Source organism: Gopherus evgoodei, chromosome 4 (assembly GCF_007399415.2).
Source record: "Gopherus evgoodei ecotype Sinaloan lineage chromosome 4, rGopEvg1_v1.p, whole genome shotgun sequence".
In the NCBI taxonomy this organism is placed as follows: domain Eukaryota; kingdom Metazoa; phylum Chordata; order Testudines; family Testudinidae; genus Gopherus; species Gopherus evgoodei.
In genome coordinates this window covers 96,657,172-96,945,529 of record NC_044325.1, presented here as the reverse complement: position 1 = coordinate 96,945,529, position 288,358 = coordinate 96,657,172, and the positions used below count along the sequence as shown (strand labels likewise).

Below are 288,358 nucleotides of genomic sequence, written 5' to 3'. Positions count from 1 at the left end.
AGAAGAGGTAATCAACAAGTGATCCATCCCTTGTCGCCCATTCCCAGCTTCTGGCAAACAGAGGCTAGAGACATTACCCCTGCCCATCCTGGCTAATAGCCATTGATGGACCTAGCCTCCATAAACTTATTTAGTTCTTTTTTTTCTTTAAACACTGTTATAGGGTTGGCATTCACAATATCCTCTGGCAAGGAGTTCCACAGGTTGACTCTGTGTTGTGTGGAAAAAATACTTCCTTGAGTTTATTTTGAATGTGCTGCATATCCATTTCATTTGATGACTCCTAGTTTGTGTGTTATGAAAAGGAGTAAATACTTCCTCATTTACTCTCTCCACACCAGTCATGATTTTATAGACCTCTATCAGATCCCTCCTTAGTTGCCTCTTTCCAAAGATGAAAAGTCCCAATCTTATAAATCTCTCCTCATATGGAAGGTGTTCTATACCCCTAATAATTTTCCGATTCCAGTATATCTTTTTTGAGATGCGTTAACCACATCTGCATGCAGTATTCAAGATATGGGCATACAATGGGTTTATATAGACAATATATATTTTGTCTTATTATCTATCCCTTTCTTAATGATTCACAACATTCTGTTCGCTTTTTTGACTACTGCTGCACATTGAGTAGATGTTTTCAGAAAACTATCCAAAATGACTCCAAAACGTCTTGAATGTCAATAGCTAATTTAGACACCATCATATGTATAGTTGAGATTATGGTTTTCAATGTGTATCACTTTGCATTTATCAACATTGAATTTCATCTGCCATTTTGTTGCCCTGTCCAGTTTTGTGAGATCCTTTAGTAGTTCTTCGCAGTCTGCTTGGGACTTAACTATTTTGAGAAATTTTGTATCATCTGCAAATTTTGCCACCTCACTGTTTTACCTCTTTTTCGTTATGAATATATTGAATAGGACTGGTCCCGATACAGACTCCTGGGGGACACCACTATTTACCTCTCTCCATTCAGAATACTGACCATTTATTCCTACGTGTTGTTTCCTATCTTTTAACCAGTTATCAGTCCATGAGAGGACCTTCCCTCTTATCCCGTGACAGCTTACTTTGCTTTAGAGCCTTTGGTGAGGGACCTTGTCAAAGGGTTTCTGAAAATCTAAATACGTTATATCCACTGTATCCCCCTTGTCCGCATGCTTGCTGATCCCCCCCGCCCCCAAGTATTCTAGTAGATTGGTGAGGCATGATTTCCCTTTACAAAAAACATGTTGACTTTCCCCCAACAAATTATGTTCTTCTATGTGTCTGACAATTTTGTTCTTTATTATAGTTTCAACCAGTTTGCCTGGTGCAGTTCAGACCCTGTTTACGTGTGACCTGTTTACACATGAATCCGCTTAACACACAGTAGCACCATGCCTCTCAGTGCTACCTATTTAACATGCGAGACTCGTTAACACGCGGTACAGGAACTTGCTGTGTAGTGCTACAGATTTGCTCACTAACTCACTGACAGAAATTGACAGGAAGTGCTGAGCAGAAATGTGTTGTACGTCTTTACTGATATTGATAAAGATGTATCACGCACATTTAGTCATTGTCACGCTAGAGATATATAATATATACAGTAGTACTGTAGTTATATAGTAGTATATATACTACTTTAGAAAATTTTTACTGTAGGCCTACTATAATGGCAGAAGGCAAGCATCAGCGTTCCTACACTGTGTAGAAGAAAATGTAGCTGCAATAAATCGAGTAAATAGTGGAGAAACCCAGGCCAAATTTTCAAAAGATATTAGAAGTGCCAAATCTACTTTACGAGGATGGTTAAAAAACAAATCTAAACTGAATGTCTTTGTACAAAATATTGATTCTGCTGTGGGACTTAAGTGAAAATGTGTGCGCTATTCAGCAAAACACACAATAGACAAAGCCATGCGCACATATTTTGCTCAGGATAGGCTGAAAGGAATGCTGCTAAGTGGGCCAATTCTTCAAGCCCAAGCGATGAAATTTAGAAATTAAACGAGGGATGAATCATTCCAAGCCAGCTAGGGTTTTATAAGTCGTTTTAAAAAGGGTCATGGCATAGCACAGGTATCAATTTCTGGAGAAAGCCAATGGATGAATTGGCCGCGAATGCTTTTCCCTCTGAGTTAAAATCTATTTTACATAATGAAGACTACCACGAAGAACAACTTTTTAATTATGATGAAACTGCTATCTGATAAGTTTTTAGCCTTTAATTACAAGACACAGAAAACAGCTGGATTTAAAAAGAGAAAAGATCGTGTGACTCTTGTTTGTAGTAATAAGACAGGCATGCATATGTTTACTTCTCTTCTTGTTAGCCGCTTGCTTTAATTACCTCAGTAGAGCCAAACTGCCAGTGATATACGCTAACAGCAAAAATGCTTGGATGACGAGACACATTTTCGACAACTGGTTCCACGACATCTTTGTTCCAGCTGTTTGTAAGCATCTGCGATAAAAGAAACTCAAAGCCAAAGCACTCTTGCTACTTGACAATTGTCCAGCCCATCCTCCAGCTGAATCACTGGTATTGAGCGATGGAAAAATTCGAGTGCTGTACCTACCATTCAGCACAACATCAAAAATTCAACCTTTTAGACCAGGGCATTATTCAGAATTTTAAAAACAGTTATCGGCAGGAGCCGATTTCAGCGATCGTGTCATGCATGTCTCCAGGCATTTCCGAATTCCTGAAACAGTTAAATATGAAGGAAATTATTTATTTAGTTAAAAAAGCTTGGGATGGAGTAAAACAAAAGTCCATTGAAAACTGCTGGATGAAGTCTCTCGTTGATGCCTGTTCTGTCAAAGACAGCTCAGACTCAGAAAACTCAGCAATGGCACTAATTCAGAGCCAGACTTTGAAGGATTTTTGGAAAAAGACGTCTTACAAACAAGCACGGCGATGAGGATAAAGGCTTCTCTTTCAAATGATAAAAGATTTTAGTTTGGATACGTTGCTGGAAATCATTACCAGGGGGCTTGAGATGAATGAAGACCGCCCGACTTCAGAATTTCTGTCTGATGAAGAAATATTAACGGGCTGCGAGGCTACGTCAGACTGGCAAAGTGATGGTGAGAATTCTAATAACGCCGGCTTAAATGACAATGATGACGACGATGAGGGTGTCATTGAAAAGGTCAAAATTTCACTCGCAGAAGCCCCTACTGCTGTAGAAACTGTTGTAAGTTTTATGGAAGAGCAAAAATATGGAAAATATTGAAATCATTAATCTGCAGTGAATGGCAGACTTCATAAAAAAGGGGAAAAATGCAAGTATAAAAGAGCAGAAAATAAGTTTTTTTTTTCCTAAGTGAATCATGGACACTTTTTTCAGCATGGCCCTCTTAACCCTTGGTCTGTTAACACGCGGTCATGACATCTTGACTCCTGACATATGTGCGTAAATGGGTATGTACTGTACTTAAGTCAGGCTTACCGGCCTGTAATTGTCGGAATCACTTCTAGCGCCCCTTTTAAAAATTGGTGTCACATTAGCTATTCTCCAGTCATTTGGTACAGAAGCTGATTGAAATGATAGGTTACAAACTACAGTTAGTAGTCTTGCAGTTTCACATCTGAGTTCCTTCAGAACTCTTGGGTGAATACCATCTGGTCCTGATGACTTATTACTGTTGAGTTGATCAGTGTGTTCCAAAATCTCCTCTAACACCACCTCAATCTGGGACAGTTCCTTAGATTTGTCACCTAAAAACAATGGTTCAGGTTGGGAATCTCTCTCAGATCCTCAGCCATGAAGACCAATGCAGATAATTTATTTAGTTTCTCTTCGATGGCCTTATCATCCTTGAATGCTCCTTTAGCATCTTGATCATCCAGTGGCCCCACTGGTTGTTTAGCAGGCTTCCTGCTTCTGATGTACTTAACATTTTTTTTGCTGTTACTTTGAGTCTTTGTCTAGTTTGTTCTTAAAATTCTTTTTTGGCCTTCCTAATTATTTTGATGCTTCACTTGCCAGAGTTTATGCTCCTTTCTGTTTTCCTCTTTAAAATTTAATTTCAACTTTTTAAAGGATGCCTTTTTGAGTCTCAATGCTTCTTTTACTTTGTTTAGCCACGGTGGCACTTTTTTTTGTTCTCTTACTATGTTTTTTAATTTGGAATCAACATTTAAGTTGAGCCACTATTATGGTTTCTTTAAAAAGTTTCCATGCATCTTGCAGATATTTTCACTTTTTGGCACTGTACGTTTTAATTTCTCTTAACTAACTTCCTCATTTTTGTTGTCAATTTCAAATACATTTCTTTTTTTAAAAATAAACCTATTTAACTTAAATAAATGATTTTTATCTACCCTGTTCTGCTTTCACTTCATTCATTTGCCTCCTTGAGACCCTCTTCTGCTAAAAAAAATAAATTAAAAAAATAAATTAATGGAGTTATCCTATCTCCTAGAACTGGAAGGGACCTTGAACGGTCATTGAGTCCAGCCCCCTCCCTCCAGTAGCAGGACCAATTACTGTTTTTTGCCCCAGATCCCTAGGTGGCCCCCTCAAGGATTGAACTCACAATCCTGGGTTTAGCAGGCCAATGCTCAAACCACTGAGCTTATCCCTCCCCCCTGTGACACCTAAGAGCAATTGGCTTACTAATGATGGCTAAATTCATGGGCAGTTGGGTATATCTGATATTATGGAAGGTTTTTTTTTTTAATTTAAACATTACCAAGTTGTACAGTAGTTAGCCTACATAACTGATTCCTATTGTGTGATTCTTACTACTGTTACACTCCTCCTACCTCCTTCATCCTTTTGTTTCACACTTATAATTGTTTTTGTGAACTCTTTGGGGAGAGATTTTCTTCCTGTGTATTTGTACAGCCTAGCCCATTGGAGCCCAAAGAGGAAGAATTGCCTTAGAGTTAAGAAACTGATTGACTTGAGGATCTGGGTTCTGTTCCCAGCTCAGCCACAAACTAACTATGTGAGCCTGGGCAAGTAATTTGTTCTCTTCATGGTTACTTCCCCATTTTGAGAATGAATGTGAGATGCTCTGATACAATGGCATTGAGAACCGTAGAAAAGCTTAAGAAATCATGACTCTGACCTTTCAGCTCCACTGAACAGCAGAGAGGTTTTTCTGCCTTTTTTTTGTTAAAGAATTAGATCCCTTTCAACTATACAGTCAGGGTTATACATTAGCTGATTTATTTTGGATACAAAAGTCAGTGGACAGCCCTAGTAAATGTACTACAGCAGGGATTAATCTACTTCTTTATATTGTCTCTTCCATTTCTAGATTCTATATGCAGTGTTAAATAAAATCTTATTTTGCATAAGTGCAATTTTTAAAATGTGTGGTAGCAGTTAAATTACAGAAAGCTGTCTAGTCTTGAGTGATATAGCATGGGAAGTGAAATTTCAACTTTGCAGTGTTAAAAGTGATCAGAAGGCAGAGCAGGTAGAAGTGTAGAGGTATTTGGAAGGTAAACACCAAGGGGAAAATATTTAGGATGGCACAAAGGGCTTGTTAACACTTTATATATAAAGTGGGGATCTTGGTTACAGTAAGTATGACTAAAACTGTGGATTATTGAAGTTTTTGACCTGGTTTTGCAGACAGTTATTTCCAGTCCCCATGTAACTGTTTGTAATCAATTCCCTGGTTTGGTTGCATTTATCAATTAGCCCTTGGCGTACTGGGAAGAAATTAAGGAGAAAAAGTGGTCCAAAAGCTGAGATCTGTGGAATAGCCTCAAAAGCGGGGTGTGGGGGGATGAGGTGTAAGCCTCACTTGCTTCTTTACAATTAAGTTTCTTCAAGCTTTCAAAAAAAGTGGACTCCAAACATACTTGTACAGTTAGAGGTTGGAGTAGATGGTCAGCTTAACTGCATTGCTCATGTGTGCGGATTTTTCACATCCCTGAGCGACATAGCTGGGCTGACAACTTTTGAGTTTAGACTACATAGACTTTTAAGGTCAGAAGGTACCATTATGATCATGTAGTCTGACCTCCTGCACAACTCAGGCCACAGAATCTCACCTACCCAGTCCTGTAACAAACCCCTAACCTATGTCTGAGTTACTGAAGTCCTTAAATCATGATTTGAAGACCTCAAGGTGCAGAGAATCCTCTAGCAAGTGACCTGTGCCCCACGCTGCAGAGGAAGGCGAAAAACCTCCAGGGCCTCTGCCAATCTTCCCTGGAGGAAAATTCCTTCCTGACTCCAAATATGGCAATTAGTTAAACCCTGAGCATGTGGGCAAGAGTCACCAGCCAGCACCCAGGAAAGAATTCTCTGTAGTAACTCAGATCCCACCTCATCTCACATCCCATCACAGACCATTGGGCATATTTACCTGCTAATAATCAAAGATCAATTAGTTGCCAAAATTAGGCTATCCCATCATACCATCCATCCCCTCCATAAACTTATCAAGCTTAGTCTTAAAGCCAGACCTAACCTTATTCACAGTAGTTACTTAAGTGGTTTTTAAAAAAGCTCAAATCAGCTGTTGTGAATGACTGTTTAAACTGATGTCCACGTGAAACCAGTTTAAGCATATTTAAACCACATGAACAGGAGGAGGTTTTAAACTGCCTGCCAAACAGCTTTGAGTAAATGCAAATTGATCTTAAATGTTGAATGAATTGTTTGAGTTTTGATATTGTTAGGCACTTTGAAGTTTGCTATGTCATTGAATCAGGAAGTTGAGTCAAACTGTTGAGTATGCTCTTGATGGCAATGGAGAAATGGATATGAATGAATTTTTCCTTGAAATGACTTGCCAAAGTAAAGTGTAGCCCTGAAATATGTCTTGTTTTGCCCCATGTGAACCAGAGTCAGAGGAGCACTTGACCCCTGTTTTGGGGTGAACTCAATTTTGAATTAACGTTAGATCATCTTTTGAAAGGGTCCTCATGAACTTCAGATTGAGTCATCTGAAAACTAAAATTAGTTTTAGGTACAACTGTTTCTATCAGTGTGTTTGACTTTGCGGGATTTTCCTATTTTTTTTTCTTTTAAAAATTCACCTTCACACAAATAAAAGGAGAAACTGATTGATTTAAGCTCTTACTGCAAGCAGTTAAGTTTATGGTTAACTTTTCACACTGCAGTAATTCCATTGCTTATGTGGAATTACTTGTGTGTAAAGTTAAATATGTGTAACTGATTGTGACATAGGGGCTTCATTGACTATACAGGAGAAAATGACTGTACACAAGTGCTGCCAAACACATGAAGTTAAACTAAAAATATTTTTCAGGGATCTAGTGATCTTTAAATTGAAGTTTCTTTAATCTCCTTTACCTAATGATATAAAAATACAATAGATCTGTGACCATTTGGACCTCTTTACTTGCACCGAAACTGGTATAATAAAGAGGAACAAATCAATTAATGGACTTAAGTTTTGCAGAATTAGTGTATGGGCTTTAATTTGCCTCTAACCTTACTCACTGAAATGGGCTGCTCTTACCCAAGAATGCCTTTCCCAGGAACTGCTTACTCAGCTTGCCTGTCAGGGTAGGTGGTGGTGGTGTCTTACTTCAAATTTTTAGATCAAACAGCATCAAACTGAGCTCTGGCAGAATCCATGCACTGGTAATGGGGAAGTCTTCTCTGCTTGAGGGAAGGATTCTTTTTTTTTTTTTTTTTTTTTTTTTTGCACCACTAGTGCTTCCAGTTTCCACTCTGCCACAGTATCAGATAGGAAATAGATTTCAATTTAAGAGCACTCGTTGAGTAAAAATATATTTACAAATGTTACAAAGCTGAGAATTAGTTTCAGTTCTGAATAGGGAATAGAAGAATTTTTACCTTTAAAATATAACTTAATTTAAAAATTGTAAAATGGGTCTTACATATTTGCAGTTAGTAGAGACCAATTACCAATTTGCCTCCTTTGTTGCCTTTTATAGCTAAATAGGGAGCTAGTGTAGCAGTTACTCCTCTGAGTGAATGTTTGCCATTTTGAGAGGTGAAATTGACATAATTTTTTTTATAGGGTTAAAATATCAGGCGAACAATGAAGCGTGTCATTTTTCTTCTTGCTTCCAAATTTCACAGTGATCCTGCAGCATGCTGTTTGAGTTACATAAGTCTATTGGGTCATTGTTAGGATGCACTACTGTGATACAGCCCATCCTCTAACCTAAAAAGTGCCCTATTTCTCTACAGACAGGTTTAGAGAGACTAAATCCTCCTAAAATAGCACGTTGTTTTTGTGCTTGTATAGCATAGTCAGACTAACAAATTTTACTTGTTTTAAGTTAACGGTAGTGTCATCTAAATAAACAGTAGTTGCCAGGAGCAAAATTGTATTCCCATCATGTTGTTTCATAACTTCACTAAGACAAAAAACAGGTGTCTGTGAACTAAGCTTTGAGATTTGTGACTTCATTGTAAATTCCAAATAAACAAACTTTGTATATATTTTCCCAAAAGGAGTCCATTTGGAAGTGCTATAAAACTGAACTTTTAAATTTAAAGCAGAAAGCAAGCTAATTACGTGGTGACCTTTCATAGAAACTTTGCGATTCCCATTAAATACGCAGCACTGTAAAAACTATCTACTAAAATGGGTATTGTTTCATGACATTAACTGTTTTAGGTACATTTTCATTCTGTTTTGGGCTCTCGTTTTTGTATCCCAGAATTAATTGCTGTGAATTTGGGGGAGGGAGGGCTTAATGTTGGGGAAGACTCACATTAAAGATATGTATGTAAAGCTGGTAGTGCTACCTACCACGGACTTCTCTCTTCTCTACTGTCCATTCTTCTCCTCCCCCCGACCCCTTCCTGGTGTCAGTATGTCTTCCCTGACATTTTCTTTGTTTATTTTTGGTACTCCATAAGTATGTCATAGAGTTTAATGAAAATCAAATTTTGCTCATATAGTTAAAGAATTTCAGACATTATATATTGTTAGTATGTAAGTGGCATTTTGAAACTTGGTAGCACTGAATGAATAGAAACATTTTAAAATGTTGAAGCGATCAGGTGGTCCTGGGAACCTTAGTATATGTATGAAATGCACAGTAAAAAAAAAAAAAAGAAAAAATTAAAAAGCCAAGGTTCCTGCACTGGCATTAACTCATCCTGGTTGCATATATAAATTGTTTTGTTTTTGGATTTCTAATTAAAACACATTTTTGGTGGATTTTGTATTTCATTGAGGTTTTTAAGATCTCATGCAAATTATCCTAACAGTAGTTCTTGTTCCTTTCCAGGCCTGAGAATGTGGTCTTCTAAGGGGGTCCATCCATTATTTCACTGGATTTATATTCTTGGAATAATGAGACTTCAGTGGGGTAATGCCCTCTTAAGGGGGTATGATTGCTAAAGCACACTAACATGTTGTCAAGTATCAGAGGGGTAGCTGTGTTAGTCTGGATCTGTAAAAAGCGACAGAGTCCTGCAGCATCTTATAGACTAACGGAAACATTGGAGCATAAGCTTGTGCATGACTCTGACGAAGTGGATATTCACCCATGAAAATTTATGCTCCAATACTTTTGTTAGTCTATAACAGAGGTAGGCAACCTATGGCATGGGTGCCGAAGGTGGCACACGAGCTGATTTACAGTGGCACTCAGACTGCCTGGGTCCTGGCCACCGGTCTAGGGGGCTCTGCATTTTAATTTAATTTTAAGTGAAGCTTCTTAAACATTTTAAAAACCTTATTTACCTTACATACAACAGTAGTTTAGTTATATATTGTAGACTTATAGAAAGAGACCTTCTAAAAATGTTAAAATGTATTACCGGCACGCAAAACCTTAAATTAGAGTGAATAAATGAAGATTCGGCACACCGCTTCTGAAAGGTTGCCGATCCCTGGTCTATAAGGTGCCACAGGACTCTTTGTCACTAACATGTTGTGCATTAATTGGTTCACACAGACCCTGCTGGTGTGCTGTTTTAAATGATTCTAATGTTAAAATGCACTAAAAAACCTTTGGTGCACACCAGCGAGGTCTACGCAGACCAATCAGTGTGGTAGAGTGTAGTGTGCTTTAGAAATCACACTCCCATAGAAAACATTTCCCATGATGTAGACAAGCTCTGTGACAGGGATGGATATTGGCTGGCTTACACTCAAACAACATTTAGTTTTTTAATGTATTGTCAGTATTTGTTATGCTTCTTAGCTGCTTTGTCATCTTCTGCTTTAGTAAGTGTGAATGATGGTATGACGTGCTGATAACTGCTGTTTTTCCATAACCAAGTGTTATGTCTGCTGCCTGTCTTCCTTTCACTGTAATCCTAGGTTGTGCAGGTCTGTGTTTTTTTTTTTAAACCATCTAATGCCAAGTAAACTTCAGAATGGAAATCCCCATTTGTTCTTTAAAGTTTTTCTAGCGCTAGTGTCCCTAGTATGGTGTACTTGAGGCTGTAAAATATGTAGTTAGACTTAAATTTTGAAAAGAAATAACACAACAGAATACCAAGTTTTAATTATAGTTATGATTGAAAAACAGTTTATCATAACCCCTTTTTTTCACAGACATAACTTACTGAAACATCCACTGCTTAGGCTGAAAGTTTCCATATTTTGTTTCTGACTGAAATTAAACTGTTTTTGGAAAATGTGAGCAAATCACTTAGTCTAATTTGAGTTACTGAAGAGTGGTGCTGGTGAGAACCTTACCTACTGTTAAAAGAAATAACTTCTGAACACACTTGTTTGAACAAAGCAGTCTCAAAATCAGCTGAATTTGTAGTTTAACATAACAATGGTCCTCACAGAAGTTGGTTTGTTTACTGGCTTTGACTTAAAATAGGTATGACAATTTGAAAGTTTGTTACTGAACTTGCAAAGAGGGAAAATTGCAGGATTTGCAATATGACCATGTATTTTTTGCAAGGTTAACTTAATTAACTGTATTTTTTGGTACTTAAGTTGTATTTGTAAAACTTCAAATTCATGTTCTTTTGCATTTTAAGAACCATGATAAATCAGTTAAATAGAATTACAAATACAGAACACTTGTTAGCAAGCTTACATATAAGATGTTTCTTATGGACTTAGGCTATGTCTACATTGCCACTTTTGTCACTCAGGAGTGTGAAGAAACACCCCTCTGAATGACAAAAGTTTTAACAACGAAAAGCGGAGCTGTGCTCCCAGCGGCAAAGCTACCGCCCCTCTTTGGAGGTGGTATCTCTTAGTGATAGAGTGGCTACATGGCACACCTTACAATGGCACGGCTGCGGCAGCATAGCTGTGTTGTTGTAAGGTGCGCAGTGTAGACATAGCCTTACACTATCATATTATTTGTTTAACTTATTTCTTCTAGTTTGGGCAATGAGCCACCACATTTTGAATGTTTTGTGTTGAGAAATACATTTTAATGTTTCTGTAGGAAAACTTGGTTTACATTAAAATCATTTTACTTCAGTTGTTTATATGTAACAGCTAAGATCAGAAATTCTAAGATGTGAAATGCTTTATTTTCAAAAGACATTAAACTTATACTATAGGTAGTATTGAACTCTTCTGACTCTGCTTATAGGCACTTACGCTTCTACTTGGTTTTTTTCCTAGGCTGCTGAATATGTTCCAGAAAAAGTGAAGAAGGCTGAAAAGAAATTAGAAGAGAATCCATATGACCTTGACGCTTGGAGCATTCTCATTCGAGAGGCACAGGTTTAGTGACATAGGATTACATTTCCTTATCTATGGGTCCACTCACACTATTTGGTTCTGGAAGTCAATATAAACATTTACATAAATCATAATATTGTAAATGCTGTTTGTTGGTTTTCAATTTTTTAGAATCAGCCTATAGACAAAGCACGGAAGACCTATGAACGCCTTGTTGCCCAGTTCCCCAGTTCTGGCAGATTCTGGAAACTGTACATTGAAGCAGAGGTTAATATTTTAACATTCTTTCTTATATAACAATAGGAATTTACGTTTACATTCTATGATAAACAAAACTGAAGTTAGGCACATAAACAAATCCAGGTAAAGGAGGATTTTAAACATATCTTGCCTTTATTTTGTAAAATAGGTGCAAAAGAGTAATTAAAATGAATTCTCAAGTATTTGGGTCTTTTTATGAGCTGATGATTGTTGCATTATGGAATTGCAACAACATTAAAACAGTTTCAATGGTATTGGAGTGCTTTAGCCTTTTATTTACTTGTCGTGTCAATTTATTGCCTCCTGTGTCATTTATTTAGAGCTCATTTTTTGCTCATATGTACAAACTAATTTGAAATACTTTATACGAATGTTTGAATCTTTAATATTTTTGCTTCCTAGGATATTTTGAGTGTCTTTGAAAGTCTTTTCCAGGGAGGGTGTGGGAAGAATATTATTTCTGATGTGAAGTGTCTTGAAAATGCATAGTTTACGCATAAGTATTGACTAAACCATCAAAAGTCCAACTAACTTACATAACTATTTTTATATGTATAAATAGTAGTTGTTTTTTGTTCCAGTTGGCTATGCCCAAAGACCAATTTAAACAGTCTTTATTTCATGCCATGCCATGAAATTATTTGTATGGGTATTTTGATTATATTTTTTTTTAACTTTTTGTATGTAATTGATAGGTTATCCTGGTACACATGCTTTTCACTGGCATTCTTAGGCTATAAATTTTGATAAATGTAGACAAGTCTTTTATTAGTTAAACTCCTCAAATGCAGGGGATTTCTGTTCCTCAGATGATAAATGACCTAGTTTACCCTCAAAATAAATAAATACCTGCAGATTGGTGAGTAGGAATCTGAGTGTCAAACCACATTGCTTAATCCTTACTATATCATATAAGTTGTGTCCAAATTAGTTCTGACACTAGATAAGTTTTAAAAGTAATGCAAAGAACTAGGGAGTCCATTGTAACTGAAAATCTTGCATACTGTACTTGAATTACTGCTTATACTTAAGTGTAAAATATGCAACATAAATTCAAATATTCACTCTGCTTACATATCCCATAATTGGCATTGTTTCGTTTCCCATCATATGTAGAAGTTAGTGTGGTATCAGCTGATAGGACGTGTGTGTGTGTACTCTAATACATTCATGTGTGGGTCTCTCCTATCCAATCTTAAGGTTAGATCTTGCAACTAAGTCTATCCTCTGCCTCCTGCAACCATACAGATCTGAGTTGCAGGATCAAGACCCTAGTCTTTGGACTTCATCGTCAAAACTCTCTCTGGGATCATTAGTGCTTATTTAGAACTGTTATCATTCACTGGAGATGCCCCTAACTTAAAAGGCGCATGAGAGCTGACCTGCGCTGCATTTTGGGTCACCAGGAGCCATTCTTGTATTTAAGCAAGAATTCTCAAGCCACTTCTGTATTGGATCTTTTGAAGAAGGCCTGACAGAAGTACTCTTCTTTGTCATTTATTTTATGCCATACCTTTTAACCAATGAACAAGTTAGTAGTGTGTGTATATAAGCACAAATACTACTGAAGCATAAACAGTTTAGGATACAGCTACCCCTCAGGTGATATTTCAGTAACATCATAACTTGGGAGGGAATGAGTCTACATTGAGTTAACAGTAGGCATGAATATAGTGGGTTTAATTACTCTTGACCTGTAGGGATAAATGGAGGATGGAATTAAATCTTTTAAAAAGATGAAGAAAAACAAATGTGGTTCAGTATTTTGACAGAGGTGTCTTGAGCATGTTACATTTTAAGCTTCATTTCTCTTAAATCAAAGTTAATTTTTTAAACCAAAATTTTTATCTTAAATTTGAACTTATTCCCTTCTAGTAACTTTCTCTGTAGTAACAGTGTAAGAAGTTAATTTGCTGCTGCTTTTTTTCCCTTCTGACTTCACTGACAAGAATGAACACACAAATTGGATTACTTGGCAATACTGCCTAAATGTTGCTTTAAAATGCATCATGTATGCTTTGAACAGACAGCTTCAAAGTAACTGCAGAATTATACATGTTTATAACAATGTAGTTGAACCTAAATTAATACTGATACAAACTCATTTTAAAGGTGACCTGAGATAGGGACTAGACGAATTGGTTTGTGGATTCTTTTATTGTTGCTTTATATTGTACTAAGAAAACCCTTTCTGCTTGTTTTACTTCAGACATATCAGAAATATCAAATTTAGTCTTCTTACCTTGGTCGAGGCTTTTCTTGGATGGTCCAGAAATGTGAATAGGGAATTTCACAGCACTTAACAGGAGTGGGTGGACATGTTGAATCTTCATCAAGACGAGTTCTTAGTGAGCTTCATTCCCTTGGTATTTTAAATCCTACACCTATTAGTTGTTCAGTCATCCATAGTCTACACTTTTTTTGGAAGACCAGACCTCAATTTCTAATGTGAAAACAGATTTTTTTCCTCTCAGAGAAAAACACACGTTTTCATGGTTATCTTTTATACATCACAGAGAAGCAAAGAGGGTAACAAATCATTATTTCTCTTGCTTTCTCACCTTTAGCGGTAGTGAAAGTCTTTCCCTTAAGAGTTTGACAGAATGACATAGGAAGAAACTTAGGAACCAAATATTTAAGTGTTGTGTATTGCATAGGGAAATAAGTTAGGGTGAAGATAATACCCTCTGGGATCTGTTAGCGTTAATGTGGAATAGCTGCGTTCAGCTATTTTCTTTATGAAAATTCAGGTGTCTTAAATATTAAGAATTTTTTTATCTCCCTTTAGCGGATTTCAGGAATTGACCTTTTTTGAGTCACTTTTTAGACCTTTGAGTAGAAAGCAATTTAAATTAGTCTCAGCATTGATATTTTAGCCTGTGATATAGACAAATCCTTTTCTCGCATACTTCATTTTTCTCTCAATTTTTGGAGAAAGCTATAAACCCTACTAAAATATTTACCTTTATTAACTTCAGAATTACATATTTTTGCAGTGCTGTCTCGTCTTTTTGCTGTTCGAGTGTGTTCCCCGGTGGACTATAGTAGCATATTTTATAAAGCAGTTTTCATCACTTACCTGTGATAACATTTATTGCCAGCAAATTTGAAAATAAGTGTGTGCTGCAGTAAATTGGATACTTTACAATGCCATTTCTTGGTATGCTGAACGATGCTGTGGTACACTCAAGGTTTTTTATGAAAACTACTGACTTTGTAGTGTGTGAATGAATCTGAACGTAGATTTGGACTGAATCTGAGTTGAGTACACTCCCTCTCTGACTCCCTTCACTGATGGGAGACAAAACTACTACACAAAAATATAAACCTGTAGCAGTGAAAACAGCCTGCTTTCCACCTTGGTTCCTGTTTCTACAATGACTTCAAGAAACAGTTGGGGGAGGGACCGGAGGGGAGGGGCAGTTATTAGCAATAGAAGAAATAACTCCTTTTCCAAAACACTTTATCATGCTGTAGTGTTGAACCACTTACAATCTGTGACCATATGGTTTTGTTTAGTGGTTTTATGTAGGCTATCCTCTACAACCTGTTTTGTAGCAAGTTGAGAAACAAGTCGCTAGCTAATATATACTGCATCTTTTTTGAAAATTATTTATATGGCACAGTAATAGTCACTGTAGTGTTGTGTAATTTTATCTTTTTCCCGTTGCCTAACATTAAAATAGTTGGCTATTCCCTTGATGCCTTTTTTCAGCAAAAAGGCCACTCTCACCAGCCTGCTTGCATAAATCCACAAAAATGCCTCTGTTTACAGTTTTAATGGAACACGTTACAAGTCTCAAACATCCACATATGCTGTACTTGCTAAATTAATAGTTCAGTGATCTGGATTCCATTTCTGCCCAGCTGACTTGGTATGCCATCTTGGGTAAGTTATTTAAACTCTTTCCTGCCAGTAAGATGGGGATAGTACTTACCTACCTCACAGGGTTGTTGTGAGGCTTATTTATAGAACAACGAGGTGCTATGGAAGTACAAAATATGGATATTCTGATGAAGTACACTATGTGGGCCCATGAAACCAGATGAATAATGTATATCCATGATCTGATTTTGATCGAGACTGCTAGATGACCCACTTATTTTTAGATATTTATTTTTAGAATTAGTTTAATCTTTTTGATGCACTTGACAAATTTACATGGTTGGCAGTATCATAAATGTTTGAACAGTTCAGCCATGGACACTTGTATGAAACTTGTAGTTAACTTTTTAATTTCAGGAATTTCCCTGCATTCCTAGTTTCCTGTGGAAAAATGAATCCGCAGAAAATCCTTTTAATTAATTTGTTACAAATAATCTATACTTACAGTATTCTTGAGCAGTAGTATTATTACTCTTATTCCAATCTTGACATTTGAAATGGTATCTTTGAAAACTTTTAGGATCCCATGCTATAGACCTTGGATGCTCTGGGCAAGCTTATACCATGCTATCTTCATTCTTTCATGGGCTTATTTCAGTATCTCCTGGTTCATTCTTTCTGCTGTTGGGAGAGTTGATAAAGTTTGCTGTAACAAGATATTTAAAAATCACAACCACAATACAGTTCTGACAAACACGTAAAAAAACCAGAAACTAATAAATGCAAAGCTAATCCATGTGCCTGTAAGGTATTTGAGCTGTTCATATGTATTTTCACTGTTATAAATTTCTCAAGTTTTGAATTGTGTGTAATTGCTTGCACTTAAGAAAAAAAAGCTTTAAATAGAATAGAAATATTTGTAATTTTAATATGAACATAGTTTATTTTAAATGTAGTTTAATAGCAAGAGATGTGGTACAATAATTCTTTTTATGGGACAATGGGAGAAGGAAGAGGGCTTTAACTATATAACCAAAGGCTAGGATTGATGGCTTTTGCATTTCAACATAAACATATACATGAGTATCTTTAACTCATGTAATTCAAATTGGTGTGAACACTAGCCAGAATGTATCATGTCAATATATTTGTACATTAAAAAATGTAACTTTAATAAAATCATTTAGAAAAATGATTGGTTTTGTTTAAAATGTTTTTTCTGCTTGACAGTATTTTCTTTCTTCTAATACTTTGATTTGGGCCTGGAGAGGGAAATTGTGAATGAATACATTCAAAATTAGTGTTCTGTTTGGAAAATTGAACTCATTTCTGTCAGGACGAAACTGATGTGTCCTAAAGTCAAAGTAGACTTCTCCACTGCTGGTAGTCCTTTATTGGCAACACCTTAACTGAATTAGAAATAACTACTGTTTGCTAAATTTATGTAAACATTCTTATAGTAATTGAAAAATATACCCATATAAAAGTTGCTGCTCCAGTTACATAAGCATTTTTCTTGGTCAACTTTTGTTGCTGAGAGAGTATGTTGTACAGAGTTTCTGCACATCCTAAACATTGGAAACTTCTGTCCAAACTTTTAATCTTTACAACTGTACTACTTATGATCTTTTCTTATTCTTATGGACTTGTTCCTTTCTTGTTAATAAATGTTGTTCTATGTCTGTGTGATTATTGTAGACTTGTACTAGAATCAAATGCAGTTTGTCCGTCTCCTGTCCCTTCTGCCCAATATGTAAATATAAGGGTGTGCAAAGTGAACAGAACATGTTTTTAGTTGTGTAGTATCAGAAATACTCTTCCGCACAACCACAACTGATAGTTTGACTTAAAATAGATGTACAATATTGAAGTGGAAGACTGTATATTTATCTGCCTTCCGTATATATCAATTAATACATAACTGTTCATTAATTTTAATCATGAAAAAGGGGATAGACAATATTTCTAATATTAATGATGAAAGGACAAGATATGATCAAAGAATCACTGTGGATTTCTTTTGTAGTATGTTGTCATTTTCACATGAAGAAATGGGTTGTTCGCTATTCTGCCTTAACAGTATTCTTTCTACTTGGTGTGGCAATGGAAACGTTCACTTCATGAGGGTTGGCTAGCTGAACATTGTTCCTAAAGGTATCTACATTCTAGATCAATTAGAGAGCACCAAACGTACTACATTAGAAACCTTTGGCCTCCATTAGCTTCATCCTTTTATTCTGATTTTAATAGGAAAAACACAAGCATTTAGCTTTCCTAACTGGGTACAATTTTCAAAAGCTTCTAAGACCCACTTATAGAATTTGTGTAGACAGTGAAAACTTTAGCTGTTATACTACTACTTTTTTTTTTTTGGTACACCAATGTGCTAATACTACTTCTGACTTTTCTTTCCTATAGTTAGGTATAAGTTAAGCCTCTTTCTGCTCCCATTGGCAACAGACTTTCAGTATAGTGTAGAGCTTTCTCTGGCCTGCAGTGTTTATGGGTGGGTCACTTGAACCTGGACCAAAGGGGCTACTATAGCCAATTTCTTCTTACCTTATCTTTGCCCTCATTTTTGTACCTCACTCCAGTTATCAACTGGTCAAATATCTAGTCATACTCCTTGAACTACTTAAAAAACTTACTGTATGTCATTACTATTTCTTTGCACACCTGTTGTGCTAAAAGTATGTAGGTAATAGCCCCATTACATACTAGAATAGTGAATGTTTTCTTATATCTCAGATCCTTTTGCAGACTGTAAATTACCTGTTGAAGGGAACACAGTGGCTTCTCTGTGCCAGTAACTTACGACCAGTCATGTGAATTTACTGTATTCAGTTGTGGCATTCATTGTAGGATATGAATACATGTTTGTTTACAATTGGACATTAGAATCTTTTCCCTAGCTACAGTAGGCTTTGCCAATTTTTGTGTCACATGATGTCCCATGTCCAGTGACAGCCAGCTTGTAAAAAGTTTGCAGTGAAGTATCAGGTAGTTGATTAAAAATAATTTTATTGTACTATTATGAGATAAAAATGTAATTTGTTTGTCAGAATTTTTATTTTTTTATATATATATATATATATATATATGAAAGATATTTTATAGGCAACTCCTACATGAGAAGAAGTAGCAATGTATGTGTGCAGTGAACATGTGTGCATGTTTATATAGAAAAGGCAAGCAAACATCTTTATATGTATCAACATAGTTTGTGTTTATGTAAGAGCTGATTATATTTTATAAATTTCTTGCAAAATACAGTGATCTCAATCTATCCATAAATATTTACATTATGGTAATTGGATTGGGGCCTTATAGTACCTTTGTCTCTGATCGAACTAGCTAACTTTTGTAAGTATGAACACACTTTGAGTGCAGTACGGCTACTTGTGCCATCAGAAATTTGGTCAAGTGTGTTGTCAACAAACTTTTATCCTGGAGCATGTGCAAGCCATCTGCATTAGGCTGACAGTTTTATTATGAATAATCCAAAACTGATCCTCTGAGTAAATTACACATCTTCTTAAGTGTTCAGTGTCGTGACTTGTTGAAGAGCTGAATTTTTTTGTTTCCCGTTTGACGTAAATTCCAAGTAGCTTAAATAAGCAGTATCTGTTCGCACAATTAGCTTCCTGATTCGGTGCAATTCAGTCTCTCATCAGTTCCCTCATATCTCCTCTTAGTTCATGAGATGAAAAACTGGGAAATTTTAATGTGGAAATCTAGCTTATTACAGGAACACATTTTGCTTCACTTAAAGAAAATTCCATTCATTGGGGTGGGGAGTAACTTCAGTTATAAAATGCTGTTAAATAAGGTTCTCACGTAAACCCTTAATTGAACAAAATACGTAGTAAAAGACAGTCTGAGACTTTGGCACCAGTTTATCTGTTGTAATATATAGATATATATGGAAAGTAATTTAAGATACATTATTTTAGTGTGAAGGGTTAATTTGTTAGGTTTGTGAAAGGCTTTATGTTGCTAACTGGTTTTGTAGTTCCTTTGTTGCTTGGTTACTCACACTTTTATGTTTTGGACAACTTTACTCATATCTCTTCTCGAAGTACAGTATTTCAAACTCGTAAAGTTCTGTCACATTCTTCTCTTGTTACTGTAGAAAATCAACAATTCTGTAAAATGAGACTGGCTCATTAGTGGTTCCTAAAAATAGTTAAAGGATGTGTATAAGAATATAATCCTGCCAGTACATAAATGTGTGCTTACCTTTATGCAGATAAGTAATCTCATTGAGCTCAATAGGAATACTTACGTGCATAAAGTTAAGCATGTGCTTAAGCATTTGTAGGATTGGGCCCTTGCTTGAAAGGGACACTTTCAGTGACTCTTAAAATAAAACTTTAATACTCTTTGGTTTGGAGGAAACTAACTTTTCTCTGTTTTACCAAAGGCAAGGCACGAACACAGCTTCCTTTCTGTTTCTCCCATCTCCTTGCACTTCTTCCCCTTATCTTCCTCCCAAACCAACAGACTTGTTATGTATAAGCATTACATGGGTAGTAATCTGTCACAGTCAGTGGGGTGCAGGGAATGTTTATCCTCAGTTGGGAGAGTTAAGCTTCTCCTATACGGTTGACTGAATCTAGAGCAGCAGTGAAAACCAGGTGATTTACTTTCTTCTACAGTAGGAACATGATAATAGAAGTTTTTGAGAGAACTAAATTTAAAGTAGGATTATGCCTTACTTTGATTTTATTTTTCAAAAACAATTTTCTTAATTTTTTAATAGAAAAATTAAATCTTACCTACACTATCCATTTTGGAATGCACAATGGGTGCCCGGAGAGCATATGTTGGTCAGAGAAATTGTGCAAGTGCAATCTGCAAGAGGATGTGGCTTTTATTCAGACATCTAAACTTTTATTTTGTAAACATCTATTTAACTCAAACTGCTTTTAGAATAGCTCTTTGTTAAAGATTCAGCATCCCTGTCCTTTCAGTTAAGGGCTGAGAACTATTTAAAACAGTCGAGCAGAAACACAGTGAAGAATTTACATTTCTAATACTCCTAAGGTGTAAACAGTCCTCCCCATATTTCCTGAGTAAAGTTGGGGATGAGGATTAAGGCTGTCTTTATACATAAAGAAGCCAATAGGAGTTGAACTATTTTTTCCACTTTTTGTACTTACCCAAAATGTAGTTCAATTTCTGGTTATTAAGGGGGGTGTGTGTGTGCGCGCGTGCGCGCATATGCTGTGGGTATGTATGTTCAGAAAAAAACAACCTTCCATTGGCCCCTATCCTGCAAAAAGAAGAGCTACCTCTGTGGAGTCTTAAGGAATCTTTTTGGATTTCTGTGTAGGTAAATCCATTTACTGGATATGGAGACATAGTGTGGTTCATATATGGATTTAAATGGACAAAATAAAAGTTTAATCCTGATTATTCTGATAACTCATCTAGATTTTTTTTTGTTACCCTTACTTGGATCTTACAAATGATTTGAAACAGAAGTGTGAAAACATACCATGATTTCAGTCCTCAACCTTTTGTATAGGTTTTTATGAGAACTTTCAACCAAACCTGTAACCTTAAATAGTTCAACAGATTAGTTCCAATTGTGTATGTTTTTGGAGTGGTGGCTAGACCAAACATATCTAATCATGATCTCTCTGGGGTAAAGCTTGTATATGAACTATGCCATCTAGGTGGTTTTACACATAATAAGCTTATAAAAAAGTTCAGTGACACATTTTATATTCCATTTTCTTTTATATACCCCAGTGGTTAAAATTAATAATCTATTAACATTATATACAACTCAAGCGCATGTAGGGAAACAGCTGAATACAAAGCAAGAAATGACTGAACTAGATTGTCCTACTTTGTCATCCAGTCTTGACTGCATTCTTGTAAAATGTTAATTTTCATATTTTACATGGTCACGGGCAGAGTTTGAAAAACATTACAAGCAACCTATGAAAAACTTTTGTTGATTTGGAGGGATGGGCCCTAGTGTACCTGAAGAGCAGCACCCTCATGTTGCCTATTCCCTACCATTAGCTGCTGAGAGAGGGGAAGGTGCTAGGATTCCTAACCAGGGTATGGTCCTTGGACTGAACCACAGATTTGTGAGTTGAGAGCCAGTGTCGGCACCTGAGATGCTTGCCATATATTAGGATTTTGGGGGGCTTAGAAATATCAGGACTAATTTCATTTTCATTTAAAAAATAGTTCCTTGCCATTTCCTTTAGGAAGAGATCTTCAAATCTAACATATAGCCGGCACTGAAAGTTTATTTGCTGATTTTTTTTTTTCTGTTTTCCACTCCTGTAAAGATCATGGGTTATTCAGTGTTTCCCTTTCATCATCTCTAGCCTGGCCTTCAGTTACAGGTTTGTCAGACCCACAGGTCAATTCAAGGTTTTTGTAGGGAATAGAAGGGTTATTGTCTAGTGGCTACTACTGTTGCTACAGCTATTGCAAGTTACCTCCTTGCTGGGTGCCTCTATTGGTTCTGCATCCTCTGCTGACCAGACAATGTAATCCTTGGCTGCAAGAAGGTGTAAGTAAATAGCATGAAGAAACCTGATATAGAAAACAAAATATGGAACTAAGACCACAGAACTCCTGTGTTGTGATCCTGGCTCTGAGTTTGGTTTCCTTTGCAGCCTCTATCAAGTTACTTAACCTTTCCATCTTAGCTTCTGTCTGTAAAATGGGGCTACATTATAGAGATGTAACAGAATAGTTAATGCTAGTAAATTAGTATAAAGTACTAAAATTAACTCGAATGGACGCACAATGTTTAGTAAGGGGGTGACTTGTCCAGTTCCTTGTAAAAGTCTTGTAAACATTTGCAGCTGTGCATAGGCACCTGGGATTCACTTCTGCAGAGAAGATTATTTTGGTGGCCCTCACTAAAATACAGATGGCTGTTTGATTTAGGCAAACATACAAAAACTTCTTCTTACTAATTTTTTCACTAAAATAGCATAGAAGCTAGCCAGATTGTAGAAGGAAGATGTTAGTAATTTTAAAATTAGAGGTTTAAGGTTGCATTTTTGTATGAGCATAGTATGCAACTTTTCATGTGTTCTAGTCACTATACAGCATAAATGTGCTTCTTAGAATTATAGATAAGGAAAAACTTTTCCCATTTCTGTATCTGTGCATTTGTAAAAAAGTGATGCCTGCATGTTTAAAATCTTGTGCAAACACCTATTACAAGATATTTTGTGAAAAAGCAGAATTGGAGAAATTTGTAAGAAGCATCTTGGTAAGCATGAATGCAACTGATATAACTCTGGAGTTCATGTTTCTCCCAGATTGATTTGATAAGTGGAGATTTTGCAGTTAAACAGGATTGGAAGGCAGCATCTCTTACCAGTTCTTCTTTTGGGCAGAGTATCCTTGATATTTCATATGTCTGTAACCCTGTGTTCTCTGAGCACCAACGAAAAGGTCATCTAGCAGTAGAGGCTGCATTTCTTAACTTGATTTTTTTTTTCCTCTGAATTTTCCTGTATATTTTTTAGTTAATAATGCAGTGCCAAGGCTGGAAATTGAAATGCAACTCTTTGCCCCCAACCCCAAGAATCAAGTTCTTACACCAGTGTTAACACAGTTCTATTTAACATACTGCTCATTTATATCTATGCAACTTCATAGGTGCTGGTGAGATTGTAGTGGTATTAGTGAGGGTAGAAGTAGGTCTACTACGTATATAGGAAGATGCATATTTAGCGGTATAAACAGCAGTCTAATGTGCAATGTGGCCCATTAACTGCTTCATAGCGCATTTTGAAATTTTAGAGTTTTGGAATTAAATTTGCCTTTACAATCTGAAGTAAGTTCTACTGTACTGTCACCAGGATCTTTCATACTGTCTGAAAGAAGCATCTGTAATTCTGAAATGATAAATTGGCAGTTTTCTTTAATATGGTATGGGGATCTTGGGATATAAGTCGTCCAGTGGTTTCATTGACTCTTCTGAAGAAACCAGGTAATGTATTTTTGTTCTGTTTGTACAGTTCCTAGCACAATGGGGTTCTGGTCCATGACTAGAGCTCTTAAGTGCTAGGGAAATTAAAATAAATGGATTTCTATCCAATTGAAAGTGCTGATTTTTTTTATTTTTTTATCTGCTGATTTTTTTTTTTTTTCTGTTTTCCACTCCTGTAAAGATCATGGGTTATTCAGTGTTTCCCTTTCACCATCTCTAGCCTGGCCTTCAGTTATGGCCTTCAGCTATCCAATTGAAAGTGCTGTGCATTCCTTGTAGCTTGTTAATATGCTTTAAAACAGCGCTACCATGAATGAATATGTATAGTGACAATTACTGTATTGATACATTATATAAGTGGGAGTTCTGCATACAGCTTTCCTGCTCCTGGATGTATGTTGATTGCTTTTCTTGAATTTTGCATAGGTGGTTCCGCAATATCATTGTTTGAAAATGGGTAAAATACTTTCACAAGTATGTATACTTTGAGAATATTGACAGTGTTACATATTCAAAAAGGAAAACGAGTTCATAACAGTTTAGATTGAGACATGGTCTTAGACCAGGACCGGGAATTTCAGAGTTCTAACATCACTTAGAATCTCTCTCTTTCCATTTATAAAATAGGGCTAAAAATATTTATCGGGGTATTAGGACCATTATTGGGAGACTGCTTTAAAGAACAAACATTAATATCATAGTCAAAACCAGAAAAGTTCATATGATCTGGCCTTTAACTGATGGTAATCTAGAGTCAAGTGTTCAATTATTTAGGCATCTGTAGGTACAAATTAGTGCCTTAGTGGGATTTTTAAAAGTGCCTAAGCAGGTTAGATGCTTAACTCCCATCTTAGGCACCTAAGTAGGTTAGGGGCTTTTGAAAAATCTCAGTGAGTACCTACCTGGATCTTTAAATGCCTAAATACCTTTTGAAAATTAATCCTTAGTCTTCCTGAACATTGGACAATGTCAGAACTATTTTTAAGAAGGAAAAAAACTAATCATATGCTGAAAGGGGCAATCTCATATTTCTTTGAGTCGGCTTCAGAATTCAGCCTGATAGTATTAAATCTGGAGTATGTAAATAGAATGATGGAGTGGGTAGACTGAAAGGAACTGAAAGTATTCCTGAATGTCTACAAGAAGAGCAGTTATCAATGGAAAACAATCATTACATTAATATAGGAATACAGCTAAACAGAATGTGCTACTTACATTAGAATGTAAAACTTCATTAATGTTTTCTGACATAAAATGTCTTTGAATCTGAACACAGAATTTGACTGTAGAAGGCCATAAATTAGAATTAATGTTATGGCAATATGCCACTTTTTTTTTCAAATCTGATATAGCGCACTTGCTGATTAAAGATGACAGTCTTTACAATTCTAAACGTAGTGCATACAATTTTTATTCCGCACAAATATTTTTGCTGTAGCATTGGTAGATCCAGGTAAGTGAATCTTCCATAACAACCCAGTCCCTCTGCTCTTTCCTGTGCTGAGAAAAGCACAGAAGACTACGGTGCATGTAAGAGAGATCTCATTGTTTGAAAATAGCTTTTTGATTAATAACATCTGGTCCTGTATTACATACTAATGCAGTGTTCTTTTACTGATGATCTTTGATTTCTACACTTGAAAACAAGTGTGTTTCATGTGTGTTTGGAGAAATTTTAGACTTTCCCACTTAGAAATGAATTTCTCTTCATTTGCTCTTATGTAGATAAGTTGAGTCATCTCTTCCTGTTGATGGGTATTGCTCTGATCAATTAAACAGTGGTCATTAATCTACCAATTGCTCTTCTCTTATACAGTTAATGGTTGAGTAGAAATTCAGTCTACCTGCTGGTGTTCACTGTTAGGTCTGTGACTGCTGTGGAGCTTTGCTGTAATGTTTGTCAATGCCTGCGATGGTGCTTAGTGCTGCTTAAAGCTTGGAGACGACATTTCTCTCAAAGGGCAGGCTAAGTTCTGAGAGAGGGGAGATTAATTTGCTCTATCCGTTCAGCTAGTCTGCCTTTGCTGTTGACTTGGATTTTATGAGTTTGAATACTTTGGGCAATGATAGACCAGACTCATGTTCTAGCTGCAGTTTGATCCTTTTTGTTTCATCAAAATGTTTGTCGTGCCGTGATAGATGTATCACATCTTCTGGCAAAGTGAGCTATTGAGCTAATGCAAGAACCTCTGGAGATTAAAGGGCTAGGATGTCCTGTGATCAGTTCATTGATATAACACCTACTGTGATAAACCTACCATCTGTCTTACCTTAGGAACCGGAACCTATTAAATGGGACACTAGGGATGACTACACCAAAGTGTTACGTAGAGGAGCCTGAGCCTCTGACACACCCTACATCTGTAGGCAAATAGCACCCTTGACCCTCAGATTGAGGAGCTTAAATGCTCATTTTAGATCTTGTGCATTAGATGCCAGCAGAATTTCAGTATTGAGATGATTTAGAACCTTGTGATGTTCCTTTACATGGATAGTAGTGTCAGTCCACCTAGTCTTCAACTGCCTGCTAAAAATCTGTATAATACAATTGCAGTCTCCAGAATAGGTGGTGTAAAGTGCTTTGCACATCAGGAGGTGCTGATGACTTCTGCCATCCTACTCAGTTTGCCTGTGGCTTTTGTAACAGTTTGCACAGTTCAGGGGGCCTGGAGCACAATTACAAGCACTGCAGTGTTATAGCTGGGAAGATATGTGTCTTTGAATCTAGGTGCTCATGAGTGCTACAAATCCCACGTGGGCAAATAGTTTAAGCTTCAGAAGGTGGTTTGCCCATTTGTGCCTCAAAGAATAAATATGTGGACTTCCAAAACAATCATAAATTTAGTTTTAGAAATGTCCATCAGTAAGTAGGTATTGGTATTATATGATGTGACAGTGGGGAAAAATATCCAGTATACACACATGGCATTAAATTTGTCTTTTCAACCAAGCGGTACAGCAATAGTAGCTGGAGGACCTTGTGTGACACCATTACTCCCTTTAGAGATAATGTGGAGGACTGTCTCAAGAACATGGAGGAAGGCATGGTACAATTTGTTTCCTTCAGTAAATAATCTTATTTTCCTCTTCTGAGAAAAAAGACAGCGGACAGCGAGAGGCTTTAGGCTATCACCAATACAACAAGTATCCCCAGTGTACTGATTTTGGCAGGGACTGAGTCTTTGTATTTGGAAAACATCTACCACCGTGATCTCAGCAATATGCCTTTAACTTCAAAGCAGCAAAATGTTTTTTTTTTTCCTCTTAAATTTCTGGATCAAATAATTAACCTGCTTCTGTCTGCCCTGTGTGATCTCACTGTCAGAGGAAGATATGAGCTTGCTTCCTTCTGACTCACCTAATTGCATATACATAGGTCGTCAGGATTGTCAAGCAGAGGCACAATACTCATTTTTGGAAAAACAAATCCCCACAAATTGAGTCCACAGCTTCACTCCTGCAGGAATGCATCAAAGTAAATATAATTTTAAAATAAAACCCTACATCAAACTCCTATTACTGTATGTCTCTGATAACTGAACTGTATTGCCAATTCAGTTTTGCCTTTTGGATTGGTGGTGTGTTCAGCAGTTAGAGCAGGATACTGACTGAAAATGGGAATTTGTGTTTTCCAATTTCAAGATAATATGTTAAGAATAGCATTTCTTGAAGGAATCTGAGGATTTGTCCATGTCACCAATGGGTGCTGGAATCCCTGGAGCTCTTTAATATAATTAACTGACTCAGTTTCTCTCCCACTGAGACTATTGGAATATATGAGACCATATGAACACGTCTTATCTCACTGCCTTCTCTCCATTCCCCACAAGTCAAAGAAATTGTAAACCTCATAAGAAGAATTTGCCAAATTAAACAAGTTTCAATAAAGAACAAGCTAGAGATATCGGGACTAATAGCCACAGCTGGTCATTGTACCCATAGCTCATCTCCATGAGGCAATCTCAATAGACTGAGGTTTATGTGGGTCACAGACCACGCATGTATTCAGTGCCCTCTTCGTGAAACATTTGGTAGACCTCTAGGAGCACCTTGCAATATGGAGAATACTTTCAAATATATGGCATTTAAATTCTTGTAACCATGGATTAATCATCTGCGAGATACGGAAAAGAAGGGATGTTTCACATTCATGGAACTTAGTTTCTGCAGACCCCCATATCTCCACATAAGTTACTGGAAATGAAGATGGTGCTGTGTACTCTTCAAACTTTCAGAGACCTAGATTATTTAGGTGCTGTGATATTACACTTAATAAAAGATGGTTCTGGTTTAAACAAAAATCATACCACCATGTTCCATGTTAATCATCAGGAAGAGACATGTCCCCTGTATTGGGAAGCTGTTGTAGATATGAAACTGGGCTTTATCCATATAACTCCTAGAGTCCATTTACCTAGCATGGAAAGGAAACGCATTAACCAACTGGGTGAGCTTGTGTGTAATGAAATCTTCATAGGGAGACCACAGTAGTGGTGCTTATCTTTGCTGGGGCAGAATTCCAAGACTAAACTCTGCTTTTTGCATCTTTTCTGAACTACTACTGGTTTTATGTGTACACAGTGTTCACTGTCCTCTGTGGTAGGAGTAGTAATCTTTTCTTTCCTGTGATAGAAACTTCATGGATGTCTATTCCTCCACTTTTCTCACAGTAAACATCCTCACTAACCTCTGAAAAACAATGGTTTTGTGATCCTGATTGCCGCCTTAGTAGCCAAGGCAGATCTGATCTCACTGCTATTGCACATAACCATTCCCATAAAAGGATCTTGTCACATGTGATTGCTCATATACAGGACACCTGTCTACAGCTCAACCTGTAATCTCTCCCCTGTCAGTTTTATTTCTGAAAAAAGAGATCTTGACAGGGTCTTGGTGTGTCTAAACAGGTGTCTGTGTTCTTCTTGCTGGGAAAGACCTTGTCCAGTGTGAAGAGTGCCAGTGTGAATCTCATTACTTGTTCTGAATAAGCTGTTCAGTTACATACTTCACTTGGTCCATAGAGCTATTGTGACTAAACTTTGTTTCTCATGAGTTGCTGAAGGTAAAAATTTCTTCTGTCGTTAAGTTCATGAGGTTTTTGTTGCATTTCAAATTCATTGTTAGGTATAGTGACAGATATTTTCTAGTAACACCTCAGATCCTTACAAAGTTCCCACCGTTATGCAAGATTAGCAGTCTTTTATTAAGCTCTTTTTTTGAATCGCTTGATAATTGTGAGCTAAAGTTCCTATACTTGGAAGATTTTTATTCCCATGGCTTCAGCTCAGAGAGGGAGAGATGTCCAAGTTTGTTACATACTTCGGCTCTTTCAGAAAGAATATTATGGGGCAACTCAGAGCCTACAAGAAGTGAGTATTTAATTGGGCTTTTTATCTGTTGTCCCCATTTCTGGGTTCTCCAATTTTCTGAGTATTTTAAATAGTACCCTTGTCAATGAGCATATGCTCCTTTATCATTGTGTAAGGATAAAAGTATACATCAAGCACAAAAGTACTAAATAATTGATACACACTCCTACCAAAGGTGACAGAATTATACCTACACAGTCAAACATCCTGCCATCCTGTTTCCCACAGCCTGTGCCCATTCCAGGAATATTTTTAATAGCTCAGTGTTTGGGCTTGTCTATGTGAGAAAGTTGTACCTGGTTAAGGTGTGAATTAAAACCAGTTTAAACCGGTACAAACACCTGAGAAGACACTTGTCAGTTAAACTGAAATACCTGTTTTAGACTTGAGCTAAACAGATATGAGACATTTAAGCTGATGTAAGTGTCCACTCAGGCATTTGTGCCAATTTTAATTGGTTTAAATTCACACAATAACTTAAACATGTACAACTTTCTCATGTGGATATGACTTTAGAGGGTGTTTTGGGTCTTACCTTGAGAAGACTAAAACTCAGGGTCTAATTCTTTAGTATTATGTACATGGCCCCACAATTCATGACAGTGATGTGAATTGCAGTGCACACAAGCATGCTGCGCTGTTACTGCCCTCTGTGGAGCCTGCGAGTATGCACTAAAGTGTATCTAGTTTGCATTAACTGTTTATACCCCCGTCATCTGAACTGTGGAGCTGTGTAGGCCTGTCTGTTGTTTCTGTTGACACTGGTTCAGTAGAATTTATTTGGAATCTGTGCTTTCTTATCACTGTTTAAACTTATTACTATTCAGTTATCGTGATTTTTTCAAATATCGTAACAAATATGGATTTCCTTCACTGTTATAATAAAACTTTTGCCACCTTGATTGAGTGTAGATGTGCTGTGTTTTTGGTCTTCAGTTCTGTATTCTGTAGTTTTAGAATAGAGAGTAACTTTGAAGTCTACTATCCCTTAAAAGATTTCAGTGTCAAGCTAGAGAACAGCCTCAGTGGAAATGTCATTCAAGAAGCTTTCTTTAACAAAGCTCTACGGCATGATTTATAAGAGAACAGCCCGTATATATATTGTTTCTCATTTGTTACACATAATACCTAAACACACAAATACCGACGTAAATCAGCAACTGAGAAAATTAGATTTGGATGTGAAAACAACTTCAAAAATTTCTTAAGTTATATGATCATGAAGCATGGGTTCTTTTTAGTTTAATAGTTTTATAATCCAGAAACAGCAATAAAATATGTAGTACAAAAGATAATTAACCCAAGTACTTCAGCTTATTCTTGTTTCCCTTTCCTCTTTTTTGATGAGAGGAAAAAAACTTAGGAAGTAATTTTAGGGAAAATGTTCTCTTTAGTATGTTTTCTGTACAAAAAATTGTAAAAGATCATAACTTTTTCATGAAGAATGCTTACCAATATGTGCAGTCCTATATTGAGAAGTGACTTCTTGTCATGTACGGATGGCTAATTACAGTTATGACGTATAGTAAATACAGTGGATAGAAAACTGGTTGCATTAGAGTTGCACTTAACTTATCCCACCACTTTCAATAGAATAGACCAAAATGTAAATGCTAAATAAATCTGGTTGCCATGCATCTTGGAAAACCATTCCAACCCAAACTTGTTGAAAACTTAGGAATTTTCTCTCTCCTTCCTCTTAAACTGGTCAGTTTCAATATATATTAGATAAATAGAACACATCATAGACAAGTAATCCACTGAATATAGACTTTATGCCAGTAGGCTTATAGTTTCCCAGGTGTTTCTCCACTAAAACATTAGGTTAATGTTGGTTCTGAAACAAGGGTGTATAACTTGGCAATGTTGGTAAACTATTATTGTGGGATGCCAATTTCTCCTGCAACTTCTATCCACCCTTTCTCATTTATATATAACATAGAATGAGAATGGTGCCTTTGGCCTGTGTCCCGGGACAAGTAACCTGCTTAAGAGTGAAACGTCCTAGTACAGGACTGATGTTTCATTAAAAAACAAGAGCAGGGACTGCTTCCTGGATCCAGATCAGCTTTTATTGTGCTACCAGCTTGTATTCGCGTTAAGTGCATTAATCCGAATATTGATTATGTATTCCCACACAGTAAAGTCTGCTTAAATACTAGTTTTAATACAATTGTAATTGAATTGATGATTTTGAAGACTTTTTATTGTAAATATTGTAGATACTTTGGGATCAAGATGTCATCATTTATTGAATCTTTAAGTAGTTTAGGCCCAACATTTAGGCTCTTGGGCACTGAGAATGGATAGCTGCAAAAACTATCTATTAAAATTATGTATTTAAATTAAACATTTCTACTTTTTTTATTAAAAAAACCTCCTTTTTTACAATAGCTCTTTTGGATAATATGTTTTAAAAATTAATCTAATGTAAATAAAATCTTGGGAAATAGGAAACAACTGTATTGTGATCTGGTTCTCCAACCTTTTATGCATGAGAGGAGCTATTTTACTGACACAAGTAGCCTTATTAAAGCCAATGGGACCCTTTACCTGAGTAAACTTGTACATGTTTCCAGGATTGGAAGGTTACAGAAATATTTATATGCCCTTTTTTAAAGTACAGTAAGGTTTGTCAAAACATAAGTGGTGTTGACAACTTTTTAAAGTACTGATTATGTAATTTTTCCATATATTAAATGGACTGTGGATGTTTTGTAAAGATAAAAGCTGCATTTCCTTTCTTTAATACTTTAATTTTCTTATACAAATAAGTACATACATCAGTGATTGAATTTTTTTAATTTTATGAAACATCTGTTTGTTAGGTTTTGTGTTTACAAAAATAAAAATAATCCCTCAACCGAAATTTTGGACTAACTACTCTTACAGTGTCCCTTCATTTTCCTTTTTCATGTCTTTGTCAAATTGAGCCTAATAAACCATTACTTGCTCTTCCTAATGGTGTTAAGTATTGTTGTGCTCAAGTTATTAGTTTGAAAGTAACTCATGGGTTCTATTCTCCAGCTATAAAATGACATGTAAAATAATTAGTGGTATGACAAGTGCTACTATGTTGTCAAACCATGCAAACACATTTTCTAACTTGAAAAGCAGAGAACAACCTTTATTTTAAAAAATTAGATAACGTTTACCATAATAGCCGTCTTCTGACCATGTCTTTCTACGTTTTCTTCTGCTTAATTGATTCTAATATGATTTGTTCTAATTCCCAACCTGGGCTGCCTTTTAAGGTCCAGTTTAACCTCCCTACACATCAGGCGGAGGTAGAAAATAAACAGCTGTAAACATCTTGTTTTCCTTTTTTTTGCTTCCTGCTTTCAGTGGAGGAAGCAGTCCTGGAGTTCAGGACTTGAATATCCTGTAATTGAATTGTGAAAGTTTTTTCATATTTTAAATCTACCCTGAGTAGCTGCACTATTTACAATTGCAGTGTAAATACTATTCCAGTAAATTCCAGGACAGAACTTCCGAAAGTCATGAATTCAGCCTTATAAGGCGCTTAATCCAAAGTCCAGTGAAGTAATGGAAAGACTTCTGTTGTCTTTCATAGCTTTGGATCAAGCCCTGAGTATCCAACCTGCAGTACATGAGGCGACTGATTATTGAGAAGACACTCAGCAGCAAAATTCAGAAATGGTGACAATTCATCTGAAACCATTCTCTCCATTGGATGCTAATTTTGTATTCCATAATTAACTGTTCTGCTATGTTTCTGAAAACCTAAGTTCTACACCTGCCGTCTTTCTTATGTAATTTTCAAATTCTTGATATTAAACATGACCTTACAATAACGAATATTGGGGAATCTTTCTGGTTAGTGTGGTGGAAATCACTGGAGAAGTTCCTGGTTTTCTGATTGGCCCTGGATGGGAGTTAGCTTAGGACTCCAGAGGATATATGTGCAGGAAAAAAAATCACTTCATATCAGCTGGGGCCTTTTCTGTATTTATATTGCCCCATCACTATAGTATCTGAAAATGTCACAATCATCAACTTGTTCTCACAGTACTGTGTGAGGTGGATTACTGCCCCTAGTTCATAAATGGCTGACAGACAAAGAGATTAAGTGTTTGCTCAGGGTTCCACAGGAAACCCACGGCTGAGTTGGGAACCGAAGCCAGATCTGCATCCCAGTACTTTAACCACAAGGCCGTCCTTCTTATAATATAGTTCAGTATTCTTGAGTTCTGCTTTAGTCACTGTCCTTTCCATGGAGTGCAGTACTTCTTTTGTCATACACGAAATTGAGTGCAACATTACATAGTGTGTAATGAGATAAGTGGAGAGCTCTTTGAATTGGTCTTGGAATTCCAGATTCAGAGTCTTCTTTTCCTTTGATCTGACATCTAGCTTGTTGCTTCAAGTATTAGTGTAGTTTACCAATTTTTGACCTTTTTAGTTGAGATCCGTCACAGTGTTAGGAGCTGTTATTTGTCTTGTCTTTGGACTATTCCTGCAATAAATTAGTGAGGTGGTAGAGTTATTTGCTGTACAATGCCATCCTCCAAATGTCTCCTAAGCATTCCTTTCTTTTTGCACCATTCTTGTTTCACATTGGTTTTATATGCAGTAAATTAATCTTTATGAAATGAACCCTGGCATGTTAGCAAAAGACAACAGTCAGAGTCCAATCAAGCACTTGCATACTGTGTGAAGCCAGGGAGGCTTCTTTGTTTCCTCAATACGGTGAAAAATTGTCTGTCAGAACTACTTCTTGGGTTGTGATGGTTTCCTCAGTCTGATCTGCTTGTGGCCCTTTCCGGTTAAGCCATTGCTCACTGTGGTGGCTTTTCTTTTCGTTGTGAGAAGAGAGCCCTGTTGCAGCATGTCAGCATGTGAGGGGATGAATGCGCAGTCTTCGGATAAAATTGACACACTGTCTCTTTGAGATATGACAGGACTTCATAGTTCCGTCCTACCATTCATGTGTATGGACCATTCTCCTTCCTGATTAGCTAAAGTCAGCCAGGACATGTTAAACCCGTTCTTGATGGAAGTAATTAGTGCTTTTCTAGGTTGTTTCTTGCTCTTAAATGTGTTTTAGATTCAAATATCACTTTAAAAGAAGATCTTAATTTGGTCAGATGCCAGCTGGTCTCTGACCTTGCCTTTTCATATAATCTTCCTGGTGATTCTTTAAATAAACACAGAACAATCATTCCACTGTCTTCAAAATTCTGCAACATTTGGTAACCTCATTCAACAAATATTTGTCTAGTACTTAATTAGATTTGTAAAATACCATGCAATCCATATTTCTCAAGGCACATACTTTGCTTATTTGGGCTTTTCTATTGATAGTATCATTTGAAAGGGATACTATATGGGACTGTATGTAGTCACAGAAGGAAATTAGAGTGGAAAGGGCATAAGACTAAGAAAACTAAACATGAGTGTGATTTACTTACATGTAATATAATGGAAATTTACTGGAAAGGACTTGAGTAGGTCATCTTGTCCTGTCCCCTGCTCTGAGGCAAGACTGGGTACCATCTAGACCATTCCTGACAGGTGGTTGCATTAACTATTCTTAAAAACCTCCAGTAATTCTACATCTCCCTAGGTAATTTTGTTCCAGAGCTTAACTACCCTAACAGCAAGTTTTTCCTAATGTCTAACATAAATCTCCTTTTCTGCAGTTTAAGACCATTACTTCTTGTCCTGTCCTTAATGTTTAAGGAGGATGGTTTATCACCCTCCTCTCTAACATACATGACAACTGTTATCATTTGCCCCCTCAATCTTCTCTTCTCCAGACCAAATAATTTTATTTTTTTTTCAAATTTTCCTCCTAGGTCATATTTCCTAGACCTTTAATTTATGGACTTTCTCCAGTTTGTCCACATCTTTCCCAAAGTACGATGCCCAAAACTGGATACAGTACTCCAGTTGAGGCCTTATCAGTGCCGAGTAGAGTGGAAGAATTGCTTTTTGTGTCTTCCTTACAACATTCCAGCTTAATACAGCCCAGCATGAGGGGTTCTTTTTTTTCCCCCCCTACAGTATTACATTGTTGACTCTTATTCATTTTTTGATCCTGTATAACTCCCAAATTCTTTTCTGCAGTACTTCTTCCTAGGCAGGCATTTCCCAACTGATGATTCCTTCCTAAGTGTAATGCTTTGCATTTCTCCTCATTGAATTTTATCCTGCTTATTTCTGACTATTTCTCCAATTTGTCAAGAAAACATAAATACTAATTCTGTCCTCCAAAGCACTTGCAATCCTTCACAGCTTGGTATCATTCACAAATTTTGTAAGTGTGCTCTATCATCCAGATCACTTAAGAAGATATTGACTAGAACGAGACCAAGGACAGATTCCTGTGGGATCCCACTCCATATGCCTTTCCAGCTTGATTGTAAATCATTGATAACTACTCTAAGTATGCTATTTCAACCAGTTGTACATCCACCTTGTAGTAGGTTTGTATAGGCTAAACTTTAATTTGTGTTCTTGATATACTGTATGGGTACTAGTATTTGGATCTGAAAAGATGCACTCTAGTAACACTGTTAATTAAAAAACAGAGCGATCAGCTTAATCTTAACTGGCGAAGAATTGGTATTATAAACAAACCATTATTCCCCCTTGTATTTTTTAATTCAAAAAGATTTTTCGGTGTTCAGTCAAGTCAAGAAATATATATGCAAAACCACCATAAAATACCATGATGTGAAACAAATCTATATAATGACACTGAATTAGATAATTAGCACTTGGTTCTTCACCTTTCTTCCAGATATTTCTGCATAAGGAGTGTACACTTCATAGTAAGTTGCACTAAGTTACCTGTTACACTAATCTGGCCCCTGCATTACTTAGGCCCAATGAAATCAGTACAGTGTATCCATCTTATTTTTTAATTTCCTTGCTTTTGTGCCACAACCTTAAAATTAACTTCAAATAACATTTAGTGGTAAAAAATCTTCAGTTCATGCCATTGCACCTTGGCATGTTGAGGGAATGATTTTACATTCCATATGTGCTATATTGATATAGATACACTACCACTGAAATTAAAATGTAACGTCAATCACATCCTTCTATTGATAACTGAGCCACTACAGCACGGGTAGGCAACCTATGGCATGTGTGCCAAAGGCGGCACACGAGCTGATTTTCAGTGGCGCTCACACTGCCCGGGTCCTGGCCACCGCTCCGGGGGGCTCTGCATTTTAATTTAATTTTAAATTAAACTTCTTAAACATTTTTAAAACCTTATATACTTTACATACAATGTAGTTTAATTATATATTATGAACTTATAGAAAGAGACCTTCTAAAAATGTTAAAATGTATTACTGGCACATGAAACCTTAAATTAGAATGAATAAATGAAGACTCAGCATACCACTTCCAAAAGGTTGCTGACCCCTGCACTACAGTGTTAGTTCTGGTTGTAAAGGGATTGCGAATGTGTGTGAGAGATACCAGTAGATCTGTTTGTTGATTGAATTATGCTTAATATCTATGAATTCTTTCATAGACTTGTAACAACTCCCATGTGTGTTTAATACTTTTTCACTGTCGTAATAGATTACAAAGCCTGAGAAATATGGAGTGTGAAATGGGAACTACAGTGAATAGAACTAAGAAAAGCGAGCAGAGAAATGGGGAAAAAATAAAATAACTCTTGCAAAGGCTACAGTGAGTGTGTAATGTTTATATTCTTTGCTGTTGACCTGGAGGTGGCACATGGGTAAGCAATATAAGCTGTTTAGAAAGCTGAAATAGAAGTTGAGGCTGGATGTGTAACAATATCATCTGGAACGTTGAAGATTTTTCTGCCATTTTATGCAGGAGATGCTTGCAGCTGAAATTAAGGAAGATTTCAAACACGGGAGGACTGAATCTGAGTAGAGGGAAGTGGAAGGTAGAAGAAAATATTGTGTGTTCATAAAATGGATTGTTCCATCTGAATACATCCAGAGAGAGTGTATTATCTTCCATTATATTTGACAATGGACAAATAGAGCAAACCAGTGTCCAAGTTGAAATGTGTGGTAACTGCACTGATCTAAGAAAGTCTTGAAGAAAGTTGTGGCTCAGTGAGTGAAAGATCACCATGATCAGGGTATTTGTATGGAAAAAGGAGGGATTGGATAACATAAAATAGGGATAAGGAGAACAAAGCAGTATATTGCTTCAACAGTTTGGAAGAATGGTTGCAGAGTGTCGCTCACATTAATATTGACATAAGCAGTAAGCAGGACAATAGTGTCATGCAGAAGTTCAGTGACTTGGGGAGCAAAACAGAGATGATTAGGTTAACCACACTGAAGAGTGGGCAAGGCCTAGAGAACTAGAGGCAGACAGACTGTTGGATTAAAGGCTGTTGCTCAGAAAGTTTGGTTTAATGAAATAGAAATTCCTTGTATTGAGAGAAGGAGCTGTTACAAATAGAAGTTCTTCACTGTGTGCATGGGGAATCAGCCTCCTAAACTGGACAGGCTTTCGAAGACTTCTTTTAAAATGTGGAAAGTGAAGTAGTAGGTACAGCTCACATCATGAGGAATGTAGCAAAAAAAGGGCAAAGACACATTTTCCTTAAAAAGACTATATGAACAGACTAAATGTAAAGAAATGGACAAAAAATAACAGAGAAGATAATCTTCAAAGGAAAGAAAAGTAACTGGACTAATGCAAGAAGCATGGTGGACAGATAATCACCTACGAATATTAGTTATTAAAAAAAAATTTGGTTCTGCTGACAAAGATGGCTGAGAATAAAGACAAATGTAGAGTAGATGCGACAAGGAAGTTGATATGAAAAGAATTCTGATGGGGCTTGTTGCCTCTAAGCATGGTCAATTCAAAGAAAGATATAACTTAATTAATTAGGGCAAATAGTACTTAAGACTGAACTAATGAGTTTGTTTTTTTCAAGAAAGGGCTAACAACTTCTGGATTTCTAGATACCAGTTTTACCCATATAGTAAAAAAACTTGATTGCAATAAACTATGAGGAACTATTAAGAGAAGTGAAAGAGGATGACAGAGACTCCAACTCTATTTTATATTTGACTATTTTATTTTTGGGGTAAGAGGACAACTAGTGTTCTATTTAAAAAAGAAGTAACTTTAAAAGGGTGAGAAAATGGAAAGGTGTTTGTCATTTTTCTAACAAAATCTTGTTTGTGAGCCTGCATCTGCCATTCTTACTCATGTCAAGCAGTATCTAACACTGCAAGGGACTATTTTGTATTTAGGTACTGGTGAGGGAAGTAGGGATGTGCACTGGCCTATGAGTGTGGGCTGCCTTTAAATTGGTATATGATACTTACCTGAGATCAGAAATACATTTCTCTTCAAAATATGTACTCAGAGGTGAGAGGAGGAAGAAAGGAACTGGCCATGCTGGTGAAATAAAAAGAACAAGCAACAACTCATGTTGATAATTGGAGGAGGAAGTAGATATATAGGATTCTTCAAAAAAGAAGTGACTGAGGAATCCAATATGGACTAGAGAGGGAGAAGAATGAACTTAACAAACTGACTTGTCTATTTTCATTATCCAAGTTGAAAGAAAAAAATAAATAAAGCCAACATAAATAGTGGGTAGGAGGAGTGAGTTTTCAAAGAGAAATAACTTTTTAAGGGTGAGTTAATTAGTAATAGCAACCCAGTGCCATTTCCTGTTGGTTATTTTGTTTTCTAAAGTCCACAATAGAAAATCACTTCATTTTTGTTGTTTTTGTTTGTTTGTTAAATTAGTTTTTCTCCATAAAGACTTAACTTGTATCTGTAGACTGAGGTCATTAAATGTATGATAACTTCTAAGACAATCACTATAAAAAGTGGGCCTCTTTCTGTAAAGTGCTGAGCACCCTTAATTTTTGTTCAACTTTCATAGAAATTGAAGGCATTCAGCAGCTTGCAGTTTTAAGCACCAAACTACAAATATGTTGTCTGAAGTCTATAGTAGAATGCTACAGTGGTGACCAAGATTACACCATGGTGTGAATTGTTAAATTCTTCCAAGAAAGCTCAAAAATGAATCCGTCCTTAAGGCTTTCCTGCACTTTAAAATTAATTTGGATTAAGGTAGACTGTGAATTTGAAGAGCAGTAACTGTTCCTGAATAACTCCCGAATAATATTCCTGAATAGCAGTTGTGGACATTCTTACTTTTGAATGTTTATTTCTGTTTAAATAATCCACATTCAAAGTGGATTAAGATAAATGGGAACAATGCACTCTTGCTCCTGAAGAGCTATTCAGGAATAACCCAATGTGCAGAAAAGCCCTTAGTATTCAAAAGCATATTCTTAGCTGCTAGGGGATGGACATTTCTGTTTCAGTGAAGGTGGTTATGCTCCTTTTCTTTTTCTTTTCTCCTTGAGGGGATGTAATTAGGAAGGTTAGCTAGCAGCCTATGTTTCACCTAAAGCTTGATAATTAGGATATACCCAGATTCTGAGTGTTGGTGTTTCTCTGTCATATTTGAATGCAGATTTGATTTATATACTTCTGGAGTTTGCATTTTAATGTGACCTTGAATTCATTCCTCCCATCTTACACTGGAGATTTAGTTAAAGTAGCATATTGGATCAAATCAGTAGATTCTGTGAGCAGAAAGAGAAACTTGTCATCTGCAAATTGGTTTTTGTTTATTAAAATCTTACATAGGCCTTTCTTAGAAGGATTTAATTTAGCTTCCAGTGGAGCATAATATACTTACTTCAGAGTTTCCAACTAAGGGTTCTGGTGATTAGAATTGGGTGGTGGAAACACCAATATGAAAGCCTTTCTCTCTTTAGTCTGCTGTTTTGGCTTTAAGGAAAAAGATGTGTAAAGTTTATTAATATGGGTTGTGGAAACGATCTCTGACAGAAAGGGCTACTATATGCTGCCCTCCAGTTTGATTGCCCCCTTAGGGGGAGGGGAGTGCTGAGGCTGTAGAGGGCTGCAGGTTTCCAAGAATCCATGAGAAAAGCAGAAGACATCCTTGCATGTACCAGGTCATTCCTAAAGGCCCTGCCCCATCTATATTGCTATTCTTTTCCCACCTTCCCTGGGCTCCCTAAAGAGGAATGCTGTCATTCATGTAAATCTCTCCTTCCTCACAGAGGGGTGCTTTCTGCCATTCTAAGAAGCAGTAACTAATGAGCAAATTTCCACTGAATTCTTTGTTCTCCAAAGACAAATAGATTTCCCTTTGTCGCCAGGCAGGCTCAGATTGGGGTTCTGAGTGCCATTTTCTCCTTTTCATAACACAAAACAGAAGGTAACATAAAGTGCATATTTTGGAAGTAAAAAGTTCCTAATTTCACTAAATACTCTTCAAATTCTATATTGCAATTTTTGTGTGTATAGTCATTGGGTAAATTGACTATAGACATATAATCCTTTTATAGTTCATTTGAAACAACGTTCTCCATTCTTTGGAGAATGTTCAAAGAAAATGTGTTCATATTTCATTTCTCTTATAAATAGCCTTTACTGTGAACATGTGACTATTCACATTAGATTGAGAAAAATCTTCTGAATGTGGCAAAGCAAGGTCTTCCATTCATTTCAAACACCTCCATCTTACACTTTCTTCAGGAAAATAAACTATGAAACTTAAAGGATAATTATGAGAAGAGTGACTATATAATGGCAGTTTTTTACTCTCAACAGCTCAGTTTTCTATGTAGATGCAGAGTCACAGCCGCTGCTGTCTTGCATGACAAAAAACAGATTGTTCTTTTACCACTGCAGAGCCAATAGAGCTAAAGAGCAAGGGGACTGATGGTGTGTTGTTCTGGTAATAGCTGAAAAGAACACAGTTTGGCTTTCAGGTGCTGATGGGATACTACAGTGATAGATGCTTTAGAACTAAGTACATGAAATAGTAGAAATAACCCTAAATTGAACTTCTTGCATTAACACAAGAAACACCTTTTTACATGTAAGATGAACTAATTTGATCTGGAATCGGAAAGGGACAAGAACTTTTAAACCCAACAAAGCCATTTTAGAGTCACTTTCAGAGCAAGATTTCACTTCAGAACAAAACAATGGAAATAAGGGAAAATTTACAGTAACATGATGAGACTTGTAAAGAAATCTTTTATTGTAATTGTAAGGAAAATATATTTCTTTGATCCATGTAAAAGGGGTTTTTCTTCCTGTCTATCTTTACTCTTTCCTTTATCTGTCCCCCCACCCCCACACCACCTCTCATTTCTTAAGTTTTAGCTCTTAATTATTCTTCAGTTTGTCTTATTGTGAAATTTTGGGTAATGGGGAGACAAAACTACAGCTAATATTTTGCAGTTATTTAGAGTTTGACTTGCATGTAGAACTGCTGCAGAATTTGAATCTGTCGTTTGTCTTCCATGAGTATATTACACAAGTCCTAGTAAAGGAGCACTGCATGCCTTTGGCTTCTAAGGCTGTAGTTTTTGTCCTGGTATTATATAGAAATTAAGGAACCTGCATTTAAATCATTTAATCCCTGAAAAATCTGACACATTTGGAATCTATAAAACCCCAAATGCAACAAATTGGTTGAGATGGTATACATTCAAAAATTGAGAAATATTTATTACAGCCATCAAATCAGCCCTCTTGTATATAGATATTTTTGATACTGTATGAGACATTTATGTTCTGTTGCCACTGTAGAGCCTTTCATCTCTACATCACTTATTTGAACAGACCCCAACTTGGTAACAACAAAGTTGTTAATGGGTGGTGGCTGTCTGGCTCACGTGAAATGAGTTTGGTCATCTCAGGTGCTTACCCAATGAGATACCAGAATTAGTAGTAAGTGGCATATTGGCAGTCTGAGCAGACAGGACAAAGACTGACTGTGCATAAAGAACAAACTAACCTGTTTTTACAAATGGTCCCCCAGGGTCAAGGATGAAACTTACTAGTGGTCAGTGTAGGGAAGCTTGGCAGTTCAGAAATGCTGGATTGGCTCTAGAGAACTGATGTTCTCATAGGAAATGGCTGTACCTGTTTGTGGGTAAAATGAGAACATCAGTTCTCTAAACACACCCAGCATTTTTACAAACATAACGTTGAACAAAGCTGAATACTAGTTCATCTGCTATTACTACTACTATTTGTACTGTAGTAGGACCTAGACATCCCAGTTAGGAAATGGGACCCCATTGTGCTAGGTCAGTGGTTCTCAAACATTAGGAACCCAACAACCCTTATTTTGATTTAAAGTTTTTCAGGGACCCCCTGCTCAGCCCCAGACCCTGCCCCCACTCTGCCCTTTCCCCCAAAGCCCCACACCGCCCCACCTCTTTCCACCTCGGTCCAACTCTGTCCCTCCTCTTTCCTCCCTTGAGCATGTCCCATTCCCATTTCTCCCACTCCCTCCTAGTGCCTACTGCATGCTGCTGAACAGCTGTTCCCCAGCCTGCAGGAAGCACTGGGTGAGAGGGGAGGAGTTGAGTTGATCAGCGGGGCTGGCAGACACTCTGGAGTACCTTGGCAGATCTCCAGGGGTCCACAGACCCCAGTTTGAGAAACGTGCTGGGCAATATACAGTTAGGCAGTAAAAAGACAATACCTGACCCAAAGAGCTTAGGTTTTTTTCAGTGAAAAATGCACAAGTAGATGAGACAGAAAAGTGTGTTGAATGTGTGGATGAATTCAGTGTAGCCAGATTATCTTCTTTTGGGAATGGTAACTTTAAATCTCCTGAGTGGTAGCTGTGTTAGTCTGTATCAGCAAGAACGAGGAGTACTTGTGGAACCTTAGAGACTAACAAATTTATTTGGGCATAAGTTTTCGTGGGCTAAAACCTTTTTTTTTTTAATCTTCTGATTTTTTGTGTATTTAAATTCTCCTATAAATTACACGAATGTTGAGTTTTAACATGGAACTCTAATTGTTTTTGAATAAAGAAAAATTGAGACCTGCAGTTACTGCTCATTCAAATAAATACATAGTTTAAATATTCTTGTGTGTACCTATAGAATCACATACTGAAATGTGTTGGTATGTGGTATATTAAAAAAAAAAAAGAAGGTATTTTATATGCAGTATGTTTTGCAGTAACTTCATTGTGCAAGAACAACATTTCTTCAGACATGTAAGACATTTGTCACTGTGAACTTAGTCAATAGCAAATTTGACTTCAGGATAGTATTGCTGCTGTAGCACTATACAATATTTAAATTAGCCATTAGGAAACCAGCTAGTCCCTATAGCTTTCAAGATTCTCCCCTCGCCCCTGTTAGTTGAGGTCACTCTTTTGGAGTGATGGGATGCTTTGTGGCCACTGGAAGACAAGGTCTGTTTGGGACTACTGCCATCCCCCCTTTTCAATATCCACTCTGCCATTTCATCCCATAAAGCATCATGGAGCAGGATACACCCATGCAGTGGCACAGGCTGAGGTGTGGGGGAAGGGGGCAAAATTTTTTGGCATGGATTCCAGCATAGCCACTTGCAGGGAGATGAACTAGAAAGGGGGGTTGGGAGAATTAGACTTTCTGCTTGGGAAATTTGGGGCTAATTTGTACAGCAATCATGCAGGAACGGGGGCTAGAGAAATAGGAGAGGTCTCATATTGTAGAGGCAGGGAGGAGGAGGAGTCATGAGTAGGGTAGAGGTGAAGGGGTTGAGGAAGTTTCTTCCTCTAGGGGTCAGATGCTGTATTTGGCTTTGTGTACATGAAGCACCTTTTAGCACCACAGCTGTGCTGCTACAGCCATGCTGCTAAAAGGTGCACAGTGTAGCCACAGTTTGTTGACAGGAGAGAGCTCTTCCACGGAGAAAAAACTTCCACCCCCAATGAGCAGCGATAGCTTTGTTGGCAGGAGAGCGCCCCTGCTGACAAAGGGCTGTTCGCGCCGGCGCTTTTCATCAGCAAAACTCTTGTCGTTTGGGGGTGTTTTTTTTTTCACACCCCTGAATGACAAAAGTTTTTTTGTCATTCAGTTTCCAGTGTAGATAAACCTTACTGTCCTATTGTGTGAAAATGGAACACTGAAAACCTGTCTTAAAAACAACCAAAATCCTTCATGCTTCTGTTTAGAATTGTTGACTGTTGATAAATCTTGAGATTTAATTCTATAGGTAACATAGTGTAAGAACTTATCCTGTGCATACTATAAATAACCCCTTTAGAAGCCAATTAAAATCCATGCACTACAGCATCATAATATATGGGCTAAATTTTGCCATTAATTTTGTAGTAGGAATTGCGCAAACACATATTAGGGCAAATTTTGTTCCTGTCACTGTAAAATGATTACTATGAGCTTCTTGTTCTTATAGTATAATACAGTAGTCCCCAACCTTTTCGTCTGGCAGGCGAAGGACCATGGCAGCGGATGCTCGACCGCCGGCCATGCCGCAGGCACATTCACCATGTTGGGGACCTCTGGTATAATACATTTATTTTGTAACAATTGAACTGGACAATAAGAATTACTTATGATTGACTATATGAAATACAGAGCTGAAATCCATCTTCCATTATAATGGATGGTCTGATCACAGAACTAAGAGCCAGGAACTCCTCTTTCTATTACTTATTACAGAAGCACTCAGGTGCACCAGTCAGACTGGGGTTCTGTAGTTCTGAGAACTGTAGAAATACAAAGTGACATTCCCTGTCCTGAAGAACTTATGATCTGGACTAAGACAAGACACAACAATTGAAGGTAACAGAGCTTGGGAGGTCAGAGATAAAAATTATGCACACACATGGTAACAAAGCCAGGATTAGCTTAATTTGCAGGGTTTGTCGTCTTTTAAGGATAAAAATAAAGGAACTATTATATCAGGAATTCCTAAAATTCCAGTCCTGACTTTATCAATGTCTATTCCTGTGTCCATGGTCAAATCACTTAACTTCTTTACCTCTATTTCCCTATCAGTAAAATAGAGGTAATATGTAGTTCACAAAAGTGATGAGATTTAATTTTGTGAATATTTGTAAAGTGTTAAATATTAATATCCAAATATAATCCTACTTTAATAGTTTCATATAACCCATTTCATCACAGCTGCAGTAGAGGAACAGATCTCAGTTTTTTAAATTTAATTTCAACCTAACCTGAGTATTACCTTGATAAAATAGGATTGCAGGTATCAAAAATGAAATAGTCTACAGTGTTAGCTACATCCAAGAACACTTATTTTTTTAAATGTTAAGGATTAAAGTTAGAGGTGAGTTTAAATTGCAGTTTATCTTCTTCCCTGCCTCCCTCCAAACAAGTATGTTGCATCAAATTAGTCTCCTATTAGAATCAGACCCCTTCTTATCCATCACTTTGTATTTTGGTCCATTGAAGAATCTGAGAATTCAAAGAAGTCACTTGTCCTGAGGAGTAAGAAAACAGACAGGTATTAAGGAAAGCATGAAACAGGATATAAGGAGGTGGAAGTGAAAGTAGACCATTCTCCTTACTTCAATTCTTTAGGCTCTTCAGCGTGTAAATTACACACCAACTCAGAGTCCTTTTTATGGTAGTGGATGTAAGTGGATCTCAGAGAATTTGCCTACACATCACCTCCTAAATCTCTCTCTGAGAATTATAAATAAATATTAGGTGTCCAGCACATTGATCCTTGTTCAGCAAGATGGTGGCTAGATGCAACTGTCTCAGAAATAGTTGTCACTAGCTTTATTTTTATTTTTTTTAAAGATTTCATATTTTAGCCTGGAGAGAAAAATAGACCCAGAACACACTAATAATTAATACATCCAAACGGCCTGCTTTTGATCTCTCAGCTTTGTAAATCAGAAGTAACTCTGATGAAATTCAGTATAGTTACACTGCTGTAAGGTAGATGTGAGGTTAGAATCGTGTACTAAAAGTCTAGTTGATTGTTATTAATTATTTCATATTCCTACTGAGGAAAAATTGTAATTTTTTTGTATACTCTGAAAATACTTTTTCTTCTGAATGAATTTTATCGCACTTTTACTCATATTTGTCATTCTCAGTAGCACCCAGATTTAAAAATAAATAAATCTTGCAATACAAATAAATATTGGAGCTGTTGGATTCCCATGCTGTAAACTTGTAAACCAGTGCTGCTTGAAGCAAAATGGGCTGCCTCTATCTTAAAAAATAATTATAGAAGTACAAAGCATTTGAAAGAAATTGTTTGAGATTTGTATTGTCTGGTCCGAAATGTGACAAACTTGTCTTAACTTTTATGTTGTATGTTTTTAGACTTCATGAGCATGTTAATTTTTTCACACAGTAAATTAGACCTGGATTCTCTCCTGCACCCAGTCTCTAAGTACAGCCTGCGGGAAGCGATCAGAGAGCTGGTTTTGACTCCCTGATCTTGAGGTTGGTTTTATGTAGGGTGACCAGATGTCCCGATTTTATAGGGGCAGTCCAATTTTTGGATCGTCGTCTTATGTAGGCTCCTATTAACCCCCCCTCCCATCCCAATTTTTCACACGTGCTGTCTGGTAACCCTAGTTTTATGCCATCCCTAACCTGACAACGATTAGAGCAGCCTCGGTCCTGCTCTAAACTTTGCCTGCTTGGGGTAGCTAGAATGAGGCTATGTCCTGTCCCCCAGTCTTGACCTGGCCCTGAAGCCAAGAACTGTAAGTGGGATGTGGGTGTGGAAAAGGCTATGCCATCTCTAGTAGCTATGGTGACTGCACCATATTAGGGAAGCTCCAGCACAGATGATGTGGCCATTCCCCCTCTCCACCTTTCCAGTGGCACAAAGCAAGCTGACTGAGGCAGAAGGGAGCAATATCTGGTGCCTGTTATGCTTTTTATAATCAGTTACAGCAATCTAGTATTAATGGTCTAATAAACTGATGACCAGTGTAATGGACACAGGTATTTTTTCCCAAGGAGAGAATTCAGTTGCAGCATCTCAAATACTTATTAAAAACAGAGTAAAGTTTTTTTTTTTGACGGATACAATATCTGGTAACTTTTCCATATAATCAACATACGTCTGAAATACACAGGAGTAGCTTTCTTCTAAAATTGTCAGCTCTGCTGATGTATTCACATTGCACTAGACTCTGAATGTTAATCATAGGGGCAGCCTTCCTGTGACCAGCTGTAACTTATGTGGAGAGCTCCCTTGGTCCTTCATACAGCAGTAACACATGCATAACAGAATACATTTGCACAATCTAACTTTGTATTGCTTTTATCTTTTAAAAAATATTTTAAGGCATAGTGCCCCATAACCTGTTGCTGTAGCATTAATTGTTGCTGAGATTGGCCCAAGCGCGCACATCCCTCCGCCCCCCTTCATACTGAATGTAGGAGTCTACGGGGCTGCAGGTTGGGCTCTTGCCTTGATCATGGCAGGTACATATGCAGACTGTCTCCATTGTTCCTTCAACCATGCCTGGTTATTCTGGTTGACAATATGTTTCAGTCTCAGATGACCTGCAAAACAGTGTTTCCACGGCTCTCCACAGTTGGCAGAATCCAGCTGACCAGCATCTGTCTTGAACTCCCCTTGCTGCCTATATTATTTTGGGCATGCAGAAAATCGGGCTAGTCCTACACTAGTGTTTGTTTCTGATTAGTCAGTGACCAAAGGGTGGACTAGGTTAGGAGTTATTTATTTTTTTAAATATACATTTCAATTTTTAGATCCCTTGTGGGTTTTAGAGAAAAAATGCTTTGTGCCCCCTGTTGTGTGGGGAACAGGGGCAAAAGTTCATTTTTAGAGCTGAGCATATGAATTGTGTCTTATTTCTGCTGAGCTTAATGAAGATTCTACATTAATTAGTAGAAGTAAATGGAACCAAGGCCCATGGGCTTCTCCTACATTAGAAATTAGTCAAAAATCACTATTACCCCAATGGAAGAGGACAAGGGACGTGAGCCTGTAAGACCTCCTTGGAGATGCTGAGAGCTCTCGCCTCCAATTGTCTTTAATGGGAGTTGGGGGCACTCTTCACTTCCTAGAGATGCTCAGCACTTCGCAAGATTAGACCCAAATCATAAAGATGTCCTTTTCAGGCTTCCAAGACCTTACAAACAATGGAGAATTTTAAAGCTAATGACAGTTATGCCCCTTCATCTGCAATTAAAAAAATAGGATGGAATCAAACCCTTCATGAAAGTTTGCATCCCACAAGAGACTTTTGTTAAAATAATTGTAAGGTGTCATGATAAGCATTTTTAAGAGAAGTTATGCAAACATTATAATGTTCCAATTGTATTAAGCAGCAGTGAGAAGTGGAAGTAAATAAGTACTCCATACCTGGAGGTATGCAAAGCTGATGCCTCATATCACAGAGGTTATAGGTGTCCCGTGGCAGCAGGGACACTCTACTTTTAAATTTTCTTTTGTTAAATATTAAATTGCTTGTAAGAGCAGGAAATGCCTTCTTCTGAGGCCAGCTCCTTTTTTTTATTACATAGTTATTGGGTGCATCGTAATGCACAATCCTCTATAGAAGTGTAGAAAGGGAGATGTACTGTATATGTTGTGCACTGTGTGTGTGAAAACATACTCTTGTGGAATGATAGGGTCTAATTTTCCACTAATGGGTACTTTGTGGAGTCATTTATGTCGTGCAAAGTGATTGTAAATACACCTGTTCTAATGGTTACACTCACTGCACAGGTGTAAACGACTGCATAGGGTTCAAGGCAGTGCAGAATCAGGTTCACAGTCTTTACTTTCTTAGATTTCCTCTGTAATATTTCTTTCATGATTTGAATTCTCAGAGTTTAAATTACTCTTTGTTCCTGAATTTATTTCCAAATATTCAGGCATGAAGGGGCTGGGAATCAGGTCGCCGGAGAATGTGGGAAGCCATCAAAGGAACAGGAATATTGCGAGACAGTATCTGTCTTAGGGTCCCTATACCAACATAGAGTAGGAAGTATTTTAGTCCAACTTCTGCCCCTTGTCCCACTTGTAAAAGAAATTATTCTCTGCAAATGAGTGAGAAAAGACAGGAAAAGTTACCTTCTGGGTAAGGTTTGTCCCTGAAGTGCTACTGGCCACTAAATACGAATAAAAATGTGAACAGAACTTTTCCAAGTCAAGGGAGAATAAATGGAAAGTAGGGTTCTGCTCAGAGGAAGATTCAGCAGGAGAGAGTGATTCAGATGAATTGCAAGAGGCTGCAAGGGTAACTGGAACCGTTGATGCAGCGGTTAAAAGTTTAGAACCCAAAATAATATTTCCTTCAATACTTGATCCAAAATCACTGTTTCCCTGTCTGTGGAAGCTAAATGAATGGGAGCTAGTAGAGTGTATAAATAGTAATGTTTGTTTGAGGCTTTCTGCAAGCTCTTTTAAAACCTATCTTCCTAGTGTTTTAGAATAATAAGAAAGTATATTAAAACAGACCTTGCTCACTGTGTCCTCATGGATTCCTGCCTCCTCATGGAGAATGAGAAAAGGCCAAGAGCTTTTATCCTGTGGCTCCATAGCTAAAGGATAAAAATGTTGAAAGCACTAAAAAAACAAGAGCAATAGGATTTACAGTGCAAACTTCCTTTTTTTTTTTTTTAAATATCTCATCACTTTTCTCTCCAGTTACGAATAAAAGAATGCAAATAGGATCTTTGCAAATTTTCCATTGAAGTATGAACCCCTTCCATAATGTTTAATGTCTATAACTAAACAAGAGCCATGAAGAATATATTACAAATCAAATGAGAAGGGTCTAAAATATGCACTGCTACATGAGACAGCGTTAATTAAATGAGGATATAATGATATATACTTTTCATAAACCTAGATGGGCAGTGGCCTTAATGTCAAAGAGAACCAAATTGCTGGCTCTGACTAAGCCTGAAATTCAGGAGCAGAGTACTTTACTCTTATAGCTATTCAAGCTAAATAATTTCCATTCCTTTTGGTTTACGGATTTTTTTTTTGACTGCAAGCATTTTTTTTTTTTTTGTACAGATGGAACTTACATTTGCAGACTTTTTCTCCCTTCTACTTTAAGGAGTGACTGCTAATAGCTTAGCATATTTATGCAAATTTAGTCCATATGTACCAGTGTGGTTAGGTCTTCTAGTCTGTGGACCTGAACATAGCTCAACCTGCCCTGTAAAATGCAGCCTTAAAATCAATTTTAACTACCACATAGTGGCAGGTTTCAGAGTGGTAGTCATGTTAGTCTGTATCAGCAAAAACAACGAGGAGTCCTTGTGGCATTAGAGTCTAATAAAGTCTATGCCCAAATAAATTTGTTAGTCTCCAAGGTGCCACGAGGACTCCTTGTTGTTTTATCTACTACATGCTCATCTGTGTCATGAGAGGTAACAAATTTACTTAAAGCTGTCAATAAAGCTATATTTGCTATCCTTTATTTGTGCAACACTGTGAGCCTTCTACTTGGGTATGTGTTTCACTGTCTGTTAGGCAGTTACTGGATGAAATAAAGTGTTATGAGAGCAGTATTAAGAGTGAAATGTAAGGTCATGTGATCCATGATCAACAGATATCTTGCAGAAAGGACATTCCAGAGCTGTGGGGCAGATACTGAGGAAGGCAGGTCTCCTGAGCTTGCAAATCTCAATTTCAGTAGAGTCAGCTCCAGCATCCCTGCTGCTGGTAGGGTCAGGTCAAGGAAGGAGAGGCAGTCCTATGATAGATGGGTTTCTGCACACTGAAATTCTGAAAAATCAAGACCTTAAGTTGGATCCATTATTGAGCAGGGAGCAGGTGCCATGTTGAGACTGCAAAGGCTCCTGTGAAAATCAAGAGTAAGATATAGGGTTTATTGATCTCCTTAATATCTCATGTTTCTTTATAGCCTTTAAAAGTTAGGAAAGCAGTTCACACTTTAAGGTAAAATTGGTAAAGAAATATTACTGTTGAAATGTATGTGTTAATATTGAAGCAACCAATTTGTTTTGTGTGTCTTTGACAAGGTGCGCATGATTCACGGGAAGTTTGCTGAAGTTGGTAATGCTCAGTTAAAATAGTTTGTTTTGTTCATGGGATATGGGCAAGCTTTTGGAGGTGGCTTTAGTAAAATGTTTACTTGGTGTCAATAGATCAGCCCCATTTGTTTCTAGTAAATGTTTAAATATGCATGGAAATATATTGGGACCTATAGGATGAATTCTGGAAGTGGCTAATGTCCCGTCTCCTTTCTTTCATGGGGAAGGTTCCTTCATAGCTTTAATCCTAGAAAGATGACACTGTTACTTATTATTTATTGTATGTGTTCTCCTCAGTTTAACTACAGAGTTCATCTGCATGTCTAATCAGACTTAGGTCCAGGGCTAAAGGCAGGCTTACGTAAGATGATATAATACTGTTTGTCAGTTACTGTTCATTAGCAGTCAGCTTTGTGGAATTGTGATTCTGTCCCTTGGATTTTATAGTACTGCTGCCCTTTTTTACCAGATTCATAAATAAGTCAAAGATGCTTGTTAATGTATTTAGTGCTCCATTCTGCGTGTGGAGATGTTTGTATAAATTAAAGGAAAAGAGCTCTCGCATCCCTCTCCTAGTTCTGTGTTTCTCCTGGGATTTGTGAGCTTTGTCTTTGAATGTCAGAAAAATGGCAGAAACTTGGCTGATTGGCTTGGAAAACCATCCGTGATTCAGAAAAAAGCTAGCAGCCACCTTTTGTATAAATTTTCTGGTAAGCCAGGGGAAAGGGTAGTATAATAATCAGTTCTGGAAGTGGTAAAAATATAAGGCCCTCAGTGTCCTGAGAAGACAAAGTACCCATCCAGCTAGATACTTAAGGACTAAACTGAACATTCAAAAAATGCATTCAGTGTGTTCCTGCAAATAAAGCTGGAATGCAGAAATGACAACTATTTAAACAAAACCAAAATCACAGATTCATGCATTATCCCAATTAGTTTGATAAGACTATAAAGCTAACTAGAGGCTGCAGTTCTTGGGATGGTTTCTGTAATAGGAAGGAATCTTAGCATCAAGCTGAACTTTTATATGAAGATATTGAGATGACTTACAGGCATAACTTAGTTTGTTCATTAGCCTTATGAACTTCCAACCACAGAACTATGTGGGAACAAATGGGCTAAAAATTAGATGAGACCTTTGTCTTTTGATTTTATATTTGTAGTAATTTTGGACTAATTGTGTACAGCATAAATATAGGGTTGTAATAAACTTGAGAGGATCTGTTTGTCACAGACTGTAATGCTGCAGTTCAGTTAAGCTATAAGCAGGTCTCTGAGACTTTAACTGTGTATTTATTCCAGGGCCGTCAGTTATTTATAATACATACATCAACTTTTTCAAAATCCCACTAGAGGTTACAGATGGTCTCCATGTTACTAGTGAAAAGCAACAGGTGTTTCTCTGACTTCTTGGTAGAATTTTTTTCTCTCTTTTTTTTGGGGCAGGGAACATGGTCTTCATATGTTTGGACAAGTACCTAGCACAGTAGGGCCTTGATCCTGATTGGGGCTTTTGGGAACTGCACTTTACTCTGTTGTGGTTTACTTCATAAATTTTGTCCAGGACTATTTGTTTCCTGGCCAGTGGAATAGATGGTCTAAGGTGACACCAAAGGCTGGTCATTAGCAGCCTCACATAGAGATCACTATTACTGCTGTGCTCTGTGAAAATATAAACATTTATGGGTTGAAAGCCGAGGTCTACTGGTTTGGGCTTACATTTTTGGCAGTTTACAGTCATTTCCGCATAGTGTAAGACTGGTTCCGTAACTGATAGGAAAGCAGGATTTTGTTCTGAACTATAGAGCAAATTCCTTATTTCACATAAAAGTAGTTGGCAAATTTAGCCGTTTTCCTGTTTGTGAACATTCACAAACTGATCCTTAATTTTTCTAATATATTTATTATTTGTAAATATTAGCTGAATAATGTAACCAACCAAACAAGTTTGAGCCTTTTGGTTGTTTGAAAACTATTTACTATGACTAAGTTTCCTGACTTTCTGTGACTTCCGAGACTTCTGCAGTGGACAGTACAGCTGGCTCAGGGGCTGCCTGCAGGAGTTTGGGTGTGTGGGAAGGGGCTCAGGGCAGGGTGCTGGGGTGCGGGGCAGCACTTACTTTTAGAGGAGTGGTTCCCAGTTCCCACTGGCGTGTCCCTGCAGCTCCCAGGCAGACCAGCCAGGGGGCTCTGTGCACTGTCCGTGCCCGCAGGCACCGCCCCTACCCCCAGCTCCCATTGACTACAGTTGTCAGCCAATGAGAGCTGCAGAGCTGGCACTTGTGGTGGGAGCAGCACGTGGAGCCCCCTAGGAGCTGCAGGGACATGCTGATTGGAGCTGGGTGGGGAGCCTGCCTGCCCTGCCAGCCCTCCCCAGCCATCGGGGTCCTGGGCTGCACGCTGCCATCAACCTCCCCTTACCAGCACCAGCAGGGGTCCCAGGCCATGCACTGCCATCTGCCTCTCCACCACAGCACCAGTGGGGGACCTGGGCCTTCTCCTCCAGCACCCGTGGGGACCCCAGACCTCCCACAGAGAAACACTGGCCCAAGTTTTAGTTAGGGGTATATAGTAAAAGTCATGGACGGGTCACAGGCTGTGAAATTTTGTTTACTGCCTGTAACCTGTCCATGATTTTTACTAAGAATACCCATTACTAAAAAGTAGCCTTAACTCTGACTACTCAGAAATCAGGTTCAGTTAGTGAATGATTGGTCAAATCCCTGGATATTTCTGCTTTCTAATTCAATGACTGAAACTTTTAACAGGAAAATAACGCTCTTCTGGTATGGAGTTGGAATGAATAATCGCTCTTGCTGAAATTTGTAGAATTTGCGAACATACTTGCAAATGATAAATAATATGACACCGCAAATGATAAATAATATGACACCACAAATGAGAGAGAGAGATGAATTTACTGGATTTACTCAAGAATACTTTGTTATTCAGCCAACTCTTGTTTGAACATTTCAAGAGGTTTATTTTAACACATACACTTTTCAGCATAATGTATTAATGTTTGCCAGCAATATGTTACGGAACATATTCATACATAACATTCGAATGTTATAGTGGATTGATAAAAGAAATGACCCATTTAGCTCAATATTCAAACTAAGATGGTTAAGGTGAGGTGCCCAGAACCTGATCTGGATGATTAGATGGGCACAGAGGTAACTAGTATCTGTTTTGTGCACTTAAGTCCACAATTTAACACCTTAAAGTAAGTGTCCAACTTAGAAAATTTGACTTCCAATACAGAATACAAGAAAGGATGCTCATTAAGGCCAAAATTCTGGTCCTGTTGGAAGTCAATGAAGTAAACCTCCATTTGACTGCAATTATTTTGTGTTGAAATATTGGGAGGCAATGTGGCCTAGTGGCTAGAGCACTGGAGTAGAATTCACTATTACTCTAAACAAAGACAAATTAACCATTTCACCACTGCAAATATAAAATTTACTTTTACCTTTAAAAATAGGATTTTTCCGACTTATTTATTCTTTTCTGCTTCCCTGCAGATTAAAGCAAAAAATTACGACAAAGTAGAAAAGGTGAGTCCAATAATAAATTCTATACTTTATGTAATTTTTAAGATTTTGTTTTTTAAACAAAAAAAATTCCAAGGACCTTACATAAGAAACATATATTTATAAGGAGACCAGGTATCATCTCATTAGGCTGGGGTAGTAGATTGGAAAGAACTGCAGCTTGCATTGAATATTTTATCTGAGTCATTCTTCTTTTATCCAGTTTATCCAAGGATACCTTAGAAGTATGATTACGAAAGTGGGTTTTATTGCTGTCCACACACTGTAAACAGTGGGGTCACCAGAACAATTGTCCTGCATTTTATACTCTCCATGTCTGACTACCGAACATGAAGATAATCTTACCAAATCAGTTGGTAATTTAGGTTATTTTTTCCAATAAATTTCAGCTCAGAATAACAGAGAAAGTTTTGATTGAGGCGCTCTGAGAGATAATATAAAAACCTAATTTCTGTTCTTGAATTCCTGATCACATTTTCTCCACATGCTAACAGTTGTTTCAGAGATGCCTTATGAAAGTGCTACACATTGATTTATGGAAGTGTTACCTTTCATATGTACGTGAAACCAAGGGAAAGCTACCCAGTTACAAGTAAGTAAAAATGGTTTGTTCCAAATTCTTTAGTTTTGATGGTGATTCTCTTTTCCTTTACAAGGCATTGAACAGGGGTTTTGTCTTGACAAACCTCTCTGAGACTGGAGAGCTGATCATAATGGATCTATAAGATATCGCCTGTTCTCTGTTCCAAAAACATTTTCTCCTCGATTCTTTCTGGTAGGCAGTTGCCATGCTCATGCTCCATATAAAATAGCAGATAAAGTTGCTTCTTTGAGACAACCAGAGAAGTAAATTGTCCTGTCCATTTTCCTGTTAATGAGGGATTGTTCCCTATCATACATTCTTTTGCCTGGTCTAATCTAATTTTAAATTTCCTGGTCAATGGGTGCAAATAATAAAAGCCTTCTGTAGACCAGGATTGATGGTCAAGTAAAACAGCTCAAGTGTTAGCTTTAATCAAGATACAATATTCAAGGTGGGAACAATTGAAGAACTCTAGTTTTGACAAGGCCTGGGAAGACTATTCTAATACATCATGGTGTCAGGAAGAAATTTTGGATATTAATCTTAAACTTTTCATTCCTTAATTTCATCCCATTTCTCCTAATACTCCTGTGTACTGCACTAAATAATTCCTCTTCATCCTAAGGCCTGGCCTACATTTACAAGTTAGGTCGATGTAGTGGTAACATTTAGAGGTGTGAAAAATTCACACCCCCAAGCACCAAAATTAAGCTGACTTAACCCCTGATGTAGATGTGACTAGGTTACTGCAGAATACTTTTGTTGACCCAGTTACTGCTGCTTGGAGAGGTGGATTAGTGATACCAATGGAAAAACTGTTGCCGCAGGAAGCGTCTACACAGTGGCACTAAAGCAGCATAGCTGCAGTGCCATAGCTGCGCTGCTGTAGTGCAGACATAGCCTTAATGTTTACACTTTAAATAGCGGTAGGTTGTTGTCATGTTCTCTCCACAGTCATCACTTAACCTAGCTATACATACTCATTACTAGTGCTGTTAAAAATGGTAAATAAATTTCATGAAGAAAATCAAAATTTTTATTTTAAAAATATCAATAATAAAAGAGAAATCACTTTTTCTTGGTATTTGTTCATCCCCTTCCTTTGTCTTGTAATTCCCTAACCCTTTTTTCAGTAGCAAAATGTGTGGGGAAGGGGGTGAAAAGGGAGGTGGGAAGATGGAAAAAGGGAGAGTGAAAACAAAATTACAATTTTTGGTGGGGAGGGGAGGGGAGGGGAGGCAAGGGGTTGATGGCTGAAAGATTTAAAAAAAAATGTCCATGGAATCTTTTGATTATTAAAAATAAGCCATTTTTATGGAGGGAGGGGAAGAAGGGCATTTCAAAGTAAAACCAGGTCCACTCCGTTTTTTTTAATTGCAAACCACTCCTTTTAGCCCTTAACTGCTTTTTGTTGCTTTTCTCAGGGATTCCTAATCTCTTTCAGGTATTCCCACTAAGGGTATGGCTACATTTGGAATTTCAAAGCGCTGCCCCGGCAGCGCTGCGAAGTGTGAGTGTAGTCAGAGCGGCAGCGCTGGGAGAGAGCTCTCCCAGCGCTGCATGTAAACCACATCCCTTACGGGTATAGCGTGCAGCGCTGGGAGCCGCGCTCCCAGTGCTGCTGCCCTGATTACACTGACGCTTTACAGCGCTGTATCTTGCAGCGCTCGGGGGTGTTTTTTCACACCCCAGTTGCAGCACTGTAAAGTGTGAGTGTAGCCAAGGCCTTAGTAAATCAGTCAGCAAGGAATATTTATAGAGCAATTGGCCATACCTTCTCTGTTGCTGGTGCACATGGCATATGTGAGCTCTAGTCATCTAAAAAGAGAGGCCCAGGCACACGAGAGCATTATGTACTGCCATCAGTGCACTGAGCCAGACAGTTTTCCTTTTAACTTCCTTGCTTGTGCTAATTGTCTGAATACAGAATGCCAGGAATTTAAGGAAACCAAACGCCTATTTTACGGCACTAGCCTTTTTTACTTAAATATATATTTAGAATTTGTTGCTAAAAGATTTTTTAAATTAATACTATTTATTAAAATGGATAAAACCTAGTCCCAGCTCTGAATGTTTTCAATATTGTGGCATTTTTCAGAGAAAAAATGGCTCAGGCATATGACTTTGCTCTGGATAAAATCGGCATGGAAATCATGTCATACCAGGTATGTTTTGTTATCTGTCTAATTATTTCTGATTAGTGTACTAAGTGCTTGTTGATTTGATTTTTTTCTGTTCTTTTTTTTTTTACATAGATCTGGGTGGATTACATCAATTTTTTGAAAGGCGTGTAAGTACTTAAGTATTTTTTAAAAGTTAATTCATCTAATTTTAATGTTTATATAAGTTAGTGTTTTAATTACTGACATGTTAGTGTCTCACTTCACTATTTAGAGAGGCAGTTGGATCTTATGCAGAAAACCAGAGGATAACAGCTGTTCGTAGGGTTTACCAGCGAGGTTGCGTGAACCCAATGATCAACATTGAACAACTCTGGAGAGATTATAACAAATATGAAGAGGTAACTGAGAAAATAAAATTATTTGTGATTTCAGGTTTGTTTAGAAAATCCTGTCTTAAAAATTACTAAAAGTTGGTCCCAGATTGTGTCCACCTGAATACATGTGTGCAAACAGATAAAAGGTAGTGCAATGCATGTTTTGCATGTATAATGGTGAGTTCTTTGTGCATCCATGCAAGAATTTTACAGGCACAACGTAGGTTCCTGTGCGTGATAATTGGTTTTTTTTATATTTCTTCACTTACAGACTATTTGTTCTGGATAAACATAATTTTTTTTCCCCTTTTCATATAGTGTCATGTGTTTCCTGTCTGCTGTATTGGAGAATTTTAGTCTCAATTTTATTTTTTTTATAATATTTATATCCATTGTGAAAGGTCAAGAAAAACGTGAGCCTTTTGAACATCTAAGTGTGCTGGTGTTTAGGGTGTTGTTTGATCTGTACTCAGTAGGTGCCATATCCCCACAGAGTTCCCTTATGGCTTGAATTCAGTAGGAGTTTATGGTGTTCAACAAATTGCAGAAGACAGTAAAATTTGCAGGATCTAGTCCAGTTTATGTCCTTAATTAATAATCTGGTGTATAAGGCATTTTAAGTAGCAAATACAGAGGGAGTTTCATTTCATTTAAATGAACAGTATGATGAGTTTAAAGAATATGATTATCTTTCTCAGAAATTTAAAATTAATATATCTATTTAAGGGTCAAGATTATAACTTGTCTTATGTGCCCACCTAGGGGAATAAATGTGCACAAAGCCTACTCACCTGCTTGAGTACCCAGATTGCCAGTCTGTATTAGTGGGGCAGAGCAGATTCTGTGGAGCTGTTACTCTTAACCCCTCATAGGTGAGCAGGGAGGGGATGGGAGTAGCCAGGGCCTTGACTCTGACCTCTGTGATGTGCTGGCCATCAGAGCTGAGCTTCACTTGGTAAAGGACAAGGGGCAAAGAAGGAAGGAATTGTGATTGACTGTGGACTGATCATTATTCAGGGCAAGACAAAATTTCAGTCTCGTGTCCCATGATGTGTACAAAATTTCAGTCTCATGTCCCATAATGTGTATGTAAAGTTTATTCTTATGGTTTAGAAGTCCAAATGTGAATCCTTCATGCACAGTCAAACATCGCTTAGGGCATATGTGTGTTAGAAGTGAAAAATCACAAATATTTTGTGATATAAATGACTAAAACATTTTACTCCCAAAACTGAATTGGCAAACACAGATTGTATTTGTTCCCTAACTTGGCCACTTACCATACATTTATTGGAAGATATTTGTTGTTTTCTGATGTCCATACCTTTTAAAAGACTTCTGCTGAACATTCTTAAATAGTTTTACATCCCCTTCCAGGGCCCTTCCTCTCTCCGAAATAAAAATCAGTAGTTTGTATTTGTAAAATAATGTATTTTCAATTGCTGTTCATTTTTTTCTCCAGGGAATCAATATTCACTTAGCTAAAAAAATGATTGAAGATCGGAGTAGAGATTATATGAATGCTAGACGTGTGGCCAAGGTACAGACTCCTGTTCATTTAATTTTTACATTGTTTAATTCCATAAAAGCCAGAAAGCATTAAGCCTAGTTAAGCTACTTGTTTAGTAGGCTGATAGAATTGATATTTTCATAGGACAAAAATGCTAAGCATACCTTAAGCAGTCACTTTCATTATGTCTATTTCTCTCTACAACTTAAAATATTATCTACCTCTTCTTCAGGAATATGAGACTGTAATGAAAGGTCTGGATCGCAATGCTCCCTCCGTCCCCCCACAGAATACTCCCCAAGAGGCTCAGCAGGTCGACATGTGGAAGAAATATATCCAGTGGGAAAAAAGTAATCCACTGCGCACAGAAGACCAAACTCTCATAACAAAAAGAGGTAACATGATTAGATATCATCAGAATCAGTCATAGATACTCTGCAGCATGTTTAGAATTATTGTTGAGAATCAGCTGAAGAAATGAAGTGATCTTAACATTGACAATGATCCTGCTATGCCCAAAGTTGGTCAAATCATGTTTTTTCTTCATTAATCCCCATTCCGGCTCTACATACAAACACTGCAACACTTATGTCAGTACTTCAACCTGACTTAATTCCCTTCAAAGGCCAGGCTGCAAATGACCTACAGCAGGCCTGGAAAATCTGCAAATATAGGCTATTTCAGACCGTGATGGGAGGTGTCAGGCCCATATGCAGAAGACTTTTTCAGTCACCCCCTCTCTGTTATACTGAGGGGATCTTGCATGGGTATCTCCACTGACTACAACTGGGGTAGTGTCCTGAAGAGAGGCAGGCTGGCCACAAGCCACGTTGGGTATTAGTAGAATCTACTGTATTATCTGATACTTCTGTGTTTGATACTATGGTTAATTAAGTTACATATGTAAATTATTAATATACAGTCATACAAATTCTTTTGCTAGGCATATTTATCACTTTGACTTTTTTTCCCTAGTTATGTTTGCTTATGAGCAGTGCCTGTTGGTCCTCGGGCATCATCCAGATATCTGGTACGAGGCTGCACAGTATCTTGAGCAATCCAGTAAGCTGCTAGCTGAGAAAGGGGTAAGGGAATGGATATGGCCAAAGGGGAAAACACACTTTTAGCATTTTGAACTGTGCGTAAATTTTGGAATTCTGAATAGTATGCCATAATATTAAAAATTAATTTTAGTTAAGAGACTTTTGAGTTTTATGAAATGCAATTATAATGTTGACATTAAATATTTTAAGTAGTTTAAATCTTAGACTTTTATGGTTAGTACATATAGTAGCATTGTAAATGCTGACTGTTCAAATGCTTATGTACATGAGCATGCGAATACTCCATTTGAAGTCAGTGAGACTACTCGCATAAATAAAATCATGTACGCAAGTGCCTGCCGGATCAGATCTTAATTTTGTCTACGGTGTCATCAGTATTAAATAATTTTGTTACAATATTTGTTTATCATAGGACATGAACAATGCTAAACTGTTCAGTGATGAGGCTGCTAATATTTATGAAAGAGCGATCAGCACTTTACTAAAGAAGAACATGCTTCTGTACTTTGCATATGCAGACTATGAAGAGGTGAGCATAAAGATTTCAGTACTGACTCTAACTCCAGTGGGACAAGATGTCTTTTCTCCAAAATCTCATCTGCTTGAAAAGTACTATATCAGGGGTTGGCAACCTTTCAGAAGTGGTGTGCTGAGTCTTCATTTGTTCACTCTGATTTAAGGTTTCGCGTGCCAGTAATACATGTTAACGTTTTTAGAAGGTCTCTTTCTATAAGTCTATAATATATAACTAAACTAGTGTTGTATGTAAAGTAAATAAGGTTTTTAGAATGCTTAAGAAGCTTCATTTAAAATTAAATTAAAATGCAGAGCCCCCCTAGAGCAGTGGCCAGAACCTGGGCAGTGGGAATACCACTGAAAATCAGCTTGCTTGCCATCTTCGGCGCGTGTGCCATAGGTTGCCTACCCCTGTACTATATAAACATAATATTAATTCTGCCAAACTTCTCAGTCTACATTGATATTTTCTAGGCTAAAGTAATATAATGGAAAAATATTTCTATATTATTAATTCCAAAAATATGTTCGAAATATTCAGATTTCTACTTAATTCTTTAATTTTTTTTTCTTTTCTTCCAAACAAGTAGGTAGAGGCAGAAAGCGGCAGAGAGAGACTTCCAGGAACTTCAGTGTGTCTAGTATTATGAAGCATGTTAGTGATTTTTTTAAATTTTATTTTATTTCCTCAGAGTCGAATGAAGTATGAGAAGGTGCACAGCATATATAACCGGCTCTTGGCTATTGAAGATATTGATCCCACATTGGTAAGATGATTCTATACCATTCAGTTTTTCCACATTTCCAGTAATATTGATCTCAGTACACCCAAAGAATGGGTAGCGTTCTCATCAGTTAATAGCTCGAGTGGATGACTAGTGGACTAAGCATTAGGTTGAGAATATGTAGACTCTTGGAAACCACAGTTTCAAATTCCATCAGGGTCAGTGACTCTGCCCTTTAGTCTTCCAAGGTAGATAAATTAGGTACCATGCACTTTAATTTCTATGTCCTTAAAAACCTACAGCAAGCCATATCCATTCAAATGGACGTTAAAGATCCCATGACATGCTTCGTAAGAGTAGGCATTTGCTGTTTGACCAAAATATCACTTCCTCTTCCCTAAATTGTGTGCTTTTTACCCATTGATTGCCACTCTTTGCCCCAGTGGATGATGCAATGCAGTGGTGCTTTATGTTTAAAGTTTATGAAGCACTTTGGGATGAAGTACACTGCATAAATACCAATGATTAGTACTACGCTGCCACTTTGAGGGGAAAAAAAGAAAATTGTATTATTACTATTTGTATTACAATAGTGCCCTATTGTACTAGTACTGTACAAACGCATAGCGAGATAGAGTTCCTGTCCTGTCCTGTCCAGAGAGGTAAAATGACAAGTCCAAGGTCATACAGCAGGGCGGTGGCAGAGCCAGAAATCTGGTCTTCTAACTTCAGTCCAAGTCTCTGTTTACTAGATCACAATGCAGCTTCAAGTACAAGTGCATCTCTGTAAAACTCCCAGAGCCTGACTCTCTCTCTCACCAGTTGAATCAATGTTGTTACTCCTAATTTAACCCAGAATAAGTGAAAGGAGACTCAAGTCCATAGAGAATACACACCACAGATCAGCCACAGGATGAATTAATTACCATATGTTTGCTATTTGCATGATGATACATCAAAAATATCTGTCCAACAGGAGAGAATGAGTGGTATTTCAGATCTCGTTACCGACTAGTAAATGTTGGAACAGACTTTTAGCATGCTTCTTCAGTGATGGGTCTTATGGCCTCCTGTATGTGCTCTGTTATCGCTATAAGATACTTGCCATTTTTAGAAACAGCAGATGACTTATGTATAATTGTAATTCCCTTAAGGCAATAGCCTAGGTAAATTCATACCCACCTAACCACCTTTTCTGCCTCAAGAATTTTAATATTGAATATCCTTGTAATTTTACTCAGGCCTAATGTCAAAAATAAATAGGTAGGTTAAAGCTGTGGCACAGTATATATTCAATGATGCTGCCTCTTAGTTGCTACCTTATCTGAACGTGTTGTTTCTATTACGAATTATTATATTTTGTGGCTGGAGTGGATTCTAGATATGACCAAAGGATCTCTTTCATATCTGAATTCTTTTATATTTTGGATATCATCTTGTGTGCTGAACAAATCATCATGTGTATTTTAGGTATATATACAATATATGAAATTTGCAAGACGGGCAGAAGGCATCAAATCTGGAAGAATGATATTTAAGAAAGCGAGAGAGGATGCCCGGACCCGCCATCATGTCTATGTTACGGCAGCTTTGATGGAGTATTACTGTAGTAAGGTAAACTCAGACATATTCTTTGGGATTAATGAAGTGTTAATAGTTGTGCTGCTTTTTGAAGTTAATAATGCTATTTTAACATTTGCAGGACAAGTCAGTGGCCTTCAAGATTTTTGAGTTGGGGCTGAAGAAATATGGAGACATTCCAGAATATGTACTGGCATACATTGACTATCTGTCTCACCTTAATGGTAAGCTTTGGGAACTGGGAGGGCTACTAATGAAACATTAACCTTCACTCTCAGAGTTTGGCTTCAGTCCAGGTTTGCAGACTGGTTTGAATTCTTTCCTACAGGGCAATAATCTACTTCACAAAACCTGTGTGATTGATTTCAAAAAAGTGCCATTTTCTGCTCAGTGAAGATCCAGAAGTGAATTGACATTGAGATCCCATATTGTCTCATCGCTATACAGAGTGGGCTTTCCAAGTCATTAAGTACTTTCCGCTGTGGCAGTTTCATTCCATCTGTAGTTGACAGTGGAAAACGTGTTAGGAAAATCTAACTCCTTGGGCACAAAGATTCACAGGGGGTTAAAAAGTCTGTCTGCAGAAGTACTCAACGGCAGTGATGGATTGATCCTTTCCTGTAGTGACTGCAGAATTCTGGGTCCAGTTTTCTGACCTTCACAAGTACAAATAAAACTCATTCTCCAACAGTGGATGGGAAAAGCAAAATTCAAAGTAGTATTGTGAATTAACTGACAACTTAGAGTTAGCGTTTCCTGGGCAGGGGGCTATGGCTGTCAAAGGCCATTGATAAGAGGGGCATACAAAGCCAGACATGTGCAAGGGGAAAGGGAGGTATGCAGTGTCAGTGTGCCCATTGTGTGGCTAGCAGCAGGGCTCTGCCACTGCAGGACTCGTTAATGTGGGAGTTAATGGAACAGAGAAGAAACTGGAGCTGTCTGAAGCAAAGCTATGGAGTTGCAGTGGAGGCTGTGTGTGTAGCTGCTGTGGTGTTTCACAGATTCAGAGAAGAGGCGGGAGAGTGGCTTGTCCTAACTCCCTAGTTTCCTTCCCTGCCCAGCCATGCTCTCTAAAGATTCATCAGATCCCCGAACTGCTGAGCTCACATGGAGGGGCTTCCACAGCTGTGGGTGATGTTGTTTTTCCATCCACGCATACTGGCCCATTTGGGCCTATGCTTGCACCACTTTCCTTTCTCTGCACTGGTATTTAAATGATACAGTGTAACCCTTAGTTATTATCTAATAGCTCAATTGGCACACTTATTTTCTCTATTTAAGAGAGATTTTGAAGAGGGGGCAGACTTGAATCAAGGAGATGTTTGTATAAAAATCCAGTTCCCCCTAACATCCCTCTGAGAAAATGGATATTTGTGTAAATTCTCATAAGAGCAGATGTAGAAAGGGAAAAAAGCAAAGACTTTGTGACATCACATACTAGCAAACAGTCCACCTGCTCACTTAAGAGATTTTTCTGAACAAAGGTAATATTAGTGCTAAAGAGCTTCACACTAAATATTTTTGAAAATAGCACCCCCTTTTGTTGTTGTTGTTGTAGTAACTATCTGGCTGGCATAAGGGGATTTGGGGGAAATCTGATTAATAGATAAGAATTTACTATGTACCATTACACGCAGTGTCAGCTGGAACTTCACCAACAGGACAGGATAGCAGGTGTCATGGTTACTGGGCTATCTGCACCCCTGACTCCTCTCTAAGTGCACCCCTTCAGATGTCAGGCCTTGAGTCTTTACCTCTTTTGCGGTGGAATCCCACTCTTGGACCAGGGTCTGGGCTACTGTGCCCTGGAATCCAGCAAGACCAAGTGGGTTTAGTATCTGCAGTTTTTTTCCTTCAGGAGTTTGTGGTCAGTGGTGCAAACACTGATCAGACAGCCTTTTTCAAAGCAAAGTATCGTTTGATTTTAACAGTAGAAATAAAGCATAGCATAAGAGAAAAAGGATTTTAAAACAGTATGTCTATATGCATCTCTTTCTTATCTAGAGCCATACCATCCCTACAGAGACTCTAGCCAGACCCAAACCTCTTGGTCTGGGTATCAGTCTGTTTCCCCTTAACTGTGTTTTCCCCCATTTGATGGGGTGTCCTTTTAAAACTAGTTTAGATTTTTGTTCTCCTGAGTTCAGACTTGGACCCTGCTGCCCACAACCAGTTTGGGGAACTCTGCAGGCAGGCAGAGATAGACCTTCAAAGCAAAGGGCTTCTGCATTGTACCTTGTTGCCAGATGGATGGTTATCTCAAGTTATTGTCCTGTTTCCTGCTTGTTTTTCCAATAGCCTAGTATTAAACTAAACCAACATACTCATACTGTGAAAAACCCAGTAACCAGGTCACAATACAGTATTCATATGTTACACAACAACTCCATTTCCACCACAGTGAGTATCTATAAAATATTGAGAGGTCCATGAAGGAGGTTTTCCCATTTCCTGACACCACCACAGTAGGATTGACTTGCATATTGATACAGCTGTAGCTGTATATTAAGGTTTATTGAAAATTAAATAAAGTCAGAGCATCATATCGTTGGAACAATCTTTTATTTTTCACTTGAATGACAAATTTCTCTGAACAGATACAGATTTGGAACTGGACTTAATATATTTTTATTTTTTTTAGAGGACAATAATACAAGAGTTTTGTTTGAACGTGTTTTAACCTCAGGAAGCCTCCCACCAGAGAAATCTGGGTAAGTTTGTCAAATTATTTTGTTTTTCTATCCTTGAAAACCCACCTTTAAAGCTTAAACATCACAAATTAAGGAGAAGAATTGCTGGAGGTATACTCTCCCTCATAATCCCATTTAAAGGAGAGGGCAGAGAATTCACCCCTTGGACTACAGCACTGATGACAACATAGCACAAAAAACACCTTTAGCCGATGGTACTGATGATCATGATATTGTTCCCTGCCATTTTGGGAAAGGAAGGGAAAGATTGTGGGAATAATGCAAGGACCTGAGAGAAGGTGAGATGGGAACTGATGGGAGAGGGACTTTACAAGGAGTACAAAAAACAAATAAATAACCACAGTGCAAAAGGATCATAGATGAGCTTGCAGCCCTTTCTCATCTGGTCCCGAACCCTGTCAGCCATGCTTCCATCCTCTCCTCTATTAAACGCAGTTCTTCCAACAAGATTACAAGCCCTGGTGCTCCCCCCAGGGAAATAGCCACAAGCCTTATATTACAAGACCTATGCATCATAGTCAAATGTTCCACTGCTCTGCTCATTCATGCCTCAGTTTGTTGCTTCTGATTCTCTAAGAATAATTTTTATCCACATTTCAAAGAAAAGGGAATTGAAGTATAGAGTTTAGAAGCCAAATTCTCCTGAAAGGTGAGCTGGGAAGCTAAAATGAAAGTTGAATTAAGCCCAGATATATGTGGTCAGATCCCTTCTTACCAAGCTGTGTGAGATTTTCTGCAAAGAAGTTGGGATTTACAATTGTGCAGAACACGCTGCATTGGTTGGTTTCTCTCTCTTGCTGCCCTCCCCATCACTGCAGTGGTGCTAGTTGTATATAGTTTGTAAAATGCTATAACATCTATTGGAAGGAAAGGTGTTATAAAAATGAGAGAGATTATTAGGAGCATAATATTAGTGTTACCTATTATGCATGCACATAAAACAGATACTTGAAGTTGTTTATTAAATGGTAATGTCCATGTTTCCTAATCACCTTAATTGGAGTTTGTCATCTTGTGTATCTTTACAAGTAGGAGGGATTCAGCGTAGCTTTCCCCCGATCAATCATTTATTCCCTTTACCTGTTTTCTTTCGCAGAGAAATCTGGGCCCGATTTTTAGCTTTTGAAAGTAACATTGGTGATCTAGCTAGTATACTTAAAGTGGAAAAACGGAGGTTTACAGCCTTCAAAGAAGAATACGAGGGTAAAGAGACAGCTCTGCTGGTAGATAGGTACAAGTTCATGGATTTGTACCCTTGCTCTGCAAGTGAACTTAAAGCTCTTGGTTACAAGGTAGGTAGCTGAGAAAATTTAATTTTGTGATAGTTCTTTTGAGATCTGGAGCTGTCCTGTAACACTGTCTCACTTCATCTTGCACTTGCCTTAAAGTTTTCATTGACAGACAAGAAAAATAAAAACAGGTGCATTGATTAGGGTTTTATTCTTTCATTTTTTGAGCCTGATCCTGCTCCCGGTGGAAGTTTTGCCATTGATTTTTGCCACTGAGTTTCAAATAAAGCAAGATTGGGCTGTTAGTACTATAGGCTGCTTGTAATTTTTAGTTGTTTTAGCTGGACCCAGACCTGATCTAGAATGGAGTTAAAAGCATTGGGTCTAATTCATCCCTGATTTAATTCCAGGTTAAACCAGGAATTTAATGTAGTTCTTACAGCCTTTCTGTTCAGTCCTTCACTTGGAATGGTATTGGGTGGTAAAGTGAAAACTTCAAGCAGTCCCAGGCTGCTGGTTCATTGAGTGCCAGGCATTAACTATTGGGGGGGAAAGAACATGACTAACATACAACTCTGCCTAAATTAACATTTCAGTTTTTGCCTCCATCTACAAAAGGCTGGTGCAGTAATGCCTTTGCCCTGCAGTCCCCAAATCCTCAGTGCAGGCTTAATTCTGAGCTGCTTACTCAAGCAAAATTCCTGCTGAAGTCAATGGGCATTTAAGATCAGGCATTCCTCTGCTAAAAAAAAAAAGTCAAAAAGACAAGTATCAGAGCAATGAGCCCAGTTGCTGTTCAGTCAATAGCAAAACTCCCATTCACTTTGACAGCAGGATTGGACCGAGACTGAACATGATATTAAGCAGGACTGAGAAAATCTGCCTGTCCTGTCTTAGGTGGATTTGACACTGTCTTTATTTAATAACAACCATACTTCTGTTAGTGCTGAGCCTCAGGCATGTCAGTCACTATTTAATAGCATGTGCCAAGTGCCTGTATCTGATCTGTGGTACCAGCAGTTCTAGGTCTGTTAAGCTCCAAGAATGTTTTGACCACAGTTTAGTTTTTCCTGAGTGTATTTTTTCTGATGTTTTTAATTTTTTGCAATATGTAAAGTTTAGGGGAAATAATAATTGAGAGGTAAGACTAGAAGGCTTTTGTGTGCAATGTGAAATACATAAACAAGTATGAGAGGAATAAGAGCTTGTTTTCTGGAAGGATTATTTTGTTTTCCACTTCTGCTAAGAGGAAGGATAGCGGAATCACATCTCTCACAAAGGGTGCTTCAGAGTCACTTGTTGCGTTCCAAAATTGTTCATAAAGCACCTGATCATGCGAGCCTGCTTCATATGAGTACTCCTTATGAGAATTGGCTTATTGGCTTCAACTGAACTGCTCATGTATGGAGGATTGGGCCTAAACTTTGTTTACAAACAATCCTTGTTGGAAGCAGGGCTGGTGGTGTTCAGTCTTTGTGTTCATGGGACTCATACTTAAAAAAAAAAAATACACACTTAAACATAAAATGTTTATAAATACACACAGTATATGGACACAACCACGTTTCAGATGGTGCAAGTAGCAAAGCCTTTAAGGTTGCCTAACATTTTCCATTTTAAGATACTGTTTTCAGTATATCTTATTTCTGCTAAGCTGAAATTTCCAATGCGGGTGCAGGCCTCCTACTGATGATGATTTTTGTTTCTTTGGTGACGTTTCAATTAAAATGGTTCAGCTGTTTCCACAAATGAGATGAGAGAAAATGTTTTGCCGATGCAAGATGAACCATTATATGTCAGGTTTAAACACAGATAGGAGTGTCCACCCAGTGATTTGCGTCAGTTTAACTGTTTTAAAACCCATTTAACTTAAGCTGGCAAACCTTGTATTTAGACAAGCCCATAATCATTGTACTGTGCCTAGAACAATGGAGTCTGATCTCAGCTGGGGCCTCAAGGCAGAACTGTCATAGCCTACATATGGGATCCAGGTACCTCCTAAGGCACCTACATTTGAATAGATTGAACAAATGTCTTCAGAAAGCATTAGAAAAAATGTAGCTGAGATTGTCCATCTATCTTTAATTCCTACTATGATATTGCTTTGTGTAATTTAAAACATGAAATTACTAAACTGCCTGGTTCAGTGCTCTCTAATTTGTGTTTTCAGGATGTCTCACGTGCCAAGTTAGCAGCCATTATTCCAGACCCTGTGGTGGCTCCTTCTATAGCGCCTGTTCTAAAAGACGAAGTGGACAGAAAACCTGAATACCCAAAACCAGACACACAGCAGATGATTCCATTTCAGCCAAGACATTTAGCACGTAAGTCAAGAGTTTAGTCATGTTAAGGTTAAAAAGATTTCATTCAGGGGCCTGTTACCACCCCCTAATTCACATCAAGCCATCCCATTGAATTTAACTGAGCTACTCATGAAGCGCCCTGTGCCGAAAAGCTCCAACTTTAGGCATCTGCTTAATTCCCATTGGCACTTCAAAAGAATTTATGCACATCTAAAGTTGGTTCTTAAGTGCTTTGCTCGATTGGGATAGATTTAAGTCTTTGCTGAACAGATGCCAGATGCCAGACTAAGGTAGGCATGAGAAAGGGTTGCAGAATCTGGCCCTGAGTCTTCTGCTAGCTGTAATAAGATGTTGTAGATTGTTTTATACCAGGGGTTCTTAGACTGGGGCTCAGGACCCCTCAGCAGGTCGTGAGCTGTCAGTCACCACCCCAAGCCCTGCTTTGCCGCTAGCATTTTTAATGTTAAATTAAAAACACTTTTTTATATATTTATTAAGGGGGGGAGTCGCACTCAGAGGCTTGCTATGTGAAAGGTGCACCAGTACAAAAGTGTGAGAACAACTGTTTTATACTATAGGATTCAGATAGCTGAAGACAATGACAAAATGTACTTTTAAATTACGTCTGTCCATTATTCATTTCTGTCATATACAAGAGGTCTAAAGTTTGAATTACTCTACCATTCACATTTGATTTATACTGTTCTTTTCCTCAATAGCTCCAGGTTTGCATCCTGTGCCAGGCGGTGTATTTCCAGTCCCACCAGCTGCTGTAGTTTTAATGAAGCTCCTCCCACCTCCTGTGTGTTTTCAGGTTTGTTTCAATAATTTAATATATTCTACAGGCTTCACACCTAGTACATACACTTCAGTAGAGTGCTTTAATGAATGAATTATATATATACTGTGCTACTTAATGTTTCCAGTAATGTGTAAATAGTTCCTAGTCAGTTATCTAAATTCTTCTCCCATTACAGGGCCCTTTTGTGCAAGTGGATGAACTCATGGAGATTTTTCGAAGATGCAAAATGCCAGAAAGTAAGTGTTCTCCATTTTTATTTTCTGTCATTGAAGTGGCAACATGGCAGTGCAAGGTGAGTGTGGGGATAGCTATACAGCCTCTTACAGAGGAAGTCTGTACTGAAATTAGGCTGCTGTTTGCTGCCATTTGATTATCTGTGATTTCCCTATAATAAAGAAATGAGAATTATTGGGTCAGTATATTTCTGTAATTCTCTGATTCATTATTGTTTCTGTTAGTGCTGCTATAAACTTTCCATTATAAATGTCTTTAGGTAAATGGTTCATAACTCAGCTAATAAAAACCCCAGGGCTGGACCTGGGCATACATCTTTTCATTCCCCAAATACACATTTCATAAACTTAAAAAGCACTTGCCATTTTAGAGTATGCAATAACAGTTCAGAATGTGGCTGTATACTGAACAAGAGAGTGAAATTGATCAAGTGTCTTTCTTTCCCTTGTGTCTGGTCCCCTATAAAACCCCTAGCTCCGGAGCTCAGAGTAGAACATGATCCAATATAGGGTGAAGATGTTGAGAAAGTGACCAGACCTGAAACTAAAACCTAAGTCTCTCTTGTTATAGGAGAAAGTCACCTTAGGTAGGGACACTAAAGATGGCCTTTTCCTTCTATGGAGTTGAGTACTTTAGACATCAGTTTCCACTTTCTCAACGTAGCATGCAGCTGGCCTGACTCAAAAGTAAAAGCAGTAAATTTCACTCCACTTTTTCCTGAAGATGTTTTCCCATGCAGTAGAGCATAGTTTTCAGCCCGCTCATTATTTTTCTTCCAAAATTGACATCCAGTGAGATGACTTAGATTTTGAGAATTCCCTAAATGGAGAAGGTGCCTTGTTATTTTTAAAGTCAAGTCTTTTTTTTTTTTTTTTGGTAAATTATAGTATCCTGAACACACACACTCAAGTGTTTGTAAGGAGTAAAATGGCAAAATTCTTCATTGTCCAAAATGCAGTGGATCTAATCAGTGGCTTAAATTAACCATCTTTTTTCATATCCTTGTTAAGTTAACATTTCTGTAATACAATGCTTGATTAGAATTTAAGTGAAACTGAGAAATATGGAAGGAATGCCTTGTTAGGAAGTTTCTGAAACATAACATTTCACAGGCAAAAAGTCCTGCTTTAGCAAACTAAGCTACAGCACTCAATGTGAACTCTATTCCCCCCTTGGCAAGACATTTTGATTTAACTCTTTTATAGCAGCATAGCCTTTGTCAAAGGGCAACTCATTTCTCTTCTGTTTTCAGCAGTGTGTCTCAGTACACCTGCATAGTGTCCAGACCAGCTTAATAATTTGCTGACTTGTTTTCCTCATCAAGGAAAAAACAGTTTGTTTCTGAAGCCAATTTATCTTTCTTGTTCCAAAGCTGTTGATGAAGCTGTAAGAATAATTACCGGAGGTCTGCCTGAATTAACTGTGGAAGGCAATGGACCTGTGGAAAATAATACTCTGTTCAATAAAGCTGTCAAGAGACCAAATGAAGATTCTGATGATGAAGAGGAGAAGGGATCAGTGGTTCCTCCTGTACATGACATATACAGAGCACGACAGCAAAAGAGAATCCGATGAAACAGGTTCCAAATCGGACTGTGAAAGACTTGTATTAAGAGATTTTTTTGCCTCTTATGTCAAATGTTTAAAAAGGGACAACCATTTTTAACAAACATCTCGACAATGAGGTTTTGTTACTGTGGTGCCTCTTTATACTGTATGGTTCTTGATCAGCAGTCTTAGAAAGTGCTCTAAACAAAATTAGGTTTTCAAAAACAATAGCACAAAATGTCTGAATTGCATTTTGTTCCTCTTCAAGTGTGTTTACATCTACCACTTGAAGTCTTGTGGGGCTTTCAACAGTTTTATTTTAAAAACTGGATGGCTTATAATTGTGAAGCATTTTTAATTCACAGTTCCTGGAAAACAGTTGTTCTCAGTTTGCTCATGTAGTGTCCTGCCTTATTGTTTGTTTTTATTTATGGCAGAATGTATGGAATCTGTTTTGTAGTTTTAAAATGGAAAAAACATTCCATTTAAAATAAAAAGATATCAAAAACTTCATGTCTCATTCAGATTGTATGTATACACTCTTAAATCAACCAAACAAAGCAGCCTCAAAAGAGAAATTTTCTGGTTTCAGAGTTCTGGCCCCTCCCCAAAGTGTTGGAAGATAATTTGTTTCCTCATTCCAAAGCAAAACTGAAAAGAACTGACAACACACCAAGATAAGTTATCAGATGCACACTTTGTATACTGAAATTTCAATAAGTACTGTTAGTCCTGCATTAATTTTATCCACTGTTACCATCTTTAGTTTACAGGCAAAAACAAGCTCAAACGACTGCAGTGGTTTTAAAAAAAATCTTTAAGTTAATGGTACATCTCTCTTAGATTGCATTTAAACTTGCACCTTAATAGAGTGGTTTTTTTTTCTCCCCTCCAGATTATACAGGCTCTTACTACATAAGACAAACTTAAATTCTGACCACTCATGTGGATAGCTGTAGTGTAGTGGTGCCAGTGAGATTTGAAGAGGTGGACATATTCAGCCAGTAAAGTATATGCTTCACAGTGTTTACGTTGAATTTGCAATAGGAATTGCTTAGTAACCTGTAGGACCATACTTTCATTTAACGGGAAACAAGGTGAAGCGTGGAGGGGGATATTTACAGAGGTAGGCCCTCATCTGTTTGGCACAGAACCCTAAAATGGAGAGCAAGTGTGGCTGCATGAAGCAGCACACAGAAGCTGAATCAGGTTCCAGTTGCTGGCCTGAGAGCTTACATTGCCACACTTATCTGAATTTATTTTTTGAAGGGACTTTATCAGAAGAATATTTTTCAGTTTAGCTTGTCACCAAACAATTAGAACACCTGGGAAAAGTAACTGAAATGTGACATATAGGAACATTTAAAAAGCACACACTTAAAATTTAGTAGTAGGTAACAAATGCCCAAAATAAACATTCCAACACAGCAGCAACTTACACTATCTACAAGACTGATAAAGCCCAAACATGGAGTCATTGGCTCTCTGCTAGTACATCACCCCAACCTTGACCAATGTGCCTGCTGCCCAGATTAACTTTAAAAAAAAAAAATTAATAAAGCTTTAGGAATAAAACTCAATATTGAGAAAGATAGGACTGACTTACACCCGTGCATGGTGCTCATGTGGTCAGTACAGTGTGTTGAACAGTAAGCAGGAGCTGGCACTCATGGACATCTAGACTTTGCAGCTTTTGTCTAAATGGGGGTGATCTACATTAAGCAAGTACACATTTATCCCACAATTCAGTAGCTGACCATTACTTATCCATACAACGAATCACCCATCCTGACATTGTACTTATCACAGCATTTACTCAATCGATGCTAAGCTTATGCAGTCTCTGCTCATGAGAAACTGTTTCAGTATACTCGTTTTAGTATTAAGCATGTAAGTTGGTTTGTAAGCGATCAGTGATAAATGTAGAAAGAAAACCAAAAACAGAACTGATTCTGTATATTTTTAAACAAAGCTGGTAGGGGAACCACTGGAGGTACTAAAATGTAAACCTGGAACTGTGCAAGATTTTTCAAACAGTGCTATAGCACAACATAAATAAGAAAGCTCAGCCATATGGGGCTGAGAGCAAGTTGTGTCAGTCACCACTCCTCTGCTACTGGTATGCTTATGCCTCACTTAGAAACCTACTCTAAGATTTTCAGATCTGGGTGGTTAAGTCCATATTTAAACATCTGATTAAGTAGTTTTATTTTCAGGAGGGCTGAGCACACAAGAACCCGGTTTGAAAATTTTAGCCTTAATCCTCAATTTCACATTATATCAGCTCATGACTCCTACTTCTCATTTTGGCATCAATTTCTGTCTTGTTCCTACCTTGAAATACTCACTCAACAGGTTTCAGGGTACAGTAGTCAGAAGTTTAGGAGCTTTCACTGAACAACTTGAATCTACAAAACTGGGCTAGAAATTACACTAGGAACTGTGCCGATGGCCTGAGGAGAACCAGGATGTACAGAGGAGTGTGAAAATGAAAAAAAAAAATCCATTTTAAAAAAACAAACCTTAAACAGTTCAGCTGTGTATCTATGACCCTCCTCCCTATCCCATACCACTGCACCCGTATCATAACAAACAAAAATGGATGTAGTGGTAGTAGAAAGATGTACTGATTACTCTGTGCAGTGTCCTTTTCCCCAGCACTGTTTTTTTTTAAAGATTGTAAATCACTGCATTTAATGGAGGCGGAAATATAAACAAACAGAAGCAATTTAGAACCTGTACACTTAGATCTCAAACAAGAATATCACAAGCAGAGTAGTTTCTCTCAGGAATTGTTGAGGTGAAAACCAAAACATAGCTTTGGAGCTGCAGCAGCGTTTGGGTTATTGCAATTTAAGAGCACCATCTGCTGTAATAGGTTTGAAGCATCCACTGCGAATACACAAAAATGTTAAGATCACACTGACGCTACAAAAAGGTATGGAGAAATGTAGTAACAATGCTTGAGGACAAGAGCAAGAAATGCCCTCAGTAACTTCTATCTATGGAAAGTATAGCGTTTAAAGGCCAGAGTCATCTAGTCTGAACTCTTGTGTGCCACCAGTACCACCCAGCACCTACACGCTAAATCCAACAACTGAAATTAGGCCAAAGTATTACAACCCATAGAAGACTAGACTATTACGTGCCACAGGCAGAGAACAAAGGGATTGAGGTGCAACAGTGAGACCAAGAGTAGACTAGAACATGGACAATACAAAAAAATAGAGCTAGACAAACTTAAGCTACTTATTTTCAATTTACTAAAGAATGTTCATATATATATTTTCAGGCATTCAGCCAAAAGAACCATCCAACAAAGAAAATGGTTTCCTAATATTGTTGGCAGTTTCGTAATTGTAAAAATGAGGTAAGCTTTGTTTTGCATTGTGCAACCAAAGTTTGATTTAATACACTAATGTGGTGATACATCAAGCAAGTAAAGCTATTGTTATTTTATTCCATCTTCCCCAAAGAGCAGAAAACTGTTAGAGCCGTACATCCGCTCTCAGTTCAAGCCCTAGGAACTAATGAAATTTCAAAATGTGAAGGGAAGTGTAAGTATTAGAATGGGTACCTCCTTTCTTACCACTGTTCTGTTGAATGTGACTGACTAGTCAACCAGTTTATTATTTTATTAATCAATAGTGTCAAAAAATGGCCTTCTTGTAAATTCTTCATTTTAGAATACAGTAAATATTCTATTTTTGTCATAGCGTGCCCCCCCCCCCCCAGAACTCTTAGGACAAGGTACCAGCCTATCATTTATTAACAAGAGCTCACTTCACCTTATATTATCTGAGATGCTAAGAACTTTGGCAACTATTTCTTACTCAGCCTGATGGGTTCTAGCAGCTGAAAAAAGTTTCAGTTTTGCTTTTCACTGTCCTAAACCTTAAATTTACTTCCAAGAAAAGTTTAAATTTCCATATTTTATGAATTACTAAGATCAGAAGTCCTTCAGAGTGCATTTAGAGAAAATCTTGCTAGTTATCTTCTCAAGAATCTAAAATACTTTGAGTTCAAGAACATCTGTAAAACATGAAAAAGCATCTAACACTAAATAATAATCTCCCATGACTTCAAGTGAACTTTAAATAGTTCATTTCCTAATATACCTTTTAAAGTTACTGTTTAAAGTCTTGGTATGTTTCAATTTCAGTGATATTTCTGAAACTATGAGCATATATAATTGTCTCATAAGTCACACAGTTTTAGAAAAAAAGAGGAAGTTTCCTCATGCCTGAAATTCAATGCATAAGTCTTTATCCATCTTCTGAAAATGTTGACTCCTTTTTATATGAAATACTAATTTAAAAAAGTTAACTACCAGCAAAAGAAAGGCAAGAAATGCCATTCTTATCAAAACATTTCTCTCTTGGCCACCTGAAAGTTTTACAAAGAGAGAAATACAGCTGCAATCTTATAGACTGGTCACCCTTGTAACACTATACATAAAAGACGACAGTTATTTGATAACCAGAAAATTCACTACAAAATATAATCATATCATGTTTTTGGTAACTTATTTGCAGATAGAGAGCAAAATTTGCTATAGAAAAAATGTGATTAGCAGAAAGACTAGTAGCCTTATACTATTACAATAAAGTGCTATGTTTGGGCCTGCTCTTAACCACCATGATTCAAGTTTCTTACATCTCACATTTTAAATTATTTCTTCAGTTGTTAAAACAGGATTTCGGAAGGCCAAATCACTCAGTATGGAAGAGACCTTTGCTAATCTTCTCTAGATGAACGCATACATTAACTTCATGGTAAATTGGAGAGTTAGAATGCTACAAAAAGCCCCCCGCCACAAAATCAGCAATTTAAAAATGCAGTCTGGTTGTACAATTGCTTAATCTTATCTAACATCTGCTCAGTAGCAAAAACTACAGCCATAAAATTAAGGAACATACCTTCAGCATGAATACTTATGCTAAAAATGCATCAATTTACCATTTAATTCAAAGCACCTATCCCAACTCATACATAATTTTCCCCTTCAGAATCAGTGCTATTGAGTTACAGTAATAAAACTACGTTTTAATGGAATGCCACTTTCCAAAGCCAAGTTAGTTGCAATTTTTTTTAGCAGACAAAATTAACACTATCTAGATAGCAAACTGGTATGACAATTCTTCTGATTACTCTAACAACTGGGATTCTGCCTTATTCAGTAGTTTGCTGAGGATCACATCATAGTACGGGCTGAACACCATCTTGTTATAGTTGACAAGGCGAACATACTTGACAGCAATTTCTTCCATCTCTCTTTGAATAGGGCCTAATCCCCCAGGAATAGCAGGAAATGATTTCTGATGACCAGAAGTCAGATAGCTCTCCAAAAATGCCTGGATTCGAGAATCTGGTGGGGGGAAAAAAGAACCAAGGTGTTTTTAAATACAAAACAAGAACAATGCATGTGATCTTCCTCCATGGTGCACTACCAAAAAAATTGGCGAGCACATCCTATGTTATGTACTTCAATCCAGAGCTTCCTCCGAGCATAGATCCCAACATTATGTTCTACTGCCTGAAAAGATCATCATTTTAAATAACTACAACTTCAGGCAGTAGACTTGGTGATGCAGGTGGCTTAACAGGTCAGTGAAGATCCAAGTTTAGGAATTCAAAGATCACTTCTACAGTTGAAACTTGGGCAACTACACTTAAATTCTGACCTGATTTTCAGAGTTGCTGAGCTGCCCAAGAGGTCAAGGTAAGGCACTCAACTTTGTCTAGTGGCTCACCATACATCAGATGCAAGTGTTATTAAATAATAAATATTAAAATCATACAAAATAGGTTATTCAGTGGGTTTACTAGCAGCAAAAGAAAAAAACATGTTTGAGAACACTGCATATACACTCCAAGATTACCTATCAATTTGCATATGGTGTTGTCAGAGTTTCCCAATGTCTGGATCTGTCCTTTAAGTGCAATCTCTTTCTCAGCTGTGAATGGCGTGAATCCATGTTGGGAAAGACAGCTATTAACTTCTGCACAGACCTTCTCACCAACAGTAGCCAAAGATTCACTCAGGTTAAAGGAGCTAGAGAGAACATGAAGAAGTAAACCATTCCTTAAAGATTGTTGCTTAGTCATTTATTTTGGCTCTTTACAACCAGTCCAATTATATTGATTTGTGCTGCTTATATATTAACAAAACACTTGTTCCTCTCACCACCACTGTCTACGTCAGTCACCCTAAACCAACAGGTGTCTGCACACATGTATAGAACGAACAATTTTGTGAAGGATGGAGAGGGACTGGTCCAAGCTATGAAGCATGGTTAACTGCCAACATAAGGCTGTGGACTTGGTAGAAGACTTTGCATGAAAAATAGTAATAACAGCATATGAATTGTTTGGCACAGGCATGTCGGATGGGGAGGAAAGGAATAAAGTGGTTAATTTCCTTAGAAAAAACTGCTAGCCTTGTATGCTTGTGTGAGTGAAAGCCCTCCATTCTAAATCACTTGTCCCTTCTATCTTCCCTAAGTTTCTTGAAGTCAAGAGAGTAAGAGAAGCCCATGCAATCAATACTTACTAGGATCACAACAAAATTAAGCCATCAACTACCGCTTCAACAACTGAACATAACATAGCTGAGAGATGCGAGGTAGGAGTCATTCAGATACTCACGGAAGATGCATTCCCGTCAACAACACCTTTATAATGGTTTTGATTTTGTCAGCAAACCCTGGCAGATTGGAAAGTACTGCACCCGCTACGTTGAACATGACCAGGAGGATAGCACCAGTCAAGGTGAGCTGTTCCAGCTCCAGCTGCATTTCCTGAAAGCGGGTGTGGTCCATTAACAGTGTCTGCAAAGATAGAGTAAAATCAAAATGCTGGGCTAACAATGTATAGTGAAAATGAAATTGTGAGGCCATGTAACATAATGAAGATTATTCTGAAAACTAAATTCCTTTAGTACACAGACTTCAAAATTGTATCAGTGTTCCATTCATCTGAAGGATGGGCCAGTGGTACCAATGCCACTCTGAGTAAAATCCAGTAAGAGGTGCTCTGTAAGCAGCATGTTTGGAAGCCCAGAAAGGAAACATTTTATCTCCATTTGCTTCTCCTACAAAATTTCCATATTCACTCCTAAAACCTGATTTCCCAGATAGGAGTAGAATTCAAGGTCACTGTTAGTATATATCAAAAAGATGCATTACTCAGAAAACAGTCCTCTTTAAATTAAAAGCTTTTACTATGGTTACAGTTAGATAATTACTAGAGATTCCTCTCTCTAGGACCCTTCAAGGGATTGGTGTTGCAGTGGGATAGTGCACCAGTCTTTTATTTCCAACACCTAATTACACAATCAGTCTAGTCAAATATGGTCCATCTAATCTGATGTTTTCCCTGTAACAGTCGACAGTGCAAGAAATCCACAATGAACAATTATAGAATAACCTTCCTATGGGAGAAATCTTTCTACACTGGTTAGTGGCTGGTTTATGCACTGAAGATGTTTGTATCCATTTTACATTTTTTATCCTAAGGCAGACCCAAGGTTAGGTCTCAGTAAATGTCTCATCTTAGTGCTTCAAGGATATTTGTTTCCATCCAAATACCACCATTTACATTTATTAAAACTCAGCATGATAGGCGGTGTGTGCTCCAGAAAGATCCAGGAGTGGATTAGCAGGTGAGAACCAAGGTGATTTAACAGAGCTGTGTTGGTAAACTTGCACAATGCCTGGTTTTAACATTTTCAATCCCTTGCTTTAATGAGCACTAATTCAATTCACAAAATAAAAGAATGTTTTTAAAAAATGCTTATGTTTCATCTTTGAATTATTCAGCTTCTATTACGGATGGATTTGTTTCAAGAGAAACGAATAAAAATATTCTCCTTTTGAGATAAAAAGTTAAAATTTATTGGGTTACTACATTCAAAATAAAGCACGAGAGTTATCAATTAATGGATCACATTACACCAATCATAATTTATAGTGAACAATGTAAACTTTTGTAGCTCAGTTGTGAATGTTAGTTTTCTGAACTCTTTCACACGTGCCTTCCTCTCAAAACAGAGTTACAGGGAAATACATGAGATGGTTCATAAGATACAAGTTACAACTACCATAAAGGGGAAAGATTTTGTGGAGTGTTCATCCTGGGTGGGCAAACAGCTGTTTGATTACTTAACTCAATGTCAGTTCTCGACATACTGTATCCCTTATGCTTCTCTTCCATCAAACTGAATAACTCTAGGTTTATAGTGGTACATCAGAATCTAGCTGCACTGCTTCTGCAACAAGCTGAAGGTTGTAAATCTAGTTTAAATTCAGAGGTTTGGGTTCAGAATCTTCCCAGCAACGAACTAGCTGTCCAGGTCTTAGAAAGACAGACAATTCTTCTCCTGCAAAATCGTAAACCCTGAGATTTATGCTGTGAGCCTCATACACAAACAACTATTAAACGGAGACATTTTGCATGCATAAAACCAGACATTAATAATCAGACATCTGCTCAGCCATGCAGAAAGAACTTTCTGAAGCATCTTTTTTCTTTACAGTAGCTGCAACTAACACAACATAATGCAGTTTATGAACCGCTGTAGTGAGAGACCATGTGACAGTGTTTGAGATTTATATAACCCATAGAAAATTACAAAATCATATACAGAAAATTCATAGTGGAACCCCCAAAGGAACACGTGTTAAAAGTAACCTGATAAAAAGAATACATTAGGATTTGTATTACAGTAGCATCCAGGGGTCCCACTGAGATTGGAACACTTCTGTGCTGAGGACTGTGCAAAGTATTGGACTATTCCAGTCCTGAAGAGCTTACAATCTAAATAGACAAGACAGAAAAATGGTGGGAGGGAGAACAGAGGCACAGAAAAGGAAATGACTTGTGCAGTGACACAGAGCCAAGAACAGAACCCAAATCTCCTGATTCCCAGTCCAGTGATCTAGACAGTAGATTACGCTACCTCACCTTCAGTTAAACTTCAGTTTTGAAAAAAAAAAAGAATTTAGAATGGAGTTATCCTATTAAAAGAACTGCAACAGCTCCAGTTAAATCATAAATCTTTTAAAAGCAGCAAAGAATCCTGTGGCACCTTATAGACTAACAGACGTTTTGGAGCATGAGCTTTCGTGGGTGAATACCCACGACAGCTCATGCTCCAAAACGTCTGTTAATCTATAAGGTGCCACAGGATTCTTTGCTGCTTTTACAGATCCAGACTAACATGGCTACCCCTCCGATACTTAAATCTTTTAGTATTTTATGTCAAGAACAAGGTTACGGATCCAAATTATTTCTGCTATGTCACCAAAAACAGTGTAGAAAATTAAATAAAAAGCTACATCATCTCTTAAATACCTACTTCTGGGAAAGGCCTGTGCACATGATCCCACTTAAGCAGCTTTAGATATGCCCAATTCTGTACAGCAGCAGGACACAAAACAGGAACTCCACTAGCAGCAGCACCAACACCAGGGGAAGGTGAATTTTTACACCTCAAATTGGCAAGATCATCTGATGCTTCTTGCAGCCAGTCGGTGACAAAGTCTAGAGAATCTGAAAGAAAGCATTTTGGTAAAAATCTTTTTCCCCCATGAATAGTTTTCAAATAATATCACTATTAGTCTTTCCTACTACCCATGGTGCTAGTTACTGAGATGCATTTTATTTACTTTATGATTCAGAACTTTGGAAGATTCCAAAACAGATTGAACATAGAAAACTTTGTGGATGGAAACCACAAATTAATCTGGCAGTACTACAGACTAGCATGTTGATACTGATTTATAGTGTCATATATTATACTGATATCCTGGGTCTGGGTTTATTTTTAAATGTAGAATTGTACTGTAAATTTCTTGAATTGAAGCCTAGGGATCAGAGGTATCTCTGGGAACATCTACACTACAGGATTATTCCGATTTTACATAAACCGGTTTTGTAAAACAGATTGTATAAAGTCGAGTGCATGCGGCCACACAAAGCACAATAATTCGGTGGTGTGTGTCCATGTACTGAGGCTAGCGTCGATTTCTGGAGTGTTGCACTGTGGGTGGCTATCCCATAGTTCCCACAGTCTCCCTCACCCATTGGAATTCTGGGTTGAGATCCCAATGCATGATGGTGCAAAAACAGTGTTGCGGGTGATTCTGGGTAAATGTCGTCACTCATTCCTTCCTCCGTGAAAGCAACGGCAGAAAATCATTTTGCGCCCTTTTCCCCTGGATTGCACTGGCAGACGCCATAGCATGGCAACCATGGAGCCCGTTTTGCTTTTTGTCACTGTCACCATGTGTGTACTGGATGCTGCTGACAGAGGCGGCACTGCAGCGCTACACAGCAGCATTCATTTGCCTTTGCAAGGTAGCAGAGATGGTTACCTGTCGTTCTGTACCGTCTGCTGTGCCATTGTAAATTGGCGATGAGATGATGGTTATCAGTCGTTCTGTACCATCTGCTGCTGTCATGGGTGCTCCTGGCTGGCCTCGCTGAGGTCAGCCGGGGGCGCAAAGACAAAAATGGGAATGACCCCCCAGGTCATTCCCTCCTTTATGTTGTATCTAAAAATAGAGTCAGTCCTGCCTAGAATATGGGGCAAGTGTACTAGAGAACCAGTGTACCAGAGAGCACAGCCGCTCCGTGTCAGATCCCACAGAAATGATGAGCTGCATGCCATTCTAGGGGGTAACCCTGCAACAACCCCACCCGTTGCTTCGCTCCTCCCCCAACTCTTCTGGGCTACCATTGCAGGGTCCCCCCATTTGTGTGATGAAGTAATAACAAATGCAGGAATAAGAAACACTGACTTTTTAGTGAGATAAAATGAGAGGGAGGCAGCCTCCAGCTGCTTTGATAGTCCAGGCAGGACATTAAATGGTGGGGGGGAGAGGAGCCCTGCATCCCGGTGCTAGGATAGTCCAGGCAGTACAGAATCTTTTCTTTAGACATGAAGGGGGGGGGGGGCCTGATGGAGTTCAGCCCCCAGTTGCTATGATGAGGACACTTACCAGCTGTTCTTTATCATCTGCTGGGAATAACCGGGAGTCATTCCTATTTTTACCTAGGCGCCCCCAGCCAACCTCACCTGAGGCCAGCCAGGAGCACTCACGGGATAATGACGAGGACGGCTACCAGTCCTACTGCTCTGTACCATCTGCCACTGGGGAAGGGAGGGGAGAGGATGCTGCTGTTCAGTGCCCCAGCACCGTGTCTACCAGCAGCATGCAGTAGACATACAGTGACACTGAAAAAAAAGTCAAAAAACGATTTTTTTTCCTTTTCTTTCACGGGGGGTGGGGAGGGGGAGTAAATTGACGAGATATACCCTGAACCACCCCAGACAACGTGTTTGACCCTACAGGCATTGGGAGCTCAGCCAAGAATGCAAATGCTTTTCGGAGACTGCAGGGACTGTGGGATAGCTGGAGTCCTCAGTCCCCCTTCCCCTCCTCCATGAGTGTCCATTTGATTCTTTGGCTTTCCGTTACGCTTGTCACGCAGTACTGTGCTGTGGAATCTGTATCATAGCCTGGAGATTTTTTTCAAATGTTTTGGCATTTCGTCTTCTGTAACAGAGCTGTGATAGAACAGATTTGTCTCCCCATACAGTGATCAGATCCCGTATCTCCTGTACGGTCCATGCTAGAGCTCTTTTTGGATTTGGGACTGCATCGCCACCCGTGCTGATCAGAGCTCCACGCTGGGCAAACAGGAAATGCAATTCAAAAGTTCGCGAGGCTTTTCCTGTCTACCTGGCCAGTGCACCCGAGTTCAGATGGCTTTCCAGAGCGGTCACAGTGGTGCACTGTGGGATACCGCCCAGAGGCCAACACCATCGATTTGCAGCCACACTAACCCTAATCCGATATGGTAATACCAATTTCAGCGCTACTCCTCTCGTCAGGGAGGAGTACAGAAACCAGTTTAAAGAGCCCTTTATATCGATATAAAGGGCCTCATTGTGTGGACGGGTGCAGCGTTAAATTGGTTTAATGCTGCTAAAATCGGTATAAACGCGTAGTGTAGACCAGGCCTCTATTTGAATTATGGAGCAATGTAACAAAATACTGAATTTGGTGGGTTGTTTTGTGTTTGTGACACCAACATGCAAAGGCACATAATTCAGAAGAGGAAAAAAAAAAGTCATACTTGGCTGTTTCTCAAAAATCTTCTGAAACTTCTCTCTTTCATATTCAACAGATTGTTGCATTAAATGCGGCCTAATGCTACTGATAGCAAAGTTAGCCATGTCCATTTTCATTAAGTCTAATACAGAGAAAATTGCTCTGAAGAGAAAAGAAAAGAAAAATATGTTATTCTTTCAAGCAAGGCTGCACATGTTTAAAATGTACAATTTGCAAGACTTACTTAGCATAGATTGTCCAAGGAAATGAGCTATTAAGAACATTAAAAAAGCATGGTAAGTATTTAAATGGAGCTTGAAGTCTTGGGGAAAAGCGCCAGGGTAATGAGGCTTGTTTCCCTGTAAAGAAACTTCTGAGAATGTACTAGAGTCCTTTTCACAGATCAGTTCTCTTGGGACACGTCATCACATGCTGAATTTAGGAAAAAGTCTTGAATTCCAAGCCTTACATATACTCTGACCTCTCTCAACCTGTGCATCTATTCTCCATGAGGGAGCTAAATAAAAATGAAAAGGCTATGGAAGAAATTAACTCCAACATCTACTTACGTGTAAACATTTCCAGTCTCCAAGAAAAAAAAAAAAAAAAAAGGTATTTTCCTCTAAGGAAATCCTTACTCTTGGAGACTACAAAGTTAGGAAATGCCTTAGTCAGGTTAGACACAAATGGCTCAAGACACTACTGATGACAGTTAACAAAAATTCCCTGTAACTGTTGAGAACTTGCACAATTTATTTAAATGAGATAGTAACAAAACAGAAAATGGCATAAGACATATCCAGGCCCTATATGCTTTCCACTTTTAAACACCTGTAATATATTATTACATATAAGAAAGGAGGTGGAGGGGAAGAAATGAGGGAGGAATTGGTAGAAGACCACCCTAAAGCTGAGTGAACATTATTATTTTCTAAATTATTTAACGTATATCAACAGAAAGGAAAAGTGAACAAGGAATTCATGCTTTTCTTAAGACAGTGTCCCAATGGCCAGGGAAAGATTCTCTTACCTAAATATGGCATTTCAGAAAATGATTGTTTCCAATTACACAAAGCTACATACAAATACCTTCAGTTCACCAGAACCAAAAGGGTCTTTGCTAACAGCTGCTGGAATTTTCTTCTTTAGTTTTCCTCCTCTGATTGCTTTATATTTTTCTAGAAAGAAATTTTTGCTAGCAGACTGTATATGCCACCAGCATGCACAGGTAAAATTTGGATTTTTCTACAAGCAAATCTGAAATGAATTAAGTGACCCCACAGTCTGATTCCTTAATGTCATTCCAGTACCTGAATAGTGGGACTATTTCATGAATGTCTTTCAGTTTCTTAATTTCCTCATCTCTAACTGGAGCACAAAGGGTCCCCATCATTCCAATGATGAATTCTGCCAGCCTAGAAATATCCAGGGCCCCATTCACTGCCTCCTGCTTTATCAAATCCAGATCCAGAACTTCAGTAATCTGATTTCTTAATCTAGTATGACCAGGCAATAAGAAAGATAGAAGAGTCTGAAAGAAAACAAATTTTCATTTTGCTTGTTTTTCACAACAAACATTATTGTTTCACCATCTTACAAAAGAACTGAATAATGGTCTGAATTAACAACCAACTTCATAGATTTCTATGCAGATGATGTCTTAATAGTTTTTCAAAACATAGGGCCACAAAAATTACACAGTATATTTTTTAATTATAGTTTTCCTGCATTCTACACAGTATTGGTGTTATTCAGATTGTAAGCTCTTTGGGACAGGGAGGGTTTTTTCGCTAAACCTAGACTGGTGCCTCTAGGTGCTATTGTAGCACAAATAATTAATGTCACATTTTGCTACTGCAACCTCAGAATTATTAAAGTAACATTACCTGCAACCATCCCTTCATCTAACATGACTCGGCATTTCTTGCTTTCGCATTTAATCCCCCCCCACCATGTGTTCATGAAGCCTATAGATAAAACTATCGTCTAGACTTCTACAGAGCATTTTGCCATCGCTGTATAACCGTGTGTATAGTTTGCATATTTGTGCCATGTAATCTCTGTAAATTATTTCTGATGTCACACCTTCTTACCTCTTTAATCTCCCCAACAAGTTTAATTGAATGATCATATGTTGGTGGATCTTCACTTAACTGGGCTTCCAGACAGTCCCAAAAAGCTTTATGTACAATCTCTTTTACAGTTTTCTCCAGGCTGTTAGTAAACATAACAATATCAAAAGATGACAGTTAGTATCTTACATGTAATGAATTAGAGAGGTTTAGAGGAGAAAATTGCCATTTTAAATCAGGCACAAGAGTATAAAAACTGGAATGATTTGGAATGGCTGACATCACAGCTGAAAAGATACAGAGCAGGTGAAAAACAAGACCCTTAAAAGCATCCAGAAAACGCTACGTCTAAAAGTAATCTATAAAGAGAAGACAAATCACAAAATCATAATTTATTTCATCTTCACATGAACAACATCAGTGTTTCTTAGCAAGACACAACCAAATTAACTTCCCTAGAAGCGGTGCAAGTCTTTTGGGTAAAATTTGAAAAGTGAAACCAGAATGTCACAGCAGTGAGGTATTTCCTTCATGACTGAGCACAACTCACCGCTTATCAAAATGCATGGGCATTAAGATATTTTTACTAAATTGGACGGTCAAATTCAGAGTTAGTGTAAATAATCCCATTACTTCAACAACAAGTTTCAGTGTTTTGATTTAATTGTGCAACTCTATTGAAGCTGCAAATGTTCACACCAGATCTGAATGTGGCCTTGATCCTTTTCTGAAGATGCATGGAGCTACCTTGAAATTCTTACTCCATTAAGCACTGAAGTTCAGGCAAATCCTGAAAGCAGTAACCCATTTGTTCCAAGAGCAACTTAAGGGTATGTCTAATGCTACAGCTGCAGCACTTCAGTTTGGACATTACCTATGCCGACAGGAGGGGTTTTCCCATTAGCGTAACAGCAATTCACCTCCCCGAGAGTCAGTAGCTAGGTTGACAGAAGAATTCTTCCATCAACCTAGCACTATCTAAATGGGGACTTACGTTGGCTCAGGGTTGAGGATATTTCACAAACCCAGCCGACATCGTTAATCCAACCAAATTTTCTAGTGTAGACCAGGCCCAAGAGTCAACTTTAGAGAGTTACTACAAAGGAAGAGGATGTTAAAGAATACAGAAGAGTAAAATAGTGGTGCTAGAATGAAGAAGTGGTGAAAAGCTAAGAAACACATTACAATTCTTTTCATGGAATTTTTCCCCAAAAGTATCTGCATATTCCACTCTTTACATCCAAAGGACTGATATAAACAGCTATTTCTTTCTTTCTATCAGTAACCATCTTACCTGCCTTCTGGTAATTCAGCTGGTTTAATCTGGAAGCCTCCATTGACTACAATTTCATGTGCTAACGCCATATTGGAAACTCCTTTTGCTGTTTCCATCAGCTCTTCCATCGATACAACCTGAGGGGGACTTGCTGTAACATTAACAAATATATGACATTTATTTATTCTTTCAGAAGCTGGAGGTAAGATCCTCCTCCACCTTTCTGGGCCTCTTTCCACCAGTTGGCCAGTACAAAGGGGATGTAGAGCCAGTAGACAAGCCCAGCTGAGGATTCCCTTGATGTCATAGATCTGATGAGGCTGCTTCCTCTACCACCCCAAAGGGACATGTCTACAGCACCGTTGTGCTCCAATCAGCCATCAGTTAGGCCCCAAAATGCCTACAACCTCTGCTGCATCAAGTCCCTCCTTAAAACACACATCTTCTTTTAGGGCAATAAAATTAAGTCCTTCCCAGGTGAAGAGGACAAACCATTTCTACAAAATATGCAGACAATATTGTGGGGCCAACAAGCTTCATATGCAACTTCACCATTCCGTCCTGGAGATTTCTGCTGCATTTATTATGTGCACATTAACATTTGGATTATACATTTTTCAAGGCAGGGCGGGATCTCACCTTCCAAAGTATCTGTAAAGCACTTACACCGCCACCACGCAAGAAAACAGCTAGTTTTCCCTTCTCTCCTTCCAGTGGAACCAACAACCTACTTGCCCCCCGTTTCCTGAAACCAAGGTCTTGCTATTCTTAACTTGCTAATGATTTCAAGGCCTAGCCTGTGCTCTGATGCCACAGCTCTTCTCCTTCCATTCATCTCCTTCCATCCATGACCTTTACCAATGGGACACGGGTTGCTTCATATCCTAGAGCACAGCAAGAAGCCTGAGACTGGGGTTTGGAGTGGCATGAGAATTAGAAAGTGCACACAGGAATGGGAGGCAGCAGGACACCACAAACACCAGGCCCAGCTTTCATTAGGTAGTAAAGGAAGGAGGTAACTAGCTATAGAAAACTGAGAGGTGGAAGGTCACTGAGTGGTAAAGCCAAGACTTGAAAACAGTACCAACTCTCTGAACATAGTGGGAACTAGCGCTCAAATTTGTCCTGACTTAGGTTATATAACATCCCAGTGGGCCAGGGCTGATATTGCTGTGATACTGAACGCATTTGCAGCATGTAGCAATAAACGTGGCAAAGGTGGTGATGATATAATAGGTGCTGATTAAGAGAGTAATGCTGCACCCACTGAAATCAACTGGAGCTTTGCCGCTGACCTTCTCAGGAGAGGGACTCCCCCCAAGTTGTGCTTGTAGCAGTGCTGACGTCAGTGCTAAGCAGCATAGACACAGAGCAGGCCTGCAGCAAGCTATTCCGAGTAATAAAGCATGTGCCTTCCAAAAACTGAGAAGAAAAGGGAAAAGCTCTTCTCTGGTCCAATCATCTGTGAGAAGAGACCATATCATTAGTGCCATCAGAATAAGAGAGGGCTGGCCAGACTTCTCCCCAGCTGCACAGAAGAAAAAGTGAGAAAGAGGAAGATAAAGAACAACAGAAAGCAAGGATTGGTTGCTCTGTCACCCTGTGATTGTGATAATTCTGTTGCTTCAATTCCAATTTTGGCAAAAACATTATATATAATTACACACACCCCACACTGAAATAAAACCCCTTGATCCATACTAATCACACATTAGGTTAATTTGGAATAGATTTTTTTAGATTGATTAACAGGTTTATATGATTGGGTTTATGCAGGTAGCAACCTTCCACAGGGAACAGGCCCTTCATTAAGAAGCCTTTCCCCAATTGTCTGCTATACAAAGTGTCATTTACTTAATAAAGAATTACCTGTGCCACTTTGTCAAACAGCTCTTCAGTTCACCCAGCACTCTATACGCTTGCATATTACTGCCTAGGGTTTGATCCTGCACAATGCCTGTGAGGAGTCTGAAGTGATGAGCAGACAGGCAGTGCACTCAGCCTGTGTTTAAATCAAAGTGCTCTTGCTTGATTGCCAAATTATTCCTGCCTAACAGCAGAAGTAAAGACTAAGAAGGGAAACTATAGCTAAGCACCTAATTTGTATGCTGAAAAATGCACTTAAGCACATCTCTTCAGACACACACACACACACATCTCCTGACTGTAGCCCTTTCTTTTCCCAGCTTTCATGACTAGCTACCTCTCAGTGCAGAGGATTATGCCTAACACTTGACTTTTGCTTTTGCTCACATGTGTACTGCAGCACACTGGACTCTCTGAAGGGCATCTTGCAATTTTAGGGCTAAGAGCATAAATCCCATAGGGAATGTCTCCTGTGTTTGACAACTCCAAACACCATTATGCTCAACAAATAATTAGCACTGGTTTTAAAAACAGAAACACAGATAAAATGCATTGTATTTGCAGGCTTTAATATCTGTGGTAATTCTGTTTCTTTAGCCATAAGCAGAGATCATACCCAGGGGAATTCCCATTTGCTTTTTCATTTGTTTTATCTATGGGGACTTGCTAGTCAGAACAGACTTTTCAGAAACAATAGTAATATCATAACCAGCTCCTACACTAAACACAAAAACACCAAACCAGAAAGACCATACTCCGGCAATAAACTTTAATGCAACATGATGATCTGGCAAGAATGTTTGTCACTGCCCTGTAGCATTAGGACTGAAAATGTTTCCAGCCCTATTAAAGCTCATTAATTTTCAGACTTAAGGTACACTACACTGCCTGGCAGAACCAAAAGCTGACATAACCTTCAAAGGGACCTTACCCCCCAAAAGAGGTCAAATCGAAGGGTAAGGAAACAACTATTAAAACTATAAACCAAAGGCTACAACCCTCCAGAAAGCTAAGCGGATGGATTGGATGACGTACAAGCAAATGAGCATACTATATTGGGCCAGATCCTGTAAATACTTAGACACTCAAATATTCCCACTGAAGTCAGATGACTCACAGGGTTCTCAAATTGGGGGTCGTGATCTCTTATTACAGGGGGGTCACAAGCTGCCAGCCATCATCCTCAAGCCCCGCTTCACCTCCAGCTTTTATAATAGTGTTAAATACTTTTTAAAACGTGGTTTTAATTCATAAACAGGGGTCGCCCTCAGAGGCTTACGGTGTGAAAGAGGTCACCAATACAAAAGTTTGAGAAGCACTGAGTTACTCAGATGCATAAGTATTTGCAGGTGCAGGCCCTTGGTTAGGATCACAGACACAGGCATGCACATGACACGTGTAGAACACACCACTCTACTGATTCTGGCTCACTAATGTTAGGTGGAAAGGGCTGAAGTTTATTAATATCCTGTGCTTTTCTTCCCCCTCCCTTATGGGTATCTCTAGGCACAAGCGGACCTTGTGACCACAGGACCTCTATTTGCCTGTGGGCATTCAGTAACAGTAAGGTTTAAAGTAGATGTAGATTTCACATAGTAGTAGAGGGTGTAAAAGACACCATTTCAAATGTTCATAGGAGCCCTCCATATGACCAGAGGTTGTTCTACAATAGCACTTATATTCTCCCCCAACAAAACACAGCACCCAGAGAATGACTGCAAGAAACCTGAATGCTGCTCCTTGTGGGCAACAGGAACTGCTAGAGCAGGACACGCAGAGCTCTTTCCCCCACCACACAGAGGCTGGCTAGGATATAGAGTGTGCCTCTGAGACCCTGCTAGTTTGGGACCTAAATTTGGATCCCTGTACTTTTCAAAATCGACCAGATACAAAAGCACAGAAAACAATTATTTAGAAAATGACAAATGGCCAAATTCTGAAGCCCTTATTCATGGAAAATGTCCCATTTATTTAAATAAAAGAGTTTTGATAACATAAGGATTTAGCCCAGTAATTGCAAAAAGTGAACTGAAGTAATAATTCTTCCCTAGAAGGATGTGGGTGGTGATTTTATGATGGAAGGACAGCCACATGTGGTAGCAAGCCCACAATGTTTCTGAGAGCCTTCCACCCACATTAACTTTAATAAGGATAGAGGGCATTGTGCATCGTTTAGGATCAGGCCCTAAATAACCAAGGATAGTAAAATTATAAGTTGATGACAATGGAATTCCAGGACTTCTTCCAGTGACAGCTTTCACTTCCTTCCTATAACTAACTGGAATGAATTCCAAGCTTACTCTGGGGGAAGAAACATTTGCTGGTTTCTATTCTGGTACTGTGGCCTGATCAGGAGTGCTTGAGGGGTGCATTAACTTATGGTAGTCTTATCCAGCCTCCCTATGGGCTGCTTCACAGGACAGAAAAGCCAATGACATTAAAGGAAAAAAAAAGTTTTCTTCTCCTTTTTAATTGTTAATGATCGATACAGTATTTAATTAATTACACAATAGTTAATTGTGCAGCACGCAGTGAGCCTTTAAAGGAATCTAAATATTTATCTTCACAACAAGAAAAATATATTTTTGTACTTTATTTTAACAGATTTGCTTACATTGAGCTCTGTTGCATCTGTATGGACTTGAGGTACCTGGTCGTATCCTCTCTCTCACAGATTGATCTGGGTTGTTCAAGCTGTCCTCTTGGATATCTTCTGAATTACTTGATTTTTCCTCACTTGTATGTGGAATAGTAGGATCCTGAGACATTTTCAATGTTTCTCTTTTTAGGGAAGAGGGGAAAAAACAAACACACACAGAATGGAACTGAATTGATATACACTCTTCCTGCCCTTGCAAAAAACAAACAGACAAAAGCCAGCAAAATTCCCTGTATAGTTTTAGATAAATCAGAGATCCTCCCTCTTGATTTTTTTTAAAGGTTCAAAATAAGGAGATCCTTTCAATGCAGTTATTATTTACTCAATATTTTTGTTCACAAGCCCTCATAAATTTGAAACTGTTTCCTTCTCATAATGTACAAGATACAGATATACCTCTACCTCGATATAACCCTGTCCTTGGGAGCCAAAAAAATCTTATCACGTTATATCGAACTTGATTTGATCCTCCGGAGCACGCAGCCCACCCCCGGAGCACTGCTTTACCGTGTTATATCCGAATTCATGTTATATCGGGGTAGCGGTGTATTTTAAGATTGCTAACGAGTGAGTGACTTTTTAAATATATATTAAAAGAAGAGACCCTTGAAGCAATTTTATGCACACACATCACTTGGATTTTGAAATTAGATAAAAGAAGAAAAGTAGATTACATTTTTAAACTACCATTTTAGACATTATCCCTACTAAGGAGTGTAATAAAGTGTTTTGCTCATATGTTCCAGAACTGAAGCCAAATTCTGCTCTGACTTATTATCAGAAATCAGTGCAATCCATCTGAAAACAATGGGATCAACCTGAAGATAGTGAGGTAAATCAATGCAGAATCTGGTTCCTAAATTTTAATTTCAGAGGCATGATTTATCCCAGTTAGGAGGATTTATTAAAAAACATAAAAAACCCTGATTTAATAAACAACCAGTAGTTGTGGACATTACAGTGTTGGATTTTACAGCATATCACATCACATGCACTTTAGAATAATCCTTCGGTATACTGCAAAAGTGGCATTTTTTAAATATTTTGCTCAATTCAGTAACTTTACATCCTTCACAGGAAAACGTGAATGTGAAATAGTTGAAGCAATTTGCAAAGACTATCTACTATACATTAAGTTACTGTTCACTGGTTGTGGCCTCAGGTAATAATAAAAAATAAATAAATACCACCTAGCTCTTAAATGAAAAGCTAAAAACATTTTAAAATATATCACTGCTCTGAAATCAAATATCCAGCATCTCCCCAACCTCCCATTTCATAGAATATCCTCTGCATGAAAATAAAGGGGGACACACAAACAAACAAAAAACTTACTGTTTCACTTAATAATATCCGTGGATCACAGGCTGCAAAAGATGAGAAAGTCAGGCTGTCAGCAAGAGAAACTGTCCCAGGAGCACCTCAAGGTTATTTAAGGCAAACTGGAGCATAGGCCTATATGGATGAGAATGTAGCAGGAAGTAAAACAGAGGAAATACAAGAAGCTGCTCTGTGTTTTTAATACAATAATTAAAAGATTGAACCTGGTGCATCCTACCTCCCTCATCTTAGAGGAGATAACAGGAAAACTCATCATGAATTATTTTGTATTACAGTAGTGCCTAAAGGGCCCGACTGTGGGAGGTGCTATACACATTCATGCAGTAAGAGACAGTTCTCTGCCCCAAAGAACTTACAATCTAAATTGCCAAGACAGATAAAGGGTATGAGGCAGAAAGTATTATTCCTATTTTACAAATGGGAAAGTGAGACACAGAGAGGTTAACTTGTGTAAGGTCACACAGGAAACCTATGGCAGAACCAATAACTGAACCCAGATCATGTGTGTTCCAGTCCAGCGTTTTAGCCACAAGACCAGCCATGCCCCAATCTGTAAGTTGCGCCCTAGAGAGGAAAAGCTATGCCACTCATTTCTCTGTACATCTCTGAACCAGCACCAGAATCGCTGACCAGCTCTATAGCACATTTCTAATCACTTGAGCCATCCAACCTCTACGTACAGGACTCCATCCAGTACAAACATACCAATGACCAGAGCACCAATCCTGACTCCAGGACATCAATCTAATACTCAGCCAAGACAAGAAATAGATCTCATCCATTGAATATGGTTCTGTAACCCACATGGATCAGCCAGCCAAGCTCCTTGCCCCATGGCATGCAAAGGATAACCTGAGCTCTTTCCAATAGTACAGCAGCAGCCACAACCAAGTTCCAGAGCCACCACGTCCCCAGCATATGAGAAAGGTAAGGATAGCGACACCAGGATGTTCAATGAGCAGAAAGAGTAGAGCAAAGGATCTCAGGCCTGGAGAATGAAGGGTCACAACTACAGTGAACAATGCAGCAGTTAGGAGGATGAGGTCTGATGACAAAAAAGCATCTAGAAGATGAATACAATGACGGATGCTGTAGAAAAACCTAAGATGGATAAGGTAGGTCTTGCTAAACAAATGAAAGGGGAAAAATTGAAAACAATTTCCATTCACTGTTTCTTGGAAAATAGTGCCAACACAAAATCTCCCCAAATATAGAAAACAAATTGGATTGTTACTATCTATCCATCCACATAATGTGATTTCCCCTACAGTCCCAACCTGCTGCTTCCTCTGAAAAAATGGTTCCAGAAATTCTGAATCTGAAGTGCAAGCATGGCTGTATTAAAAGCTCTCTCTCCCCTTATACACCACCACCATCACATCTGAGCACGTCACCATCATTAATGGATTTAAACTTCACAACAACCCTGAGAAGCAGGGAAGTACTATTCTTATGTATCAGAGTTGTAGCCGTGTTAGTCTGGATCGGTAAAAGCAGCAAAGAGTCCTGTGGCACCTTATAGACTAACAGACATTTTGGAGCATGAGGTTTCGTGGCTGAATAACCACTTCATCTGATGCATGTAGTGGAAATTTCCAGGGGCAGGTACATATACGCAAGCAAGAAGCAGGCTAGAGATAACGAGGTTAGTTCAATCAGGGAGGATGAGGCCCTCTTCTAGCAGCTGAGGTGTGAAAACCAAGGGAGGAGAAACTGGTTTTGTAGTTGGCAAGCCATTCACAGTCTTTGTTTAATCCTGAGCTGATGGTGTCAAATTTGCAGATGAACTGAAGCTCAGCAGTTTCTCTTTGAAGTCTGGTCCTGAAGTTTTTTTGCTGCAGGATGGCCACCTTAAGATCTGCTATTGTGTGGCCAGGGAGGCTGAAGTGTTCTCCTACAGGTTTTTGTATATTGCCATTCCTAATATCTGATTTGTGTCCATTCATCCTTTTCCATAGAGACTGTCCAGTTTGGCCGATGTACATAGCAGAGGGGCATTGCTGGCATATGATGGCGTATATTACATTGGTGGACGTGCAGGTGAATGAACCGGTGATGGTGTGGCTGAGCTGGTTAGGTCCTGTGGTGGTGTCGCTGGTGTAGATATGTGGGCAGAGTTGGCATCGAGGTTTGTTGCATGGATTGGTTCCTGAGTTAGAGTTTCTATGGGGCGGGGCGGTGTGCAGTTACTGGTGAGAATACGATTCAGGTTGGCAGGTTATCTGTGGGCGAGGATGGCCTGCCACCCAAGGCCTATGAAAGTGTGGGATCATTGTCCAGGATGGGTTGTAGAGCCCTGATGATGCGTTGGAAGGGTTTTAGCTGGAGACTATATGTGATGGCCAGTGGAGTCCTGTTGGTTTCTTTCTTGGGTTTGTCTTGCAGTAGGAGGCTTCTGGGTACACATCTGGCTCTGTTGATCTGTTTCCTTATTTCCTCGTGCGGGTATTGTAGTTTTGAGAATCCTTGGAGGAGATTTTGTAGGTGTTGGTCTCTGTCTGAGGGTTAGAGCAGATGCGTTTGTACCTCAGTGCCTGGCTATAGACAATGGATCGTGTGGTGTGCCCAGGATGGAAGCTAGAGGCATGAAGGTAGGCATAGCAGTTGGTAGGTTTTCAGTATAGGGTGGCGTTAATGTGACCGTCACTTATTTGCACCGTGGTGTCTAGGAAGTGGACCTCCCGTGTAGATTGGTCCAGGCTGAGGTTGATGGTGGGGTGGAAGCTGTTGAAATCATGGTGGAATTTTTCCAGAGTCTCCTTCCCATGGGTCCAGATGATGAAGATATCATCAGTGTAGCATAGGTAGCGAAGGGACGTGAGTGGACGAGAGCTGAGGAAGCGTTGTTCCAGGTCAGCCATAAAAATGTTGGCATAGCGTGGGGCCATGCGGGTGCCCATAGCAGTGCCACTGATCTGGAGATAATATATTGTCATCAAATTTGAAATAGTTGTGTGTGAGGATAAAGGCACAGAGCTCAGCAACCAGTTGTGCTGTGGCATCATCAGGGATACTGTTCCTGACAGCTTGTATTCCATCTGTGTGTGGGATGTTTGTGTAGAGAGCCTCTACATCCATGGCGGCTAGGATGGTGTTTTCTGGAAGGTCACCAATGCATTGTAGTTTCCTCAGGACACTCCCTACACTAACACCAGAACAAATCAACATAGCCCCAGAGTCCCGACCAGGGTTATTCTACCTACTACCCAAGATCCACAAACCCGGAAATCCTGGATGCCCCATCATCTCGGGCATTGGAACTCTCACTGAAGGACTGTCTGGATATGTGGACTCCCTACTCAGACCCTATGCCACCAGCCCTCCCAGCTATCGCCGTGACACCACTGATTTCCTGAGGAAACTACAATACATTGGTGAAAACATGCAGTGATTTCCAGCCGTGGCTGGGATTTAAAGGGCTCAGGACTCCCCGCGGCTGCCAGCAGCCCAGAGCCCTTTGAATCCCAGCCCGTGACTACTGATTGCCCCCTCCCCAGACTCCTGCCCCAACTGCCCCCCAGGACCTCCACCCCCTATCTAAGCACCGCTGGTCCTTGTCCCCTGATACCCCTCTCCCAGGACCCCTGCCCCTAACTGCCCCCAGGACCCCACCCCCTATCTAAGCCTCCCTTCTCCTTGTCCTCAACTGCCCCCTCCTGAGACCCCCTCAACTTTCCCCCAGGACCCCACTCCCATCTGTCCCCTGATAAACCCCTGGGACTCCCATGCCTATTCAACTGCTGGCTGTCCCTGACTGCCCCTCCGAACCTCCGCCCCATCCAACCCCCCTGCTCCCTGTCCCTTGACTGCCCCCTGGAACCCTCTACCCCTTCTCCACCTCCCCGGCCCCCTTACCATGCCACTCAGACCAGCGTGTCTGGCTCCGTGCAGCTCCAGACAGTTGCCATGCTCCACCGTGGAGCCCAAACCCTCCCCCCCCCCCCCCCCCCAGCACCTGCCTTCCAGATTTGAACACCTCAAAATTCAGGAGTGCTCAAGCTCAGTTTGGGCAGCTGTTACTTCATTTCTCCCAAATCAAATATACTGATCCTCTGTAATTTGCTGTAGAAAAAGTAGGATAAAATTCAGCAAGAAATGCTTATTAGGACTGGAATTGCTATCTTCAACAGCCATTGCCTTTTTGTTTGTTTGAAAAGAAGACAGTGATATTGCATTGGCAAATTCCCCATAGAAAGAAAGAGTGGAACAAAAGAATAATAAAGGCACCTCAACTTTTCCTCATTTATGGAGGACAGTCTTATAATATGCATCCAGATATCCTCCAATCACACAAGCTGAAAATTGTTCCACTTTACTGCAGCTCTGTAACCATATGGGAACCAATCCTGTCTGTGTTTTGTGCACATCCAAAATTCCTGCTGAATGACTTGCCCTGGGAGCGAGTTACCAGTGACCCAGGGCTGGGGGGGCCGGAGGTGTGGGGGGGGCACTGGTGGGAGGAAGCCCAAGGCTGGGGCAGCAGCGGGGTGGGGAGAGGAGGAAAGGGGGAAGCCCAGTGCTGGGGCGGGAGGGGGTGTGTGTGGGTGGGGGGAGAGCCCAGGACTGGGGCAGCAGGGGGGTGGGCGGAGGGCACTGGTGGGGGGAAGTCCAGTGCTGGGGTGGCGAGGGGGGGGAAGAGCCCAAGGCTGGGGCAGCAGAGGGCTGCGGGTAGGGGGGGAGGACCCAGGGCTGAGACGGGGGGCAGCCAAATTTTTTTTTTGCTTGGGGCAGCAAAAAACCTAGAGCCAGCCCTGGGTATTCACCCACGAAAGCTCATACTCCAAAACGTCTGTTAGTCTATCAGGTGCCACAGGACTCTTTGCTGCTATTATCCTTATGTTACAGATGGAGAAATGGAGGCATGGAGTGGATTAAGTGATTTAATCAAGTTTATATGGCAGATCACTGGCAGAGCCAGGAACACAGACTAGAATTTGGCAGACATAGGCTATCTCACAACCTACTAGAACATCCTTCTTATGCTACAGGCTGCACTCTAATTAGTCAGTCTCCACAAAATAAAAGACCAACAGCTATACTCTCCAGGCTACACAATTTCACATATAGAATAAAAATTATTCTCCACAGTTCATCTGTGCAGTGTCACTCTGAAATCAAATGCCACCTGATCAAAGACCTTTTATACATTTGAGGCAGTACTTGTTAGGTTAGTGTCTAATTTGCAATGGTCTATTTTCACTAGATTGTTACTATTGTCTATTAGAATGTATCTAGAACAACTCCCTTTTGCACTGGTCAAATAAGCTTAACAATGCCTCTTCAGAATCAGCTAGCTGCATCTTTTGTAAAGAGTTTGGAGTCCATTCAATTAAATGAAAAGAGTCTGTTTCATTGGGCTTTTCTTCACTTTCTTCTGAATAAAGAGAGAAATGTAACAAAAGTTAAAATATTAAATTTTTTAACTTAAAAAATAATAATTTTCCTGGGCATGGCTCATTTCATCCAAGAACCTCAAACTGTCCTGCAAATATTGATGTTAAATAAATGTCACAAAGCCTCTGTGAGATATTATTCCCAGTTTTACAGATGGGGATACAAAACCGCAAAAATGTTTAGGTCCCAATACTGCAATGAGCTCTGGGACTCATTCGTGTGTAGCTCATTGCGACATCAATATCAAAATCACAAATCAAGTCATCGCCCATGCTGAGCATCTTGACAGATGCTCCTCACCCTTTAATAAGTCTCTCGTCCAAAACCCACTGACTTCAGTGGGAGTCTATTGATTTCCATGGCCTTTGCATCAAGCCCTATTCACCTAGTGAGAACCCCATTTACAACTTCACATCATCATAATAGTAGTGAGCACTATTGCTGTCTTCTTTAGTAAACAAGCCAGGGAATCATGGGCTCTAGACTGCCAAGGCAAAATAAGCATGCAGAAATGGTTAACATTTACCTTGGTTTATTAATCCTTCCACCCAGTCCCATAATATGATGCCCTGGGTCGCTACTCTGCTGGAGCGGACCTACTGAATTAAGGCAAGTACTGGAGTTGTTTTGTCTACAGTATTGCATGATTTTGCTAATGGTTCCTTATCACTCCTTTTGGGGTGCGGAATATTAAGAACGAGGAAGTCAAGCCAAACACGCACAGTAGGATGGCAGGAATAATAAGCTTTACCCAAACCCTGCTGCGTACCTCAGTTATCAACCCCCACCCCACATGTAGGGCCAGAACTTCAACCTCACGCAAAACAACAGAAAGCAGGGCCTGACTCAGCACTGCAGCAGGGACAGGGGGGCCTTTCCGCAGACAGGGAGCCCAGCCTGCCAGCCACAAGCCGACGCACGGGCTGCTCCCCCAGCAGGGATGCGGGACGGAGCCGGCCCCGCCAGCAGCGGGCGGGCGGCCCCAGCCCCTAACCGGGGAGGGAGGGGGACGAGGTGTCTCTCCAGCCCCACAGGGGACAGGGAGCGGCTCGGGGCGGACACAGGGGCGCGGGTGCTGGCGCAGCTACCAGACCATCGGCCAGGCTCCGCGCCCCTCGCTTACCTGGGCGGCGGGCTGAGGAGCCCGTGACTCCGGGCACCGGCAGCGAGGCAGAGGGCGTGGGCGAGCGGCCACGGCTCCCCCCGCAAGCCGGGCCCGGGCTACGGTGCGCGGGCGCTTTGCAAAGGGCCGGGAGCGGCCAGCCCCGCGCAGGGCGGCGTCATGGCTCTGAGCCGGGAAGCCGGAGTCACGGCGGCAGCATCCGCAGCGCGGAGTCTCTCGGGGAGCAGCGGCCAGCCAAGGCCCAGGGGCGGCGCCGGCTGCACCAGCCGCTGGAGGGGGCTGCGGGCAGGAGCGAGCCGGCTGAGGAGGGGAGCGCGGGGCGGTGGCTAGCCCGGCCCGTAGCCCCACCTGCTGGCGCGTGGGGGCGGCCCCGCTGCTTCGGCCAGTCTGCTGGGGTAGGAGGGAGACGCTGCGCCACGGACAGGCCCTAGCGCCCCTGTGCTTCGGCCTCAGCCTTTAGTCCTTGCTCCCAGGGAGATGCTGCTGGGCTGAAAAGCGCTCTACGCAACGTCCTCAGATGCTACATAGCGTGCGGACCTTCTCCTTGGAAGCAGGGAAGTGTGTTTCCCCTCCGAAATAGCCGGGCCTGCCAGCTTTACTGCACAGTCTGTGGTGCTGGGACACACACTGGGGCGACTCTAGTTCTCCTTTTACGCTCGTGTCTGGTGTAAGCATAAAAAACCTCTCTCATTTTAAAAGGGTGAAACCAATTCACAGCATCAAATTGGCAAGAACCTTTTCCAAGACACCCCCTTCTCCACCACGTTTCTAACCACACAGAAGAGGAAGGTGAAGGGGGGGAGGGTTTCTTTACAAAAGAAAACAGAACATGGCTGACATGCTATGAGTAAAGACTTTGTATAGAAAAGGAAATTTATTTCCTGTTAAAAAATATTGATCCCTTAATTCTTTAAAGTGCATAATTTTCCTTCCAACCTAGCTACGGTTATTTGATTCAGTAAAGGTCTTATAATGGAACACTAAAAGCCCTTAGGGTAGATAGCTTGCAAAATTGATTGTTATAGGGTAGGTTCTCTTTCTTTACTTACACCAGGAGTCCAGTGACAGGAAAGCTTATGCCCAAATTAATCTGTTAGTCTTTAAGGTGCCACTGGACTCCTTGTTTTTGTGGATCCAGACTAACATGGCTATCCCCTGATACTTGACCCCAACCACAGGATTAGGACAGAAAAGAATTTTAACAGTGACAGAGTTAGACTGATTACAGCATTCAAATTATAAAGCTGTTGTAGGGTGAATGCAGAGTACTTACCACTATCTCCTTGTGGCTGTGTGGCATAGCAGGCTCTCCTCATCTAGCACTACCACCAGCTCCGGCCCTGCAGTGGTCTGCCTCTTCTCCTGAAAAGGCTCTGCAGTCAGGTCATCATACCATGTCCTCCCTCACCCCAATCTGGGGTAACAGAGTCCAAACAAGAATCAGAGATCTTTAAATCAGGTCTTCATCCCTTGATTCTGGGCTCCTTACAACCCCCTCTTGCAGCTTTCAAGAGTCCCTATCTCCTTATGTCATGGGCTCCAACCATGTTCCCTTATGGCTGTTAGAGGAGGAGGACTGCCTGGCTTCCCCTGAGTTCTAGCCCAGGGACCCTGTAGTGAGCAGACACGGGCTGTCGATTCAGACTTACCCCCAGCTACCTCCCTGGACTTTTTGCTATGTCAGGCTGGTAGCAGGATTCCTACAGTGCCTTTCTAGGCCCCCTGTGTACTTTTTTTCATCTTAGGTACCACAGCCTCTCAAGACTCTCCCTTCTCTTGTGGCAGGGCCTAGCCAGGCTCCTCCCTAGCATCCTCCAACAAATCCAAACTGAAAAATATAACCTGACACTAACTTCTGTCCTCTTAGGGCGTGACTTTTCATCTCTCGTAAGTTTTCTTCTACTCCAATGAGAATGCTTCCCAGAAGTCTAGGTCCTGCCCCTTTAAATCGGAGCTCATCACCAGAGCTTGCTCCATGTCTCTCTTGACCCTTCGCCAGAGCGTCACTGCAGGAGAGGAACCAGGCCTCCTCTGCCCCTAGAAGCCTTCTCTTTTTGTTCTGTAGCCCCATCATAGTAGCCAGCCAGCTCTAGCTGGGTTTCATCCCACATTTGTCCTGGCCTAGCCTACACCTGCAGCCAGTGCACTCATTGAGCTCCCTCCAGCCCCCTTTTACTGTTTCAGTGCCAGTAGAGATGTTTACACTCCATCACAATGCAGTTGTTTTTTTTTTGGGGGGGGGAGGTAAATTATTTTTTCTAATGGAATCCTGGACCATTGTTATGGATTTCCCCTCTTCATTTACTACTATTTCTGCCTTTTCCAATAATCAGATATTAGAATAATGGCTCTAAATCAGAGGTCCCCAAACTATGGGGTAGGGCATACAGGAATGTCCAGAGGTGGGAGCCTAGGCCAGCCTCCATAGGGGGCAGGGCGGGAGCACTACCCAGTTCCACCCCCAGCTATGACACCAGCTGCCAGCCCTGCCCCCAGCCGCTAGCCTCTAACTCCTGTCCGTATCTCCCCCTGTTAGAGCTGCAGCCCCACTCCAGACTCTGGGAGGGGATGTAGGGAAGGGAAGGTGTGATGTAAAAAGTTTGGGGAGCATTGCTCTAGATTAAGTTCCTGAATTTAAAAAAGAGGGGGGGAAGGTATCAGTGCAGTATATAGTTACATATTCTCCATATATCTATAGCTAAATAAAGAAAAGGAATGTACTTAGTCAAGCCTGGATAGTCTTTGAAGGTCATATTCTAGACAATATCTTCCCTCTCAAGAACCAAGTATTATTGTTTTTTTCCTTACACTTATCCCCAGATTACTCAATATCAGCTGTTCCTTATGTGAAAATACACTTACGTGTGTGTTGGCAGCTGTAAAATTAGTTGAGACACTCAGATTGACAGCTGTCTACACCATAAGAGGCACCACACATGGTATTTCTTGCCCTATTACATCAACTATTAAAGCAGCTTGAAGAGAGGAAGCTCTTAGAATACATTTGGTACAAATGGACACAGACAGTCCCCACAGAGCTAGGGTAGTAATAGCAGGTTAAAACTGGCACATTAAAAGTGTAACAATATTAATATTGATTGACAAAAATAAGCCTTGTCACTTGCTACCAAAGCTTTTTTCAAAATGGGTAACATTTGCTTTTTATGTCACCCTTCTAGAAAGGAGAGGAAACAATTATTCTTTGCTTCAAACAGGTGTGAGGAAGAGGGACTAGGAAGGGGAAGGGAAGGATAGGGAGTCTTGAATCCTACTACCTCACACCTAGTTTGTTTTTCCCAGCATGCAATAAGGTGGTTTCAGTACTCAATTCACATAAAAAAAATCCACCAAAATTGAAGCAAAAATACAGATAAGCATGGGCTGAACAGCCATTTCTTGCACAGAAAATTATATATTGAATTAATGGGGATCACTGCCTGTGCACAATACTTATCTTGACTTCTGTGGTATATGAAATTCTATGGCTTCATGGAGATGAGAGAGGAACTGTCATGTTATAGAAAAAGTATGTAATATTTGCATAGAGGTGTTGTATGTGGTCATTAGCTAGTATTCCTGTAAGAACAGCAATGTGCATTTTGTAATAAGTGTATATATACTCCTCCCTTCAGGATGAGGCACTTTATGGACATCATCAGAAACAGGCTTGGATTTAGGCAGCTGAATGATCCATTTCACAATACTCACTCTGATTTTGAGCCAGTACTAAGACCATTTCAATGATCTGCTATATTTTAAACATAGTATGTCATGAATTCTCAGATTCACAGCTGTTAGGCACAGTTCAGTCTCTCAGTCTTGAATGTAGTTAAAAGTAACCTAATAAGAAAAATATAGCAATAGCCTATCTTGTTTTAGCTACACTGAATCAACACTGTGCCTGTGAAGTCAACTGACTTCAGACCCATTAAGTAGCATCAGCTATTACTGATCTTTCTTCAGGACAATTCATGTTTAGGAGCCAAGGAGTAGAGAGTCATTGGGAGCTGGAGGAGCAGCCATCTAGTTTTTTTGCCTCTGTAGTTCAGCAGCCCTATATGGCAATGGCTATTTGCATTATGGCACACTAATTAACCATCCTTACTCTGCCAAATTAAGTAGTAGATGGTTTCTCAGTTACATTGTTCCATGCCAATGAAGACAGACAGCAATTTACAGTTACTGTACAGCAAGGGACATACATAATGAAGGGAAGCGGTTTTTACTGGCACTGCCCCAATAGCTTGATGAAACCCTCTCAAAATCCTTGTTTGTGTTCCAAATCACTAACTGTAGCTAGATGGTTCATAGTAAGAGCACCCCACCACTAACCATTATTTTGCAGTAACCAAGATTCACTGGAGCACTTATAGGCTGGCTTTTCTGTTAAATCAGTTGATATCCAGGTACAACTAAATATAATCTCTTCTACAGGAAACTCTAAAGCCATTAAAGTCAGTGCAGTTGAGTATACACAGCAGTATCAGGCACTTAATGATCAAGTCATTTCCCCCATTAAGCTTAAATTGGCATGAGTCATCTTAACATGATGACAGTTCAATTAACAGTTTGATACAGGTTGTGGAATACCAAACAAGAGTTTACACAATTTTTTAGAATACTATGGTACTGCATTGATTAAAAAAGAAAAGGAAAGATATGTTACCTTGAACTATGTCTTACAAGGGCAGTTAGATTAGGCTAAGATTCAAGATTCTAAAAATTGCTGGAGGAGGAAAAACAAAAAAACAAACCAACCCCAAAACCAGTCCCAGACAGCCAGAAGCAAATACTTTTGCTAAGTGACTTGCTTTCCATTGTCACAGGACTTTACTTCCATGTTTGAAGAAAGTAATATTAAAAATAATACACAAATTGGGATTCTTGGTTTCAGATTTCTCTGCCATCAGACAGACTTGCTTTGGCAATATAGCAACAAAAATTTAAGACGAGCACTCAAACCGTTCCATAAATACATGTTGCTTTATAAAAGCAACTGAAGCCCAAGATTATAGTTTTTAATTTGATTAATTATTTGTAAATTCCATTCATCTTCAAAATAATTTTATTATGTGGATGAATACAAAATCTTTTTAAAAGACATTAACATTCTGAAAATTATTGTACAGATTACATTTTAAATTACACACACATATTAGTAACTCTGTCACCAAAATATTGCATGAAAATAGTTGGATTGCTACTATGAAATTGACCTAGCAGTTTCTTTCTCTCCTTGGCAGAGATTTTTGTGTCTTCATCAATAGTTTTGAGCAAAGATAACAGCTCAGCTTTTGTGGTCTTCTGTACACTGTAGTGATATTCACTTTGATCAAGTTTCTGGCAGAAGGTGTAGCCTAAAGACAGGTGAAAGACAGTCAGATAATTTACAAACAATAGGACAAGTGTTAGCCACCCTGTAGATTTTACAGGCATGTCTGCCTTTAAGATGGTTCTGTACCTTTCACCTAGCTTTAAAAAGGATCCTTTGATGCAGTCTCAGACTGCATTTTTAGTGAAATTACATATATTTGTCCAGATTACAAAGAGAATGACTTTTAAAACACACTGTCTATAATCTAAAAGGCAATTTTAAAACACTTACCTATATCCTTACTTGGATCTTGTCCTTGTTGTACAGCCATCAGCTTATCACTAACCATTTTATGTAATGTTGCTGGGATCTTGAACAAGAGAGAGTAGAAAATACAAATATTTTCTATAGTTAATGTTTTAGGTAGCTCTGAGATGTAGTTTAGTTCAAATGTCTAAGGTGACTGCTTTCTCAGTCTTACCTTTAAAACGTCTTTTTGCTGGTCCACCAAGAATAAAATTAGGAGGTCAGTTTTTCCTTTGGATAAAGTTTTATTGTTGACAATAGCTTTAGAGAATGTTCTTTTTACAACCATCCTGTTTTCACTCTACAAGATAGAGCGACAGAGAATAGTCAGAGGATAGCACTATAGTTTTCTTATTTACTAAGTATGGTTAACAAAAAAGCATCACCTTGTTCATTTTAGCATATAATTTAATGTTGAAAGACTTTATATTAAAAAGTAAGACGACACAGATAAATCCCCCTAGATATTACAAATCTGTTGGAAGTTATAAGAGTGCTAGAAATCTTGGATGTTAAATTTACCTCTTTCTGCAACTTGAACTCAGAATGATGTGCTGCAATAGCCATGAAGTACAACAGCCTCCTAAACTCCTCTCTAGTTTGACTATCCAAAAGCTTCAAGTAGAGCTGAATTGCTTCTAAAGCCTGTTCTGTTTTTCCATTCACTGGGACAAAATACAAAGTTGAATAGGTTCATGCTCCTATTATATTTCCTTTTTGAAAGATCAAAGTCCAGAAACATTAATTTTTAGTAAATCAACCAACAAAAAACAGATAAAGTTATCCATTAAGCTAGACGTATCTAAGCAAAGAATAAGGGCAAGTCTACACTACCAAATTAAGTTGACCAAAGTTACACTGACACACAGCCACCACAGTAATTACGGTAATTTTGTATGTCCACACTACACTTCTTGCGTCAGCGGTGTGCGTCCTCACCAGGAGCACTTGTACCGATTTAACTGTCAGTGTGGGGCACTGTGCAATGGCTTCTGAAAAGCAACAGCAGTTGATGTAAGCAACACAGTGTCTACACTTACACTGCGTTGATTTAACTACATTGACCATAGTGCTATGCCTCTCACAGAGGTGGATTTAAGTCAGCATAGTGAACTGCCTGGTCTACACTGGGGGGAGGTGGGGGGGTTAGAAGGGTGTCGATGTAAGATATGCAACTTCAGCTACTGGAATAGCGTAGCTGAAGTCAACATATCTTATTTCGACTTACCTCTCATCCTCACAGCGTGGGATCGACGGCCATGGCTCCCCTATTGACTCCACTTCTGCCGCTCGCCCTGGTGGAGTTCCGGAGTCAACGGGAGTGCGTTCAGGGATCAATCCATCGCATCTAGATGAGATGCGATAGATCGATCCCCGATAGATTGATTGCTACCTGTCGATCCAGCGGGTAGTCTGGATGTACCCAACGAGTTACATCAATGGCAGCTACAGTTCAGCGTAGACGTAATTCTCTAAGCATCTATGTAAGCTGCCTTAAGTCAGCCTAACTCTGTAGCATAGACCAGACCTAAGCATATCCACGGGGCAATCAGCAAGTTTCCCTTTCACTCTGCTGCTGTTTTAGAAAGGTAATTGATTCTTGTATTAAAATTTAGGAGTAATTTATCTCTATGCAAACAAACTATTTTTTTCCATTAGATTATACAGTCAAATAGATTTATACAGATCTGAGGCTTATAATGAAAAATACTTCTCTATCAGTTGATTTAAAACTATTTAAATTATATACCAGCTTTGAACCTGCAAGGCAATAGGATGAATACTAACAGAGATAAACACAAAACTAAACATACCATCTAACTGAAATAATTTCATTTTTGCGTTTGTGTTACTTCAGGCGGTTTCTATAGAATTCTATGCACTGAATGATTTCAGAGGCCAGTTTGCTGTAAGTTCTTCAGTATTCTTAAATGACACATGATCATTGCCACTGTCAGGCTACATTTATGCTCAAACAACCTTTAGCAATTCCCTACCCCCCTTCTTCCTCACCTGGATACTCTGATTCCAGGTGTTTTCCACCTGTACCATAATCATCAGATTTGACAAGTCTGGTGACAGGACTGTTTGGCCTGCCATTTTAGAACTTTACACACAGACTCTTTACACTCATATTTAAGAGATCTCACTTTATCAACTTCAATTAGCAATTTACATTCCACAAAATAAGATTATAGCATTGACTTTACAACTCAACTTTGGCAATTTTACAAAAATAGCTAAGATATTGGCGTGACCTCCAGTTGTGCCAGACATACACAATGTAATAGTTTGCAGTGTCTTCAAAGAGAATTACTTTTTAAGTTCTTACTGGCACCAACTGAACTTAATATTTAAAAGTTAATTTACACAGGACTAAAGATAATCTCCTCCAGTAACTCTCTGAATAGCGAGCACACTTCAGAAGATTAGTAAGGAGAGATGGGGCTCTGTGTTTTCAGTATGCTGATGACTCCCCGCTGTATGCCTCTATCTTATCTGATTCAGTTGATGCACTTTAGGTAAAGTCTAGTCAAGTTTGGGGCATGGATGAGAGTGAGCTGACTAAAGCTAAACCTAGAAAAGACTGAGGCAGTGATGGTGGAAGCAGCTGGAGGAGATGGCAGAGATAATCATAAGAATGGCCATTCTGGGTCAGACCAAAGGTCCAGCTAGCCCAGTATCCTGTCTACCAACGGTGGCCAATGCTAGATGCCCCAGAGGGAATGATCAGAACAGAAAATCATCGAGTGACCCAATCCCTGTAGCTTATTCTCAGTTTCTGGCAAACAGAGGCTAGGGACACCATCCCTGACCATCCCAGCTAATAGCTATATTTAAAGTGAATCATATTAGGCTATTCACCTCTGAAGTATTTTTAAATGAAAGCTATTAGCCACAGTGGAGGGAGGAGCCACTAGCGAGCTATACACATATCTACCTAAAGAAAACCCAACTAGGCTTAAAAGAACACCCAGTAAATTCTAACAGACCAATACAGATACGCCAAAATGAAGTTGTAGTGAAGTAGATATGGTAACATTATGCAAGATGTAAAGGAGATCTTTTTGCTTCACAAACTAGTCATTTATACTGGTGTAAAGTAGGTATGGTCACATCCAAATGTTAGAGTTTCACACCCACTTTCTACAGGTGTAAAGCTGTAGACAATCTGGCCCTGAGGCTCCTAAATTAGAGTTCTCTTGATCAAAATTCAGGCCACAGCTGCACCGCTATTAAAGTACATCCATGCCACTGCATAAGATGCTCTATGCTGACAGGAGAGAGCTCTCCCATTAGCATAAAAACAAAAAATCCACCCCCACAAGCAGCATAAGCTATGACAGCAGGAGAAGCTCTCCCGCCAACATAGCACGGTGCACATGGATGCTTATGTCAGTGTGTAACTTATGTCGCTCAGGAAGGATGGAATATTCACACCCGAGCGACCAAATTTTGCCAACATTAGTTGTAATATAGACATAGTCTTAGTTTTTAGGACTAAAGTTTATAGCTTTGAAGCACAGCACTCAAACCTGAAGCCTGACAGCTAAGTACCCAGTCCTGCTGCCCAATCACCAGATGAACCTGGGATCTCAGCTTCATTTCTTTTCACTTACCCAACAGCTCTGCAATTCCTGTGTGGATGTCAGATGCATGGCTTAACAGTGGCTCCTTCTTTTGGCTGTAATATCTACCAATGGTATCAAACAGCAGTAGTTTCCATGTGTCTGCTTTATCAGGTTGACTAGGCAAATTTCTGCTTATATCCACTACCATTTGATCTGGAAGATACTCCAAGCAATCTATTGCTGCAGAGAGCCATTCATCAGTCCTAGAAAGAAAGACCATTATCCAATAATTCTATGAAGATACAGACATGAAACAGACAGGCAGCTGAATTTAGTCTCCAGAGGGCAAAGGACTCTGCAAATACATCCATGTAAATGTTCAAACCAGTAAATGAAAATATGTTTAGATATCATAGTAATGGGCAAAGCCTAAGAACCTAGACTGAGAGTTTAGGATCAAGCTAAGGGTTTAAAAGTCTGTTCCTTCATTATTTGCTTTTCAAAATTGGATTTTAGGATTCTGTTTGTCCAGCTAAATGAGATTATAAGTATTTCAAGCAAAGTCAAAGTGGCATTCTATGTATTAGGTGCATGTGGTGTAATTACCATTCCTGATCAGAGATTCCTGAACTTTGATCTGACCTTAAGAGATAAGGACAGGGTTTCAATCTGTATTTTTAACAGCAGACTATGCAATTTCAGGCTAAGCTTTTTTTAAACTAATGATTAAGTATTTGAAATATCTTCAGTATACTGAAGAGATTTTTAATCTGTTCACTCATGGTTGATTAAGAGTTTCCAGAATCCAAAAGAAGGAATTATACAGCCACACTTAGTTTAGGTTCTTTTTTTTGTTGTGCAGTATGGTTAAACAAAACATTTTATGTTACCTGTTCTCACTGTCTACTGTCACCTCCTCTAATCAGGTGCTTTTCTCTGTCCAATTAATTTCTCCCCACTCTCAAAGAATTTACTAGCACCTATTCAGGTCAGAAGTGCTAACCCTTATAAACTGCATTTAATAATTTTAAGGCAGAAGATGTTGGTTTACGGCATGCGGAGGTATGCTTTTTATGTTTGCATACTTCAGTTGTAGGACTAGTTTAATTCCATGCTGAACAATGCTAACCTCTTAGAACCTCAGGGGAGTTGACACAGCAGTAACACAATTACAACCAAGCCCTTAGTTAAAAATAAACTACATTACAAGATTGCACTGTTAATACTTTAAAATTAAAAGGAAAAGTGCGCTTAATTCTTTTCCAGCTGATTTTCCATTATTTGCTGTAATTCCAATGACATATCTGGAATACTCAGTTATAACTCATTCTCTTCTGCTAATTCCCCATAGAGCAATAGTGCCCAAACTTTTCTTACTGCATCCCCCTTTACCAGTAATAGAATCTGTCCACACACACACACACACACACACACACACACACACACACACACATCCCCCTCCATTACTGTGCAGTTGGCTCAGCAGGGGATCTTGAGCTGGGGTCCAGCCAGCCAGGGAGTCTTCCCAGCCTCCTGGGGGCTGGCCCAAGACCCGCCAGGCACTCCCTGAACATTGCTCCATGCCCTCCTTGTGGGGCACACCCCACAGTTTGGGGACCACTGCTATAGACTCAACTCAAAAGTTTCCTATCAAACCAGAGTTCCTACCACCTCGCACTAAAAAGATAATAGACTAAAAGAAAGTCAGTTCACCACCTGTAGAAACCCCTTTACTTAGAATAAAAATAGGCCAGAACTGAAGGTGGCTGATGGACGGATTTCTCTGTGCTGGAGAAATCATTAAACACGATCCCAGGTCTGGTCTCCAGTTCTCCCCAATAGCTTCTTGACTTGTAGCTTGTGAACAAACACACAGCACAAGTGTTGGAAAGTTAAACCCTATTTTGGGTGTTGGCATCTCCATGTAATAAGGTAGCCCTTACTGGAGAACTCACCACTTTGCTAAGTCAAATGAAAAACTAGTAGTATTTTGCTGCCATTTTAAAAGTTCATTTTAAGACATTTGGGCACTTTTGTTCCTTACTTAACTATCAGTGTTTTCAGAGGCCTTCCAGGGTTCAGCAGTAATGGTCTCTGTTGAATTGGATGTTAGCTTAGCAAACTATATCACTATTCAACCCAGTCAATTCTAATGGATAAATACCATGCCTGTTGTCTTTCATGCAATAAGGGAGGCTGATTTTATTATGTTTTTTACTGTCATGCCTATGGATGAATCAAAAACAGGCCCATTGTGCTAGGCTTCTATGTGACTTAGGAAGAGACAGGTCCAAAAACACTTCCTGCCCTCACAGTTAAATAAGTTTCTACTTACTGAGAGTCACTGAAAGCCTTGAGAATTTCTCTGTCTATGTAGTTGCTTGTGATGATGTATCCCGCCTCCTTCTTGGGTTGGGGAAGCTTGGACCTAACCCCTTGATGTTCAAGTAAAGAGTCAAGAAGTGGAAGGTCCACAAGCTGCAGCAGACGAGCAATTGTTTGTTCTTGCCACACTTCATTAATAACTGGGAGGGGTTGGAGCGTATAAAGACAAGCAGTGAGATCCTGCTAGTGAAGTGAAGAGTCAAGAAAGATTATACAAGTTACAATATTTTTCTTTTCTCTAACAGATTTCAGTGTTCTCTTAGCAGGGGATTCCAGTAACAAGGAGTGGATTCCTTATCAACTTTAAGTGCACTTTATCACAGCAAGAGAAAAGGATTTGTTTAGTTAGCTGTTAGAGTAGGAGAATTACCTTTGGGTAAGTCTGAAATGCTTTACATTCTTTGTACTCTAAGGTGCAAGCAATCTTTGTCATAGATAAGGAATCAAGTCAGGTAATTCATACTCATAGGGGCTTCTGAAGAAAGAAAGGTTTGTTGAAGATTCTGAAGCTCAAACAAACAATGACTCTTAGCTGTAGATCCCTACCACATTTAAGGCTTCCATAACTGAAAACTAAAAGACCAGTCTACTGTAATTTCTAGGAAGTATATTTTAATCAAGCCAAAGGAGGAAATATCTAGCAATAATGCAATAATCTAAATTTTACAAGCAGTTTAAATTGAGTGAGAAAACACGAACTGTCAGCCACCATTTTAAGCCCTTTCATATAAAGCAATTAAAGGGGAAAGTTGGAGACGGGGTAGAGCATATGCATATTTTGGGGGCTAGGAAGAGGGTTCGAGCCAACAATGAGCTATGTCCATGATGAAGTCAGGTGTGACCATAGCTTAAGATGTTAATTGACAAACAGGGAGGATTTCTGACTCTAGTCTGAATCTATGCCAGCCCATGACAGTGGCGTGTTCTCCCTCAGAAATTTCTACACTGATGTATTGTTTAAACTGGAGATCACAGATCTCTGTTAGAATCTAAGTTAAAACAAAACTTCAGTGCACAATGTTCTCCTTGTGTTTTGAACTTTGAGTTTCATAACAAACACACTGAAGAGAGTCTAGTTTAACATCTTTTCTCCAGTTTAAGACTGGAAGGTGTATGTCTGCCGTACCAGTATTATTACCTTCCTCCTCGCCCCACAAATAGTTGTGACATCTTATTTGGCTTACCTTGACGAGACAAACTTGCAGAGAGGTTTACTTCGGGAGCGTTAGCAGGTTTTAGACTCAAGTTTTCCCAGAGATCTTCTAAGCTTTCTGATTTGACTGGAGGAGGATTAAATGCCATTTTCTCAAGTCTGAGACAAAGAGAAAGGGTGATCCAATATCAGGACTTCAGAAATAAGGGCCCATTTACTTACTAAAAATCAAATCTATACACATGAAACAGTGACTACCCTTGGTGCCAATTAATAAAGAGCTTTATTTTTAAAAAAGTCTTATGAATGCTACTGCAGAACAACGGGGTGGGGGGAGGGCAGGGAGAGAGAGCACACAAAACTCCTAAAGACTGACAAAAGTAGAGTAAAAAAGTGCCTCTGTGAGCTTCTTGTTAAAATTCCCTTTGCTCCCATTGCTCTGCTCCAGTTTGAACAATACAAGGGAAACTGAGATCCATTTCACTTCCTTACTACTTGTTCATGGAGTAAAACAGAACAGCACCAAGTGACAAAGCTGCACAGAATGGTAGAGAGGAGAGAAGAAAGCAAGTCACCAATATCCCTAGCTCACTGCCACTACTCTCCATCCTAGGCTGCACAGATATCAGGGAGCATGAAAGCAGTGCACTGTTTGGAAAGCTTTTCTGCCTTCCCTGTACCCACAGGCAACACATATAGACACAGCCACTTATAAGGACCCAGCTAAGAGCCATGAGCGCATGTACTGGTTCACCCCTGCCTCCCATTTCAGGTCTGGACTTGGCAGGTCCCCCTAAAGCAGCAGGGAGTTTTCTTCCAAAAAGACTTCTGAAAAACAATGGGAGAAAGACAGGTGTCTGGAACATCCCATTCTCAGCACACACACCCCGGTGTAGGATTTGTTGGGATTAGGAGATCTTTTTGCTTCACAAACTAAGTGGTAGCCACTCACTGGCAACACATCATTGCTAAGGCAGTACAGACACAGCCTGTGACACAAACTTAACATGAACACAAATGCGTGTAGGCTCTTAGCTCTTCTGTCCCTGCTCCCTCTCCACCCACTTCCATATTTTACTTGATTCCAGTCATAGCCTCCTGGATCTGAATATCTTTCCTTCTTCTCAGCTATCTGCCATATGCTGGGAGAAATACCATAGCAACACCCGCTGGTCAATCATTTCTGCTTTAAGCAGTTAGGAACAGGAAGTAAAGGACTGCTTTATAGAAGTATAAAGATAATGGGCCAAATTCATCCCAAAAATAAAGTCAGTGCAATTATGCCATGGACAAATTTGGCCCAGTAACATTTACATATCAAATTTCTTCAAACATTCACCAACACAGGAATACATATAGTGTTTTAAGATGGCAATTTTCTTTGCATTTATCTAGCTATGGACAGCCAGACTACCCGTATTAGTCTTGCTTTCTGGTTTTATGTGCAAACTTTGCAGAAGTGTGGCCTACAGCTGCAGCTACTCAGAAGACAGACCTCTGTATACGTAAAGTAGTTATTTTAAGGGTTTAAAAAGGTGAAATTGGGACCTAATTTACACAAGTCCTTTTAACAGCTAGGGACTTCCAAAAGTGGCAAGATAGTAATAATTTTGCAGTTTTTCTTGGGGACTGCATGGCACAGTCAATTGGTAAGGAGACAACCTCTGGATTACTAGTCTAAATCCACACCAGAATTGCAGTGATTGAATGTTATTCCATGTGATTAGTGATCAGATACCTCCATTAGATGAGACTGATGGTCTCAATCCACCTCTTAGTGGATAAGCGTCCCATCTCCTCCTCCCCAGAACTAGCTCCTTGATTTCAGTCCTTGTGACTGCTTGGACAGAGAAGGCAAAGACTGAACTGATATGGAGACAAATTTTCCATTTGAAGATGTGGTTCCGACAGGTTACAGCCACCCATGCTCTACTGGTTTTGTGGATGGAAGGAATGAGCTGGATGCCTTTCAAGAAAGCCTAAATACACAACCCACAAAAAGTAGCATTATTTCCCCACTGCAAAGCATCTTATCTTCTCATACCACTGAGTACTAACCTTTGACGGGTACAATGCCCGTATTCTTTTTCAAACGGACTGTCTTCTGGGCTAGGTACATTTGTCAATCTATAGAGGCTGCAGCTACTATCTTCAAACACGGACCGTTTGTCTTTTCCAAAGACTCTAGTTGAAACTGCCTCAAACACTTTGTAATCCATGAGTGCTTGACACACTCGCACTACTTTAGCACGGGAAATATCTACATCCCCAAAATATTTGTTCTGGAGGAGGTGAGCAAAGATGACATCCACTGCATCAGAGCCAATAAAACAGTTATTATAGCATTTCAGGTTCTGTCGCCGCTTTTTCACTTCCACTTGAGTCTGAAGTGCATTGATGATGCTGCTCCATACATATGTTGCTCCAAAAGGCTTTTGTGCTAAGCTGAAACCTAATGGAGGAAGGACAGGGAAAGCATTAGTAACGGCATTTACTGTGACAGGCTGATAGCTTGCTGTGCAGTTTTTCAGAATTATATACTCTCTTCAGGGTAAGCTATCACTCAGCCAAGAAAAAAAAAAGCCTATGCATGAAACCAGTGTATATTTGCATGCCCTGTTACTTATTCACAGCTAAAGTTCTGCTGCCCCTTAACTGGAAGCATCCTGTGATTTTCCACTCTCAAAGTACATTGTTCAAGACACCATTGACAGCCACCATGGGGCATATATAGAGGACCACTTACAGAGATATTTACCTTCTCCAGAATTTAAAACCACCAGCAAGTTAAAAACTATGGACCCTATAATCCCAGCAGTTGCATGTCTGGAACTCCCTGGCTTCTCTGCTATGGCTGTCAACAGGATGCCACTCCCCTCCCCTTTGTTTGTTTGTTTTTTAAAAAACAAACAGGGACAGGTGTTTTCTGGACACTTGTCCACTAAGCATGGTCCAAGGTCATCAACTTATCTCATACATGCTACTGAACACCTATCAGCTGGAACAGCTTTCGGTCATTACAACTCTGGCTTGGATTCAGACCAATAATCTAGAGGCAAAAGCTCCATATTCCTATTACTAATTGACTTAGCCAGTCAGTCCCCAAGAAAAGCTTCAGAATATTACTAGCTTGCCACTTTTGAAGTTGCTGCAAGTTACACACTAGTAACTGACAGGCTTACTTATGACAAGTAATTGTTTTCAGATGTTTCTATTCACTTACTCTTTTCTAATTATATTAGTCATGTTTTTTTCTTTTTGCAAAAAAAAAGAATTTTTTAAGAAGAGACTACAGTGGAGAAGTTATTTTCAACTAACTCTTTTACTCCCAATTTTGGTGGGAAGAGGAGTGAAACAGCACGTGTGTGTTTGTCCCCCCCCCCCCCGCCTTTAAAAGAAGTTACCTGAGCTGTAAACTGAGTTAAATCTAGATGCTGTAACATTTTGCACAAAAGGCCCATCAACTGAAACAGTTTATAGGTTTTCATCTCGGGAGGGGGATGGGACAGATTTATCTCACTGCAAAACAATGCTACGACAATTTCTTTAGTCTGTTTTTTTAGAAAGGAGTTGTGCTACAATTAACTAACTCCCTATTCCTACACACTACCCAGTGAGTGTGGCAGGAGGAGTGGAAGATATGATCGCTATGTTAATTTTCATACAGATTTCTGATAGAAATCCCACCAATACAGGTAGGAAGCACATCCTCTCTAGTATACACATGCCCCCCAAACTTCTGTAGCATTTACACATACTAACTTCCACAAGCAGCCAAACGGATCATATAGCAGTTATAACATCTCCCCTTTTATTAAATATATGGCCCTGTTTCACTTATGGAATCAAAATTCAGGAGTTAAGAAAGTATTGTCAACGTCCACTGGGTCAGTCATGACTATCCAGCAGCACATACCCTTGTAGCAGCAATATTCATTGACTGATAAACTCAACATTCAGCTCAAAGTTAACACTAATAAAGCGGACATTAGAAAAAAATAACTCTGCTCAGTAGAAACCTGCTGGTGTCAGTTTATGTTCTGGGGCACTCTGGTACTATGGAGATAGGGGCAGAGAGGCAACACATTCATAATCCTTGTAACCAAATTAGGTTAATGTTAATGTGAATTTCAAGAAGTCTTGGAACACTGCAGAAAAGTCCCAGAAGACTGGGGGGGGAGGGGGGAAATCTACTGCTGTGCCAACATTTAAAAAAGCATAAACAGGATGATCTTGGTGATCATAGGCCTAGGTGATCAGGCTGACATTGATCCTGGGCAAGATAACAGAGCAGCTGATACAGGACTCAGTTAATAAAGAATTAAAACAGGGCATTATACTTAATACCAATAACATGGGCTTATGGAAAATAGATCCCATCAAACTCACTTGATTTTTTTTTTTATGAGATTACAAGTTTGGTTGATAAAAATAATAGTGTTGATGTAATATACTTAGATTTCTGTAAAGGTGTTTGACTTGGTACCACACAACATTTTAATTAAAAAAGGTAGAATGATATAAAATTAACATGGTGCACATTAAACAGACTAAAAGCCGGCTGACTCAAACATAATTGTGAGCAGGGAATCACTGAGTGGCTGTGTTTCTAATAGGGTGCTGCAGAGACTGGTTCTTGGCCCTATGCAATTTAACATTTTTAATCAACGTTCTGCAAGAAAACACAAATCAGCACTGACAATGTTTGCAGATGACACAAAAATTGGGGGAGTGGTAAATAATAAAGACAGGTCACTGACACGGATGGATATGAATTGCTTGGTAAACTGGGCACAAGCAAACAGTGTGTGTTTTAATATGGCTAAATGAAAACATAACCATCAAGTAACGTAGGTCACCTTTTACAGGGGATGGAGGACTCTATCCTGAGAAGCAGTGACTGAAAAAGATTTAGGGGCAGTGGTAGATAATCAGCTGAACAGGAGCTCTCAAGGTGATGCTATGGCCAAAAAGAGCTAATGCAATTATTGGACACATAAACCAGGAAATCTTAGAACAGGAGTAGAGAGGTTATTTTACCTCTGTACTTGGCACTGCTGCTGGAATACTGTGTCCATTTCTGGTGCCCACAATTCAAGAAGTGTCTTGATAAATTGGAAAGGGTTCAGAGAAGAGCCACAAGAACAATTAAAGGATTAGCAAACCTGTTTTACAGTGACAGACTTGAGCAGCTGAACAAATTTAGCTTAACAAAGAGCAGGTTAAGGGATAACTTGATTACAGTCTGTAAGTACCTCTGAATCTACACCAGTTACTAGAGACAAAACTAGAGAGTCTCAATATACAGCTTTAGAAGGTTGGTATGTAACCCAGAGATGCTTAGCCTCCTATGCAGAAACACTTTTCTTCATGAGTCTGTGACTCAGGAAACTCCAGGCAAGCTCTGAAATAGCGTCAATAGGACAAGTAGTCAGCCAGGTGCATATCCTACCCTGCTGGTGTCAGTTTATGTTCTGGGGCACTCTGGTTGAGGGGGGAAGGAGGAGCAGCTAAGAAGCAAGGCTGTTAGAGTCAGGAACATCTCAGATACCAGGACAAAAACAGTGACGCCACAATATGCTGTGCTAGGGTCCGAGTACACAACACCGTTGCTGCCCCCAGAATGGAGTTGACTGTTACTTGCTCACACCCACACTAGATCCCCCCCATCTCCGCTCCCTCACAAATGCCAGGGTCTGGGCAGAGGGAAGCTGGTAGCTTCGCTTCCTCTCCTAGCATCTGGGTTTGGGGACAGGGAGATTTGCCCCCTACAGGGCAAAGACACCGCCCTAGGGAATGGGTCTGGGGCACCGAAGACACACACCTGCGTGAGCCCCACCCTTGCAGGCCTGGGGAAAGGGGCTCGGACCTAACTGCAGGGGACAGAGGGTGGGGAGCCTCAAGCAGGCAGCGCCTACAGCCGCCCGCCACAGGTTCAAGGACCCATCTCCCCACCCCCGCTGCTCTCCTGTTCCCTCTGCGCAGACCCGGCCCCGCTCTGAGCAGATTTCCACGCGGGTGCGTGCGGAGAAGGGACCGGCATGACAGCGCCCGGTGAAATCCCGGCCAGGCAGACAGGCAGGCAGCCTGCTCCCCCCGCGGTGTTTCCCTCCTCCCACCCATCCCCGTACCCGGGGGCTTGTTAGCCGGGCTGTAAACAGCGCAGAGATTCAAAGCTGCCGCCTTCTCCCGCACGCCGGCCATGGCAGATGCTCCGAGCGCCGCGAGCGGAGTGCGCCCGCCACCGCCGGCCCGGCGGGGATCCAGCCGAGCGAGTGGGCGGGGCCTTGCTGAGCAGCGCCCACCCTATTGGCTCATCAAGGCCCCGCTTCGTCTTCAATGTATGCGCCCCGCATTCCAGTCCCGGCTCGTACGCGGAGTACAGGCAGCGGGGGCGCAGTAGGAACCTTGTCTGCACCCCTGCGCCTGCGGGAATGAGCCCCCGCCTCTCCTGGCCCCCTGCTCTGTCCCCAGCGCCAGATGTAGCCTCCCTTGTTCCCATTGGCCCAGCAAAAGGATAAGGGGAAACATAATTTAAAACGGGACAGTTATAATAAAATCAAAACCAGGCAGCCTGGGAAACAGTTCCCTGCCCATGTAAGGACTTTTAGCACCTAAGCCAGAGCCACGGACTTTTCTTCAGGTTGGATTTGGGGGAAAAAGTGCTGACATGTTACCGCAAGGCAAAGCAGTTCGCATAAATTCAAAATTGCTCCGAAGTCAATAGGCCCACCTCTGTCAGTATTTTAAAAATATATAATGCTGAACTATTGGCTCTTGTATGAGTTTCAATTTTGCAAGTAGCACTGGGATCATCACCAAGAAAGGGAAATACTGTTTTTGTCCATGAAAAGGATAGCATATCTGCTTCTTAACTATTTTTCGTGATTTAAAAAATGCTCTTTATTTATGTTTTCATAATTTTAACAAAATGCTGTTTAATTATATTTTTAGCTAGATAAAATTACAAGCCATTATAAAACACCAGTAGAGAGCTGTAATATTTCAAATGCAATAAAATTTCAACAGCAATAAAAGCTTCACTTTATATTTCTAACAGGAGAATATATAACCCTGTCAAAGCACAAGCATAATCAAGTTGGCCTATTTACTGTGTAAGAATATTTTAGATTAACAAAATAATAAAAGGACACAGACTCAGCAAACAAAGATCAAGGTCTCACATAATTCCAAACTGGTCAACAACAACATGAAAACAAACTCATAGTATATCTTGCAAGTGATTTTAGATGAACACCTGTTAAACAAATAGAAGAGCATTTTTTATTGTTTAAGGGACACCAGGTATTTACCAATCCATCCAAAACTATAGGTCAATCACATTTCACTGATATTTTCAGTGTATCTTACCAAGTCTTTTTATTTGGTGTGAAAGAAGTGTAGTTTATTAACCTTCAGGGCTGCAAAGAAAGCTCTGCTTACTTTCACAGGCTTTTGCCTGAGCTGGGAAGAGTTGAGCTTTGCTTTCGGTAGGGCTAGCGAGGTTGTTGAATTATTGTCAGTATGGCATTCAACAGAACTTCTGCCCTGAAGTAGAAGCAGCTGCAGAGCCTTAAGTTGCATTTTTAATTACATACATAAGTTTATTTTAGAAATAAACTAAATTATATAAATATTAAGTGAAAAACAAAGCTATTAAACTTCAGATTCTAGATTATTAAAAATATTGGGCCCAATCCTGCATACATTTACACATGTGCAAAACTTTACTTAACCTGGATCTTGGAATTTGTTCAAGGCTGGTAGCACTTGAGTGGAAATTTTCATCTGCCCTCTAGAGCCTTGAAGATTTTGGGCAAACCTCAAGATGTTGGCACATACAGGCTCCAGATACCTTTAATTTACACTCAGCTGTCAGTGAAGTGAAGATGTACAGCCAGGAGAATGGATTTGTTTAGGTCCTGCATAAACAATGGCTGTAGTTTAAAGGTGAGAATTTCAAAAGGGCCCTAAGGAAATGAGACATCCAGCTCCCTTTAAATTTCAGTTGCAGTTGGGTGCCTTAGGCTCTTTTGAAAACTACAGCCTATGTATTAATTTCTCATTGACAGTGATAGATTTTTAAAAAAAAAAGTTTCATTTTGGAGATCTTTACGACCCTATATAACAATGAAAGTAACTTTTGAGGCCTAAATTACTTGATAATGTCCTTTCAAATGCATATATAAAAAACCAGAAGGGCTCACACAAACCAAAGCCCCACATTTATCTTCAAAATAAAATGTAGGTGGAAATTTGTTAATTATTCTCCTTTGTGATAGTTCTAATTCTGAAGGGGAAAAATAAGTATATTAAAAAATTAGATAAAAGGTTAGGCCTCTCACTCTTCACATATGATGATCTTGGTATCTAGACCAGGGGCAGCCAACCTGTGGCTCCGGAGCCACCTGCAGCTCTTCAGAAGTTAATATGTGGCTCCTTGTACACGCACTGACTCTGGGGCTGGAGCCACAAGTGCCAACTTTCCATGTGCCAGGGGGTGCTCACTGCTCAACCCCTGGCTCTGCTACAGGCTCTTCCCCCACTCCACCCCTTCCCACTCCCTCCCCTGAGCTTGCTGTGCCCTTGCTCCTTCCTCTCCCCCCCCCCCCGGGCCTCCTGCACGCCATGAAACAGCTGATCAGGAGGTGCAGGGAGGGTGGGGGGTGGCACTGATTGGCAAAGCTGCCAGTGGGCGGGAGGTGCTGGGAGCTGAAGGACGGGGAGCTGATGGGGGGCTGCTGATGTATTACTGTGGCTCTTTGGCAATGTACATTGGTAAATTCTGGCTTCTTCTCAGTCTCAGGTTGGCTACCCCTGATCTAGACTAAAAATAGTTCTGCATCAAAGTTGATGGTGTCATTAGCAGTTAAGGTTACAATAACATAGCAATGAATGGTTTGGATCAAGAGACTCAATTTAAATGACTAACATAATAGCAGATTTGGCTACTGCTATCCCTTAAAGGTCTGGAACTGGACCTAAAGATCATCAAGAAGTTTAGTCCCAAAATTAATTGCAAAGCAGCCATAGTCCAAATTCCTATGGAACTTTTTGTAACTTTATTTTCAGTACATTGCTGAAATAAGGTGATACTGCAATGGTCTGGTATCTTCAGGGCTCTCAGTTTTAAGCTTGAGAGAGTTAAGGCTACAAAAATATTTTCAGGAACTAGATATAGGACCTTAGTAAAAGTACAGTACAACTTTTATTAGAGAACAAGTTGTAAAAACTCTGTGTCAAAAGATAATGAACTAGTGCAAGCACATAGTGAACTGTATCTCTGAGAAGATTGTGAGCTTTTTTTTTTCATTTTGCCAAGTAAAAGAAGAAAGCAGAAGAGGCTAAGTTCATTTCAAGGTAGTATTTCACTCAGATTGCTATAAGTAATTTATTTTGCTTTGCTTTCTATTAATGCATTACATCTCCTGTTGACCAGATGACTTATCTGACAAAAAGTCATCCAGATTTATAGATAAGTCACTTCTTATCTCACTATTGATACTGTATCCCTATACTCACTATAGCAACAGTAACAGAAAAGAAGGACATTTTCCTTCCTTTTCCATTGGTCAAAGGACATCAAAAAACAGTGGCTGATTAGCACATGGGCCCAGGGGCCCTGGCCAATTTGGGGGACCCTTGAAGGAGTGCCAGAATCCATAGGGGGGGCCTATTGGAACTCTGGCCCCACCCCTTGCTCCTCCTCTCCCTCACAGGGTCCCGCCCCCTGCTCATCTTCCCCCAGAAGCCCCATGCCCTGGCCAGGCTGGAAGCTGGAGCTGGGCTGTAGTAGGGTGACCATATTTCCCTTCCTCCCCCCAGTGTGGAGCTGGCCCAAACCACTCACCATGCCCACTCCACCCCCAGCCCCTTTTTGGCAAAACTGGGCCTTTGTCTTTTTTGTTCTTGCCAACTACTTGGTTGACAAGTGCAAATGGGACAAATGCCCAGTTTTGCCAAAATAGTTGGGACATTCAGGGCAGAGCTTAAAAAGGAGCCTGTCTCGGCCAAAATGGGATGTACGGGCACCCTAGGTTGCACTAAGAGCTGCCCAGGGAGCTTGGGCTGAGTGGGGGAGTCCCTGACCCACCACCTGCCCTGAGCAGGGGGCCAGAGTGCATGACAGCAGCCCATCCCCCCGGGACATGCTGCCCAGGGCAGATGGAAGGTCCAGATCTCCCCACAGCAGCTTGGCTCCAGCTTCTGGCCTGATCAGGGCCTTGTGGGGAAGGAGAGATGGCGAGGGGTGTGTGTGTGTGTTGGGGGGGGGGGAATCTTCTTTGTTCCCAGGGTCTCAGTAAATCTTAATCCGCCTCTGAGAAAAGGCTATGAGGCAGACAGTCATTTCTACACTGAAAACAATGTAATAAAAAATGCAAATTAAAAAAGTGTATGTGTATGTGGGAGAGGAGCCAAAATGACACTGATTATTTTAATAGACCTATTTTAAAGGATAGTAGTATCCACTGATATTACTCTGGGATTTAATTGCTTGTGTAACTCCATTGACCCCAGTGGAGTTATACCAAGAGGAATGTGGTATAATTTCTTTAATGTTCCAGGGTCTTTTTTTTTTTTTCCAACTGCACCTTCATAAACGTGAACCTGTCAATATAAAAGATTCAGTTTGGAGGCTCTATTATCACTTCCTATCTAGACTCATAAGAAAATGCAGAGTTACAAAGGCCCCTCTTCTGACCTTCAAACCCCAACCTCAGCATCAGAAGCAGGCTCCCCACAGACCAAGACACAACAATTCAGAGAGGTACCAAACCCTTTCAGAACAACAGATGCAAAACCTGCAGACATAGCTCCACTGATAGGGATGATTAATACTCCCCACAACACACCTTTCAAGATCCATGGGTCCTACAGAGGATGTCTATAGCAACATGTGGGGTACGTCAGCCAGTGCATCAAATGCCCCAACAACTTTGTGGATGAAAGCAAACAACTACTCTGCTCTCGGAAGAACTCGCAGAAAAGTGATAAAGGACAAAAACCTACCACCCCTCAGCAAACACTTTTCACAAAGCAATCACTCCATATTCTACGCCTCTCAGTCCTTCTCTTCAAAGCAAACCTGCATAACACCTTCAAAAGATGAACTGGGAAATTTAAATTCATAAGTCTACTGGACACTAAAAACCATGGACTTAAAAGAGACACTGGTTTTATGGCTCATTATAACAATTTGTAACACATCCTACTGCCTTCTAACCCTTAATTGCTCACTTAAAATTAAGTGATCTACAGCATGTGTGATCCCTTGCACTTAACAATCTGTCCCACTTTGTATTTAGCTTGGACACTTCGCTTACTTTCTCCAGACCAGAGGAAGAGCTCTGTGAAACTTGAAAGCTTTTCTCTTCCACCAACAGAAGCTGGTCCAATAAAAGATATCTCAACTACTTTGTCTCTTTTATAGATAATTTGAATCACTCATCCAAATCATATAGGGTCAGATAGCGACACACTTACTTACATTCTGGGATTTAGATACCACGAGTAAAATATAGTTTTGTATAGTTATGTAAGTGAATCCTAATTTGTATGAATGTTGTTACAGCTGAATCTTTTTTTTAAACTGTTAACATAAAGGTTTTGTATGTAGCTCATCTTTGGATTGATAAATTCCATGTGTGACTCTGAAGTAAGTTCTGTGAAGAAAACCTAAAAAATAAATCAAACCAAGGGTTTAAGGACTAAGATCCTGCTCCCAATGAAATCAATGACTGCCACTGCCATTGCCTTCAATGGGACCAACAGCAGACCCTAAATTCTGAGGACCTTACTCATTCAAACTCCCAGTGAAGTTCTTGAGAATTCAAATTGAGTGAAGACTGAATAAGGACCTCAGGACTCAGTCACAAGAGTACAATTTTAGTTTGAGTAGAAAGAGCAGACGATTTAAATTCTTTTAGAATTACAAACATGTTTCTGTTGCCCAACATGGGAATTAACTGCCATGTGAAGAAAGCCATTGACTGGAGGAGATGGAGATGTATGGTACAGGATAACGTGGATTGACACCATATTTCAGTACCACGTTGGCAGACAGATGGAAATGTTGAAAGGCCTGTGGATACAGGAGTTGATAAGCTTTAGAGTAGCCAGTGCTAGGACTTTGTTCCCTTAAGTGCTGCCTAACCAGATGGAAGTGTATTATCAGAAACAGTGAAGATGCCTGTCCTTACCCAAAACAGATACAGTAATTCCTCACTTAATGTTGTAGTTATGTTCCTGAAAAATGCGAAGTCAAGCGAAACAATGTTAAGCGAATCCAGTTTCCCCATAAGAATTAATGTAAATGGGGGGGCGGTTAGGTTCCAGGGAAATTTTTTTCACCAGACAAAAAAAATCTATATATTATACAGATATACACACACTATATGTTTTAAACAATTTAATACTGTTCACAGCTATGATGATTGTGAAGCTTGGTTGAAGTGGTGACGTTAGAGGGTGGAAGAAGAAGGGATATTTCCCAGGGAATGCCTTGCTGCTAAATGATGAACTAGCACTCGGCTGAGCCCTCAAGGGTTAACACATTGTTGTTAAGGTAGCCTCTCATCAAGGCAGCACAAACAGGAGGGAAGGGAGACAGCATAGCAGACAGAGACAGACACACACCTTGTGTGTGGAGGAGAGAGATGCACACTACCCCTTTAAGTACGCTGACCCACTCTTAAGTGCATTGTCTTTTACGTGGATCGGGAAGTTGAGACAGCAGCTGCTGCCCCAAGCTCTCTCTGTCTCTCTCCCTCCACGTCCCCTCCCTGCTCTATATGGAGAAGAGGTAAGCAGGGTGCAGGAGCGGGGGGAGGGGCACACTCTGACATTAGCCCTCCCTCTTCTCCTCCCCCCGCACAGCAAGCAGCAGTCTCTGGGAGCAGCTCCAAGGCAGAGGGCAGGGGCAGCACATGGCAGTGAGGGGAGGGACAGCTGAACTTCCAGCAATTGTTAGCCTGCTGGGCAGCTGCTGCACAGGGAACTTAGGGGAGTGGGGAGCTGATGGGGGCTACCGGTCCACCCTGGTTCCAAGCCCCCACCAGCTGGCTGCAATGGGCTGCTCTTCCTGCCAGCAGTGGACAAAGCAGGCGGCTGCCAAACAATGTTAGAAGGGAGCATTGCACAACTTTAAATGAGCATGTTCCCTAATTGATCAGCAATGTAACAACGAAACAACGTTAAATGGGATGACTTTAAGTGAGGAGTTACTGTAATGAAATTGCAAGGAAATGTTTTTTGTTCCCGCAAAATCAAGTATGTTTTAAAGTTTTCCTTCACAGTTTTTGGAGTATTCTTATAAAATGGAAGATTCAGAAACTGAAAATTTCTTGGCCTAAAATCAGAAAATTTTGGCCAAAATCCACAATATTTTCAGGCTTTGGTAATCAAAGAGTGAAAAAAAATTGGGCTATAGTTTTGCCTGAAAACCAGTCAGAAACAGACATTTCCCACAGAGATTTCAATTTTGACACAAAAGCTATTTTTATAACAACAAACAAAAAACCACACACACACACACGCACGCACACACTCTTAAAACAAAAAATTTCACCAACTGTACCTATGACTTTACCTCACTGATGGGTTAACTTCAGTACTTAGATGGCACACTTTAGACATTGCTGAAGCAGAGGAAATCTCAGAAGTTAAACATTCAACTGTAATAGCTCATTTCCATGACTTAGGACTTAGCTACACTAGACTTATTCCTTGGATTTCTATAAAGTGTATTTACACTATAACAAAAGGAAAATTTAAAAATAAAGTGTATGCCCACAAATAAAGCTTTAATTTCACTGAATACTGGTGTAAATTTCACTGATATGATTGGAAGGATCTATTGGAAACAAATCCATGGCTCTGTTGCTGTTGAAGAACTATAGAAAATCATATTTACCATAAAAATGCAGAAATATTCCAGTTATTTAAAACAGCCATTCTTTTCTCTTTAACCTAATTAACAATATCAACAATGTGTCCATTCATTGCAGTACTGAAGCAGATGAAAGGAATACATTTTAAACAGTTTCTTGTATGATTTTGTACCATTCACATTCAGATATGAGACAAATGACATTTCAACATATAGTTCATATGTTCACATAAAGGTATTGTAAAAAATAGCAACTTGAGCTGGAGGAATTTACTAATATATTCCCATTAAACTACAAAGACAATAAAACAATCAAATCCCCGCTATTTCATTGCATGGCATTATGAAATCCAATCCATATGGTCTCCCTGTATATTGAAAATGCCCATCACATCCTGAAAAAAGACAGTTACCTTTTCCATAACTGGTGTTCTTTGAGATGTGTTGCTCATGTCTATTCCACAGTAGGTGTGCATGCTCGCCACGTGCACCGGTGCCAGAAGTTTTCCCTCAGCAGTACCTGTAGGGGAGCACCCCAGTGACCCCTGGAGTGGCGCGTATATGGCGTGGTATAAGGGGCGCTGCGTGCGCTCTCCCCACTCTCAGTTCCTTTTTGCCACACAACTCCAACAGAGGGGAAGGAGGGCAGGATGTGGAATAGACATGAGCAACACATCTCAAAGAACACCAGTTATGGAAAAGGTAACTGTCTTTTCTTCGAGTGATTGCCCATGTGTATTTCACAATAGGTGATTCCAAGCTATTTCTGTTGGAGGTGGGTAGGAGTTCACAAATTCTCAGGACAGAGTACAGCCTTGCTGAACTCGGCATCCTCCCTGGTTTGGGAGACGATTGCATAAAGTGAGATGAAAGTGTGAATTGAAGGCTACGTAGCAGCCCTACAAGTGTTCTGGATGGGGACATGAGCCAAAAAGACAGCCAACAAGGCCTGCGCCTTCACAATTGGTGGTGGAGGGATAGCGTATGGCAGAGGGAGGTCATAACACACACGGATGCACAAGGTGATCCAGTTGGAGAGCCGCAAAGTGGAGATAGGCCGACCTTTCATGTGCTCGGCTGAGGCGATGAACAGTTGCAAGGACTTTCTGAATGGCTTAGTCTATTCCAGGTAGAAAGCCAGAGCCTATCTCACATCCAGCATGGGGAGGCGACGCTCCGCACTGGACACATGGGGCTTGGGGCAGAGGACCGGCAGAAAAATGTCCTGACTCATGTGATAGGCAGAGACCACCTTCGGGAGGAATGAAGGGTGTGGGCAGAGCTGGATCTTATCTTTATGAAATACCGTGTACAGGGGCCCATAGGTCAGGGCCCTGAGTTCCGAGACCTGCCTAGCCGACACAATTGCAACCAGGAAGGCCACCTTCCACGAGAAGTGTGACCAGGAGCATGTGGCTAGCGGCTCAAATGGGGGCCCTGTGAGACAGACCAACACCAGGTTTAGGTTCCACTGCGGGACAGGGAGTCTAACATACAGGAAGAGACGATCCAACCCCTTAAAGAATTGGCCAGTCATAGCATGAGAGAATATCGCGTGGCCTTGCACCGGCGGATGGAAGGCCGATATGGCTGCCAGGTGCACCTTGACTGATGAGGGCGCCATCAGGTGAAGTGGGTAGTCCAGAATAGGATGGATCGAGGTGGCCTGCTTTCTAGGAGGACGCGCTGAACCCCTTCCGAGCAAGTCCTTTCCTCCCTACCTAACCATTGAGCAGCTACGCTGTGAGGTGGAGTGCCGCTAGGTTGGGGTGTAGGAAGCAGCCCTGGTCCTGTGAGACCAGGTGCAGGCAGGATGGCAACAGCCAGGCGACCACCAGACCCATGAGGATCCTGTACCAATGTTGCCTGGGCCACGCTGGAGTGATCAGAAGGACCCGAGCCTTGTCCGACTATCTTTTCCAGGACCTTGCCAATCAGCAGGAACTGGGGAAAGGGTTAAAGAAACTGGCTTGACCAGGACAGAAGGAAGGCATCGGAGATAGCCTCCCGCCCCCCGCCCCCGGACTAGAACTGGGGACTGCGATGGTTCTGCCAAGTCGTGAACAGGTCCACCTGGGAAATGCCCCACACTTGGAAAAGTCTGTGCACCACCTCTGGGTGGAGAGACCACTCGTGCTGAGAAGAGAAGTCCCTGCTCAAGTCATATGCCCACACGTAATCGCCTCATTTGGGGAGGGTGAGGAGGCCAGTGTGGTACTTTGTGTGTCCACCAGCACCAGAGGGTCCACCACCTGGTCGGTCTCCAGGAACCGTGCTGAGGATGTACGTCCCACCGACTCCTTTCTTGGAGGTTTGGAGAGGGAGGCTGATGGTCCTTCTGAGGTGCCCGACACCGAGTGAGCTCCCACTGGGGACTGCGTTGGGGGCCACAGTGCCCACTGCACCTGCTGTGGCACCAGCGGAGTCGGCTGTTTGGCCTGGCTGGCCTGGCCCATTGATGGACAACTATGAAGGGAGGCTGGGCTGACATACGACCTACCGCTGTCCTGGACCAGGAGGAGTGGCGGCGCCGGGAGAAATGCTGACCACAGGACCACGATCCTGACATGGAGGACTGGTACCATCGGTAACAGCTGCTCCGCAATCAGCTCCAGCAGGTGGACCCGCGATGGCAAGATGCCAGCGACTGAGACTCAGGGCTGCAGAGGCAGTGCTGTGGCGGGGTCCTGGAGCAGGACGCCAAAAAGGAACAATGTCAATGTTCCTGCTGTGACCGGCTGTGATAGCCTCTCCGAGATGAGGACCTTTGGCATTGTCTGCCTCGGTCCTGTGAGTGTTCACTCTTGAGGTGGAGTGGTGCCGAGAGTCTCGGTCAGACCGAACCCAACCAGACAGTCTGGTAGGCGTCGAGGGTGCTCCACGTGGATTTTGCCCTGAACAGTCATTGGGTGGCGAACGGCATCGGGAACGTTCCGTCGAGCGAGACTGGTACCAAGCCGCAGGCAACTGTAGAGATCCCAGTGGCCTCTGGAGCATGGGGCTGACATCAGTGGTGCTCTTCGTACTAGCATGGACATAACATCCCAGGCTACCTGCAGGGCTTCCAGTGTGGAGGGCATCCAGATATCTGGGGAGGCCTGCTCCAAATTGTCCAGACTACTCCGTTTGACTTGAGTCAGAGGCCTAGAGGCCAGTGGGGATCAAGGACTGCCCGACATGGGTCTAGCCTCTGTCCTGGGTTTACTCTGGTGTCACAGTGAAGAAGGCCTCTTTCTAGCCTTCTTGGCATGCCCTGTAGACGGGGAGTGGTGCGGACTAGTCGATGGCGCTGAAGGGTCGCTGCGCACTGACACCACAGTGCCCGGTGCTGACTTGGAGTGGCGCAGCAGAGCTGGGGTCAGCGCCGACTCCATCAGATAGCCTGGAGCCTACTGTCCCTTTCTCTCTTCATCCGAGGCTTAAATAACTTGCAAATCTTGCAGCGATCACTGAGATGGATTCCCCCCAAACAGCGTAGACAGTCCGCATGTGGATCACTCTGTGGCATCGATCTCCTACAAGTGTCACATGACTTAAAACCCAGGGCATGGGGCATGCCCCAGCCCTGGTGCTCTAGCTAAACTAAACTAACTAAACTAACTAACTACAGGTACCATACACTGAATGAACAAGCAGTTTTGGGGATGAGCTACAGCAAAGCTGGAGCAGAGCAGTTCCGAAGCACCTTCACTGGCGGCAAGAAGAAACTGAGGATGGGGGGAGCATGCAGTGCCCCTTACACCATGCCATGGAGGTGCAACTCCAGGGGTCGGGTACTGCTGGGGAAAAACTTCTGGCACTGGTGCACATGGTGAGCACGCACACTTACTGTGGAATACACATGAGCAATCACTCAAAGAAGAACCTCTTCTCTTCTCATCTTCATGTCTCTCACTTCCTCCCAACCCCTTCACTTTAAGAAATTGACTACAGGTGCAAAATCTCACTTAACATGCTGGAAGGAAAAGAATGTGATGCACCAAGTCAAAGAGACTGATATTATCTCAGCAGACATGATAATTCAAACCACACTCTTGGCTGTCTAGTTTTCATTTGTGGTGGGTGTGATGCTTCTCAGGGTACCCAGGACTGAGAGTCACCTTGTTACCCCTTGTCTCCAGAGTGAGGGGTCTTGCTTGTTCCTGGCTGGGAATCAGTTCCCTGCCACCACCAGCCATTCAGCCACTCAAGCACTCTCCTCTGGAAAATGCCAGCAGTTTCTTTGCCTTGCAGGCTAACAATAGATGCACCCCAGTTCCCAAGCCCCTTTGAATTATTCCCCTATGATATCCAGCCCAACACTGGCTACTCCTACATCCCAGATCCTCTGCCCCCAAAGCAGCAGCATGCCCCAGTTTACTAGTTTTACCTTAAACCACCACTTCTGTAAACCACACAATGCTTGTGAGTACTTATAGTCAAACAAAAGTTGGTTCATTTAAGAAATAAAGATTTAACAAGACACAAGAGAAAGTGATGAAAGCAAATGGTTACAATAGAAATCAAAACTATAAAATGTGAAGCTAGGTCTGCATTTATTAATAGTTACCTTTCCTATCTAATAAAATAGGTGCCCCTTCCCCTCCCCACACAATGTTCAGTGTTTTGGCTTCACGGGAACCAGAATGCAATTTTTCATGACGACGCCTCATTCCTCGTCTCTTCAGAGAAAGGATTCAGAGGTCCTCTTCCTCCTCTGTGTAACAAACATTTATTTCTATTCATAAATGGGCAAACCCCTGTTTAGTTGTAATGTTCCTTTTTTACCTTCAAGAGGATTTGATTGTTTGCAGTCGTCTCTGGTGTTTTTTCCATTGAAAGTCTTGGGATTGAGCAAAGCTAAACAGGCTATAGGAGTGTGGACACCTAGAAGAAGGCAGCAGTGTGCACGCTCCAGAAGCAGAAACATAGGCACGTAAGGAACCTTTACTCTAAAAAAACTTAGGTGTTGAATAAGTTTAGGCATAGTAGAGCCAATACTGGGACTTAGGCACCCAAGTCTGGTGTATAGGCACCTCAGTCCCTCTGTGGATCATACCCGTAGATATTATATGGTGACTGGCACTATACAAGCCAGACAGATAAAAGGTCACACTGAGCCAGCCTAATGACCTGCAGAGGGAGGATAGAATGCAGAAGCAAGTTTGCAAACTTAGTGGCAGGGGAGTAATTTTGTGATATTGTTTTAGAAATAAGCAGAAAGTAGGTGATGAAGATGCACCTTTCATATCTTGGATCTTAGCCTAATTTTCACCCAATATGGTAAGATTAAGTTCATCGCTATTTATCTGTAAGGAACTTAGTGTAGAAGAACCTTCACAGCAACTAGAGCAGTTGCCTGCAAAATGAGATTTGGCCCATAAACTGACCATCATATCTTCAAAGATAAGCTGATTTCTGTGTTTTGATTGAGGATATCGTCTATAAATAGTTGTAATATTTGATGAAAAGAGAGATGTAAATCTAAGACCTGATTTCTCCTAAGCTTGGGTGAAGCCCAGGCATTTATGTTCTTTAAGCATAATTTTTGTATATTGTTGAATATGTTGAGTTTTGCAAACTATGTTATTTGCCAGTCCATGTGGTAAAAGGTTACTTCTCTGTTGACTGTTTTTAATAGTCAAGGCTGGTTCATATGTTTCACAAGGTGGAACATGCAATGTGATTCTCATTTTGCCTAGTTCTCTTTTTTGGGGTACGTTGTATTAGAGACATTTTAATTTGAGAAAGGTCACTGTTTTCATCACGTATGTACTCAATTTCTTGCTCATGTTTTCGGTTTCAGAATTATGGCCCCGTTTGATTAGACAGGCTGTGTTATTCCAAAGGCAGATGCTGGTCAATGAGTAGAGGGAGGATTACTGTATAATATACAAACTCTTTTGAGGGTAGCTCAAGATTTTTTAGATGAGTTTTTCCTTTAATATCTAATCTCTACAGACTCCTAATCCCTGACTCTATGCAGGTGCTCAGTAGGTCACATCACAATTCTAAAAAGGCACATTACTCATTGAGGCTATCCTTACTTTCAGCGTGCTACTAGTGAGAACTCCAGTTCAAACTTTCCACAACATATGCAAGACCTTTAGCAATTTCACCCTGGCTACCACGTAGGCAGGAATTCCACACCAAATCAGGACACAATTATCTCTGGGTTGATTGAATATTAAACCTTATTATCTTTCTTACCACACAAGATACCTTACAAAGTGCTTGACAAATATTCAGAGCAATTATTGCTCACATTGTTTGAATAAGACCTTCCTGCTGGAAATTGCAAACTCTCTATTATTCCTTATTAACTATTCCATCCTAAACTTTACTTGATGCAAGTAACTTCCATTAAGACCCATTTTACATGTGATTTTTTTCTCATAGCCACAAGTTGACCCACAAGTTTTAGAAACACAGCAACAAACAATGCTGTTATAGAAGGGTTAGGCAACCTATGGCTCATGTTCCGCTGATTTTCAGTGGCACTCCCACTGCCTGGGTCCTGGCCACTGGTCCGGGGGGCTCTGCATTTTAATTTAATTTTAAATGAAGCTTCTTAAACATTTAAAAATGTTATTTACTTTACATAAAACAATAGTTTAGTTATATATTATAAACTTATAGAAAGAGACCTTCTAAAAACATTAAAATGTATTACTGGCACGTGAAACCTTAAATGAGAGTGAATAAATGAAGACCGGGCACACCACTTCTGAAAGGTTGCCGACCCCATAGGATGGAAGGGATGCAGCTGCCCCTGCCACCTAGTGGATGCAAGCAGCATTAACATGCAGAGATACAGACAATTTTAATGCTAGTGATTGTTACAAAAACATACTCAAACACAGAAAGGAGGGGGACTCAGGGCACAGCATTTGCATTTTTATGGAGGCTTATTTAAAAGGTCCAAAAACAGTTCTTCAAATTAAAACTTTAATATTTACTGCTGATAAAAGAGTAAAAAGCTCACAAAACATGCCTGTATTTTCCTGGTGTAACTGAAAAGCTGAATTTGACCCAGTTGGCCAGATTCTTCTCTGTGACATACCAGTGTAATATTTTATTTCATCAGTTACATTGATGTAAAGCTACTGTTACAGGGCAGAGAATCGGTCCTGCAGTATATAAAGTCTTGTTTGCTAAATAGGTAGGTTAGATAAATGTCTATTAGGGATGGTCTAGACAGTATTTGGTCCTGCCATGAGGGCAGGGGACTGGACTCGATGACCTCTCGAGGTCCCTTCCAGTCCTAGAGTCTATGAGTCTGAGTCTATAAATGTGTATGAGAGTTCCTTTGTACATCACTGTGCAATGCAATGAGATGATGTCATTAAAACAAATAATCACATGATGTTTGGCCTGACTAATATTTCAGAATGGGTAAAATGATCCTAGGAGCACTGCTTATAGAAAGTGGGATCACCTCAGTAAAACTGCTGAGATGCTGCAGAGTTGAGGATGAGTGGCAAATGGCAACCCTCAGTGAGCATGTGCACTGGAGAAAGTGCGTTTAAAGTCAGTCAAACTACCTTCTGAGGTGTTTAGAGTGCTGCATGCATACCTCATTCAACAGTGTTTAAAACATCATCAAGGCAAATTAAATGGAATATTAAAAGCATCACTAGAAAGGGGGTTCCTATCAAGGGCAGAAAATGATTTGAACAGGAAACACCGTGAAAAAGTAGTGGCATTAGAACTTTTATTTATATTTTTCAAGGGAAGAGGATTAGTCTGAGGCAGATGTGCCAAGGGTGGTTTCTACCATCAAACAATCTTCAGGATATCACATAGAATGACGGAGAGACACACAATTAACATTCTTACGCGGGTGCATGAACACACACGAGACTAAAGGAAAGCAATTATTTTGTCTTGAATCCATAAGGAAATTAGTTAATTAACATCTGAATGCCGCTTTGGAGGCAGAGACAAAGCTCGGTGCAAATGTGAAGCATTAATACTAATTACTATTTCCTTATGTTGTAAGATATTAGCATAGATAGAGCGTGTCTTTAAAAGCCTGTTTAAAATTAACGGTAGAGAAAGGGAAGGTGGGTAGGGTAATATCTTTTATTGAACCAACTTCTGCTGATGGAAGAGAGACGTTTTCAAGCTGAACAGAGCTCTTCTTCAGGTCTGGGAAAAGTACTCAGTGTCCCAGCTAAATACTAGGGGGAACAGATTGTTTAGCTTAAGTAGTTAACACATATTGTAACAAAGTATTCAAGGTGAAGTGGTCTGTTAATACCTCTGAAATCACGAGACAAACAGGAATCTAGGAAAGTTATGAATTTAAGCTCCCAGGCTTGTCTTTTGAAGCTGTTATGCAGGTTTCGAGAGCATAGTGATTGTCTGGTTTCTCCCATGCAGTTGCTGTTGGGCTACGTCATCCAGCGCATCAAATGCCCCAACAACAACTACGTGGGAGAAACCAGACAATCACTATGCTCTCAAATTAACACTCAGAGAAAAATTATAAAAGACGAAAACACCATATTACCCATGAGTGCACACTTTTCACAAAACAGTCAATCTGTACTTGACCTGAGTCCTTGTCCTCAAAGATATTGCCTCAACCACCTGGTCTCTTTTATAGATCATTCAGATCATTCATCCAAATCATATAGAGTCAGATAGTGACACACTTACCTACATTCAGGGATTTAGATAACATGAGTAAAATATAGTCACCCTAGGCTGGAACTTGGTCTCTGAGACTCAGCGCCATGGGTCTTTTATTGCAGTGTAGATATACTCCAAAACAACAAATTTTGGCTCAGCTGAATAGGGATTTGTTCCCGTCAAGCTTCCAATTTGTCCAAAACTCTCATGCAGGTTTCACAGTTCAACACTAGCAAAATATCTGCATAGTAGTCACAAAAGTACAGCATACTGCAGAAAAGTGTTAAGAGCTCATCTACACTGTACATAATACTGTACCAATGACAATATGTAATATATCAGATAATACGCAAGTCCCCAGACCCAACTAAAACATACTTTCAGTCTTGCAGCGTACATGAGACTGAACTGTATTTTAAACACATTGAGGGACTAGTGTTGAAAATGGCACTTAATACCCTCTAATTCTACACTATAGAAGGATTTACCTTTCACTTGGCAAAATCCATAGTTTTCTGGTCTGAAATTTCATAACTGAGCTCATAAGCAGGAAGGATAAGGATTGAATATAGGAACATCAAATATGTACACATAATAAGAGTGCTAGAGAAAAATCAGATTCATATATGATTCATATTCTGGCTGAAACACAAATGTGAATCCTCTGGGCTTGTGTTTACAGCAACAACTAGCTCAAGTTAGTACAAAACTCAAATTCTTCCTCAAGTGCTGGTCCCTAGGCGTATTCCACTGTGGGTGTGTGCAAGTGTTCCATGTGCCCAGAGTTGGAGAATTCTTGCAAGCAGTGTCTGTTGATCTGCACATATTCCACTGCCGCCTTCATACTTTCAACCAAAGGCATAAAGGGCAGAGCAGACCAACCACCTCTTCAGTTTCTTCTTACCGCTGCATGGCCTGGGTTGGAACTGCCAGTGTCTGGAGCTTTCCTTCCATTTCTTCAATCTGTAAATATTTCCAACTTTGCTTAGTGCCCTTTGTATACAGTTCTTTGTAGTTACTAAGTTTTTAGTACTTGTATAGCTTTTAGTAGAATTTTCTAGTTTGATAGATTCCCCATCTCGGAGACTCCCTGCTCCCCGTACTCCATTATGAGTATTGGACTATGCCCAGAACTCTGGGCTTCAAAAACTGTGCATCCTGCCTCCATTCTCACTTGGTCAGTGACAACCTCCAGCACTGTTTGTACTGTCTCAGAGAGGCACACACTGCAGCTAGGTGTAATATCTGCTGTTCTTTCCCTAGCTGTTGCCATGAGGCAAGGGAACTCCAGTTTAGAAAACATCTCACGGAGAAGACATGAGAGTGTAGCTGGATCCAGGTTGATGGACTTCCCCATGCATCAGCTTGAACTGACACGAAGTCCAACTCCGTTTCAGAGAAATCCATAACTAGAGACCCTGCCATCAGTGTCTTGTCAGGAACACAGAGAATGCTCACACAAGCATGAGCAGGTCTTTCTCTAAGGCTGCTTCGAAGACGTTCAACACAACTCTGCATAAATTGAGCAAATCTGCATGTTCAACCCCTAAAGACTTAGGCCTGGTCTATACTGTGTGTGTGTGGGGAATTGATCTAAGTTACGCAACTTCAGCAACATGAATAGCTGAAGTCAACATACTTAGATCTACTCACCATGGTGTCTTCACTGCCATGAGTCAACTGCTGCTGCTCCCCCATCGACTCTGCCTGCGCCTCTCACGGAGGTGGAATACAGGAGTCGATGGGAGAGTGTTCAGGGGTCAATTTATTGTGTCTAGACTAGATGCGATAAATTGACCCCTGCTGGATTGATCGCTGCCTGCTGATCCGGCGGGTAGTATAGACATACACTTAGTAAGTCTTAAGTCCCAGGGCCATGATTATAAAGCCCATAAACCTAGGGCTTTGCCTGTTCCAGACCCTGTATCAGTGACATCCACTTCACTGGAACCATTCAAGTCACACAGTCAGGATCCATTGGTTCTGGCATGATCAGAGTTTCTACAACTGACAGTACCATCACTGTCCCACACTCTGGCCACATGAAGCCTCCTTCCTCTGATCCCATCAGCACAAATGAATTGGACCCCTTACATTCCAGAGAGGTGAGACTTATACTTCACCGAAGGACATTTTTGCTCTTCCTGAGCCTCAGTTTTCCCTCTCATTGGGACCTTCTCTCACTAGGGAGACTGTGACTCCATCAGGGATGGTGTTGACAGAAACCTGTCCCTTATTTCATCTATGCCTTTCCTCCTTCAGAGCCATCAGTACTGCTGCTGGATCCAGATCCTTACTTCTCTTCCTTGGGAGAATCTGAATGTCCAGAGGAGCCATCACTTCCTCCTCCAAAAAATATAGACTGGCAATCTAGAGAATTCTGATACCAATCTCCACATCAACATTTACCTCAGGAACACTGGTTATTCCTCATACATACTATACATATAAAACGATAGGTCTAAATTAGCTGTTGCCATTCAAGGAGAGATCTTGGAGTCATTGTAGATAGTTCTATGAAAACATCTGCTCAATGTGCAGCAGCAGTTAAAAAAGCTAACAGAATGTTGGGAATCATTAGGGAAGGGATAGATAATAACGCAGAAAATATCATATTGCCTCTATATAAATCCATGGTATGCCCACATCTTGAATATGGTGTGCAGATCTAATTACCTCATCTCAAAAAAGATATATTGGAATTAGAAAAGGCACAAGAGAAGACAATGAAAATGATTAGGGGTACGGAACAGCTTCCATATGAGGAGAGATTAATAAAACTGGGACTTTTCAGCTTAGAAAAGAGATGACTAAGGGGGATATGATAGAGATCTATAAAATCATGACTGATGTGGAAAAAGTAAATAAGTAAGTGTTATTTATTCTTCATAATACAAGAACTAGAGGGAACCAAATGAAATTAATAGCCAGCAGGTTTAAAACAAACAAAAGGAAATATTTCTTCCCACACAGCACAATAAACCTGTAGAACTCATTGCCAGAGGATGTTGTGAAGGCCAAGATTATAACAGGGTTAAAAAAAGAACTAGATAAGTTCATGGAAGATAGGTCCAACTATTAGCCAGGATGGGCAGGAATGGTGTCCCTAGCCTATGTTCATCAGAACCTGAGAATGGACAACAGGGGATGTATCACTTGATAACTTGTTCTGTTCATTCACTCTGAAGCACTGGGCATTATCCACTGTTGGAAGATAGGATACTAGGCTAGATGAACCATTGGTCTTACCTGGTATGGCCGTTCTTATGTTCACTGGGAGTTAAACCTTGTACTTTTTTCACTCACTAAGCCTTCCTTTGAACCATTAGCTACATATTCCATGCCTCACTTATCAATGAAAGTTGCATTCCTTGTGGCCATCACCTCAGCCAGTAGGGTGGGTGGTCTGGGAGTCGTGATGGCGGATTCTCCAGACACTATATTGTGTAAGGACAAAGTGTCCTTACAACTATCTCTGAAATTCACCCCAGGTAGTTTTGGAGTTTCACATATATCAGTCAATTCACTTACCCGTGTTTTTCCTGAAACCCCATGCATATGAAGAGAAGAGCCAAGACTTCACTCCCTTGATGTATGATGTGCTCTGCAAAGGACAAACCCAATCAGAGAAAATCACCTAGACTGTTTCTTTCTATAGTAGAATGAGCCCAAGGTCAAACTATATCCTCCAAGAGGATTTCTAACTGGATTTTGAGCTGTATCCTACTCTGTCACCAATGACTGCATCTTTCTCTCCCTTATGGGGTGAGAACTCATTCTTCAAGAGCACAAGCAACTTCAGTGGCATCGCTTCAAGAAATATCCTTACTTGACATTTACAGAGTCTATGTGGAATTTCATCCACACATTTGCTAGACATTATGCTCTAGTGCAGAACTCCCTTGCCGATACATCCTTTCGGACAGTGATTATCAAAAAGACTCTCACTGACTCATAGACTAAGACTAGAAGGGACCATTGTGATAATCTGTTCTGACTTCCTGCACATTGCAGGCCACAGAACCTCACCCACCCTTTCCTGTAATAGGCCCATAACCTCTGGCTGATTTACTAAAGTCCTCAAATCATGATTTAAAGACTTAAAGTTTCAGAAAATCCACCGTTTACTCTGATTTAAACCAGCAAGCGATCCATGCCCCAGGGTGCAGAGGAAGGTGAAAAAATCTTAGGGCCTCTTCCAATCTGACCTGGAGAAAAATTCCTTCCCGATCTGAAATATGGCAGTCAGTTAGACCTTGAGCATGTCATCAAGACCCACCAGCCAGATATGTGAGAAAGAACACACTGTAGTAACTCAGGTCTTGTCTACACCGGCAAGTTTCTGTGCAGTAAAGCAGCTTTCTGTGTTGTAAGTTCTGAGGTGTACACACTCCCAAGCCACTTACTGTGCAGAAACTGTGCAGTTGCAACACTGTAAAAAAACCCACCTCGATGAGAGGCATACAGCTTTCTGCGCTGGGGCTACAGTGCCATGGTGCCAGTGCAGACACCCTGGTCGATTACAGCGCCGTGACTGACCTCCAGGAGGTGTTCTGCAATGCCTGTTCTTGCCTCTCTGGTCATTGGTTTGAACTCTACTGTCTGGACCTCAGGTGACCAACCGTCATCCCCACTCTTTAAATTCCTCTGGAATTTTGAAAGCCCTCTTCCTATTTGCTCAGTGATGCATGCAGTGGTCTCAGTGCATCTTTACAGTTGGCCATACCTGCTCCATTCACCAGCAATCCCCCCTTGAAGCAATGCCGAGCTGCTGGACCTCATCTGCATTTGGGGAGAGGATGCTATCCAGTCCCAGCTGTGCTCCAGCTGTAGGAAATATGATACCTACGGGCAGATTTCATGATGCATGACAAAAAGGGGCCGTGACTGGCACACACTACAGTGCAGGGTCAAAGTGAAGGAGCTATGGAATGCCTACCACAAGGTGCTGGAGGCAAATCATCACTCCAGTGCTGCTGGTTCTATGAAGAGCTGGACATGATTCTCGGTGGCAACCCTACCTCCACTGTGAAGGCCACTGTGGATACTTCGGTGGCTCACATGCCAGTTGTAAGTGGACTGAGCGAGGAGGAGGAAATCTTGGATGAGGACGTGGAGGGGAACCCAGAGGCAAAGAATGTCTTGGAGGTTAGAGATGCATGCAGCCAGTAACTCTTCTCTACCCTCCAGGAGAGTAGCCAGTCATAGCGGTCAGATCTTGTCAAAGTGCAAACAGGAGAGGATTTGGTAAGTGGCTTTGATTTTGGGAACCGCTGAAGTGAGTTGTTGGAGGCAGGAGTGTTGCAGAAAGCAGGTTTGTGTCTGTATGATGCATATACCACCGCTTGCCTAGTCTGAGTGGCGGAACAGGCTGCTGATTGACTCCCTCACTTCACAGGAATCTACCTCAAAGATCTCCAGGAAACTCTCATGGAGATACCAGGCAATCCACTTCTGCAGGTTCTTTGGAAGAGCTGCTTTTTTTCTTGCCCCATTAAGGGTGACTTTCCCAGACCACTCTGCCATCACAGGGGGCGGGGGGAACCATTGCCCCACACAGGAAAGATGCATAAGGGCCAGGGTGGAAGCCGCAGTCTTGGAGAAGACCATCCCTTGATTCCCTGCTCACCCTCAGCAATGAGGTATCTTCCATAATGAACACAGCCTATGGAAAATGTGGGGACAGGAATGACTATCAGCTCCCTCCCCCCCTACATTGCTGACTCAATCCAAGAGCCAAGTGCCCAGTGTACACTAGGGTCTGGGAACACTGATTTACCCTGCCCTGCGGCTATTCACCATTTTGGGGGTCTTGTGGCTCATGTGTGTTTGCCTGGGGTCTGCCAGTTAGTGACAGGTATGTGAATAGTGGCTGTGTTTTAAATCACTGAATCAGTGTTTTCTGTGTTGCAAACAATACTGCTTCTGAAAAATACTGTGTTTTGGCTTCACAGAGATGACCTTGGGAGCCCAGCCTCCCTCTTTGTTATCGACGGCTGAATGGCTGCGCAGAATTAGAAAGCAGCCACGAAGAACTAAGGAGGACTTCCTGAGTGACCTTATGATGCACTCTGTGGACAAAAAACAGGAAACAAAGGAGTGGCGGGACAACGAGAAGAGGGACTGAAAGGAGAACGTGGTGCGCCAGAATGAAGCCACAGAGTGGCTCTTAAACGTTACAGAGCGCCAAGCAGACATCCTCCAGGCGATATTAGCACTGCAAACTGAGTAGCTCTGTGCCCGCCCTCCCCTGCAGCTGCTGTCACAAAACTCTTTCCCATGCGCCCCACGCACACCACCAACACACTTTTATCAACTTCCTGGCTCCAGTCTGTACCCGCTGCATTCCACTCCTGCCCCATCACAGTCCAGCACTGCGAACTCCCAGTACTCACTGCACTCAACACTTATCCCTCTGTAGTTTAGCCCTGCTGAAGTACAGTACCCACTGCACTGTACTCCAAAGGAGAAGGCTGGATATGATCCTTGGACATACACAAATCTTTAACTGTCTCGGGACCCCACCTCCTCCTGGGACCTTCCTTTCCCTCATCCCCCTCAGTGCTGATGGGTTTTTTTGTTTGACTCTCTCCAGTTGTTTAATAAAAGAATTGTGTTGGTTTGAAAGCAATCTTTATTCTATTAATTGAAAGCAAACAGAGCCCTGCAAAGCAACAATTATCTTAAACCTTCATATTGCATTGTCTACACCAATCACAATCACCTCCTAGCATTACAAGCACTGCATTCCAGGGCATAGCAACAAATATTAGTGGCTTTCAGCTTCAAATTGCTACCTCAAGGCATCCCTGATCCTTATGGCCTCATGCTGCACCCACTAACAGCCCTGGTCTCTGGCTGTTCAAATTCAGCCTCCAGCAGTCCAGCCCTGAGTGAAGCTTTCACCCTTCCCTTCACAAATATTATGGAACATACAGTACGTGGCTATAAGCATAGGAATATTGTCATCGGCCAGGTCCAGCTTTCCATATGGGCAGCACCAGGGGGCCTTTAAATGGCCCAAAGCAAACTCAATAGTAATTCTGCACTTGCTCAGCCTGTTGTTGAACTGCTCTGTGCTGCTGCCAAGGTGCCCTGTGTACGGCTTCATAAGCCATCGCATTAAGGGGTAGGCAGGGTCCCCCAGGATCACAATGGGCATTTTGACTTCCCCTGCATTGATCTTCTGGTCGGGGAAGAAAGTCCCTATTTGCAGCTTCCTGAACAGGTCAGTGTTCCGAAAGATGTGTGCGTCATACACCTTTCCAGACCAGCCTGCGTTGTCTGTGAAATGCCCACAGTGATCCACAAGGGCCTGGAGAACCATTGAGAAATACCCCTTCCAATTAATGTACTCGGTGGCTAGGTGGTCAGTTACCAGAACTGGAATATGCATGCCATCTATCACCCCTCTGCAGTTAGGGAAGCCCATTTGTGCAAAGCCATCCACAATGTCACGCACATTGCCCAGAGTCATGGTCTTTTGGAGCAGGATGTGATTAATGGCCCTGCACACTTCCGTCAACATGAATCCAACAGTCAACTTTCCCATTCCGAATTGGTTAGCAACCACTCGGTAGCAGTCTGGAGTAGCCAGCTTCCACAGTGCAATTGCTATGTACTTCTCCAATGACAAGGCAGCTCTCATTCTCATGTCGTTGCACTGCAGGGCTGGGGCAAACTCATCACACAGTCCCATGAATGTGGCTTTCCTCATCTGAAAGTTCTGCAGCTGCTGCTTGTCATCCCAGATGTGCATGATAATGTGATCCCACCACTCAGTGCTTGTTTCCCAAGGCCAAAAGTGGTGTTCAACTGTGATCAGGACCTCCATGAATGCCACAAGCAATCTCGTGTTGTAGCTAGTATGCGTGGCGAGATCAATGTTGCATTTCTCTTGCCTTTGTAGTTTAAGGAATAACTCCACTGCCACTTGTGATGTGTTAGTCAGAGCGAGCAGCATACTGGTCAACAGTTCAGGATGCATTCCTGCAGCCCGAAGAGGCAGAGCACGCAGTATATATACCGTTGAAATATGGCACCAAATGCGGACAGAAGCACAGGGGTTTCTGGGATGCGAAGCAATGCATCACGGGGCACTGGGACAGCACCCAGGGTGCCCCGCGACCCCCTCCGCCTGCCCACAACTCTTAGCAGCAGAAGAGGAAGAGATGCTCTGTGGGATAGCTGCCCAGAGTGCACTGCTCCAAATACTGCTGCAAGTGCCGCAAGTGTGAACACGCTATTGCGCAGGCAGCTGACAGTGTGAGCACACAACAGTGGTTTCCCTTCAGCGCTCTCTGAACAGCGCTGTAACTGCCAGTGCAGTAACTCTGCCAGTGTAGACATACCCTTAGAGCCCTCCCCATCTAGTGTCTCACCTCCGGCTGTTGGGAATATTTGCTACTAGCAGTCACAGCTTGATCACATGCCATTGTAGGCGATCTCATCATACCATCTCCTCCATAAACCTCTCAAGCTCAGTCTTGACACCACTTAGGTTTTTTGCCCCCACTGCTTCCCTTGAAGGCTGTTTTAGAAGATCATTCCTTTGATGGTTAGAAACGTTCATCTAATTTCACACCTAAACCTGCTAATGACCAGTTTATATCCACCAACACTGGTGCTTAACTTAAATAATTCCTCTCCCTCCCTAGTATTTATCCCTTTGGTATATTTACAGGGCACAATCTGCATCCTTGTATCCTCCTCCTACTTGCGTACTGCTTGCCAAACGCCCACAATGGAATTCTTATTAGGACCAGCACTCAAAGAAGAAAGAGATAGTTACTTAGCTTAGAGTAAAGGGAGGTTGCTATAAGGTAAAAAACTTCCTCTTACTGCACTCCAGCTAGCTTGAGGGAAAGCAATCACACTTCAAAGCAACATTGCAGTAACAGAGTGATTGGGTTAGCAGCACAGAGTGATTGGATAGTTACAAAAATTTATCAGCAACTTAGAGTTGCTTCTATCTCCATTAAATTGCTAGCTTGAGCATCAACAGCTCTTCAGCTTCAGTCCCCACTCTTCTCCCCCTGCAACTATAGGCCAGCTATCTTGAGTTTAAAGCACTAGTTAACTCAATCTAGAGATTGTGTGTGTGGACTGGAGTCAAGTTAGGGGGTAATAACTGAGTTATAACTCAAGATAACTGTTTCGTGAAGACACATCCATTGTGTCAGGTAGAATGTGAAATAGTGACATGTGAGTTGTCTAAAAGGATGCTCTCAATTACTGTATAGCCTGCAGGGATTTTGCAAGTCTCCCAGTTCAGAGCCAGCCCTCTCTACATGGTATTGCCGAGAACGAGGGAGTATGTATGCGGACTACTGCTCTGTACTGGGTAGAATCAGACCTGTTTCTCACAGGCACTATGCTGCTAACAGAGATGTTCCTTAAGCTCAAGTGACAGGAACCTATGTTTTTGGAGCAAGAGGACTGGGGTTTTATGCCTGCTGTTACAGTGAAATTTCAAGTGTCCTTGGTGGCCACTGCATTGTCACCACGTGCAACCTCCCTATCCCCTCACTGATTACACAGAAAAAGCCTTCTAGAACTATCCATACGGTACACTGTTCTCTGAAAGCAGTCTTTGTATTCTCTTCACAAGCTTTGGGCAAAAGTGTCATTAAATCAACAAACAGAACAGAAAATTTTTTAAAAAGCACCGATCAGTTACCAGGTTCAGAAAACAAGAAAAATGGATTAAATACATAAAACATACCAGGTAAATCCTCATTCTGTAATAATATATTACATGTAGGACAGGGTCAGTATTTTTTATTTCTACCACATGAACATGTTTGTTACGTTATAATGGTAGGCAGCCACCACGGGAAGGGGAAATCCTGCCCCCAAATTTGGTATACTCTGCAATTTCTGAAGGTGCCTAGAGCTGCAGAGAGCCACTCAAATTATAAGTCAAAATAAAACTTAATGAAAACTAAATTTACATTTATATGCCACCTTTCATCATGGGAGCTCTCAACATACTTTACAAAGCATGTCCTCAGTCCTGCTATTGGATCCATACAGCCAGACCTTTGCGCCCCTGCAAAGCCCCACTGACTTTTGGACTGGGTGTTAAGGTCTAAACAGGCAGATCAGTTTGCAGGATTGGGACCTAAATAATTGTAGCATCTCTGATATGCAGCCATTCCAAAGGTGGAGGATTGCAACCAAGTAATACAGAACGCAAAGGAGGAGAAATGTTGGTCGAGTACAATCAGGCATATTTTGTCTCATGAAAAAGTGTCATGGGATCTTTAATGTTCACGCGGAGCAATCTGGGTCTCAATTTGTAAAGTCTGACCCAAAAACCTGCATACAATGAGGCTAACCGTGCACTTACTGAAATCAATTGAAAGATCCCCACTGGTTATAATGGGCACTGGACTGGGTCTAGTACACGTATTCTGCTTCCAAAGCTGAAGAGCCGAGTCTAGTCTGCTTGGATATGAACACATAGTTTCAGAGTCTGGATATTTCCAACCCAGTGCTTAGACCATTAAGCTACGACCTAACAAACCAGTCTCTTCATTTAGCCTGCCAACGTTACACATGCGGAACTCTCATTGACTTCAGTGGGAATGCTTTGTATAGAACAATGGCAACTTGTGGTGCAGAAAACAAAGAGCTCTTTTCTAGTAAGGCATTAAATTGTATATTAAAGGGGTTCATTGTTGCCTGGATGAGAGTAAAAGCAGATAATACTAATAAACATAATACTTGTACATTGAGAGCACTAAAGAAAGAGAAATGGCCAAATTCTTCCCTTGTTTATACTCTGTTGACTTCAGTGGAGCTATGACAATTAACAGCAACAGAGAATCTGCCCCAATAATTTTTATTTAAAAAACAAAACCCGTTTTTATTTTTTGCAGTTAATTTCACTATGTTATGGTGGAGATTTTAATTGTATGAATGGCTGAAAATTTGCTAAGTCTATGGATTTGAAATCTAACATTACCAGCAGTTTTCACACATTCCTATAGGGCTGCTAATTCTAAGAAATGTACATTTAACTGAATGTAATTTTTAAACAGCAATTTCAATGCATGGTTTGCCAGATATACTCACATCCATAATGGACTTGGGTGCATTGTTAAAACATTACTTATAAAATGACATGGTTATCTGTGAATTACATTGCCCTAATTGTATCATAGTCCTAGTTTTCACAGGGCAGTAGCATGGTTCTGTAACATGGGATAACAACACCACTATTTGGACCTTGCTACACAGATAAAAATCAAATTATGTTATAACACATTCCCCTGATGCAGTGAGTTTTTACTGGCCCTTTAAGTGGAAATCTGGGGTGAAATGTAAATGCTGAACTGATAAAAATCTAAATGTCCACAGAAATTATTAGAAAGGACAGTTTTTTTTTTAAATTAACTAAGGAGATACCAGTCTGAGTTTACAGAAATTTTAAGACATTCATGTGGAGCCTCACTGACTTTTGGGCTGGACAAAGTCTAAATGTGCAAAAGGTAAGCTTGTTTTACAGAAACTTCCTGGAAAAGGTGAGGTCAATTTGTCTTGGATGCACAAGGAGATGGGAAGAAGGAAAGAGCGGAGACTCTAGAAAGTAATGATATGGTTATATGAGCAGGAGAGGAAGAAGAGATTCACAGTAACACAATAACTAGGCTGGGGGGAGGTGAGGAGAAAAACAGGGAGGCTGGAATCAAGACTTTTAGACTATAAGCCTCTGGAACAGGAATTCCCTCTTACCTATGACTGTACAAAGCCCAGCAATATGGGACCCCAAATATTTACTACTACTATCAATCAGAAGGCAACAGATGAAGAAGGCATGGACAAAGGAATAGGAAGAGGTGGAGAAACAGAAAAGGATAGATTTAGGAGATTACAATAAGAACTGACAGGATTTAGTGACAAACCTAGATGTAGGAAATTAAGGGTAGAACAGTTGATTAACAGTCATCATGAGTTTAAGGCCTGGAAAGGACAGGAGCAAGGAAGAGTTTAGTGGGAAATGGAGAAATCCAGTTTTTGGCAAGTTGAGCTTGGGCATGCAGTTGGACTTTAAGAATGGGAGATAGACAGTAAAGAAGTGATCAGTGAGTGAAGAGCAAAACCAGGAGAACATGGATGCCTGGAAGCCAAAAGGAGGAGAGATCATTCAGTATGTGATCAAATATATTGCAAGTGAGAGAAAGGCTGAGGAAGAGATTGGAAAGCAGGCCTCCAGACTTAGCCAGAAGGTCTTTAATGAGCTTACTCTAGTGCTTGCAGTAGTATAGCTGTAAGCCAGAGCGCACCACCCATGTAGAAAATGCACAGACAGGGATTCAATTTATGCAAGGGGAATTCCCAGGTAAACAGATAAGCAGGCTGACGGCTTTGCACTCTCTGCAACACCACAAGGGAGTCAGAGCAGGGACCAGAATCTCTATCACATAACATGATATATACATATTTAAACCACCTACAATGGGTAGCACTGAAAAACCTTTGCTTCTCTCTGAAGAAATGTTGGCAACCAAGTTATTTTCAAGATTGAAAAGAGACAAATCCAAAAAATCAAAACACATCAAAGGTAAATTAATAAAATATTCTTCCATTTTATCCTGAAGCTCACTGCACTCTCGCAGAACACTGAGGGAATAAAATCGGGGGGTGGAGGGAAAGAGGAGAAGGTCCTTAATTGTGAATGTCCACCAACTACCAGATCATGAAGGTAAGTCAATGCTACCTTATGGTCATAAATTGCTGATATATCTAATTAAATTAGTATAAACACTTACCCTAGGAGAAGATCGGTGAATATTGATATGATCTCCATTTTACACTAATCACTAAAATGAGACTGGTATGCAAGAGTTAATTTTTGTATTTTTCAAAGGTATTGAAATTTATTATAAATTTGTTTTTTCAATTCTGTATTTTCTTAGACTGATCCATTTACACTGTATTCTCCTGTAATTTTTGCAACTCACACTTCAAAACCAATAAATCCTTAGTTGTCAAGTATGAAAAGCACCCTCATCATTCAAAGTAATGATCTAACCCACCCTAATATCCACATCAAAAAAAAGAAATCCTGCTTCTCATAGTAGGTTGTTTTTTAAAAAGTTGCATGGTTTAGATTTTTCCTTAAGGTTTTTGATGACTATGAGAAGTCTGCGTTTGTTGTTCTTCCTGACTCATCTTTTATTTTTCTTCTGTCTTAGTTGCTTTCTCTCTGTATTTATCATTTTGCTGTTCCAAGAAATCAAACTATATAAGAAGCCTTAAGAAATTTTGTTCTGCTCTTTTGTTCTCCAGAAAGAAATAAAAGATCTGTTATGATACCCAAGTGAGGGAGAATCCCCAGTGGAAAATAAGTTCTTTGAAAGCTTGAATTATTCACCTATTCTTCACAACTATTGATAGTGAGAGCTGCATCCCTGTTGTTCTTTTCCCTTACGAGGGTTGTACACATTTGGCTCCGTACACCTTCTTTCTTAAAAAGTTCCTTCGTAAAATATAGCTTCATTGCATTTGAATGCAGAATTAAAATATTTGCATCCCTCCTTTGCAATATGAAGCCCTCCTCACCCACTGGCTCCCCAAGGGGGTTTGGAGGACAACAGCTGTTGAGGCCTCCATGGAAGTATGGATCTTGCAGGACTTGTGCTGCACAGGGGTTGGGAAGCAGTGCAGATGCATATGGCCTTCACAAAGATGTCCCAGGCCTCCAGTAGATCTCTCAAGAACCACCCATTTCTGCTCACAGGGAGTTGGGAGAAGGGCAGACCATGGTTCCTGACCAAAGATTCAAAACTTGTGGGCCTTTCAGTCCCCTGTATGGAAATAATATGAATGGGAGATGATTTGGGTTTAAAATATGATGTTTTACCATGACTAGACAGGCAAATCCCTAGCAATATTTTTCTTTAGGCATGACATATTTGTAAAACTTTATACAGTTATCCACTCTGTACAAAGAGGATATATTTTTCCTGTTTTATCAATGTCCAAAATCTTTTATCTCCTTATTTTACATCTGTTCAGGGGCTGCCTTGCTGGTAGTTCTATAGTGGAAGTAGATTTAAAACATTTGGAAACCAGACACAAGTTAAACAAAATTACAGAGTTAAACATGATAGCATGTGTCTGAACTAAAAGAGTATGATGAAACACACTAGATCAGTTATAGAGACTTCTTCATATTAAGTGAGAGATCAGAAAGCATTATGCCTCAAACATGCCAATTTTCTCGGCAGTCTAGCTTTTCAAGTTTTGATGTTTTAATAATAAATCACTGAACATTATGACTTTTTGTTTAAAAAGTGTTTTCATTTTAATGGATTTAGTTAATAACATCAAATGAATGGTACAAAATTGTGTCCTTATTCACATTTCCATACATTGTATTATGGACCACCTGAAAATCTGGACTAAAAATGCATAAGGTGTTTTAGTCCTAACGTAATTTTTGCTATATGTAGAGGAGATATACAGAAACATGCATTTGTTAACAATGACATGTTAACATTAACTTAAACAATAAGATATGTTCAGGTGCGCATTGTATAATAATGCACAGGTGTGTGATACGATGTGAAACCAAATGTCAAGTGCTACCAACAAAAATCAGAAGTGATTGCACACTGACATCTTGGGATGATATTTTTAGTTTGTTTTTTTAAAATTTGCTTTAAATATTTAATATTTAAAATATATTTTCCCTACAGAAAGCATTTATTGGAAGACAGACTGGAAGATTTTCCTTTTCTAAAAGTATATCATTTAAACAATATATTACATATGACACAGGTGATAAGACTCTAGAGGCCCTAAAGCCATTAGAGGTTTTCAGAGACAATTTTTCAACCCAATGGTTTTACTGATTTTTACTAGCAAACTTTGGAAGTAGCAGCTTGGAGAGCACCCTGCCTTTATTGAAATACTATGCTTTAATTAAAACAAAAACGAGAGAGAGAGGGATGCCATACTGGTTGGGGGAGGAATGGGAACAATTAAAACCTGAATAATTTACCATGGATTTGATTTAATTAGTTTCTCTACTTGCCAATGAAATGTCTATATTGGAGTTTGTTCTTTCCTAGTGCATCTTCTCTTCCAATTTGTTCCTGCATTCAAGTAAATGCTTGAATTTTCATTGGCAACAGAGGTTAAAGGACTTGGACCCTACTGCAGGATCAAGGAGGAAAGAACATTGGGGTGTGGGTGCAGAATTAACTCTTACCTACCAGTTATCTGAAATTGCAACACAACAAAACAAAGCGAGATATTTGTGCAAAAAAAGTAATTTGTACATTGACATTACTTCTAAATTTGCTTCAGTATAAAAATCCCTCTTCAATTTCCATTGACTAAGTTTTATTATGCCTGAATGGTCCTTCACTTTCCTAAGATTCTCATATTTTTAAATTCATCTAGTTTAATGGCCTAAGTAACCCAACCACCATCTTTCTAGCCAAGGGCAGGATGACATGGAGTTCCTTTATATTGCTCTTTAATAGTCTGAAGTGGTTGCTTTTGAGCAAAGGAGGGTGCTTCCTATCTTCTATAGGCAGAGTGCTTTGTCTGCTGGCCTTGCGAATGCAACAGAGCTGGAATTGAAGCCAGGTCTCCCTCCATGGCAGTGCAGAGCACTGCAAATTACTGGCCATCCCTTTTTCTTTTCAATGTACCTGCTTTTATGAAAAGACCAGCTTCTCCGTAAGCCACTGCTTAGTTTCCAATAGTCTGAGGGCTTAGTCTGGGGCTTGGGCTGAAATGACTGGTTTATTAAAACTTCCATTCAGGCTCCTACAGGAAGCATAAAGTAGAAACATATAAAATTAAAAATGTAGAAACGTCTTCCATTTGTTTTTTTCATGGGTGTATTAGGAAGGCACCTGTGGCTAACAAGTTCTGACTTTGTTGTATAACCAAAGAGCCAACCATATTGTTCGCTCAATCATGTCATCATGCTTTTATTTTTAAATGAGAGATTAATGAATATTCTAGATAAACGTCTATATACTTTAGTGTTCATATTTAAATTAACAGATTTTAAATGAATACTACTAAAGTTTGTAACATTGCTGATTGGTACCACCTCATTAGTTTAATTACAAAACCAGGAGGGGAGAGGGGGGAGATGAAGCAGTTCATTCCAGATTCAGTACTGCATGAGAAAAATATAGCAGATCTCCTACCCCATCACACCTCAACTCCCTCCTTTTCACTGAAAGAGCAAATTACTTGCATGATGCTTCTTAACATTCTACACTTCCTAAGTCAAAATCCATACTGCTCCCCTTGATTATGGTACGCATAGCAGTAACACAACGGACCTCCTGTCATAGTAATAAACTGCCTTTTTAAAGCAAGTACAGCATGAAGAAGCTTTACAGTAAACAAGGGGCATTTACTAACTTCCATTGTTCAGTCTGTCTGTTCATAGTAATGTGGGTACAAATCTTAAAAGGAGAATTATTGCTTTTAACAAGATGAAAACCTTTGGAAACATGCCAAATATCCAACTTAACAAGGATCTAACTACTCGTTAAAATGACATACATTTTGATTTTCGAAACCCTAATTTGATTACTCAAGATGGTATCACTTCATTTTCACATCTCTTCATTATATTCTTTACAGTTCTAAGGTCAAATGAATATATTAGCAGCTAAATAGGATCAAAACAGATAACTGGAAAACAAACCACATTGTATACAAGCATGTCCTATTTGGCCAATCAGTGGTGCACCCTGCTTTCCTGGTTGAAATTAAGGCACTAAGTGGCAGTTAAAGGATACAAGAATTTAAAAAACCAAAACAAGACATTATCTGAGGAAAGAATGACATGTCTATTTCTTTTGGGCCCCAGCACGTACACAGTTTGAATGACTGAAAGTAAGGCATTCTGTTGGCAAACTTAAAGAACATGTTCTACTGTTTTGAGCCTATTACATTCATTGTCTGAGTGGGACTAGTGGCACTATTAACTGTTAAGAAACTGGATGGGAGGGATGCTACAAAAGTATATCTGAAGATCTAAAAGGCACCAAAAAGAGAATAGCTCTGCCACTGCCAGTTCTAAAAATAACTATGTAAGCTGTGTTTAACACTGCATATAGTCTATTCACAATCATAAATCTTTGTTGACCAGAAGATAAAGTATAGTAGCTTTTCATTTAAACTCTCAGTTAATCAGGGGCCAGTTTAGTAAGAAATTTATTTTCACGTATGAGAAAATAACTGCAGTGTCTAACACAACTACACTTAAAGCAAAACTCATCTATTATGCATTATTCTGGTTAACACTGAAGAAAACCTGTAGAAACAAAAAGGGTTACCTCAAGATATATAGTTTACAATATGAAATCAACATATAAATGAATAAGATTTACTGAAAACAATGTAAAGTGTATTACAAAGATACATGAAACAACTTTAACCACAATATTTTCTCTGTGAAAAATACTATTAGTGAGATAAAATGTACAATTGAATTTTTTTTCCAAAAGAACAAACAAAAAACACAGTATAAAGGAAAATATTTTTCTTCAAAACAGGGAAAATAGTTAAGGTCATTGTCTTTCATTACAATATAATTTGACACAAAAAGCAGTCATCGGATTGCACCAACTCCATGTTCAGTCTCCTGAACATGATAATAGTAAAAGGAGTCCATAAAGCATAATTACATTTCTGAATTTTATGATGGCAATATTTGTATACAGAATTTGATGTCACACCAGCTCTGTTTACAAAATGCATAATACTCTAAATTTCATGGCCAGACAGAAATGCAAATATTAGTTTACCCCAGCCCTGACTCTTTTTGGTGTTCACCAGAGACGGAAACAGCCATAGTATTTTAAGTGTTATCTCTATAGCAATAAAGAAAAAATTATACTTAGTGCATGCTTTATCATTTGTCAAAAACATTTCTGAAAATAAAACTAAGTTACCCAATAGTTTACAAAATACAAAAATCATTATTCAGGTTAAAATGTGGTGATGTTTATGTTTACTTCCATCTCTAAAAGACTCATTTCCTTGGCAGCACCACTTTTCCTTAGCAGGCGCCAAAATACAAAGATCCATAAGAGAAATAAAATGCCTATGAATAAGAACATAGTCTGGTATTGTACGAGAATCAGAGTCTTTCTCTAAGCTTTCTTTTCCATCAGGTTAGTGCTGTAGAAAAATGTCAGATTCTGAAGAAAGTTTGTTATGAACACTTCTGCTGTACATGATTCAAAAGTTCACCAAACTTTTCAAAAAGATCCTCCACCCATTTTATATTTTTCATGCACAGCTGAACAATCTCCTCCTGTCCTAGATCTGCACTCTTTTTCTGAACAGAAGAAATCTATTTGAGAGAAAGAGAGAAAAAAACATATTAGCCTGCTCTGTTACTCATTTAAAATGTAGCATGAAGCTCATAAATACTTCCTTGATCCATATGCTAATGTCTGCAAAGTGCTAGGAATTCTTAGCCAAGTTTTATTTGTCCAGGGCCGTTTCTTCTGCAGACATGGCTAGCTAAGGTCCAGGTCTATTATTCATTACTGAAGTGATCTAGTTAAAAAATACCAATCTAGGGTCTGATTTTCCAAGGTGCTAAACACCTTCAACTCCTGGTATCTTAAGAAATGTGTAGGAATGGTCATAAGAAATGCCATAAATGTGAACAATGCCGTGTTAAAATATAAGATCCAATAATATAAATAAATGCTAAGATATTTTAAAATATATATTTAAAACCATGCACAATTAAAAGGCAATACTATCTTATTTGCTAGAGTTTGATAACTAGTCTATAGTTTACGACAGAACTGTAACAATGCAATGCCGGCAGGGATAAAGACAGAACTTGTCAACTGATTTTCAGACTTGGCTTTAGGATACTTAAAGAGAAAGTATACAAATAATTAAAGATCTTAGTCTAAAAGAAAGTTCAAGCAATGAAGTACACTATTAAAAAACCTTGAATTTTTCTCTACAAACACAGCATGAAAAAATGTAAAAATAAAAAACAGTTGTGCCTTCTTTAGCAACATTAGGAAGAATGAACTTAAAAACGAATCATTATGAATACACAAATACGATTTTTTTAATATTAAGTCTAAACTATAATATATTCCCCCCCGAAAAATTTGTTAAAAACCATTTAAAAATGCTCTAGCGTACATAACATCAATACATCTATAAAAGAGGCAGGATATCAATAGTTAAGTCCTCACCAACCCTTGCAACCTTATTGTCCAGGGTTTCATGAACCATCAGAACTGAACTCCACTTCTCCTGCTGCAGATCCAATCTAGGGCAAACCCGACTTCCTTCCATGCTCCCTTCACATCATGTTTTTTCCCTCCCTCTCTCCCTTTTACCTTGTTACAAGATAGCCTAATGCTCATAGTATTTGTGCTACTCTCAGAGGTCCCCACAGTGCTGTGAACATTGGGCTTGCAGAACTGAGTGGTGATTTATTAATCTATTTGGAGGTGGAACCAAGGCTGTACATGGCCTAGGCATCTCTGAGAATGTGTGCATGTGTGTAAGGAACTCAATGCATTTGCATCCAGGCACTGGCACCAAAGGGATCTATTGGTAGTTGTGACCTCTGTTCACCAAGGAAGATAAATCACAGGGAAACCTTGATATGCCATTGCCTTATGTAGAGGCAATGGGCTACCTCTTCTCTTATCCCTGACTCTCTGCACAGCCACAAACACCCCAATCTCAGGCTCTCCTTCCCCCACCTCAAAGCCACTTCCCTCCAGATCACCTACATGTCAGCTAAAATACCGTGTCTCCCAAAGTCCCATTCAGTCTATCCTTCAGCATCCCTATTCAAACCTTATGGGTCTCTAAAGGTGCCTCTAACCAACAGAGCACAATCTCATGCCTCTGGCTACCTAGCCTGCTTCACCAAGGGTTTGTGCAAAGCACAGGTGGTGAGACATGTCTTAAAACAGAAACAACTGTTGGTCTGAGCAGTTTTGTTAGTTCATCTTGATGGAACTCAATTAGGTCAATAAGCATATGTGTTTGTTTAAAAAAAAAAAAGCCTTATGTCCAAAATGTTATCAGAATGTGTGTATGTGAGCATGCAATGTGTGTATGTTGGAGAGAAAGAGTGAGAGAGAAATTTGGAGTCTGTGGGGACTGTTTAGTCAGAGGAATTGAAGAACTGGTAGAAAAACAGAATATTTTTAAAAATTGGTATTTTTACATACTTCTTCTATTAAAGTTAATATTCTGCTAAAGAAGTTATATAGAAAATCCAGTTGTCCTAGGAAGAGTTACTGTCCCAAATATACAGATTAATTTCAATTACTAAAATACAAAGAGAAAATTTTAATCAAGTTATATGCTAATGCCAACACAGGCTTAACTGTAGAGTCACTTACAATACTTCCATAATATTTCCTTTTTTAACATATCACATTATGCAGAATAGAAAATCATCACCCACTAATGTCAGCTGTTGATCACCTTGACTTGGCTGTAATAGAATCATTACTTTGGTTGGGTTAAAAATCAGAAACACATTTAGCTGCCTCCTATTCATGTTTTGATAATGCTGTTATATAGAGATAATTTAACTTTCTGCACTACTTCTTAATTAATCTAAAAATAATGCCACATATAAGAAGTAGAACAAATACTCACCTCCTCTTTACATGTCAGATATATGTGGTATTTGTAATGATGGAGTGAGTGATACAAAGAGTACAACTGTATTTTTTCTGGATCTACAGTAAACTCCTGCAGAGAAAATAGTTATTGTTAAGCAAATTAATGATATTTGTTCTGAGATAGGCTTCTTATTACCAAATGTCAATTTTAGCAATTCAGAAACAAAAGATAACTATCATCATGTCTGAAACTGCATCAAGAGATATGTGACACCAAAATTAGTATACCCTTACCCACTTTGTTTCTCATGTAAATTTAATGTCTTCTTTAAAGCTGGGTTTAATAGTTCTTTCAACCACTCTGAGTATATGGAAGGTGTGTTAGCTTGCCATTTTTCAAGTATTACTGACATCTCTAAAAATAGCAAAAGATATAGCTATTTCTTGGTGTTCACTTAATCTACCAAATTCTGTATAGATTTTTGGAGAAGGAAGATCTTTTTCTGAGGAATTGTGGAAAGAACTTGCATATATTGCTGTGATAGTTTTTCCTTTCCAAAATTTACAAAAATATGTGGATATTCACTGGTTGGTGGCATCTCCTGCATCTCCTGATGTTAGCTAAAAGTGCTTTAGGTATGTCTTCCAGTATCCTGTCAAATCTAGTTCAGACTGTCCTGAAAAAGCCACAAAGATGAGTTATATGAATTTCTTTAATATTTCTTTTCAATATTCTTTTTAACAATAAGATATGAAACAACTTCTGTCACTGCAGATAAATGAGAAGCTACAACAAAGAATTTATTTATTTATATGCCTGGCCTATGACATGCCTTATGATCAAATTAAAGTTTCTCCAGTGGAAACATTTATTTTTCCATGTACTGTCTAGCAGCTATTGTACAGTTTACAGTAGAAATCTACATCAACTTTAAGTAAATGTTAATATTAAAGGCTAAACCGCCACCAGCTGCATGTAGGGGCAACATGGTGTTGTGCTCTGCCAGAAGCTGTCCTGTATTCCCCCTTGGCTCTGGTGGGAGAGTGATGGAGGTGGGAAATGTACCCTGAACCAGACCTAGACCTGGTCTAACATTTTCCGGATAGCACAGCTGTGCTGCCCGTTACACTATGGAGATGGGAGGGCCACCATCTAAGGCTGAGTCCATTCCCTCCTCTTGCCTGTGCAAGAGGGGGAGCAGCTGCTCCAAGGAGACTGTTTCATCCTGCTACCTGTGATGCGAGTAAATTGCACAGGGGAGTAAGAGGTTGCCTTATACCTCCTTAATTCTTTGCTTTGGCATACAGGACAGGCCATGATGGATATGTCTACATAGGAATAAAAGATCAGTGGCTACAGCTGTAGCTGGTCCAGGTCAGCTGACTTTGGCTTGTGGGACACAAGCTGTCGGCCTAAAAATTGCAGGCTCCCAGAGCTCGAGGTCCAGCCCAAGCTTGGAACATCTGCATAGCCAACTTTTCAGCCCCAAAGCCAAGCCCTGTTTCAGCTGACCTGGGCCAACTGTGGGTTTTTTAATCCCTGTGTAGATGTACTCAATGTGGCCCTACATACATTATTTACATATGCATATGATTCCCTTCAAGAATTGCGTGGAATATTATTTTAATACATGCACCATATTTTGCTTACCTATTTAGAATAAATTATGCAGAGTTGCCAAGTTTCTAACTGCTGAAACTGAACATCCTTGCCCTGAGGCCCCACTCCTTCTCCAAGGCCCCGCCCCCACTCTCTCCATCCCCCCTCTCTGTGTCGCTCACACTCCCTCACCCTCACTCACTCGCTCATTTTCACTGAGCTGGGGCAGGGGGTTCAGGAGCAGGAGGAGGTGATGGCTCTGGGGTGGGGCTGGGGATGAGGGGTTTGGGGTGTGGGAGGGGACTCCAGGCTGAGGCAAGGGATTGGACTGTGAGAGTACAGTCACTGGGCTGAGGGTGCAGGCTCCAGGGTGGAACCAGAAATGAGGGATTCAGAGTGTGTGAGCGGGCTCCAGGCTAGGGCAGGGGGGTTGGGTGCGGGAGGGGGTGAGGGCTCTGCCTGGGGATGTGGGCTTTGGGGTGGGGTGGGGCTGGGGGATATGAGGTGCAGAAAGGGGGCTCGGACTGGGGCAGGGGTGCAGGCTCTGGATGGTGCTTACCTCAGGTGGCTACCGGGAAGAGGCAACATGTCCGTCCAACTCCTAGGTGGAGGTGCGGCCTGGGGGCTCCGCACTGCTCCCACCCACAGGCACTGCCCCCGCAGCTCCCATTGGCTGGGAACTACAGCCAATGGAAGCTACGGAGCCATTGCTTCGGGCGGGGGCAGTGTGCGGAACCCCTGTGGCCGCCCCTACGCCTAGGAGCTGGAGGGACATGCTGTCCGATTCCTGGGAGCCACCCAGAGTCGGGTAGGGAGCTTGTCAGCCCTGTGCCACCTGGACCTTTAATGGCCCTGTCAGCAGTGCTCACTGGAGCCACCAGGGTCCCTTTTTGACCAGCTGTTCCGGTTGAAACTGGACATCCGGCAACCCAATATCTATAATGGTTTAATAATACAAGGAAACAGGTCACCAAGACAAGTGATTTAATATGCTGTAAATTTCAAACTAATCATTATTTTCAAAATTACTTAATTATTAAATATGTTTACAATTTTATCTTTTTTATACATTTGCAAAAAAAATAATTACCAACAAAATGCAATCCAATCTGTCATGCTAGAAATAAGATGGCAGCAGCGATGAATCTTCTAAACACTTACGTGTGCTAACTTAGTGGTTGATTTAGAAGTCCTCAGTGTTTTCTTGTTGTAAGCTTTACCATTCATTCTGATTTTAGAAAGAGCAGCTCCTCCACTTTTTGTTTTAGAATCGCGAGTGATTACTGTCAGTTCAGGAAAGTTTTCCAAAGCACTCTTAAACAGAGCATAAAAGCAAAAAGGATTCTGAATCATGCAAAAATTCCACCAAAAGAGAATTTCTCAATCAATCAGACTGCTGAAAAATTGACCATTATTTTCAGAGAAGTTAAAAGAGTGAAAGCAATCAATCATAACATATTTTACATACAAGTCTAAAAGCCTCACTCAGTTAATCAGCTATAAGACAGCAACATAAAAAATACAGACACACACACAAAAGTGACTTTTTTTGACTGGCTTTAAAAGTAATGTCTCAAGGGAATCAGGCCCTTTCTCATATCACAGTTGTCACCTTTGTGTTCCTTCATTAAAAAAACCAAACTAGCAAGAAATCCAGCAGGCAATTTTGATTGCTTACAATTCTCTATTTTACTTTGCATTCTATCGCTCCTTCCATCCAAGAATCTGTAAGCGTTTTTAAAATATCAATAAATTAGGCCTCAATACACCTATGAAGTAGGGAAGCATTATCATCTTCATTTTACAGATGGGGAAATTGAGTCACAGAGAAGTTTTACAGCAATGCACCTCAGTGTCACACAGCCAGTCTATCAGATCCAAGAATAAAACCCAGACTTCTGACTGTTAGTCCTGTATTTAAGCTATCAGACTACTCACTATTTTATCTACACTGCTCAGAAAGGAAAACACACCCAATCTCATTAACAAATTTGTTATCCAACAATAGTTGGGAATATTTCAAAAATAAACTTTCCTGTTTTAGATAACAGTGTACACCATTGCACGAGGATAAATTTGCATTGTAATTGAAGTTACTGCTTTGTAATATAGGTCCTCTGAATTAACAGAATTAAATTCTCAATTTGCCCCCAAGATGCGAGGTAGTCTTTTGATAGGACTTAATCTCACTGAAAGAACAGTTTGAATACTGCAAATGTTTTAAGATGTGGGAACTCTATTTATTTTAAATTGAAAACCTCATCAAGGGCTGTCTTTGTTTAACTCCCCTCCACATCTGCACACAAAAATCTGAACTTTGACATCAGTTCAAAAATTTAATACAATTTTGAGAACTTACAATTAAGAAAGTTTTAAATGAATACATTGGTTAGTCAGAGGGTGCACATGAATGAAAAATAAGTCAGAGGGAGACAAATACAAAGCACTGTCTGTTACTAGAAAATTGGAATGGGGGAGGGGGAGGTCAGTAAAGAGCAAGCCCTTACAAATTTTAAGATTAAAGAAGGAAACAGTAGTAGCTAGATAGCCAAAGGGGTCTGAGATATCCTCTAAAGTGTCAAAAACAAACAAACAACAACAAAAAAACATCCAATCCCTTCACATAGGTCCATTCCTTGACCTAAACTTCTTTAAATGAAAACAACCCCCCCCGAAAATCCTAATTAAGATTTAGAATGCCTTCTTCTTTCCCCTCCTTCCCAAGTCTATTAGCAGCATCTGAGGCCGCCCTAATTGCTGACACCCAACTAATTCCATATGTTCCCAAATTTTTTTCACATGGATTTTATTAATCATAACATTTGATTTCCAGGTGAAGTAGTGAGGTACATCCATCATAAAAAAACCCTGAACTCTCTACAGGGTATAGAAATAATGTATTGCTGTGGCATGCTATTTTGTTTTGATTCCTTTTTTAAATGAGGATCTGTCCATCCCATTTTATACAGGGGCACCAAAAAGCTGTAGAACAGTAGCGACTTTTGGGCACTCTTGATCTGAGTTAGTCAAACTACTGACTCAGAGGTGAATGGCAATTATATGTAGCAGTTCCCCACCTTTCAGTTCCCCTTTTTGTAACATGCGTTAGAAGGTCTCTGTATCCAATTCCCAAAACAAACAGTACAAAAGAGACAATTAATTAATTCCCTTGATAGCGGAATGCAAAGGACTGTATGAGTAGAGACACTCAACTGTCCTTTAAGGTCAGATAATGGGAGCCCTAGAACAAAACCTAAAGTGAAACACTGTAACTATCCTTAGCTGCATGTGTTCTCATTAATTAAGAAAGCTTTTGAAAGTATTCTTCAGGCCCCTGTTGTTGTAGTACTGCCAATATCACATGTTTAAAAACCATGAGGCTCAAAAAAATATATGCAATTAGCATTAAATTCCACACCATTTTAAAAAATACCATTTTAATTTTTTTTAGTTGCCTTCTGATATATTTTAGGATTCATGTTTTCAAACTTTTCTCTGCAAACACAAGGGTTAGAAACTTTTTTAAAGTGAAAGCTCAGATTCTCATGTAATCACATGAATCCAAGAGCTGGAGCTTTAAGAAAAGTATCAAATATTGCAAGACTTGTGATGAAATCATGACTGCTGGTAACACTGCAGCTGGCTCCAAAAAATGCAAGCTCCCTCCCCGAAATGTTGCTGCTGCTGCTTTACTTAGAGCATGTGACAGTAATACTTTGGATTCTTGAAACAACTACCCTAACACGGAATCTTCATCTAGAAGATGGAATCACTGCAGTGTTAAATTAACATTTAAGCCTTATCTATACCAGAAAATTATACTGATTTTAATAGTAAACTGGTTTATAATTAAATTGGTGCACCCCCTAATGCAGATATTCTTACTTGGTTTAAGAGAGCCTTAAGGTCAGTAAGGAGAGGTATTAATAGTCTCATTTTAAAGACAGAGAAACTAAGTTAAGAGAGGTTAAGTAACTTGGCCAAGGACATGCAGTTAAGTGAAGAGGCAGGATTAGAATTTAGAGGTCCCAGCTCCCAACCCAGTACTCGTTCCTCTGTATCACTTGCTGGTATAGCTATATGCTGGCAGAACCCCTTAGTGGAGACACAACATAAACCAACAAAAGGAGTTCAGCTGGCATATAGCTACATTACCTCCCTGAATGACATTAGCTATGCCAAAAGAAGCACTTTTCCGCTGGTACAATTGCATCTACACTGGGAGTTTTGTCAGCATATCTATGTCTGCAAGGGTATGTAATTTTCTCACACCCCTAGCTGACAAAACTATGCTGGCAAAGCTTTGTAGAACAGGCTAAGCCTTAAGCCTTAGTTAATTTCATGGGGAAAGGGTACCTATAGTTCATCTTCAGAGAAGGGTTTGGATGTATAGAATTTCACATGAAAGATGTGTTGTCACTACATTTGCAACAAATGGCACTAGATGTAATCATTCTGCTATAGATACATCTATAGATCTCCAGCAAAACATGAGAACATTTCTGAGATACACACTAACTAAATCGTGGTGTACTTTATTTTTACTAACTTCAGTTTTGCATTATGTGTTAAATGAATAACACCTTTTGCAAAAATGTATAATTATTTTAACAAATAATTTTTTAAAAAGTTCCATTGTATTATGTAATATCTTACTTTCATCCAGAGACAATATATTCATTTAACTGAATATATTTCTTTACTTGCATAAATTACTACATTGCTCAGGGAAATGTGACTATAACAAATTACAGGAAAGAATTTGGCATACAGTTGGACTTACTGCTACCAGAAATTAAGGGGTTAAAATGTTCAAATTAAAACTAATGGTGCCTTATATAGTCTACAGATGATAAGATGAACTTTTTAATGAACAGTTACAGAATTCAAGGACTCTCCTGTCAAGATTCCTACAGTTTCCAGGCACCTGGTACTGTGTCCCTGAAAACAAAATGTGCTTAATTAGTGTTTTAACAGATTAGTTACTTTTCCCTTAGTAACAATCTCAGGAGGAAACTAAAAATCCATGTGCAAAAGAGACAGTTGTATTCTGGTACTAGTCAGCTCAAGCGACCAAAATGTAGACTAGTCATAGCAGCAGCCTTCAAGTTAAGAAAAATGACTCCACCAGATTGTTTTTCCCTCCGTGAGTCTAATTTTCTACCTGTTATAGAATTCTCTGTAGAGTTTCACGGCATTCTCTGAATTTCAGTCTTATGCCAGGAAGTCCTGCCTCATCCGTCACTGGCTCAATGCTATTGTCTATTAATATGGAGTAGAACAGACTTCAAACAGGAGCACTGACCCAAAACAGCACTAGTTTTGAATTGGAAGGAAGAGGAGGAAAATACTAGTCATTTCCATGTTCTGGTGGGTCAAGAGGACAAGCTATAAATTGGACTTGCTCAGTGGAAAGAGACAGATGACTTTGAATGGTGAGTACTTTATAGAAAATGAAACTTCCAAGAAATGAAGCACAATTGATGTTAACTAACAATTCTATTCTGAACAACATTTGTAATAAGTCTAATAAATTACCAAACACGTACATTGTTGAGTTGTATCTAAAAGACAGAGTTAATTTACAGAGATGAAACTAACATAAAAAGAATAGTTTAATTTTGTTTACTGAAATAAGATAATAACCAGACAGAGTGGGATTTTATAGCTGTTAGAACTGTGAAGAAAAGTGTATAGACAAAGCTGCTGATTTGATTATTGATTGGTGATTTTACTGTATGATTTGGTTTGCAATTCTAAACTCAAATATCCCATATTGTCCATTTCCATTAATATATAATTACTATACAGGGTTATCAGTACAGAGTATTAAAAAGTATGCAGAAATGATGGTGCTCCTGAGTAACCAATGTATTTCCATCTTTTACTTGTTGTTTGCCTAGTCTGAATCTCTAACACCTGAACTAGTCATTTTTATCAACATTATTATAAAAACAGGCTTTCTTGTTCTAAATAATGGATTAAACTGGATTTTAAAAGTATGTAACCTATGTGGTATCAAACCAATAGAGATGTTCATGGTAGGAAATTAGCCTTTAATTACTACAAAATTGCTAATACAGACATGATACAGGCTTGTACTTCTGTGCTAGAAATACAGACATACCAACAAAATGAGCCATTTTACAAACATATGCCCTGATCCTGCAATCTGATCCATGTGGGCAGATCCTTCCATACAGATCAAGCTGTAGGATTGGGCCTATATTATCTGATTTAAGAGACATAATTTACTTTCTTTTATTGGGTGAACAGAAAACAAAAGCTTCTTTATACAGCTGGAATTTGTAACACGATCTAGGGAGTAAATGGATATAATATTATATAACTGTGACAATCTTGTGCATGCTAAAGATGCTTTTCTTCTAACTGGGTGTAATGATTAGCTACAGAAGTATTAGCACAGTGGGAATCAAATTGGCATTATGTCCCTAACTCTCACTGTAAAAACAACAACAAAATAAAAATGGAGGCTCAGGGTCAGTTAAACAGACCATTTGTATTTATTATGAAAAGTATCAGAGATTTAGACACCCTCCAGGAGCTTTGCTGTTGCCATGAGGGAGCCACAGAGGGCTAGTGGGAAGATAGGAGCAGGAACTACTGCTTCTGCAGGGAACAGCTTTTCAGTAGTGATGAGATGGGGAGATAATTAACCCTCTTGTCCCAAAGTCCTAGATTAACAAAGAGAGGAAAACAGGACTGGTACCTACAACAGGGTGGATAAAAATTAATTAAAAAATACCTATTTTTAAAATTTTGTAATTAAATACATTTATCTTTTTAAATATAAACCTATTTAAATTAAATCTGAAAATTATTACAGCCCATGTTAAGGTTTAAATTTAGTAGAATCTATTAAAATAATCTAAATTAAACTAAAAAACTATACTAAGCAGCATATGTTTGCTGCGAAAGTTTTGAAGAAAGTCAAACCACTGAACAGGTAGAAGTCACTGGCTAACACCTGGAAACAGAGTTTGATGATGGGGGCAGGGAGAGCTCAGTGGTTTGCGCATTGGTTGCTAAACCTAGGGTCATGAGTTCAATCATTGAGGGGGCCATTTAGGGATGGGGCAAAAATCTGTCTGGGGACTGGTCCTGCTTTGAGCAGGGGGTTGGAGTAGATGACCTCCTGAGGTCCCTTCCAACCCTGACATTCTATGTTGAATCTATGATGCGCTGCTAAATCAGCGTTTGTCAGCAGTAGCCTCTTTTGCACATGCAGAGTGTATATTTACTTATTTTCAGTTTATTTAACTAGTTCAGTTTAATGACTGTTCTTCAAAGTTAAGAAACACATTGGGAGATGAAAAGGCTAAAAGCTTGTCTTCCTCTTCCAACTGATGAATAAAACTGTGTGAGAGAAGATGAGATCTCTTAGTTCTAAAGTCTAGATGGACATGTGACCAGAAACAATTAGTTCAATTCACTAATTACAGATAATAGTATTTTTGATAAATCAGTTTTAATTTTCTGCATGTTATAGGGTTAGTTTGACAAGATCTTTTTTTCTTATGCAGCCAGCAAATTTATGTTAAAGTATTTTAACTAATAAAAGAACAGTTTGAACTCTTGTGTTTGTACATTTGTAAAAATTCCAATTTCTCCAAATAAAACTTGACAAAAACCAAGAATAAAAAACAACTCCAAACACTCCATCATCTAGTAAATAAGAAATGCGTCATTCTAACATAATAAAAAAGTGAAACAGAAGAATCTAAATAAATGTATGTAAAACTATTTAACAGCTTAAATAAAGGTGTATAGATATCCTCTTGGTTAGCAAAAAGGACATACACAGATATAAATCAACATGTTTTAATGGCTACCTACCAACGCAAATAAACCCTTCTTTAGGAAACTGACTGGAAAGTGAAACTACAAAACAAGATTAAAAGCGATGATTTAAATCAATCCACCCTAGTCAACAATGCCTTCATCCCTGGAACAGAAAGCCATGATGACACCCACAAAACAGGCAGGGAAATCAGTTAGGAAATAAACATCCCTTATGAGGGCTGTCAAGTGATCAAAAAAATTAAGTGTGATTAATTGCACTGTTAAACAATTTACATAAATATTTTTGGATGTTTTCCGCATTTTCAAATATATTGATTTCAGTTACAACACAGAACACAAAGTGTACACTGCTCACTTTATATTTATTTTTTATTACAAATATTTGCACTGTAAAAATAAAAATACTACTTCTTCAGCCACTCAGACAAACAAGTTTGTTTACATTTGCAGGAGATAACACTGCCCCCTTCTTGTTTACAACATCACCTGAAAGCAAGAATAGGCATTCACATGGCACTGTTGTAGCCAGCGTTGCACGGTATTTACGTGCCAGATGCACTAAAGATTCACATGTCCCTTCATGCTTCAACCACCATTCCAGAGAATGTGCTTCCATGCTGATGATGAGTTCTGCTAGATAACGATCCAAAGCAGTGCAGACCAACTCATGTTCATTTTCATCATCTGAGTCAGACGCCACCAGCAGAAAGTTGATTTTCTTTTTGGGTGGTTTGGTTTCTGTAGTTTCCGCATGGGAGTGTTGCTCTTTGAAGACTTCTGAAAGCATGCTCCACACCTCATCCCTCTCAGATTTTGGAAGGCACTTCAAATTCTTAAAATCGTAGGTCGAGTGCTGTAGCTACCTTTAGAAATCTCACATTGGTACCTTCTTTGCGTTTTGTCAAATCTGCAGTGAAAGTGTTCTTAAAACGAACAACATGGTGGGGTCATCATCCGAGACTGCTATAACATGAAATATATGGCAGAATGCGGGTAAAACACAGAGCAGGAGACATACAATTCTCCCCCAAGTTTAATTAATGCATTTTTTTTTTAAACGAGCATCATCAGCACGGAAGCATGTCCTCTGAAATGGTAGCCAAAGCATGAAGGGACATACAAATGTTTAGCATATCTGGCACATAAATACACCTCTACCCCGATAAAACGCTGTCCTTGGGAGTCAAAAAACTTTACTGCGTTATAGGTGAAACGGCATTATATTGAACTTGCTTTGATCCACCAGAGCATGCAGCCCTGGCCCCAGAGTGCTGCTTTACCGCGTTATATCCGAATTCGTGTTATATCGGGTCGTGTTATATCAGGGTAGAGGTGTATCTTGCAATACTGACTACAAATGTGCCATGCAAATGTCTGTTCTCACTTTCAAGTGACATTATAAACAAAAAGCGGGCAGCATTATCTCCTGTAAATGTAAATATATTTGTTTGTCTTAGCAATTGGCTGAACAAGAAATAGGACTGAGTGGACCTATTGGCTCTAAAGTTCTAGGTTGCTTTGTTTTTGAGTGCAGTTATGTAACAACAACAAAAATCTACATTTGTAAGCTGCCCTTTCACAATAAAGCATTTTTACAGTGCAAATATTTGTAATAAAAAATAATATACAGTGACCACAGTAAACTTTATATTCTGTGTTGTAACGGAAATCAATATATTTGAAAATGTAGAAAAATATCCAAAAATATTTAATAAATTTCAATTGGTATTCTATTGTTTAACAGTGTATTTAAAACGGAGATTAATCAACAGACCTATCCTTATTATTTTTAGCATAAGGGGGAAAAAATGACACTGATATTTACCCTTGCTCTCTTCCTCATACAGACACGTATGCACTCAGCCCCAGAGATAGGCAGGTGGTAGGGATGGAATACAAAACTCTCCAAAAAAGTGCCCCAGTCCTGTGGGCAGGAGCAGATTCAAGAAGGTAGGGCAAGACAGCTGCAGCCAGTTTCACTGATGCTGGAAACTGCCTGCAGGATGCAGGAAACAGGATTTTATCTCCCGGACTTTGTCTGCTGTCTACAGATAGGGCTGATACAGTGCTTCTTTCTTCAAAGATTTTGGGGCCAAAAGAGATCATTATGATCATCTAGTCTTAGCCCATCCATAACGCAGGTCACCGGATTTCATCCAGTGATGCTCTGTTCTGCTGAAGCACCAAGTGTAAGAAAAGAAGTGGGACTGTGTCTTACCAGCTCCATTTTAAACCCCTGTTGTGATTGAGCTGGGAAAGGAGAGAGAGAGGGGCAAGAGACAAACCTACTTCCGATGCTTTACCCACAGTGTTTCAAGGAGCTGTTTTGGCAGAAAAGTGAAGCAGCATTGGGACAGGAGATCAGAGCCTGGGTAGCCAGTTTCCAGAAGCAGTAAAATTAGCCTCTTTTCTCTTTGCCCCTCCTTCAAAACCTACTCCATCCCTCTTGTCTATTTTGGATGGGTTATGCATAGCTGTTTGGGACAGGGAGAAGAGTAGGTGGCACTATAGCCTGTCTTTCCCATCAATACACAAGTTGTGGGGTGGTAGTGCTGGTGTTTCTTGACCCTGACCAGCCCACAACAATTTATTGTCCACTGTTTCAAAGGATGAGACACACTGCGGTTGTCTGACCTATGGTGCTCCCACCCCTTAACTCGGGACTGTGGGTATGAAAGGGTGCTTGACTGTTTCATCTTCCTTGATCCCTCACCTCTGGCCTAGGGAGCCCTGGTGCTGCTCTCTGCACCTCACCACAGCTGAAGAGCTGGGATGCACGATGGGGCAGCATCATGGGGCAGAAATACAGGTATCCTTTAAAAAAAATAAAAGCAGCTCCAAAGGGACAAGAGTTTGATTTTCTGACAAGAAACTTGAGAAGCATAGAAGAGAAAAGGCTTTAAAATGAACATTAAAGCTTAGGAAGTTCAACTGAACTTTAAGCTCTACAGCAGAAACATCTCTACCACAAAATGTTAATATATTCCACTTAGCAAACATTTAATTCAAAGTATCTTTCAAACCTCATATTCCATTCCCAGTACAAATTTTGCCATCTCAGTATACTTGTATATAATTAGTGATTTGTTTAGGACTTTGTTTTAAAATAATCTGAAATTTTAAAAGGAAATACCTTGAACGTATGCTCCAAACGTAATTTGGAAAGCAGTCTTTTCCTGTTGTCATTCAGCATGCCATCAATTTTTCTCATATGAGGCAAAAGAAGCTCATCTGAAAGACATGAAAAAATACATAATAGTTAAGTATAGATGTAAGGCAATTATTTACATAAAACCCTTACGTCAGGTGGGCCACTTTACCATATTTATTAGCATAAAATAATCCAAGTCCAAAATAATACATTTTGCTCATATACCCTTGCTTTAAATAGGAAAGGGAAATTACATACTGAGATCTACATGTGAAGATACAGAACTTAGTACTTGACTCTAAAACTTGGCAAATATGCAAAGGCCACATACATTATAATATCCAGGCCAACAGCTAAATGTAAATCTAACTGTTATTCTGTTCTTTGATTTGTGATGAAAAGTTCAGAAAGGAGACGGACAGGGCAGTGCAGAGAATGAACCTTACAGACAACTTTAAATTGTTCTCTAAATCCCTCCCTGTTATGCAAGACAATTTTCAGTTCAGAGACAGGCTCCTCTCAGCTGAAGAGTGTGTGTGTGTGTTTCAAACTGCCTGTCATATATTACACATATACACGGCTTAGCTTGGATTTATTATAGGTAGGGGTAGTAGCACTGCCTATTAGTAAGGCTTCCCAACACTTACTATTATATATAGTTACACAATTGCATAAGAGATGTTAGAACTTAGGTAGCAAGGTAGGTGGCCACTGGTGCTTGAGAAGATTGTTCATTAGCTTTTAATTTGCTGCTCAATCCTGCAGTTTTTACAAGCATCAGCAGTCCTATTGCCTTCATTGGGACTGTTGACATAACAGCTGCAGGACTGTGCCCTTTATGTATAGAGAGAGAGGGTAGAGTCTCAAACAGCAAATAGCTTTCGAAATATGGATAAACTGAAATTAGCAACACAGGGCCCCATGTTGTAGCAGCTGTATACTATGTGAAACCCACGCTTTCTATCAGTGTCTCAAGTCTAATGCTTTCTGTGTTAAATTTCCAAGACACAGAACAGACATTGTATGCTACAGTCCACTATAGTGCATAGTTCTAACAAGCTGAAATTCAAATGACACGCCCACCAAACAGCAGTTCTCTTGAAGACAACCTGGACATGTGTGTTCAAACATTAATCTTAAACCCAAACAGCTCAGAAATCAGAACTTCATAAAGTAATGAGTATGTCTCTGCTTGAAAAACTAGGCACACAACTGAAATGGTTTTTAAATAAAATTAGCATTTGTAGGTCTATTATTGGCAATGGTGATCTTGATTTAAAAAAAAAAAAAGCGAGGTTCATTAGTGATGCTAACAGGAGAGGGGCCCAATATAACCAGATGACAAGTCCCTCTGGAGTAGTTTAAAGCAATCGGAATAATACAGTAATATTTTAAACAAAACATAAAGTTAAAAAATTCCTCCATTAAATCCTGATCTGGATTTAAACAATACAGTAATATTAGGGCAGTGTGGTAAACTCATTCAGATATATTAGTATTTCACCCACGCATTTATATTGGTGTCCACTTCTCATGAAAGTCATGATGTGATGAAACTGAAATTTGGAGCAAAGTGGTCACAGACGCTATCACGGCAATACTACTACTCTGGCTGCTCTACTGGGGCAAAAAATACTGTTTGCTCTGAACATCTCCCTGTTTAGAACTTTTAGATACAGAGCAAGTACAAACTCGAAACGGTGTCTCATGTGGTACCAAGTATGTGGAATCTGGGAAAACATGAATTTGCGGCAACCTGAAACCAATACAAATTACATATAGTACATTACTTGCATAAAAAAGTATAGGTTAAGGTACAGCTGTGAAACAAGAAGAGTTTTCATATTTGTTTTATTAATAAAAAAAGGTACGTAAAATAAAAATAAATGATAATCATGGGACAAAACAAAGCAGAGCACAAAGAAATTAATGTAAAACACACCGTACCATTGCTCTTTTCCAAGGCTTGCATTGTATCTGGATCTAAGGCAATGCTAACAAGCAGCTCCATATAACTCTTAAAGGTCTCCTTCATAGCTCTTGTATTCAAAAAGCGGGTGAAAAAAGGAGATGGAGGGACAAGTTCTGAAAAGTAATTGGAATACAATTAATGTTTTCTTCTTCAGATATTCTGAAAACATTTGTATATTAGCATATGTTCCTATTTTGAAATAAAAGGCTTTAATTGTTAAACACAAGCAACCTCTAGTGGTATCCCAAGAGACTACAACACATGTTATTTCTCAACAGAAATAAATGTCAAACTTTGCATTTATCAAAACAAGGGAGGTTTATAATGTATCAGAGAAGCAGGACAATGTTTCTCAGAAAGATGCAGAATTAGCTGCATTATCAGCATTTAGATACTCTGGTTGTAGGAGCCTTCTAAAACTGAGGCAGACAAATATCTGGAGAAAAGGGAGGACAAAATATTCCCATCAAGCAAACTAGACTAAACACCAATAGCCAGTGGCAACTTAGACATTCTCTGAGACCAACTGATGCAGCTGAGTCAATGGGTAAAACCTTCAAAAACACTGAAGTCACTAAGCATCAAAAGTACCACTGAAAGACAATGTCATGTTTTCATGAGCTCATGAAAATACATATAATCAATTATATTAGCAAACAGATATATGTATAGCTACTGTCACTTTCCAAGATGTTTCAAAAGTTTTGTAGTCAGCCATTTCAATCACGCATGTGTTATACGAAGTCATTAACGCTTCTAAACTGTTTGCTCAGCTTCTTGAGGCACTTTACTGATTCCAGCATGCAATGTTAGAATTTGCAACAAACTAGGTAGTGAGACTGTTCCATTCTGCCAGGTTTCCAAGTTGCCATAGGTGACTGTCCTCACCAGAATAGTCCTTACTCTAATAAACTGACAGCTGTATGTGTTAGAGAGATTGGTACCATGATTAATTAGATCAAAAATTAAAATTATTTTTAGTTGCGACCTTCAGCACGGGGGCTCTAGACCAGGGGTCGGCAACCTTTCAGAAGTGGTGTGCCTAGTCTTCATTTATTCACTCTCATTTAAGGTTTCACATGCCAGTAATACATTTTAACGTTTTTAGAAGGTCTCTTTCTATAAGTATATAATATATAACTAAACTATTGTTGTATGTAAAGTAAATAAGGTTTTTTAAATGTTTAAGAAGCTTTATTTAAAAATTAAATTAAAATGCAGAGCCCCCTGGGCCGGTGGCCAAGACTTGGGCAATGTGGGTGCCACTGAAAATCGGCACACGTGGCATAGGTTGTTTACCCCTGCTCTAGATTATCTGCAGTAACTCATCTTTAGTCTAAGTCAGTGGTTCTCAAGCAGGGGTACGTAGAAGTAGGGGGTATGCAGAAGTCTTCCAGGGGGTACATCAACTCATCTAGATATTTACCTAGTTTTACAACAGGCTACATAAAAAACACTAGCGAAGTCAGTACAAACTAAAATTTCATACAATGAATTTTTTATACTGCTCTACATACTATACACGGAAACGTAAGTACTATATTTATATTACAATTGATTTATTTTATAACTATATGGTAAAAATGAGAACATAAGCCATTTTTCAGTACTAGTGTGCTGTGACACTTTTGTATTTTTATGTCTGATTTTGTAAGCAAGTAGTGTTTAAATGAGATGTAACTTGGGGGTATGCAAGACAAATCAGACTGCTGAAAGACGTACAGTAGTCTCAATTCCAGTGGCGAATGTGCCTTGGAAATCCAGCAGTACAGGGTCAGGGTGCTGCCAAGTTTATCTTCATATGCATGTGACATTTAAACAACAAACTGAGAAAAACAAAACTATGGAAACTCTCTCAAAGTAATCTAAATATAGTACAAACAACCTTTGAAAGGGTTGGTCTACCCAGAAAAATGGCTGCAAAAATGGCATCTCAAGGTTCCATGATTATTGTGTGAATGACTCCAGATCAAATTTGGTTGATTTTTCTATCAAAAGATTTTTTTTTCTAACTGCCAGTTGTTCAAACTTAACATGAACCTGAAAATCAAGCTCCTTTTTGTTCTGGTTTATGCATCACCACCAGTAATAAAGATTCTGTGCATCCAAATTCTGCCCACTTTTACATCCATGCAACATCAGTGCAAACAGTGGGTGTCACAGATGTGGTTGAGGACATAATAAGGAAACTGATAAGCAATTCTGTTAAGGAGGCATGATCCAGAATTGAATCAATTTTTTCTGCAATAGACGTCCTGGCTCTGTGGGACTAAAAGGAGCTAAGTATTAAAAATGTATTCCTCTCACTCAACTAAGCAACTATGACTCTGAATACACACAAAGAACAGATCTGGTAAGATTAAGATGTGTCATTCTTACATTATTGCTCTTTAAAGCAGAATTGCATTCTGAAGCAATCTTGTAAAATCTGCCCACTCTCAAAGGGAGAGTAAAATATTACATTTTTAATAATGTTAATCATCAAGGTAAGGGGCTGGAAGAACAAACTTTATGTGGAGGGTGTTAAATTTTCATGACAAATTCCCTGCCTTCTAAAGGAATTTTGTATATGACACAACATTTATAGACTATATGTTATAATGTACTTATGATTTCAGTTTAAATTCAGTTAAAAACAAATATAAAAACTGACAGAGCACCACTCACCATCCTCATCACTCTGGGCTTCAGGAGAAGAATCAGACTGGGAAGATGAAAACTCTTCTTTCCATTTTTTCCGTTTCTTTGGTGGTGGTTCAGCCTTTATCTTTGGCTGTTTAGATTTGGGTTTCACAGAAGAGACTTTTGTTGTTGTAGTTTTTGGTGCTGGAGGATCAGGACCTTTGCTGGTGCTGTTACTTGGTTTGTAATGAATGGGCCTGCAATATTATAATGAACAGTTTTATAAGTCATCAAAATAAATTCACACAGGATCTAATTTTAATAAAAAGAATCATGGTACTTTTTGTGAGTCATGTAAGTTTACTCCATTGCACTCTAGTATGATCATTTTCATTAACACTTAGTTTTACATCTTTGAAGTGCTGTTACACATTAATTAAGCCTCAAAGCTGGCGATTAAGTAGCAGTATTCCCATTTTGCACATGGTAAACTCTCTTGTGCAAGGTTACAGCAAATCATGGAAGTATCTGGGAGCTACAGGTGTATTCCAATCACTGTTTTACTAAAATATTGGTGGTCTTACTAACCTTGAATATCTGATGGAAATTCTATAACCCCTTTTGGTAGACTATGAATCAAGAATTTGTGGTTGAAATACAATATGGATGAACATAAGAACATATGAATAACCGTACTGAGTTAGACCAAAGGTCCATCCAGCTCAGTATTCTGTCTACTGACCATGGCTAATGCCAGGTGCCCCAGAGGGAGTGAACCTAACAGGTAACGATCAAGTGATGTCTCTCTTGCCATCCATCCCCACCCTCTGACAAACAGAGGCTAGGGACACGATTCCTTACCCATCCTGGCTAGTAGCCATTAATGGACTTAACCTTCATGAATTTATGCAGTTCTCTTTTAAACGCTGTTATAGTCCTAGCCTTCACAACCTCCTCAGGCAAGGAGTTCCACGGGTTGACTGTGCGCTGTGTGAAGAAGAACTTCCTTTTATTTGTTTTAAACCTGCTGCCCATTAATTTCATTTGGTGGCCCCTAGTTCTTATATTATGGGAACAAGTAAATAACTTTTCCTTATTCACTTTCTCCACATCACTTATGATTTTATAGATCTCTATCATATCCCCTTAGTCTCCTAGCCTCATCTCTCTCCTGAATAGTCCTAGCCTCTTTAATCTCTCCTCATATGGGACCCGTTCCAAACCCCTAATCATTTTAGTTGCCCTTCTCTGAACCTTTTCTAATGCCAGTATATCTTTTCTGAGATGAGCAGACCACATCCGTAAGCAGTATTCAAGATGTGGGCGTACCATGGATTTATATAAGGGCAAAAAGATACTCTCCGTCTTATTCTCTATCTCCTTTTTAATGATTCCTAACATCCTGTTTGCTTTTTTGACTGCCGCTGCACACTGCGTGGACGTCTTCATAGAACTATCCACAATAACTCCAAAATCTCTTTCCTGATTAGCTAAATTAGCCCCCATCATACTGTATGTATAATTGGGGTTATTTTTCCCAATGTGCATTACTTTACATTTATCCACATTAAATTTCATTTGCCAGTTTGTTGCCCAATCACTTAGTTTTGTGAGCTCTTTCTGAAGTTCTTCACAGTCTGCTTTGGTCTTAACTATCTTAAGCAGTTTAGCATCATTTGCAAACTTTGTCACCTCACCGTTTACCGCTTTCTCCAGATCATTTATGAATAAGTTGATTAGGATTGGTCCTAGGACTGACCCTTGGGGAACACCACTAGTTATCCTTCTCCATTCTGAAAATTTACCATTTATTCCTATCCATTGTTCCCTGTCTTTTAACCAGTTCTCAATCTATGAAAGGATCTTCCCTCTTATCGAAGACAACTTAATTTACGTAAGAGCCTTTGGTGAGGGACTTTGTCAAGGACTTTCTGAAATCTAAGTACATTATGTCCACTGGATCCCCTTCGTCCACATATTTGTTGACCCCTTCAAAGAACTCTAATAGATTAGTAAGACATCATTTCCCTTTACAGAAACCATGTTGACTTTTGCCCAACAATTTATGTTCTTCTATGTGTGTGACAATTTTATTCTTTACGATTGTTTCAACTAATTTGCCCGGTACTGACTTTAGACTTCCCGGGCTGTAATTGTCGTTATCACCTCTAGAGCCTTTTTTAAATATTGGCGTTACATTAGCTATCTTCCAGTCACTGGGTACAGAAGCCGATTTAAAGGACCGGTTACATACCATAGTTAGTAGTTCTGCAATTTCACATTTGAATTCTTTCAGAACTCCTGGGTGAATGCCATCTGGTCCCGGTGATTTGTTACTGTTATCAATTAATTCCCAAACCTCCTCTAGTGACACCTCAATCTGTGACAACTCCTCAGATTTATCACCTACAAAAGCCGGCTCAGGTTTGAGAATCATCCCTACATCCTCAGCTGTGAAGACTGAAGCAAAGAATTCATTTAGTTTCTCCGCAATGACTTTATCGTCTTTAAGTGCTCCTTTTGTATCTCGATCGTGCAGGAGCCCCATTGGTTGTTTAGCAGGCATCCTGCTTCTGATGTACTTAAAAAACATTTTGTTATTACCTTTTGAGTTTTTGGCTAGCTGTTCTTCAAAATCCTTTTTGGTTTTTCTTATTACATTTTTACACTTAATTTGGCAGTGTTTATCCTCCTTTTTACTTACCTCACTAGGATCTGACTTCCACTTTTAAAAAGATGCCTTTTTATCTCCCACTGCTTCCTTTACATGGTTGTTAAGCCATGGTGGCTCTTTTTTAGTTCTTTTATTGTATTTTTTAATTTGGGGGTATACATTTAAATTGGACCTCTATTGTGATGTCGTTGAAAAGTGTCCATGCAGCTTGCAGGGATTTCACTCTAATCACTGTGCCTTTTAATTTCTGTTTAACTAACCCCCTCATTTTTGCACAGTTCTCCTTTCTGAAATTAAATGCCACAGTGTTGGGCTGTTGAGGTGTTCTTCCCACCACAGGAATGTTAAAAGTTATTATATTATGGTCACTATTTCCAAGCAGTCCTGTTATAGTTACCTCTTGGACCAGATCCTGCGCTCTACTCAGGAATAAATCAAGAATTGCCTCTCCCCCTGTGGGTTCCTGTACCAGCTGCTCCAAGAAGCAGTCATTTAAAATATCGAGAAATTTTGTCTCTGCATTTCATCCTGAGGTGACATGTTCCCAGTCAATGTGGGGATAATTGCAATCCCCCACTATTATTGAGTTCTTTATTCTGAGAGCCTCTCCAATCTCCCTTAGCATTTCATCGTCACTATCCCTGTCCTGGTCAGGTGGTCGATAATAGATCCCTAATGTTATATTCTTATTAGAGCATGAAATTACTATCCACAGAGATTCTGTGGAACATGTGGATTCACTTAAGATTTTTACTTCATTTGATTCTACATTTTCTTTTACATATAGTGCCACTCCTCTCCCTCCCCCCTCCCAGGTCCTGTTCTGTCCTTCCGATATATTTTGTACCCCCGAATGATTGTGTCTCATTGATTGTCCTCACTCCACCAGGTTTCTGTGTTGCCTATTATATCAATATCCTCCTTTAACACGAGGCACTCTAGTTCACCCATCTTATTATTTAGACTTCTAGCATTTGTGTACAAGCACTTTAAAAACTTGTCCCTGTTTATTTGTCTGCCCTTTTCTGGTGTGTCAGATTCTTTTTTATGAGAATGTTTCTTGTCTGATCTGGCCCCTACTTTATCCTCTTCCATTCTCTCCTCCTGACTAAAAGCTAGAGAATCTCTATCAATAGACTCTCCCGTACTTTAATTTTCATAACCATATATGAATGTTTGACATTTCATATTCCTGCATAAATACTGGGTGAGGTTTAATGTAATGAATGAGAATTTTATTTTGTATCCTCTCATCGCTACCCCGGTGGCTCTGCAGAACAATTAATTGCAGTATTTAAAACTATTTAAATATAAAAAATAAAATAAAATAAAACAAAACCACATTTCTAAACACTATAAAACAAAAATAAGAGGAATTAAACTGAATACAAAGGAGAAAATATATAAATATAGTCATCATACTCCAACATTGGAGAGGGAAAGTTTTAGACTTAGAACTGTCCACAAAGGCACAGTCACCTGATGACCTAAAATGCAATGGTGTAATCCCTCAGGGGCAGATGAATCACAGTTAAAAACTCTATCAGAAGAAAGTACAAGAAGGAGATCTCAGATATAGAATGACAGAAATGTAGGGATGAAAAGGACCTCAGAAGGTCATCTAATCCAGCCCTCTGTGGTGAGGCAGGACCAAGTATAGCTAGACCATCCCTGACAGCTGTCTGTCCAACCTGTACTTAAAAATCTATAGTGATGATTATTCCACAACCTCCCTTGGAAGTCTGTTCCAGAGCCTAACTAACCTTATAGTTTGAAAGTGTATCCTAATAGCTAACCTACATTTCTATTGCTGCAGATAAAGTCCATTACTTCTTTTCCTACCTTCAGTGCACATGGACTATTGATCACCGTTCTCTTTGTACCAGCCCTTAACATATCAGGCCCTCACTCAGTCTTCTTTTCTCAAGACTAAACAAGCCCAGTTTAATTTTTTCCTCATTGGTCTTTTATGATTTTTGTTGCTGTCCACTGGACTCTCTCCAATTTGTCTACATCTTAAAAGTGTGGTGCGCAGACTTGGACACAGTATTCCAGCTGAGGCCTCATCAGTGCAGAGTAGAGTGGCACAATTACCTCCTGTGTCTTACATATGGCACTCCTGTTAATACATTCCAGAATGATATTTGCCTTTTTCACAACTGCATTGCATTGATGACTCCTATTCAATTCGTGATCCGCTATAACCCCCAGATCTTTTTCAGCGGTACTACTGCTGAGTAGGGTGACCAGATAGCAAGTATGAAAAATCATGATGGGGGTGGGAGGTGATAGGAGCCTATACAAGACAAAGCCCTGAATATCAGGATTGTCTCTATAAAAGCAGGACATCTGGTCACCCTACCGCGAAGTCAGTTATTCCCCATTATATAGTTGTGCATTTGATTTTTCCTTACTAAGCGTAGTACTTTGCACTTGTCTTTACTGAATTTCATCTTGTTGATTTCAGATTAATTCTCCAATTTGTCAAGGCCTCTTTGAAATCAAATTCTGTCTTTCAAAGCACTTGTAATCCCTCTAAGATTGGTATCATCCATAAATTGTATAAGCATACTCTCTACCCCATTATCTAAGTCATTAATGAAAATATTGAATAGTGTTAGACCCAGGACAGACTCCTGTAGGACTCCACTAGATAAACAGCAAACCTTTGATAACTCTCTGAGTACAGTCTTTCAACCAGTTTTCCATCTACCTTATAGTAATTTCATCTAGATCACATTTCTCTAGTTTTCTTATCAGAATGCCACGTGGGACTCATGTCAAACGCCTTACTAAAATCAAGATATCTCATGTCCACCACTTCCTCCCTATCCAGTAGGCTAGTAACCCTATCAAAGAAGGAACTTAGATTGTTTTGGCATGATTTGTTCTCGGCAAATCCATGTTGGCTATTACTTATAACCCTATTATCTCCTAGGTGCTCACAAACTGATTAATAATTGGTTCCAGGATCTTTCTAGATATCAAAGTTAGGCTGACTGGTCTACAATTCCTCAGATCTTCTTTTTTCCTCTTTTAAAAAAAGTAATACATTTGCCTTTTTCCAGTCCTCTGCGACCTCAGCTGTCCTCTCTGAGTTCTTGAAGATAATCACTAATGATTCTGGGATTACTTCTGCTGTTTCCTTAGGTACCCTAAGGGGAATTTTGTCAGGCCCTACCAACTTGAGTACAACTAACTTATTTAAATATTCTTTAACCTGTTCTTTCCTTATTTTGGCTTGTGTTCCTTCCCCTTTGTTGTTAATAAAAGGTGTGTAAAGTATCTAGCCACAATTATACTTTTAGAGAATACTGAAGCAAAACAGGCATTAAATAACTCAGCATTCCTCTTGTCATCCATTATCAGCTCTCCTTCCCTGCTAAGGAGTGGACCTATACCTTCCTTCATCTTTCTCTTGCTTCTAATGTATTTATGGAACCTCTTCTTTCCTTTTATGTCGCTTGCTATGTGTAACTCACTTTGTCCTGCAGCCTTTCTGATTTTGTCCCTACATATTTGTGCTATTCTTTTGTATTCAAGATGGGAGCCATAACGGCCTCTTACTATTTTATCAGGATTGCTGTTGTGCCTTAAAACAAAGCCAAGACCAACATGATAAAAGGGTTTACCAATAGAGTGGTCGCTTTATGGACAGCCATTGTAAAGAATAATGTAAAGAGGAGGCATAATGTGACCATGATTACTCAGATCAGTAAGTAAACATACTGTCGTATTCATAACAAGTTATGAGCCAATGAGCAACACTGTGTAATTCTACTAAGAGAGAAATACAATAACTGAACTTCTTGGCATTAGGAAATGTATTGCTGTTGCAAGGTTGGCATGCAATATATAAGGGAGCAGTCTGTGAAAATGTACAAATGAAATACTTTCAGACTAAATATGATATATGGCTTTCCTTGGTAAGAGCATGACTTACAGTGTTGACAAAATTATTTAGTTTGCTATTTACTGCAAAACAAGCCCCCTCTATGAGCAGTGATATAATAGAAGGAAGAACATCTTTCTGACAACAATCTCTACTACCCAAGAGCCAAACTTTTGTCTTCCCAGAGTTGAGAATAACGTATGCTAATGCTATCTGGATGCCTCAGAAGTATCAGCCAAGCAATCTGGAAATACAGACTTAACTTGCAAAGTCCACAAGGGAAGAGATATGTAATTGTGTACCAACAGCATATGTATATATTACTAATTCTCTCACCTGAAGACTTTCATTTATGTTGAGTAAGAAGTAAGGCAAGATAGACATTTGAGTCATGTGGCCTTCCAAATTCTTCATAGCTGTAATGGAAAACTACACCTCTACCGCGATATAACGCGGTCCTCGGGAGCCAAAAAATCTCAGCGTGTTACAGGTGGGGCCGCATTATATCAGAGTAGGGAGAGGAACCACTCCCCTCCCCAGCTCACCTCTGCTCTGTCTCTGCCTCCTCCCTAAGCGTGCCGCCGCCGCTCCGCTTCTCCCTCCATCCATCCATTCCTTTCAGGCTTGCCGCACCAATCAGCTGTTTGGCCTGGAAAGCCTGGAAGGGGGTGGGAGAAGTGGAGTGGTGGCTGTGCGCTCAGAGGAGGAGCCACAGATGAGCTGGAGCAGGGAGCGAACTTCAGGAACAAACTTTTGTAACAAAGCCTTTTGTACTTTCCAGATTGCTGGAGGCTCTTTTCCTGTTTGTAAAGCCATCTATAAGAACGAAAAAAGTATTAGCTAAAAGTTGTGCTTATTTTCCTTCCAAAATTTATTCATTTTTTTCTTTAGAGATAAAATGGATATAAATTCTCCAGATTCCAACTATACCACTATTATGTGCTGATGGCACCAGGATATTAACTATGAGGTATATTCAGCACAGATCTATAGACTAAACCTCAAAATTTATTTCTTCAAGATCTTTGAAGCTGACCTAGCCAGCTCCATCTATGCTGTGATGCCACAGCTACTGTACCATGCAATCAAACCATAAAAACCTGACAAATTTCATTTCAGCAATTTGTCACTTTTTTCAAAGTTTCATTTATCATCATGCCTTTGGTAGTATGAAAATAATTTTTAAAAACAAAACCACCAAATACCAGAAAAATGACTTCCCACAGTCCCTAGTGCTAGCTCTCTGTGACAGTAGAGTTCCCAGAGTACCTGACATTACAGCACGATACTTGCAGTTATGTGAAAACAAAAAGTTCAGTAGTAACTAGTGAACTGGACAAAGATTACATTTTCCCCTGACCTGCCCGTTACTTGCTGCGGCCTTTCCTGGGGCCCCCCTGCTCCAGCTGACCTCCATTCCGCCTCCTCCCACGAGCGTGCCGCAGCTCCACTTCTCCCCCCTCCCTCCCAGGCTTGCTGCACCAATCAGCTGTTTGGTGCGGCCAGCCACAGAGGGGGCAGAAGTGGAGCTGAGCGGCGTGCTTGTGGGAGGAGGAGGTGGAGCAGAGGTGAGATGGGGCAGGGACCGATTCCTCTGCACACACCCCCGCCCCTCACCTCTGCTCGTTTCCTCCCATGAGCATGTCGCTGCTCCGCTTCCCCCCCGCACTCCCCAGGCTTGCCACACCAAACAGCTGATTGGTGCAGCAAGCCTTGGAGGGAGGAGAAGCGGAGCTGCGGCATGCTCATGGGAGGAGGCGGAGTGGAGGTGAGCTGGGGTGGGGGGGCCCCAGGGAGGGCGGCAGCAAGTAACGAGCAGAAGCAGAAGAACCGCTTGCGGTAACACGAATTCGGATATAACGAGGTAAAGCAGCTCTGTTCCCTGGAGTGCTGCTTTACTGCGTTATAGCTGAATTCGTATTATATCCGGGTACAGGTGTACTGTAATCCATAGAAGCAAAGGGGAAGAGTTACTAGCTGCTGTAGAAACTTTAACTAATTGCTCAAAGCAAGTAATTCAAAGTTTCCACTTAATGCTGCATTAATGTCATTTTTGAGTAAGATATTCTGAAATATTAGCACGTGTGTATGGCTCATGCCAAACCAATACAATACAATAAAAAGTGATCTGAAAATAAATACCTTGCAGACTGTACAGGTTTACTTCGTGGTTTTTTTGAACAGACTCTGACATACTCCTTTTTGTTTGCATTTTCAATGAACTTCACATACACCCGTTTGTATTTCATTTTAGCATCCCCAAAATATCCAAGATACTGTGAAAAGCAAAACAAAAACATATAAACACACAGATTTTCCAACTAAAGTTATTTTGCTAAGCAATTTATCATGTACACATGTAAATACTAAGACCATCTATTTGGATACAAAAGCAATCTACTCTAAAACTGCTGTAATTTAGGAGGGAACTGCGTCTGGATTTTAAATATCCTTAAAATACAAATGAGTAAATAAGACAATATAGACACTGGTCTTGGTTTTCTCTTGCATCTGAGCTCTGCTAGGCACAGGGTGAGGGGCACCATCAGGGAGTGGGTTACTTGGCTGGTCTGCACTTACACTTGCATGGATGAGCAACAGGGGGGAAATCCTACTTTATACGGTCAATGTAGGTCCATAAAGGGTCCTACACTAGCTGATCTTCAGAGTGGAGCTCCACTCCACCCTACCTCCTCTCTACCTTTTTGTCCCATAAACACTGCCAGGATGCAAGTACGGGGAAAGAGCACAGGACCCAGCTTTATCCCGGCTAAGAACTCCTCCTCACTAGGGGAATGCTAAACTGAGCAGTTGAGACCAGAATCTGGTTCTTTTGCATGATATGTATGGCACAAAGAAACCAGAATGAAAATGAGAACTGGCCCTGAATATACGACAGCAATTCTTATTGTCGTTCTGCTGAAAGTATCAGAGGGACCCACTAACCATTCATTTCTAGCCGTAGAGTTAGGGAGATCTTTGCAGAAATGCTAGTGCAGAGAGTAAACAGAAATGTCATGTTCCTTTAATGCTCCAGGGTCAGACATTTTCTTTTGTGCGAGAAGGGGCCCAACCAAAAGTCACTGTGGTTTTACAAGGAATCTTCATACTTACACTATTAGTAGCAGCAAACTCTCTTTGTCCATCTCGAACTTCAGGAACAAACTTTTGTAACAAAGCCTTTTGTACTTTCCAGATTGCTGGAGGCTCTTTTCCTGTTTGTAAAGCCATCTATAAGAACGAAAAAATTATTAGCTAAAAATTGTGCTTATTTTCCTTCCAAAATTTATTCATTTTTTTCTTTAGAGATAAAATGGATATAAATTCTCCAGGTTCCAACTACACCACTATTATGTGCTGATGGCACCAGGATCTTAACTATGAGGTATATTCAGCACAGATCTATAGACTAAACCTCAAAATTTATTTCTTCAAGATCTTTGAAGCTGACCTAGCCAGCTCCATCTATGCTGTGATGCCACAGCTACTGTACCATGCAATCAAACCATAAAAACCTGACAAATTTCATTTCAGCAGTTTGTCACTTTTTTCAAAGTTTCTTTTATCGTCATGCCTTTGGTAGTATGAAAATAGTTTTTAAAAAACAAAACCACCAAATACCAGAAAAATGACTTCCCATAGTCCCTAGTGCTAGCTCTCTGTGACTGTAGAGTTCCCAGAGTACCTGACATTATAGCACGATATTTGCAGTTGTGTGAAAACAAAAAGTTCAGTAGTAACTAGTGAACTGGACGAAGATTACATTTACAGTTCAACTTTTAGTTCAATAACAATTAGCTCAAATAGATTATCTTCTTAAAACATTTGTGTCTTAAATATTTTAAACATATCTATAATTACCACTGCCCAGCCACTAGAAATCTATCATTTAAATATTAATCTATAAAGATTCTCATATTTTAAGGGAATATTTTAAGTGTAGAAAAAACTTTAAAGTGTATTTTCAAATGGTTATAAAATGAGAAAAACCCTACAAGATTAGGATCCAACACTGCAAAGTGAGAATATTTTAAAACTAGTTATTCCTTAAACTTACCTGACAATCCTAGCAAATAATTAACAGAACTTTTATTTTAAAAATTTCACTTCAAAAGGGTCCATAGGAAGGCAAAAAAACAAATATTTAGGAATGATTTTTAAAGCGATATGCAAAAGTAATAATCAAATCTGTGAGCTAGAACAATAGCAGAGGAGTGGACATGAGGAAGACAAAACAGAAGAAGAATCAGAAATGGAGAAAACAAATAAGGCTTCCTTAAACTCTGCAGACCTTATGAAGGGTTGTAGTGGATCCACATGGAAGCCACTCCTTGTTAGAGTAGCAAAGAAAGCCTCCACAAAAATAAAAAAATGAAAATCCTGAAACAAAAAGCTAAGGCACGTCTATACGAACAGTGCTGCAGCTGTAATGATGCAGCTGCGCTGCTGCAGCATGTCTGGTGAAGACACTCTATGTTGACAGAAGAGAGCTCTCCTGTTGGCATAATAAAACCACCTCTGTGAGCAGCAGAAACTATGTCAGTGGGTGAAGCTCTCCCACCAACATAGCGCTGCGCACACAAGCGGTTATGTCATTGTAACTTATGTAGCTCGGTGGAGTGATTTATTCACACCCCTGAGCGACATAAATTATGCTGACATAGGCTATATCTACACTACAGCCTAAGACACATATTTCTTCAACACCACACTCCTGAAAGCTTATCAAAGTCTTCAATAAGAATGTATTCTGGTGAGGTCAAGAATCCTTGAAAACTTAAGCTCTTTTGGAAAAGGTTAAAAGACATACACCAAATCTGGAAGACATCTGTCAACTAATGTATGTATGTCTATTGACAATTTTGAGATCTAATTGAGATTATCTGCTACAGTTATTTACCTTTATCATTGAACTAGTATGAATGCTTGACACATAATTAAAGTGATGCATATGCCCTACTCAAAACTAGAACCACACCTGTATGCCATCTTGGCAGCATCACAAATATGTTGAGCTATGCAATAGAATATAAGCCTCTGCCCTTTGGTAGTTTGATTGTTGATGTCTGCTTCAGGGTGTGTGTTGGTAATTACTCAGAACAAACACTTGGATTACCTTTAGCATATCTATATCTTCAATCTTCACCACAAATTCATCACGTTCTCTGTACATGCCCTCTCCTCCACTGTCCGTATTCTCCTCATCAGTACATCCTTCTATTGCAACAGCTGCCTGTATTTTTGCTAACTGGTCTGAAGTCACACCATCCTGGTCAGCTATCTTTAGGAGTTCTGCTGAACTTGTTTTCTCCTGAACATTTACCACAGGAGCAGTAGTGTTTGGAGATTCCTGCTTTACAAGAGCAGTGGTGTTGGCAGTAGTAGCAACTGCCATTTTTTCAGTTTCTGAAACAAAAAACAAGCAAGCATCGGTTATATGAATCATCAAGGATCAGCAACATAAAAAGGAAATTATGTTTATTTTATTTACTTTCCCAAACAATACATACAAAAAGCCTCCATTCTATAAGTTAAAATAGTAAAGTTAACTAGCCTTAAGTTAAACTTGTATCTAAAAAATTAAAATAATTAGTATTAACTCTGTATGTTTGCAGGAAACTGATTTTGTTATAGCTTTAGCGCATAGACACTATGGTGATATGTGCCTTAGAACACATTGTTATTACACAGAGGACCAACAGGAAAACTCTGTGTTACTCTGTGGAACAAAGCAAATGGCAGACTCTAACCAATTACTATTTTGGATTTTGTTGGCCTCTGCTGATACGCAACTACATCTTCATCATTTTCATCAAATAAAGAAAAAGGAAAGTGGCTGCCATGTATAACACAAAACCTAAATCAAACATGAAAAAGTATTTTCTTGGTGGCACTTCTGGGTCACTCTCATTTTGCATCTTCCAATAAATTAACTGGTGGTTTCAGATTAGATTTTAACATTCTTAACAATCCTATAATACAATTTAGCACAAAGTAGTACTTTGCAATGAGAATTAATGGTACAAAGTGAAGGAATGAAAAGCACTCCACTTCTGTATGCCACACTTAGTGGAAATTCCCAATTCCTCAAATGATTATTATTCCCTTTCCCCCTCAAGAAAGAAGACCTCTTCAGATATTGTATTACCATCTGCCCTCAAGATATACTTGCTTTAACTCCGTTTTGCTAATCTAACTAAACAATGCAAGCCACAATTTTATTGCTAATATCACACTTAGTGAACTAGCATAAAAGGTTGGGACGTATCCTTTAAAAACACAAAAAATAAATGTATCATTTCCATGATAAATTTCAAACAATGAGGTACAGGAAAAAGAATATTCTATATAAATCATCATTATAAAATAATCCCAAAACAAGTTAACTGGATATTTAAATTATTGAATCTATATTACAAAAGTGCATATTTAGAAATAGGAGTCATTAAAATAATCACTATTGCCAAATTTGAATAATGTATATGAAAAGAGGTTACAGTGCATGCAGAATAAAATATTTCCTGTCACATGACTGCAAGCATAGTAAATGCACTGGTCCAGTGAAAGCTGCAACACTTATTTAATACAAAAGTTGGTATACAATTATTTTCCAAGTACATCTAGAACTTTTCCAAGAGCAGTAAAATATGAATGAGGTACACTAGTGTTACCATGGTAGAAAGGTATACATATTAATTGTGAATATTTTTACATTTTTATATTGTTGAGTCTAAAAATAAACAGATGTACGATTGCACATATATAAGGGAATCAGTACTGACTCTGCATGACCAGCATGTTGCAGAATGTCAATTATTGTTATTTTGGATAAGGTACAAATAGTTCTCCTTACAACAGAAGAGGAATTTGGTGGCATACATACGTATTATAATTTTATACAAAATAGTGAAAAGATAGTACAACTATATTTTTAAAACAAATATGAAGAAAAAAAGGTTAAAATAAAGCTTCGCTTACTTTTCTCAGAACAATGTTCTGAATGTTCAACAAAAGGGAAACTCCTTTTGCACATATGCTCTGTAAAAAGTTCTTAAATGCAATTTTTGATTTAAAAAGATGTACACATTATCTTTGGCTAGAAGTACTAACTGAGAGACTGTCCACACTGCTTTAACATTCAGAAAAAATACTGGCTATTTAAACATTTTAAAAATTCAGTATTTTGCACTGAGATAAATGAACAAAGCTTTATTTTAAGATGTTTCCTTCCTCTGCTCAAAAATAGAAGTTATAAACTAATCAGTTTAATTAAATATACCCACAAAAGCAAACAAGACAGTTATTCAATCAAAATTGTTTCCTTTGTACTAAATACACAGTACAATAAATTATTTTGTATTAGGTTGTTATGCCAAATTATTATTTTCTAAATTAAAAATATACTTTTGGGTCACATTAGCTACAGCACATCAATTTACACTTATTTCATTTCAGTAAAAACATCCAGGAATTATTTATAGTGAAAGAATTAAAATAAAATCTTATTTATATTGGCCCTGGTCAGAGTTAATTCGAGCATATGTAAATTTGCACAGAGAAATGCTTTTACTAAGTACATATATTCATCTTCAACAAGATTACTTTTGATAAATACGAACTGTGGAGCAGACTGCTTTAAAATAGTTAAGTAATTTTTCCAATGGCTGGAAGAAGAAGATGGATGATATTTGTAACAGAGTCTCGCTGGAGTGCCAACTTTGCTGGGTGGGGGCTGCTTGCCACACAGAGTTACCACCACAAAGTTAAGCCAGTCCAGGCTCTAGCCCTTTAGGGTATGTCTACATAGCAAAGAACAATCTGTGGCTGGCCCGTGCTGGCTGACTTGGGCTCAAGAGGCTTGGGCTACAGGGCTGTTTCACTGCTGTGTACACTTCCAGGCTAGGACCCTGCAGGGTATTTAGGGTCCCAGAGCACCCGAGCCCGGAAGCCTACCCAGCAATGAAACAGCCCCGCAGCCTGAGCCCTGCAAGCCCTGCAAGACCAAGCAGGTTGGCCGGTTTTTCTTTGCTGTGTAGACATACCCTTAGTCCTTGCAGTGGGCTGCACCCTTGTAGTCCTGCTTACTTTGTGATGGGTGCAGAAAAGCAAAAGTCCAAATTCAGGAAAGAACAAGCCACTTCTGGGGTCAACAGAAAGTGAAAAGTTCAGCAGCACCACCTTACTTCAGGAGGGCCTAGGTAGCAACTTTACTGGAGTTCTTACGGCCAGATAGCTGCGTCAGTGTCTCTGTAGCAGGCTTGCCCCAGTGTTTGCTAGACTTCTCGCAGAGCTGGCAGGGTCTCTCGCATGGGGGGTTCCTCCCACTGCTTCAGGACCACTCCAGACGTTACCTTCTCAGGGCTTCCCCCTGGCCGACTGCAGTTTCTTCCTTTTAAAGTCCTCCTCCCTACCATGCATGATTGGCAGGGCTGAGGCTACCTTTGCACACACTGCCTCCCTAGTCCCTTTGCTGTCAGTGCAGGACTTATACACTCTATCATAGTATTACAGAGCAAAAGAGACAAATATTTCACAGCTAGGGAGAAGGAAAGAAGTATAGCTCAAAGTCTGGAGGATAGAGCTGAAATTCAGAGGGATCTTACTGGAGAACTGGGCTATAGGCAACAAAATGAAATTTAACGAAGACAAACGTAAGGTACACTTAGGGGGAAAAAACAAATGCACAAATACAGAATGGAGGATAACTGGTTTGGCAGCAGCACTGCTAAAAAGGATCTGGGAGTTGCGGTGGGTGACAACCTGAACATGCCTCAGCAATGTGATGCTGTTGCAAAAAAAAATAAAAAAAAAAAAATGCAATTTTAGGTTGCACTAACAGAGGCATAGCCTGTAAGTCCCGGGAGGTGAAAGTATCGCTCCACTCGGTGTTGATTAGGCCTCAGCTGGAGTACTGTGTCCAATTTTGGTAACCAATGTATAGGAAGGATGTAGAAACTGGAAAGGATCCAGAGTCAAGCAACAATGATCAAAATGATGAAATGCAAGCCGTATAAGCAAAGGCTGAAGGAACTGGGTATGTTTAGTTTGGAAAAGAGAAGATTAAGCGGGGGGATACATGATAGTGGTCTTCAAATACCTGAAAGGCTGCCATAAAAAAGATGGAGAAAAGTTGTTCTCTCTTGCCTCAGAGGACAGGAAAGGAGGCAATGGGTTCAAACTACAGCATAGCAGATTTAGATTAAATCTCAGGAAAAACTTCCTAAGTGTAAGAACAGTAGGACAATGGAACCTAGGGAGGTTGTGGAAGCTCCTTCACTGGAGATTTTCAAAAGGAGGCTTGGATGGTCTAGACCCAACAAATCCTGCATCTTGGCAGAGGGTTAGATTACATGGCCCTTCCGGCCCCTTCCAACCTATGATTCTATAACTCCCAAGACTAGCTATAAGAGATTCTTCAGAGATGCCACATGTGGGCAGAAGTACATTCCAAATACACTGTATTTGAGATACGAAGGTAGCTTATGTGAACAGCAACAAAGAATTTACTGAACTTAACAGATATATGGAAACCCTGGCCCATATTCTTCTAGGAAGCATCCCGGTTAACACAGGGATCTTTATGGATATATTTTTAGCATGGAGCTCCAGGACAAAACCCTGTTCTAATTCTGTGCACTTAAAGTATCAATACCTTCTTATACAAAGCGATGATCAACATGCTCTAAGCATGTTCTATGTATAAAAAGTTGTTATAAGAGACAAAGTGGCACTGAACTCTAGGTGTCAAAATTCTTTCTTAGATGCATACATTTTTAGTGATAACTAGGTCTCCTAAGCGGTTTCCAGTAATTTACAAACTTAATGGATCCACCATTTTCCCTAGTCCCCAAAGATTCATGGCTTGGACATTCTTTTGGGGAAGGTGGTCTGGATACAGTTCCTCTGTGAATAATAAATGCCTCTACTCTTGACTTGGCTAGAGACACTGCTGTAAGATTACTTGAGGCATTCCTTTTCCCAAGGGTCTGTGAGCCAGCTACAGAGAGTTGCCACCAAACTAATGGACGGGTCTGAAAGTTCTACAAATTTGTCTCTGGAGAGCCACAATTGTAGCTGACTGTAAAGTGTGTGGCAGCATTAAATCTCATTTAATATGCATGTAATATTAAAGGGCAGAAGAAACACAAACTGGACAAGCATTCAAAAAGATTGCTTACAGGAAATCAAAAGGAGCCAGAACCACTAAAGTAACTGCGTACTCTTTATGTTGTTATCCTTTAAAGCATTTGGGCAAATGATGATGAAGCCAAGCCTGCTGAGGCAGACCCTGACCTCTGTTAGTAGAATCTGCCCTTTTTGCTTTTTTGAGTCTGATGAGTTCTTCATTGTGAACTTCTGGCCAAGTGTTGTCTGGAAACCCTGTGACTGGCATTTGAAGGTGAAAGCATGTTTCTCTCCAGATGTTGCATAGAGACCCTGAGACCTGAAAGTGATCATGATGTGCATTGTCTTGCCATTGAACAAATTATGCCCCTCAAAAGGGTAGATCTAGATTTCCGTTGGAAAGTCAGAGAAATCTAGTCACAAAGGCCAGCAATATAGTGACTGCAGTCACTGTCTTTGCTAAAACATTAGCAGCATCACAGTCTGCAGGGCAGGTCCAGCACTTGTCAAATCCCAGTTACCACGGTTTTTGCCTCCTATTTATCAATTGTGTCACGAAAACATCAAAGTATTTTAAAATGTAGATAAGAAAAGAAAACAGTTTGCTGAAAATACTTCCAGAGGAAGCACTAGTAATTAAAATGTATGATTGCTGACAAGAATTCTACGATATACAGAATAGACACATTAATATTAGCAGAAGAACTATATATAAAATATAAATAGTGCCATCACTACCATCCCACGTTGCATTAGTTAGGACATTTACCTTTCAAAAATTCTATTTCTCTAAAGTCATCTACTTTATGCTTAATAGTATAAAGTCTGAACTCCTCCTATTTAGAAAAATACAGATAAAACATATTCTCAGCTGGCGAGTGTAAAAATAAATGTTTTTATAAATAACTCTGCTTTATGTAACTCTATCATCACTGAAAGAACATACTCAGTTCCACCAAGGTAAAAACAATATTTTCTGGAAATAACTCAATTATGTAATCATGATGAAATTTCTTTAAAGACACTGTTGCATTTTTACACTCTTTACTGTCCATGTGATGAAACATTTGGTACTAGACTGTTGAGTTTTACAGGCAAAACCTTATCTACCATTTTGAGTTAGAAAATAGTAGAGTTGACATCAGTTTACTACAATACAAGTTTCTCCATTCCAAGCCAAAATAATCTTTTATACTGAAAAAGAAATATTTAAGGATATATTTTCAAAACATTGTACATGGATTTAGCCACATAACTTCCACTATTGTGGAAAACACTAACTTAGTTAAATCTCAGTTCAATAATTTTAATATTACTCCTAAATTTTAGTGTGACCTAACAAAGGTCTTTTGAAAGATATGTTTATCTAAAACTAAAGATATCTAAATTAAAAAGTAAAGTATATGCAAAATCTACAGAATTATGTCTTTGAAAATAAACAACTATTTTACCTGATTTGTTTTTTTTGTCAGCAGTATCATCCAAAGCTGATAATGCTGTAGAAATGCTCTTCTGAAGATCGTGGTTACCGCCTACAGAATCATCTTCATCAGAAGAAAATGAAGGCAATGTTTCCAAATTTTTCTTAAGTTCATCATCAACTTTTTTGGTTGGACTTTCACAGGCACCCTCAACAGACAAAGGAGCTGCTGCTGGCTGTGGCTTTGAAGGTGGCTGGGGACCTGGGGCACGGACTATCTGGGTAACTGGCCGCCTAGTCCTGTTAGGCATTCGTACAGCAGGTGCTGAAAACTGTTGCCTGGGCCCAGATTTTAGAAAGTCTAAAAAAGATGCCAGGAATCCGGTTTTGACTTCTGGTTGCTTTTCTTCCACTTCTTTAATTTTTTGCCTCATTCTTTCTTGGTGTTGATAAATATCATAACTTTCAGAAACAGGAGAAGAATATGGTAAACATATGTCAGTTCCTCTTACATTCTGACGTTTGCATTGTCCACTTCGTTTCAGTTGTTTCTGGCTTGCACTGTCATCTTCTGTAGCATTTTTTATTTGGTTTTTTCCTTTACTTTTTTTCTTTTGAAAGTTCCCTTGACTTAAATCTTGGTTCTCTTCTTCAGTTTTGCTACCACTTCCATCTCCTGGTTGTAGCACAGATATTGGTTGCAATGGACCTTTAATCTTGTTACCTACTACAATGCCATCATCACAACCCATATTAAAATCATTATCTGATGTAACGCTCTCTTCACTTAGACTCCGACCACTTGAAACAAATTCTGAGTCTCTAGCATTCAGTGTACCATCAATGGGAACATCATTGTCTTCTTCAGATTCATGACTAATGCTAGACTGTTTCTTAACTTTGCCAGAACCTTGTTCTTGCTCCTCCTGACTAGGTCCGAGGCCTGGAGAAGTCATTCTAGTTGATATGTTTTGATCAGAAGTTTCCATACGTTGATCAAGGATCACATGTTTTGATTGTATTGTAGACACTGTTGTAAGGTTTATAGTAACGTGGCTTCCATTTAGAGAAATATTATTTATGCTGTGTGGTTTTCCAACTACAGTGGGTGAGGAGCTAAAACTAGGAGATATGTGACGTACACCTATTGACTGGAACTGAGATTTGGAATCATCACCGTTTTCAACAGATTGAATTTCTTCTTCATGAGATGTGGATTTGGCAAATTCTGATGGTGTGACCCCACATGCTGCTGCTGTTGCTGCTAAGATGTCATCTACATTAGACAATATATTCCTCTCATCACTGAGAAGCATAGACTCTGGAAAACATATCGAACCAAGAGAAACAAACTGATTCTTTGATTCATGTTGATTTGGTTGAGTAAAATGGTCTTTTGATGTCATATGTTGCTGTAGTGGTTTTGAGGACTCAGAAATGTCCATTTTAATAACTTCTGCATTTTGAGGATGAAGCTGTTGCTGAGAATGACCCCCATTACTTTGAATAATGTGACCATCCATTTGAAGGAACTGATGTGCTACCTGCTGAGGACTCTGTATTCGTCGCACATGTGGAGATGCCTTTGCTTGTCCTAAGCCTGACTGCAGTATTGACTGCTGAAGAATTTGTAAGTCACAGGCAGATTCCAGAAGTACTTGTGCATTAGGCAAACATAGTTGATTGCCATGCCTCAAGGCATGAGCTTGAATCTGTGATGATGTGCTAATGACTTGGCCCTGCTGTTCTTGGGCCTTAGTTTCATGTACCTTATGCATAAGAGAATGCTGCTGGTTTAGTTCTTTAGCATTTACACTTACTTGTGTTGTCTGCATTAAATTAGCTGCCTTTTTAATATCATGGCTTATTACATTAGTGATATGGCCAATCTGCTGAGTAAGCTGTGCCACAGAACCAACCATCCTCTCGTCTTTTTTTGACCCTTGAAGAGTAAGCCCAACGACTTGATCTTCAAGACGAGAATTACTTCTGATTACACTTTGAGAATATCTGTCATCTGCCTTTGAGACCCTATAGGCAGCGTCCTGAGCATTAATTTCACTATCAGTTAGCCTTTGGGTAGAGGATTCAAGAGAAGCTTGCTGTTGTAATGCCTGTAAATCTTGCATTGACAATTCATCTTCCTGTTTTGATGAAGCATACAAGTTAGAGTCAGATTTCCTTTTAACATATGTTTTTGTATCTGAGGAAGATCTATTGTTCTGCAGTGTCTGTGAATGAGCTGGGGATGCAAAAGTAGGAGACTGAACAGCTGTCAAAAACTTTTGAGACTGTGGAGAAGATGATTCTTGTGTCTGAGAATTCTGAGAAGAACGTAAAGAAATATAGTTCTGGTTTGGGCTTGAGGCTGACAAATTTTGAATACGAGGGGAGGAAGAAAATGGAAGAGAAGGTGAAGTTAATGTTAAAGATTGCCCTGACGTATAACTTTCTGAAGGACTAACAGCTGACAAAACCTGTGATTGAGATGAATAACTAACCTGTGATTGGTTAACGGGAGATAAACCCTGAGAGTGATTAGAAGAATAACTCTGAGATTGGCTAACTGAAGAAAGATCCCTTGTCTGACCAGAGTAGTTCTCATTTGGAACTGAAGTTAATACCTGTTGATCTGCAGAGTAACTTAGTGTTGTCTGACTATCAGAAGTTATAGTTTGCGACTGCCCAGAAAAAGTCAGTGTTTTATATAATGAGGGCAGTTTCTCAACCTTGCTAGATGAGAAAACTTGTGAATGACTGACAGATGGCATATTCTGTGACTGTGTGGAAACATAGTTTTGGGATTGGCTGACTGACAACAGACTTGGTAGCTGTGCTGTAGAATAGATTTGTGCTTGGCCTGCTATTACTGAACTCTGGTTTTGTGCAGTTTTGGAATAGCTTTGTGTCTGCACAGGAGAGACTACATTTTGAGGTTTGGGTGTCTTTGTTGACCTTGATAGCTGCTTTGTAGAACAGTTTTTTGCTTTTGCTGTAGAAGTAGATGGGAAACCAGGTGATGGAACTGCAGATGTATAGGACTGAGCAAGTTCCACTGAGACTTGAGAGGTCTTCTGTTGTGATCCTCCATTGCTCACCTGAGTAGCATCTCCAACTGGACTGCAGGGCAGTGCTGACTGCCTGGATGTATCCTGAAAATTAACTCCACTTGTATTTGATAAATAACTGTGTAAGGAATGCTGTGAACCAGTCAGTTGTGCCTGAACAGACTGTGTACTTGAAGGCCGCTGATGGTGTTTAATAACACTACATTCTCGCTGAAGTGCTCTATCAATGGAGGCAGTAGAACCAGAAAAGACAGATGTGCTATATGCCTGAGAAGCCTGCTGAGCTCCTCCAAGTGTTGAAGGCAACAAACTAAACTGAGGTTGCAAGAGATGGGGTGCGGACTCTTGAGCAGAACGGTACGTTGATGACTGAGGTGGTATGCTGGTACTTAAAACAGAGCTGCCTAAGCGCTCAAATGTCAAAGCAGTTGGAACTGTGCCTTGTGATGTCTTGATTTGCAATAAAGGGTCATGAGCAGTTAAAAGACCATTTGATGTAGCACTGAATGTTGCATCTTGAAGTGTGAGAGATGGAGTAGTAGCAAAGTTTCTACTGCTGAAAGAATTGGGATGCTGATAAGCTGATAATGCAGATGTTGGTGGAAATGTTCCAGAGGTTGGCAATGCTCCAGTAACAAATAGTTCTGTTGCTGCTGAGGAATGCATACCTGGGGAGGAAAAAAAAAGTGTAAAGAAACTTTATAAGTAATAATATTTTGAACTTCCATGGCTCATTTTATTGTACAATCTCAAAGCCCTTTACAAGTGTAAATACAGACTCAACACTGCTGTGAGGGAAATAAGTAGTGTTATTCTTCGATTTAAGCAAAAATACATCACAAAATGTTTACTTGCACACCTATGAATATAAAAGGACACATTTTCGGAGTCTGTTTTTCAAACTGGGCCTCCATTTTTGCAGGCATAATGAACTCTACACTGCAGTTAATTGCCAAGAATAAGCACAAACTGAAATTATGTATTGTTGGTGCAAAATGTGCCAAAAAAAAAAAAGAGAGAGCCCTGTTTGAAACCTCAGGCACCTTTATATTTATTTTTATCTATTTAGTTGCTTTGATTTTAATCTATATGAAATGCCACATATCCACAACTCTTAATATACATTAAAATACACCATAGGAGTTAAAAAACACGTATCAAAGCAGTAGCATTTTTCTTACCCCTTCTCTCCCCAGCCTAACACATCTCATATAATTATCAGACAACAGAACACAACGGCTTAAGGAAGCTATAGAACACTTCTTTCAGTAATGTACAGATCTCATTAAGTGATGGTCACTCATGAATGCCTGGGCTAAAAGGAAAAAAATGTCTGTTACTGTGAAAAAAATTTACATTGCACTCCTAAAAGATGCAATTTTATAAATCTATATCAAAACATTCATTGAATTGGAGTTCTGTCAACAGTTTTTACAACTTATTTTCTGAGAAACTGCCTTTATTTTGCTGCATGTATACTTTTAAAAAGAGGCTTTGCTCTGAGGGGTGGAAAAGAAATGCATTTATATTACAATTGTATGTATAAAATGGAATAAAAGCATCCATGACATCCACACTATGAGTATCAGATCAAAATGTCTGACATTCACTACTTGCAGCCTTGCTTTGCTGCACCATCCTTAGCTGATTAAAAAAAAAAAAAATCAATGGAATATAAATTCTGTATCACTTGAATTATAATACAAGAATTATTTTATTAGATTTAAGCCTAGATACAATCATATTATTCAATGACTTCTTGCACTTCAATAGCATTTCCCATCCCAGGAGCTCAAAGAGCTTTACCAACAGTGGATATTAAGATTCACAACGTCCCAGAGTAAGAAATTATTATGATCCCTATTTTAGAGATGGTAAACAGAAGCACTGAATAGTTAAGTGATTTGCCCAAAGTCTTACACGAAGCTAAGGAAAAGCTAGAGAACCTTGGTTCTAATTCCTCACTTCCAGTCCATATCCACAAAACTATCCTTCCATTAACTAATAATGAAAGCCCTCAAATAGATTTATATAATCTTACATTTAAAAATATATGCAATTAGTCAATTAATCCCTGGAGCCCTACCCTGCTGCTATTGAAAGTTAAATGCAGTGTTCTTACTGACTTTCATGGGAACCAGATTGGGCATAGGGCAGTGATTCATATAGTTCAACTTTCAGTTCAGTGGCTGAGGGGAAAAAAATAGCTTTTAGCTTTGAACTATTATTTGAGAATAAGTAAAATCCTCACAAAGAAGAATTTCAGTTTTGACACAATTACCTCAGCAAATAAATTCCATTAAAATAATTTAAAATATTTCAGTTGTTTCATGTTTTATAGCTGCAGCAGGGCACCATTACAGCTTAATCTCAAAACTGCTTAGACAGCATCAACTGAGGCAGCTCAAGAGGGCATTTGGATGGCCTTTCAGTTCAACAGAAATTAAACCCTTATAATAAAAAGAGAAGCATTTTAGCAGCAATTTAAAATTTGCAAGCTGTACAAATAAATATGTTATATACTATTGGTAAATATATCTATATGGATGCAGTAAATAGAAATTTTAAGTAACATTCAAACACCAGTCAGATTCTCTCAAGCACAGAAATATTTATTGCCATAGAGGCAGAAGGACTACTGTATTAAAAAACAAAACAAACCAACAAAACAAAAAAACCCCCCACAGTTACCTACCTTCTTGTAACAGTTCTTCGGGATGTGTTGTTCACGTCCATTCCAAGTAGGTGTGCATGTGCCACGTGCAGTTGTCAGAAGGTTTTTCCCCTAGTGGTACCCATTGGGTCAGCTGTGGAGGCCCCTGACGTGGCGCCTTCACACCGGTATATATAGGTCCCTGCCACCAGCCACCTCTTCAGTTCCTTCTTGCCAGATACTCCGACAGAGGGGAGGCAGGTGGGTCTTGGAATGGACATGAGCAGCACATCTAGAAAAACAATAGTTACAAGAAGGTAAGTAACCGTTTTTTCTTCTTCAAGTGCTTGCTCACGTCGATTCCAAGTAGGTGACTCCCAAGTATTTCCTAGGAGGAGGGGTCAGAGTTCATGGAATTGCTGATTGAAGCACCACGCTGCTGACTGCTGCATCTTCCCTGGCATGCTGGGTAATGAGAGGTGAAAATGTGAACTGATGATCACGTCGCTGCCCTGCAGCTCTCCTGGATCGGGACCTGGGCCAGGTATGCCACCGAAGACGTCTGCGCCCTTGTAGAATGTGCTGTTATGCTAGGGCAGGTATCTTTGCCAAATCATAACATGCCCTGATACAGGACAAGATCCACGATGAAATTCTTTGAGAAGAATCTCAGCTACTGCCACAAACAACTGAATTGACTTATGAAACGGCTTTGGGTGCTCAATATAAAAGGCCAATGCTCGCCTATGTCCAAGGAGTGGAGTCTTTGCTCCTGACTGTTAGCGTGTGGCTTAGGGTAAAAGACTGGGAGAAAAATGTCCTGATTGGCACAAAACAGAAACAACCTTTGGGAGAAAGGCTGGGTGAGGCCTAAGCTGCACCTTGTCTTTATAAAAAATGGTGTAAGGAGGGTCAGAAGTTAAGGCCTTAAGCTCAGACACTCTCCTAGTTAATGTTATTGCGACCAGGAATGCCACTTTCCATGATAGATAGAATAACAAGCAAGTCACTAGGGGCTTGAAGGGGGGCCCTATTAGTCTTGAAAGAACCAGATTGAAGTCCCAAACCGGGATCAGCTGCCTAACTTGTGGGTATAATCTGTCAAGACCTTTAAGAAACTGACCCAACATCAGGTTGGAGAAGACTGATTGGCCAGCCACTCCTGGGTAGAATGCTGAAATGGCAGCTAGATCAATCCTTATTGATGAGACCGACAGGCCCTGCTTCTTTAAATGCAGCAGATAGTCTAAGGTGAGAGGTATCAATGTCTGCAATGAAAGGGTACGGGCCTGCAAACACCAGACTGAGAATCTTTTCCACTTGGCCAGGTAGGCTGCCCTGGTGGAGGGTTTCCTACTGCTAAGGAGAACCTCCCTAATGGGATCGGAGCACATTAGTTCTACTTGGTTTAACCAGGAAGCTTCCAAGCTGTAATGTGGAGAGACTCGAGGCTGGAACACTGGAGACGGTTGTGGTCTTGAGTGATCAGGTCCGGAAGGGCAATGAGATTGGGGTATCCACCGACAGCTCCAGGAGCATGGTAGACCAGTCCTGGAGAGGCCCAGCTGGCGCTATCAGTATGACTGTGGCCCTCTCCCTGCGGATCTTGAGCAGAATCTTGTGGACGAAAGGGAAAGGCAGGAGCACGTACAGCAGGTGGTCCATCCAAGGAAGGAGGAATGCGTCCACGAGGGAGCCCAGGTTGTGATTCTGGAAGGAACAGAACTGCAGGCAGTGCCTGTTGGTTTTTGTAGTGAACAGGTCGATCTGGGGAACTCCCTGCTTTTGGAAAATGCTATTCACCATATCTGGGCAAATGGACCACTTGTGGCTGCGGAATGATCTGCTGAATTGGAGAGAATATCCCACTTCGATTTGAGGATACCTGGGTTGAAGCATGACAGACGATTCACAAAACAGGGCGAAAGGTCCAGTGAGAGGACTGGTGTGTTGCCCCTGGGTGCGCCATCAAAAGGCTTGCTTAAAGCCTTATGACTGCCTCGCCGAGCCCTGGCCTTGATTGGGCAGTGGATGGTGATGAGCTTACACCTACCATGCCTGCCCCACTTCCCCGGAAAAGTCCTGCCTAGGCTGGGGAAGGTAGAAGTGCTGAGGGGGTTGGGGCTTAATGTGTTTCTTCTGGGTGGCAGGGGTATGCAGACCCAACAATTTCAATGTTTCCCATGAATCCTTTAGGCTATGGAGCCTGGAATCTGTTTACTCAGAAAACAGCCCCATGCCGTCAACGGGCAAGTCTTCAATTGTTTGTTGGACCTCTGGGGGAAAGCCCAACATCTGGAGCCATAAGCTCTTCCTCATGGCTATGGCGGAGGATATGGTTCGTGTGGCAGAGTTTGCAGCATCCGTGGTCAAGAGGGATAGGAAAGTAGTTGGGTAAGTACAAGGAGGAGCTAATGAGGAACAGTCAAACCATATTTTTTAGGTGACAAATCTGAGGAACTGTCCCAGATTGAGGAGTCAGTAGAGGAGGTTTTGGCATAAATTGATAAATTAACTAATAGTAAGTCACCAGGACCAGATGGTATTCACCAATACTTCTGAAGGAACTCAAATATGAAATTGCAGAATTACTAACTATGGTATGTAAACTATTGCTTAAATCAGCCTCTTTACCAGATGACTGGAAGATAGCTAATGTAATGCCAATTTTTAAAAAAGGTTCCAGAAGTGATCCTAGCAATTATAAGCCGGTAAGCCTAACTTCAGTACCAGGAAAACTGGTTGAAACTATAGTAGAGAACAGAATTATCAGAAACACAGGTGGACACAATACGGTGGGGAAGCATCTACATGGCTTTTGTAAAGGGAAATGATGCCTCACCAACTTATTAGAATTGTTTGAGGGGGTCAACAAGCACGTGGACAAGGGTGATTCAGTGAATATAGCTGAACAAGGTCCCTTACCAAAGACTCTTTGGCAAAATAAGCAGTCATGGGATAAGAGGGAAGATCCTCTCATGGATCAGTAGTAGCTGGTTAAAATATAGGAAATAAGGGCTAGGAATAAATGGTCAGTTTTCACAGTGAAGAAAGATAAATAATGGGTCCCCCAAGGATCTGTACTAGATCACTGCTGTTCAACATATTCATAAATGATCTAGAAAAAGGAGTAAATGGTGAGGAGGCAAAGTTTGCAGAGGATACAAAATTACACAAGATAGTTAAAGTCCAATGCTGACAGCGAAGAGTTACAAAGAGAACTCACTAAAGACAGTAACTGGCAACAAAATGACAGATGGCATTCAGGGTTCAACAGTGCAAAATAATGCACCTTGGAAAACATAATCCCAACTATGTCTAATGATGCGGACTAAATTAGTTACCACTCAAGAAAGAGACCTGGGTGTCATCATGGAGATTCTCTGAAAACATCCATTCAGTGTGCAACAGCAGTCAAATGAGCTAACAAAATGTCAGCAACCACTAGGAAAGGGATAGATCAGGGGTCGGCAACCTTTCAGAAGTGGTGTGCCGAGTCTTCATTTATTCATTCTAATTTAAGGTTTCACGTGCCGCTAATACATTTTAATGTTTTTTAGAAGGTCTCTCTCTACAAGTCTATATATTATATAACTAAACTAGTGTTGTATTGTAAAATAAACAAGGTTTTCAAAATGTTTAAGAAGCTTCATTTAAAATTAAATTAAAATGTTGATCTTACGCCACCGACCCACTCAGCCCGCTGCTGGTCTCGGGTTCTGTTCATCTAGGCCGGCAGCGGGCTAAGTGGGGCCTGCGGCCGGAACCCCAGCTGGGAAGGGTCTGGCAGCCAGAACCCCAGACTGGCAGCGGGCTGTGTGGGGCTGGTGGCCAGGACCCCAGATCGGCAGTGGGCTGAGCGGCTCAGCTCACTGCCGCTCAGGGGTACCATCCTCCGGCTCCTGCCAGCCGGGATCCCAGCTGCCAGACCCGCTCAGCCCGGTGCCGGTCTGGGGTCCCAGCCCTGCCCATATACAGTGAGTACCTACCTTCTCCCTGGTTCTGACCCATTCTCTTCCTCTCTCTGCACTGAGCTGAGAGTTGGAGTGGACCGAGCACAGGGCTGGTGGTGAAGGGTTTGGCCAGGAGCTAAAATGGAGGAGGGGGCTCAGGGTTGGGGCAGGAGGTTTGGGTGTGGGGGCACTTACCTGGGCAGCTCCTATGTGGTGTGAGGGGTGCAGGTGGGAATGTGAGTGAGGGTGCAGGGGCTCCTGTTTGGTGCTCAGGGTGGGGGTGGGGATGTGCAGGATGCATAGGATGTGGGGGCGGGGGGCTCGGGATGTGGGGGTGCAAGAGTCAGAGCAGAGGGCTAGGGACATGTGAGGGGGGTGCAGGTGTCAGAGTGGGGGGGCTGGGTATGTATGGGGGTGCCAGTCAGGACTGTGGCCATGGGGTGGTCAAGGAGTCAACAGAGGGATGGGTGGTACAGGGCTCAGGGCAGGGGCCTGGGGGTGTGTGGGGGTGCAGGGCTCAGGGCAGAGGGCTGGGTGTGTGGGGGGGGAAGGGGATCAGGGCTCAGGGCAGAGGGTTGAGTGACTGCACCCCCCAGAACACCCAACCCCCCCTGCTCCTTGTCCTGACTACCCCCTCCTGGGACCCCACCCCTATCTAAGCCTCCCTGGCCCTTATCTCCTGACTGCCCCCCTTAGGGCCCTACCCTCTACCTGTCCCCTGACAGCCCCAACCCTTATCCACATCCCTACACCCAGACAGAGCCCCTGGACTCCCATGCCTATCTAATCGCTCCCTGCTCCCTGACAGGATCCCCAGAACTCTGGACCCATACAACCCCCCCACCCGCTCCCTGCCTGCCACAACCCCTCTCCACACCCCTACCTCCTGGCAATCCCCCCAGAACTCCCGACTCATCCAACTCCCCCAGCTCCTTGTCCCCTGACCACTCTCTCCAGAGACCCCCCCACCCTAACTGCTCCCCCAGAACCCTCTTTGCTCCCTGTCCCGACTGCCCTGACCCCATCCACCCCCTAAACAAACCCCGAGACTCATATGCCCCATCTAACCCCCCTGCTCCCTGACTGCCCCCTGCAGAGACCCCCACCCCTAACCACCCCCCCATCCTGCTCCCTGTCCCTTGACTGCCCGGAGCCGGCCTCCTTACCATGAGGCTCCTCGCTCATCCGGAGCCCTGCCGCCGCCACCACCACCACTGCCGCCACCCCCCCCCGCGCGCAGCCCTGCTCCACCCCGCCCCTCAGAGCTCTGTGCGCACAGCAGGAGGGCTCTGGGTGAGCGGGGAGCATCTTTCCCTCCCCACGGAGCCAAACGCTGCCCCGCGGGAGCGCGCAGCCCCAGCTCCCCAGAGCTCTGCGCGGGCAGTGGCAGGGCTCTGGAGGAAGGCGGGAGAGGGGCCAGCGGCTTGCTGTGCTAGGCCAGGGCTCCGGCGCGGGACCGTGGACCCCGCGGCTTGCCATGTTGGCAAGATTTTTAACAACACGCGGAGTTCCAGCAGGCAGCTGTGTGCCATTAAAAATTGTCTCGTGTGCCATCTTTGGCACGCATGCCATAGGTTGCCGACCCCTGGGATAGATAATAAGACAGATAATATCATCTTCGTGTCACTATATAAATTCATGATATGCCAATGTCTTTAATACTGCATGAAATTCTGGGGCATCCCATCTGGAAAGAGAGATACTAGAATTGGAAAAGGTACAGAGAAAAGCAACAAAAATTATTAGGGGTATGGAAGCTGTTCCATATGAGAAAAACTTAAAGGCTGGGACTGTTCAGTTTAGAAAAGAGATGACTAAAGGGCGCTATGAGTGGTATGGAGAAAGTAAATAAGGAACTAGGAACTGTTATTTGCCCCTTCACATAACACAGCACAGGAACTAGTGGGTCACCCACTGAAATGAATAGGCAGCAGGTATCAAACAAAAAGAACAACTTCACACAACGCACAGTCAACCTCTGAAACTTGTTGCCAGGGGATGTTGTGAAGGCCAATAGTATAAACTGGGTTTAAAAAAGAATTAGATAAATTCAAAGAGAATATAGGGCCATCAATGGCTATTAACCAAAATGATCACAGATGCAATTCCATGCTTCGGGTATCCCTCAATCTCCAACTGCCAGAATCTGGGAATGGACAACATGGAATGCATCACTCAAAACTGCCCTGTTCAGCTCATTCCTTCTGAAACTTCTGGGGTTGGCCACAATCAGAATACAGGATACTGGACTAGGTAGACTGTTGGTCTGACCATACTTGTTTTGCCAATTTTGAAAATTTGAATGAAAAGCTTGGCTTGGGTTATAATAGTGCAAAATAAAATGGAGGTGGAAGATGTGCATTTTTTCATAATTGCAAAATTCAGAAGTGGCTGAGAAGCCTTTTTTTTTAAACTCAAGAAATATTCACTACTGGGCTAACACCAATATGAAAAAAATTGTTTCAAGAGGAAATTTTTTCACAAAGTTAAGAATAACGAAGAGGGGAGTTTAAGAAAGAATTCTCATCTCAATCTTATTTATTCATCACCACAACTCTCTTTTAAATACATACACACATATATAATAATTTACAAATGTGCTAAAAATTAAGAAAACATCACCTGTCTGCCATGATGGAGCCCTGAATTGTGGTAAAAGGGTAGCTCCTGAAGCAGCAGCCTGAGCAGTGCGAGACTCAATTGCAGAGAGAAAGTTCATAACTGAAGTTTCTTTAGTGTTACTTCCAGCACTGTGCATACTAGTATCAAATATTCCAGAAAGACCTTGGAAAAAAACAAATATCCAAATCACAATGAATTCCTATTACAAATTTAAGAGCAAGCCACAGTCAGAGATATCACTGCTACCCAAACACTACAAAGCTTTTTACCTTGTTTGAAAAAACACATTTGTGTATGAAATGTTAACACTTGCTGTTAAAAACCTACAATAAATTTGTTCAAAATTTTAATTTACTAGTGGTCAGCCATATATTAAAACACTATACTATAACTCAATCTATGCCAGTAAGAAGCAAAGCTAACCAGTTTTAAGTTTGATACACATTTCCCTCTCCTCCAGGTTTTGGCCCACTGTTCTTTTTGTGAAGTCTTCTTCTTTCATATGCAACACAAGTTGATATCTAGATTGCAGAACACAGGCTCACATTTTTATGACGTGATGACCAATTAGGTTTCATCATTTACTTATAAGTCATTCACTATTACCACATTTTAAAGCTACATTTTTAGCTAGCATTTAATACTACACCATAAGGTTGCACAAACTAGTAAGAACAATTGTGTGTCCAAGCTTGCATGAATTAGGCTTCTAAGTATCTGATTTGCACAAAAATTGTTGGCACAATTTCAGCAGCTGGCTTTGGAGACCAACTGAATATTTGACTCTTACGTGTAGAATAGGTTAACATTTGTATACTTATTGAACTTACAGTCACTGAAAAATTGATGCTCAATATCTGAAAGAAAAAACTCAGCACTTTTTTCTTTTTAATTTAATGCTCATAGAATTAGTAAGTCAGATTGTGAACTTCCTAGTTACCTTCCCCATTGTGCACTCATGACAAACTCATGGTTGAAGCCTCAGTAAATTGCTGAAATAGTAAATTCACTCTTGAAATGCCTTTGCCACACCTTGCATTACAGACTCCTTAGAACCATATAATTAATCAGTATAAAGATGTAGTATTTAACAGAGCAGTTATTTAAATTGATTTTCATACAATAGACATTTACCAGTAGGATGGTGGGTGGTAGCATATCCTGGAAGCTGATGAGAAGCTGCATATGTCTGTCTGTGAAGAAGATCCGTTTCCGAGTGTGATGGATGTCCTCCTCCATAGCTTAAGCTAAACGAAGAAATTAAATGTGGGAAACAAAACACACAACCAAAGAAACAAATTGATGAAACTCTGACAGGAAGCCAAAGAAGTTATATAAAGGAAAAATATCAAGGCTCGATATTTGTGTTTGAGCAAAGACTTGACAAAAAATGTAGGGTAATTAAAAATTGGTATTACATGAACCAGATGGCCACATGAAAGCTTGGATTCACAACAACGAAAAATCTACATTGCATTAACTTGAGAAAAAAGTGATATTTGCTTAGTTTAGTGATGGCAAGGAGTATACATTTTTTGAAATTTACTGCTTCGTTATCTGCATTAGTGGGCCACTACCTATACATGAGTCATTACATCATAATATGTCAATTTCTTGCTCAATTTAAACTCATTTGTGTAAGTTGAATATTATTTTAAATACAAATATGTTAAAATGGCTAAACTATAGCAAGAATGAAAGAACATTTAAAAGGTTTTGTTTATTACTAGAATAAAACAGAAAAAGACAAAACTGATAGCAATAGCAAGTGGCAATATGGCCCCAAAAACCCCATTCTTTTGGGCCTCCTTAAATATAATTAAATAAAAATTGTAGATCATGTTTAACTTTTATAATGTCATTTGAATTATCAAGCAGTTTTATCATTTTTATTGCCAGCAAAAGTGCGTAAGTGATACAAACAGTTAAAATACACTATGTCTAGATCTTTGCCAATATCAATAATGCCAATGCATAAAATAAACTAAGAAAAGCAACAAACTAATGATAATCAATCAGAAAAGCAGATAAATTGTGGGGGGCCGAAATTACTTTCAAGCTTCTAGAGGCTCAGTTCTGCAGGAGCAACAGGAACACTGAGTCATCAATGGACTTCTGACCATGGTGCAATATGATCAGGTTCAAGCATTCAGAAGTTATGAGTCAGAACCAAAAAACCCATGAGATTATTTTAAAATATATCATGATTTTTAAGCCAATAAATTATAGCTTTTTCATTTGCCTTCTAGATGTTGAACCTTTAGGGGACAACTGCCTGAACCTGTGTGTGTCTGATTATTTCAAGCATAAAATTCAATGTTAAACTCATGCCCCCTGTCCCCTCAAAAAAAAAAGGCAGGCCTCCCTGGAGGCTGCTGAAAAAGGGACTCCACTAACCCTCTGCTATCCCCTGGAATGTGAAGGCAGCCACTTTGTATAAGGGAAAAACTGAGCGTTTGATGCAGCAATCATACCATAATGGGAAACTTTCAAAAAGTTACCAAATATTGCAAGAATTGGCAACTCTGTGAGCTTTGTTCCTTTGTTTTCACTAAAGACAAGAGCAAACAGTGTATAGTTTTGATAGGTCAGCAAGAACACTGTGCCCACTACACAACAACATGAGGCACTGAGCACCTTCCTGTGAGGGATATTGTTTTATTAGAATTTCCAGGCACACTTCTGTCATATCTGGCCCTTGTGATTGTGTCAGTTCTCAGTTTTTCTTCCAAATGCAGTGCTTAAGCATTCTCTTGTAGCCACCATTCCAGGCTGCCAAAAAGAGTAACTAGGGAATCATGGTGGGTGAGGTAATATCTTTTATTGGACCAGCTTCTGTTTGTGAGAGAGACAACAACACAGAGCTCTTCAGGTCTGGGAAATGTATTCAGAGGGTCACAGCTAAATAAAAGGTGTAACAGATTGTTTAGCATAAATAGTTAACACATATTTCAAGGAACTATTCAAGGTGAAATGTGTGTTGATTACTTATGCTAAATAATTTGTTCCACCTTGTATTTAGCTGTGACACTCTAAATACATTTCCCAGACCTGAAGAAGAGCTCTGTGTTGTGTAAGCTCAAAAGTTTGTGTCTCTCACCACCAGAAGCGGTCCAATAACAGCTATTACCTCACCCAAACTGTTTCACTAATATCCTGGGACCAACATAGCTACAACAACACTGCATGCAAAAAGATTAAATTAAAATCCTAAAACTGGCTACTGTGCACATCATTTGGTCTCACTACATAGCACATCATCACCTATGTGCAGGTGATAATTATATTCCCCTAATCATCAATGCTCAATTTGGCACCAGCCCAGAGAGTTCTTCACACTGTTGAGCGCTGTGCAAATTTCTTCATATTGCTCAGTGGGAAGAATACATTAAGTGCTCTACCCCTACCACTTTGGCAATATTTCTTTCAGAAATATATGGCATTCTATCCTGGCATCTTATTATAAATTATTAAGGAAAAAGTATTAAAATTGAAAATATTTGAGATTACTTCTTTATAGTTCCACCTTTAGCTGTGACAATACTAAGAAATCACTTGAGTCTGGCTCTTGCGCAGTGACACAAGATATGTTTACTGATTTGTATCCTTGTTAAGAATAGTTGGCAGACATAACTGTATTTCATTATGGGTGAAGTTATTTTCTGTTCTCTCATTCTAAAAACTGTCATATTTCCAGCCCAACAGATAATTTTATAATACACACACAGCCCGTGTAAACATATGTTTAACTTTTACATTTATATATCAAGACTGGATTGTAATGGAAAAAACAATTCTAAACTGATCATCAATTCAAATTATACAAGTATTGTTAGCAAGAATTATATTCAGCGATACAAATTCTAACCTTGTGCGATCTTCTGATCTAGAAGGAGGCATTTTCAACTTTGGTTACAATAAGTACAATTTTCAGTAACATCCATAAAAACACATAATTGATTCTTTTCCTTGTTTTTGAAAGTTGAGCTATAAATTCTCACTACATAAATTACTTCTAAGGCAGAAGATCTTGTTTTTCCTTCTATAAGCAGTTACAAGTAGCTGGAGTATCCTTGATTTTGCAGAAATTCTCTGGGGCAAAAGGACCCTCACTGCATGGCAGACAACCTTCTAAGGGAGGCCTCAGGCACAATGTTTAATGTGGTCTGAAAAAAGTGGGGGTTTCTAAGATTGACTTCCACATTTGCCCATCTCCCTGACAGCAATTAATTCCATCCCCAAATCAATCCCGCTCCCTCCAGCCCTCCATGAATTCGGTCCCAACCACTGTTCCACCCCACCTAACCCCCATCAATTCTGCTCGCCCCCAACTTCACCTCTGCTCCTCCTACAATTCTTCACACCCTATCCCAGGCTTGGGGGAGACTGCAGTGGGGTCCCCTCTCCCTCATCTCAGGCCAGGGAGAAGGGATGGAGGAGGAGCAGAGAGCAGGCTGACCTGTTGCTCACAGAAGAGAAAGGGAAGGAAGTAGAGAGGAGCCTCCTTGAACTGCTGTGCATCCGAAGAAGTGAGCTGTAGCTAATGAAAGTTCATGCTGAAATAAATTTGTTAGTCTCTAAGGTGCCACAAGTACCCCTGTTCTTCTTGTGCTCTTTCTGTTCCCTTTTTTCCCTTGCCTCTTGGGAGAATAATGTCACATTGCTGAGTGGAGAGGGAGGGGAGCTCTGCCTCCTTCTTGGTGCATCCATGACTGGCTGCTTTTCCCAAAAATGCAGGTAAGTGAGGAAAGGGCCAGCCAATCAAAAGGTTTCCCATGAGGTTTGCTTTTTAAGAAATTTTATAAAAACAATAAGGAGTCCGGTGGCACCTTAAAGACTAACAGATTTATTTGGGTATAAATTTCGTGGGTAAAAAACCTCAAATTTTATGTCCTGCATCTGCAATGTGTTTTGACCTGGCGCACTAGAAGCAATGCAAGCCCTGGAAAAGTTGTGGGGCATACTGCCTCAAATATTTTCCCTATACAACAGACAATTCCTTCCATACTGTGAAAAATCCACACTGGCATAATGGGTAACTTTCTGTTCAAAGTGGTCTGTTGGAATATTTTGAAATGTTAAACAATATTTGGTTATTCTGATCCTTGGTGCAGCCTGTTTTTAGAAGTAGTAATTGCTTCTCTTATCCACCCTTCCTTTTTCGTAATGGAAATGTAACATTACATCCAAACACAGCAAGACAACCTCCTATGGTAGTTTGGTGAGGTAGAAGTCTCTGAATGACAAAAACTACTTGAACAGGAGGTATAATGATAAGCTATCCCAAAATGGCACACTTCATAACAAAAAGCACAACGGAACTTATACCATTATCTCAAGTATGTCCACTATCTAAAATGCATTATTATCGGAATGTCAAAATTCTAACAATAATAATAAAAGTTTCATATTTATGTATGTCATGGAAGATATTTGAAGAACCCAACACTTCTATTATGCTTTCTCAACCACCCAAGTGAGGAGTTAATGCAGCCTCAATCTCAAAAATGAATTTGTCTTTCAACACAAATATCGTATTTAATAAAAACAATTAGCTAGCAATTATTGTGCAATAAATTGTTAACAGTGTAGATTCTTATCTCAGAAAACTACACATATCCCTACAGATCATGTAACTCATGTACTGTGCCTGAACACATGCATCAACAATCTGAAATAAGATTATGGCCTCGGGTATCTTTATGAAATACGTTTTTTAAGCACATGGACGCATGATATATTTAATGTACAAAGCAGAATTATAAACATCAAGTTTGAATGATATCATGGACATCTAGTCCATTGCATACTCAGTTTGATCACTTATTTTAAACAATTTCATGAAGTTCTCACTTTTGTTGAATAATCCTTCATATGCCAGCTTCTATATTAGCTAATTTTACCTGATATAGTGGTTATAAACATCTCTAATAATATCTCATGACTAGCCTCAATTGCTATTTAATGTTCCAAAAATATTTAACACTCAACTTAAGTAAGCCATGCTCACTTTCTCATTTCTATGATAAGGAATTTAATACCACACAATTAAGTGGTTACCATGTTAGAAGGGGCTGCTGTAGGTTTCTTTGTTTTTTAAAAGAGGATAGCAACATCTCTAGACAATGGTAGGGTAATAATTCTAATAGTTTTTTTAAATAAATCTATACAGAATCAAAAGAAAAGAAGAGAAACAAAAAGGAGAAACAAAATGAAACAAAAAGAAAAGGAAAAACGAAACAAAAAGAAAAAAGAAAAGAAACAAAAAGAGAAACTATTTTAAATTAGTCCCTTTCCAGAGATTTTATATCAAGTACTATTATTAACTTTTTATTGCCATAACAAGGCTAACAACAAAAACTCTTCAGCACTAATGAAAGTGCAATTCATGTATTTACTTTTACCTCTACTAAAATACCTCAATCCTGGTGTACAACAGCCAATCATGCTGTTGTGGTACTAAGCCTCTTTTCCACCAAGAATGCTAACGATCTCAAATCGAAAGGATTAGCCTAATTTACAAGAAAAATTTTTAGATGCAATTTAAATACTAGTGTTTATTTATTTATTTAAAGGCACTTCTATAGTACTCATCAAGTACTTATAGCACTCAATCTATTATCTCTATGTCTTGAATGAATTTAGTCTCCAGAGGCAAAAGCTAGCAAATTGAATCACAATAGCCACCACTCCAGAGTTTCCCTGCTGTCTCATTTGTGGCAGATTTTGTATGTCTCCTAATTTCAGGAGCAAGTGCAGGGGACTTTATACTTACAAGACAACAAGATTTTGTTGCAATAAACACTGTCTAGACATGGACCTTTTTTCAGTATTGCTTTTCAGGCTATAGCATTTTCTCCCAAGAAATGTTACTTTCTTACAGTTCATACAGCAAAGCATTCACAAGCAAAAAATATTTTAATATTTATTTTCGACAAGTTTTTAGAAATTACCTTTAAAGGGTGTAAAAGAGAGCGCTAGCATATGGAGAGAGGATAGTTCTGATTAGCTACCTACTGTTCTTTCAACATCCAGCGAATTTAGCAGTTCTTAAGCAAACCTCATCAAAAAGTTAAGTGATTGAACTACAGATCATACTTTAGGCAAGCTAAGATTAAAAAAGAACTTTCAGAACTTTTAGAGAGCAAAAGAGCCTTTTGTGGGTCAAATGAACCTGCCACCTTGCTCTGAAGCAGCAACAGTTCCTGCTTCTGTTGATGGAAAAATTAGATCCTTTAAAATCAAAGGACATTTTCTAAGTCCTAATATTGCACAAGCGGCTCGAGATGGGAAATTGTATACTATCAGCCTAGGTAACAACACTGGAGACTCTTGTAGACCCCACTAAAACTAAAACTTCTAATGCTGATGCCTCTACTCAGACACACAAGCAGAAAATTGATTTTATTTTTTTCCCCAGGCTCCATACATGTCTACAAAAGATTAAAAAGCTCTCTGACTAACAAGCTTGAACTCTAGAAGAATCAAATCAAAGAAAAAATAAATGGTTTGACTCCCAGGGGGAGATGAAAGAGGTGATTTGGCCTCCTTTCTTGAGCAGCTGATTCCTGGCTTACTGAAAGCAGGAACAGTTCACATTGAACAGGCCTGATGCATTGCAAGAAGATCGCTATTCAAGGACCACGAACAAATGCACACAAAAGCAATTAATTTTAAGTTGCTGAAACAAGATATAAACATAATCATATCAGCAGCTAGACAGGCAGAGGAAGTGCTCTTAAAGTCACTTGGTATTTTGTTCTTAACCAGACTGGTGGTACACGGAGCGCAGGAAAGCAAAAATTATCATTATTACTCTCAAAAAGGATATCAATGGGGCGGGGGGGGGGGGAGAAGAAGGGGGACACTGATGCTGTGATTCTTCCCCAGGCTGTGAGGCACCTCACTACCACTTGCCCTTAGCATGAGGAAGCCTTGTCTGGGCCTCCAGGGCTCAGCTCCCCAAATGCATCCATCCAGGCAAAACAAGCACTCCCCTTTGGGCCTCCCAGACCCAGCTGTGACTCTACAGTACAGTGATTGGCACACTCCAACCTCCAAGTCCTCTAAGTCTTCCTCTGAAGTGTCCAGCCCCTGGTCCACTCGACGCTTGCAATATTCATAGATTCACTGCTTCCAGTGAAACAGTACATCCAGCTTACCAGTTCCACCTCAGATCACTGCTCCAGGTAACACAAAACGCAGATATGTTTATTGTGAAATCAAATATAAGTTTATTTAACAAAACACAGAGATTCAAGTAGTAGCAAACAGAAGTATCAGGGACAAATGGGTACATATAAAATAAAATCAAAGCAGGCATCCTAGAGCTGAGACCTAACAAGATACTCATGTGTTTTAGAACAGTGGTTTTCAAACTTTTCTTCTGGCGACCCATGTGAAGAAAATTGTTAATGCCCGTGACCCAACGGAGCTGCGGGATGAAGGGTTTGGGGTGTAGGAGAGGCTCAGGACTGAGGCAAAGGGTTGGAGTGCGGGGGTGAGGGCCGCAGGGTGGGGCTCAGAATGAGTGGTTGAGGGTGTGGGAGGGGGCTTTGGGGTGGGGAAGAGGGTTGAGTACAGGAGGAGGATCAGGGCTCTGGGCTGGGGGTGCAGGCTCTAGGGTGGGGATGGGGATGGAGGGTTTGGGGTGCAGGAAGGGGTTCTGAGTTGGGAGGCTCAGGGCTGGGGAAGGGGATTGAAGCACAGGGTTGGGGCACAGGCTTACCTGGGGCAGCTCCCAGTCAGCAGCACAGCAGGGGTGCTAAGGCAGCCTTCCTGCCCGTCCCAGCACTGCGGACCATGCTGCACCCCAGAAGTGGCCAGCAGCAGGTCCAGCTCCTAGGCAGAGGCACGCAAGCAGCTCCGTGTGGCTCTTGCCAGCAGGCATGGACACTGCCCCCCTACACACACCCCCAAGCTCCCCTTGGCTGGTTCCAGCAGGCACAGACACTTCCCCCTCTAACCCAGGTCCCCTGGCTGGGCATGCAGTTTGAAAACCACTGTTCCAGAGTACTGCTCACCATAAATCCTTGCAGCTCTTTACAGCCATCCTTGACTGTGACCCTCCTTTCATGACACAAGCACACTGTCAGCTTGTCTGCTAGGTGAAGGACTCAGTGTGTTCCTTTGCACTCCAAGATATATCATGACAATCCCTAGCTTTTATTCATAAACAGGACACCACGTTGTTTATTTCATTCTGCAGATTTCCTTTCTTGTAGATTTCACAATATCTTAGTTTGCACCTGGCTCAGTATATAGTGAAGCATACAATAAACAATACACAAATGGCCAGACAACGAGATAGGCACTTGTTACGTCCTGTCTCAAAGGGACATTTTTAAGGTGTATCATCACCTGGTAACTTGCCTAACCTTCAAAACCTTAAGAACATAACTTTTAGAATAGCTACATTTTGCAGTGATGACGACGACCAGTGGGCTACTGGCTCTTGGTTGAGATCTCACATCATCCTTCAGTGACATATTATGCCAGGGTCGGTAACCTTTCAGAAGTGGTGTGCTGAGTCTTCATTTATTCACTTCAATTTAAGGTTTTGCATGCCGGTAATACATTTTAACATTTTTTAGAAAGTCTCTCTCTATAAGTCTATATATTAAATAACTAAACTATTGTTGTTTGTAAAGTAAACAAGGTTTTCAAAATGTTTAAGAAGCTTCATTTAAAATTAAATTAAAATGCTGATCTTACGCCGCCGGCCTGCTCAGCCTGCTGCTGGCCTGGGGTTCTGTTCACCTAGGCCGGCAGCAGGCTGAGAGGGGCCTGGGGTCAGGACCCCGGCTGGCAATGGGCCGGCAGCCAGAACCCCAGACCAGCAGCGGGCTGAGCTGGTTCTGCCCGCTGGCTCCTGCCAGCCAAGGTCTCGGCTGCCAGCCCCACTCAACCCGCCACCGGTCTGGGGTCCCGGCCCTGCCCACAGAGTGGGTACCTACCTTCTCCCTGGTTCTGGCCCATTCTCTTCCTCTCTCTCTCTCTGCACTGAGCTGATGGTGGGGGTGAAGGGGCAGGCTGGGGGTTGAGGTGCAGTGCCTGGCCAGGAGCTAGAATGACGGAGCGGGCTCAGGGTTGGGACAGGAGGTTTGGGTGTGGAATGCTTACCTGGGTAGCTCCCATTTGGTGAGGGGTGCAGGTGGAAATGTGGGGGGGGGGGGGTGCAAGAGCTCCTGTTTGGTGCTCAGGGTGGGGTTGTGGGGGGTGTAGGAGTCAGGACATGGGGGGGCTGGGTATGTGTGGGGAGTGGAGGAGTCAGGGCAGGGTGTGTGTGAGGGGGGTGCAGGAGTCATGGCAGAGGGCTAGGAGGGGTGTGAGGGGGGTGCAGGAGTCAGGACATGGGGGGGCTGGGTATGTGTGGGGGATGCCAGAGCCAGGGCTGGAGTCATGGGGGGGGATGCAGGGTTTGGAGTGTGAGGGGGATGTAAGGGCCAGTGCAGAGGGCTGGGACTGGGTGGGGTGCTCCCAGCCTCCTGCCCTGAGCGGCTCAAGGCAGGGGGCTGGAGGGATACACCGATTCCACCCGCCTTCCCCAAGGCCCCGCTCCTGCCTCTTCTCTGCCTCCTTCCCGGTCTGAGCAGTGAGGGCGCTGGGGCTGCTCTTCTCCACTCCCTTGCAAGGGCCATTGGTGGCAGGGAAGGAGAGGAAGCAGGGCACGAACCAGCACGCTGGGGGAAGAGGCAGGGGACGGGGAAGCTTGGCTGCCGGCAGAGCCTGCCCTACAGGAGCAGTCGGCAGGACCAAGATTTATTCTGCCCCCTATCCTGCCAGAGAGAGCGGGCTGGGCCAGGCAGGATTTTTAATGGCAAGCTGCTGCCTGCTAGGGTCCCGGCCATTGGCCCCGCTCAGCCCGCTGCTGGGATTCTGCAGCGGGCTGAGCAGGGCCAGCGGCAGCCACAGCGTGCCATTAAAAATCAGCTCGCATGCCATCTTTGGCACGCGTGCCATAGGTTGCTGACCCCTGTATTATGCATATATCTGACCCAGGGATCCCTATAAAACTTTATGCACCTTTGGGCCCTTTGCCAGTTGGCACCAAGGGGTCCCTGTATTATAGATACCTCTATCCTCTTCCCTGAAAAATGAAGGCATTCTAAAATAGAATCTCTTCTGGGCAACAATTAGATGCGAGACTGCTAACAAAATTTACTAAAGACTCTCAATCTCTAGGAAAAATATTGAGAAACTTGATTCTGACTAATTAATTAGTAATACTGTTCTCTCTAAATTATAGCAGATATGTAAGCTATTTGTAAATTGAAGTGTACTTTATAACTCATTTTGCTTTAGCCAATATATCTGCCTTTATTTTAATCTCTATGCATATAAATTCAGCTTGTTTGTATTTACTATTGATATTTAATGCCTAGAATGAAAATATGCTAATAATGATATCTGTCCTTATCTATAACCTGTGTTTATTCAGTGTCCCTGAGAATATTACTTGAGGACATTACTCAAACATAATATAGATGATGCTTAGGACGGAAGGAAGCTCACATGACTATTTAACCAGTATGAACTTGAACTGTTTACTGTAATAGTAACACAATTCAGCATCATTTGCTATGCTCTGGGTACTGATTTTAATGTTACTGAATTTTAATTTATCTGCGTCAACGCAATGGTCCATCTAGCTCAGTATCCTGCCTGCTAACAGTGGCCAGTGCCAGATGCTCCAGAGGGAATGAACAAAACAGGGCAATTAGTGAGTGATTCATCCTCGGCAGTCACAGGTTTAGGGACCTCAGAGCATGCGGTTGCACCCCTGAACATCTTGGTTACCAGGCATCAATGGACCCATCCTCCATGAACCCAATTCTTTTTTTAAACCCAGTTATATTTTTGGCCTTCACACCATCCCCTGATAAGAAGTTCCACAGGTTGATTATGTTTTGACTGAAGAACTACTTCCTATTGCTTGTTTTAAATATATTGCCTATTAATTTAATTGGGTGACTCCTGGTTCTTGTGTTATGTGAACTATAAACAACACTTCCTTATTCACTTTCTCCACTCCATTCAAGATTCTACAGACCTGTATCAAATCCCCCACTTAGTTGTCTATCTTCTAAATTGAACAGTCCCAGTAGTCTTAATCTCTCCTCATATGGAAGCTGTTCCATACCACTAATCATTTCTGTTGCCCTTCTCTGTCATTTTTTTTTTTAAAGATGGAGTGACCACAACTGCACACAGTATTCAAGTGTGGGTTTACCATGGATTTATAAAGTGGCATGATGATATTTTCTGTCTTATTATCTAGCCCTTTCCTAATGGTTCCTAACAATCTGTTGGGGTTTTTTTTGTTTTGTTTTTTTGACTACTATTGCACACTAAGCATATGTTTTTAGAGAACTATCCACAAAGATTCCCAGATCTTTTTCTTGAATGGTAACAGCTAATTTAAACCCCATCATTTTGTATGTATAGTTGGGATGTTTTCCAAGGTGCATTTCTTTGAACTTTTCAACCCTGAATTTCATCTGCCATTTTGTTGCCAGTCACTGCCTTTATTGAGTTCCCTTTGTAACTCTTTACAGTCAGCTTTGGATTTCAACTATCTTGTGTAATTGTGTGTCCTCTACAAACTTTTTCCAGTTTTATGAATATGTTGAACAGCACTGGTCCCAGTGCAGATCCGTGGCGGTCCCACTATTTACCTCTCTCCACTGTGAAAACTGAACATTTATTCCTAGCCTATTTTTCCTATCTTTTAGCCAGCTACTGATCCATGAGAGGACTTTCCCTCTTATCCCATGACCGCTTACTTTGCTTAAGAGCCTTTGGTGAGAGACCCTGTCAAAAGTCCAAGTACATTATATCCACTGGATCACCCTTATCCGTGTGCTTGCTGACACCCTCAAAGAATTCTAATAGATTGATGAGGCATGATTTCCCTTTACAAAAGCCATGCTGACTCTTCCCCAACATCTATGTGTCCATCTATGTGTCCCATAATTTTGTTCATTACTATAGTTTCAACCAATTTGCCTAGTACTGAAGTTAGGCTTACCAGCTTGTAATTGCCAGGATTGCCTCTAAAACCTTTTTTTTTTTTAATTGGCATTACATTTGCTACCCTCAGCTAACTGGTATAGAGGCTGATTTAAGCAATGGACTACATACCACCAATGGTAGTTCTGCAATTTCATATTTGAGTTCCTTCAGAAAACTTGGATCAACACCATCTGGTCTTGGTGACTTATTACTGTTAAATTTATCAAAGTGCCAAAACCTCCTTTATTGATTCTGCAATCCAGGACAGTTCTTCCAATTTGTCACCTAAAAAGAATGATTTGAGTGTAGGATCTCCTCCATATCTTTTGCAGTGACAACCATTTCAAAGAATTCATTTAGCTCAGTGATACTCAGATTGAGGTTCAGGAGCCATAAGTTGCTGTTTAATATGTCTCCTGTGACTCTCTGCAGCACATGATATTAAAACACCTGTGTGATTTCATTATTAACTGATCAGTAAATGTAGAATAATTGGGCTGTCATTTTGATGTGAGGAAAAATATAATTAAGTCTCACAGCAAAATGACCACAGTAGTGTGAATTCATTATTTAATTTACTATATCTCTGTATAGAAATGTATATACAATTTTGCAGTCATTTTGTTGTGAGAATTATATATATTACTTTCACAGTAAAATGACTGCAAAATTTATATATATATTTCTATATAGAGATAGATAGACATAGTAAATTAAATAATGAATTCACACTACTGTGGATCTTTTGGATAATCTTGATTGCTAACTTGGCTCCTAAGCCACTGAGGTCTGAGTATCACTGATTTAGCTTCTCCATGGCGGCCTTGTCTGAATGCTCCTCTACCAGTTTATTTAATGTCCCCACTGATTGTTTGGCAGGCTTTCTGCTTCTGATTTTTTTTTTTTTAATTGCTGTTGGTTTTTGTGACTCTTGCTAATTGCTCTTCATAGCCTTTTTAGGCCTAATAATACTTTTACACTTGACTTGCCAGAGTTTATGATCCTTTCTATTTTCCTCAGTAGGATCTGACTTCCAATTTTTAAAGGATGTCTTTGTGTATCTCACCATCTCCTTTACTGTTTGAGCCATGCTGGCATTTTTTCGTCCTCTTGCTGTTATAATTAATTTATTTATTTGGCTAGGTATGCATTCAGTGATCTATTAAAGCATAACTCATAATCAGTGTCTCCTGGGCTAATACACCTCTCCTTTCAACTTTAGAGTTTATTAGCCCAGGCAATGTTATAACCTCAAATAGTCCCCACTTTCAATTATCCTGCACAACTATGGAGAGTATGTTTGAGCTGCCTGTGAGTTGGATGGAACACTGCTCAAGACATTTTTGTGAAATTTTCATCATTTCCTAGCTCTCAATCACTCAGATGTGAACCTCCAATAAAAAGAAGTTTAGTGGTACAGCTTCTCTACATATGCATGGATTGGGTGAATACAGAGACAAATTCCATAATTTATGTGGGTCTGTTTTGTTTTATAGTGAATATATTTTGTATTTTAAAAAGCAAAACAACACTTTCAAAGCTAAAAGGAAACAGTTTTCCATTTATTTTGTTTTTCTTATGGCCTGAATTCTTTGACTTTAAAAAAAGTCCATGGTAACTGAAGGCCAAGGTATTCTTACAGCTACTAAGTATTTTAATACTTGAATGCAAGTGCTGGCTTGTTTGCTTACGATGAAAACCACCTACAGGAGTTCTTAATAGCAAGACAATTACAATGCCATTTCCATGAAATTAGTTCAATACACTTTGAAATATATATTTGAAAATAATTTATATCTATATGACTAATTTTAAACTTCAATATTAGTGATCTCGAAGGTGAGTTTGAACTTTTGACCTTATTGGCTTCTTTCTGGTGTATAAAAACAGTTTGAATTATTTTGTTGTTGTTGTTAAACACACACATTCAAAATTCAGTAAAGCTGGTCAAAATTTTCCAAATTTCAACAGAAAAAAAGGGACACATTTTCCACAATTCCTGTAGCTGTTTTTCAATCAGCTCTAAAATTCAGGACTATCTACCCAGGAAGCAACTGGAAAAGTGGTGGGATTATAACATCAGAGAAACACTGAAAAGTTATTAAATTGAAAGAGAAGTAGTCATTTTTATCCAAGATTAAAATTCTGATTTCATTAAATCCTATTTAACAAACACCCAGACCCATTCACTTAGGGCTGAGAAATCTCCCTAAGTTACAATCTTCAAGGTAAACAAACAAAAACAGGCAAACTTGATATTTTCAAGTTAAAAAATAAGCACTATTTTATTTGGCTGGGATGTTGGAAAGAAGGCGACTGTCAGGCTTTTTTATATATCATTAATGAACAAACAAGTGCACAAATTTAGTTTGCTTTTATTTTGTCGTTCTCCTTTAAAGGTCACAGTTTATTTTAAAAAAAAGTTAAATTACAGTGTATCTCCCTCTTCCACACCATCACCAACCACTGCAAGGGGAGAACTTCCAGTCTCTTCCCTTCCTATCCTCACTGCTGGAAAAGAACAGAAAGCTTCCAAGTAACTTCCTTTCATCTCTTCCAATTTTTGCAACCTCTCCTTCAGATCATATTGGTACCTCTGCTGCTGTTCACAGCTTTCCTAAGTGGCAGGTCATGGTAAGATCTCACTTGTGTCACTGCTACCAATAGCCATTCTGAATATTAGTTGTAACACTGACCAGAATATCATATATCTTACTCGGCGGCCGTCTGGAACCTTGAGAGCCCCACTGACAATTACTGTTGGGGAAGAATGACTACTCTCTTCTTTCCCCACCCAAAACTAGCATTTTAGTATTGCAACACAATGAAACAAGACTCCAGCCAGTTTAATTGCTGCTGTTCAAAACCCCATTGGGCAGCTGTGAAATTGATGAGATCATGGCAATTTCTGTTTACTGCTAATTTAGTTTAGAAGTTGCATATTCAGTCTGATCCACATTGGGGCAATTAGTTCTCAAAGGAGAACAATGTCATATAATGAATCATGGACATCACTTCCTGAAGCACCTAAGCTTGAGAAATCTCCCAAGAAAATTTATAAAATCAAAGCCCAATATGTTGGTTCAGGTCATATAGCTGGCCATCTGATGTTTGGGATAGGATTGGAGGTTTAATATTTGGAAATTTTCCCCAAGTCATCATCAGACTATTCACTCATGCAATTTAAGGTTGTGGCACACCTCTTCTGACAGAGTCAGGGACTTGTTTTGATCATCTGACCAGGCCTTCTAAGGTTAATGGTACCAGAGCATTTCCAGGGAAGTTTGAGGAAGAATATTGTCCTTGTAACAGAACATTGAATTGTTTGGTTAGAGTTTACGATGATTTTTTTGGCCTCAAATATCCACAGAATAGTCCCAAGGCACCTTCCTCCCAAAGTCTGTCTTTCCAAATCACTCTGGTTTATGAATGAACTATGCAAACTGAGGCAGGAGGAAAGAAAGCTTGAGCACCAGTAGCAGAAGCTGCAATTTGAATCTGACTGACCAACTGCAAAGATTTTTGAAGTCCAATGGTGTGGCTGTACAGAAGTCAAAATAGAGGGGTTTTGCCTCCATGATAATATCTGCAAAGTTTCAATCAGTGGATCTGTTTTCAGTGGTAGATAGTTTGGTTTATCTACATTTGCATTTACTCAGTGGCTGTTTCAAGTGTCTTCAATTATAAGGAAATTCTGTATTACTTTCCAAATAAAATCAGGCAGAGTCAGACTGAACTGTCTGCATTCACAAGGACAACACAATCTCTCAGAAGGAAAAAAATTGGCTCTGACCTGTTTTCCCCCAAATTATTCTTAAAGTAAGGGTATTTAGCAATACTTCCTAAACAGTTAATAACCATCAAGAATACTAGCACTCGATTCTGCAGTGGCACAGAAGTCACTATTTGTACTGTTCGTAATATAGGACAAAACATATCAGTTGATTGTCATTGGTATTAGGTACACCACCAAAGGAAGACGGTTATAAGTACATAGTTTACTATTTTATTAGAGTGTAAGTTTCTTCTGGTGGGGACCATTTCTATGTTTGTGCAGCACCTAACACGAGGGTCTGGATTCTGATATAGGTGTGTTGCAATAAAATCACACATCTCTCCTCCAAATACATGCTCTTATAAACTTTAATTTAAATTAAAAATCCCCACAAACAACAATTTAAGCAATTTCATTTTCAAATTTCATGTTTGGGGCTCATACAGTTCTCTTGATGACTGGCCTGCTGCCCTTCCCTAAAATCTTGGGGAAAGCCATGGATAATTATATTAGTGTGGTTTACTTCATATAAAGAATTCCCACTTTCTTGTATTGTTTTGATTTTCTGGGGCTCTTTCCTCATGAGGGTGCAACTTTTTTTATTTATTATAGGGCTGTCAAACGATTAAAAATGTGATTAATCGTGCTGTTAATAAATATCATTTATTTAAAATATTTTTGGATATCTACTACATTTTTTAAAATATAATTTCAATTACAACAAAATACAAAGTGTACAGTGATTTTAAATTTATTTTTTATTACAACTATTTGCACTGTAAAAAAATTATATTTTAATTCACCTCATACAAGAACTGTAATACAATCTTTTTGTCATGAAATCAAACTTATAAATGTAGAATTATGTAAAAAAACGGCATTCAAAAATAAAACAATGTAAAATTTTAGACCTTACAAGTCCGCTCAGTCCTACTTCTTGGTGAGCCAATCACTCAGACAAACAAGGTTGGTTCCAATTTGCAGGAGATAATGCTGTCTGCTTCTTGTTTACAATGTCACCTGAAAGTGAGAACAGGCGTTCACATGGCACTGCTGTAGCTGGCGTTGCACTACAGATTCATATGTCCCTTCATGCTTCAACCACCATTACAGAGGACATGCTTCCATGCTGATGATGAGTTCAGCTTGACAATTATCCAAATCAGTGCAGAACAATGCATGTTTATTTTCATCATCTGAGTAAGATGCCACCAGCAGAAGGTTCAGTTTCTTTTTTGGTAGTTTGGGTTCTGCAGTTTCCATATCGGAGTATTGCTCTTTTAAGACTTCTAAAAGCATGCTCCATACCTCATCTCTCAGATTTTTCATGGTACTTGAGATTCTTAAACCTTGGGTCGAGTGCTTAGCAATCCTTAGAAATCTCACATCGGTACTTTCTTCGCGTTTTGTCAAATCTGCTGTGAAAGTGTTCTTAAAACAAACAAGTGCTGGGTCATCACCCGAGACCGCTATAACATGAAATATACGCAGAATGCAGGTAAAACAGAGCAGGAGACATACAATTCTCCCCCCAAGGAGTACAGTCATAAGTTTAATAGATACTTTTTTTTTTAATGAGCATCATCAGCATTGAAGCATGTCATCTGGAATGGTGGCTGAAGCATGGAAGGGGCATATGAATGTTTAGCTTATGTGGAATGTAAACACCTTGCAACACTGATTACAAAAGGGCCATGCAAATGCCTGTTCTCTCTTTTAGGTGACATTGTAAATAAGAAGCAGACAGCAGTATCTCCTGTCAATGTAAATAAACTTGTTTGTCTTAGCAATTGGCAGAATAAGATGTTGGACTGAGTGGACTTGTAGGCTCTAAAGTTTTACACAGTTTTGGTTTTGAGTGCAGTTATGTAACCAAAAAATAATCTGCATTTGTAAGTTATACTTTCACGATAAAGAGATTGTACTTCAGTACTTGTATGAGATGAATTGAAAAATACTATTTCTTTTATCATTTTTACAGTGCATATATCTGTAATCAAAAATACTATAAAGTGAGCACTGTGCTCTTTGTATTCTGTGTTGTAATTGAAATCAATATTGAAAATGTAGAAAAACATCCAAATTTTTTAATAAATTTCAGTTGGTATTCTATTGTTCTAAGTACAATTAATCGCAATTAATTTTTTAAATTGTGATTAATTTTTCTTAGTTAATCGCATGAGTACCTGCGATGACAGCCCTATTTTATTACCATGTCATTTTATATCTTCTGCCCTTCCCTCCTCAATTATCTCTTCTTCCCACCCCTAGGATAACGACTATGATGTCATTAATAAATAATACTAGCCCTTATACAGAACTTTTTACTCAGATCGCCAAGCGCTGCACAAGGGAGGGTAAAAAGACAGTTACCTCAAAGTTATAATAATGTGTTCATTGTTAAAAGTATGCTTTCTGATATTTGGATTGTTGCTCTATGGAAAATAGCATAATGGTTTGAGGCCTATTTTACTATGGCTGAGGTGATATGCTTGCATAAAATTATTCAGTGAAATATATCAGTAAAAATTTAAATTATATTTTAAAAGCATACCATTAGCTCATGAATTGGATTAATCCCATTAGCATTTTATTAAAAATAAAATGAATTTCAGCAATTGAGATTGTGACACTAGCAAATCAGGTGCCAGCTCAGGTCACAACCCCAGGCCAATTCGGTTGGGTGTTCGTTATAGATCAAAGTGCGTTCAGATGTTTAAACTTCATGAAAATAGTGGAATGATACTTGTATTGTTTTCACTTATTTGTTCCTTGTCATAATGTAACAGCAAACATTACCCTGTAACTAAATAACCCGTCAAAGAATCTTGTGAATGCTTATTGAAGGACCTAAAGACTTAACAGAAATGCTAATTTCAAAGTAAATGGCCATTATGTATAATGGTCGGAGGTCAAAATACTAAGTGCGTTTCTCACACACAATCATCAAAAGAACAATCCAGGTGGGTAGAGACACTGTCAGCTTGCTTACTGAGTGAGATACTATAAATATGGGTTCAAGAAAGATTCTCTCTCTCTGAAAATCTGGACTCTTACAGAGCGTGTGCCAGATGCAAAGTCGAGATTTCCCAGAAACAATCTGCGTACCCTGAAAAGACTTTTGAGAAACAGGCAGTTTTATTACATTACTACCACCATTTGGAGTTACAAACTGTGATTCACCTTTACATGTATTTTACCTGCCACTGCCTTTCAATAACGCTCATTCTTTTCCTTAGCTAATAAACCTGTAGTTAGTTTACTATATAATTGGCTGTCAGTGTTTCTTTGGTGAAAGATCTGAGAGTACTAATTGATCTGTTAAATGACTAGTCTCTTGGGCTCAGATAAACCTGATGTAGTGTGATTTTAAGTGATCTTTTTATCAGAAAGTTCAGTTTGCGCTGGGTGGCAAGACAGACTGGAGAGTCTAAGGGGACGACTGTCTGGACTCCATGACAAGACTGGTATAGTGATCCAGAAGCTTACATTTGTTACTGGCTTGATGAAATCTAATTATAGAACATACCACCAGTGTGGGACTGCCCTTGTTTTCTGACAGTCTGCCCCCAACGTAGGCACTCAGTCATGAGCCACTCCAGAGAGCATGACAGCATGAGATACTTAAAAAAAAAAAAAATAGTATCATGCTGCCGTAACTTGTCTTGAGCGGACACAACTGAACACTAATGTCAAAAATACCAATCCATAGGAAAGTTTTGCATTTTATTTCTTAATGTACACTTTATATTCTAATTATATGGAAATACTGTGTTAATGCAACTTAACCACAGAAGAGTTCAGGATGTTTCACATTTATGTTTCCTGGATCAACTGTAACTAAGTCACTTTGAGCATGACACTTGCATTTAATAATGCCTTTCATCATAACGCAGAATCTCAAAGCATTTTTCAAACAATTACTTAACCCTCATAACACCCTGTGAAGTATTACATGGGGAAACCAAGACAGTCACAAAAAGCTAGATTTTCAGAAGAGGTCAGCACCCACAATTGGGATCAGATTTTCAAGGGCTTAGATCCTATAAAGGCACCTAAATAAGGATCAGATTTTCAAGATTTTATGTAGCAGCTCCCATTGTGATACTCGTGGCTAGATTTTCAAAGAGCTCAGAACGTAACATGCTGAGCTTTTTTGAAAATCTGGCCCTTAGTGACTCAGCCAACACCCTACTACACATCAGGAGCAAAGCCAGGAGCAGAACCAGTACTTACTTCTGACCGCAAGGCAATACGCTCCCACATATCAAGTTGGAGGATCTCGCCCTCAATTTTTTTTTCTCCTTAAATCTACATCTCAAACTTAATGGGGCATTAACAGGATGAGTTCGTTTGATTTTGCAATTCGTGGTCCTTAACGAAAAAACATCCTAGGACATTCATATAAGACTATGTAGCATTTAGTTGGTATATAATAATTTCAATAAAATCAGTTTGTGGTTGTTTCACTATAGTTCTATCAGAAAGCTGTGCACAGCTCAAAAGCTACAGAAAATGATGGCACCCCATTTTAAGAAAAAAATAACTTTACTATTTAAACAAATTCTTTAAATATGCCAGAAGCATAGTCTTCATTAGGATTTAATGCGTCTTAAACTTGATGTCTAGAACAAAACAATTAGCATTTTAAGCATATTTACAAAAATAAAATGTAAAAAATTGCCTTAACTGGCATAAAATTTTGAATCTCTTAAAGAAAAAAATCACAATGGGAGTTTTAGGAAAAAAGATCAGAGGAAAACACTAGCACTCTTGGGGACTGACTGGCTCAGATGATTGGTAACTTCCAGGTTACTAGTTTCAGTAAGGACTAAAGGTGGTTGACAAATAATGGATATTTGAAAGCTACGAGAAGCAGGAAGCCTCAGAAGCTCACAGGGAGAGTCAGGGGCAGTGGGGCAATGTCAAGATGTCAGGGATAGGATGGGGAGTAGTTCCTACTGCTCCCCAGATGAATCTCAAGCACTGAGGTGGCCATTCCAGCACTTCAGAGTCCTGCTCTCACTACCCCCTCTCCTTGCACACAGCTTACAATGAACAACAAGAACTGAAGCAGAAATATAGATCAGTCTCCACAATATTTCCATTGCAGGGGTGCTTACCCCCAAAACCTCATGGTTCTACTGCCATGATCAGAAGTCAATTTGGTAGTATCATTATTCCTGTTGCCAGTAGACAAGTGACCACGAAACCTAAAGAGCCCCACTTCTAAATGGTTGCCCATGGCATTCGCAACAGAGAGTCCAATAACTGGATGGATATAGAAAACAAATATCATCCAATTCCTAGCAGTGGTCTTTTCAGATCAGGAATGAGCACACTGGTGAGTCTGCATTGAAAAGCTTGCATTGCTGTGAGCTATGCTGTATCTGTTCTCTAGATAAAAAACAGAAGCCCTCAATTCCAGGAGTGTCAAGGTCAACACTACAGGCACACACACATAAATTCAGCCATAAAAGTTACTCTTCCCCCCCACTAGAAAGTTCATGAAGACATGGACATGGTTATAATGGAAGAACACTCTCAACCACAACTAGTATTAACTTTAGGCAACACAATCTCAAATGCCTGAGGAAGGGTGCGAAGGGTGCCACATGATCCTGAAGTTCAGAGAACACACCTGATTTTCATGGCCTGGCCCATATCTTGAAACCTTTCAGGATAGCTAAGGAAACCTCACAGCTATTTTGAATTTCTCAGCACTGTATCTGTAACAAATTACACAAGACGTGATATTCTTTTCCACTCACTGACTACTGAACAGCAAATAAACCTGGAGGTCAGAAGATTCCATGGAAGAAGGTGGAGATGTGGAGAGGATAAGTCTAAAGTAAGGACGTAGATGAGAAATTGTACATTCTTTGTACGAAATTTCACATCCTTTAAAAATTCAATAGTTGTAGGTGTTTTTACCTAATGAGAGCAGTGATCTGTCTAAATCCACCCCTCCTCCTAATAGCCATCCTGCCAGTTTCATCAGAAGCTCCAATACAAACAAAGGCTAGGCAAAAAGGCAGAAGAAACAACAAAGAAAGTGAAGGGCTGCTGCTCTGGGCCTATAATACAGAAAGGGATTAATTTTTCAAAGAAGCAGGAAGGAAGAAGAAAAAAGACCCAAAACATTTAGGAACTGAATATCTTTTGCACTAGTAAAAGGATATGTAGCCTGTCTCCTCTAGAAGCATTTGTTTCAGGAACCTATTCAGTCGCCTATGTGAAGTGTTCTTATGGACAAAGGCCACACCAGAGATAAAACAACCAAAACTGGCAATCTTTGTAGGTACTCTAAAGAGGCAAGGACTGAACTAGCATGGAGACTGAGGCTATGTCTACACTGCACGTTCGACGTAAAATTTTTGTCTGTCACGGCTGTGAAAAAAAAATCCCCCTGACCAACAAAGATTTACCCACAAAAAGCACTGTGTGGACAGCGCTTTGTCAGTGGGAGATGCTCTCGTGGGGGTGGTTTTATTTTGTTGGCAGGAGAGAGCTCAGAAAGAGCAGCTACACTGCATACCTTACAATAGCACTGCTATAGCAGCACAGCTGTGTGGCTGGAAGGTGCACCGTATAGACAGGGTTTGGCAACCTTTCAGAAGTGGTGTGCCGAATCTTCATTTATTCACTCTGATTTAAGGTTTTGCATGCCAGTAATACATTTTAACATTTTTAGAAGGTCTCCTTCTATAAGTCTATAATATCTAACTAAACTATTGTTGTATATAAGTAATAGGTTTTTAAAATGTTTAAGAAGCTTCATTTAAAATTAAATTAAAAGGCAGAGCTCCCAGAACGGTGGCCAGGACCAGGCAGGGGCATGCCACTGAAAATCAGCTTGCGTGCCAATTTGGCACGCGTGCCATACGATTGCCTACCCCTGATCTAGGCATAACGTGATTACTGTTTCCATTTAGAGTTCTCCCTGCAATCAGGACCTGGTGGGGCACAACGAGGTATATTACTCCTCTTTTACATCTACACTGCATTCTTCTTTCAGCATGTGTAGAGTAGGTATTTGTTAGCCACTCTAGCACGGGTTTAAGTAGCAGTGTAGAACAGCTTAATACGTGGGGTACAGACACTCCTGAAGGCGGTGGGTATGTACTCAAGTACATATTCTACACAGCTCTTTGCTTGCCAAGTCTGCCTTCCTGTCTACACTGCTGTTTTTAACTGTGTCGTATCCGGCTAACTCACAGCTGCTGGAGCTTTTCCACATCACAGGAAAAGACTTCAGCAGTGAGCAAAGGCTCTGGCAGCTCCTGCTGGATACCTTCCCCGTTGCAGGTAAAGACTGGCCACTCTGTTGCAGGGAAAGGCTCCAGCAGTGGGGATCAGTTTTTCCCCTCTACTTCTTTCACCAGAGCCTTTCCTCATGGCAATGAAAGTCTCTGGCAGCAGTAAGTTGCTGAAAACCTTTCCCCGCTGCCTCCCCACTGCCAGAGCTTTTCACTGACATGTGTAGCTAGCTACATATACCATACATGCTGCAAAAAGTGGTGGCAATGTAGATGTAGCCTTAGGCTTACTTTTAACCTGTCCTCTAAATAGTTTTATTTCAGTTTGCAACTGAAAATTGACATTAAATGTTGATTCATAAGAGAATTGGTATTGAAAGCTTTGGCTAGATGAATCCAAAGTAATATCAAGATTCCTTTTTTGTTGTATAGTTCATTTTGAATTTCTAGCAAGCCCATCACACATCAGGATCTGCAGATAATTGAAGGCTATGGGGTGAGAGAGCAGTTCAGTCTCCTTGCTACTTCAATCTTTGACCTTTCTGCTCACCCTTAGAAGCAAGCCTTCAAAAATAGTGGACACACACCAGCAGGGCACTGTGGGATTCTTCACACTGTCTCTACCTATGTTGAACTTGCAACATGAATAAGTGTTAGACTTTAGTTTTAAGTGCTGTCAATAAGTTTGGCCAATATGACCTATTTTTAATGTGCTCACAATGTTTATGTAATCATTAGTTTGTGTTTTCTCTTAAGTGTTTAAAATATTCAGTAAAGAAAAGGCTTTAGTTTCAGGCCTCTAAATATCATACACTATAGACAGCACTTAAAACAAAAATATTATTAACTGACAAATACCTCATTTGTTTATACCTTCACAATAATTTAACTGGGTTAAATCTATATTTTTATATTTGTGCTTATTTTAACATGTATTATTTATCTAGAGTTTGTATAATCTATAATACAAATAATATTTGCAAACCAATGAATCCAGACTGGACCTACAGCTACATAGAGTTGTTACAATATGTGTCAGTCTTCATATGAGAAAAAATGTGCAGATTAAAATCTTAGAGATTATTTAATTGTTTTCAAATTTACTGTATATGCCAACAGGAAAGTGCTAAACCTCATTTTGGTGAGTTCCAATATTCACTGTCACTGTATGTAATCTGAATAACTGAAGAGTTGCTATAGTAACACAGAATACATAAATATGAGACCTCTTGCGGGAGAATGGATGTAGACAGAGCAAGCTGTATTTTAAACCACTTAACAAGGGTGAGGTGAATCCTAAACTCCTCAGTACAGGAAAACCCACTTTTCAGAACCAGGGAAAACCCACCCCATTACGCAGGGGGAGGAGAAGAGGAAAAGGGGGATTTTAAGTTTAAGTGGTCAAATATTAGCACAGCAACAAGAGATTCCATTTTATGTTATGCTTACAACAACACTGTATTTTGCCTTTAATACACAGTAATTTGGAGCTGCACATATACCTAAGATAAACAATAATATAATAATATAAAATAAAAATAAAATAAATAATAAGCCAAAACAGAGACTGACCACTTGGACATTTTTAGGATTTGTATATTTTGAAGTTAACAAAGTTAACCTGAGTTATACAATATATAAGCAAACCTGACCCTACAAAACCTTTTGTAAATAATATTTTTACTTTTAATTATTTTCTCCTAGCTTTTTAAAAAAGGGGCTGAATCCTCTTGGACAAGTTTCTGCACAGAAGGAGCACTGCCTTCTGAAAATAGACATTTCTAAGGAAAAGGAGACCTGAACACAGGAGAGTAATAAGAATAGGCTATAATCCAAAATAAAGGATGAAACAAAGCTGCGAGTATAGCGAAGAGGTTGGGGTGAGATCATAAACGCAGGAGCTTCCCCATGGTGGTTTAGAATGAGGTCACCGAAGCTCTCAATGTCCCAGCATTTGCAGCCTCGCAATCCAGGGCTGCACCTACAAGTACAGTATTGTTCTTGACACGCATCTCCTCATTAGTCCATCCGTTAACAATTGGACCACGCCTTCCACTGGGCCGCTTTAATGTTGCCGTTCGCAGTTTAATGCGCTGGGAGGAATGTTACTCTCTTTGTACAGATCGCGAAACACGTTCGCTATATTGGGCTTCCCTAGGAATCGCTGGAGGGAAACATGAACTCTTGAACCCTAGTTGCAGATTTAAACACAGACCTTTGGAGAAGTTTCCCTGCTCAGATTAACCCCCTCACTGACTGCTCAGAACCCGGTACAACTCCAGCCCTGGGACCGCAGATAGAGGAAAGGCGCCTCCTGCAGCCTGCATCCACCCCCGGGGCCCACTGCTGCGGGGGAAGGAAGAGGAAAGAAAAGCTGCCCTGGCCCATTGCGAACGTGCGTGGGCTGGGCCGCTGGGACGCCAGCTCGCCCCCGCCAGCAGCGCGCCGTGGCCCAGTTACTGCCCCACGGCACTTGCTCCTTACCGCCGGCCCCAGCTGCGCCCCAGAGCCCGGCTCCGTGCCCCGCGGCTCCCTCCCGCAGCCCCCGCTCCCTGGAGGGCCCAGCCCCGGGGGACGCCCCTCGGGCCCTCCCCACCCGCGGGAAGTTCTTCTCCGCCCCGCTTGGCTCGCATCGCGCGGAGCAGGGCCCCCCCAGAGAGGGCGCCGCGGCCGGTGAGTCCCACGCCCCCATGCGGGGAAGGCCCCGTCTCAGTCCCCGCCTTTCCTGGCGCAGCCCCCGGCGGACCCTCCTTACCCTGGGCTTGAGGCTGCCCGCGCCTCGCTCGTAGGCCCAGGCGGCGGCGGCTGGCTGCGCGGCGGCGGCTGGAGCCAGCGGGTCGGCGAAGCTGGGAGTCGGCGGGTAGTTTCCTGTCCATCATCGGGGCAGCGAGCGGGGCGCGGGGGCTGCGCTCGGGCGCTGTGTGCGGGGCGGCGGCAGCGGGCACCGAGCAGGGCGGGTGGGAGCGGCCCCCCCTTCCCTCATGCGGGGCGGGCAGCGCCGCGTCCCCCCGCCGCTCCGGGCCAGGCCGCCGAGCGCCTCCTCCCCCCACCCCCGGCTCAGCTCCGGGCGGGGCGGCGGGCGGCTCAGGGGAGCACACGGAGGAGGCGGTGGCAGGGGCTGCGAGCCGCCCAGGCAGAGACCCATGTCGGGCGGCTCCTTCCCAGGATGCACCTCCCCCTCCGCAGCTCACTGGGACTGATGGGCTTCGGCTCCCGCGGCCAGGGGGCAAGGGAGGCCGGGGGGGGGGTGGAGATTGCCTGGCGGGGCAAACACCACAGGGCAGCGCAGGATGGGTTGAGGCAGGGCGTGGCTGTAATCTAGCCTCGGAGAAAGGGGGCGGCTTTAATCCTGGTTGAAAGGGGGTCGCAGCCTACCTGTAGGGGTGAGTTGAAAATATGGTGGGGAGATGTAATCCGGATGGGGAGGGGCTTTAATCCAGACCCTGAATGCGAGGGGGGTATTTAATCCAGTGTCTGAGGGGTGATGCTCTGGAGTCCCTTTGTGTGGGAGAGGGAGAGAAGTGCTAATCCCAAGGATTCCCAAGTCTCAGGCAGAATAGTGTGCGGAGGTGGCAGCCCCTCAGTGGCAGCCCAGTCGAGGGAAGACTGAGGGCTTGGCTACACTGGAGAGGTGCAGCACTGGTGGTGGCTTTACAGCGCTGCAACTCACTCGCTGTCCACACTTGCAAGGCACATACAGCGCTATATCTCCCTGGCTACAGCGCTGGCTGTACTCCACGTTGGCCTGGGGAATAACGACTGCAGCGCTGCTCCACCAGTGTGGCCACCAAAAGCGCTGTTATTGGCCTCCAGAGGTATTTGGAGGTATCCTAGAATGCCTGTTCAGCCACTCTGCTCATCAGTTTGAACTCTACTGCTCTGGCCTCAGGTGACCCGCCCTTTAAATGCCCCAGGAATTTTTAAAATCCCCTTCCTGTTTGCTCAGCCAGGTGTGGAGTGCAATCAATGAATCTTTCCAGGTGACCATGCCTCCACGTGCCAAATGAGCCCCAGCATGGAGCAATGGCGAGTTGCTGGACCTCATCAGTGTTTGGGGGGAGGAAGATGTGCAGTCCCAGCTGTGCTCCAGCCATAGGAATTACTATACCTTTGGGCAGGTATCAAGGGCCATGCTGGAAAGGGGCCATGACCAGGACATGCTGCAGTGCAGGGTTAAAGTAAAGGAGCTGCGGAGTGTCTATTGCAAAGCCCACGAGGGAAACCGCTGCTCCAGCGCTGCTCCCGTGACCTGCCGATTTTTACGAAGAGCTGGACGCAATAGTTGGGGGTGACCCCACCACCAATCCAAGGACCATGATGCACACTTCAGAGCCGGGGGGGAGAGGGGGAGGAGGAAACTGAGAGTACGGGTACTGGGGTGGGGGGAGACATCCCGGAGTCCCTGGAGGCATGCAGCCAGGAGCTCTTCTCAAGCCAAGAGGAAGGTAGCCAGTCACAGCAGCCGGTATTTGGTGGAGGACAAACAGAGAAGCGGCTTTTATTTTCAGGATGGAAATTTTTCAGGAGAGGAGGGAGGGTTCTGCATGCATGCATGCCTAGATGTGGAATAGCGAGGGGCAGGGGACCATTGCTGCACAAAGGCAAGCTGCATAGGGGCCAGGTAACCCATAGCAGCGAGATATCTTTGAGGATCAACTCCTGTGGAAAATGTTGGGAGAGTGTTCAGTGTAGGTGCCCCCTGCAACTGTTTGCTTTCCCTAACGCACAGAAACCCCGAGGACAGTACAGCCCTGAAGCAATCAGTCCCCCTTACCATTTTGGGGCTCCTGTGGGTTATGTGCGCTCTCTTAGGTATGGGAAAACTATGCTATTATGAAGAATGTTACTCCTTCACTGTGTGGAAATAACTGTCTGAGATATAAACAATGCTGCCTCTGTTAAATGTTGCCTTTTTTGCCTTTCCACAAGCAACCTTGAGTTCTCGGCTGCCTGTGTTATCAACAGCTCAAAGACTCCAAAACCTCCGGAAGAAGCCACGAAAAAGCAAAGACGACCTGCTGCAAGCAGTTATGGATCACTCTGCCACAGAGAATCAAAAAGTGCAGGATTGGAGGGAAAGAGAAAGCAGGATCCACCAGAAAAACACAGCGGACAGGAAGAAAAGCACAGAGTAGCTGATAAGCATCCTGGCGCACCAAGCGGACTCTATCCAGGTGCTCGTAGCCATGCAGGCAGAGCTCTACCACGCCGCCCCCTCCCCCCGCCATCCCAAAGCTCTTTCCCTTGTGCCCCAATGTCAGCTCAAAACCCCTTTCCCCCAGCATCCAGGTTCTTACCACCACCAGCTGCCCCCAACACCTGTACGTTCACCAACCAGCCCTGAGAACTATGACCCTTACCCTCTGCACTCAACCCCCATCACCATGCAGTATAGGCATCCTGAAGTGCAGCAGTCATTGCACAGCACTCCAGACAGGACATATTCAAACCTGTGACTGTACAGTTCACCACCCCACGCCGCTGCCCTTTTAGGTTCCCAAAATGTTGTGTGTCTGTCAATAAAGTTATTTTCTTTCAATAAATGAATTCTTGGCTTTGAAAACAGTCTTTATTATTGCAGAAAGTCAAAGATACCTTAGCCCAGGAAAGAAACAGGCACGGCAAATCAGCTTAGGAAAAACAGATTCCTACTAACATTGTAACCGCTGCACTTCACTCCCGTGCAAGGCACCAAACCTTACTGTTGGTTTTCAGCCTCAAATTCCTCTCTCAAGACATCCCTAATCCTTGAAGCCCTGTACTGGGCCTCTCTAGTAACCCTGCTCTCTGGCTATGCAAATTCAGCTTCCAGGCGTTGAACTTCGGAGGTCCATGCCTGACTGAATCTTTCACCCTTCCCTTCACAAATATTATGGAGGGTACAGCACGCGGCTATAACCACGGGGATGCTGCTTTCCCCCAAGTCTAGCTTCCCATACAGAGATCGCCAGTGCCCCTTTAAACAGCCAAAAGCACACTCCACAGTCATTCAGCACCGGCTCTGCCTGTAGTTGAACCGGTCCTTGCTCCTGTCAAGCTTCCCTGTATACAGTTTCATGAGCCAAGGCATTAACGGGTAAGCGGGGTCTCCAAGGATCACAATGGGCATTTCAACATCCCCTAATGTGATCTTCCGGTCTGGGAAAAAAGTCCCTGCCTGCAGCTTCCTGAGCAGGCCAGTGTTCCGAAAGATGCGTGCATCATGCACCTTTCCAGGCCAGCCTGTGTTAATGTCAATGAAATGCCCACGGTGATCCACAAGCGCCAGGAGAACCATAGAGAAATACCCCTTCCGATTAACGTACTTGGATGCCAGGTGGGATGGTGCCAGAATAGGAATATGCATCCCATCTATCGCCCCTCCACAATTAGGGAAACCCATTTGTGCAAAGCCATCCACAATGTCCTGCATGTTCCCCAGAGTCACGGTTCTTCTTAGCAGGATGCGATTAATGGCCCTGCAAACTTGCATCAACATGATTCCAACGGTCGACTTTCCCACTCCAAACTGGTCCCCAACCAATCGGTAGCTGTCTGGAGCTGCCAGCTTCCAGATTGCAATTGCCACCCACTTCTCCACCAGCAGGGCAGCTCTCAATCTCGTGTCCTTGTACTGCAGGGCGGGGACGAGCTCAGCACACAGTCCCATGAAAGTGGCTTTTCTCATCCGAAAGTTCTGCAGCCACTGCTCTTCATCCCAAACTTCCATGACGATGTGATCCCACCACTCAGTGCTTGTTTCCCGAGCCCAAAAGTGGTGTTCTGCGGTGCTGAGCATTGCCATGAATGCCAGAAGCAATTTAGTGTCATACGTGTCAGGCGACTCGCTATCATCCTCAGACTCCTCATCACTTTGGATCTTAAGGAATAGCTCAACTGCCAAACGGGTTGTGCTGGCAAGACTCGTCAGCATACTCCAAAGCAGTTCGGGCTCCGTTTCCCACAGAAATCGCACTGCACAGAAACCGTTGAGAGAGTCAAGATGGCGCCAAATATGGATGGAAAAACAGGGATTGCTGGGATGTGAAGCAATGCATTACGGGGCGTTGGGACAGGAAGCAGAATGACCTGCACCTTCTGCCTTCTTCCCACAACCCACGGCACCAAAATGGCGCCAAAATGGGATGAGGTGCTCTGTGGGATAGCTGCCCATAATGTACCACTCCCAACATTGATGCAAATGCTGCAAATGTGGCCACACTGCAGCGCTGGTTGCTGTCTGTGTGGCCACACTCCAGTGCTTTCCCTACACAGCTATACAAAGACAGCTTTAACTCCCAGCGCTGCACACCTGCAAGTGTAGCCAAACCCTGGGCTTCATTAAAGGCTGAAACATAATTTTCCTTCTCGGGCTGGAGCTGTGGCAGGTAAAGTGCCTGCACTTTGCCACGCCCACTCCGTGCCCTCCAGCAAGCTTGCTGTGGCCACCGATGTTATACAGGAGGAGGCATGTTCTCCTTTGCTGTCCGCACTGGGGGGTGGCGGCGGGGACAAAGGTGCCCACGCCTTCTCCAGTCCCAGCGGAATGTTTGCTTGCAGCTTGTCAACTTCGCGGGTGAGGTAGTTGTTATTCTCTCCCATATGCGGGCAGTGATCGCTATCCTGGAGAAGGAGGGATGATTCCCTCAACTCCCTACTTGCATTTCCCCGTGAAGCCTCCAGCTCCATACGTGGTGGCCCCCGCACCTTGACAAATTTTCCCTATGGGAGAATGTGGTGATTTGTAGATTATATTCTTCAAACCAGGTGAGAGATGTCCCACTCCGAAGTTTGCATTCAAAAGCAGGTGCCAAACAGCAAGGATTTTTTGTAATGATAAGATTCTGAACTTCCTTTTTCCCCACCCAGCTATCATCACCACCACAGACATTTCCTAATTCTCATCCCTAGGTGGGGAGATTATCTTTTGGGGATTAATTTAAAAGCAGTTATACACAGTTTTCTCCTATTGTTGAGGAAAGGCCTTGTTGTGAGTGTGTTTGTATTGCTGCTGATAATTTACAATCTCACTCAGGCTTTGTAAAATTTCCCTCAGTCCCTGCTATCCCAGTTTGAGAACAGCTCTGTTGCAGACAGTTCTGTTTCCTGGAAGTTGTTTGTATTGTTCCTTCAACAGCAGAAATAATAAAAAGAATCAGTTCCTCACATACCAGTAGACAGCATAGATTTAAACTGTTCAGAGAAGGAGAGGAGCCATTGAAACAAAATCAAATACCTTGACATATTTTGCACTACATTGGCTTTAAAGGTGTAGACAACTTCTAAACCTGTTACAATAATAATCAAAATACAAGATTTAACGTAAGTACAATTAGGTAAGTTATTCTTGATTCTCACATTTTTCTCCTTTGTTCTTTTATCATAATATTTGTTCTTTTAAAATATCTGATCCCTTTCCTCTCAAGATAAAATTAATATATTTTTGACCCACCTTGTTCCCTCACCCCACAAATATTTTTCTCACCACATCATGTTGTTATCTCTTAATAAACATAAAATGCCATTACTTTGCATGGAGTTTTATGGAGATTAAATAAAAACAAGGTTCCTGCTACAAAGATTGTAAAATCTAGGATACCTGAGCTAGTGGAGAGCCTCACTGGGAGCTCCATTCAGCTGCAGAGATCCACCCATGGATGTCATTGCAGGATTGGGGCCTACAAACCTAGAATAGGAATATAGACAGAGAAAGGTGGTTAGTGAAAGGAGAGATGAAGAAATCAACTGTGTGTAGTAAGGCAAAAGAAGAGGGGTTCTCAGGAGAGATTTGATGGTGCAATTTGAGGATGGATGGTGAAGTGATAGAGTGGTGTTTCACATGTAGGGAATAGCATGTAAAAGTCAAAAGAAGGAGGAGAGGATGAAAAACAAGGTGAGAAGAGCACAGCATGAAATGAGGAGTAGAGACCTGAGAGGTTGGTGGTGCAGAGCCTTAAAAATGAAGATAAGGAATTTAAACTTTAGAAGAAATGAATTTGAGGGAGTTGAATGGTCAAAACAACAGAAATGGATTAAATAATCTTATTATTGTGCAGAGGTTAAGGGAGAGTCAAGAATTTGCTTATAATAGTCTAGGCAGGATAGAACTATTGCTTGAACCAGTTTTGATAGTGGAGAAAAACATAAAGGTGCAGATTTTATAAATGTTTTAAAGGCAGAAGCAACAAGATTGGGCAAAAGTCTGTATATGAGCAGATAAAGGAAGGGAGGAGTGAAAGATTAACCAAGTCTGTGAGTGACCAATTCCAAAACAAAATAAAAACAGTAGAGTGGTCGGTATTAATGAAGAAAGGGAGAAGGCTAGAGAGTTAGGATCATAGGCTAGGAGTTCAGTTTTTGCCATGTTCAGTTTAAGGAAGCAGCAAGTCACCCATAAGGAGACAAGAAGAAATGAGGCCCTGGACGAAAGGGGAGAGGTAGATGTGAGAGTTATCAGTACAGAGGTTGTAAGAATCCATGAGAGTTCATAAAGTCACACAAGGGCAAGGGTAAAGAGGAAAAGGCAGGGGACCAAAGACAGTGAGTTTTCCTTGTTCTTCCATATGACAGCACCTGTATTGCTGGAGCCACCCTGGAAGAGAGTGGGTGAGATGAGTCACCCACTGGAGAAGATATAGGTTGCTATTTACATATGAATTAAATATGATGACAAAAAGTAATTAATGTTACAAGAAAAAATAGCACTTGCAGCTCTTACTGTCTTCAGTTTGGGTTGCAAGTGTTCAATATCTCTGAAAATCAAGTCCCTGCTATATAAAGCCAACTAAAGCTTGGCTCATGAAAGGAAGATAATTTTTGTATTTGAAACTAAAGTGTTATTTGTTAACACAAGAAACAAAATAATATAAATACTTTACACTAGTATAAAAGTTAAACCCTAAACACACAAAGTTAAACCCTAAACACACTAGCTTAAATCACAACACATACTCCTTGTCTTAATATGTACATTTCACTATATATATTTAAATAAACTTAAGTACTGAACATAAAATAGAGATTAGGACAATCAAAGAATCATTAGAGAGATCACTGAAAGACCTTTCAGTGAAACCCTGAGAGATAAAATATCAAGATCAGGCACTATAAAGAGCTGATTATTTTTAAGTGGGATCCTTTCTGAGCCCATTTGTGTTAAAAGACTGAGAAAATTATATCCTTCAAATAAATCACAAAAATGTAAAACACTGAGACAAACACACTTCAATATGGATTTCCCAGATATAGAACAGCAGCAAGCAACCCAAGTTAGTGTGTTAAAAAGCTGCAAAGGTCTCAGGGCTTTCATCAGAGCAAGTGGATTTATACTGTGTGCATAAAGTGGAAACTATTAAATAAATTGGCTTTATTCTGCACTTATAGACCTCGGTGATGCAAATTACATCCTGTTTATTCATCAGTCTCAGCTGCAATTACTTCAAATAAATTAAAAATATCAGCAGATGTCACTCAGCTTCCCTTATAAATGATACCTGATCTACCTCAGCAATAGTTTGGGAAATGTTGTGTTTGTAGCAGTCTGATATTTAATTAATGTGGTATACTAGTATGTGTGTTAGACTGTTTTTCTTAACTGTAAAGTCATGTGATCTTATTTACCATGACTTTACATGGAGAGTCACACACCATAATATTAATATGTACATTTTCTCTTTAATACCTGTTTTCTAATCAATATAGTATAAACAAAATATACAGTGGGCTAGGATACTACAGTTTCTATTGTCATTAATTTGAGATGACCTACATAATTCACTGGTAGCTCTGCCATTTATTAGTATGTTGCTGATCTATACTTGTGGTTATAAAACTTGTATAGAAGCCCTGTATTAGCATAGTTTCTTTACAGCAAACACTAAAGGTTGGCAAGGCACTGTGTGTGGTATGGGTGTCTGCAATTCCTCCACCTTCCCCCCCCCCGCCGCACACTTTTGAAGGAAACAATGTATTGTAATTGTAATATTGTAATGGAGATTACTTGAGATCCTGCAGGGAAATCAAGACAATATGTAAATCCTTTCCTGCTGGAAATGCTACTTTCAATAGCCTCTATGTATATTTACTTGGGCATTAGCATAAAACTGACAGATACTTGGAGTTGATTTCAAAGATACTTTTCTGAGATATGTGCCAAAGAAATTTCTGAATCTATGGAGATAAGTTTAATTTTCTTTTATACATTTGAAAACTAGATGGAGTTAAGAGATTTAACAGCTGAAATTCATAGTTTGGCCTGCTGAGATCTTTTTTTGTAGCTCATTGGTTGCGACTTAGTTTCTATAGAATTTAAGATCTTATTTAAAAAAAAAATTACTGTTTAGAATGTCTTTTCCAGGGGAAAACCCTGTTTGAGGAAAGGAAGTGGAGTTCTGACTCTGATTTTCCTAAGAATTGTCCTATGCAGGAGGAGACAGAATTTACTTTTTCAGAGAATTGGTTGGGTTCAGTTCTCTAAACCTGCAGATCGTGGGAGTGCTATTGGAGGCAACTACATCAATATGGAGGCCTTTTATCCCTCTGCACTCTACTGGTGCTGCCCAGGAATGCTGCCCCTAGATATTGATGGATGTGGGTCACTGTTGGTCACTACCTGAGGTTGTATTATTGGCTCAACATTGTCTTTATCAGTGATACCCCATCAGGTTTGAAGAGATTGTGCCACAGATGCTTCATCCATTCTACTCATGCTAGAAAGCTCTCTCCCCTTCCATGGCCCCATAAGGAAGATACCCTGGAAATGGGTCCCCTCTGCTTTTGAAGGTGGAGGTGACTCTCTAGCCCAAAGTTTCTAGTCCTTACAAATATGAAACTGAGCAATGCTATCTTTCTGAGCCTACAGAGAGGGAGCTTGAAACTGTAGCTCTGAATGGTAGAGAAACAAATAAAACCAAACATTTGGAAAATGTTGTGGATATACTGAAAACAACAATATTCTGATTCTTATAGAACTATACTTCATACCTCGAATACAGTGAATGTCCAGAATTCTTTTCCAGGTCAGAACACCAATTATTAACCCTTTTATTGCTGAACTGTATTATTACTTACCATTTTCACAAAATTATCTAGATATTGTATTTATTCAATAGGGTTGAAAATCATAGAAGTTACATATGGAAAGGACATACTGGGTCTGTGGAGCACAATCCATGGTCCTCCTTTTCAGTAAATTTATTACATGAGTGGATTGTGGGATTAGGAGAGGAGAGATGGATGCATGTGCTGGATAGGGCAAGCTGATCCAGAGTCTTCAGTTGTGGTTGGTCAAGGAAGTTGGTGGAAGGCACTTTGTGTGGCTAACTGCAATATTTATCACTATATCCAAGCATGAAACCACAGCTTGACTTTCAACAACTGAGAAAATATATTCTGGTACACCTCTACCTCAATATAACGCTATCCTCAGGAGCCAAAAAATCTTACTGTGTTATAGGTGAAACTGTGTTATATTGAACTTGCTTTGATCCACCGGAGTGTGCAACCCCCCCGCCCCCGAGCTCTGCTTTACTGCATTATATCCAAATTTGTGTTATATCGGGTTGCATTATATTAAGGTACAGATGTATTAGTAATACGTAACTTTGTAACTGCTAGGGGATCAAAAGAGCTTTACTAACAAATGCAAGAATTTTAATGGTTAGCTCCACTGGAATAACCTTTTCACTTGTGAACAAAAACTCCAGAACTGTAGACTCTTGGCTTTATGCTGAATGATCAAGAAGTTCAAGACTCATAGACCTTAAGGTCAGAAGGGCCCATCATATGTATTCTAGTCTGACCCACTGCACATTGCAGACGACAGAACCTCAACCACCCACTCACTCCTGTAATAGATCCCTAACCTCTGGCTGAGTCACTGAAGTCCTCAAAACATGACTTCAAGTTACAGAAAATCCACTATTTACACTAGTTTAATTTCCAAGCGACCCATGCGTCAGAGGAAGGGTGAAACCTCCCCCCCAGCAGAGTTTCTGTCAATCTGAGCCAGGGAAATTCCTTCCCAACCCTAATATGGTGTTCAGTTAGACCCTGAGGTGTGGGCAAGACCCACCAGACACCTGGGAAAGAATATTATGTAGTAACTCAGAAACCCTCTCCCATCTTTGGCCATTGGAGACATTTGCTGTTAACAGTTGCAATTGGCTACATCCATTATAGGCAGTCTCATCATACCACCCCCTCCATATACTTATCAAACTCAGTCTTGAAGCCAGTTAGGTTTTGTGCTCCCCTTGGAATTAATTCAGAGACTTTCAAGGTGACACAATATTCAGATTATTTACAGACCTACGTTCAGTTGAACCTCCAAAAACTGAGGTCAAAGCTGAGCTAGGACTGATTGTCTTATAATGATCTGATCCAAGTTTAGTGAAGGAAATTTATTGCAGCTTTACTAATGCCCAGTGTTGGCAGATATCCCTTATATGAGGTCTGCTATTGTTGCAGGCTTCCTTTAAGCGTATAAATGCCAGAGTATGATATCCTCTCAGAGTAGAGGCTTAGAGTGAGATTAATGAAGGGACTTAGGTATTGTAATGCTGAGCATCGCAGCACCTAATTTTTGGGTGCCTATTAAAAACACAGTCCAATAAAACTGCAAGCCAAAAAGTCGAGGCTCCTGGCACAATGAATAGGGAGAACGAGGTGCCTAAGAATGTGATCCTCAAAAGCTTGCACTCTAGGTGTGGTGCCTCCTAAAATAGTCAATGGGAAATGTGGATGAGAGGGGTATGAGCTAATCCCTGCTTTTCTTTTGGATTTAAGCACCTTATCTGGGCTGCATGGAAGCGTCTACCTTTGTTTAGTGATCCATTAATAGAACCTGACACCTGGAGTCTTTCTTCCAAGGAGCAGATTTTTGTCTTTCTGTGTATTTGTAAAATGTACACTTACACACATTCAGCTGATTAAACAAATTAGTAGATCCTTGTGAATCCTCCCAGGTTAGCAATGGTGGCCCTCAGAGCAAAAGATTATGCACAGTTGCTGAAATATGTCTTTCTCCAAAAGCAGTTAGCTCACTGTTTCAACAAGGAAATATTTTTTTTAAACTTATCAGCTGTTACGCTTTGTATAATATCCAAATACTAGATATGTAATAATAAATCGCCATTAAAAGTAAGATTTATAGATCTTTAGGGCTTTAAACTAGATCTGGCTAGTAAGGTTTTCTGTTACCAAGTTATGTTTAGTAGTCTCAGTTGTTACTTCCCAAATGAAGTTCAGAGATATTGTTCCAAGAATTTGGGACCTTATTTTTCTATGATGCCATTTTAAAACTGTAATTGAAACAGACTGATATCCAGAAGAAAAAACTTTTCCTGATCTTTTAAAAAATCTTTGTTATCTCTAAAATTAGGATTTGTTTTCTAGAAGTTTTTAAGTTGGGGACTGCAGACAGCTGGTGGTCACATGGTGCTGGCTCCTCCTCCTTGTTTCAGCTGCTTCTACAGAAATCAAAGTGCCCCACAAAGAAGAGCCTGGAAGCCTATAAAAGTAGCTGAAAATAAGGAAAAAGAGCTACTTTAGCTGCCTCTTCTAGGTCAAGCTGTTTTCAGGGACCAAAGTCAGCAGTAGCACAGGATCCCCTATCAGAAAAGATGTGTCCGTTGGTGCAGTGGGAGGAGACCTGGTGGCTGGGCTGCATGTTTAGGAAATAATGAAATTAAGCAAGAGGGAAGCATGTGTAATAGGTGGTTCTGATCAAGCAGCAAGGAAGGAGAGAGGAAGAAAAGGGAGCAAAGTAACAGAGAGCATGTGCAGAACTTTAGGGAAAAGAGGGAGAGGGTGGGTGGTGCATAAAAACATCCTCTCTATAAAAGTGTCCACACATTGAAAATGTTTCAGAATGCCTCTGCTATGTTTTGACCTAAATTTCTTGGGCCTACTTTATCTGAGATTAATAGTCAAACACCAGCTCACTTCAATGGGAACAGGATTGGGTCCACTGTTGATACATTATAAGAACTGCCATTCCCAGGATGGAAGTTAGTCTCATGTTGACTTTTCAGTTTTTGTCAAATTGTTCAGGCCAATTCTATTGATGATAGTGAAGGCTATAAAACTGTATTTACAGTTTGAACTAAAATAAATTGGATTTGTAATGAACCAGCACAAAAGTTATGAATTGCATGGAAGACGTTAATCTGAGTTCTTGCTAACTTTTCCTTTTAGGCTTTTACTCCAGGCCGATTAGAGGGTGTTCTAAATTGTAGTAGTGTCCACGCTAGGATAGGATTTTGTTGTTAAACACAGACAATAGTGAAGGCTTTGGTACATACGTTACTTTCTGTGTCAAATAGACTGCAATAGGGCTGTTGGCTTCCATGTTTAATGTCTCTGCGATTTGAAATCATATCCACTCCCTTTACTATTAATATTTTTTTCCACACTGGCCCTGAACACAATGCCTGGGATTTCAAAATTAAACTGGGTTCTTTCTGCAAGCCAAATTTTGCCATTAGTTACATTAATGCTATTTCTCATTTTCCACAAATTCTGCACTTGGTTTTCTAGCCCTGAGGTCAGAATTTGTCTGTAGAATCTTTATCATATATTGATATCTTCATTTATTTGAAATTAATTTGAACCTGTTTATGCCAGTAGCAAATTTGAGTATCATAAACAGATTATATTATTGTTTTAATTCCTTTGTTCATCATCATGTGCAGAGGACAGGTCAGTATATTACTGTGTAATGACTCCAACAGATCTAGGACTTTAAAAACAAAGCTGGGCAAAACCTTTGGAATAAAGCAGATTAAACTTTTCTAGTTATAAAGTCAAATTGATGCCCACATGTTCATAGTCCTTCATAAGACAAAGCAGGGAGTGGGTTTATTCTAGGAAGGAATTTATGGTTTTATTCAAACCATGCAGAACGCTAAGGTTTCATATAGTTGTAACCCAAAACCAAGCAAAATGTGTCAGATTCTGCAGGGTTTCACTTGGAGTTTTCTGATTTGTTTGAACTTGAAACACTGAATATTAAAGGTTGCGTGGGGACCAAAATGCAAAGAATTGACAAATTACAAGCAAAGTGGATTTTGCATGGTTTGAATGGTAACCCTCGGGTTAGAAAGCAGGGCTATGAATAGCTGAAGCAAAGCTGAATTAAACACATTACCTAGAATAGGCATAGGAAATAGTATTTTTCTTTTTTTAATTTAGTCTCCCTGAGAGTGGTGAAAAATACATTGCTAAGAGGAGGCCTGAGCAATAGTGGTGCTGAGCTTTTCATAGCATGGATCTTGTTCCCGCCCACTTTTCCATCCCATTCATAACTATATCAGGGAAGTCACAAATACAGCAATACCTATATGGAAATTAATATAAAGAAAATATATTTTCATGTGTTGAACTTTTCTCATGGTATGCTTGTGTTAGGAAGGAGATACATTTTTCTCATCTATCTTTGTTAAATATCCTCCTGATCTGCTCTGTTTTTCAGCCTGGCTACACACCCTACTTCCCAAATGCTAGCAGTGGTCCTGTCTTATCTTCTACTCTCTTTTGCTCCTGGACATCTTTTTCTTTTTCCTCTACGTGTTACCTCAACTGCTTTGTTCATTTTTCTCAAATGGGCTACCTAGTTGTCATATGTAGATGTTTCTCTGCTGCTTCTGGCTCCCATCTGTGATAGCTCCTGGTGTTGGCTAGCAGCCTCTGTTTTGCTGTTCCCTGTGTTCCCTTCGTTGGTGCAATACCTGACTCCTATTGAAGGCAGCAAAGATGGTCTAGTCTAGACGCAATAAATCAACTCCCGAGTGTTCTCCCATCAACTCCTGTACTCCAGCGCCACGAGAGGCGCAGACACAGTCAACAGGGGAGCAGCAGCAGTCGACTCACTGTGAAGACACCAAGGTAAGTCGATCTAAGAACGTCGACTTCAGCTATGTTATTCATGTAGCTGAAGTTGCGTAATTTAAATTGGTCCCCTCTCTCTCCCACCCCCCACCCCTGTGTAGACCAGGGCTATATAAACTTCTTGACTAAGGAAATGGAACTTGCAACCTGTGACCTATCAGCTTTCTGCAGATCACCCCTCAGGGAGAGCTGTTGTGTTAGGCAGTCACAGAATAATCCCTTGAGTGACTAGATTAGGTAGTTAACACACTAGAACACTCTTTATAATTAACAGCAATTTTTGGCCCTAAGATCTTTTATGTGTATTTGTTTTCAGTTGAGCTTAAAGTTTCTGTTGCAGGGTGAATAAGTATTTTCCCTTTCTGCTGTGGTTGGGTTTTGAAAGCATTTACTTTGAGAGATTACTTTTCATGTTAACATAGAAACTGGCACATCTTCAGCATTATATGGGGGGGGGGGGAAAGCAAGCACTCAGTGTCAAATATGCGGTACAGTTTCCTATTATGGCAGAGGGTTTGAGGGCAGAATGAAATGCTCTAGTAAGATTAGGCAATAAAAACATATTAGAGTAACACTGTTTTGGAAACAGATTTATTATTCATATTACAAAGCAGTCAGGAGTTACAGTTAAAATTACAGGTAGAATAGCCAGTACATTTGGGGAATGTCTGCAGGTTCTGAAGACAAGTTAATAAATGGATTTTCTTGCTATGAAAATTTTATAGCTGATAAATCTGTTACAGACATGAATATAGAAATAACTTCAAATGAGGCAGAATGTTTTAAAGCATAGGTTCTCAACATCAGGTTCACAACTCACCCATCCCTTTTTTATGGCTAGATGGAGGGGCCCCAAAACTTTTCTGTTGTAATATGGGATCACAATATGAAAAAGGTTGATAATCATAGTTTTAAAAGAACTACTGACCACAATAATCTAGTGGTTTAATTATTTGCTTACAGGTGTTCCCTCTTTTCCCCCAAGACTGGTGGTACTAATCTAACCAAAGGTAAAATTCTTCTATGCTGCACTAGCTAGGGCTGGGCTTTGTTTCAAGAAAAAGCTATCCCATTAAAATAAACTCTAGTTAATTTTACATGCACAGATATGGCCTCTAGCTATTATCTTTGGGAAATCATGGGAGACGGGGGAGATTCCAGAAGACTGGAAAAGGGCAAATACAGTGCCCATCTATAAAAAGGGAAATAAAAACAACCCAGGAAACTACAGACCAGTTAGTTTAACTTCTGTGCCAGGGAAGATAATGGAGCAAATAATTAAAGAAATCATCTGCAAACACTTGGAAGGTGGTAAGGTGATAGGGAATAGACAGCATGGATTTGTAAAGAACAAATCGTGTCAAACCAATCTGATAGCATTCTTTGATAGGATAACGAGCCTTGTGGATAAGGGAGAAGCGGTGGATGTGATATACCTAGACTTTAGTAAGGCATTTGATACGGTCTCGCATGATATTCTTAAACTAGGAAAGTACAATTTAGATGGGGCTACTATAAGGTGGGTGCATAACGGGCTGGATAACCGTACTCAGAGAGTAGTTATTAATGGCTCCCAATCCTGCTGGAAAGGTATAACAACTGGGGTTCCGAAGGGGTCTGTTTTGGGACCGGCTCTGTTCAATATCTTCATCAACGATTTAGATGCTGGCATAGAAAGTACGCTTATTAAATTTGCGGACGATACCAAACTGGGAGGGATTGCAACTGCTTTGGAGGACAGGGTCAAAATTCAAAATGATCTGAACAAATTGGAGAAATGGTCTGAGGTAAACAGGATGAAGTTCAATAAAGATAAATGCAAAGTGCTCCACTTAGGAAGGAACAATCAGTTTCACACATACAGAATGGGAAGAGACTGTCTAGGAAAGAGTATGGCAGAAAGAGATCTAGGGGTCATAGTGGACCACAAGCTTAATATGAGTCAACAGTGTGATACTGTTGCAAAAAAAGCAAACGTGATTCTGGGATGCATTAACAGGTAAGCAAGACACGAGAAGTCATTCTTTCGCTTTACTCTGCGCTGGTTAGGCCTCAACTGGAGTATTGTGTCCATTTCTGGGCACCGCATTTCAAGAAAGATGTGGAGAAATTGGAGAGGGTCCAGAGAAGAGCAACAAGAATGATTAAAGGTCTTGAGAACATGACCTATGAAGGAAGGCTGAAACAATTGGGTTTGTTTAGTTTGGAAAAGAGAAGACTGAGAGGGGACATGATGGCAGTTTTCAGGTATCTAAAAGGGTGTCATCAGGAGGAGGGAGAAAACTTGTTCACCTTAGCCTCCAATGATAGACCAAGAAGCAATGGGCTTAAACTGCAGCAAGGGAGATTTAGGTTGGACATTAGGAAAAAGTTCCTAACTGTCAGGGTAGTTAACACTGGAATAGATTGCCTAGGAAAGTTGTGGAATCTCCATCTCTGGAGATATTTAAGAGTAGGTTAGATAAATGTCTATTAGGGATGGTCTAGACAGTATTTGGTCCTGCCATGAGGGCAGGGGACTGGACTCGATGACCTCTCGAGGTCCCTTCCAGTCCTAGAGTCTATGAGTCTATATCCTGCAATGTCCTTAAAATACCTTATAGTATTAATTTTATGTATTATTGTGTACTGTGATTGTATGTAATTTCTTCCTGGGGGAAGTATGACAGAGATTGATTGTAACATCATGCAGTATCTTTTGGATCCATTGTTTAAAATGAATGTGTTATTCCAGACGGGAGGGCTACCAAAGCTCATCCAGGAACTAAAAAAAGTGGGTGGTGATTAAGGCAAATCAGACAGTTTGTAACCACCTGAGAGAGGTATCACTTCCTATGGAGGCTCACATATATTAAATCAAACCAGATTCTCTAGAGACCAACAGACAAAGAAAGGACTTTTGGATAGTCTGAAATTAAACTGACTTAAGGCTTTCTTTCTGTTCCAGCAAACATACAGAATCTTTCTATCCAATGGAGGGGGACCCCAATCCTTAGGGAAGGGTTGGAAGAACTTGACCTTACTAAGGTGTCCGTAGGATTAATGGGTGACCTCTGATAAGCTTATTAGCATGTGTATAGGTTTTTACTCTTAACATGTTTTTCTGTAATTTCACCTTAAGTGTGTGTGCTTATCTAAAGAACTGAGTGGCAACTTGTGAAGCTGTTCCTAGCTTTCAAAGAGAAAGCAACACTCAAGACGGTGGCCTGTTTAGGCAGTCTGCTTTGCTGGGAATATTAAAGTGTAAGCAGGGAACTATGCAGCTTGGAAAAATGCCAGTGAAAAGGGTAAAGACATGTCTTTCACAAGAGAAGAGATGACTGAGGAGCCTAGAGCAGGTGCCCTTGAGGGACCACAGAAAGGGAACACAGGTGTACTTTCCCTGAACTGAGAGAACTTGCTCCAACTAATATTCCATACAGCATAGCAATACAATTTTACAAAATCACTCTCCAGGGATGGGTGAAGGATTTTGAAGTTGGGTTGGTTTAAAGCCTTATAATTGAAATATTAAAGAGAAATTAAAGGCAACGGGTACAGAAGTGATGTATCATTTCATCTTAGATCTATTCTGTGAAAACAGAAGTAAAAGCACAGTATCAACAAATACATTTTAAATGTAAGAAATTGGGACTTGAGTTTATAGCTCTTAACAAACCCTCACTCTGTTCATTTTTAAAATATCACCCCCTCCACCCCACATATGCCTGTTCCAAAAGACAAAAATCAGATGCACTTATTATATTGAATATCACAATGCATTTATTTCTCCTGCTCCTCCAAACCCCATTTAAAAATGCTCTCCAATAAATATTTAGTCTCTCACCCTCTAATAATAATTGTACTTCTAAAGAGCAAAGCAGGTAAAATTATAGTTCTGAATATGAGTCCCCTCAGCCCCTTAGTGTATCAGTTGTATTTGAAAATGTTTCCCATAGTATCTATGTTTAAATGAATATCCCTTAACAGAAGATCAAAGAGGATAGGAATGAAGGTAAGGAAGACTTGGGGCATGAGAGAATCAACTTTGAAAAATTCTTTTTCTAGAGGAACTTTTCCCATCCACTTCTTACTTTAAAAAGTTTAATTTCACAATAGTTTGATTACATTGTCTACAAGTATGCAAACATTTAAAGAATGAGAATAGTTTAGTATTTTGTAAACTGACAAATTCTAAATGAAAGATCAACAGCTATCAATTGAAATATCTAGTGACTAATTCAAAAATTAGCATTAGTAAAAGACGGTTACTCACCTTCATAACTGTTGTTCTTCTAGATGTGTTGCTCATATCCATTCCAATTAGGTGTGTGCGCGCCACGTGCACATTCGTCGGAAGATTTTTACCCTAGCAAAACTCGGTGGGTCGGCTGGGCGCCCCCTGGAGTGGCACCGCTATGGCGCTGGATATATACCTCTGCCGACCCAACAGCCCTTCAGTTCCTTCTTGCAGGCTACTCCGACAGAGGGGAAGGAGGGTGGGTTTGGAATGGATATGAGCAACACATCTCGAAGAACAACAGTTACAAAGGTGAGTAACTATCTTTTCTTCTTCGAGTGCTTGCTCATACCGATTCCAGTTAGGTGATTCCCAAGCCTACATGGTGGGATCGGAGTGAGATTTTGCAGAATGCAAAACTGCTGAGCCAAAGGCTGCATCATCTCTGGACTGTTGAACCAGAGCGTAATGAGAGGCAAAGGTGTGGACAGAGGACCAGGTAGCTGTGCGACATATCTCCTGGATGGGTACATGAGCCAGGAAAGCAGTAGATGAAGCCTGAGCTCTGGTAGAATGAGCGATGAGGTGGCTCAAGGGAACATGAGCCAAGTCATAACAGGTATGGATGCACGCCGTCACCCAAGATGAGATCCTCTGGGAGGAGACAGGTAGGCCCTTCATTCGGTCTGCCACCGCAACGAAGAGTTGGGGCATTTTACGAAAGGGTTTTGTGCGCTTGATACAAAATGAGAGTGCTCTATGGACATCTAGGGAGTGCAATTTTTGCTCCCGTCGTGATGAGTGTAGCTTCGGGAAGAAGACTGGAAGGAAGATATCCTGGTTGACATGAAAGGCCGAAACCACTTTAGGAAGGAACGTCAGGTGTGGTCGCAAATGCACCTTGTCCTTGTGAAACACAGTATACGCTGGGTCCATCGTGAGAGCCTGAAGTTCGGAGACTCGTCTGGCCGATGTAATGGCTACAAGGAAAGCTGTCTTCCAGGACAGGTATAGTAGCGAGCAGGTTGCTAATGGCTCGAATGGGGCAGACATGAGTCTGGTTAGAACCAGGTTGAGGTCCCAGGTTGGGGCGGGGTGTCTTACTTGGGGGTATAGGCGCTCCAAGCCCTTGAGGAACCTAGAGACCATAGGGTGCGAGAACACGGAGTGGCCACTCTCCCCTGGGTGGAAGGTAGAGATGGCCGCCAAGTGCACCCTCGATGATACCGCTAGGCCCTGCTGTTTGAGATACCAGAGGTAGTCCAAGATGGTGGGGATTGAGACCTCGGTGGGAATGACATTATGCGTTTCACACCAGCAGGAGAAATGCTTCCACTTGGCCAGATACGTCAACCGAGTGGAAGGTTTCCTGCTACCCAGGAGTACTTGTTGTACTGAGGCAGAGCAATGTAACTCTGACTGGCTTAACCACGCAGCAACCATGCTGTGAGGTGAAGGGACTGCAGGTCTGGGTGGTGAAGTGTGCCATGGTCCTGAGTTATGAGGTCTGGGTGAAGAGGCAGGGTAATTGGGTTGTCTATTGAGAGGTCGAGCAACATGGTGTACCAGTGCTGCCTGGGCCACGCCGGAGCGATCATGCTCAAGCAAGCTCCGTCCCTGCGGAGCTTTAGGAGGACCCTGTGAACCAGCGGGAACGGTGGGAAGGTGTAAAGCAGTTGGCTCGTCCACGGCATCAGGAAAGCATCTGAGATCGAGCCCTGGGAGAGATCTTGGAAGGAGCAGAACATCTGGCATTTCCTGTTCTCGCGGGAAGCGAAGAGGTCTATGCGGGGAAATCCCCACTTCTGGAAAACAGAATAAATAACGTCCGGACGAATTGACCACTTGTGAGAAGGAAGGATCTGCTGAGTCGATCCGCCAGAGTGTTCCGAACCCTTGGAAGAATGGACGCTACCAGGTCTATCGAGTGGGCTATACAAAAGACCCAGAGTTGGATGGCCTCTTGACAAAGGGGGGAGGACCATGCCCCTCAATGCTTGTTTATGTAATACATGGCTGTTGTGTTGTCTGTGAACACTGAGACACAATGACCTTGTAAGTGCTGTTGAAACGCCTGGCACGCAAGGTGGACCGCTCTCAGCTCTCGGACATTGATGTGCAAGGCCAGCTCCTGAGATGACCAAAGGCCTTGAGTGTGAAGATGTCCGAGGTGAGCACCCCAGCCGAGAGATGACGCGTGCGTCGTCAGGGACATAGAAGGCTGGGATGGATGGAACGGCGTTCCTGCACACACCAGGGAAGGCGTCAGCCACCAGTCGAGGGAGCCTGGGATGCTTGGGGGAATGGTGACTATGATGTCTATGGCGTCTCTGCCCGGGTTGTCTACCGAGTTGAGCCAAGATTGGAGGGGACAGAGGCATAGCCTGGCGTGTTTGGTCACGAACGTTCAGTCAGCCATGTGACCCAAGAGACTGAGACAAATGCGAGCCAAAGTCATTGGGAAGTTCTGTAGGCTTTGGATAATTGTTACCATCGCCTGAAACCGAGTCGGTGGTAAGCAGGCTCTGGCGAGACTGGAGTACAGGATGGCCCCAATGAAGTCTATCCTCTGTGTGGGAACCAGAGTGGATTTCTCTGTATTGCTCATCAGGCCTAAACATGTGAATAGGTCCTTGATGATGGGTGACTTGTGTCTCGGAGGTCCCTCGGATGAGCCAATCGTCCAGATACGGAAAGATATGTATCCGGTGGCGGTGGAGGGTGGCAGCGACTACAGCCATGCGCTTTGTGAATACTCTCGGTGCTGCAGAGAGTAGGACCGTAAACTGGAAATGCTGCCGGTTGGCTACAAAGCGGAGGTACCGCCTGTGTGGAGCATAAATGGTGATGTGAAAATACGCGTCTTTCATGTTGAGGGATCCAAGGATGGGATGATGTCCCCAGGGATACCATGCGGAACTTCAACTTTATCATGAATTTGTTGAGTTCTCGCAGGTCTAGGATAGGTCTGAGACCTCCCTTCACCTTGGGGATTAGAAAATAGTGGGAGTAGAACCCCTTCCCCCTTTCATCTTCTGGTACTTCTTCTATGGCTTCCATGGTAAGGAGCGTCCGCACCTCTTGTAAGAGGAATTGCTCGTGAGAGGGGTCCCTGAAGAGGGACAAGGGTGGGGGGTTAAAGGGGAGGTGAAATAAACTTGAGGTGGTACCCAAGTTCCACCGTGAGTAGGACCCAATGATCTGAAGTTAGCTGGGACCACGCAGGGAGGAAAAAGGAGAGGCGGTTGGAAAAAGGAGGGAAAGGATCCTGGAAAGGAACTGTTATACCATCCTCAGGCGCACCTTCAAAAGTTTGGCTTTGGCCCCGTAGGCGGTTTGGAGGGACCCTGAGTCTGGCCCCCTTGGGGTCCAGACCGCTGTCTACGATTGCCTCGGCCGCGCCCTCTGCCGAAGTCCTGTCTTGGTCTAGGCGGAGGATAAGGGCGGTGAGGCTGGGGATGGAAGGACCTGCACTGAGTCACCGGGGTGTGCATCCCGAGGGAGTGCATGATGACCCTGTTGTCCTTAAGACTCTGCAGCCTGGGGTCAGTCTTTTCAGAGAACAGGGCAGGTCCTGTATGGTGGTTTGTAACTCAGGTGGAAGGCCTTACACCTGAAGCCATGATATCCGCCTCATGGCGACACCTGAAGCCAGGTTCCTGGCTGTGGAGTCAGCTGCGTCCAGGGAGGCCTGCAGAGAAGTTCTGGCCACCTTCTTCCCTTCCTCCAAAAGGGCAGCAAACTCTGGGCAGGAGTCTTGGGGAATGAACTCCTTGAATTTCTCAACCGCCGTCCATGTGTTATAATTGTACCGGCTGAGCAGGGCTTGCTGGTTTGCCACCCTAGAGCTGGAGACCCCCAGTAGAGTATACCTTGCAGCCCAATAAGTCCATGCGCCTAGCATCCTTTGATTTTGGAGCAGGAGCTTGCTGGCCATGGCGTTCCCTTTCACTGACTGATTGCACCACAAGGGAGCAGGGTGCACGTACAGGTACTCATACTCCTTAGAGGGTACCATGTACTTCCGCTCAACTCCCCCGGCCGTGGGTGTAATAGATGCTGGAGATTGCCAGATGGTATTGGCATTTGCTTGTATCATACGGATAAACGGCAAAGCCACTCTTGTGGAGGTGTCAGCTGACAGGATATCCACCACCGGATCCTCTATCTCCAGGACCTCCTTCACCTGAAGATTCATATTCAGGGCCACCCGCCTCAGGAGGTCCTGATGTGTTCGCAGGTCAATTGGAGGAGGGCCCGAGGAGGATGTCCCCGCCACCGCTTCATCTGGAGAGGAGGAAAAGGAAAGGCCAGGGACAAGAGGGTCCTGTGTGGGCTCCTGTTCTTGAGTAACATCAGTCTCAGGTGGAACTTGAGACACTGCCGGCTGAATGAGAGCCTCCTCTGTACCCACAGGAGGGGGGCGGCTGACCGTTGCCTCCAGCACCCGGTGTTCCGATGGTGCGGTGCGGGAGGCGCACCTTGGGGTTGATGGTATGCCCAAGGTGTCCAGAATGACCACTGATGGGGACCCTGTTCCTGGGCTCCTGGAAGACACGGCCCGGCACATCTGAGTCACGGTCCTGTGCATAGGAAGCACTGTCCACGTGAGATGACACAGATGTGTGATGAGATGACCAAGGAGGAGCCAAAAAACCCTGGGAAGGGTCTCCATCTCTAAACGACCTCTCTCTGTGTGGCACCGGAGAGCAGTACCAGTTGCCATACCGGTACTGGGAATGAGACCGGGACCTGCGACCAGAGCGGTGCCAGGAGGTCAACCGGGATCTGGAGGCTCAACGTCTGGAGCGGCTGCGAGAGGCGCGGTGCCGGGAACGGTACCGGGAGCTGGATTGGTGCCGAGAGTATCTGTCCAGCGAACGGGACACTGAGCGGTGCTGCAAGTGCAACTGGTACCGAGATGGAGAGTGGTGCCGGGACTGCGAGTGGCGTTGGGACCGTGATCGGCGACAGGACCGAGAGCGCCGGTGGGACCGTGAGCATGATTGGTGCCTCTCGACGATGCCGACAGAGGGTGGCCTCAGCAGGGCAGGCTTGCCTATTGATTGAATGACCCTCACCGGCAGTGCCAGGGGTTGAGGCAGCGCGGACTCCGTCAGCGCGATCAGCTCCCTCGCCGTAGAAAAAGTCTCCGGCGTGGAGGGAATTGTGAGCTCAACCATGGCGTGCGCCGGGGAGCTTTCAGGTACCGGACTCGATGGCCCTTGCGGGACCGGAATCGATGGTGCCGAAGCTGTCGGTGCCGCAGCAGGTATCGGTGCCGGGCGGTCCGGCTTAGGCGGTTGCTCCAACTGCAGTGCAGGTGGCATGGAAGCCACAGGAGTCTTATGCTTCTTAACCCGCGGAGAGAGGGAATGGTGCCGAGCAGACGATGGTGCCGGCGACAGTCAGTGCCGAGGGGCCTTAGCAGTACCAGCTCAATCCAGTGCTGAAGTGATGCTTCTGCTTGATGTGGACTGTCCAGCACTCGGTGCCGAGGGAGGAGGAGTAAGAGCTGCCTCCATCAGGAGCTGTTTCAGATGAAAGTCCCACTCCTTCTTCGTCCTGGGCTTAAAGGCCTTACAGATCCGGCACTTATCCGAGAGGTGGGATTCCCCAAGGCACATAAGGCAAGAGTCGTGGGGATTTCCCATTGGCATCGGCCTGTGGCAGGTCGAGCACGGTTTGAAGCCCGGTGAACCGGCCATGGGGCTAATTCCCGAACCCCTCTCAACTATATACACTAACTATATAACAAAGAATGAATAAAACTAACTATAACTATAGAATTTATAACTATATACACAAGAATTAATAAAAGAACTACGAGTAGCTAGGGAGGTGGAGATCAGCTAAGCTGCGCTCCACTGTTCCAACGACTGACACGGGCGGTAAGAAGGAACTGAAGGGCCGTTGGGTTGGCAGGGGTATATATCCGGCGCCATAGCGGCGCCACTCCAGGGAGTGCCCAGCCAACCCACCGAGTGTTGCTAGGGTAAAAATCTTCCGACGAATGTGGACGCGGCGCGCGCACACCTAATTGGAATCGATATGAGCAAGCACTCGAAGAAGAACTAGTGGCTTCATATTTTGTAGTCCAAGTAAGTGTTGATCCTTTAAACAAACTGTAAAATTACACAAGCTGCTTAGTCCAAAATAACCTATAAAAGTATTTTCAACAAGGTTATACTACCCTAAATATTTTATTTTAAAGAAGTAATCTGTAAAATGTTTTAATCAATTTAAAAAAAATAGTTTGGCTTTACAAAGTTTAGACAAATTGTGTTTAACGAGGCAGTGCACATCTTAAACTTTTAACGAGGGCTGTTGATTAATAACAGTTAACTCATACGATTAACTCAAATTAATCACGATTAATCTCACTGTTAAACAATAGAATACCAATTGAAATTTATTAAATATTTGGATGTTTTTTCTACATTTTCAAATATACTGATTTCTATTACAACACAGAATATAAAGTGCACAGTGCTCCCTTTATTATTTTTATTACAAATATTTGCACTGTAAAAATTACAAACAAGAATAATTTTCAATTCACCTCATGCATATACTGTAGTGCAAGCTCTTTATTGTGAAAGTGTAACTTACAGATATAGATTTTTTTTGTTACATAACTGCACTCAAAAACAAAACAATGTAAAACATTAGAGCCTACAAGTCCACTCAGTCCTACTTGTTCAGCCAATTGCTAAGAGAAACAAGTTTGCTTACATTTATGGGAGATAATGCCCACTTCTTAATTACAATGTAACCTGAAAGAGAACAGGCGTTCACATGGCACTTTTGTAGCTGGTGTTGCAAGGTATTTACATGCCAGATATGCTAATCATTCATATGCCCCTTCATGCTTTAGTCACCATTCCAGAGGACATGCATCCATGCTGATGATGATTGTTTAAAAAAAAAAATCCAGTAAGTCTCCAGTTCTGTTTACCCACATTCTGACATTTGATGTTATAGCAGCCTTGGATGATGACCTAGCACATGTTGTTCGTTTTAAGAACACTTTCACAGCAGATTTGACAAAATGCAAAGAAGGTATCAATGTGAAATTTGTAAAAATAGCTATAGCACTCGACCCAAGGTTTAAGAATCTGAGGTGCTGTCATAAACAGATAGTTAAGGGTTAATGTCTCTTTTACTTGTAAAGGGTTAACAAACAGGGAACCAAACACCTGACCAGAGGACCAATCAGGAAACAAGATACTTTCAAATCTCGGTGAAGGGAAGCCTTTGTTTGTGTTTTTTGGGTTTGGCTTTGTTCTCTCTGGGTCCTGGTAGGGACTAGACGTGCAACCAGGTTTCTTGCCAATCTCCCTGCTACAGTCTCTTATATATTCAGAATAGTGAGTATTTAGTAAGAAAGGCGGTTATAGTCTTTTGATTGTTTTCTGTATTTGCAAATGTGTATTTGGCTGGAAGTATTTCAAATTGTATTTCTGCTGGAGGAGGCTTTTTCTCCAGTTTCTATAAGCTGACAGACCCTGTAATTTTTACCATCTAAATTACAGAGATAACTTTTACCTTTTTCTTTCTTTTTTTTATTAAAAGTTTTGTTTTTAAAACCTGTTTGATTTTTTCCCTTTGTTGAGGCTCAAGGGAATTGAAGCTGTACTTAACAGGGAGGGGAGAAGGGGGAATCCCTTTGTTTTAAGATTGAAGGAGTTTGAATCACGGTAATCTTCCAGGGTAACCCAGGGAGGGGAGGTCTGGGAGAGGCAACGGTGAGGAAAGGGTTTTACTTTCCTTGTGTTAAGATCCAGGGGGTCTGGGTCTTGGGGGTCCCGAGGGAAGGTTTTGGGGGGACCAGAGTGTATCAGGCACTGGAATTCCTGATAGGTGGCAGCTTATCAGATCTAAGCAGGTAATTAAGCTTAGAGGAATTCATGCTGGTACCCCAACTTTTGGACTTTAAGGTTCAGATTGGGGAAAGATACCATGACAGGTGCCATCCAAAATCTGAGAGGGATGAGGTGTGCAGCATGCTTTCAAAAGTCTTAAAAAAAGCAACACTCAGATCAGAAACTATAGAACCTGAACCACCAAAAAAAAAAAATAAATAAAAAAAAAATCAAACTTCTGCTGGTGACATCTGACTCAGATGATGAATATGAACATGCGTCGGTCTGCTCTGCTTTGGATAGTTATCAAACAGAACCCATCATCAGCATGGACGCATGGCCTCTGTAATGGTGGCTGAAGGTTCATATGAATCTTAAGGGCATCTGGCACGTAAATATCTTGCAATGCCGGCTACAACAGTGCCATGTGAATGCCTGTTCTCACTTTCAGGTGACACTGTAAACAAGAAGCTGGCAGCATTATCTTCCTGCAAATTGGAACCAAACTTGTTTGTCTGAGTGATTGGCTGAAATAGGACTTAGTGGACTTGTAGGCACTAAAGTTTTACATTGTTTATTTTTGAATGCAGGTTTTTTTTGGACATAATTCTACATTTGTAAGTTCATGATAGAGATTTCATGATAGAGATTTCATTACAGTATTTGTATTAAGTGAATTGAAAAACACTTTTTCAGTGCAAATATTTAATCAAAAATAAATATAAAGTGAGGACTGTACACTTTGTTTTCTGTATTGTAGTTTAAATCAGTATTTGAAAATGTAGTAAACATCCAAAAATATTTAAATAAATGGTATTCCATTATTGTTTAATAGTGTGATTAATTGTGCAAATAATTATGTTTTGTGTGATTAATTGTGATTAATTTTTTTAATTGCTTGACAGCCCTACTTTTAACTAGATTGTTGGGGGTTTTTTAAGCCTGTTTCCCAGCAATAGCTGAACAGGTGATTTAGAGAAGCAATTACATCTTCTCATTCACTTCCCATTGTTGAAATGATTTCATTAATAATCCCATCATATGAAGTTTAACAAAAGAGTGTTTCACCTTTTAGAGTGTAGGGTGGTACTTTACAAAACTATAATCTCTGTTGCACCAATTGGTGCTCTTCGAGTTCAGGATGAATTTATCATACCGAGAGCCATCTTCCTTGTATTAACTTTTCTTTTCCAAATCAGCACTTATGCTCCATCCAGTTTTGGTATAATAATTGAAAAAGCATGGATTTACAGAAGGCACCTATACTGAAGCCAGGTGCATTGACTCTGGCAGAAACTGATGGACGTCCATTAGTTGACAAAAATGGTGTAAGGAAAGTAGGTAGACCAATACCCACAATATTTCAAAACTGTAATTTGCTGATGTCAACATTTTTTCTTTGTTGTCAGCAATCACCCATTTGTAATTACTTCCTCCTTTTATGAATTAAGAGTCAGATTCTACATTCAAGCGACTATTCTGGCCTTATTTCATATAATGTTTTATTTATATTTAAAAAAAAAATGCAATGTTTTTGGCACATGTACAACATATAACAATTGAGACCAATGTCCCAAACCTCTCTAGACCTTTCCCCTTCAAATCTCTCCGATCCAATTACGAAGCTCTCTTCACCCAGGAAAAGCCTGGGAGAGCAAATGAGCCTTGCAAAGTGAGTAGAAGGTTAACAGACTTGGGAACTGGGGTATACAGATGACAAGTTAATGCAATGGTCAAGCACCTCTCACTCATGATGTGTGGTTTCCACTCTCCTTGTGATTACGCCATGAGACTCTTGGCTCACACTTCATATATCAGCTGATCAGTTGAGATGCAGTCTTTGAAGTAGATTGGACACAGTCTTTAAGGCTTCAGCAGTTAAAAATGATCTATGGCACTCTTCAACCAAGAATCTCCAAGCACTCAAAGTATGAATGGCAATGACTTAAACATCACAGTACTCTGAGGTAAGTATTATACTTTTCAATCTGTTAAATGGGTAAGGCACAGAGAGGTTAAGTGACTTGCCATCAGCTATAAGCAAGTCTGACAGAGACAGAAGAGAAACCAATTTGACCCCCAATCCTGTCAGTCAGTAACAAGAAAATAATTATCCATCCACTTAGGTCAATGCGAGTTACTTATAGGCAAGATTGGCCTTACGTCGTACTCTCAGTGCACCCTATACCTTTCAAGTATTCCAGCAATTTCTCTTTAGATAAGAGATTTTTAGATTTAAGACAGTGATATGGAGTCATTAATAATTTCTCACTGAACTTCTCTGTCAAAAAAAATTATTACAAGTAAACATTCAACCTGTAAATGTAAACAGTGACTGAATACAAATGAACCATTTTAAATACAAGTTTAAATTTAATTTGCTGCTATTGAACCATTGGCCAAGATTTTCAAAAGCAACTCAGCTTCTGAATGTTCAACTGGTGATACATTTAAATAATTCCAATTTTAAAAGTGTCTCCCATTGGAGCTCCAGAAATGAAGGTAACCAAAGTCATTAGTCACTTTTGAAAATTTTGTCCAATGTCTTACTAGACATTCTATGGATGAGAGATTTCTAAAATCTCAACATTCCAGCAGGGCAATGTAAATGACCTGCACAAGCATGCAGGAACAACTTTTGGACTCATTTTATCAGCCAGAAGTCTTGACTTTAAGCCTCCAAGACTAAGGTAATCAATGGAAGTTGTGTTCAAGGAGAAGTTGCTTCCCCAGACAACGTTTTGAAAATTCACACTGTGTATATTAAGGTGGAGATGTGGAAGGAGAGAAATGATCCTACTAGTTACCAACTAGCCATTGCTATGGGTGGGTTGTTAATGGGATCTAGGGAAAGACACCTATCTGACTTGCCTAGCAATAACTACTGTTCTGCAACAGAGAGCAGTAAATAGATGATGAAGTTGAGGAGAATACATGTAGTCATTATTTTAGATAACCCCAACCATGATTTTCATAAAGAGAATATCCTCTGTCCTCCTAAGCATGGCTTCCTGCCATGTAAAATCTACATTATTGCAGTATTGTCTCATACTGCCCAGTTAATGTTTAAAATTAGACAAATTAATACAGAAACCATAACACTATACAAGCTTGACAGATTAACTAGCTTTCGTCAATACAGCCCATTACTACTTCTAGAACCAGTACAAAACCCACCTAGCAACCAAATGAGGTATCTATTTTGTTAGTTATTCAATGCTTAATATATTCACAGTGGTTTAAAGTTTTAATTTAAAAAATGGTTAGTGTTAAGTCCAATTTTAATATTAAAAATCTTTTTCTTTTTGAATAAACAGTAAATAAAACTAGTAAGGGAATAACAGTAGTTTGATACTTGGCTCAAAATGCATGGGAGCTCAAAGATTAGTATCTTTATGCATGGTTCAGCTCTAGCACCAAAAACCTGTATAAACAAGTTTCATGTTGGAAAAAGACATCAAACTTTTGCAAAACAATAACTTCATTTCCATTATGAAATAATTCACTTGCTCCTAGCTGTGCTGAAGAGCTTTAAGTCTTTCACATTTGTGAAAAATGTCCTGCAAGGTACTGCCCCTTTTCAAATGTACATCTTCCAATGAAGATTAATTCCGCACTCCTCCAGAGTCAAGTTTGGGACAATGGGGCAGGAAGTGACATAGACTTTTTAAACATCTTAAACCCTTTTGCAGGCCCCGGATATGGTGGTGGTGGGACATCATATTTTCCACCTAATGTCACAGCTTCTTCATAAGTTGGCAGTCCTGACTCATCACCTGTTCTTAGAGGGAGTGGGTTTAAAGAAACCTCTTCATGTCTTCTGAAGATGATAGATGAATGTCTTCTACTTCTTACACTGTCTGAGTACCTAACAGAGTTAAAAGTATTATGAATGATATTTTCCTTTTTTTACATGAAGGAGAGGATTACATAGCCTTTTGCCAAAGCAAGTACATTTTTAATAATCTTAAACAGCATGGGCCAAATGGGTATCCCCAGAACCTAGGCTGAGTTAAGTGCTGCAGAAGTTGACAGAGACAAGGATGGGGTAGAATCGTCCTCTAGGACCCACTATGACAGTTGCTTCACGGCAATGGCTGGAATAGCTCCTGTAACTTTGTTACCCATTCATACTTGTAAGGTTGAGAGGAGGAGGGCTAGAGGATCCATGTAGCAGTGGATCCTCCAAATTACTTCAGCTCCCTATCCCAGAAGAACTATGCAAAGGTCCACTCCTCCTTTGAGCTGCAGAATTGTGCCTCTTTCACTAGAAGAGGGGCTACTATACTTATAGAAGTCGGACAGGATTTGCTTTTAACAGGTAGAGAAGAGCCCTTTAAAAGGATTCCAAAACAAGTAGTTACAAATCAGCTTTTTCTATCTCAATAGATATTTAAGTTGCAAAGATATTTACTGTCGTAAATAATGTAACTCAATTTACTGTCATTTTATGTACACTTTTATTTAATATCATCAAAATTCAGTGCAGTTTTCTGCACTTTAGATCATTGGAATATTTCCATGTATGCCACAGTGTGCATGCTGCTAAAAAAAAAAAAAAGTGCTGTTTACAAGAACTGACAAGCACTCTTCTTTAAGATCATTAAGTGCTGATTACTTATATAATTGATCTCAAGTTTAGTGTTTCAAGTACTAGTACACAGTCTAGTTTTTAAATCATATTCCAGAATCATATGTAAAATAAATATCTTAAGTAATAATAGAATATTAATAAAATATATTTGTTTCTTAAATACTCAATGTTCTATGGAGTTTATGGGTGCTTCAAAATGATAGTAGTAAAGCTTTTAGTCATAAGGGAAATCTTAGTGTGGGTAGTATCACAGATTATACTATGATGGTGAACGTAGCCCTGGGGAAAAAAAAAAATCAGACTTTATGGTTCCATCCTTTCATCACCTTGTATAGAAACAAGAACGCATGCTTATACTGCAAATAGATATACATTTGGTTCATGAAATTCACAGAAGTTCCCCCCACAACAACCCTGGAGGAGCAGATATCCAATAGCACTATACTTGATAATTTTAGGTTTAAAGATGTATTTTCAATTAAAAATGCATTCAGTTTACTTCTTTGTAAATAATTGTATTTTTAAAAAACTGATGCAGTTGAAAGGAAAGTAACCAAAACTGCCATAGATTTTAAAAACAGAAAGAAAATTGGAGAGGAGATTTACACTAAGAAGCTGGCCAAACAAGTTTTTGAAGTCTGAAAGATCTATTACATATCATTTAGTCCACAAGTGAGACTGAGTAAACTAAAATCTGATTTACCTTTATTTCCCTCCTGTAGCTATTCACAGAGTCCACTTAACTCTTTAAATACAATTGCCTAACACAAGTATTTCAATTCAGTGATGAACAAATGGCATACTTAGTGCCATCTGTAAGCCTCTCACATTGTTTACTGCTGTGAATTTATGCTTGCAAGCCTGCATTTATTGCTATGTATCTCCTGCTTTACAGCATATTATATTTATCACAGCACAAAATATTCTCATGAATCTCAGATAAACATACTAGTTACTAACCGTGCCAATTAAGGAGATTCCACTGTATTACACTAGTAGTTTTCATTGTGAAGCTCATAGAAAGGCTGTCTTTAGGAGTCTGTGAATCCTCAGCAAGCTAATTCTTTGGAAAAAGTTAAGTCCACTCATACTTCCTCTAGCATAATTCAATCTCTCCAGCAGTTACAAATCCTAATATCTAAAACTATTCTTAAAACCAGTTCACCCTCCTCCATTGCAGGTTTCAAAAAACAGATCTGGCTCAGGGCTCCCTCATGCTGAAACCATTTTTCTTGGTAAAGATTTTGGGACCCAGCAAAATGTTGTTTAAACTGGATCTCTCACCCATACAAAGGTTATTTGTTTTATATATTTTCTTGTGATTTATAGTTACAATCTTGTATAACCTTAACTCTAAGAATGATATTTTCAAAAGCATTTAGTAGTGACCTAACACTGTCAATAGTAACATTTCCATTCACTTCACTGAGAGCAGAATGATTTTGAAAATTCCACCTATATTACTAAAGTTTTTTCTATGAAAGTAAAGTGAAATATTCTCAGTTCCTTACCCAGGTGATTGTCTTGCTTTGCATCTGTTTTTCCAGAAATAATAAATAAGGAATCCAGTTAAAACCAACAGAACTCCAGTAGCAACTAGGCCAGTCAGAAGTCCTGTAACATCAATTTTTTGTGTAGCTTCACCACCTGAACAGAAATTAGTAATTATTTCCAGTTGACTAACACTATAGCATTATTAACAATGCTCCAGCAGTGGTGGTCTTCTCTCTTTATGAAGATTTGAGAGAGATGTTATAGTAAGATTAATAGTAGTAGGTTCCTTTCTATTAGTCTTCTCACATGACAAGCTATCACATCAATCCGGCACTTTAATGCCCACCCCAAGACATTAATACCCACCCCAACCAAAAGCAAAAATTAACAAATATTCTTCTCCTAGATCATTTATATATGCATATTTTTGAGATTCTCCACTACTCCATCCCCACCAATTGTTATTTCACACACTTATTGCATCTTTTATCAGATGAAGTCCTTCAGAGCAGATCCTGACTTTCACTCTGTATAGCACCTACCACAGTGAGGTCCTGATCCTAACTGGGGCCTCTATAAACTATTGCAATACAAAATAAAAACAGAAGTAGGAAGCAGCAGAATTATAGTTGTAAAGTTTCTATATTGTCTAATACATACAAGGAAATGGATAGCTTAATTCATATTTCAATATGCAATAGTAAAGGGCCAGAGGCCTCCAACTCCCCGAACTTCACACATATATTAGATACTATGTAATACACATTTCAGTATATAAAATATAAATACATAAATGCACAAAAAATATAAAAAGACAGTAATCAAGGGTTATAAAACTGTGCCAGCTGAATACTTAGTTGGTGGATGAGATTCTGTGGCCTGCATTGTGCAGGAGGTCAGACTAGATGATCATAATGGTCCCTTCTGACCTTAAACTCTATGAGTCTATGAGTCTATGACCAGATGACAAATTGCAACATATTTAGAGGGGGAGGGAGGTTCTAGAATGTATGTGTGAGGGGAGCAATATTTGCAATGTAATGGAAAGAAACGAGATAAGTCAAGATCAGAGCTTACCAAATTTTGTGCTGGGTCCTTTAATGGAATATTCTTTCCAAAAAGTCATCTATGAAAAAAAATTTTTTTTTTAAATAGTTCAAGCCTGTATGTGATGTATAACTTAAATAAGAGATTGTGGACAGAATTTAGACATGGCATAAATGGGCACAACTCCCACTGAAGTCAAAAGTTGCACCTTTTTACCCCAGGGCTGAAATTCCACTTGTATATTCAGGTATAACATCATAAAAAACTGCCATATTAGAACAAACCAATGGTCCACCTAAACCAATAGAAAGAAATGCCAGCTGTTTAAAAGAAAGGGAAAGAGACAAATCAAGAACACCTCTAAATTGCAATACTATTATCATACAGAGAAATTTCTTCTTGATATCACTTAATAATTAGCTTAGACTGACTATGGAGATTGGTTGTAGTTGTAATTTATCCTAGTTAGTGTAAGTTCCAATGCTATTCATGCAAGTGTCTGATCTTACAAAGCTACTTGCCTCAGTAATATCCTTGAACAGTGAGTTCCATAAGTTAATAATATGATGCATATAAGAGAATATTTTATGACTAAAGACAGTAATGCACTGTATAAAATTTAATCCTATAGTTAAGACTGAGACTAAGCCACAATCCACATTGGAAAAGGTGTGGAGTTGGGGGCCGGAGAAAGAAGCTGCTGTGCAGCAGAAGCCTCCAGGGAAAATACAATATAGTCATGTAAAATTCCTCCTGGGAGACTCCTAAGGAATTCAAACTCTAGTGGCAGCTCCATCCTCCTGGGAGAGGGTGCACTGCTTGCTCCTTCTGCAGCTGCAGAGGATGGCAGGGGCCCTGGACAAATTTGCACTACAGGCAGCAGAAGTTGTTTGGAGGATTGCAAGTACTGCCTTTATCTGCATTGTGTGTGTGTGTGTGTCTTACACACCTCTTCCCTCTCCTGCCAAAGATTTCTTTCACTATACAGTAGCATCTTCCAAGTTGCTCCTTATCCATGGAACACTCTCACTTAACTGATCCACAAGGTCACCACTGCCCTCTTCTCAAGATTCCTCTTTGCTGTAACTTGTATATAAAATCAGCCAATTAATGAGTGACAGGAGATGGAAATAGTTGGCACTTATATATCCATTTTTTAAAAGTATAAAATACACAACATTATTTGTGTGATTTTATCCCCTTCCCAGGTCACTTTTTTCCCCAAAAAAGTTCCCAGTTCTGAAGACACTTATGCATGCGCCTAGCTTTACTTTTGTGAGTAGTCCTACCGAAGTCTCACTTATGTCTGTAAGTATTCGCAGAATCATAGCCTTTGCCTGCAAGCTTTTTGAGGCACGTACCGTGAATTTGTGTGTGTTCACTGCATTCCTAACACAATGGGCCCCATCTAACTGGGGCTTCTGGTTCTACTGTAATATAAATAATAATGGCAGAACTCCTATTTTAAGTGATCTCTTCTGAAGGGCTGTAGTAGTTTATAATAATAATCTACTGATGGCCTCCCAGTATTTTAAACTAAATCAAAGCAATTACCGTTTTATCAGGGTCTTCAAAAATTTCTCTTGCCTCTTCATAATTGCACTGCTCCTCATAGCATTCTCTTTCTAGGTTACCAGGCGTAAATACTTCAAAATCAAATCTGTTATACAGAAGATGTCGTCCAATGAACAAATTGGCTTCTTTTTCCGATGTAAACACTAACAAAAAAATAATTTAGAACAGTTAAATTAGGGGGATAGTTCTGGTATTCTTACAAAAAAAACCTCTGGAGCTCTTTAAAATCTCAAAAGAAAAACATCTCTCTGTTTTTTTCCCATTTTACCTGATATAAAAGGAGACTTCAAAGTCTCTTCCTGAATCATTTTCTTTGCTGCCAATAAAGCAGTTCTCTTTCTGCCTGTTCCACATGCAAACTGAAATATTTTCTCTCCCTTGCAAATAGTTGCAGACTTTCTCATAGCAACTTTTTAGGATTTGGTCCTCATGCCAGCTGTCTGAAATGCAAGTGACCAAAGCTGTGGTATTGACCCTGCTGAAGTGTTGGAGTCCCTGGGAATCCTAAGGTTCCTTGTAGTATTCAATTACTTTAAGATGGACTTCTAAGCAGACCCAGACTGAGCAAGATCCAGTATCCCGCATCTTGAAAAAGCCTAAGGGTTACCTCATTTGATATGTTCCAGTAAAAATCCTAGGCATACATTCCTTTTCACACAGTCTGGTATCTGAATTCTAGTCTTTGATTTAGAAATTGGGTTTCCATCAGCACAGTGGACAAATCCCATTAATTTCTTCTTAATATCACACTATTTAGGAACAACATTTAAGGGTAGACTGAAGCTTTAAACAAAAAGGGCAATACATTATTTTCATACCTTTCACGTAAATGCTGCTCTACGGTCATTAGGTCGGGGTGAAAGTAACTTAAAGGACTTAGCAGTACACTGGAGTCCTGAGAGGAGTTGTGACCTCAACTGGAAGATACGGGGCCTTTCAATATTTAAAGGCCCTGGGTCTCCAGCTGTGGCTGGGAGCCCCAGGGCCCTTAAATCACCCTGGGGCTCCCAGCTGCCTTTCAAGGGTGAATTAAAGAGCCCAGGGCTCCAGCCGCTGCGGAGCTTCAGGCCCTTTAAATCACCACTGGAGCCCTGCTGCCACCACCCCGGGGCGGCAGGGCTTCAGCGGTGATTTAAACGGCCAGGGGTTCCACCGCTTAGGGCAGCTCTGGGGCCTTTAAAGCGCCTTCGGAGCCCTGCCGCTGCTGGGGCTCCAGCAGCCGGGCTCAGGTGGGGATTTAAAGGGCCAGAGGCTCTAGCTGCCACAGGGAGCCCCAGGCCCTTTAAAGAACCATCCGAGCCCCACTGCCGGAACTCCGGCAGCACTTTAAAGGACCCTGGGCTCCCTGCACTGGCAGGCACTCCAGGCCCTTTAAATCCCTGCCTGAGCCTGGCTGCTGGAGCTCTGGGGGTTATTTAAAGGCCCGGGGGCTCCCCACAGTGGCAGGAGCACTGGGCCCTTTAAATCCCCACCTGAGCCTGGCTGCCAGAGCTGCAGCAGTGACTTAAAGGGCCTGGGGCTCCCCACAGTGGCTGGAGCCCCGGGCCCTTTAAATCACCACCAAGGAAACTGGTCCACTCCAGCACGTCGTACTGGCTTACTTTCACTTCTGCATTATGTTCATGATGGGGTTCTTGCTGACATCATCTTTGATTAGGCAGAGTTTTTAACAACTCATCTGTATTTTTGCCATTTTTAGAAGCTGGTTAGGAGCCTCGGAAAATAAACTCACTCACCCTAGTTGTGAGGTAGGATTCCAGAAGAGTTAGTGCAGTTATAGCAGACTTAAAGATACTGGAATGCATTTTCTCATCACGTTTCTTCTGGGCTCAAGTTTTAGCCTGTCCCTACTATAACTTGTAATAGAAAACTCATCTTTGAACAACAGAAATCTTCTGACCTGGTTTTCTGTGCAGCTGAAATGTTTTAAATTAACTTCTAGTCAGGGGTGGCTCCAGGGATTTTGCCGCCTCAGGAATGGCAGGCAGGCTGCCTCCAGCGGTTTGCCTGCGGAGGGTCCGCTGGTCCCACGGCTTTGGAGGACCTCCCGTGCCTGCCTCCTGCCCTCACGGCGCCGGCAGAGCACCCCCTGCTGCTTGCTGCCCCAAGCACGTGATTGGCATGCTGGGGCCTGGAGTCACCCCTGCTTCTAGTATAAGTAAGTAGATGATTTTGCTAAGTGAAATGACTAGAGGGTTAATTAAAAAGAATTCTCTAGTGTGCAAAGGTGTTAATGAAAGCAGGAAGAGCATTCTTACAAACTAAGTCCACTTGCATAAAAAGAGAGACAGACAAGATTCAGGATAAAGTTATTCAGTCACGAAGTAGATATGTGCTTGTTAGACAATTCGTTTGTATATATCAGTGGTGGGCAACCTGCGGTCCATTGGGGTAATCCGCTGGTGGGCCGCCAGTCAGTTTGTTTACATTTGCATGGCCGCCCGCAGCTCCCAGTGGTTGCGGTTCGCTGTTCCCAGCCAATGGGAGCTGTGGGAAGTGGCGCGGGCCACAGGGACATGCTGGCCGCCACTTCCTTCTGATCCCATTGGCCGGGAATGGCGAAAAGCAGCCACTGGGAACTGCGGGCGGCCATGCAAATGTAAACAAACTGACTGGCAGCCCACCAGCAGATTACCCTGACAGGCCGCAGGTGCCCACCACTGGTATAGATTATCCCATCACTCAGGAATTTTTCCCTTAATAGTTACTGTTCAGCATTGCAATGGTATCTCAAAGTATTTTCTCAGTGACAATTCCAAAAGACTTACAGTATCATTCATATTAATTGCTGCTGCCTTTAATACTATACCTGAACAATTTGGGGAACCACTTATCTTAAGATGAATTTTCTTGTCATTATTTCATCAACTAAAAAGGAGTTATGGCATTTAAGATTATAACATTTTTACAGCACAGAGAAAGGGACTAGCCTTAAAAAGAATAAGAGTGGGAGGAGATCCCCAAAAGTACATTTGGGCAGTGCTGAAATAGAGTTTTCCCTAGGAGTTCACCTTAGTGCAATGTGTATCAATATAAGTACTCTGAAACTGATTTATACTAATCAAACTGAAAATAAAAGCTTTGCCTATTTTCTTCAGCAGTGTTTCATTTGCTTATCAGATATAACTGAAAAAAAATGTGTTTCAAAACAGAAGTGTTTTAACTGAAATCAAAACCTGATCCTTCAACTGGTAGATTTTTCAACAACTTTCAAATCCAGGAGAATGGAGAAAATACTGTCAAATCAGGTTCCATCCTGTTAACACTAGTTAACAACCTAATAAACTTGCACATATTTGCATACACTTAAATGCTTTAAACATGTGTGTAATGAACAGAGTTATGGTTGCTTTGTGGGAATTTCCTGACTTTTCTGTGTCTCACATCTGAAACAGAATATTAAATTAACAACTTGTAATTTTAAATATTGTGGCAGTTATGCATGCAGAGGACTTGCAGAATCAGAATCTATATAGAATCATAGAACTGGAAGGGACCTCGAGAGGTCATCTAGTCCAGTTCCCTGAACTCGTGGCAGGACTAATTATCTAGACCATTCCTGATGGTGTTTGTCTAACCTGCTCTTAAAAATCTCCAATGATGGAGATTCCACAACCTCCCTAGGCAATTTATCCCATTGCTTAACAACCCTGACAGCTAGGAAGTTTTTCTTAATGTCCAACCTAAACTTTATATGCTGCAATTTAAAATCATTGCTTCTTGTCCTATCCTCAGAGATTAAGAAGAACAATTACTCTCCTTGCTCCTTGTAACAGCCTTTTATGTACTTGAGAACTGTTATTATGTCCCCTCTCAGTTTTCTCTTTTCCAGACTAAACAAACCCAATTTTTTCAATTGTCCCTCATAGGTCATATTTTCTAGACCTTTAATCATTTTTGTTGCTCTTCTCTGGACCCTCTCCAGTTTGTTCACATCCTTCCTGAAACGTGGCGCCCAGAACTGGAGATAATACTCCAGTTGAGGCCTGATCAGAGCAGAGTATAGAGGAAGAATTACTTCTCGTATCTTGCTTACAACCCTCCTGCTAATGCATTCCAGAATGATGTACGCTTTTTTTGCAACAGCGTTACACCATTGACTCACATTTAGCTTGTGGTCCACTATGACTCCCAGATCCCTTTCTCCTTCCTAGGCAGTCATTTCCCATTTTGTATGTGTGCAACTGATTGTTCCTTCCTAAATGGAGTACTTTACATTTGTCCTTATTGAATTTCATCCTATTTACTTCAGACCATTTCTCCAGTTTGTCCAGATCAGTTTGAATTATAATCCTATCCTCCAAAGCATTTACAACCCCACCAGCTTGGTACTGTCTGCAAACTTTATAAGGGTATTTTATATGACACTGATGAAGATACAGAATTGAACCGGACCCAGAACTGATTCCTGCAAGATCCCACTCATTATGCTCTTCCAGCATGACTGTGAACCAATGATAACTACTCTCTGGGAACTGTTTTCCACCCAGTTTTGCACCACTTTATAGTAGCTCTATCTAGGTTGCATTTCCCTACTTTGTTTATGAGAAGGTCATGCAAGACAGTATCAAAAGCTTTACTTAAGTCAAGATATACCATGTCCACCACTCTTCCCCCCCGCACTCCCCATCTACAAGGCTTGTTACCCTGTCAAAGAAAGCTATCAGGTTGGTTGGACATGATTTGTTCTTGACAAATCCATGCTGACAGTTACTTAGTCATCTTATTATCTTCTAGATGTTTGCAAATTGATTGCTTAATTATTTGCTCCATTATCTTTCCAGGTACAGAAGTTAAGGACAACCCAGAAAATTACAGACCATCAGCTTATTTCCCATTATATTTGCCCTTTTCCAGTCTTCTGGAATGTCTCCCGTCTTCCATGACTTCTCAAAGATAATCACTAATGGCTCAGATATCGCCTCAGTCAGCTCCTTAAGTATTCTAGGATGCATTTCATCAGGCCCTGGTGATTTGAAGACATCAAACTTGTCTAAGTCATTTTTGATTTGTTCTTTCCCTATTTTAGACTCTGATCCTACCTCATTATCACTGGCATTCACTATGCTAGACATCCAATTGCCGCCAACCTTCGTGGTGAATACCGAAACAAAGAAGTCATTAAGCACCTCTGCCATTTCCACATTTTCTGTTATTGTCTTCCCTCTCTTCCCCATTGAGTTAACAGGCTTATCCTGTCCTTGGTCTTCCTCTTGCATCCAATGTATTTGTAGAATGTTTTCTTGTTTCCTTTTATGTCCCTAACTAGTTTGATCTCATTTTGTGCCTTGGCCTTTCTAATTTTGTCCCTACATACTTGTGTCGTTTATAGTCATCCTTTGTAATTTGACCAAGTTTCCATTTTTTGTGGGACCCTTTTTTGAGTTTTAGATCATTGAAGATCTCCTGGTTAAGCCAGGGTGGTCTCTTGCCATACTTCCTATCTTTCCTGTGCAGTGGGATAGTTTGCTCTTGTGTCCTTAATAATGTCTCTTTGAAAAACTGCCAACTGTCTTCAATTGTGTTTCCCCTTAGACATGCTTCCCGTGGGATCTTACCTACCAACTCCCTGAATTTGCTAAAGTCTGCCTTCTTGAACTCCATTGTCTTTATTTTGCTGTTCTCCCTCCTACCATTCGTTAGAATCATGAATTCTATCATTTAATGATCACTTTCACCCAAGCTGCCTTCCACTTTCAAATTCTCAACCAGTTCTTCCCTATTTGTCAAAATCAAATCTAGAACAGCCTCTCCCCAGTAGCTTTCTCCACCTTCTGAAATAAAAAAAATGTCTCCAATACATTCCAAGAACTTATTGGATAACAGTGCCCTGCTGTGTTATTTTTCCAACAGCTGTCTGGGTAGTTGAAGTCCCCCATCACCACCAAGTCCTATACTTTATATGATTTTGTTTGCTGTTTAAAAAAAGCCTTATCCACCTCCCTTTTTCTGGTTAGGTGGTCTGTAGTAGATCCCTACCACTGATCAGGAGTGCTGGGACAGACCTTGGTCTGTACAACCATATGCACTCTTGTTATTTGGAAATACTGGATTCTTTATATTATAATGGACTATACACAAATACTTTGAAGTAATGAACCAAATGAGAGTGCTTCCATGTGTTGTATTCAATACTGGCTGCTAGGAACATAACTGCCAAACTGGACAGACCACTGATCCGTCACGGTCTTGCAGTCTCTCACTAGGCAGATGTGGGATAATCAGTCCCCATGAAGGTCTCTAACAACTCTAGATCTTCCTTGCTGTCCCTATAAAAATGTCCAACTCCTCTGAGTCTGGCTAAATCCTTGGTTTCCAATGTCATCCTGTGGCAATGAGTTCCACAGTCTAATTACACACTGAGTGGAAAACTGTGTCCTTTAATCAAACAAATGTTCTGTCAAGTCAGAAGAAAATATGGTGATACAAACAGTTTATGATCAACTATTTTTTAAATGAAAACTTTGATCTTTTCTGAGTGCCAAGAATGAAAAAAAACAAAACAAAAACCAACCTTCCAAATATGAACCACTGCAGTGCAGTCTTAATAGAGACTGAACTATTGTTTCAGACCCTTTACTAAGAAAATCTGATGACAACGGTAACTGTCACTGTCAGGTGTCCAGAGGCCTAAGAGGAGCCTGTATTGTCCTGTTTGTCTTATTTGTGTTTTTCCTGAAACCTTACCGACAACCTGTTTGACTGATCATTTGAGCAAAAACATCCAACTATTCTAAAATTATGGGAGAAGCAAGAATATGATTTTTAGACCACTCTAAATCCTGTTGCTTCTAATGCTAGTTAACTATCACAAAACAGTGTTACACATTTTAGTTTTTAAACGAAAGATTGTTTCCACAATAGAACGCCATAAGATGTAGTTTTACTCCAGAAAGCATAGCTTCATTTTAGAAGAATGTTACCTTCTTTCCCTGTATGCTTTGAATCCTTTAATCTTCTTATGCAATGAGGAAATGCAAACATTATTGGCAGCTGACACAGCAGTACCAAAACCACAGACATAGTCTAGTATCTGTCAAAATAAAGTATTAGTTAAAAACTCCCAGATGTTATTTGTGTATCTTAAATTAAATTTCTGTATGCAGTTGTCAGACACAAGTCCCCACAAGCAACTTGGATTATTTTTTCCATATAGACAGTACACCTACCCAAACCGGTCCCACATATATTTAATAACAATTGCATAATGTCCTCCATATTGGTAGTCATCACCATTTGAATTAACAAAGCCCAGTATTCTACCACTTGAGCTAGAGAAGTAACTCCATTAGCTGGCAGAAATACTATAAGCCCTTACTAAAGGTCTATACTACATATTTTGCGATTGTGGCAATTGCACTTGGAAGATTTTCATAATGATGAGCCTAAAGCCAAATTAAAGTGCAAGTGTGACTGATTGTATTGGACTATAGCTAAAAGAATCATTTTGCCCACTGATGAAGTACAGCCACCATGAGGGCAGCAGCTATTTAGCAGAACACAGCAAGCTACTTGACAGTTTATGGCACAGTTTGTAATAAACTATAACTTCAGTAGGATAGGGTAAGTGATTCTAGCATATAAAACAGTTTTGATTCTCTATTTAAACCCTTTCAAGATGCACCCATAAAACACTTTTCTAATTACATGACAGTCCAAGATGTCAGGATGACTTTAAGATATCTAATAATCAACATTAATTAAAAAATAATTTTCCTTCCTTCCAGTGGAGCCTGCTGGAAAGCATTGTTTCCTTTTTTAAAGGCATGAATAGGGAGCCAGTTTGCCTTCTCCATTGCCTACTCTCATTCTAGTTTGTTGATAGCAGGCACAGCCCTACATTAAGTAGGTCCACAGAATTTGAGCAACAACCATTTGTCCCTCTGAAACAAGCATCTGAAGAAGTGGGTTTTTTACCCTGAAAGCTTATGCCCAAATAAATCTGTTAGTCTTTAAGGTGCCACTGGACTCCTTGTTGTTTTTATGGATACAGACTAACACGGCTACTCCCTGATATTTGAGCTTCCTCTTTGTTCTCCATCTGTGATTGGATCCGTAACAGGCTCTGGTGCAGGAATCTTGCCTGCAGCTCCCTTCCCCACCAGGCGTTGTCTTCATTCATTTATTCTTTATTGTGTTAGAACATGACTAACTATGAGTGTGAAATTAGCTAACAGATTCTTGACCATAACCTAGCCCAGAAAGGGCGTTCAGCACGATGTCAGCGGATTCCGCTCGCCACAGGCACGAGGGGTCGGGGGGTATCTGCAAATGGGAACAGAATCACTTTATCCCAGCAGCTTTGGGACCCGATAGTTGGCCCAGGGTGGGTGGGATCCGGGGGTGGCCCTAGGTTTGATTTCGGGAATGAATTTCTTGTGTCTCGTCTTGAATGGCCCGACAGGCGAGGGAAAGGTTTAAATAACAAGTCTTCCGTGACCCTCCCAGCAGGGGACAATGTAGCTTGGCGGAGTCTCTCTCTCTCCCCCGCAGCCCGAAGGCAGGCACCCACCCAGGGTGGGGACTGACCTACCTGCTCCGTCCGAGCTGCAGCGCCCAGACTCCAGGCTGAGGGGTGCGGGCCAAACACCACCCCGCGCTCTTCCTCCGCCACGGAGGCTCCAGCTTCCTCTTCTCCGCGGCGCTTCCTGGAGAGGGAGCGGCCAGGATCACATGGCCCAGCCGCTGTTTTATCTGGAGCCGCCCCAAGTGGCACCTGGTCTGGCCATAGGGGGTCTGCCTAGAGCACCCAGCCCGGTCCCTGCCTCCGAGCCGGCACAAGGAGACGAGCCTCAGCATGGGCCCTGGCGTCCCCCGAGTAGCTGAGCTTCTGCTCCGTGTCCTCCTTATGAGCTGAGCCCTAGACACCCCGCATAACAGCTTAGCCTCCGTAAGTGCGCCTGGCGCAGCCCGCTCGGCCCCATCATGACCCCCTAGGAGCAGGACTCATGCAAGCCTATCGTCCGACTTCTGTCCCTTCTTCCTAGAAGGAGGGGTTGTCTCCTCATCAGTCCCAGCAGCTCCGAGCCAGCACTTCGGATTTGTGTTTTAACCTTTTCTTTCCTCTTCCCTTGAGGGATGCTGATTAAAAGCATGAAGCAGGAGAGCAGTGATTTATTTGTGAAATTCGGGCGGGGGGGGCACACAAAGGGTTTACTGGCTTCAGTAAACAGCCCAGTGTCTTAATCCATCTACCAACTGATAATAGAAACTACTGAAAAATAGGGGGAGGAGGAAAAAAGGAAAATGGTCCCTGGCTGGAACGTTTGGAGTCAATGTTTAGGACCCCCTGTCCCAGCCCCTTCCCAATAAACCACTGGTAGAAAGTAAAGAAAAATAAGAAAGAGAGAGAAGAAAGGAAAAAATAATAGTTAATTCCCGAGAAGTCAGTAGGAGATCCCAATGTGATTCGTTAAGACTTTCCAAGTATATCTCTATTTCAGAACTTGCTGTGGTTTAGTGGATGTCAAGAAGCCTAGCCTTCTCTGTCCTCCAAACACAATGGGCCCAATTCTCAGGCCTAGGAAAAAGGGTGTATTTTTAATCCCTGATAAACTAATCCATGTTGCAAGTCTAGTAAAGACAAGGCAGTTGTACCTTTAACCCATATTAGCTGGACAAGATAAACCCAACAGAACAATCTAGGGTTTACCTCAAATAGTTAGTAGAGGTTAAAACTACAACTACATTGTCTTCACTAGGACTGTAACATAGGTTAGTTAATACAGATTAAAATACATCTTGGCATTGTCTTCACTGCCATTAGAGGTGTGTTTTTACTGCAGGATAACTAGCACACATTAGCTATCCTGCTGTAAAATCCTAGTGGAGACAAGGTACTGTAGTTTTTACTATGAAGTAGCTAAGCAAGGTCAATACAGTACCCCAACTTATAGCTGAGCTCACCTATATCTTTTTTTTACAATGAAGATATGACCCTTTCACTAACGAAGACACATCTTCAGTTGGGCTGTAAAAGGCTCTTAAAAATGGCAGAAACAGCTCTCTGAGAACAGGGGTGCTGGAACAATTTGTATAGGGGAGGTGCTGAGAGCCATTGAACCAAACTATAAACCCTGTATATAATGGAAACCACTTCAAGCCAGCACCCTTAGTTTCATCACCTGTGCCTGAGAATACCTCCTGCACAGTGGGCCTTCTTGACTAGCATAAAGCTGTCATAAGGGGAGGTTAGGTCCTGGAGCCCAGGGAGGGATTGGACTGTGAGCCCACCCTACACTTACCCTGCTGTGGCTCCTGTCCTGTACCATGATGTTGGCCCCACTGCAGCCCCTTGGCTCTTGCCCCAGCATGCAGATGTAGCTTTCCCCCTGTGATGTACCTGTCCTGGCCCTGGATTGGTTTTTTTTTGTGGGGGTCTTGTGTTTCCCCACCCTCCCTGGTTGTTGAGGGCCCTGTGCAAGTGCACTGAGACTTTCCATGTGCCTACTCTTAGCCTCTCCTTCCCAGTGCGGGGTGCAGAGTGTCTGACTGAAACACACCTTACTATGGCTATTCTTGCTTCCCAGGGACTGTGGGAAACAAAGCATAAATTAGGTCCTTAAGGACTGCTGTCCACCACACAAACTCAGAACATTTCCTCAGACTCTCTCCCCACACAGTACTCATCTTCCTGGCAGGAAAAGAGGTGTTTCAAAGAGCTGTGGAGCTGAATTCACAACCCTTTTGAAGCAAAGAGAATGAAGAATCATCTCCGGTCCACAAGATCCCTCACTTAGCCCAACTAGCTCACCCCTCCTTCCCAGCATGGTGAAAAAAAGATCATTTTAGGATTTGGGGCCATTTTGAAGGTTTGAGGATCATTGGGGTAGAAGATATAATGAGTTGGCTAGCAGAATTATCAGAAACAAATCCCTGCCCATGCTGGTCAGGAACCACAAGTGATTCATGTTTCACAATTATGCTTAATAGTTTTGACTAATATGTGGATATTATTTATTTACTTCAGGGGTGAAAGTAACTTAAGGGACTTACCAGTATGCAGGGTGGCTGGGGTCCTGAGCAAGGTGGGAGGACGGCTCAGGAGGAGCGGGGCCTCAGGCAGAAGAGGCAGTGCTGCTTGGCCCATGCTGCCTGGGGTTCCAGCAGCAACATGAAGGGCCTGTGGCTTGCCGCCACTAGCACTACTCCAGGGCTCGCGCCCTTTAAATCACTGCCACAACCCCAGGGCTCCTGGCTGCCGCTGCTACCCCAGGCTCAGAGCTCCCAGCCACCATTACCACTACCCTGGGGCTCCAGCGGTGATGTAAAGGCCCAGAGCTCCACCAGAGCACCATGGTAGTGACGGTGGAGGCCAGGAGCCACGGGCTTTGGTAGGCCCAAGGGAAGCTGCCCCTTTTGGCCCCCCTCCCTGCTATCAGTGGCCCTGCTGGTATGGTTGGTTATGTATTGGCTCTTATCGGTATGCCGTACTGGGCCAAACTGGCTTACTTTCACCTCTGATTTATTTACTAAATACTGTGGTAGTGGTTTGTGCATATATGAAAGGAGAAAAGTGAAACTCCTCTCCTGCGAGATAGAGTACTGTTTGAAGGAAAGGTAACACTAGATACATATTTACATTATGACATCCACACCCTGCAGTGAAGAGATACTTAGTGAATATGTCATTTCTTTTGTGGGGGAGGAACCTGAAATACTGCTGTTATACCTGAAATGCTGCTGTCCTGATTGTGACCTAAGAACCTCTTAATGCCAACTGGTAAAAGGGTGCAGAGGGCTTACTAGAATCTCATGAGTCTGGTGTGTAAATTCTAGTTCAAAGACTATCAAGCAAGGTCTCACATAAAAGCCGGTGTCACACTGGCCATAAAGATCATTGCAAAATTCATGTACAGGGGTTGTGTAAGGAGTTATGTATATATAACCAAAAATATGTTCTTAAAGTCTGCATCTGTGAAGCTGGCCAACAGCAATGGTGAAAAATAGGTTGTTTATTCATCTGTTTACATGTAACTTTAGTATTGCCTCATTCACAATGGGTCTCATCACACATCTGAACCAAATGCAATTGAAGGGTTGTGGGGACTTCAGAAAGAAAGTAACAGGAGGAGAAAAGGAGGGAAGGAGAGAAGCATATTTGGTGGTACAGATCAAAGGTTTGCTTGACTATATTTGCAGGTACAAAAGGGATGCCTGGGCACCCTTCACTGAGGAAGTAAAAAGACAGTGATTTTGCTTAATGAAAAAGGGGTCTCAATCAGGCTTGCTGAAAGAACTTTGGGTGAGATGAATTTCTTTAGACAGGAGGCTAACCTGTTAGTTAAGTTTAGTCTCTAGTCAGTTTGTTATTATTTTGTTTTCTCTTACTCACTATCACTTATAGATTCATAGACGCTAGGAGTGGAAGGGACCTCAAGAGGTCATCGAGTCCAGTCCCCTGCCCTCATGGCAGGACCAAATACTGTCTAGACTGAATCTATTTTTTTTGTAATAGGTATATTTACAGTGAAAACAAGAATAAATTTAAGTGCTGGGGTGTGGTGTTAAGCAAAGTGATAGTTTTGAGTTGAATCTTACATAGTGGCACATACTGTTCTTTAGGAACAGCAGGCCTCTTAATTCTGTGAGTTTTCAGTGGATAAGGAGCTGGACACTGCAGGAAATGCTCTAAGATTCTGGAGGTTGGTATGTGCCTATTGCTACCTGTGCAGAGAGAGCAAGGTCTGCCTGGGCCTGGAAGGTAGTGCTTGTGCTTCCAGAGGCTGGTGGTTTCAAGGAGCTGATCCACAACAGGCAGAGACAAGATTGCTTCACACTGAAGGGCAAGTAGTGGTGTGGTACCTCACAACCCTGGGTAACAACTGGGAAGCATCACGCTGATCTCTGGACTTCAGTTGTTGGCTGTCTCCATTAGCACAGTAACATCAAACAGTTAACAATGCAACTATATATAGGACTGGCTTGAGCATGTGTTGTATGATATATTAAGATTTCTTTTTGTATAATGAAAAATGACTAAAAATACCTAGCTTCAGATTTAAATCCACAAAAGCACAGACACTCTGAATTTAGTGCCCACACCAAACTTAGTTTAGACATTGTGGAATGTACCTTATCATTGGAAAAAAGATGATTTTTCACAAGCTATTGATAATAGACTGAGTGTACTATAAAATATGCTGGACAGATAGGCGGAGTTAAATATATTGAACCAACACTCCCCACACCCCCTTCTCTACATTGGACACAAGTGCTAGTAGATGTCTTAAGGTAGCATGCCTACACCTGTTCCTCTTTGGGATGGGCATAGACCCTTTTTGCTTATATGGATCTGGAAACCCCTGACACAAAAACCACATAAAATAACATTAGGCAGAGAAATGGGTGCAAGTCAGTGGGATGAAAGGGAATGGGAGACAAAGGAATTCAACAGCAAAACATTAACCCTCCCCCCACCCCACAACACAGCAGTCCCATCCCCCACATCCAGATATGCCCATAAACATTTATTTTCACTGAAATGTAGTGTCTAAATTACTTCTGAAAATGGGATATAGGCTCTTAAGTGACCTAGGTTTGTTATGAAAAATTTACCCTATGTCTTCTTTCATGCATGTTCTCTACAACTCATTTAGACCCACAAGAAAAGATGCTATGCAAAACCCATTCACAGAATAGCAGGGTTGGAAGGGACCTCAGGAGGTCATCTAGTCCAACCCCTTGCTCAAAGCAGGGGCAATTCCCAACTAAATCATCCCAGCCAGGGCTTTGTCAAACCTGACCTTAAAAACCTCAAAGGAAGGAGATTCCAACACCTCCCTAGGTAACCTATTCCAGTGCTTCACCACCCTCCTAGTGAAAAAGCTTTTCCTAATATCCAACCTAAACCTCCCCCACTGCAACTTGAGACTATTACTCCTTGTTCTGTCATCTGGTACCATTGAGAACAGTCTAGATCCATCCTTCTTGGAATCCCCTTTCAAGCAGTTGAAAGCAGCTATCAAATCCCACCTCATTCATCTCTTCTGCAGACTAAACAATCCCAGGTCCCTCAGCTTCTCCTCATAAGTCATGTGCTCCAGTCCCTTAACCATTTTTGTTGCCCTTCACTGGACTCTTTCCAATTTTTCCACATCCTTCTTGTAGTGTGGGGCTGAAAACTGGACACAGTACTCCAGATGAGGCATCACCAATGCTGCATAGAGGGGAATTATCACATCCCTCGATCTACTGGGAATGCCTCTACTTATACAGCCCAAATTACTGTTAGCCTTCTTGGCAACAAGAGCACACTGTTGACTCATATACAGCTTCTCATCCACTGTAACCCCTAGGTCCTTTTCTGCAGAACTGCTGCCTAGCCATTTGGTCCCTAGTCTGTAGCAGTGCATGGGATTCTTCTGTCCTAAGTGCAGGACTCTCCACTTGTCCTTGTTGAACCTCATCAGGTTTCTTTTGGCCCAATCTTCTAATTTGTCTAGGTCCCTCTGTATCTTATCCCTACCCTCAGAGTATCTACCACTCCTCCCAGTTTAGTGTCATCTGCAAACTTGCTGAGAGTGCAGTCTGTACCCTCCTCCAGATCATTAATGAAGATATTGAACAAAACTGGCCCCAGGACTGACCCCTAGGGCCCTCCGCTTGATACCGGCTGCCAATGAGACATGGAGCCATTGATCACTACCTGTTGAGCCCAACGACCTAGCCAGCTTTCTATCCACCTTATAGTCCATTCATCCAGCCCATATTCTTTAGCTTGCCAGCAAGAATACTGTGAGAGACTGTATCAAAAGCTTTGCTAAAGTCAAGGAATAACACGTCCACGGCTTTCCCCTCATCTGCAGAGCCAGATATCTCCTCATAGAAGGCAATTAGGTTAGTCAGGCATGACTTGCCCTTGGTGAATCCATGCTGACTGTTCTTGATCACTTTCCTCTCCTCTAAGTGCTTCAGAATTGATTCCTTGAGGACATGCTCCATGATTTTCCCAGGGACTGAGGTGAGGCTGACTGGCCTGTAGTTCCCCAGATTCTCCTCCTTCTCTTTTTAGAGATGGGCACTACATTAGCTTTTTCCCAGACATCTGGGACCTCCCCCAATCGCCATGAGTTTTCAGATATAACGGCCAATAGCTCTGCAATCACATCCGCAAACTCCTTTAGCACCCTCAGACGCAGTGCATCCAGCCTGATGGATTTGTGCTCATCCAGCTTTTCTAAATAGTCCCAAACGATTCCTTTCTCCACAGAGGGCTGGTCACCTCCTCTCCATACTGTGCTGCCCAGTGCTGCAGTTTGGGAGCTGACCTTGTTTGTGAAGACAGGGGCAAAAAAAGCATTGAGTACATTAGCTTTTTCCACATCCTCTGTCACTAGGTTGCCTCCCTCATTCAGTAAGGGGCCCACGCTTTCCTTGACTTTCTTCTTGTTGCTAACATACCTGAAGAAACCCTTCCTGTTACTCTTAACATCTCTTGCTAGCTGCAACTCCAAATGCGATTTGGCCTTCCTTATTTCACTCCTGTATGCCTGAGCAATATTTTTATACTCCTCTCTGGTCATTTGTTGAATCTTCCACTTCTTGTAAGCTTCTTTTTTGTGTTTAAGATCAGCAAGAATTTCACTGTTAAGCCAAGCTGGTCGCCTGCCATATTTATTATTCTTTCTTTCTAGAAATCGGGATGGTTTGTTCCTGAAACCTCAATAATAATTGTTTAAAATACAGCCAGCTCTCCTGGACTCCTTTGCCCCTCATGTTATTCTCCTAGGGATCCTGCCCATCAGTTCTCTGAGGGAGTCAGTCTGCTTTTCTGAAGTCCAGGGTCCATATTCTGCTGCTCTGCTTTCTTCCTTTTGTCAGGATCCTGAACTCAACCATCTCATGGTCACTGTCTCCCAGGTTCCCATCCACTTTTGCTTCTCCTACTAATTCATGGTTTGTGAGTAGCAGGTCAAGAAGAACTCTGCCTCTAGTTGGTTCTTCCAGCACTTGCTCCAGGAAGTTGTCCCTTGCATTCTGTTGTCCCTCCTGCATGGGATCCCTTAACATTCATTCCCACCCACTCCAAAGAAATTACAAGTCCACAGACTGGTCCCAATACCAATCCCATTTTATTGAAATCCATTACAATCACAAATGGACAAAGAGACCAGATAATTTATGGGATTAGCTACAGGATACAGAGCTTCTCACTGTCCCTGCCAGCAGGTATATGGTATCTTGGGGAGCAATTACCACACAGGTGGGGTGCCAATTAATTTCTTTATTAAAAGGAAAAAGGAAGTGGTGGGAATTTAACAATGAAATACAATGGGATGGGGTGTATAGGGTGTTTACAATAGACAATGATGGGGGGGGTTCTTCTTATTGAAGAGTGTAGGGAGTTCTAACAGTGGGGTACAGTAAGTGGGGTTCAGCACAATGGGATACAGTACAGTCAATAAGCGTATCAAAAAGAAATGCAAAATAAAATGGTAGCTTCTATATAAAATGGTCAACAATCTTAGATGGAATGTATTAAGTGGTCAGTGGCCTTATAAACAGTGTAACACAATGGTATCAATGCAAATACAAAGTATATCAGAAAAGTGGAAGCAACCAATGGGGTGTTATAATTACAAGTAAAATGTGAATATAAGTGAACTTATGCAATGTAACGGTATAAAAGAAAAGTAATGACTTAATTTGTGAGGCTAGGATAGCAGGTAATCTGCAAGAGAGTGTATAAAGGAAGTGGGTGAAGGAACAGGAGGGGGGAGGGGAGTGAATGATTAGTGGCAACTGATGAGAGGAGAGTGCGGCTGGAAGCAGCAAGAGACTCTGAAGCCCTGCAGGGTAAGGACAATGGAGCAGCGTGATGGTGATCTTCGGTAGGGGAGGGGCAGCGGAGAAGTGTAAAGAAGGGCTAGAGGGAGGTTTAAGCAACAAGCGGACACCAAAAAACAAAGGAACAAAAGCGGCCAAGGGTTTGGGAAGTCTCAGGGGGAGCAGCAGCAAGGGGTTTGGGAAGTTCAGAGGGTGATGCAGACGCGGGGGGAAGCAGCAAGGAGTTGGGAAGTTCGGAGAGAGAGCAGATGCGGGGGAAAAAGCAGCAAAGGGTTATAACAGGGACACACGGAGAAGCACACAGAGGGGGAGATTGGAGTGGGGGAAAAACAGACATGGGAAAGTTCAGGGAGAGATCAGGACAGCGGGGAGACGAACTTAAGCAGCAAAAACCTTATCTATCTTAAGGAATGACTAGGCAAAAACAACAAATATCACAATTCTAAGCAAAACTATAACAAGCAACTATACGGAGCAACAAAACAGTAAACTATAACAAGGCAGGTGAACTAACAAGCTCTACAATCTTAACAAACTATGACTTATTAAACTAAAAAACCCAAAACCTATAGTGCACCTTATGCTATGAGGAAGTCACAGAGGGCAGAGTGGTATGTGTCCAGGATACAGCTCCCAAGGAAGCCAAGGGTTACAGCTGAAAGCAGGGAGCCCCGAGGCAAAGCCCACAGGAGCAGAGCTTAGCAGCGGCACAAACTTATTTTTAGCAGCAAAGCGCCTGCAGAGTTGAGAGGTTTTAAGACACAGACCAAGGTTAGCTTGAGTCTGTGTGCTGGGGAAACAGAGCCAGCAGCTAAAGTAATAAAATAAAGCTAGGGAAAGTTTCACAGAGGGATTCTTACCAGTCCCCAAGGCAGCAGCAAAGGCAGAAGCAGCATGAACATCAGAAGGCTCAGTATGGTCTCGATAATCAGGAGATCTCTCAGGCAGCAATTCGTTCTTCGGGGGGGGGGGTGTCAAAAAACAGGGGTACGCTCAAAAAGTAAAACGAGAGCAGAGAAAAGACCCCCCAGAACCCTGGCTGATCAGACCAGGCAGACCTCAGAAAGGTTCCTGCATTGCTGTTTCAAAAATGTCTGTTTTTAAAGGCAAACTCAGGCAGCTTCCCCGCCAGTAATCCTGATAGGCTCCCTCTGTCACAGAGGAGGAGGCACAGGGAAAAGACTGCAGGTGAGCACAGAAACATGTCTGGGCAGAGTCCTATGCAATAGGTGACTCAAAAGCACATGAGGCCTATGACTCATGCCCAGGATCTTAAAAACACAATAGGTCTTGCAGCTCTGGACATTCGAGGTGATAACAGGACTAACCCTTTGAACAGGGCAATGGTCCCATTTAGCATGCAGCACAAGTGGCCATCCCTTTGAGAAGGTCAATGGCCCTGGTAAACAACTTAACAGCCAGGGCAGGGCGGCCACAGGAGGAGAACAAAAACAAAATGGAGTAGATGGGGACAGCTGTAAGAAACAAAAATGGAGTAGGGGGATAGCTGTAACAGACATGCCCCCCTGGCCGACCTGATGGGCTGTGAGGGGGATGTCCCATTGCAAAGACCAAAAAGGAAAAAAAAAAAGGGTTTTAACAAGTTGTCGTCTTCGTATATGAAAGTGGTGGTTTGCTGCTGTCCAAGGGATGGAGGAATACCTCACCTGCAAAGGCAGGGCTGACACAACCTTATGAATTAGCTGCTTGACCACTGCTATCCCCAACAAAAGGTAACAAGAACAATAGCAACAGTATAAGCCACTGCTTAATGGACTGAGCCCAGGACCCCAGCCGGACCATTGAGCTTACCACCAATCCCACTGCTTACGCTCTTCACAAATCTGGATGGTGAAGGAGGATAGTTGGTCAGCCACGGCTGAGATGTTGTTCCACCCAGGCTGAAGGCGCAGGCAAGATTGTCCCTTAAAGCGAGGATCGAGAGTCCTCCAAGGCGACACAAAAGTCTTTCTGTAGGATGGTCTGGATCAGAAGACGGTTCTGCTCGGCGTAGTTAGCTAGGATAGTGAGGGCATTGCTGGTTCGACAAAGTCCTTGGTACTATGATGTTGGTGAGGGCCTCCAGACCAAGCGTCAGACCACGGATTTGCTGCAAAGTTAAACCCCTTTGGGAATGCGGGTGGAGCAGTCCGGGCAATGTCGTTCGCAAGAGCCACACTTGTCCTTGGGGAAGAGGGTAGAAACTGGTCATGGAGGAGCTTCGCTGGGGGATTTCTGGCCGGGTGGTGTATCGACCTCCATCCATAGTAGGTGGGCAGCTCTGACCTGTCTCAGTTCTACATGGGTCTGAGCTGTGGATAGGTATTGGCTGGGTTAAACACTCTACTTGCTGGAAGATGATTATAAACCTGGTGAACTCAGTGCGGTATTTTGAGCTTCCTTTTTGGGGTTTGGGTTAGGATGAGGTCCTATGAACCACTGGGTGCAATTGGGATACTGCCCCAACGGAGTGGGATTGGAGAAGCCGAAGAACACGATGCAGGGGGCTGCTGGGAGTGGTCCTGTCACCGCAACAGGGGCGAATGAGTTGGGTCCTCGGTCGTCGCTGGTGGTGTTGCATGTGAACAGAGGCTGATGAACCCAGTCTGTGTTGTTGCAGGCTGAAGCTGGATGCTGTGGAGTCAGGTTCGTGAGGGGGAGGAACTCCCAGAGGATGGGGGACTCTCCCTCTGAAGTCTCTGGTTTTGTACAGGCAACGCAATCGTGTGATGGGGGGACATCTGACAGGTTCCCGATGAGGACCTCCTGTAGGGTGTAGGCTCTTAACCCCCTGGTTGCCTGGTTTTCTCGAGGCGGGGTGGCAATCATGGAGACTGATTCCTATGGAGACAAAAGAAAAGTGGCCCATCTAGGGCCTGTTATGACCGAACACTAAGCCAGTTGTGGTGGACCAGGTCAGGCTTGCCCCGTCCATCTATTTGAATATGATAGGTGTTAGGGAACTGGCCAGGTGTGATGATGGTGGCTGCTAGTGGAGGGCAGGTTCCCTGGGCATTGGGAATAGAAACCCACACTGGCTGAGAAATACTATAGGCAGGTTTCCAAGGTTCCCACGGTTTAGGAGTGATCTCTGGCCATCGGCTGTATGCTGCATTAAGGGAAATGAGGGCTTGAGGCAGGACCCGGTCCCACCCCTTGTAATCAGGGGTGCCAAGTATGGCCCGAATCTGAGTCTTCAGCATTCCGATCCATCTCTCCACGACTCTGTTGCTTTGGGGGTGATATGGCAGGTGGGTGTGAAGACGCACCCCCCACTGGGACACCGTCTGGTCTATAGCTTTACTGGTGAACGGTGGCCTTCCATCGGTCTGGATCTCTTCGGGTGCCCCCCAGGCAGCAATTACCTGGAAAAGGGCTACAGAAACAACTGGTGCAGTAGATCGCCTGAGGGGAGAACACATTAATTGACGAGACCCTAGGTCAACTATTACAAACCCCTTTGGATACTGTTTGGCCCCTGGGAGGGGGCCAATGAGGTCCATCTGCCAGGTTTTACCCGGGCTAAAGTGCTCAGGGCTATAAGCACCATGAGCATAGACAGGCTTGTGAGTGACTCGTGCCTGTTGGCAGCTCAGACACCCTTGGACAGCTTGGGTGCACTGCCACCTAGACACGTTCGATGTTCGTCTCCCTCGGTCAGTCAACAGCTGATGTAGGGCACGGGCAGGCAGGTGCCCCCACTCTTCATGGAGCCAGGTGATGAAGGGATCGCTGCAAGAGATAATGTTAACCTGGGATGTGTTACACTTATATTCTCAGAGTTGTAGATCCAGGCTGGAATGAAGAGGGTTACCATCAGACCCGTGTGAAGGATAATGAGTAACAAACCATGGCAGCTTGGACTGTGCTGCCAGTTGAGTAATCTGTGCCCATATTTCTTCATGAGCGGTGGGCCGTCCTTCTCCCATCAGGATGGACACGCAGTAGCTTGAGTCCACTCCCAGGACCACACGTGTTTTCGGGTGGGCTGCCACAGTGTGAGAGGTTGCCAACAGGACACCTTCTGAGCTGAGCTGGAAAAGTCTAAGGGTTTAACTTTGAGGGTGTTACAGGTAGCACACAGCATTTCTGCTTGGGGAGAAGGCAATGTGCCCCCATCAGATACAATCCAAGGGGCACAGGCACTCAGTTGGGCAATAGCCCCCGGCTCAATGGGAGTTGTGGTGGAGGAGGACTTGAGGGCCCAATGTTCAAATACCTCTTGGGCCTGGTAAACAAGTTGCTTCCAGGTAGCAGGGGCTCCCTGGAACTGGGGGGCCGGGGTGAAGGTGAGGTATGGGAGAAGCTCCACATGAGGCCCATTTAGGGTGCCTGTGGCAGATTTACCCCATGGGAGAGCACACTAGACAGCAAGCATGGCAATGCCCACAGGCCCATAACGATATTCAGGTCCTGACAGCTTCCGGGCCTGATTGTGGACAGGGAGGTCCTCTTGGGACACAGTTACGGCCATATGGTCTGAGGACACAGTGAGGGTAATCTCAATAGGGTTGGTGGGATTCCATCGAGCCGAGATGGACTCAGAGCCCAACCAGGCAGCCAGGAAAGACACCGCCTGCTCGGCCTCTGGTGTCCAAGGGGTTTTAATGTTCTAGCATATTGCTGCAAAACAGATAGTTGTGGCAACAAAGCAGCAGGGAGAAACTGTCTGTGATAGTTAATTACACCTAACACATGCTGCACTTCATGTCTGGGGGGAGCTACCCCCAAGGGGAAAGAATTGGTGAGTGGGTGGTAAGTTAAGTGGCGTAGCTGTCCCTTTTCTACAGTAAAACCTAAAAACTGAAAGGTAGAAGTAGCAGTGAGGACACTTTTAGGCAAACTGAGGTTCCACCATCTGTGGATAAAGCGGCCTGAACCTGTTCAGTGACCTTTTGTACTTCAGTTGGTGTGGTGCCAGTTATAAGAACGTTGTCCATGTAATAGACAACATGAATGTTGGGGAGGGATGGTACCTTCTCTAATGTGCGGGTTAGGGCCTCGCTGGCACAGGCAGGTGAGTTTTTGTACCCTTGGGGACACGCTTGCCATGGTACTGGGCTCCTGGCAAGCGAAGTTTAACAGTCCCTTGGGGTCATAGAGGGGGGATCTGATAAAACATATCTTTTAGGTCTATTGTACAGGCCCATTGGTTAGTGTCGTCCAGTAGGATGCGTTCTATAGTGGGGAGATCCCATTTGGCAGCGAATGCTACTGACTGTATGTGTTTGTTAGCAGCGCGATAATCTATAACCATCCTATACTCATTGGTCTTGTGTGGTTTTGGGATTCCCCATGCACTGGACAAGTATTTGCTCGCTGACATGCTGAACCTTGTTATCATTAAGCAGTATCTCAATGAGCTGGGCAATGTGTGGTTGACCTTCTGGGGCTATGGGTATGGGTCTGTATTTCCAGGGTGTGGGGTTGAGCAGTTCAGGTTTGTGGGGGGCACTGGCACCCTATAGGGTGACTGGTAGTGCATCGAGCACGGCTTCAGCCAGTTTAAAACGCCATAGCTCCTGAACCCCAAGGAGTGGCGTGGGTCCCACTAGGGCCCAAAATGTTACTGGTGTGACACCTATGGATGCGTGTACCTTTACTTCTGGGCAGGGTTCTGTGCTGTTGAGGCCTTGCACGTAAATGGTGTGTCCTGTGGGAGTGAGAGGGACGTGAGGAGGAACAATGGACACCTGTGCCCCCATGTCCAGCAAAAAGGGGATGACGAGACCCTTGTCAAAAACTAGCGGATAATAGGAGCGGGGGTCCCTTTGCCCTGGTCATCAATCTTTATACGACTGATTGATACCGGCAGGGCTTCACCAGAGGTGACAGTAGGTGCAGGTTCATGGGCTTGGACCTCTAGAGGGGCTGAAGGTAGGGCTGGGTATAGTGGAGTTTTCTTGAGGGGAGATGAGGCCTCTGGGTGGGTATATGGGGGTGGTTTTTCAGGGGATTTATTGGGACTGGGCAGGCTAGGGGTCAGAGGTGGTCCCTCCTGGCTAGGCTGGCTAGTGGCCTGCTTGGCAGAGGTCATAAGGGCCCCATGAAAAACAGTTAGTTTATCAAGGGCCTGAGCCAGGATCTCATAGGTAACTGTGGCTACCTTTTGGGGCTTATATATGTCATGCCACAGTTTCTTGGGCTTTCGAATTTCATGAAGCTTCTGCACCAGTTCTGTTAATATCTGGTGGGTGGGGGACCCCTGCAAAATTTGAGGTCCAGGGGTGAGCTTAGATGGGCCCCCCCAGGCTTTCATGACCCTTCCCACCTCTCTCCAGAGGCAGGTGGGATCTGAATCTGCTTCTGGTTCTCCTGCCTTAGTGCAGACTGGCCGGAGGCTGGAATCAGCAGGGCTGGCCCTGAATGTGAGGTGGCAGGTTAAGAGGCACCCCACATCAGTGAGACCCAGGTGGGTGGTATACACCCTGGAGCTCTGGCCTTTGCCAATAGTACAAACCCATTCTAGGGCCTCAGGCTGCTGTTTACTTTGCAGCAAGTGGTATTGTAGGTGGTTGGCCAGATCTTCCTATGTCCCAGAGGTCTTGGCCTCTTTCCAGGGACAGGGAGGGCAGTAATTGCTACCCCAAGATCCTGTTCGTGACGCCATGTCCCTGCCAGCAGGTATATGGGATCTTGGGAGCAATTACCACACAGGTGGGGTGCCAATTAATTTCTTTATTAAAAGGAAAAAGGAAGTGGTGGGAATTTAACAATGAAATACGATGGGATGGGGTGTATAGGGTGTTTACAATAGACAATGATGGGGGGGTTCTTCTTACTGAAGAGTGTAGGGAGTTCTAACAGTGGGGTACAGTAAGTGGGGTTCAGCACAATGGGATACAGTACAGTCAATAAGCGTATCAAAAAG

At 40.9% G+C, this 288,358-nt stretch overlaps 5 protein-coding genes across 12 annotated transcripts in view; 1 reads left to right on the top strand and 4 right to left on the bottom strand.

The window, feature by feature from the left end:
- CSTF3 (cleavage stimulation factor subunit 3) overlaps positions 1 to 74,223 on the top strand; it is a 78,928-nt gene extending 4,705 nt beyond the window's left edge. The window contains exons 2-21 of the mRNA XM_030560285.1: positions 11,518 to 11,619; positions 11,749 to 11,844; positions 54,381 to 54,413; positions 54,905 to 55,002; positions 57,092 to 57,158; positions 57,249 to 57,283; positions 57,388 to 57,514; positions 58,953 to 59,030; positions 59,233 to 59,395; positions 59,976 to 60,085; positions 60,477 to 60,593; positions 61,273 to 61,347; positions 62,776 to 62,919; positions 63,008 to 63,110; positions 65,528 to 65,597; positions 66,694 to 66,889; positions 68,997 to 69,150; positions 69,849 to 69,943; positions 70,107 to 70,167; positions 71,538 to 74,223. Of these exons, the coding sequence (XP_030416145.1) occupies positions 11,518 to 11,619; positions 11,749 to 11,844; positions 54,381 to 54,413; positions 54,905 to 55,002; positions 57,092 to 57,158; positions 57,249 to 57,283; positions 57,388 to 57,514; positions 58,953 to 59,030; positions 59,233 to 59,395; positions 59,976 to 60,085; positions 60,477 to 60,593; positions 61,273 to 61,347; positions 62,776 to 62,919; positions 63,008 to 63,110; positions 65,528 to 65,597; positions 66,694 to 66,889; positions 68,997 to 69,150; positions 69,849 to 69,943; positions 70,107 to 70,167; positions 71,538 to 71,740 (2,127 nt within the window). The 3' untranslated portion in view covers positions 71,741 to 74,223. The remainder of the gene's footprint in view (positions 1 to 11,517; positions 11,620 to 11,748; positions 11,845 to 54,380; positions 54,414 to 54,904; positions 55,003 to 57,091; positions 57,159 to 57,248; positions 57,284 to 57,387; positions 57,515 to 58,952; positions 59,031 to 59,232; positions 59,396 to 59,975; positions 60,086 to 60,476; positions 60,594 to 61,272; positions 61,348 to 62,775; positions 62,920 to 63,007; positions 63,111 to 65,527; positions 65,598 to 66,693; positions 66,890 to 68,996; positions 69,151 to 69,848; positions 69,944 to 70,106; positions 70,168 to 71,537) is intronic.
- A 730-nt stretch (positions 74,224 to 74,953) lies between these two features.
- Positions 74,954 to 100,856, bottom strand: TCP11L1 (t-complex 11 like 1). Of its 3 annotated transcripts, none has more exons than XM_030560289.1 (11): positions 100,837 to 100,856; positions 93,041 to 93,160; positions 91,661 to 91,827; positions 87,199 to 87,331; positions 85,926 to 86,046; positions 85,143 to 85,363; positions 83,858 to 83,994; positions 81,072 to 81,265; positions 78,362 to 78,543; positions 77,596 to 77,768; positions 74,954 to 77,081 (listed from the first exon to the last, which is right to left on the bottom strand). In XM_030560289.1, exons 3-11 carry the CDS (start codon positions 91,812 to 91,814, stop codon positions 76,861 to 76,863), a joined length of 1,536 nt encoding a protein of 511 aa, XP_030416149.1. In that variant the 5' UTR covers positions 91,815 to 91,827; positions 93,041 to 93,160; positions 100,837 to 100,856; the 3' UTR covers positions 74,954 to 76,860. The 3 variants fall into 3 exon arrangements, with proteins under 3 accessions (XP_030416149.1, XP_030416147.1, XP_030416146.1); XM_030560287.1 differs by lacking the exon at positions 100,837 to 100,856 and adding an exon at positions 99,912 to 100,207; XM_030560286.1 differs by lacking the exon at positions 100,837 to 100,856 and adding an exon at positions 99,564 to 99,669.
- Positions 100,857 to 104,644: 3,788 nt separating this feature from the next.
- On the bottom strand, positions 104,645 to 118,538 carry DEPDC7 (DEP domain containing 7). Its single transcript, XM_030560284.1, has 9 exons — positions 118,425 to 118,538; positions 114,352 to 114,745; positions 112,325 to 112,452; positions 111,091 to 111,280; positions 108,804 to 109,018; positions 105,706 to 105,848; positions 105,359 to 105,484; positions 105,169 to 105,247; positions 104,645 to 104,920 (listed from the first exon to the last, which is right to left on the bottom strand). Exons 1-9 carry the CDS (start codon positions 118,495 to 118,497, stop codon positions 104,706 to 104,708), a joined length of 1,563 nt encoding a protein of 520 aa, XP_030416144.1. The 5' UTR covers positions 118,498 to 118,538; the 3' UTR covers positions 104,645 to 104,705.
- Positions 118,539 to 151,981: 33,443 nt separating this feature from the next.
- On the bottom strand, positions 151,982 to 229,883 carry QSER1 (glutamine and serine rich 1). Of its 6 annotated transcripts, none has more exons than XM_030560283.1 (13): positions 229,796 to 229,883; positions 204,126 to 204,238; positions 202,992 to 203,153; positions 190,727 to 194,431; positions 184,267 to 184,556; positions 182,265 to 182,381; positions 181,293 to 181,426; positions 172,630 to 172,841; positions 169,938 to 170,075; positions 167,973 to 168,070; positions 158,177 to 158,359; positions 155,450 to 155,545; positions 151,982 to 153,143 (listed from the first exon to the last, which is right to left on the bottom strand). In XM_030560283.1, the coding sequence occupies exons 3-13, from the start codon at positions 203,125 to 203,127 to the stop codon at positions 153,003 to 153,005; spliced, it is 5,250 nt and encodes a 1,749-aa protein (XP_030416143.1). In that variant the 5' UTR covers positions 203,128 to 203,153; positions 204,126 to 204,238; positions 229,796 to 229,883; the 3' UTR covers positions 151,982 to 153,002. The 6 variants fall into 6 exon arrangements, with proteins under 6 accessions (XP_030416143.1, XP_030416137.1, XP_030416138.1 ...); XM_030560277.1 differs by lacking the exon at positions 229,796 to 229,883 and adding an exon at positions 225,422 to 225,459; XM_030560278.1 differs by lacking the exon at positions 229,796 to 229,883 and adding an exon at positions 225,422 to 225,459 and having other exon boundaries at positions 158,177 to 158,329.
- Positions 229,884 to 257,533: 27,650 nt separating this feature from the next.
- Positions 257,534 to 273,285, bottom strand: PRRG4 (proline rich and Gla domain 4). The gene is made up of 6 exons (XM_030562613.1): positions 273,233 to 273,285; positions 271,623 to 271,732; positions 264,679 to 264,842; positions 263,155 to 263,203; positions 262,095 to 262,230; positions 257,534 to 259,857 (listed from the first exon to the last, which is right to left on the bottom strand). The coding sequence occupies exons 2-6, from the start codon at positions 271,720 to 271,722 to the stop codon at positions 259,617 to 259,619; spliced, it is 690 nt and encodes a 229-aa protein (XP_030418473.1). The 5' UTR covers positions 271,723 to 271,732; positions 273,233 to 273,285; the 3' UTR covers positions 257,534 to 259,616.
- Between the last annotated feature and the right edge of the window lie 15,073 nt (positions 273,286 to 288,358).

Coding starts and splice junctions, on each gene's coding strand:
- TCP11L1 (XM_030560289.1), bottom strand. CDS start 91,814: ATGTCTCAGGATCCTACTATTCCACATACAAGTGAGGAAAAATCAAGT. Junction 81,266..83,857: donor GATTTTTGAGAAACAGCCAA/GTATGACTTTTT, acceptor GCTTTCTTTCAG/ATTCTCTAGACTTTGTCACC. Junction 78,544..81,071: donor TGCACAGGCCTTTCCCAGAA/GTAGGTATTTAA, acceptor CTATCTTTGCAG/ACACTGTTAATGGACCACAC.
- DEPDC7 (XM_030560284.1), bottom strand. CDS start 118,497: ATGGCCGGCGTGCGGGAGAAGGCGGCAGCTTTGAATCTCTGCGCTGTT. Junction 109,019..111,090: donor AAGGCTTTCAGTGACTCTCA/GTAAGTAGAAAC, acceptor CTTTCTTTCTAG/GACTGATGAATGGCTCTCTG. Junction 104,921..105,168: donor AGATCCAAGTAAGGATATAG/GTAAGTGTTTTA, acceptor ACCTGTCTTTAG/GCTACACCTTCTGCCAGAAA.
- QSER1 (XM_030560277.1), bottom strand. CDS start 225,444: ATGGGCCAGGCCATGAAAATCAG. Junction 170,076..172,629: donor AGCCCAGAGTGATGAGGATG/GTGAGTGGTGCT, acceptor ATTACTTTTCAG/AACTTGTCCCTCCATCTCCT. Junction 168,071..169,937: donor AGCCTTGGAAAAGAGCAATG/GTACGGTGTGTT, acceptor CATGTCTTTCAG/ATGAGCTTCTTTTGCCTCAT.
- PRRG4 (XM_030562613.1), bottom strand. CDS start 271,722: ATGTCTGTGGTTTTGGTACTGCTGTGTCAGCTGCCAATAATGTTTGCA. Junction 264,843..271,622: donor AAAGCATACAGGGAAAGAAG/GTAACATTCTTC, acceptor TTTTTTTGTTAG/TGTTTACATCGGAAAAAGAA. Junction 259,858..262,094: donor AAAGCAAGACAATCACCTGG/GTAAGGAACTGA, acceptor TAACTCTGTTAG/GTACTCAGACAGTGTAAGAA.